This window comes from Sorex araneus, chromosome 1 (assembly GCF_027595985.1).
Source record: "Sorex araneus isolate mSorAra2 chromosome 1, mSorAra2.pri, whole genome shotgun sequence".
Lineage (NCBI taxonomy): Eukaryota > Metazoa > Chordata > Mammalia > Eulipotyphla > Soricidae > Sorex > Sorex araneus.
The window spans coordinates 66483641-66771998 of NC_073302.1; the positions used below are offsets into that span (position 1 = coordinate 66483641).

General features: G+C 40.3%; 2 protein-coding genes across 5 annotated transcripts; one reads left to right on the plus strand and one right to left on the minus strand.

The window, feature by feature from the left end:
• Window positions 1–35435: 35435 nt before the first annotated feature.
• On the plus strand, window positions 35436–89972 carry ERMP1 (endoplasmic reticulum metallopeptidase 1). Its single transcript, XM_055124098.1, has 15 exons — window positions 35436–35846; window positions 37516–37817; window positions 44013–44140; window positions 45090–45195; window positions 53649–53795; window positions 57853–57945; window positions 63038–63250; window positions 64049–64269; window positions 67399–67573; window positions 67891–68081; window positions 73465–73617; window positions 78250–78452; window positions 79215–79330; window positions 86788–86951; window positions 87073–89972. Exons 1-15 carry the CDS (start codon window positions 35509–35511, stop codon window positions 87235–87237), a joined length of 2715 nt encoding a protein of 904 aa, XP_054980073.1. The 5' UTR covers window positions 35436–35508; the 3' UTR covers window positions 87238–89972.
• Window positions 89973–93346: 3374 nt separating this feature from the next.
• Window positions 93347–194927, minus strand: RIC1 (RIC1 homolog, RAB6A GEF complex partner 1). Of its 4 annotated transcripts, none has more exons than XM_055124072.1 (26): window positions 194560–194926; window positions 178335–178442; window positions 170894–170973; window positions 159518–159625; window positions 157225–157367; window positions 156813–156946; window positions 155180–155271; window positions 143044–143132; window positions 131268–131412; window positions 129928–129976; window positions 128697–128849; window positions 127255–127458; window positions 121626–121664; window positions 121217–121327; window positions 120852–120941; window positions 117245–117405; window positions 115828–115966; window positions 114066–114182; window positions 112852–113580; window positions 109761–109919; window positions 109535–109671; window positions 106787–107073; window positions 105687–105878; window positions 97138–97315; window positions 96813–97001; window positions 93347–95888 (listed from the first exon to the last, which is right to left on the minus strand). In XM_055124072.1, exons 1-26 carry the CDS (start codon window positions 194701–194703, stop codon window positions 95603–95605), a joined length of 4263 nt encoding a protein of 1420 aa, XP_054980047.1. In that variant the 5' UTR covers window positions 194704–194926; the 3' UTR covers window positions 93347–95602. The 4 variants fall into 4 exon arrangements, with proteins under 4 accessions (XP_054980047.1, XP_054980050.1, XP_004600197.2 ...); XM_055124075.1 differs by having other exon boundaries at window positions 105687–105821; window positions 156813–156949; window positions 194560–194925; XM_004600140.2 differs by having other exon boundaries at window positions 156813–156949; window positions 194560–194925.
• Between the last annotated feature and the right edge of the window lie 93431 nt (window positions 194928–288358).

The window sequence follows — 288358 nt, forward strand, 5'->3', positions numbered from 1 at the left end:
CGTTGACGTGGCATTTGTGTAGTGTGAAATGATAGTCCCATTTCACTTCTTGCACATGTCTCTGCCACGTACCTGCATTCCTAAAAACAGAGGGCTCAGAGCCCATAGTATTGGCAGAACTGGAAAAAAGGGATTGAAACTCAACCACAACTTAGCAAAGCAGAGAGACAGGAGCTTCAGTGGCATCAGTTGCAAACTGAACAGGGCGATGGCTAGAACTGTGGGGGCCAACCAAGTCCCAAGGCTCCCGTGGGCTCCCTGTCTAAGAAAAGAATGACGAGTCTCTTTCACAGCAAGAGAAAGCCCCACGTGGCTGCCAGAAACTGAATACTGTGACCGGACGCTGAACCCCAACAATTTTAGCAGGCATTGCAGCAAGCAAATTCACGGCCCTGCTTCTGCTGACTCGGGGAGATCTGCCTTTCCTGATAAGCAGCGGTAGTCAGAAACCTGTCCTACAGCTTGGCTTGGGCACACAGGAATTTTCCTGCTGCTTTGATTTTTCAGTCAAGGCATGGGAGGGGCAGAACTTTGGGGCCACACCTGTCTAGAAGGCTCCACGAGTTCCTTGATAAAGGAGAGAAGATCTCCAAGGCCTCCATGAACAGAGTACTCACAATTGTAGCGGGTGGAGTACCACCAGAAGTGACACTCACCTCTGTCCTCTCTACACACACATCTTCACAGTGAAGCTTCCACAGGACTTTGGGGACACAGCAATCGTGAGAACTCCAGGGAGCTTATTCACAGGGAAGAATCATCCTGCTGCCAGGAGCTGGGGGCTGCCACCGGACACTGAACTCAGGGACTGCAATGAGCTCAGGCTGCTCTTGAAAATCCAGGGGGGGTTCTCTGGAGTGAGTTTCTAATGGGATGGTTCCCCATAGCCAGACCCTCAGGGATCTGAGACAACAGATGCTGAACTCCGAGAATGAGTGTGGTCACAAGAGGGAAAGGGACAGCAAGAGACTCCATACCCATGGTGACCCTCCTCTTCCAGAACAGTGACAGCCCTGCTTTTATTTTTTCCCCACACACCTCAGGGGTTGCCAGACCAATGAGATCTCTGCAATTCAAGCCACAGCAACTGCCCCTGAAAAAACAAAACAAAGGCCAAAATACACTCAATCTTCAAGTGAAATAAAGAAGGCATCAGTCTTGATAAGAATGAGGAGCCTAACAGGCAATGCATAGCATGGAGAAGATGAGCTACCAAATGCACACTAACACTGAAGGCAACATCCATGCAATTAGAAAAAGTGTCTTCATCAAATAGAAGGAAGCTAAAAATTTCAAATGGAGATCTGGATGTGAAAAGACAAAATGTGTTGGAGAGATTATTTAACAGGCTGAGCATATGCTTTGCATCCTAGAATCCTGGGTTTGATCCCCAGCACTGAGTGGTCCCCTGGGCACCACTGGGTGTGGCCCCCAAATCAAGCAAAATACAACCAAAAATATACATTGAATGATATGAAAACATCAATTGAAATCTTAACAAGAAGAATTGCAGAGGAAAGGAAAAGTGAAATTGAAGATAAAAATTCCTATGAGTCAAATGGAAAAGAGGGGGAAAGTAAAATTTAGGAAAAAATGAAGAAACATTTAAGAACCATCAGACTCCACTATAATAGGAAACATAATGATCATGAGACTACTAGAAGGTGAAGAGAAAGAGAAAGTCTGTGTAAAAACACAATAGCTGAGTAACACAATAGCAGCAGAAAATCTCAAAACGCCCAGGCAGAAAGTTAATGAGAAATAAAAGTCTTGCAGACACATACAGAAATCTCCATCTCAAAAGGAAGAAAATGTCACTCTTCTCAACTGTACCTGGAACATTCTCAAAACTAAAGCATATTTCGGGACAGATAACGATTCTATAAATACATAAGATTGAAATCATATCCCACATCTTTTCTCATCAGAATGGAATGAAGTTAGAAATCAACTACAAAAATAAATTGGAAAATTCCAAATGTTTGGAGACAAAACAGTGTGTTCCAAAACAATTCTTGAGAAAATAAAAAAAAGTCAGAAGTATCGTTTAGAAAACAATGGAGCCAAAAACATTAGTTATCAGATCCTAAGGGGTTCAGCAAAAGGAGTTTTAAGAGCAAAGTTCACAGCAATGCAGACCATAAACAAAAGAAGGAAAGTGAAAATAATCTATCCTTACATTTGGAAGAACTAAAAAGGAGGAACAAATAAAACTAAAGTCTGTAGACACAAGGAAATAATGGAAAATGGAATGTAAATAAATAAAAGAAAAAAATTTAAAAAACAATGAAATACATCTATAAAACTAAGAGTTGACTCATTGAAAGAACAACCAAGTTAATAGACCTCTAGCTAGGCTCACTAGAATGTAGAGAAAACCATAATGAAAAGAAGCAGAAACAAAAGAGGTGAAGTTATAATGGCTATTATAGAAGTACAAAAGATATAGTAGACTACTGTAAACACAGATATGAAGCAAATTGGCCAACCTACACGAAATGGGTTGATTTCTTTAAAAATCATCAGATCTTTAACACAGTGCCAGAAAGAGATAACTTGCGCAAAGCAGTCACAAGTACAGAAATTAAAATTGAAATCATAATTAAGTCTTCCAAAGAACTAACTCCCAAAGCTCCAGGATCATGTTAGAGCAGTTACTTTGCATGCTTAAGACCTAGGATTTAATCCTCTGTAATAAAATAAAACAACAAACTCCCTGGAGGTGTTTTTACTAGTTAATTTTGCCACATTTTAAAAAAAGATACAATCCTTGGGACTGGAGCGATAGCATAGTGGGTAGGGCTTTTGCCTTGCACACGGCCGTGCCAGGTTCGATTCCCAGCATCCTGTATGGTCCCCTGAGCCCCGCCAGGGGTAACTCCTGGGTGCATGAGCCAGGAGTAACCCCTGTGCATAGCCAGGTGTGACCCAAAATGAAAAAAAAAAAGAGATACAGTCCATCGTTGACAGGGATATGTGATGCCAGGCATTGAATCCAGGTTGACTGCACGCAAGGCAAGCACTTTCTTCACTGCACTATCCCTCTGGTTCACTCCCAAGTTCTTTCAATGGGGGTTATCTAGGAGTATTCAATATATTTTCTTTCAAAATTAAGTTGATAACTGTAGCAGACTTTAAACAAATTAAAGATAAATTCAATTTAAAAAATTTAAAAGGTACAATATTTCTTAAAATACAACCTTCTAAAAGTTAAGGCAGCAGAAATACTTCCAAGCAAAGTTAACAAGCCAACATTACTATCCTGATAAAAAAAAAATCAGACAAAGATAGCAGAAAAAGGATAATTATAGACCAGACTTTCTAATGAACATAGATGCAATAATGCTAGTGAACCAAAGCTGCAGTAAATTTAAAGACATACATCATGACCTAGTGGATTCCTTCTAAGGATGCAAAGGTGGTTCAATATGTATAAATATTAATGTAATATACCACATCAATAAAAGGAAAGATGGAAATCATATGATCATTTCTATCACTTAGTCTTCCTGTTGATCTTCGATTTGCTCGAACAGGCACCAGTAACTTCTCCATTTGTCCCTGTCGCATGCTAGTGTAGCCCAATGATATCTGCTCGCTCCAGATAAAGGAAGAGCCTCAAACCATTCATTCAGGGTTTTGACGAATAAGTCTGACCATCTCGTTGATGGGTGGCCACGCGGTCTTTTGACGTCTTGTGGAATCCAGTTGGTAATAGCTCTAGTCCAGCGGTCGTCTCTGAATCGCATTACATGTCCGGCCCATCTGATTTTTGATGCCTTGGAAAATGAGACAGCATCCCTGATTCTTGACTGTCGACGGAGGTCGGAACTCCGGATTCCTTCTCTCACTTGAGTGAGACATGATACTCCTAGCATAGCTCTTTCGATTCCTCTTTGGAATACCCAAATAGCATTCTCATCCGGTTTGCGTAGGGCCCGGATCTCTGAGGCGTACTTTAGTGCAGGAAGAACGGTGGAATCGAAAAGATGTGCCCGGAGTGAGAAGTCCTTCATCCTCTTAATGACTTCTTCGACACTCTTGAAGGCATTCCACACTGCTCTCTTTCTCCTGCACTGTTCTGGCACCAAGTCGTTCCTCATGTTGATTTCTCTACCCAGGTACACATAGCTGCTGCATTCGGAGATGTGCATTTCATTGAGAGCAAATGGAGCATCAGGGACTAGTTCATTTTTCATGAGCATCGTTTTGTTGAGGTTCAGCTGCAATCCGATCTTTCCACACTCGTGGTCGAAGTCGGCCAGCATTTGTGCCGCTTGGCTAATGTTTGGCATTATGAGAACGATGTCATCAGCGAAGTGGAGGTGGTGTAGTTGCCAACCATCTATCTTCACTCCCATTCCTTCCCATTCCAGTCATCACATGATGTTCTCAAGGGTGGCACTGAAGAGTTTCCATAAAATGGTATTGCCCTGCCGAACTCCTCTCTTTACGTCAATGATTACTTCCTTGTATAATGGTGAGATCCTGCTGGTGAATCCGTAATACAGCTCTCAGGGCTGTTTTTTGGCTTTTGGTTTATTTTGGGGGGTCAAACCCAGCGATGCTCAGGGATTCCTCCTGGCTTTGCACTCAGGAATGACTCCTGGCAGTACTCAGTGAACCATATGGGATGCTGGGGATCTGGGCCGGCTGCGTGCAAGGCAAACACCCTACCTGCTGTGCTATCACTCCAGCCCCATCCTCAATATATTTGGAAAAGCAGAAAATATAGATCAATATAGATCAATATCAATATAGATCACCATAGCATATGAATTGGTGAGACATGACAAAAAGAACTCTAGACTGAGAAATATGATGGTTAGCAGAGGTAGGGGATGTGCAGAGGGGATCACTTTGGTAATGAGATGGTTCAGAACTTTGGTATGAGTGTAGCGAGGGTTGAACACTTATTGAAGTGGAAAACTGTGTTCTTTCTTCTTTTTTTAAATTATTGTTATTTTTATTTAGTAAGTCACAGTGAGGGTACGGTTACAGATTCATACATTTCATGCTTGTTTTTCCCTCATGCAGTGTTCGGGAGCCCATCCCTCCACCAGTGTCCATTCTCCACCACCAATGAACCCAGTATCCCTCCCACCCCCCAGTCCCATCCCCCCCAACCCCATCCTGCCTCTGTGGCAGGGCATTCCAATTTGTTCTCTCTCTTTCCTTTTGGGTGTTGTGGTTTGCAATAGGGGTATTGAGTGGCCATCATGTCCGGTCACTAGTCCATTTTCAGCACACATTTCCCTTACCAAATGGGATCTCCAATCACATTTTATTTGGTGTTCCCTTCTCCATTTGGTATGACTTTCCCCCAGCGTGTGGGGTCAAGTTCCAAGCTATGGAGTCAACCTCTTGATATTATATACTACTATTCTTGGGTATTAGTCTCCTACTCTGTTATTTTATATTCCACAAATGAGTGCAATCTTTCTATGTCTGTCCTTCTCTTTCTGGCTCATTTCACTTAGCATGATACTTTCCATGTTGATCCACTTATATGCAAATTTCATGACTTCATCTTTTCTAACAGCTGCATAGTATTCCATTGTATAGATGTACCAGAGTTTCTTTAACCAGTCATCTGTTCTTGGGCACTGGGGTTTTTTCCAGGTTCTGGCTATTGTAAACAGTGCTGCAATAAACATATAAGTGCAGATGTCATTTCGACTATACTTTTTTTGTCTCTCCAGGATATATTCCCAGAAGTGGTATTGCTGGATCAAATGGAAGCTCAATTTCTAATTTTTTGAGAATCGTACATATTGTTTTCCAGAGGGGCTGGACCAGTCGGCATTCCCACCAGCAGTGCAGGAGGGTCCCTTTCTCTCCACATCCTCTTCAACAGCGGTTGCTTTTGTTCTTTTGGATGTGTGCTATTCTCTGTGGTGTGAGGTGGTATCTCATAGTTGTTTTGATCTGCATCTCCCTGATGATCAGTGATGCAGAGCATTTTTTCATGTACCTTTTAGCCATTCATATCTCTTCCTTGGAAAAGTTTCTATTCATTTCTCCGGCCCATTTTCTGATGGGGTTGGATGTTTTCTTCTTGTAGAGTTCAACCAGTGCTTTATATACCCTTGATATCAACCCTTTATCAGATAGGTATTGGGTGAATATCCTTTCCAATTCTGTAGATTGCCTTTGTATTCTGGTCACTGTGTCTTTTGCGGAGCAGAAGCTTCTTAGTTTAATATAATCCCATTTGTTTATCTCTGTTTCTACTTGATTGCTTAGTGCCGTGTCCTCTTTGAAGATACCATTACCTTCAATATCGTGAAGGGTTTTGCCGACCTTGTCTTCGATGTACCTTATGGATTGTGGTCTGATGTTGAGGTCTTTAATCCATTTTGATCTGATTTTGTGCATGGTGTCAGGTCGAGGTCTAAGCCCATTCTTTTACATGTGGTTGTCCAGTTATGCCATTTGTTGAAGAGGCTTTCCTTGCTCCACTTCACATTTCTTGCCCCCTTATCAAATATTAAGTGATCATACATTTGGGGTTGTGTGTAGGGATATTCCACTCTGTTCCATTGGTCTGCGGCTCTGCCTTTGTTTTAGTACCATGCTGTTTTAATTGTTACCATTTTGTAGTAAAGTTTAAGAAGGTTGCGGAGGGTGATGCTTCCCATCATCTTTTTCCCAAGAATTGTTTTAGCTATCCATGGGCATTTATTGTCCCATATGAATTTCAGGATTGCTTGATCCATTTCTTTGAGGAATGTCATGGGTATCTTTATAGGGATCATGTTAAATCTGTATAGTCCTTTGTGGAGTATTGCCATTTTGACAATGTTGATTCTCCCTATCCATGAGCAGGGGATAGGTTTCCATTTCCTCATGTCCTCTTTTATTTCATGGAATAGCGTTTTATAGTTTTCTTTGTAGAGGTCTTTTACTTCTTTACTTAAGCTGATTTCGAGGTATTTGATTTTCTGGGGCACAATTTGAATGGGATTGCTTTTTTCATGTCCCTTTCCTCTGTCTTATTGTTTGCAAATAGGAAGGCCATGGATTTTTGGGTATTGATTTTACAGCCTGCGACTTTACTGTACAGGTCAATTGTTTCTAAGAGTTTCTTGGTAGAGCTTTTAGGTTTCTCTACATATAGTATCGTATCGTCTGTGAATAGTGAGAGTTTGACTTCTTCCTTTCCTATCTGAATGCCCTTAGTACCTTTTTCTTGCCTAATGGCTATTGCTAGTACTTCCAGCACTATATTGAAGAGAAGTGGTGAGAGTGGGCATCCTTGTCTTGTCCCTGATCTTAGAGGAAAGGCCCTTAGTTTTTCCTCATTGATGATAATGCTTGCCATAGGTTCGTGGTAGATGGCTTTGACTATCTTGAGGAAAGTTTCGCTAAAACCCATTTTGGTGAGAGTTTTCATCATGAATGGATGTTGGATTTTGTTAAATGCTTTTTCTGAATCTATTGATATGATCATATGGTTTTAATCTTTACTTTTGTTGATATGATGGATTATGTTGATTGATTTCCGAATGTTAAACCATCCTTGCATCCCAGGGATGAATCCCACTTGGTCATGGTGTATGATCTTTTTGATGAGTTGTTGGATCCTATTTGCTAATATTTTGTTGAGGATCTTCACATTGGTGTTCATCAGGGATATTGGTCTATAATTTTCTTTCTTAGTCGTGTCTTTGCTTTTGGTATTAGGGAGATATGTGCTTCATAGAAACTATTTGGGAGAGTTCCTGTCTTTTCAATTTCCTGGAAAAGTTTGAGGAGAACTGGCATCAGGTCTTCTTTAAATGTTTGGAAGAATTCGCCAGTGAATCCATCTGGATCTAGGCTTTTGTTTTTGGGGAGACTTTTGATTATAGTTTTGATTTCCTTGATACTTAGGGCCTATTCAGGTATTTCAAGTCTTCTTGGTTCAGTCTTGGGAGATTGTAGGAATCAAGGAATTCGTCTATTTCTTTTAGGTTCTCTTGTTTTGTTTCATACAGACTTTCAAAGTAGTCTCTGATGATCTTTTGAATCTCCTTGGTTTCTGTTGTGATGTCCCCCTTTTCATTTCTGATTCGGTTTATTAGTGTTCTCTCTCTCTCTCTTTCTTTGTGAGTCTTGCTAGCGGTTTATCAATCTTATTTATTTTCTTGAAGAACCAGCTCTTTTTCTCATTGATCTTTAGGATTGTTTTTCGGGTTTCCATATCGTTAATTTCTGCTCTAAGTTTTATTATTTCTTTCCTTCGATCTGGTTTGGGTTCCTTTTGCTGGTCCTCTTATAGGATCTTGAGCTGCGAGGTCAAGCTATCTATATAGGCCCTTTCTTCCTTCCTGAGGAAAGCTTGCAGAGCTATAAATTTTCCCCTTAACACGGCTTTAGCTGCGTCCCATAGGTTCTGGTAGCTTGTGTCTTCATTCTCATTTGTTTTGAGGTATTTTTTTATTTCTTCCTTGATTTCTTTCATGACCCACTCGTTGTTCAACAGTGAGTTGTTTAATTTCCAGGTGTTTAATTTGGCTCTCCGCATCTGTGTGTGATTAACTTCCATCTTCAGTGCATCATGGTCTGAAAAGATAGTTGATACAATTTCTATCTTCCTGATTTTATTAAGGTATAATTTGTGGCCCAGAAAGTGGTCTATTTTGAAAAATGTTCGTGTGCGCTGGAAAAGAATGTGTATTCTTTCTTTTTGGGGTGTATAGCCCTGTATAGGTCTATTAGCCCTGTCTCCTCCATTTCTTCCTTCAGAGCCATTGTTTCCTTGCTGAGTGCTGTTCTTGTCGACTTATCCAGAGGTGATAAGGCAGTGTTGAAGTCTCCAACTACTATCGTGGTGCTAGTTATGTTCCCCTTAAATTCTGTTAGGAGTTCTTTTACGTATTTAGCTAGTCGTTCATTAGGTGCGTATATGTTTAAGAGTGTGATTTCTTCCTGTTGTACATATCCATTGATGAATAGAAAATGGCCTTCGCTGTCTCTTCTGATCTTTTTCAGCCTGAAATCTATGTTGTCGGATACTAATATGGCCACCCCAGCTTTTTTGAGGGAGTTGTTTGCTTGCAGGATTGTTTTCCATCCTTGACTTTGAGTCTGTGTTCATTCTGGCTATTCAGATGTGTTTCTTGTAGGCAGCAGAAAGTTGGGTTTAGTTTCCGAATCCATTTTGCCACTCTATGCCTCTTGATTGGTGCATTTAGACCGTTAACATTGAGAAATTATTGTCATAGATTTTGTGCCATCTTTCTGTAGGGTTTGTTGTTTTTGTAGGGATTTTCCTTGTCCTATAGTAGCCCTTTAAGTCCTTCTTTTAAGTATGGTCTTGAGTCTATGAAGTTCCTGAGCTGTTGTTTCTCCATGAAATAGTGTATGGTTCCTTCAAATTTAACTGAGAGTTTAGCCAGGTAAAGTATTCTTGGTGAGGCATTCATTTCACTAAGTTTTTTCACTATATCCCACCATTGTCTTCGGGCTTGGACAGTTTCCTCTGATAGGTCTGCTGTGAATCTAAGGGGTGCTCCTTTGTATGTGATTTCCTTCTTTGATCTTGCTGCTTGTAGTATTGTGTCTCTATCCATGGCATCCATCATTCTGACTATGATATGCCTTGGGGACTTTTTATTTGGTTCCCTTTTAGCTGGCATCCTTCGGACTCCTTGGATCTGGATGCCCGAATTCTCTAGCTCTGGGAATTTCTTAGCAATGATGTCTTTAATTGTGTTTTTTTTCATTGGGGTTACTTCCCTGTGCTTCTGGTACTCCAATGATTTTTATGTTCTTTCCCTTGAGGTCATCCCCTAAGACTCTAATTCGCTCTAGAGCCATTTTGAGGTCGTTTGCCATTATTTGTTGTTGCCTATATGCTTTCTGCAGCTCATCTCCAAGCTCACTGATTGTATCTTCGGCTGTAGTCATTCTACTATTGAGGGCTCCTACTGAGTTTTTATTTCATCTACCGATTCTTTTAATTGTGTCACTTCTGTTTTTAGCTTTGAAATTTCTGCTCTCATTTCTTCCTGGATTATCTTGGTGGACCATGACCATTCCAAAGCTGCATCCATATCCTCCCTTAATTTATTGGATGTTCGTTCCATAGTTCTTTGAGTTCATCAACCATCTTTATAATTTCCTCTCTGAATCCTTTATCTGAGAGGAGGTTGTATTTCTGGGAAGTCCCTGTTGAGGTTTCTGAGATTCTCTCTTCCTTGTCTCCTGGCAGTGGGGATTTTCTCTGTTTCTTCATGTTGTTATGGGCTTTACTGTCAGGTGCACTTCCTTAGCTTGTGAGGGGCCTCAACTGAAGATGTGGGGCTATGGTCTCTTTACAAAGGACTTTTTGTGCAGCTTGATGTGTTCACTGACAGTTTTTGTGAAATTAGGATAGGCTAGGCTAGTTGACTATTAGCATGTAGTGACGGAGATGACCAGGGTATTCTTCACAGGAATGGGTTATACAGATTGTGATCAAAGCGTGATGTATGGAATGGGAGAAATAACTGCGGCTGCTCAAGAAGGAGGCCACGCCCCCTTTTGAGACCACGCCCCCTAAAGTGAGGACACGCCCCCAACAACCTAGGGAAGAGGCGGGACTCAGGGCAGCACCAAGAGGTGACTGAGAGCAGCTGGGCGGGATGGGAGCTTCAAAGCCCCTGACCCTGGGCGGGGGCGATAGAAGGGCACTTCTTCACTGGTCAGGTGGGCTGGGTCACCGGAGGAAAATCCTGATTACCTGGGGAAGAGGCGGGACTCAGGGCAGCGATAGAAAGACTTAAGCGGGGGGGGGGGGGGGGGGGGGGGGGGGGAAGAGCAGAACAGGGGAATGTAGCTCAGATGGTAGATCAGAGGCTTAGCACGCATGAGGCCCTGATTCAGTCCAAGGAACAGCAGGGCAGCCTTGAAGCCCACAAGCTTTACACCACCAGGAGTGACTGCCCCCACCACCCTCACCCCGGCACCACATAGATAAATATACACATATGTAAAGAAGTGAAAGAAAGCTTTATTGCATTGTGGCTGGCTGCTGTTTTTGTTATTCACTGTTCTTTCCATACTTTGTTTTGTTTGGGGTCCACATCCTGTGGTGGACAGGGGCTGCTTCCGGCTCTGTGCTTGGTCTTGTTCTCTGAGCTACTCACTCCCAGCGGTCCTGCAGGACTGTGTGGTACCAGAGATGGAACTAAGCCTCCTGCATGCAAAAAATGCGCTTCTGCAAATTATCGTGTTTAAAATCTGACTATCCTCACATGCTTTGCATTCGGGAGGTCCCCCTTCCTGAGCACTTCCAGTCTGAGCATTGCTGATGTAGCCTAAAAACTGACCAAAACCAAAAACCCTACTGCTGCTGCTGCTGCGTCTCCTCCTCCCCTCCTTCCCTCTCCTCCCCTCCCCTCCCCTCCTTCCCTCCTCCCCCCCTCCTCCTCCTCCTCCTCCTCCTCCTCCTCCTCCTTCCTCCTCCTCCTCCTCCTCCTCCTCCTCCTCCTCCTCCTCCTTCTTCTTCTTCTTCTTCTTCTTCTTCTTCTTCTTCTTCTTCTTCTTCTTCTTCTTCTTCTTCTTCTTCTTCTTCTTCTTCTTCTTCTTCTTCTTCTTCTTCTTCTTCTCCTCCTCCTCCTTCTTCTTCTCCTTCTCCTTCTCCTCCTTCTCTTCCTCCTCCTCCTCCTCCTCCTTGTCTTCTCTTCCTCCTCCTCCTCCTCCTCCTCTTCCTTCTCCTTCTCTTCTTCCTCCCCCTGGAGAGTGGGTGGGGAGTACATAACCCAAAGGTTCTCAGGGGTTATTCCTGGCTCTGCACTCAGTATCATTCAAGGTGTTGCTTGGGGAACCATATGAGATGCCGGGAATTGAACCCAGATTAAACCCACATGCAAAGCAAATGCCCTACTCACTGTACTATTGCCCCACCACAGATGTGCTTTCTAAAATACTTCTAAGGCCTCTAAGGCCATATATGACAGATACATATTTGCCTTATATTGTTCATTTTTTAACCCCTTTCCCCTCCTTTTTTTGCTGCTGCCTTTGTAGTGATGATCAAGGGTCACACACTGGTGTGCATGCAATGCCCCCCACACTCCCCCAGGGTTGTTGGTACTGGCAAACGTTAGTTGTGGTTCTCAGACTGATTCAATCATGATGCTGAGGAAATTATGCATTTGATGTGGTGCTGGGATCCAAAGGCAGTGCCAGGGATCAAATTGACTTCTGGCATCAAGTTAGTGAGGCAGGCACTTGTGCTCTCAGCTATAACCACACCCAATCTGTTTTTCTCCCCAGCTTCCAGGCACACTTTTCTCAGACCATTAAAATCTTTAGTGATAGGAGTCTTTTGTATACTAACGCGATGACTGTTGACTTGGTGTCCCTAGATAGTTTTGGAAAGGGTTTTAGGCTCCAGGAAGATAAAGGCATGAAAGTTTGAACATTCCCACCTTTGGTAATAGGGATGGGAGAGGGTCTGGAGATAATTTAGTATTAACTGGCAATAATTTAATCAATCATGACTACATCATGAAATCGGTGTGAAAATGAAATGTTGGAGTCGGAACACTGAGTTTCTGGGAGCCACTTTGCCAAGAGGACAGAGAAGCTCCATGCTTTTTTCTCAATTCTGTCTTCCCTTGCTTGCTACCCGAGTTATGTCCTTCATACACACATACACACACACACACACACACACACACACACACACACTATAAGTGTTCTGAGTTCTCTTCTGTGTGCCATTCTAGTGAGCCTGATGAGGAGATCTGTGCAGGAGATTACTTGAGACTTGTGACTCATGCCTCAGCTTAGGCTATCTTATAGAACTGGGACCCTTACCCCACGGGGTGCCTACTAACTGAGTAACCTATGTCAGAAAAGAAATGAATTATTGGGTACCCAGTTGTTAACCTCTGAGCTATTCCCATACCCAATTTGGGTTGGGACAAACGCCACACATTTTGTGTCAGAAGTACTTTTGGGGAAAACAACTTACCCTGTGTAAATTTATTTGGATTTAATCTAGTCAACTTGAAGGACTATGAAAATAGTCAAGAATCCTGGCACGTGAAAGTAGACTATAGACAAAACATGATGACCACTCAATACCTCTATCTCTGACCACAACACCCAAAAGCAGAGAGAACAAAACAGAATGCCCTGCGACAGAGGCAGGGTGGGGCGGGGGAGGGAAGTTAGAGTGGGGATGGTGGGAAGAATACTAGATTATTGGTGGTGGAGAATGGGCACTGGTGGAGGGATGGGTACTTGATCATTGTGTGACTGGAACACAAGCACGAAAGTTTATAACTATATAATTGTACTTCACAGTGACCCACGAATAATAAAAATTAAAAAAAAATAAGGAATCCTGGCACAATGCTCGATTAATAGTCATCTGTAAATTAGATTACCTCTTTGTATTGACCATCAAGTATAGGTCAAATTAAGAGAATTAACATAATTCTTATTTAAGGTAAGAAAAAACACAAGGTTCAAAGTAATGATGGAAAATCAGGATCGTGAATACTAAAGGACATTTTAATTTAAAAATGATACATATTTATATATGTTTATAATATATTTTAATTGGGGATTTGCTGTCAGGGAGACCCCTAAGCAATGGTTCAATGCAAGGGACCAAGGATGTGGCTTCAAGAGCTTTGAGGTGCCAGAGAGAATTCTATATTTTTTGTTTGTTTAGGGGCCACATCCAGCAGTGCTCAGGGCTTACTCCTGGCTCTATGCTCCAGGTGGAGCTTGTGGGACGATAAAGGGTGCTGGAAATCAAATCCAGGTTGGCCAAAAGCAAGGCAAGCTCCTTGCCCATTGCTCTATGTCTCCAGCCTCATAAGGATTCTATATTTTTTAAACAAGAATATCAGGGAATTCTGAAACAATCCATCCATAGAGTTTAAGGGGGGAAAACTTTAAACTAAGTTATAGTTTACTCTGACAACAGACTGGAGTAACCTTGGGTCAGTTACGTAAACACTCTAATTTTCCTTGATAAAATGATTAGAGAAATGGGGCTGGAGCGATAGCACAGCGGGTAGGGCGTTTGCCTTGCACGCGGCCGACCCGGGTTCGAATCCCAGCATCCCATATGGTCCCCTGAGCACCGCCAGGGGTAATTCCTGAGTGAAGAGCCAGGAGTAACCCCTGTGCATCGCCAGGTGTGACCCAAAAACCAAAAAAAAAAAAAAATGATTAGAGAAATAATCTTCCATGACAACTTCTCTAATTGTTATAAGAATTTTCAACTCACTCCCAACTATTATGTGACCTCCAAGAGTTACCCCCAAGACAGTGGGCTGGAGTGATAGTGCAGCGGGTAGGGCATTCTCCTTGCATGTGGCCGACCCGGGTTTGAGATCTCCACCCCTCTCGGAGAGCCCAGCAAGCTACCGAGAGTATTTCGCCTGCACCGCAGAGCCTAGCAAGCTACCCATGGCGTATTTGATATGCCAAAAATAGTAACAACAAGTCTCGCGATGGAGACATTACTGGTGCCCACTCGAGCCAATCGATGAGCAATGGGACAACAGTGACAGTGACAGTGACCCCAAGACAGAGACTGTCAGGAACTTCGTCTATTGATTTCATATCCCCAAAACATAGGTAGCCTGGTACACAATAGACACTCAACTAAACTGAAATTGAGCTCTGATAAAGTGTAGAATAACATTGGTATGTCCTTTCTCCCCTGCCACAGGGAGTTTAGGTTTATTGGGTTACGCCCATTACAGTGGTCCTGAGGCACTCCCATTCCTGTGTGTTTATCTTTAACCTCTTCTTTATGCTCTGCTTCCCCAACTAGTCAATCACCTTCATCTCCAAATCAGATTCTGTTGATTTGAATTTGTAAGTGAGATACTGCTTTTATCCTTCCCTTATGTCCTTTTGCATAGTTTACTTTAGAGCAATGTCCTTTTAGTACGGACACAGAAAGATACTTAATGCTATGCTTTTGTAACTTCAGAGTTAATTGACTGAATAATATTCACTCCTGGGCATCTGTTTTCTTAACTTAAGCCTCAGATGCCTTTAATTCCTAGCATCCCAAAAGCATGGTCCCAACAAGGGACTGAATGGACCCAGGTCAAGCTATGAGCTACCCTGGCATCTTAACAGGTCAGGTCAAGCACCATAATACTTAATTATAAGTTAAGAGCACAGTCATGTACAAATTCTGTCATGACCCAAAGAGTAGCACTGTAGCACTGTTGTCCTGTTGTTCATCGATTTGCTTGAGCGGGCATCAGTATTGTCACCTTTTATGAGACTTGCTGTTACTGTTTTTGGCATATCAAATATGCCATGGGTAGCTTGCCAGGCTCTGCTGCAAGGGGGAGATACTCTCCATAGCTTGCTGGGCTCTCCAAGAGAGACCCTGCTTTAGGGTTAGGAAAGAATAATCTGGTCTGAGCACTGTAGTCTGAGATCTATAGTGAGATGTCCCCAGGAGAGCCACCCTATAAGCTTAATGTATTTCTTACTGTGCTAATATTGAGAAGTAGAATGAAGATGAAAGATTAAATGGTTATTGGACTAAGGAAAGGAGAAATATACCCCTATGTGGTATTTCGCCCTTGAGAGGATCTCCTGGCTGCAGGAGATCAGGAAGGGCTTTCATATGTTGATTGTGCTACCAGATCTAGGTGTGGTGGCTACCCTCAAGGCACAGAGGTTGGGGCTAGATGGAGGTTTGCGTGAGAGGGAGCACTGAGAGACCAGCATGGGGGACAAGAGGAGATGAGAATGAGGGGTAGTGTGGGGCTGGAATGGGGTGCTTAGTGAGACTGGAACAGGTGTATTGGGGAGAATGGAATAAACGGCAACTGATCACTAACCGGCCTGGTGGCCCTGTTCCCTCCTTCATGCATCTGTTGGTGGCGACTGCAGGTTGGGGTGAGGAAGCAGCTCATGGCCACTGAATGCATGTGGCAAGTGAGAGACACCCACAGCCCACAGTCTTCACTTATTTGTTTTGTTATTACACAATAAAGGAGAAAAAATTTAAAAGAATTAAGTACATTTGTGGTTACCAGAAATTTATATGTGTGCATGTGTGAATGCACATGCCCATGTTCTATAGGAACTGAAACGACAAAATCTACAAGTCAACAGTGTATATCCTGGGTCATCCTCTGGGGTCATTCATTTCAAATTTATGAGTGTGAGCCTGGAGCATGAGTGTAGGGTGCCTATGGCCTGGTTTCTTCTGTCTTATATGAAAACATGGGTGGATTTATATGTGATACAACAGGTAGATGGTTTCTCTGATATTGCCAGCATAAGCACTTCTGTAAGAATTGAAAATACGTTGATGCACCACAAAAGACTGATTCCCTTTCTGTAGCACACGTGACTCTGAAATAAATGTGTTAGAGAGGCAAAGGGTTTTATGTGCCAAGTATCAGAGGACGATTTACTAAAACATGGGCAAAGTTTGTTGATCCAAGAGAGTGTCTACACACGTTACCTTCTGAGCAGTGACCAAGCCATGACCTTGTTTATGAGAAATGCCTGCGCAGTGCACACAATGCTGCACTAAGTGCCAGGTGAAGGGAATTAGGAAGGGACTGGAGCCAGACGGTCCCTGCCCAGGATTCCCTGAGTGTCTTCTCGATGGAAGCTCTTCACCTGCCAAATAGTCTAATGAGTGGTCGGATAATTACTTTGAGGACCTCTTTTGTCCCGACAAGCTATGACAACTTGACAGCAAGACTGAAGTTCAGAGAACTGTCTCTGCTCTTGTCCTCTTCTTTATCAGAATTGCTAGGATATATGGATTCCATTCTCTTGTTCTGGTGTCCACCTCAACTACTTAAACTAACCACTCCCCTCCACCCCACACACATATAATAGTCAACACCACTCACAAGCCATCCCCATCACCCATCTCTAACACAGGGTCCAAGGGAAAGTATAGGGTTTAAGACACTTGCCTTGCACATGGTAGTTCAATCTCTGGCACTGCATACCATCCCCTGAATTTCCACAATAACTGATCACTGAGCACAGACTGAGGAGTAAGCCTGAGAATAGATATGGCCCCCCCAAAAACAAAAACAGAGGTGAAAAACATTTCCCACACAGATAGATCCCATTATCTTTTTGCAGCCAGAATTTTAACTACAAACTACCACCTTTTAACCAGAGGGTATTTTGGGCAGGCGGAGGAGGGCAAAAGCCATAAGGGTCAGTAGTTAAGAGTTCACACTCTGAATATCATGAAATAATCACAATTCCCTAAACCCACATAAAAACCAAAACAATGTCAGCAGTAGCATATATGACTCATTGACAAAACCACTGAGTCTTATCTCTCTTCTTGCTATTCCTCATATCAGCATGGGTAGTAATTTTCTAATTGCTGCTTTAAGAAATGGCCTCAAATATAGCACTTGAAACAACCCAAATTTATAACAACAGATTTCTGAGAGAGATCAACTGAGCTGTATTTTTTCCAGAGATACAAGGGGAGAATCGTTCCTTTATTTTTTCCAGATGTAAACACTCTTCTGAGTTTGTGACTCCACATCACTCTGACCTGTGCCATCATGTTAGATTCCTTTTTTTTTCCTTTTTGGGTCACACTTGGCAACACACAGGGGTTACTTCTGGCTCTGCACTCAGGAATTACCCCTGGCGCTGCTCAGGGGACCATGTGGGATGCTGGGAATCGAACCAGGGCCGGCCTCCTGCAAGGCAAATGCCTTACCCGCTGTACTATTGCTCCAGCCCCCATGTTAGATTCTTTAGCTTGCAAATTTCTCCCTACCTGGAAAACCCAGGATAATCTTCTGATCTGAGGCTCATTAACATTAGCACATTTGGAAAAGTCACACATGACTACTGAGGTAATGTGGTCTTAGTTTCCGGACTAAAGGCATGATCATTAGAAGGTAGTTATTCTTCCCACACACATATATTCAAATCCCACTTTGGTCATTTATTGTCTAGGTGACCTTTGGTAAATTCTCTCTTTTCTCAGAGTCTCAGTTTCCTCATCAACAAAAACAGTGTAACAAATCTCTTTAATGGATGTTTTTTGTTTTTGATGATTAAATAAAATAATGCTTGTTAAGCCTGTCACACACAACTGCCTAGTATGTAGTACTCATAAGGGAAGAAGAAAAATTTTTAATTTAGTTTTTTTAAAAAATAAGTCTTGGGGCTGGAGTGATAGCACAGAGGGTAGGGTGTTTGCCTTGCATGAGGCCGAGCCAGGTTCGATTCCCAGCATCCCATATGGTCCCCTGAGCAGCGCCAGGAATAATTCCTGAGTGCAGAGCCAGGAGTGACCCCTGTGCATTGCTGGGTGTAACCAAAATATCAAAAAAAAGAAAAAAAATCAGTCTTGGTCAGAGGGATAGTATAGAGGTCATGATACTTGCCTTGCATGCAGCTGACCCAGGTTCAATACCTGACACCACATAAGATCCCCTGAGGACTTCCAGGAGCAAACCTGTGAGTCCAGAGCCAGGACTAACCCATGATTGCTTCAGATTGTAGCCAAATATGGAAACATCCAAAAATCAATCTTTGCTCTATCTATAGTTATTTATATCTTAGCATTACCATGTAATACATGATGGTACTCATTTAGGATGATGACTCAGATTGTGAAATTCTAATCTTCGAGAAACATTAGGTAATTGTTTGGAATAACCCTTAATTAAAGTAGTGAATTGAAGAGAGTTCCATTTAGAGAGATTTTAAATGATAAGAATACAGGAGAGGTCATATTTTCTAGATAAAACACTGAACAGAAAAATTTGTGTTGAGAGTTCCCATACTATTGGGGAGAAGGAGGGAGTGTGTGGGACTTACCCTAAGTTGGGTCACACTCTGCAGTACTCAGGGGTTATTTGTGGCTCTGCTCAGGAATCCACTCCTGAAGAAGCACATATTCAGAAGCCCACACCAGCTGCCGGGACCCGGATCACTGTTTGCAAGGCAAATGCCTAAGCACTGTGCTAGCTCTCCAGACCTAGAGTTCCTGTGCCCTGTCCCAAGGATGCTTGGGCAAAAGTCCTACCTGGCAGAAGAAACTATTAAATTTCCACCCTACTCTCTGCAGACATGAAGGAAAAAAATTTTTTTTATAAATCCTCTACAGTGCTACATTGAGATCTATACTTTGGCTTGGGGTTTTCTCTAGTTCCATGTCAAACAGGAAAATCAGTTTACCTGAGTGCAGATGAAATGTGAGATACCCAAAAATAGAAAAGAGGCAAGTCCATCCACAGAAATGAGTCCTTCATCCTTTCAGAGAGGAACACGCATAAAATGAAGCAAGTGAAGAGATTGACATTGAATCAGAGGCCTAGCAGTCTTGGGACATGTATCAGTGAAAAAAGTGTGTTGTAAAACCTTTGAAGGATGATGAGAATAGAAACAAACTCTTTTCACATTGGTGCCATTAAGTGCTCATGCAGTCCTCTGAGAAAAGTTGTTAGATGTTACAATTACTCAGATGTGGGTGAACCTTTGTAGTATTACAGAGAAGAGTATTTCTGATGTAATTATAGATTATTTGCAAAGTACTTAGATAAAAAGAGCACCCTTGTATTAATTTCATTAAATCTGTAGTAAAGTGTTGTGGTTTTTCTTCCTTCCTTCCTTCCTTCCTTCCTTCCTTCCTTCCTTCCTTCCTTCCTTCCTTCCTTCCTTCCTTCCTTCCTTCCTTCCTTCTTTTCTCTCTCTCTTTCTTTCTTCTTTTCTCTCTCTTTCTTTCTTTCTTTCTTTCTTTCTTTCTTTCTTTCTTTCTTTCTTTCTTTCTTTCTTTCTTTCTTTCTTTCTTTCTTTCTTTCTTTCTTTCTTTCTTTCTTTCTTTCTTTCTCTTCTTCCTTCCTTCCTTCCTTCCTTCCTTCCTTCCTTCCTTCCTTCCTTCCTTCCTTCCTTCCTTCCTTCCTTCCTTTCTTTCTTTCTTTCTTCTTCTTTCTTTCTTTCTTTCTTTCTTTCTTTCTTTCTTTCTTTCTTTCTTTCTTTCTTTCTTTCTTTTTTTCCTTTTGTGAGTGGGACAGAGAGAGGGAGACAGAGTAATGTGCTCAAGATAGATTGTGGGTCGTGGGCTTCTCCAGAGTGGAGAAAGAACCCCAGTATATATTACAGTGTTAAACTATGAAGATAACACATGTGTTCCACATGTGCACTGCAGCAACACATGTGCTTGGGCAGCATCAGTGTCCAGTGCTGTGATTTACAAGAAATGTGTAATCATCCATTGCCACATTGTTACTGTCACTATCATCCTGTTGCTCATTGATTTGCTCGAGCGGGGCACCAGTAACGTCTCTATTGTGAGATTTGTTGTTACTGTTTTTGGCATACCAAATATGCCACAGGTAGCTTGCCAGGCTCTGCTGTGCAGGCAAGATACTCTCGGTAGCTTGCGGGGCTCTCCGAGAGGGGCGGAGGAATCGAACCCGAGTTGGCTTCATGCAAGGCAAATGCCCTACCTGCTGTGCTATCGCTCCAGCCCTCCATGCCCACAATCCAAATATATTTCTTCTATATACCATTTTCTTTGTTCACATTTCCTGGCTCAAAACTCTTCAAACAATTTCATATTCCCTATGTGAGAGTGAAAAGAATGTCTTCTGTTGTATGAATAAATGAGGGTGTGGGCTGGTTACCTGGAGAACCAGCTCTGTGATTAGGACCAGAACTTCCAGGTCTCAGATCTCTGCAGAGAGGGGCTGGAACTGGAGCTCAGTGACCAACAGGCTGCAAGCTAATCTAACAGGACTACGTAATGAAGCCTCCACCAATCCCCACAAGACAATGTTAGAAGAGCTTCCTGGTTGGTGAACTTTGGAGATTTGAGGAGAATAGTGAATTTGGAGATTATGTTTCTCTCGTTCCTCGTCCTCTGCTTTCTTCCACATGGCTGTTCCTGACCTTTCTCCCTTTAAAATAAATCAGCGAACTAGTGTTTCCTAAATACTCTGAGTTGCTTTAGCCAATTAAGCCCAAAGCAAGAATAAATGATGGAAAGCTCTGATTTATTGTTGGTTTGCATAAGTACAGGGAACAGCTCAGGCATCTGAAAGGCAGAGTGAGGGGTTGTTAGTAGGGGGGGCAATTTTGTGGGATTTAACATTTCCTCTTTGTGGAGACTATCTCGTGGTATACAGTGTCAGAACTAAGCTGATGTCTCCAGTACTCAGCTGATGTCCAAACATGGCTTGTTGATGTTGGGGAAGTCATGCCCACTGGAATTTGGTGGTCAGAACACCAATGTGTCCAGATAACCCTATGAACTGGCCCACATAGGTTTTATTATCTGCATTTGTTTAGATGAGAAATCTAAGAATCTGAGGGATGAGATAACTTTCTTAAGGCCATACAGAATTTGAATCCAGATCTATGTCTCTTGGAAGCTCTTGTTCTCCTCTTGGCAACTTCTCTGGGACCATTATCTTCATGGTGAAGTGGAAGCAGACCTCTGCTGTCTGTCCTGTCTGCCCCTGCCCCACAACTTAGCTCCCCAAATATTCTGCCAGTTTGTTGTCTTGAATGGCTAACTAGAGAGGTAAAATAGCGGCAGGAGCACAACCCAAACGCCTGGGGAACAGAAGAAATGCTAAAAGGGCTAGAACACATGCTTTGCATGCACCTAACTGATTTGATCCCTAGAACCTCATGATTCCCCGAGCATTAGAACTGAGTTGACCAAGAATCAAAGAAGGGGCTCCAAGGTCTCCTAAGCACCGCTTGAGAGACACCCCACAACGGGGCCAAAGAAGAAAAGCAGACTCTCTCTCATCCCAACCTCCAGACTCAGGTCCCACACAGTTGAGTGTAAAAAGCCTTGATCCACCATGTGGGCACATCCAGGACCACCTCATCCTCCCCAGTGCTTTTCTCTCTTCCTTTCTTCCTGTCCCGAACATGGTGAGCTCCTAAACAATGGAGTTTTGCTGCTTTCCGGTTTCCTTCAGAAACTTCCCCCTATTGCAGTCCGTGGTTTTATGGCCTCATACAACTCAAGTTCACACAATCTCCTTCCTTTTTACTTCAGGTTTCCTGCTTTGGAGTCTGACTTCACTCTAGCAGGGAGGTCTCTCGTGGTAGTTTCCCAGCCAGAGTGATAAGACAGCAGGTAGGGTGGTTGCCTTGCGTGTGACTGACCTGAGTTTGATTGCCAGCATCCCATATGGTCCTCCAAACCATGAGTCCAGAGTTAAAAGTAACCCCTGAGCATCACCAACTGTGGATCCCCCATAAAAAATATGGCTTCCTTATAAAAATGTTTAAGACACCCTCAGAAAGGCATGACCTCCTGACACATGAGAACTAACCGTGCTGACCCCATTGTTTGCTCTTTCCCCTAAACTTTAAGAAACTTATTTTTTATAGGGAGGGGAGCAGCGTTGGTCTCTAAAGCAGTGCTCAGGGAGTCTGGATAATATTTGATCAAGCAGGCTGAGGCATTCAGTGCTCTGCCTGAAGGTACACAACTGCTCAGGGCCACTCTGGAGAGGTTCCAGAGAAGACACTTATTTTTCAAAGAGGACAGATAATTTTACATCCTCTCAGAGACATTGTAAGTTTAAAAATAAACAACAATGATGACAAATTGACAACAACAACCCATCAATAGAAGCTGGCTGATAGAATAATCAATAATAAGCAGAAGTAAGCAAAATACCAACACCATGATACAGGTTTTAGATTCAGCAAGAGACATTTTAAGTTTCAAAGGCCCAGTATTATTCCCAGGGAAGTGCCAGGCAACCGGGGGCTGGCGCTGATGTTTCTTGTACCTTGATCTTCTTAGCAGGAAACCCAGCAAGACACCAGAGAATGTGCAGAAAGCCAGGCTGTGGACATGCTCCAGGCAGTCATCATTCCTGACAGACCAGCTGGGGAGAATGTGGTCTTTGTTGATTTTTATCTCTGTAGACAGCTTGGAGTCTCCAGAAGGAAGAACTGGGGTTGGCCCAAGCAGAAAAGCATGAGTGTCGAGTGGAACTTGATTTATGGTTTCCTGCAAGGCCGGTGATGTTGGAGAATCCACCCCATACACAGACCAAATGGGGAGAGGGGAAAATGGGTGCCTTGATTTCCTCTAAGCCCCAACATTTGGTCTGACCCTTATCAGACTCATTGATAGGCCTTAGCAAGGTGGCCAGTGAGGTCTGTTCAGGTCTCACAAAAATGAGTTTATTCTCGCCAGTTGGGTCACTGTGGCTACTTGGGCACAAATCACTAAGCATGGACAGAAAGAGCCTGAAGACCGCAGATAGGTAGACTCTAAATTCAGTGTACCCATGTTCCCCAGGAAAGGGTGTCAAATCCTACAAAGTCACAGCCCCTGAGTCTGGCAGATAGGGGACAGGAGATTATTCTGCCCAGTTAATAGCTGGTACTTAAGGTCTCAGCCAGTGGGCAGAGAAAACTCTTTGTTTTCAAACTGTGGGCTTTCAGCTAGGCCCTTCTGCCTTCCCCCTTCCTTCCTCCCCACAGGAGAAGAATAAATACAGCTGCCAGCTCAGTTCCAAGTCTAGGAGGGTGGGGCATGGCTGAAGTCACACATTTTACTTTTGTGCTTCTCTGTGTTCAAAACCCACACGGAGGGGCCGGAGAGAGAGTTCCCAGTGAGTAAGGCACTAGTCTTGCATACAGGTCACCCAGGTTCCATCTCCAGCGCTGCATATGGTCTCCTGAGCACCACCAGAGTGTGGCCCCCAAATGAAAACAAATCCAAATCATGTCATGTTGCAGGAGGGAAGTGAGATAGAAAACTCTAGCCCTGACCTTCAGCTCTGCAAGAGCAAACATTTCAAGAAGGTTCTTTCTGTGCTCCTTGTTCAGCATAAAATAAATAAAGAAAGGGCTAAAAATGGAGAATTAGGTGGGAGAGGAGGAAAGGAGGGAAGCATTTGGCAAAACTTATATCCCCTCTAAGCAAGAAAGATACTTGGTTAGCTATAGCTAAACTACCCAAGTACTACACATTTTCCTGAATCTCAAGAGATAAGGATCCCCAATACAGCCCAATTCTGACTTGGCAATATTTTATCTTTAACAAGTGTGTCCTTGAAGACTTAAAGGTGAGGACTCAGAATTTCCTACTGGCAGCTGATGGGAAGTGAGCCAGCTTGCAGATCTGTTCTGTTTGGCTTACACAATGATCTTCTCTTTTTAGAAAATTAGCTTTCAAATAGGTTTCACAGGATATTTGAGTTTCTTGTCATTTTTTGAAAAAAAAGACTGACTGTTCTGAGCCCAAATCCCACAGAGCAACAGTTAGTAATTTCAGTGGTACTTAAGATTGCAGGTCACGCCAGTCCCAACCACTCCTGCAACCTTAAAATCTATTTTATTGTTACCTGCCCATATCAAGAGATGGTTTGTTAATGCACAGGCTTATCACTCCAAATGAGTCACAGTCGCCTTGTTATAATAATTGCACATCTGAGTCATCAACATTCAGGGCTGAGTTCATGCTTTGTGGGCAAGAGGTCTAGGTTCAATCCCTAGACCCTAAGCACCCCTGCCCAACACACACTCCAAATAAAAGACCCATCAAGGTCTATATGTCACTTGAGTTCATCTCTAAATCTCTGTATTTGGCCTTGCAGGAATTCCTTCAAGATTAGCTTAATCTCTGGCTAATATATTTGGATGCCTCTTACTAAGGTTTAGAAATCATAGGGCCCTGGGGAAATCTGCACAGAAATGGTTTATAAACTTCATCCTATGCCCTAGATACGTGTCCAACAACAGACAAGAGGCTAAAAAAGTTGTGGTGCTTCCAGAGAGACAGTACAATGGGGAAAGCATTTATTTGCATACAACTGATCCAGGTTTGATCCTGCATACCATAGGCGAAGCTGCGGGCACTGCCAGGTATGGCTCCCAAACCGAAAAAATTTTTAAAAGAAATTGTGGTTTTGACACACAGTGAAATACTATGAAGACATAAAAAAAGTTGAAATCTTGCCATTTGTCACAACTTGAATGGAACTGGAGGGATAATGTTAAGTCAAGTGAGTCCTAGGAAGGACAAATACCCATATTTGTAGAGAGAGAAAACAAGGACATGGAGGGTATCAAATAACAGCAAACCCTTGGCTCTGGATTCCAGAACCGAAAATTCCAAGAAAGCAGGGAGCATGACAGGGAAGCATAAAAGCATTGGTTGAGGGTGGTGAATATTTTGGTGGTAGAGAGGTGAGGTAACTGTGTACATCAATACCATAAACGTTAATATTATTATAAACTTGTAACTGTAATAATTAAATTAAAAATAATTTGCTATGTCAATGGGAGAGAGGGATTCTGATGGAGGGATACTGACACTGGTGATGGGGTTTGGAGCTAGAAACCATCATTAACAGTATTGTTAATTGCATAAAAAAATACTAGCAAAGGAAAATAGATTATGCTTAAAGCCTCTTCCTTTGCCTACAATCACACCGCTTGTTCTTTCTGAGGGGCACACCTGGTGATGCTCAGGCATGACTCCCAGTCCCGAGCTGGTTCTGAGATGGTTCTGTTGGTGCTCAGAGACCCATGCTGGAGAGGGGCTGGGCCTCCCACATGCAAAGCACACTCTCAGCCCACCAAACTATTTGTCAAAGCAGGCACATACTTAACTCTTATAGGGTTTCTGTTAGCCTCACTTCTCAGATGGGGTAACAGAGGCACAGAGCAGTGCAGTAATCCATTGGCAGTCATGGTAGGTCAGCACAACCCAAAGTGGTTTGAGTGGTTAACTACAGCACAGCTCTGCCCCTGTTTCTTGATTGGTGTGGCAGAAACTATCCAGTTCTTCTGGCCATAGTGGGTGTTGGGGGCGTCGAGGCTAGACTTACAGTGGAGCCCAGAAATGATGGAGTCTAGGGCATGTGTCCCTAGAGGTGTGGTCCTGTCATACACTCACATTCCTTTTTCAGTAAGTGAAAAAACTAGTTTCAGCCTCAGGTCAGCTTTCCCAGCCTCCAAACTGCTGGGTCATCCCTTCCTTCTGGTCTAACTTGCCTGCCCCAACAGTCCAGAGGAAAATGCAAGCAAAGCCCCAGGTGTGTGACCCTTGAGCAAGGTCCTTTACACCCTGGGGACCCCTTCCTCTTGCTTAAGGATGGTGCTCTGGAGGAGAGAAAGGGGTTCAAAATCAAAGGCTATTTAAAACTAAATGCACCAACTCTTTCCCTGCAGCACAGCTGAGACTTAAAGAGAGGATTACACGGAAATGCTCTCAATTTTTTTTCTTTTTAAAAACTGGTTCAGCAATTGATCTTCACTCTAAATGTTTTTTTTTTTTTTTTTGTCTAGAAATATGCTTGAAGAGCATAGGCCAGAGATGAGCTTTTCGATATCACATTCCCTTGCTGGATCATATCCATGTGGAGTTAAACTGCCTTCTTCAGAGATGAGATGCAGCCAATTTTAGGTGTCTTTTAAAGCATAGGCTGCGTAGCCAAGGCTCTTAAACAGAACACTTGAGCTCCCTGTTGAAAAGGGCAAGGGGGCCAGAGAAATATTACAGTGGGTTAGGCACTTGCCTTGCATGCATCTGACCCAGGTTTGAAGCCCAGCATCCCATATGGTCACCTGAACACTGCCAGGAGTGATTCCTGAGTGCAGAACCACAAGTAACCTCTGAGCATCCTGAATGTGGTCCCAAAACAAAACAAAACAAAAGGGCAAAACAGGGTAATGATTGAAGAAGAACGTAAATGATCCATAGAGAACCACTGTTACTGCTTTCGTGTATTTCCTCCAGGTACTTACAAGAGTTTCTTGGCCCAGCCCCTGACTATTTTCACTGGGACCCCTCGGAGCGGGGTGGGTTGAGTTTCCCTCCCTGCCCTGAGCAAAGCCCCCGCAGCTGAAGACCTCCGGAACCCAACCACAGCCATGCTCAAGGCCCTTCTCCACACATTTGGACAAGCCTCATGCATGAAAGAACTGACAGAGGAACCCACGTGTGCGGGACCCGAGGCTGAGATCTCCAAGCCTGCTCCGATTGGGACTGGGCTTCCTCCACCCAGACTCCCCATTTTCCAATAGCTTGGCAGCCAAACCCACAAACTGCCCCCATCAATTTATCAGAGACTATAAAACAAAGCTCCTGGAAGACCTCTTATAGCCTAGTTCTCCCTCTCAGAGAACCCGGCAAGCTACAGAGAGTATCTTGCCTGCACGGCAGAGCCTGGCAAGCTCCCATGGCATACTCGATATGCCAAAAAAAGAAACAATGATGGGTCTCATTCTCCCGACCCTGAAAGTTGGGAAGGACAAGTAAAGAGAGACTGCTAAAATCTCAGTGCTAGGACGGATAGAGACGTTACTGGTGCCCACTCGAGCAAATCAATGAACAATGGGATGACAGTGATACTGTGATATAGAATGATTGCATTCATTTGTGGGATATAAAAAAATAGTATGAGACTAATATCCAAGACCAGGGAAAGCTGGGACCAGGAGAACTGACCAATGGTTGGAAGCTTGCCTGCCATATTGTGTGGGGGGCTAAGAGCAGTTAGGAGAAAAGGCCAGCATGATTTACATAGTTTTTAAATGAGGTATTAGTATTTTTTTACTAATCTATAAAACAGAATAAATTATATAAACTATATATACTAGGACTTGGGAAAGCACGTGGCTGAAACAGATGAGGGCCTGAGTTCCATCTCTGACACCACAACCCCCCCATCTCCCCCATCCTGGGTGTCATCCTGGAGACCCCATCCCCAGGTCTGAGCGACACATCTAAGCCCCAACTACAAACAGCCCTAATAAGGACATCTTCCCCCCACCACAGGTCCTCTGGGGTAGCCCTTATTAAAAATTAAAACTAGATAAGTCTATAAGCTAAATCTACCTATCTATTGAAACAGGGAGATAGAGAAAAGTATAATGAATATTCCATATTTTAAAAAACTGTTAGTATAGGCCAAAGAGATAGCTCAAAGGACTGATGCTCATGCTTTGCATGTGAAGACCTGGGTTCCAACCCTGCACTGTGTGGTCCCTCTTGAGTCCCACCACATGTGACCCCAAATCTCCCTCATCACTCGCCTCCAGTTTATTTTTCATAATAGAATGTTTCAAGTTCGTCATTTGATTTGATTTGATTTTTTGGTAATTGTTTTTGTCATAAAAAAGTTTCGCATTTTGTGTAGCTAGCATATGACTTTCCCCTTTGTGACTTCCTTTCTTTTGCTTTTCTTCTTTTTTTAAATTTAAATTTACAAAGCTGTTGATAATCACAGAGTTTGGGGCATTCAGTTTCTGTTCCAAATCTACTACCAGCGTCAGGGTCCTTCCACTAATAAATCCACCTCTCCTCACCTTCTTTTAATTAACTTTTCCACTGATTTTTTTTTTGACTAGGCATTTTTGTACATTTTGAGTTGTAATTATTATAGTTATTTAATTATCTCTATCTTAGTTGTTTATGTTTAGTTCCAAGTTCTGATTTCTGTATTTGTGACAATATGATGTTGGGTTCTGATTAATTTTCTCTCCTAAAGCACCAATTTTCTCAGAGATATTTCCTTTCAAAGGTCTTTTTGGCCAGCTATAGATTCACCCAAGATCAGAGACTCTCCTTTCTAAGTGGCCTTGAAAAAGAAACTGGTGTGGTGCCTTCAGCTGTTAGCATAACTGGACTGTTTTGTTCCTCTCCTGTGTGGGACTGGAGCGATAGTACAGTGGGTAGGGCGTTTGCCTTGCACACTGCCGACCCAGGTTCAATTTCTCCCTCCCTCTCAGAGAGCCTGGCAAGCTACCAAGAGTATCCCGCCTGCACAGCAGAGCCTGGAAAGCTACCTGTGGTGTATTTGATATGCCCAAAACTACTGGTGCCTGCTCGAGCAAATCGATGAAAAACTGGACAACAGTGCTATAGTGCAGTGTGCTCACAGGGAATGAGGGAGCAGGACAGACTTGGAGTTTAAGGGGGTGGAGAGTGAGAACTATTTTAGCTCCAAGGGTCTTGGCTCCGAGGGGTATAAAAACATAAAAAAGCTCAGCTCAAGGGTATAAAGACTTGAAGGAAAAGGAGGAAATACAGATGAAGTCTGTGTCTCTTTCCTCCCCCACCCCCTTTCTTTTTTGCCAACATGTCAGTCAAGTTCCTCGGCTGACTAATAGGAGGTGCTCCCTGTGTCTCACAATGTTCCCCAGTTCTGGAAAGTTCTATGGCAGTGCATTATAGTTATTTAAGAAACCCCAGCTTTAGCTTTAAAAAACAAACACACAACAGAAATGGTAGTGCTCAACATACATTATCCATTCAGAAAAAAGAGCTTAAATGATGTAATCAGTAGCACAGCTTCTGAAAGGTTTAACTTGCTCCTAAGTTTTCTCACTGATCTGGTCCAGCAAGTGAAAGAACAAAATAAGCAAAACTTAAAGACCCAAAATATTTGTGTCTATCCTCTAGGAAACCTCCACTTCCTGTGATGTTGCAGTTTCAAAGAGCTATTTTTGAGATCTTATCCTTCAAAGAAGATGGAGGTGGTAGAGTTTATTGGAAAGACAATATCTAGACTGTGATTCTAAAAAAATTTTTAAAAAGATGAAATGTGATCATTTGTTTATTTCTCGTGCACTGAGTGAACACTGTGAGTTACACACAGAGCTGACCGCGGTGGGCGTACTGGTAAATAAACAGAATACTTTGTCTTTAGTCTCACGGCATGTCCAGAGATCCCCAAACTTATTTGCCTTTTTTCCATGAAAAAAAACAATAACTTAGCACTCCCTGGTAATCTACTTTCTTTAAACGAGCAAACCAAAAGCACCAAATGCACTTGCTACTACTACGGCCCACTGGATCATTTCAGAACCCCCTGGGGGGGGGGGCGAAATCACCCACTTTAGGGAACATTTTTATAGACTGCAAAGGGTCTTCCTCAGTTAAACTCAAAATGCTGCCATAAAATTGTTTTTGTCTTCACTCCCTCAGGAACTATGGATTGATTACATACCATGATTATGTATTGTGTTAAGAGAAGGGAATAAAAATTATGATTAAAAACTAGATATGATTATTCTCTTCATGCATACAATCTAATGAGAAATGATTAAATTTGTAATTAAATAATCACACGATTATAATTTAATTAATAACTAAATGAGGCTGGAGCGATAGCACAGTGGGTAGGGCGTTTGCCTTGTACGCGACCAACCCAGGTTTGATTCCTCTGTCCCTCTCAGAGAGCTAGGCAAGCTACCGAGAGTATCTCACCCGCATGGCAGAGCCTGGCAAGCTATCCATGGCGTATTCGATATGCCAAAAACAGTAACAACAAGTCTCACAATGGAGACGTTACTGGTGCCTGCTTGAACAAATCAATGAACAACAGGACCTGGACGACAGTGCTACAGTGCTAATAATTAAATAATTACATGAAAATAAGAGTACTATGTGATCCTTGTAGAAACTGGCTTAATTTTATTAGGCGATTGTTGTTGGGAGATGTGACTGCGCTCAGGGATTACTCCTTGTGGTGACTGAATGCAGACCTCTCACACAAAGCACATGCTTAGCCCTTCCAATTATCCCTCTGGCGCTTGACAGAAGAGATTCTTTCTGGAGGAAGAATATGCTATTTAAGCTGAGATTTAGAGGTGAGATAGGAGTTGACTAGCTAAAAGTGGGAAGAACAGCCTAAGCAGCTGAAAGAGTGTGTGAGAAGATGAGTGAGAATCACTCCAGTGCCCAGCAGGAGGGCTGGACAGAGTAGGTCAGGCAGGCCCAAACCCTGGGGCAAGACCCCTTCTCATCAGCTCAGGGGGCTCTGGAACTCTGTGCTGAGAACACAGACCCTGGAAGCAGGGGGGCTCTTTTCCTCAGCAGTCAGGAGCGAATAGATGACTGCTTGGATTCACCAAGAACCCAATGCCTGCTGCATTCTTCATGCTCATGGTGTTTGGATTCTCTCCAGTGAGGGATCTTAGTGGCTTTTTAAAGTTTTTCTAAGCCGGAGTCAGCCTTTGTGCAACTTCCCTACTGAGGGCAGCAGGTAAATTTGGATCACTCCACACTGTGAGGGCCTGATACTCCTTCTGAGTTGCTGAAAGGCTGACTTCCCACAGCCAGTACTTTTCAAATCCAAGGAACAAAAGTCCGTTAAGTCCTGCTTTTTTGGGGATTCAGCTAGGACTCAGTGCTATTGGAGAGAGGCATTTTCATTGCCAGTAAAAGTTATTGATTTTTCTTATTTTTATTTGTTTATTTATTTATTTATTTTGAACTGGAGTGATAGCACAGCAGGTAGGGCTTTTGCCTTGCATGCAGCCAAGTCAGGTTTGATTCCTCCACCCCTCTCGGAGAGCCCGGCAAGCTACCAGAGTATCTTGCCTGTGTGGCAGAGTCTAGCACGTGGCATATTCGATATGCCAAAAACAGTAATATGTCACAATGGAGACGTTACTGGTGCCTGCTCAAGCAAATCAATGAACAATGGGATGACAGTGCTACAACAGTGTTATGACAGTGCTACAGTGCTATTTTGTTTTTTGGATTGCACTCAGGGTCATACTCAAAGCTTACTCCTGGTTCTGTTCCCAGGGATCACTCCTGATGGGGCTTAGAAAACTTATTAGGTGTCTGTGATCGAGCCTGGGTTGGTCATGTGCAAGGCAAGTGTTCTATGTGCTATACTATTGCTCCAGCCCGATATGGAATTTGTTTTAAAATAGAGACCATGTCTAGCTATAGTGTGTGTGTGTGTGTGTGTGTGTGTGTGTGTGTTGTGTTTTTGTTGGTGGTGGTGGTGGTTGGGCCATTCCTGGTATTGTTCAAGCTTGGGGGGTTTCCATGGCCACACTCAGCAATGCTGGGATGAGGTGGGTTATGTGGAGTGGGAATGGAATAGGGTTTCACTGGTTGTATTTCCAGTCTTGGAAAGTTGTTTTCTGGGTAACAAATCATTCAGTGTGGACAACGGCTATTCCTCCATCCCTCTCGGAGAACCCAGCAAGCTATCGAGAGTATCCCACCCTCATGGCAGAGCCTAGCAAGCTATTTGTGGCGTATTCGATATGCCAAAAACAGTAACAACAATTCTCACAATGGAGACGTTACTCGTGCCCGCTTGAGCAAATATATTAACAATAGGACTACATTGTTCCATAGGTCATTGATCTCTTCAAATTCTCACTGATTTTAGAGTCAGTAAAAAGTTCATTAATAACTTTGTGTTTATACAAAGACACTGCATTTGGGGCTGGAGAGATAGTATAGGAGGTACGATATCGGCCTTATCAAGTGGTCAACTCTTCTTTGATACCCAGCACCACATATGGTCCCCAAACACTGCAAGGTGTCACTTGTAAGCACAGAGCCAGGAATAGATTTGAGCACCAGCAGGCTGCCCCCAACCCCCTCCTCCCCCACCCTGGAAAAAGAAAACCTTTGTATTTGATGATGTTTGTAAAGGAAGGGCCGTAACATGTAACCTGGATGAGAATCTCCAGAAGACAAGTTGGCCTTGCAGGAGTCCCACATTGACTCACAGGTCTATACTGGACCACAGAATAGACTAATGCGAGAAGAAAAACTCAAACACCGTGAAGGTTTGCTGTAGTGCTAGGGTGTGGGGAGTGGATGTGTACTCCTGATGGTTTTGGAGGATTATGCAGTGTCGAGGATCTAATCCTGCACTCCAAAAAAATTCAACTGAAGCTTTTCAGGTTGAGGTTGAGGTTGAGGTTGACCTCAATTCTTTGGGGAGAAGGGAAGTTGGATTGGACAAATACCATGATTGTTCATTTCTGGTGCCAGCCAATACATTCCAGCCACCACCTGGTCACCTGACACTCTACAGACCTGTAATTGGTAGCCACTTGGGACTATTTACATTTAATTTATAATTAAAATAACAGCAACAAAAAAAAATCCAAAATTCAAAATTCACCATCTTCCAACCCAGGGTGGCATGGACAGGGAATAGTTTTTGTGTACTTCCCATTATTTTTGAGGGGATGATTGGTTCATACCCAACATTACTCAGGGCTAACTCCTGACAAAGTGCTCTGGAATCACTGGTGGAATATGGAGGTGCTAAGTAGACCATCTGTGGTATGGTCAAATTGAACCCAGGTCAGTTTCATGAATCTGTGGATCTTATCCATTGTACTAGCTTCCTGGCAAATGCCTTTCTTTCTAAATTGCCATACTCTGGTATAGAAGAGAATATTGCTTCAGGACCCATTGACTTAAAATTATCTGTTATCTGTTAAGTTTTCAAGCTTTTAAGTCAGAATACCAATATGTGCTTTTCAGAATCTTCATGATAAATGGAGGCACTTAGTATAGGGCATGACTCATAGGAGTTTGTTGCTTGTTTTGTTTTTTGGGTTACACCAGGAATGCTCAGGGGTTACTTCTGGCTCTGCACTCAGGAATTACTACTGGGGGTGCTGGAGGACCATATGGGATGCTGGGGAATGAACCCAGGTTGGTCATATGCAAGGAACCACCCTACCTGCTGTACTAATTGCTTCGATCCTGTCTCAAAAGTATTTTAATAAATGGTAGCTATTATTTTTCTTCATTTGGAGACTTATAATGCTCAAAATAGCACAGATTATGAAGATCTTGATTAGATTATGCATATTACTGTATCATTGTCATCCCGTTGCTCATTCATTTGTTCTAGTGGGCACCAGTAACGTCTCCATTGTGAGACTTGTTACTGTTTTTGGCATATCAAATACGCCACAGAGCTTGCCAGGCTCTGCCATGCGGGCGAGATACTCTCAGTAGCTTGCAGGGCTCTCTGAGAGGGACAGAAGAATTGAACCCGGGTCGGCCGCGTGCAAGGCAAAAGCCCTACTTGCTGTGCTATTGCTCCAGTCCAATTATCACATAATTTCCTTTTTATGAAATGGATTCATGAAACACAGAATATGATGTTAATCTATGCTTAGAGTTTAATGGAAATAGAATTATAAAATAAACCAGGCTTCTTGAAAAATCATAATAGGATTTAAAAAAAATAGCCTCAAGCTTTTGAACATGCTGGATTTTTACTGGCTCACTTATTTGAGAAAGTTAACACAACATCCAGGATGGACTGATGGACTGGAGTGCTGGATTATAAATACCAGCTTTATTTTAAGACATTTGTCCCTACCACGTGTGAGTATAGCACAATAATATCTGCTTGCTCCAGAAACAGGAAGAGCCTCAAATAGTTCATTCAGGGTTTTGATGAAAAAGTCTGACCATCTCATTGGTGGGTGGCCACGTGGTCTTTTGATGTCCCGTGGAATCCAAAATAGAGATGTTAGAGCAAATCGAAGATCAACGGGATGACAAGTGATACAAATGATTACTTTAAGACAATAGCTTGTTTCTTTAATTTCTTTTTTTAAAAATTCTTCAAGCCACCTTGTCGCTTGCTTGATTTTCTTCCCAACATGTTGGGAAGATTATGCATATAAAGACAAGAAATTGGTACTCCTCTGCTCAGTCCTAGTTCTTTTTTTATCTTTTAAAATTTATTATGATTTTGAATCACTGTGAACTACAAAGTTACAAAGATATTTGTGATTGAGTTTTAGGCATACAATGTTCCAACATCAATCCCTTTATGGGTGTCCACTTCCCTCCACCAATATCCCCAGTTTCCTTCTAGCCCTGCAGCCTGCCTCTGTGGCAGGCACATTTCCCCTCCGTGATTGTGCTAGTATTCCTGACCTAACCTAGTCTCCCACTCCCGCCTTAGTGGAGTGCTTCAGAAGACCAGTGCTTCTGCTCTTCGGTTCTATTGCTTTTGGGCATTTGGTATTACCCCACAAGGTTTGTTTTTTTTTTTTTTTATATACGACATTTGAGAAAGATCATTCTGAGTTTGTTCCTCTCCCTCTCCTGATTTCGTTAACACGATACACTTCCGATCCATCCAGGTAGTAGCAAATTGCATGACCTTTATCTTTTCTTATGGCTAAGTCATGTTTCATTATGTACCTAGTTTTTTGATGCAGTCATCAGACCTATTTCTAATCTTAAACCGGGTTTCTACTTTTTAGGAAAGCTCCGTCATTGCTTTCTGTCTGGTGCATCCTAAGAGCTACATGCCTTCTTTCATTTTGTTTATTTTCGGGTGCCACACCGGGAAGCTGTGTGCTCTGGGAAAGCGCCCGGGACTGAAACCAGGTCTCCTGCACGCAAAGCCTGCGCTTGCAACCGGTTGAGCCATCTCTCCGGCCCCCTGTGCATGCCGTTTAAAGCGATCTCACGCTTTCTTCCCGTTTTCTGTTCATGGCTATCTTTTTTTCCCCCGCTTAGGTCCGTCCTACTGCGAGTTCTGGAGAGCCCTTCCTGAAAGGGCGCACATCCAGCCCGCCACCCTTGGGGGCCCGCCCTGCCCGCGGTTGGCCCGAAGCAGCCAGGAGCGTGGCGCGGCGCAGCGTGGAGCCGCGGCGAGCCAGACCAATCAAAAGAAGTTTGGCCCTCTGCAGTTTCCGTCCGCTCACAAGGGGGCGCTGCGGCGGCGGCGGCGGCGGCCGCGGCTCCCGGGGCGGTCTCAGGCCGGGGCCGATCGGGGCAGGTTGCAGAGGCTGGTGGCCATGGAGCGGGGCTCGGAGTCGGCGACCGTCAGGCGGCACCGCGTCGGAGGCGAGCGGCGGGACGGACCGGCGGCTGCGCGGCCGTCGGAGCGGGCGGCCCCGCAGCAGGAGCCCCCCGGGGACGCGCTCGGCGGCGGCCGCGAGAGGACGCGGAAGCGGAGCGCCGGGGGCAGCGGCGAGCACCGCGGGGGCCCGCGCGGACTGTCCGAGGCGCGCGCCGCGCTGCTGCTGGCGCTCTACCTGCTGGCGCTGCGCGCGCTCGTGCAGCTCTCCCTGCGGCAGCTGGTGCTGCGCGGCCCCACCGGCCGCCCCGGGGACTTCGACGCGCGCCGAGCCAGGTACCCGCGCCTCCCCTACCCCAGCCCGCCGCCGCGGCGCCCGGGTGCCCCGCGCCCCCGCCGGACCGCCCCGCTGCACGTGCTGGGGGTGCCCGGGCGCGGGGCCCGGTCCGCGCGCTCTGCAGGTGGGGGTGACTAGGGCGGCTGCCCCCGTGTCTCCGCGCCCCTGGGCCCGACCTGCAGGTCGGCGATGGTTAGCAGCACCCCCTACCCCCTCCAGGCTCTCATCTGCAGCCAGTTACCACCTTTTGCCCCCCCCCCCCCCACTCCGTTCGCTGGACCGCTTCCGAAGGAGATGGGGAAAGACACTGTGTGGACTTGAACCCTTTTTTTAAAAAATTGTTTTATTTTTATTATTATTATTTTTTTATTCTTCTAAATTCGGTTTGCAGAGAGGGATCTGATGGGGTGGCGGGAGCTTTGGTTTAACTTTCTGGGGACCCCAGGGTCTTCACACTGGTAAACTGTGAAGTCTCTCCCTGCTAGATCACAAACAACATTTTAGAATGTCAGAAGTTAGCAGATTCCTGGAGTTTGCCCTTGAGCCCCCCTAGTGTAAGGCTCGACTGTTTCATTATTATTTTTCATTAAAAAAGGAAAAGGGAAAAAAAAAAGTAAGCTGGTAAAGGTGATGAAGGCACAGATGTTGTAAGCTAAGTGTGTCAAAGCTCATGAAACCGTGATTTAGCACAGAGTTGCCAACAGCTGCTGTTTTAAAAAACATTTTCTTTTGATTACAAAGTACTAGGAGGTTATTTTCTTAAGGACTCACTGGAACACATAATCTCCCCTCCTTCCTCCCCCCCCCCCCCATACACACACTTGGAACGCAGTGAAAGACCCAACAATTTTTTTGTTGTTGTTGTTTCAGGGGTAGAATTGATTTTGGCCTGAATTGAAGTTTTTAGGCCTTGAGGAGCACTGGAGGAGGGCTAAGTTCATTTATCATAATAATTAAAAATAATTCATTTGGAGTTTTTTGAGATGTGGAGGGTCATTTCAGCGGTGCTCAGGGCCTCTGCTGGGGGGGAGTACTTTTCAGGGTGCTTAAGGAACCAATGTGATGGAAACCAGGCCTCCTGTTACGCCCTTCAGTCCTTTGAGCTCTTACTTGGCCAACCTCTTTGTCTTTGATCTTTAATTTTAGCTCCTTAGAATCACCAATGTTCTTTAAAGTGGCATCCTCAAATTGTATTGTCTTTTTCTGGCCTTTAGCAGTTAGAACTTTTTTCTTTTGGGGGGAGGGTTCACATCCAGTGATGCTCAGTGGTTACTCCTAGCTCTGTACTTAGGAATTGCTCCTAGTGTTACCCGGAGCCATGTGGGATGCCAGGGTTCAAAGCAGGCTGGGTGGACAGTGTGCAAGGCAGGCACCCTGCCCACTGTACTGTTGCTCTAGAAATGTGAATGGAATCTCTGGTCTTTGTATTGATTTGATACATGGAGTTTGAGAGAAGTTGGGAATGGCGTGGACAGAGGATTGAATGCATGGGACACAAGTGCTGGAGCTTTACAAGTTATTTTCATAGCATTCTTGAATTAATAGTAGGCAGCCTTTTTATGTGAGAAGCAGAGTGACTTGGTTTCGGATGGGAGGAGAGTGGAGAGGCAGCACTACTCTGTGCTAAAAGTTCATTTTAAACCTTGTCATGTGTTTGCTCACTTCCAGGGATTATCTTGAACATATAACGTCAATTGGCCCCAGGACTACAGGAAGTCCAGAAAATGAAATTCTGACAGTTCATTACCTTTTGGAAGAGATTAAACTGATTGAAACTCAAAGCAACCACCTGCACAAGATTTCGGTCGATGTACAGCGGCCCACGGGTTCCTTCAGCATTGACTTCTTGGGAGGTTTTACAAGCTACTATGACAACATCACCAATGTCGTGGTGAAGCTGGAGCCCAGAGCTGGAGCTCAGCATGCCGTCCTGGCCAACTGCCATTTCGACTCAGTGGCAAACTCACCAGGTATATACTTTTTCTTTTTTCCCAGTCATTAAGTATTTTGGGAGGCCCCACATGGGCCCTACCCAGCGATGGTCAGAGACTCGTCCTGACTTGGTGCTTAGGAGAGCCACGTGGTGCATGGTGAGGCTCCACCGTGCAAAGCACGCATCCCAGCACTAGGAACCACTGCCCCGCCCCTTCTAGATATTTTGAGGCCCTTTTAACCTAGAAATTTTATTAACATTGTCCAAGTCAAGGTGCTTGGGCAGTTGTGGGGATGCATTTTCACGTTCAAACTTTTTATTCAGTTGTGCTACATAGAATAGTGTCACTTGAAGATCTACTTTTCGGCAGGGAAGGGGTTGGGACTCATTCTGTTCTGAGCTTGCATTATGCCCTGAGTACCTCTGGTGTGGCCAAAAACCAAAATTGTAAAAGCCCAAATCTACTTTGCATTGTTCTCTCAGGTGCCTTATTTAAATTTATTTATTTATTTTTTAACATTAGTCCTAGCTGCCTTGTGACAGACGCAAGCATATCTGGATGGACAGAGCAGCCTTATCTTTTTACCAGTGTGTGTCCCAAGTCCAGGGTTAGGTTTCCCTCTTGAGATGTTTACTCTGCTGGGTGTGGTGCTAGGAGTTGGGATTCTTGCGTTTAAGCAATACTTGGCTCACAGGAGATCTCTCAATTTCTATGGCCTGTAAAGTAAGAATTTTGGTTCATAGTCATTGGAGTAACTCATTAATCTATAAGTTGTCCTCTTAATATGTTGACATAGTTGAGAATTTAATGTGGGGCAGTATTTTTGACATAAAATGTTGGCACAGTAAGTCTTTGTTGAATGAATGAGCATCCTCTAAACTGACCTTCCATTATTTAAAAGAAGATTCCTCAGAACAATTTTTCAGTAGTGAGAGACACTTCATAGAGTAGGGTAGGAAATCATAACATTTTCCAGGGAACCCACGGAATTGGCATTTTAGGAGATGAGCCCTGAGGGTACGTGGAGTCCAGCCTCCTCTCCTGACTCAGGAATAACCACCTCGGATCAGGCACACACCCGGCACACACCCGCACCTTCTGCTGGGATTCCCGGCCAAGCATTTAATTTAACTACATGTGAATGACTGAAAGAGACTACTGGGATGTTAGTATTGCTCCTTTTAGCAGATTACAAGTTTCCTCAGTTTCTGACCTGTAGAGATTCTAACTACTTCCAGAATGGTTTTGCCTGGAGGATTAGATACAAGAGTACATATAGCCCGGGTTCCAGGGAGATAGTACAGTGGGTGGGGAACTTGCTTTTCCTGTGGGTTTGATCCCAGCACCACAAATGGTCCCTTAAACCTTGCTGAGAATGATTCCCTGAGCACACAGCAAGGAGTAAACCCTGAGCACTGACACATGTTTCCCTCCTTCCCCTCCGCAGGGAGAGGGGAAATGTACAATATAGACTAGACTTGCACCTGGCACCAAAAATTCCTTTCTTTAAAAAAAATTTTTTCTTTAGTTTTTAAAAATGTATTTATTTTAATGTAGCAAAAGCTGCAACTCAAAACAATTCTAGAGTTGAAATTGATTAGATAACAAAGTGCCAATATTAAAATCTTTACGCTTAAAACTCAGGGTTTTTTTTTTTTTTTTGTGAAAATTGTTTTGTCTCACCACTGGGTTGTTAAGTCCTTATCTGAGGATTTATTAAGCTGTTTGTTGCTGGTTGAGCCTTCCTGTTACTGTTTTGGTCTGTTGAGTTTAGTCAGCCTCTATGTTACTTTCCCATCTAATTTGGTGTGCTTCCGCTGCAATTTCAGCACCGAGGCGTTTGGAGGTGTCCCCAGTCCAGAGAGGTCAGATGAGTTGACAAGGCAGTGGACATGGGAAGTGGGCGAGACTGCTGGGGCTTCTGGAAGTTCCGGGGTGAGGTGGTTTAGGGGGAGGCTCTCTCTGAGAAGACCCCAGAGTTCTCAGCCTGGACACCAGAGACCTGAAACTCTTCAGCATGTTGTCTCTGCAGAGAGTGAAGCGGTGGAGTTGAACTGTTGGCGTGGTGGTCACTGTGGGATGTGGGTGCGGCTGCCAGGTCTTTGTCAGGACTGGGACTCGGCCCAGGTCTCTCCTGAGGGAGCCCCGGAGTTTTCAGCTGGGGGTGGGGGGAACTGGTGTGTCCGTGAATTTTAGCTGCCCGGCCGCCTCTCCTCACGGGTTTAGTCGTGAATTGGTAGAGCAGGACCAGTGGGGGAGTCAGTGTGGTGGCAGTTACGGGAGTGAGCCTTGCCTTAATTTTTTTTTTCCTTGTTGAATGAACTTTTATTTGTTTATATATTTTATTTGAATCACCGTGAGATACACAGTTACAAAGTTGTTCGTGAACTTTTCGAACACATGCCTGTCATTTTTATTTACCACTAATACTTTTGTATTATTTGAATTTATAGCAGGTTTAATGTGAATATCTGTTTATGAAAAGTACAGAATGAAACTTATTTTCATGCTTCATAGTTGAATATCGTAAATTAGAAAGCTTGCCAAGTCTATTTAGCACATTGCCTATTTATCAGAAATCATTATAAACATCTTATTAAACTTTTATTCGTACTAGTTTATTTTTGGGGCCACATCTAGTGGTTCTTGGGGCTATTCTAGTTCTGTGCTTGGGGGTCACTCCTGGCAGTGTTGGGGATCAAGCCTGGACCTCCTGCATACAAAGCATGTGCTCAGCCCTTTGTGCTACCTGCTGTCTCCGTTAGGTTTTTTTTGGTTTTTGTTTTTGTGTCTTTTGGGAGCCCAACCCAGTCATGCTCAGGGCTTGCTCCTGGCTCTGTTCTCAGAGATTATTCCTGGCAGTTCTCAGGGCACCTTGTGGGATACTGGGGATCTTACCTGGGTCAGAAGTATGGGAAGTAAATGCCCTATCTGCTGTACATTTTTTAAAACTAAAAATTGTAGTAGGGAGACTGTTAGCCTTTTAATATCTATTTCAAAGCAGTAACTACTAAAATAAGCATCACCCTATCACCCATTGTCCTCTTTTATGATGGTGCCATTCTCAAGTTCGGCAAGCCAACACCGTGATTGATTATGAGGTATATGTAAGATAGGTATACAGACAACTGTAAGAGGTAAATGTGGTGCCAAATAATACATATGAAATATGGCACTTTTGTGGGTCATGTTTTTTTCTATTTTTTTAAAATTTTTTCTTTTTGCTTTTTGGGTCACACCCAGCGATTCACAAGGGTCAATCCTGGCTCTGCACTCAGGAATTACTCCAGGCGGTGCTCAGGGGGCCATATGGGATGCTGGGAATTGAACCCAGGTTGCCGTATGCAAGGCAAACGCCTTACCCACTGTGCTATTGCTCCAGCCCCTGAGGGTCATAGTTTTAACTAAAGTTTTATAAGAATTTTATATCAATAATCTCAAGGAATTTTCAGTCAGTGCGTTGTCAAAAATAATTAGAAAAGAAAACATGTAAGTGAGTGATCACTGAAATAATTTTAGTGTAGGAGCTCACTGAAGCAACCTTTGTTTTTTAAAGTTCTCAGCAGTGTGTGGGAAACTCACGAAATGATACCTGCCAAGAGTGCTGCAGGAAGGCTTGAGAGAGCGTCTTGGGTTTTCTGTGTGGTTCTAGGGTGTTGGTTAGAGGAGCCTTTGAGTTAATTGGGGGTGGTTTTAATTTCAGGGTTAATTCTAAATGGAGTGGAATGTTGTTTAACCACCAAGTCTGCCTATCTTTTGCTTTCTTGAGGATATTTGACCCTTCCTCAGGTCTGTTCTTTGTCACTAGAAACAATAACACAAGGCAAGACAAATGGACAGTTTAACTTTTTAATTAATGCTCAATTGATGTATTTCTTTCAACTTCTCTTTGAATTTCCTCTTACTTTTTGTTTTGGGTGATGCCCAGGGTTTAGTCCTGGCTCTGCACTTAGGAATCACTCCTAGTGGTATTTGGGGGAACCATATGGGATGCCAGGGATCGAACCTGGGTTGACTGCATGCAAGGCAAGCGCCCTACCGCTGTGCTATTGCACTGGCCCTGCATTTTTAATTTTCTGTTGTCATTTTGTGCCATACCCAAAGGTGCTCAGGAGCTTCCCCTGGCATCATGCTCAGGGGTTGTTCTTCACAGTGCTGGGGCCCACATGGTGCCAGGAATTGAACTTGAGCTTCCTGCCTGCAAAACATGCACAAAACATACACTGGAGAGCCATTAGTTGGCCAAGAGAAGGAAAGACTACCATTGAATGGCCACATACAGGGAATTGTGCATTATCTCTTAATCTTCCCAGTACATCTGGGAAAGGAGGTGTCATTAACCTGCCCTGTGGACTGGGAAATAGCAGGGCAGAATGACACCCTGGCTTCTTGCGTGTGAACCCAGAAATATGTTTTTCTTGGCTTTTGGACTACACCACTCAATGGTCAGGGCTTAGACGTGGCTCTGTCTCAGGTGTCACTCTTGACAGGGATTGGGGTTACCTATGGGATGTCAGGGATTCAATTCAGGTCAGCTGTTTACCTTATCCACTGTACTCTATTTTTTTTTTAGGGTTTTTTTTTTCCTTTTTGGGCCACACCCGATGATGCACAGGGGTCACTCCTGGCTCATGCACTCAGGAATTACCCCTGGCGGTGCTCAGGGAACCATATGGGATGCTGGGATTCGAACCTGGGTTGGCCGTGTGCAAGGCGTGCAAGGCAGACGCCCTACCTGCTGTGCTATTGCTCCAGCCCCTCCACTGTACTCTTTCTCCAAAACCAGAAGTACTTTTGTTTGGGTGTTACTGTGTCTCTTCTCTTTGATGACCCTTTATACTTAATATTATTAGGGACTATTTCAGATGTGTACAAAAACACAGGCTCTTTATGAAGCCAAGTGTTCTTGTCATCTAGCTTCAGCTTCAACAGTTTGCTGCTTTTTTGTCTGTTTGTTTTTGGGAACAGCATTGGGGCTCAAACCCAGGGCCTTACACAGATAAGGCAGATGCTTCCCCACAGAGCTTTATCCACAACCCCAGGACTTGTCACTTAAAAGTTAAGAATAATTGCTTGATGTAAGTACCCAAATAATTCCTTTAACTGTCTCTTACAGAGTGCTTCAAAAAGCAAAGATTGGCCGGAGCAGTAGTATAGTGGGGAGGGCGCTTGTCTTGCATGTGGCCAGCCGAGTTCGATCCCCAGCACCATATATATGGTCCCGGTGAACTGTAGGTTGTAGCCCCAGCGCTGCCCTCAGACCCGAGCAGAACCTGTTCTTGGCCCCATTGACTGAGAGATGCTGGGAGCGTCCTTCAGGCTTCCTGAGCCCTGCTTTGGAGACCTCCCCTCCTTTCCTCCCCTCCCCCAGAAGTCAAGGGGACATAGCTCAAGTGATAGAGCACATGTGTGAGGCCTCTGAGACCTGAAGTTTCTACCACATGATGTTCCTTAGCACAACCACAGCCTGAGAACAGATAGGGTAACCTGCTACCACTTTGGTATAATGTCAAAACTTTAAAGTCATCTTCATCGGCATCTTTAATTACTATACGAAGATTCAGCATCAAGAAAGAAGTTAAGTGACTTGATATTGTCCTGTGCTTCATGAGAGCAGGGACCAGGGATAACTGCTGGGTTGTAAGTCTCTTTTTCTATGTCTTACTAGCTTAGCTGTCTTCCTTATACTTTCTGATCACATAGTTCCCCTTGGGGAAACCTTGGAAAAATGCTCCACCATCCTCTGGAAAGGCCGAGTAATTTGCAATTTTTATGATTTTGGCAGGAGAGCAAGCAGGAAAAGAGTTAGTGGCAGTGAACGTGCTACAGGGGACTGCAAATTGCAGGAGTAAAAATACTGCAAAGGATGTAGAAGGAGGACAGAGAAGGAAACAAATTGCTTTGGGTTGATGAGAAAGCCTGTTTGCTGTATTACTTTGGACCCCATCTGGGTGATTAGTTAAAAGAAGTATCAGTGAGTGCCCTGGGCAAGGCATGATTCCAGACACAGAGGTAAGTCAAAGGGCCTGAGCACATAAAGATCCCTGTTCTCCTGGAGCTGGGTGCTGCCGGCTGGAGTCACCAGGTGACCGGAAAACAGCTCCTGGAGCTGGGCTGCCTCAGTTTCGTGATGCTTCCTTGGTGAGGAAGCACCATTCCTTTCCTTGCCATAATGGTTCGTTCGCGAGAGGATTTCCAGTCTGAGAGGCTCATCTGTTTTTCTCATTTAAGGTGCCAGTGATGATGCAGTCAGCTGTTCGGTGATGCTGGAAATCCTCCGCGTCCTGGCGACATCTCCAGAAGCCTTACAGCATGCTGTCATATTTCTCTTTAATGGTGCCGAGGAAAATGTCTTGCAAGTGAGATTCGACGATTTCAAATACTTCAGGCATTTTGATTATTCATTTGAATGATACTGTAAATGCTATGGAAGGGAAACTCCGTGCCTGGCAAAACGTTAAACACTTCACAGCTAGGGGCTGGAGAGATAGTCCAGGGATTAAGGTGCTAGCCTTGTATGTGGCTAATCCTGGTTTAATTTTTGGCACTTGTCCCCAAGCACTGACAGGAGTGATCTCTGAGCACTAGGCTAGGAGTAAGCCTCGAGCACCTCCAGGTATGGCCTCACATCAGAAAAGAGCCACAAAGATTTAAGTCAGCTGGGCCAGAGCACTCTGGCTTAGAGTGCATGCTCTGCAGGCAGGAGACATAGGTTCAGTTTCTGATACCACATGCTCCCCCCCCCCGCCCCCAGCACTGCCAGGAGTGGCATGAGTACAGAGATGGGGGTAGCCCGAGAACCACTGAGTGTGGCCCACAAAACTTTCACAGCCACATTCATTCACATCAGAATTTAGTCTCTGGCTTAGGACATAGCCTCTTGCTTGATTCATTAAAAAAAAAAAAGTTTGGCTCACCTGAACTTTTCATCTCTGGTTATCTTTCACCCAATGATTCAGATGTTTTCAGGCCTGCACACAGTCAGTGATTGGGGTCGTTCCATCTGCTCTTGTTTTGCCTTCCGTGCTGCACCACCCCATACTTATGAAGAATGTTGTTTGTCACACCACTCAGTGGAAATCAGTTGCTTTCTGTGATGGGTAACTTTCCACTGAGAAAACAACATACAGCAGTTGTACAGAGAGAGAGCAAGAAGCACATAGAGATCTTTAGATTGTGCCTTTGGGAAAAGTTATTTGTTTTTCTGTTCCCTTCAACAGTACAGGCATTCTGTCTTCAAAATAAGAAAAGTAAAGTTTTTAATGACATAAGATTGTTTAAGCTATATCTGCTTTCCTTCTTTTATAGGCCAGTCATGGTTTCATTACTCAGCACCCCTGGGCCAACTCAGTCCGTGCATTTATTAACTTGGAGGCAGCAGGTGTAGGAGGAAAAGAACTCGTGTTTCAAACAGGTATGTGAGGCAGTGTGTTGTGTAAAGAATAGCTGTGCAATTCTCATTTTTATAGAAGTGGAAAATTTTCAGGGCTGGAGAGATAGCTCAGTGGGTAAGGTGCTTACCTTGTACTTGTACACAGTGACCTGAGTTTGATCCCTAGCACCCCATTCTAGTCCCCTGAACCCTGCTAGTAGTGATCCTATAGCATTGAGCTAGGAGTAAGCCCGAAGTACACCGGGGTGTGGCCCCAAAACAAAAGTGGAAAATTTTTGAACATGCATGATGATTCTTTTTTTTTTTTTAATTTACTTTATTGAATCACAATGTGGAAAATGCATGATGATTCTAAAGAAACATTCATTCTGTTAGTTTTAGGTTATCACAAATTTAAGCCAGTATTCATTTGAATTTCATAAAACTGGAATACCATGAATCAGAATTCAAGACTCAAATTATTTTAGCCAGGGTGTAAAAAAATGATATTGGAAGGTCAGTGCCATTTCCCTGTTTCTAGAAATCTGAGTAATGCATCTCATTCAGAGATGTAGTATCTGCCAGGAGCTTTAATAATGACTGTGTTGGGGCAGAAGATGGACTAAGGAAAGTGAGTTTACATAATAAGGCACCCTTTGAAGACATGATGTTGTTTAAGTTATGGAGATAGGATAAGTTCTAAGTGTGTCTTCATCACCTAAGCAGTACAATGTTTTAGTTAGTCTTTCAACTTATTTTAAACTTCTACCATTCAGCATGGGGGAGACATGGGGTGGAGAGATAGTACAGTTGGTAGAGGGCTTGCCTTGTGCAGTGGCTGACTGGGTTCGATCCTCAGCGCCCCCCAGCTCCTCCAGGAGTATCCCTGAATGCAAAGCCAGAACTGAGTCCTAAGCACTGCCGGTGTTGCCCCGAAATAAAAACCAAACAGAATGGATGTGTATTTTATCATGTAAGCAACTGAGAATCTCAGGGTCATGAAGTCAGAAGCAGGGTTCTACTTTTCAGTTTTCAAGCTTTATGTCTCTTACTCTTCATCTACCTGATGAAAAGAAGCTGGTAGCTGTTATTGAAAGGGCTCAGTAGATGCTGCACTATGACCCATTTCCCTTTCATTCTTGTGTGTCAGACAGAATAGGACGAGCTTTTATGATAATCACCAGATCTAAAGACAGCATAAGAAAGTTCTGTAGGGGAAGAAACACTGTCTTTCCTTTGGTGAAGTATTATAGCTCCGCCTGGGCAGGAGAATATTTTCTCTCGTGGGCATGTTCCTTCTACAAGAGCTGCATAGCCCTGCTTTAAACTTACTGTCTAGCACCCTGCACTTCTTCCACAGGGGAAAAAAACCAGCTCTAATGTTTAGATTACCTCTCCTGCAGTTTTTTCTGTACCCCTCCTGCCACCCCTGCCCCCCGCCTGTCTTCTGGCGGCACTTCTCTGTCTCTCTGTCTCTTTCTGTCTCTCTGTCTCTCTCTCTTGCCCCCCTCCCCTTTTGGGCATTATCATTTGCAATACAGATACTGAAAGGCCATCATATTTTGTGTTTGCCCACTGTGAGCACACATCTGCAATCTGGAGTGATTCCTTCCAACCATTATTGTCATGGTGGTCCATTCTCTGTCCCAAATCTCCTCTCTTGCAGTCTTTGAGGCAGACTTCCAGCCGTGGACCATTCATCCTGACCCTCGTTACTACTGTCCTTGGATGTTAGTCTCTTGTCATTTTTTTAAAAAAATATATATCCCAGGCTGGAATGATAGCCTAGTGGGTAGGGCATTTGCCTTGCATGCAGCCAACCCGGGTTCGATTCCTCTGCCCCTCTTGGAGAGCCTGGCAAGCTACCGAGAGTATCTTGCCCGCAGGGCAGAGCCTGGCAAGCTCCTCATGGTGTATTCGATATGCCAAAAACAGTAACAAGTCTCACAATGGAGACGTTACTGGTGCTCGCTTGAGCAAATTGATGAGCAATGGGATGACAGTGATAGTGACAATATATATCCCACAAATGAGAGTATTCATTCTATGTCTTCCTTTTGACTTGTTTCACTTAGCATGATACTCTCCATTTCCATCCATTTATAAGCGAATTTCATGACTTTATTTTTTTTCAAATAGCTGTTTAGTATTCCATTGTGTAGATGAACCATAGTTTCTTTAACCAGTTGTCTGTTCTCGGGCACTCAGGTTGTTTCCATATTCTGGCGATTGTGAACAGTGCTGCAATAAACATACAAGTGCAGATATCATTTCTACTGTGTATTTTTGAAGCCTGGGGTTATATTCCCAGAAGTGGTATTGCTGGGTCATATAGAAGCTCAATTTCTAGTTTTTTGAGGAATGCTCATATTGTTTTCCAAAAAGGCTGAACCAGTTGGCATTCCTACCAACAGTGAATTGAAAGTCCCTTTCTCCCTGCATCCGTGCCAACACTGGTTGTTCTTATTCTTTTTGATGTGTGCCAGTCTCTGTCGTGTAAGATGATGTCTCATTGTTGTTTTGATTTTCATCTCCTTGATGGTTAGTGATGTAGAGCATTTTTTCATTTGCCTTTTGGCCATTTGTATTTCTTCTTTGAGAAAGTTTCTGTTCATTTCTTCTTTCCATTTTTTGATGGGGTTGAAGGTTATTTTTCTTATAAAGTTCTACTAGTGCCTTTTAGATATTGGATATTAACCCCTTATCAGATGGGTATTGAGTAAATATTCTTTCCTATTCCATAGGCTCTATTTTGATTACTGTTTCTTTCAAGTACAGAAGCTTTATAACTTAATGTAGTCCCATTTGTTTATCTTTGCTTTCACTTGTTTGGTTAGTGGTGTTTCATCTTTAAAGTTGCCTTTAGCTTCAGTGTCATGGAGGGTTCTCTCTCTGTTTTTCTCCTTTACCTTATGGACTCAGATCTGATATTAAGGTCTTTAATTCATTTTGATCTGACTTTTGTGCCTGGCATTAGAACAGAGGTCTGAGTCTGATAATGGTTCTTAAAAAGAACCATCCAGCTCTCTCAACTGGCGCCGCATTTCCATATTCTGGTCTGTTGCAAAATTCCTTGGAAGAGCAGAAGTCCTCTGTTCCTGTTCTCGAGCCAGCTCTCATCAGTGGAGATTCCTCAAGTCTACAGAATTGCGCTTGTGAAAGTCACATCTGTAAATTCAGTGGTAGTTTGTAGGGTTCTTCTTACTTTCCTTCCAAAATCACATTCACCGTGTTCAATCCCTCCCCCCCCCTTTTTTTTGGCTCCTTTATTTCTTCTGCTCGTTGAAGCCACCAACTCAAGTAGTGCAGCGGGAATCAGGCCTGCTGCATTGGACTTCTGGGAAACTTGATTTTGCAGGTTTGGCCCTGAGAGCAGCATGCCACATGTTCATACTCTTTGTAGTAAGGAAGACTGGACTCATTTTTTGTGGGGAAAGGATTTGTTTCGTTCTGGGCTTCTGAACCTGACAGTGCTCTTCTCAGTGTTTGGGGCCGGGGCCCAGGTGTTCCCGTGGATTGAATCTGGAGCTCATGCACACAGAGCATGGGTGCCAGCCCACTGACAGGAAGAAATGATGCACAAGAACTGAAATCATGGATTTACTGTTTTTTTAATTAAAATTTTTTTTAGACTCCCTAAATGAAAGGACCATTGGCCCTAGGAAATACATCACTATAAATGTAATAATGATGATCACATATACCTTACTTTTAAAAAAAATTATTTTTATAAAGTTTCTCATGATGATTTGTTGCATTCATATCCAGTGCCAATCCTACCACCATTGCACCTTTCCACCACCATTATTTTTCATTTTCCCAACCACCACTTAAGCCTGCCCAATAGCAGGCCCTGAATAATTTATTTTATGTTGCTTGTTTTGAATAATTCACTAAAAATAATCGAAAAAGGTTTCCTTAGAAGAAAGTGTGTGTGAAGATTGTTGTATCTTACCGTGGAGCCATTAAGCCTTTGTATAAGAGATTACTAACACGTTGTTACAGGTTAAGCCTTGTGTGTTAATATTTTCTTAATTGAGATGGGTTGCTTTCTACTTTACATCCTATTCAATGTGGTTTGCTACTCCTGATATATCAGTGGTGTAGTTGGGGTGTTTTACAGCCACAAATGTGGCTGCATGCTCCAGGTAGTAAAATTTTGAGCGGGGTGATATAACTGGATTTAAATTTTTAATTGGATAGTGACTTTGGGGTCTGAAAACATCACTTCAACTTTTTGACCTCTTTTGAGATTTATGTACGCATCTCTAGTTGTTCATATCCAGTTACTGGGCTTACTTGGCCTCAGCTGGGGCAGGTCATGGGTGTGACTGCTAGGTTTCCAGAAGAACAGGAGATGGGGGAGGTTGCCCATCCCTAACTCTGTGAGGGCCTCGAGATTTCCATCACAAAACCCGAGTACCTGAATTTTTCAACAGATCAATTCTGGATGAGGCTTGTGCCCTGGATGAGATGAGTCAGGATTTAGATCCACGCTTCTCAGGATATTCCAAGGGACCCCAGGTGAAAATTACATAAATGGGGGTCAGACACACTCCTGGCAGATCAACTGGTAAGACAGGGCCACAGGAAGGAAGCAGGTTGGAAGAGAGCTGTGCTTAGTTAAGAGTTGAGAAACACTGGCTTAGATGGCAGCAAGAGAAAGAATATTAAGTGAAAACATTTTTGTCTTTTTCTATCCCCCTTATGAGGTAAAGAAGCGAAAAGCTTTCTGCCGGAGGCAGTAGAGGTCGTGATGAAGGGCACAGGCTCTGCAGTCAGATGACCTAGGCTTCGACCTTAGCTATAGCACACGCTGGACTCACAGCCTCGAGTAAGTCATTTAACACTACAGGCTTCCGTTCCTCACAGTGGGATGTGCAGCTACTTCCCTTGTAGTATTATCAACCACCAAGAATATCAAGTTGGTCATGTATGGGGCTGCTTTTTCCTTGATTCTATTGGGGAGTTCATTTAAGTCCAGAATTTATCATTTTTCCCCATTCCAGTGTCCCAGGTCCTCCTTTTCACACAAAAATCCAGCCTCTTCATAACCTGTATGTCTCAGTGAGAGGCTGGAGCAAGTCTGTATTAGCAGTGGGATCTGTAAGCCAGGTAGCTGACATTTGAAACCACAGTTTAACTGCTTATGGCGCTTACCTATTTCTCAGGTTTTTAAAATTTTGCTTTGGGTTGGTTTTGGTTTTGGTTTTTGAATCACCCCTGGTAGTATATAGGTCTTACTCCTGGTGTTATGCTCAGGGATCACTCCTGGTGTGGTGTTCAGGTGACCATATATGGATATGGGATGCTGGGAATTGAACATAGGCCAGCTGTGTAAAAAGCAAGCATCTTACCACTGTATCATCCCTCTGATCCTTATTTCGCAGGTATATTTTATGGTATAGTACATAAAATAAACTTAAGAATTTCTTTCTTTTTTTTTTGTGATTTTTGGGTCACACCTGGCGATGCACAGGGGTTACTCCTGGCTTTGCACTCAGGAATTAACCCTGGAAGTGTTCAGGGGACCACATGGGATGCTGGGATTCGAACCCGGGTCAGCCATGTGCAAGGCAAACGCCCTACCCGCTGTGCTATTGCTCCAGCCCCAAGAATTTATTTCTAAGTGTTTTTATTTCATCTTTTATATCATGGTATGATAAAAACACAGCACCTGAGTGTTCAGTGTAGTAGAACTTTTACAAATTAAGTATGATTTTGTGACCAGAACTCAGATCAGTTATTGGGAGTGTTGCCAGCAAGCAGTCTAGAAGAACCCTAGTCATTCCATTACTCTGACCTATGTCTTGATGTTTAATTTTGCTTGTGGACTCATGTGTCTGAGAATGACCTTTATCTTGATATTTGTGATATCATTTCCTTTTCTTTATAGCTTAACTTTGTTTTTCAGTATGGTCTTAACAATAGTGTTCTTAACACATCTAATGTGTTAGTAATTATATTTTATAAAGGTATTTTAATGTGATAAACCACCATCAGTTTTTCTTTTACATTTGTGTTCTTGGTGCTTTGCATCAGGAGTAAAATCTCAGATTACTCATGATGTTACTTTTGGGGCATTAGATGCTTTTGTGTGTTTGTTTTGGGGGTCATATCCAGCCAGGGATAAAACCAGGATCTGCTGCATTGAAGGCAAACACTTTAACCCTTGTCGCTCCAACCCAAGACTTTGGTATTGCTAGCTTTTACTTTGTAAACTTCCTTTTTTTTCCTTTTGTAATATGTACTTTGAAACTGTGAAAACATCCTGTTTCTCATCAAACTTTGATCCTAATTTTAGCAGTCATTGATTTGTGCCCCAAAGCATTCTTGGTTGAACATTTGCCAGTTGCTGCGTTTTGTAGTGCCACAATTCCATCAGTAGTGAACTGTTGGAATTCTGCTAGTAGGAAGACTTTCTGTTCACCTTGATTTATGTATTTATTTTAGCATTTTGTGCATTTTTATGTAATGTTGGGATTTTATATTGTTACTATCACTTTGATGTATGAGTTATTCAGTTTGGCTCCGAGTGAGCCCTTCAGACTAGTGCACGAGTTCTGACATGTCTCTGATGTTTTCCTTTGATCACTTACCTTCTGACACACAAAATTCCAGTGTACCTTTGTTCTTTTCTAACTTTAAACCTGGAATTAACCATTCATCTGTAGAGACCTGGTCCTTTTATATTTTTCCTGTTTGGGGTTTGTGAAGTCTTTTTAATAAATTCATGGCTTGAATTTTCTGTGCATTTGGGTAAGTTATTTGCCATTCATTCTTCAAACATTGCTTCTGCTGTATAGTTTCCACTTCTGGGATTCCGGTTACTTTTATGTTAAACCTTTCCACTGTATCCTGTATGACTCTTAGATACATTTCTATGTTTTCATTCTTTTTCCTTTTTTATTTTTAGTTTGGGTTTTAAGGTCATACCCAGCGGTGCTCAGGGCTTACTCTTGGCTCTGTGCTCAGAGATCACTCCCAGCAGGTCTTGGAGTCAGGTGCTGGAATTCTAACCAGGGTGGGCCACGTGCTAGGCAAGTACCTTAACCTCTGTATTATCATTCAGGGTGGGCCACATGCAAGGCAAGTACCTTAACCTCTGTATTATCATTCTGGCCCATTTCCACACTTTTTCTATTCTGTATTTCTAATTATTTTGATTTTTAATCATGTCTTCTGTTATGTTTAATCTTTTATTAGATCATCTTTTAAAATTTGTATCAGTTAATTTTTAGTTTCAAGATTTTCCTTTGGCATTAGTTTTTTCTTTTCCTTAAATTGCACTTGTGTGGTTAAGTTATTGCTATCATCTTCTCAAAATATTGATTGTAGTATCTGGATCACCTAAGCGTATCTTATAGTGGTATTTTCCACCCTTCCATTCCTACTCTCTTTTCTATGTATTTTTTTCCCTGTAGTAAGCAATTTGGTTATCTGCTTATAAAGTTATAAAACTGTTATCATTAAAAATTCGTTGTGTTTTGGACCTCACCCAGCAGTGCTAAGGGATTATTGCTGTCTCTGCACCGGATTATTCCTAGCAGTGCTTTGGGGAACGTATGATGCAGTGATTAAACTGGGTTGCCTACATGCAAGACAAGCGCTTAATCCCTGTACTGTCTCTCTGGCCCTGAAACATGTTAATAATCACTTGATCTAGCTACGTCAGTCAACCCTTTGCTAAATTTTGTTATTATAAGCAATCTCTGAATTGCTGTGCATTAGAACAGTGAAGACTTACTACTTGCCCATGCTACATTTTGGTTCTGAATAAACCGCAGTTATGTCCTTATGTATACTATGTTTCATGTAACCTACTCATTCTGGGTCCAGGCTGAAGGAACAGTGTCAGTATCATGGCCATAGTCAACAAGAAGGATGGTCCATGTAATTGTGTGTGTGTGTGTGTGTGCATGCACACGTGCATGTGAGAGTGTGTATATGATGTTGCTGTGGAAGCCAGTGCCTCACATATCCAAGACATGCATGACATTCCTGACCCCATGTGATGGCTTTTAAGTCTTCTTGGTTGTGGTTTGTATCTTTCCCACTTACTTTCTATTGACCGAACTAATTCATTCGATCAGGCCTGCAGTTAGTAGGGTTGAGAAGCATATGAGAAGCATATGTGCAACTTCTACAGGGAGATGTTAGAAGTTACATGGAGAGGAGTGAAAGATCGGGAATGGTAATACAGTTTATGTGACTATCCTAAAAAAAAAAGCTCTTCCATTTGAAAAAGGCTTTTGTAGTGCTAATGTTTTATTGTTGAAAATACTTTTTTAAAAGGTGATTATTTTTTTTTTTTAATTCTAAAAAGCATGTTAGGGAAACATTGAAAAAAATGGAGAGAAAGGGATTAGAAAAATAAACTCTAGTCCTAAACCAGCAAAGCATCTTTTTTCAGGTGTGTGAAGTAAATAGGTGTGGCAGAAAAACTGACCAGATCAACCCTGCATCTTGTAACCGTGTGGTCATGTTCATTTCAGGTCCTGAAAATCCATGGTTGGTTCAGGCCTACGTTTCAGCAGCAAAGCACCCATTTGCTTCTGTGGTGGCTCAGGAGGTTTTTCAGAGTGGAATCATTCCTTCAGATACTGACTTCCGTATCTACAGAGACTTTGGGAACATTCCAGGTATTTTTGTCAGTAGTTATGGTTTTTATAAAGTAAATTTTACTTTCTGGAAGTTTGTAAGTAACAGCACTTTCTGGTAACAAATTCTTCATGAGATCTATGTAGTTTGACCCTCTTCAAACTTTTCTGATCTTTTTCTTTTTCTAAAAATTCCGGACTAATTTAATGCTTGCTTTTTCTAGAACATGGTGTCTTGCCCCGCAGTGTGACAGAATGAGGGAGAACTGCTTGGCACTTTATTCTCAAAAGAAGGTGGTAGAAAGTCAAGGGTCTTTGACTTTCAGTGCTATCTTATTTTGTCAGCTCCCTTGGGAACTCATTTGAAGCTGTCTGAAGTTAAAATTTGGCTCTGGCCTGTGAGTGATGTTGGTGGCCAAGTTTTGTCGCTCTCCCAAGCTCAGTATCACCACCTCTTGCCATGTGACAGCCTTCCTTTACAATAGAATTGCAGAGTGATTACGTGCTGAATTTTGTACCATTGCTGCCTAGTTTGTAAGTGTTTGCAAGAGAAACACAGTGCATAGGGGCGGGGCGGGGCACATTGGGAGAACTTGTATGTTTAGTTCCGCCTGAAGTCAGCAAGTCCACATCAAAACTTGGCTTAATCTACAGATTCTTGTCTGAAACCTCAGTGAACAAATCTTTCACAGTAGGGTACAAAAGGAAAGCACCCAGGTAGATGGGAGAGAGAGGAAGGCCCTCACAGAGATAGAAACCGCTTCACTATCAACAAGATGCGGTGTGGCTGAGATCGCTTAGGTGTGGAACTTGACTCTGAGGAGGAGGCGGCATTTCGCCAAACACTGGGCACCCCAGTTTGATGGGCCTATCCATAAAACTGGAACTGGAGGCAAGAGAAGCTATAGAGTAAAATGGTCCGAGTCACTGGCAGATGCCATCTTGGTAAATTCTCAACCTTGCTGAAGGCAGGCAGTGCTGAGGGGCAGACACCTATGAAAGCAAATAAATCAAGTAAGTCGAAGGAATCTAGAATTTCCCTGAGAAGAGCTCCACCCACCTCTGGAAAGTAGCTGACCTAGATGTGGTGGAGACACAGTGTCCTAGCAGGCAAGCAGGCTGTGACAGCCAGTCCACCTCAGACTTCACGCAAACATGCCACAGGCCTGCTTTTGGGCCTTCCAAAGCTAAAGCGGTTGAGAAGGAAGCCCTAGGTCTGCTCTGTTCCCTGCTGGCATGTCCAGCCAAACCATCCCTGCCAGCCTCCGGGGTGCCGCTCTGTTACCACCTATGACTCCAGAAGGTCTGGATGACTGAGGCAGCCTCGTGTCAGCTGGGATCCAGTGACGTTAAGTCCCCAGATGCTGCTCGGGCTCTCTTGATCATAACTCCTGAGTCCCCTTGGACATTTGCAGGCTCAACACCTGGCTGCTGTCCAAGCTTATTCAAACTCCAAGCCAGAGAGGGGATAAGACATGCTTGACCTTGGTGCTACAGCTGCCGCCAGGTACTTGGCATCACAGATTTCCACATCACTTGCCCAGACCTTGCTTGAACTTGGAGCCAGACGCATGTGACTGTGAGGTCCCTGGTTGCTTCCCCGCCCCACATGAACACAGGCCTCCAACCCCTAAGCCTTTGTGGAGCATCAGGAATGGTTTGGAGATGGAGGAACTCACCTCCAGCAGCAGATGGAGACAGCGGCCTGGGAAGAAACCCTTCAGTGGAGCTATATGTCAGCTACCTGAAGCCCTCAGAGCAGCAGCAGCTCCTTGAAAGGAGATGATCAGTGGAAGAGAATTTCAAGCAAGTCAGACACTATGATCAAAATTTGAGAAAAACCTGGACAGCAATCATAGCGCTAAAAGACACACAAGCTGAATCAAAATCAAAACCAAAAAATAGAAGAGCTCAGAAGCAGAATGGATAAGCTGAAAATCAGTGAGTTCAAAGATAACGTTATAGAAACCATTGAAAAAGACCAGCAAAAGATGAAATTAAAAATAAAGAGGATAACATATGAGGTATCAGGGACAGTTTCTTTTTTTTATTCTTTATTTAAAACACTTTATTTACTTATATATTTGCCAAATGCTTAAAAAAAATTTTATTAGTGAATCACCATGGGGGTACTGTTACACACTTAAAAACTTGCTTGCGTTTCAGTCATACAATGATCGAGTACCCATCCCTCCCCCAGTGCCCATTCTCCACCACCAATGGTCCCTGCATCCCGCTCACCACCCCTCAGGGACAGTTTCGATTTAAACAGTGATATATAAATGTTGGGAACAATATTTATATTAGAGGGATTCTGGAGGAATGAGAAAAAAATAGGACAGAATCCGTATTTGAAAAAATAACAGGTAAGAACTTTCCCAAGCTGAGAGAGGAGTTGGACATCCAGACTGGAAATCTCAAAAAACTCCAAACAAAACCCAAATAGATACGCACTAAAGACACGTTAGTTAAAATGGTAAAAACCAAAGATGCAGAGAGTATCTTAAAAAGTAGAAGAAAAGTTGTGTGTAAGGGAACCTGCATAGGACTCACGGCAGGTATTTCCATGGAAACTCCAGATGGAGTAGTATGACGCATACAACGCAATGAATGGAAACGACTGTCCAGTCAGAACATGCTGCCCAGCGAGGATGTGATTCAGACTTGGAGGAGGAAGTAAGAGCTTTTCAGACAAATGAGGGTTAAAGAACAAACATCACTACTGAATCAATCCTCTTAGACATATTTCTATAAAAGGAAAAAAAAGCATACTTGAAAAAGGAAAGAGACCCCCAAAAATATGAAATGTGGGAGAGAAGTTTCAAGTTTATTGATTCTTCTTATCCCCATTCTGTTTTTTTATTCCTAAAATTTGTATTTGCTTCCTGTAAAACTGATCTTATTTCTGTGTTAAAAAACATTTTTGGATTCTTCAGTTTACATGTTTTATTTTGGGTAAGTTTTGGTAATTAGTAGTTTTTGAAGAATATGTGTATTTCATTCAGGGTTTTGAATTCTGTTTCTAGTGATTTCTTTTGATTCATCTGATATTAGGAGGTGTCTATAATATGATCTTCAGTTTTTGCCTCATCTCTTTTTAGACCTTAGGCATAAAAACTTTAATTCCATTGATTGTTTTCTATTTTTGTTTGAGTTTTGACGATTTCTTGCCCCTAAATTTTCTCTTTGTTTTGTGCTTAAATTTGGCTTGTTTTATTCTTCTTTTTCCATGTTCTTGAAAGGAAAACTTAGATTATTGATTTTTGAAAGTTGATTTTTTTTTTTTTTTTGGCTTTTTGGGTCACACCCGGCGATGCACAAGGGTCACTCCTGGCTCTGCACTCAGGAATTACCACTGGCAGTGCTCAGGGGACCATATGGGTTGGCCTTGTGCAAGGCAAACGCCCTACCCGCTGTACTATCATTTCAGCCCCATTTTTTAAAAACTTTTATTTATTTATTTATTTATTGCTTTTTTTGGGGGGGGGTCACCCCCGGCAATGCACAGGGGTTACTCCTAGCTCTACACTTAGGAATTACTCCTGGCAGTGCTCAGGGGACCATACGATGTGCTGGGAATCGAACCTGGGTCGGCTGTGTGCAAGGTAAACGCCCTACCTTCTGTGCTATCGCTCCAGCCCCTTAACTTCTATTTTTAATAGCATTTAAAACTATGAATTTTTCTTAGAAACTTCAAAATATTTCAGATATTTTTTGATGATTCTTGGGAAACTTTTCCTTTTATTCCATTTCCATTAACTAGAAGTATATTGTTTAATTTCTAAGTATTTGGAAAACATAATACTATTTGTCAGTGATCTACTTTTTTATAGCTTTATGTGTTTGGAGAATGCTTTTTTGTATGAATTATGTTTTTTAAAATAAAGCAAAGGTAAAAAAGTGGCACATGAGCAGTTTAACTTAGGAAAAAAAGACTTTGACAAAGACCAGCATTATTGTTTGTATGTGACTTACCAATCATGGCATTTCTTTGACATTTTGTCATTTGGGAATTGAACTTATTAAACAAAGAAGCTGATAGCATGGTTGATCTGTGAAGCAAAATGACCTTGACTTTTTTTTTTCCTGTATATCTTAGGAATAGACTTGGCTTTTATTGAGAATGGATACATTTATCATACCAAGTATGACACAGCGGACAGAATTCTAACAGATTCCATTCAGAGAGCAGGTTGGTATTCTAATTTTGACTTAATACACTGCAGGATAATCTTTGGCATGACCAATACATATATATACATATTATGTGCCTTGTGCACTGGGGAGATAGTACGTTCTGTGAATAAGCGGGACCTTGAATTCAAGAGATGAAGGCTTGATGGGGCCAGGGATGGCTCAGAAGGTTGGAATGCATCTTTGCATTTGTTGAGGCCCAGGGTTGATCACTGGCATCACATGGTCCCCTGGACACTACCAAGAGTGACCCCTGAGCACTAAGCTGGGAGTAGTTCCTGAGCACCACCAAATGTTGCCCCTAACCCAAAAACAGACACATTTATTTTATTTATTTATTTTAAATTTTTAATTAGTGAATCACCGTGAGGTACCGTTACAGATTTACAACTTTTCGTGCTTATGTTTCAGTCATATACTGCTCGAGTACCCATCCCTCCACCAGTGCCCATTCTCCACTAACTGCCTCCTAACTGCCTCTGTGGCAGGGCATTCCCTTTTATTCTCTCTCTCCTTTTGGGTGTTGTGTTTTGTAACAGAGGTATTGAGTGGCCATCGAAAAACAGACACATTTAAAGAGAGAGAGAGATGAGGGCTAGAATTTTAGCCTTGATACCTAATTTAGTGATTAAAGGCATAAGAGTTTTCATTGTGAAGAATTGGAAAGAGGGGCTGGAGTGATAGTAAAGTGGTACAGTGGGTAAGGCTCTTGCCTTGCACGCAGCTGACCTCAGTTCAATCTCCAGCATCCTATATGGTCCCCTGAACACTGCCAGGCATTGTTCTTGAGAACAGAGCCAGGAGTAACTCCTGAGCATAGCCAGGTGTGGTCCTCTCACCTCCCCCCACCCCCCACCCCCCCAAAAAAAAATCCCATATGGTTCATTGACCACCACCAGGAATAATTGCTGAGAACCGAGCCAGGAGTAAACCCTGAGCCAGGTGTAGCCACAAACAAAACAGAGAGTTGACCCCGCATTGTGTAGGACTGAGGAGCAGTGAGAGCATGGCACAAGTGGGAGTTCTGTGTAGAAGTGGCACCATCACATGACTCGGGCTGCTTGCCCAGGGTAGAAAATGGTTATACTGATCCAAGGATGAGCAGTTAGGAGAGGTTTGAACAAGTTCTAGGACAGGTGCCAGAAGGACAGAGGGACCACGGAGTTGAGATGTTAAATTTGGTCTCGTGGAGGAGAGAGGACAGTCCCAGTGAGGGTTGCACTCAGTGTGTTGGTGTATTTGTGTGTGTAGTAGGGGCTAAAGGTTAGATTGAAAGGCTATAATCTAAATGGAAATTGTATTTTCAGATATGGAGAGAGATGAAATCAATTTGTGTAAATGAGGTAGAGCAAGTTGTAGGAGGTTTTAAAAATCAAGGGCTGGAGTGACAGTATAGCAGTAAAGTGCTTGAGTGTGGCGCATGTGGGTTCAGTTCCAAGCACCCAGTGCAGTCCTCTGAGCCCACCAGGAGAGGTCCTGAAGCACAGAGCCAGGAGTCAGCACTACCTGGTGTGAACCCCAATAAAATCAGCAAGAAGAGGGTGTGGGAGATGTGAGGGTGTAAGAATTGACCGAGGCTCGGTTCCTGGCCCCACATGGTCCCCGGAGCATCACCAGGTGCAGTTCTGGAGGCCCCTAGCACTGCTGGGGTGACCTTGGTATTGCTGGCACTGCGGGATCTGAACACCATTGACTCCTCGGACACTGGCGTTGAACTCTTGCCCTGTTGGCTGAGAATCACTGGTGGGTCCCCAGACCCTGTTAGTGAGGCCTCTAGTGAAGGTAGTGTTTTTCTGGGGTGGGGGGTGCGTGTGTGTTACATTTTCTTTTGGGGTTTGGGGGCCACACCTGGTGTTGTTAAGCTCCTCCTGACTCTGTGCTCAGGGAACCGGGCAGTGCTAGCGTCCCCTTGGCTTCCTCATGTAAGGCCTGTGCTCCTCCCACTGACTTGTCCCTGACCCTTCAGGGTGTTTTCTAAGTCCTGTTATTCCAGTATGGAGTGCAGCGGGTGTCTGCAGGGTGAGGGGCAGGAGGAGAGCCGGGAGTCGGGCTGGTACTGACTATAAGTGGAATGAAGAGGATCTTCACCCGAGGTTCCCAGACCTGTTTGTCATAAGGCCCTCTGAGTTCCTGCCTCCCTGGAAATTAACCTCCTCCCTCCTCTCCACCACCCCTCCTTTCTCCACTTTATTTAAACACCATGGTTTACAAAGTTGTTCACAATGATTTGCTATAGGCACTCATTGCAGCAGCAATCCCACCCCCATTATCATCTCCCCTCACCATTGTCTCCATTTCCCAACTGCCCCGAAAGCCTGCCCCCATAGCTGGCCGACAGTAACATCTCATATTGCTTGTTACCCCTGAGTGACTAATGGAATGATCAAAAAATGTTTCTGTAGAAGAAAAGTTGTGAAAGTTGTTGTATCTCCCCATGGGGACATTAAGTCCTTGTCTGAGGGTTGATAAGCTGTTGTTGTAAGTTAACTTCCTATATTAATGTTTTTGTCTAGGTTACATCCCATCATCTACTATTGGGATGTCAGTGTTGTAGACATCGGAAATGTGTCATGGCCTCAAATGAGGCCATGTGCTCCAGAAAATTCAGAATTGTTACTGGGTGGTCTGGCTGGAGTTAACTCTTTTACTGCGCGGTGGCTTTGGGGTATGGGAGTGGCTGCTGGGGCTTTGTCTGGGGCTAGCCTACCTCCCTTGGAGATCTCCCCCGGACGTCTCCACCAGGATGGATGTCTGAGAAGGTTTTGCCGCTAGGTGATCTCTTTCCAGGAAATCTGTCTTCTTGAAGGGAACACTTAAGGCTTTTCTCTCCTTGATCCCCCTCATCACTCCATGTCAGTGCCCCCAGCAGGCATTGTCACCCGCTTTGGGAAATACCAGACTGGTGTTGAGAAAGAAGGGAAACAAAAGGGGAGCGATGGGAAAGTCACTGTTCTGTGAATGAAGACCCAGACTTGATAAATTACGGGAGAAGGGATGAGTCAGAGGGGTGGGGGCAAAGTTTATAAAGTAGAAAGCCTAGAGAAAACCAAGTGACGGATTATAATAGGGACGTGGGCAGAGGGGAAGGGGACAGTGAACTCTGTCGGTTAAGGTGGAGGAGGCTGTTGGCCAGACAGGTGAGAACAGAGAGATACGAAGTCAGAGCTCTTGACAGAACAGGCAACATGGGCTTGGGAATTGAAAACATTGCAGCAGCCATGAAGAGTAAAGAGAATACAAAAGTTGTTTTTGAAAAGTGAAGCAAAGGTTGAGGACTAAACCTGAGTTTGGAGAAACATTTTAAGGCAGATGGAAAAACCAGTGAGGGAAATCTGGTACTGTCGTCTAACTAAAGTGAAAAGAAGAGAAAGTCAAGGACGCAGTGAATAGCCAGGAACACTGAGGGCCATTCAAAGGTTCTTGCTCTTCTGTTAAGGTTCAGACTCATTCATTCTTTGGCATTCTCAGACCTTGGATAGGGCGCTTAAGGTTTAAACTCATTTGTTGGCATTCTCAAATCTTGACTAGGTCAGTTTCTGCCTGATAACGGACTTTTCCCCACTCTCTCCCTCTTCAGGCCTTTTTTCTGTATCTGGGTCCTTTCTCTTCAGGGCCTTCATTTGCATATCTCTCTCAGTCTGTACAATTTCCCTCATTGAAACTAGGTCCTATTCATCCTTTAATCTACCATGATAGAGTAATTCCCAGGGGTCTCTGCTGCCCCCTCTTCCCTCTCTCTCTCTCTCTCCCTCCTCTCTCTCTCTCTCTCTCTCTCTCCTCTCTCTCTCTCTCTCTCTCTCTCTCTCTCTTGCTCTCTCTTTCTGTTTTAATTGAATCACTGTGAGATACAGTTACAAAGCTTTCATGTTTGAGTTTTGGTCATACAGTGATCAAACACCCATCCTTTCACCAGTGCACATATTTCACTACCAAAATCCGAGTATCTTCTCCCATCCCAACCCTTCCCCTGATTGTGTGGCAAACAATTTCCACAATACTCTCTGCTTTGATTACATTCAATATTCTGACACCAGTCCCACCATTATTATTTGGAATTTTCCTGCCACCACTCAAAACTGCTGAAAAGGCAATGCTAGACAGTTTATTTTGTATTGCGTGTTATGAATAGCGTAAGATGTCACGTGGCTGCAAGAGCAGCCACACACTCCTGGAGTTCTAAACTTTTAGATAATTAGGGTCTGGAGAGATCTCTGCAGCAAGCTGTTCATTTCCGAAATTTTTTTTGTGTGTTTCTGGGTCATGGCCATTAAGGAGCTTAAATAGTAGCTGGATGCAGTTCATGAATGTCATCTAAGGGTCCCATCAGGGTGAGGGGATGAGACCGGCCAGCTCATCCCCTATCCCATGAGGCCTGGTGTTTACCATTACTGCTCCTGCATACCTGGGCTACTCAGTGGTAAGATAGTGGCGGTGGTGGGACAGCACCTGCTCCTTTCTGGAGTAGCCCTCTGAAATCAGCCTGGTGCACAGTCCGGAGGCATCTCTGCAGCGAGTGCTTGGTTCTGAGATTCTGCTGTGTGTCTCTGGGTCATGGCCATTAAGGAGCTTAACTAGTAGCCGGATGCAGTTCGCAGTTTGTGGGCATCATCTCAGGGTCCCATTGGGGCAGGGAATGAGAAGGGCCGGCCCATCCCCTATCCCATGTGCCTCTCATTGTTAAACAGAGACATAACAGGTACTCTTTATTAGTTCTTAATATATACATAGAAACTTACTTAGTGTCTGTGAGCCTCATTGAGTGGGTTTTGTCTCTTGGCTCACCACTGAATTTTTGGGACCCAGAGCCGTGTTTGCTGCATGCAGCTTTTGTTCCAGTGGATGGGGACTAAAAAAGGGTCGGATTTTTTTAACAGCAAGGATAAAGTTGATTGGAGAATAATTCTAATGAAAAGAATACAGAGCAGTTGGCTGCGTGGAAAGGAATTAAAGTAAGGGGCATGGACATTATTTCATAAATTTAACAAGAAAAGGGAAAAAGAGTAGGATGGTAGAAGTCACAGTCTTTTTTTTTTTTTTAATTTAACCCAAACAGTGGTGGAATATTCAACTCGTATTATTTTTTCTTCAAGGTGACAACATTTTAGCAGTTCTTAAGTATCTTGCTACCTCTGATATAGTGGCTGCTTCCTCAGAGTATCAGCATGGAAATGTGGTCTTCTTTGACGTGCTTGGCCTTTTTGTTGTCGCCTACCCGTCTCGGATGGGCTCGATCATTAACTACATGGTGGTAATGGCTGTTGTTTTCTACCTGGGCAGAAAACTGTTGCAGCCCAAACGTAAGAGTAAGTACTTTTTTCTCAATCTGCAATTGTGACAAGAGCATAGAAAGTGCCTGAATATTTTTAAACTCAGTTTGCTTTGATTTTTTTTTTTTGCAGGAAGTTCAAAAATCGTAAAATAGCTTTTGATTGGAAGATACTTCTAAATGAGAATCAGATGATATGCATAGTTCACTTTCAGTCTTGGTGAAACAGGCAGTCGCTGATAGAAGTACCAGCTAGAAACTTTTGGAAAAATAGATTGTATAGATAGATTTTAATGAAAAGTCCCATTAAATAGTCCCATACTCTGACCAACAGTACACTTTCCGATGTCTTAATGAACTGCTTCTGAAAATTGGTCTGTTTGTATTTGAAATGTCACAGAATGTATGTTTTTAGGTGCTATTACTTCCTAAAATAATAGCAGCAATTTAAATAATTCTTTATCACAAGTTATTTTTCCCAGGCTTCTTTTAGTGAGATTTTATGTGGAATATTGCCTTCCATTATGCTGACATTGATACACAGACATCTCACAGGTGATGAATCCTTTTCCCTTGTTAGGAATTAATGTCATAACTATTCCTGGAAGATTGCCCTCTTTTGAGTTTTTTAGTACCCACATACTCTCAATAAATGTTAGATGTTATTTGATGTCGTCCCTTACCTAGTGTTTAATAAACTTTACCTCTTGAATATTTCAGTACTTTTTAGTTCTGGTAGTAAATTTTGTGTTTTAATGTTTGTCCATATCTACTGAGTGGGTACGAGACTGATTTTAATAAAGGTCACCTTCATTTTTTTTTCCCTCTTCATTAGCTGCTAACTATACAAAGGACTTCTTCTGTGGACTTGGCATCACCTTGATAAGCTGGTTTACTAGCCTGGTTACTGTTCTCATCATAGCAGTGTTCATCTCGCTCATTGGCCAGTCACTGTCATGGTATAACCACTTCTATGTCTCCGTATGTCTGTATGGAACGGCAGCTATAGCCAAAATAATACTTATACATACTCTTGCAAAAAGATTTTATTATGTGGTAAGTCTTAAAGCATGTTTATTAATTTATTGACTTATTTGCTACCTTCAAGGATTGAAGAAAAACTCAAATGGAATTTGTTGTTTTGTGTTTTATCTCTCAAAAATGGTTTGATAAAAATAACTCTCAGAATATGTTAATTTTCTGGATGATTTTTCAGTCTGAGGGTCTCCTTGCAGAGTTCAGATGATACTATAAGACTGAACAATGTTTGGGTGATGTTGACCGCAAGCTTTAGCATAGCTTTTTTTCTCTGCTGAATCTGCCGATTTTGGTAGCTTTGCTCTTGAACTTCCTGCCCTCTCTGGGATCAGTTTTTTTATGTTTGAATAGTTCTGATCTCCAGTGAACTCTGAGTTCTGGGTAGGGTTTGTTTTGTTTCTTGCTGTCATCCTTGTGCTTTGTCTGACAAAAGCACTAACATGGTTTTATTGCCTTAAGGAATGTAGCACTTCAAGTTTTCTGTTTGTCAAAAACTAATTACTAATTTTTAAAATTTTAGTCACTATAATCACAGCACTGTCTGCAGTAGTGTTTTGTGCCTGTAATATTCCAGCACCTCACCCTCCACCAGAGTGTCTGCTTCCCTTCAACATTGTCTCAGGCCTCCCATTACCCCCAGTCAGTCCTGTCTCCCCAACATGGTACGCTCAGTTCTGTAGACCAGCTCACAGATACTGTAATTTTGTGCCATTTGTCATTCCCTTACCTTGCTACTTTTTAATCCCACCTCTGAGAGGGATCATTGATACAGATTCTGATGGAATGTGTGTATGGCATGGAGATGAGCTAAATTGCTAAAGAAAGCAGAGAGGGAAGGTGGATTGAGTTGCAAAATTTATTTGTTCTGATTTTGAGAATACTGCCATATCTTATTGTTAACAGCTACAAGTGTATAGATTTTGGTGAAAATAAAAAATTGGGAAATAGGGATATAGGACTAAAAATAAATTATAGTGAAAGAGCCAAGATTTCTGGTTTCTAAGTGAGTTGAAGTGGGGAGAAGATCTTTCTGAGCTTCAATATTTTTAAGAAAATACATTTTAGGGTTAGGGATTAGAATAGAAACATATGAATATAACCACACATCTTGCCATAAAAATGTCTTTGGTATCAGAACCTTGGAGTCTGTTTTAGTTAATGTTTGGTGTGTTCTGAGGAGTCCTTCCACATTAGCAGGCCTTACTGAAGAAATGACTGGAATTAAGCCATATGTTTATGGTTGAGACTACATTTGTATCTTAGTGCCTTTAGTTTTCAAAAGATTAGATAGGGGCCACAGTTTCATATGATTATTTTTTGTGTCATGATATATAGTCAGGATGTTGTTTATTATACAAGGTGGCAGGGGAGAGAGACAGAAATTCTTGGTAAAAGTAATCCTGTTTACTTGGACTAGTTTCAGTGTCCACTCACAGATCTTTGGATTGAAACCACATGGAAAGAATAATGCATTTCATTTTCATTTCACAAATATTCTTTGAGTACGTAGAAGACTGAGTACCAAGAAAGACACATGAAAGCTGTCTCTTTGAGTAGCTCAGTTAATTGGGGAAGATGGATAAGCCACCTGATTATATTACATGGGAACAAAGTGAAATGGAGTAAAATGCACAAAATATTAGCAAAATACAGGGCTAGGAGAGATGAATTTTCCTTCTTTCGAAGAAGATGAATTTTCTCTCATCATAAGATTTTGTGAAGCTGGTATGTGCCATCTGAGCATGTATTTTTTGGTTTGTTTATTTGTTTTTTGTTTTTGTTTTTGCTTTTTGGGTCACGCCAGTGGTGCTCAGCAGTTACTCCTGGCTCTGCACTCAGGAATTACTCCTAGCAGTGCTCGGGGGACCATATGGGATGCCTAGGATCGAACCACATGTAAGGCAAACGTCCTACCCATTATATTAAAGCTCAAGCCCCTGAGCTGGGTTTTAAAGCACAAGTAGATATGTACCAGATAGAGAACAGTTTGATAAACAGTCAAGGATGAGGATGAACAAGATACGTTTGAGAGACCAGAGAGAGAGTATAGTCATTCGCCTTGCATGTAGCTGACCCCAGTTCGACCCTGGCACTGCATAGGGTCCTCTGAGCACCTCCAGGAGTGACCTTGAGCACAGAACCAGGAGGAAGTGCTGAGCACCAGTGGGTGTGTTTCTATCCCAAAAGGATTTCTTGGGATCAATAAGAAGTTGATAAGGTCATAGTCAATAAGTTAATAAGGGTCATAGTCAGTTAGAACTTCAGTGTGGTAAGCATAATAACTGGAAAAGTACACCAGGATAAAATTGGAATATGATCCTAAAATTAGTGGAGCCAGCATTAGTTTCCTGAGTAGGATAGTGAGGCAATCTGTGATTCTGTATAAAAACTCCAGCAGTAGTTACAGAATGGATTGGAAAAGTTGGAGTTGGCAGGGATCAACTCCAGATTTTGGTCGGTAGAGGGTGTGTATTTGATCTGTGTACAGTTCAGAAACCTAATGTAAAACATTTTTATTAATAGTTATCGTTGCTTCTTTTTAAAAGCTCTTGAGTCGGGGACTGAACAGATAGTGTAGAGGGTAAAGCACTTGCCTTGCATATGCTTGATTTGTAGCATCACATACAGTCTCTCAAGCATAACCAGGAATGATCCCTGAGCACAGAGCCAGGAGTAATCCCCGAGCACTGCTGGGTGAGACTCCCAAACAAAAAGAACAACAACAACAAAAAAGTCTTGTCTTGCAATTCCCCAGGCGTGCTGTGGGTGGTGCTATAGTCACTTGATCATTCACTCATTTTTTTCTCTGATTAACTTGACATTCTATGGAAGTTGTAAAACTGGGGAAGCTTCAAAAGGTCAATGTTTTTAGGAGCATCCTCTTATTTTGGATGATTTCCAAAGGCTCCGTTTTGCCCAGCAGAGCAAAAGCAGGGATTACCTGCACCAAATTCCCCTTTCCCCTGAGCTGCTGACTGCCTCACCACACCAGTGCAGGAAATTTTGCATCTAAAGTTTGAAGGGTAGACCTTGCTCAGAACAGCATGTAGCTCTTGTGCACAAAGGAAATGATGTTACAATAGAAGTTCTTTGTGAATGGTGAATGAGACTGCTTGTATGTTTTTCTTTCTTTTTTTTTTTTTCCAGAATGCCAGTGACCAGTATCTGGGAGAACTGTTTTTTGACATCTTGCTGTTTGTGCATTGTGGTTTCCTTGTAGCTTTCACTTACCGTGGACTATGCTCAGCATTTATTAACGCTGTCTGGGTGGCATTTCCATTGCTCACAAAGCTTTGCGTGCACAAGGACTTTAAGCAGCATGGTAGGGTACTTTCGGTTTTGTTACAAATAAGAAACTATCTTAAAATAGTAAGATGAGGATTTCAGGGCTCTTTCTCTGTTCTGTTCTCTTATATTGCATTCAGTTTTCCTATTTATGAACATATGCTAACACAGTTCTTACATTAAAAAAATTTATTATCAGTATTCTCGCTGAGTGAAAGGGTTTTCCCTCACTAAACATGTACCAAAAAATGCTAAGTCATATCTAACCTAATTTGTGGTAGGTGCTAAAGTATACCAGTACTGTGAAAGTCTTTCTCTGTAGGACTTAAGAGTTGTGTGTTTTCTCTTCCCTAGGTGCCCGAGGAAAATTCATTGCCTTTTATCTTTTGGGGATGTTTGTTCCTTATCTTTATGCATTGTACCTCATCTGGGCAGTGTTTGAGATGTTTACCCCTATCCTTGGAAGAAGCGGTTCGGAAATCCCACCTGATGTCGTCCTGGCTTCCATTTTAGCTGGCTGTACAATGATTCTCTCTTCTTATTTCGTAAGAAAAAAAATTTAGTTTTCAAATTTTCTTCTTTATTTCTTACATGAATATGCAATGCTTGACTGTATGAGAGTGTGAAATAGTGCTGATTCTGCGTTACTGAGAAATTCTTACGGGTCCATCTTTTGGGTTTGGTATGTAAGAACACATAGAATCGGGTTTCTTTTTATCCTTAGGTTCCCAGATTCTCTTTTCAAATATTTTTTCAAACTAGATGGGTATAAATTTGTGGAATGAACTTCACTGCTTGTTGGTGAAATTTTGAAATGATTTTCAGTAGTATGCTTTGAATTTACTAACTAGAGGAAAATCTTAATAAATACATGGTAGTTTTATTAGTGCCGTTAAAGCTAGTTAGAAAGACTTATTTTGATGAATCTTCCCATTGTCCCTCAGCTGTTTTACTATTCATATCCAGAGATCATTCACCGAGTCTGTCTCCTTGCGTGATGTATGCTCATACAACCAGTGACACCTTCATTTAACCAGTAATTAAAGAGTGTCACGCTGGGGGCTGGAGAGATAGCACAGCGGGTAGGGCGTTTGCCTTGCACGCGGCCGACCCGGGTTCAAATCCCAGCATCCCATATGGTCCCCTGAGCATGGCCAGGGGTAATTCCTGAGTGCAGAGCCAGGAGTAACCCCTGTGAATCGCCAGGTGTGACCCAAAAAGCAAAAAAAAAAGTGTCACGGGCCCGTTCAACCTCACTTTACAGTATTAGAGTTCTGCCTTCTTCTGGAGAATTTTGCCTTCGCTGTACATCTTTGCTTGTCTTCCTAGAAATGCTTTAGAAGGAAGAAAAGAGAAGTTGAAGAAATGACATCCCGATCTCCCTCCTCTCCTCCAGACAGAATTTTGCTTGTTGTGGACCCTGTGCTTCAGAACTTGGGTCTGGCCCCGTTAGAGGTGGCAGATCTCTATAGAGATCTCTTGACTAAGATTTTAAATGAAGTACTGATTGAATACTCCTGGGTGTACTCAGATTTGAGACTGGGGAACGAATAGAAAAGACACTTTGGTCTTTTTTTTTTTTTTTTTTAATTTTCATTTTTGGCTTTTTGGGTCACACCCGGCAATGCTCAGGGCTGACTCCTGGCTCTGCACTCAGGAATCACTCCTGGCGGTACTCGGGGGACCATATGGGATGCTGGGAATCGAACCCGGGTCGGCTGCGTGCAAGGCAAATGCCCTACCCGCTGTACTATCGATCCAGCCCCACACTTTGGTCTTTTTTATGGTTCTTTTCTCTGTGGAAATAGTAGATTTAAGGGGAAGGAAGGTATGGTTTGGGCCACACCTGGCAGTTCTCAGACCCTACTCCTGGCGCTGTTCTTAGAGGTCACATCTGGCATTGCATAGGGTGCCAGGGAGTCAAGGATGGAGGTATTCATCTGAGTGCCAGCAGGCATCTTTTTTTTTTTTTTTAAGTCAGGGTTAGGGGGGCAGGGGAGGCATTCCTAGCTATTTTAGGAATTAATCCTGGCTCTGCCTCTGGGATCACTCCATGGGACCTGGCTCTGTGCTCAGGGGACAATATGGGATACCAGGGCTTGAACCCCCATCGGCTGCGTGCAAGGCAAGCACCCTGCCCTCTTTATTGTCTCTCCACCACCCCAACTCCAGCAAGCATTTTAACCCCTGTGCTATTTCTCTGGGCCCTACAATAGTGAAATTTTTCATTCAGTACTTAACAATGTTCTGTAGTGAAACTAACCATGGGACAATGATGTAATTAAATAAGATAAGGTCTATGGTTTAACTGGTTATGGGCATTTCCTGAGTTTAGGGTTGAGACAGGAGTTCCATGTCAGCGTTATTCAGGCATGTCTCCTAAATAATCAGAGAAGGTTTGTGTATGTGACTACACATATATATTGATACAAAGTTTTATATAGTAGTCCTTATACACACACTCATTTGTGTTGAGTTGTATGAGTCCTAAAAATATTTAAAGCATTCTGGCATTTTACCTTTAAGGTAATTATTTAGTCCTTACTGCTGTCTGCAAGAATAGGTAGAAAATTCTAAAGTGCTCTGTGTTGTCTACAGAGATCCTACTTTTGCTTTTAATGTTAAACCTTTAAATCCTCTGTGCTTTTTTTTTTTTCCTTTTTGGGTCACACCCGGCGATGCTCAGGGGTTACTCCTAGCTCTGCACTCAGGAATTAATCCTGGCAGTGCTCGGGGACCATATGGGATGCTGGGAATTGAACCCGGGTCGGCTGTGTGCAAGGGAAACGCCTACCCACTATGCTATTGCTCCAGCTCCCCTCCTGTGCTTTTATAAGGACTAAAGGAATTAATGGTGTTCTCTCAACTGTAAATTAATTTCTAATCTGGAGTCAGATTATGTTACGAGCTGGAACTTCTCAGTATACTTAAATTATAGTCACTGAGTGAGAGCTACTGATGGCATAAAAGATGACCAAAAATGTGGGGCATTTGAATTTTGTTCCATATGGAAGGGGATATAATAAACCCTAAGAAATTCACTGTGGAAATTGAAAATGACCCCAATGGAAATTCAGGAGAAAGATGAACATGTATTATCCCTTTTGGAGTTTGCTAATATATTTAGAGGATGACACTTTATCCTGAAAGTACTCCTTGGAATACTTCCAATTATTTTTCAGTTTTTTTTTTTCTTTTTGGGTCACACCCAGCAGTGCACAGGAGTTACTTCTGGCTCTGCACTCAAGAATTATTCCTGGTGGTGCTGGGGGACCATATGGGACGCTGGGAATTGAACCTGGGTTGGCTGCGTACAAGGCAAACGCCCTACCCGATGTGCTATCGCTCCAGCCCCTATTTTTCAGTTTTAACTCTAATGTCAAGAAGCTCTCCTGGTGCAGTGCATTAATCTCTTCATCATTTTCTTATGTGTGTGTAACAGTGGTAAAGATAATGGCCCATTAGAGTCGACTGATGGAGAATTGAACCACATTGCATATTCAGAGAACATTTCTTTCAGTCCTTGGGGGCTTCTTAAGTATATTTGCTAAATGGCAATTAACTTTCTGTCAAGTAATAGGTTAAAAGGTTTTCTGGGATTATCCCTTGGGAATATCACAGTTATGTTGATTAAATGAGACACTGATGGGTAAGGAGGAGACTGAGCAGTCTTAGAGGCATTCGTCAGACACTGCATATTCGCTTCTCACACATCATTTTATTTTACACCCATTTCAGAACCTACAGTAATAGAAGAGGCAGCATTTGAGACTGAAGAAAGTGAAATTGGGACAGTGGACTGAACAAATTGTCATTTCAGTTTTCTTCCTTCTCTGCTTTGTGATTGCCATTTCATTTATGAGCATTTTTGAATATCTTCTAGAAGATGGGTGGAAGAGGCTGAAGATGTGGAAATGAGTGAATGTGGGGGAGCAGAGATAGAATACTGGGTAGGGCATTTGCCTTGCAGCCAACCCTGGTTCCATTCCCAGCACCCCATATGGCCCCCAGAGCCCACCAGGAATGATTTTTGAGTACCAAGCCAGGAGTAAGCCCTGAGCACTGCTGGTGTTCCCAGAATGCCTCCTCCCCTCTCCCCCTGCCAAGTTAAAAGAGGCTGGAGTGATAGCAGAGCGGGTAGGGCATTTGCCTTGCACGAGGCTGACCCGGATTCGATTCCCAGCATCCCATATGGTCCCCTGAGCACCGCCAGGAGTAATTCCTGAGTGCAGAGCCAGGAGTAACCCCTGAGCATTGCTGGGTGTGACCCAAAAAGGAGAAAGAAAAGGTAATGTAGATGTAGGAACTAGTTAACCGAGGTTTTAGGACCATGCTGGGAATTAGTTGGTTTGAGAATGGCAAGGTGCAGAGAATTACTTCAGGGTAGTTTTTTGACCTGAAAGATCATCTTCACTTAAATATAACATCCTTCCAGTGGAGATCCACTAGTCTAATGGGAAAAATAGTTGAAAAATGTTCTAAGGACCCACATTTTACATTTCATAATGTCAATTGTGTTTTGCTAAATCCACATACTACGCTGGATGGGGTATTATTGCACTGTAAATAAGTCCTTTACTTTTACGTGATAGAGTATATGGTAGGTTGTATTTGCTTCAGTCTTTATTTTTATCTGAAAACATATTTTTGCATTCATGTTCCTTAACTGTCCAGTTATGACCTTAGAGGATAGGTGATAAAGGAGAGAAGGCAAAGGTTTAAATGATTGTTTCTCAGAATGCTCCATTAAAACTTCTTTTTTGTTTGTTTTGTTTTCGGGCCACACCCAGTGATGCTCAGGGGTTACTCCTGGCTCTGTGCTCAGGAATTACTCCTAGCGGGCTTGGGGCACCTGGGCTCGGGGGACCATAGGGATGCTGCAGATCCAACTCTGGTCGGCCGTTTGCAAGGCAAATAAATGCCCTACCTTCTGTACTGTTGCTCTGACCCTGCTTCAAAATTTCTAAGGACCCAGAGACTTATATATACAAGTCATGTGTCCATTATAACTTTTTAAAATTCAGTGAAAACTGACTTTTTAGTGATTTAGGGGCCCAGAGAAGTAGCACAGCATATAAAACGCTTGCTTTGCACATGGCAGACCTGAGTTCAGTCCCTGAGTTTGATCCACTGTATCTCATAAGGTCCCCTGAACCCTAGAGAGCCAGGAGTAAGGCTTAGGCACAACCATGTGTGACACCCCCACCCCCACCCCCCAGTGCCCCCACTCCCACCCGCCAAAGAAAGCAAAGAAATACTAGAAGCATATTTAGGGTTATTATTATTATTATTATTTTTATGCCCATCTTGATTCTAAGCCACTTACTTTACCCACCCAAATTCAGATTTTTTTGTTTTGATATGCTAACTTGGCACCAGAAGGCAGTACTACTTTCTAAGGCAGTTTTCTGATCACATGCAGGCCATAGGCAGTGTGGAAGGTACATCTAAATGCTAGTTTCAGTGAATTCAGCACTTGGCACATTATAAAAAGCATTACCCACGGAACTTGGGTTTTTTTGAAATAAAGCTTTTAAGAAGCTTGCTTCTGGTTCTTTAGTAAAAGAATAATATTTGGTAAAGTTGAATACTATCTGCTGGACACAGTGATATCTAGAGTGTTCAAGTGAGGTCTTGGTATAATTCATGATGGACCTATATCCTCTAGTCTGATAACTGAGACACTGAGTTTTTATTTTTCCCTCTTGTGTCTGGCTACTTGTCAAAAAGGCAGTGTAACAGCAGATTGCAGCCCTTGCTCCATATGATCTGACCTGTGATGGACATCCTTATAGTCAATATGTTAGGTGGGAGTTTGTTAGCAAACAGTGAATTTTTCTTCACTGTCTGGAAAGTATTGCCTGTTATAAAATAGTCAAAACCACCTTTCTGCCAAGGTCTCTATAATTTTCCTATTTTTTGTTTTAGATTAACTTCATCTACCTTGTGAAAAGCACAAGAAAAACGTTGTTGACTTTAGCTGGAGTGAGTGCAATTACCTTCCTCCTTGTTTGCTGTGGAACTTTTTTCCCATATAGTTCCAACCCTGACAGCCCAAAGCCAAAGAGAGTGTTTCTACAGGTAAGAGTGATTTTGCGTCAGCTTTGAAAAATTCTGGAGAGGAAAGCCTTGTGTGTTTTTGAGCTTCACTAGACAACCAACTAACTTTTTTACTATTGACCTATTTAGTCATACTCAACTATTTTGTTTGTAAGGCAGCAGGGAGAATACAAAACATCAAGAGGCAGCCTTATCAGCTAACCATGCTTCACCTAGGAGAATGAACTGGAAATGTCCACTTCTTTTCTTTTTAAAAATTTTACTATCCTGATTATAAACATTTGCCTATCTAGAAAAACATGCAAATTTGTATCATGCAGTAATGAGTTTTTTAGAAGTCAGGATGGTAAAAATGTCTGCAGGATGAATAAAGATAAGAATTGTTAAAGCTGGCAAAATACATATTTTAAAGATAGCACATTGGGTAGGGTGTTTGCCTTGCATGCTGCCTACTGTCCCTCTTGAGAGCCCGGCAAGCTACTGAGGTATCCCACCTGCACGGCAGAGCCTGGCAAGCTACCTGTGGCGTATTCTATATGCCAAAAACAGTAACAACAATGAGCCTCATTCCCCTGACCCTGGAAGAGCCCCTGATACGGCAGCGTTAAGAAGGACAAACAAGGAGAGGCTGATAAATCTCAGGACCGAAATAGGCTGCCAAAACGAAGAAGGACTAAAATGACTGTTTGCACTTTCAATGCATGTACGCTGACATCGGAAGCATCCATCAAGGACCTGATGGTGCAAGTGCAGAAGATCAAGTATGACGTCATTGGAATGACTGATATGAGAAGGCATCAAACACATCACGCAGTTTTCAACACTGGAGAAGAACTGTTTCTCGGAACATGTGACAGTAGAGGCGTCGGTGGTGTCGGTGTCCTTGTCAACATGAACTTGGCCATGAGCATTGATTCATTCGAATGCCTAGCAACTTGAATCGGACTCTTATGTTTGATTAGATGTGGCTTGTTGCTGGCAGTTTCTATCTTCATCATCTACGCATCAACATCCAACTACGATGAAGAAGAAATTGAAAAGTTCTATTCTACATGGAGCTGGAGAAGTTCTATAAAGACCTCACCTTCTACAAGGTCATTGTTGGTGATTTTAATGCTAAGATAGGACCTAGAAGGTCACCCGAAGAACTCCACATCAGCACCCATTGCCTGGAATGGAACGAACAGGGTGAGAGACTGAGTTCATCATGTTGACCAAGACCATCCATGGTAACTCGAAGTTCCAGAAGGCCAAATCTAAACATTGGACATGAGAGTCTCCTGGTGGACAGTTCCACAACGAAATTGACCACATCATATTCAGTTGACGGTTTTGCTTGACCAATGTCGCTGTTGTCCCAAAATTCCAAACGGGATCAGACCACCATCTCCTTCGTGTGAAATTCTACTTCAAAGAGTGGGAGAAAGGGCTGCAAAGTTTAAGAAGAGAATTCCCAGAACAACCTCCAACTGGGAGCTCTTTGGAACTATTGCAGCAATATGGGAAGATGCCGTTGTTGACATCGACGAGGAATATGATCGATTGGTTCAGCACCTCCAGGATTGTGTGAGAAATGCAGAGAGAGAGAGAAAGCCACAAAAAGACACCTGTCTTTGGGAATTCTCCAGCTTATTCGCCAACATGGTCTGGCGCGAGCCTCAGGCAATCACAAGCTAAGGTCAGAGCTCACAAAGCTGTGCAGTGAAGCGATAAATGAAGACCTCAAAGAGAGAAGAACAACAGTGTTGGCCGATGCGGCAGGAGCCGGGAAAAGTATTTGTAACACCCGCCTTTGCTTCACCAACTACAAGGCCAAGATGACTGCCCTTTGATGTCTGATGGATCTATCACATCTTCCAGAAAGGCAATGGAAAAGGTTATCCATGACTTCTATTCAGATCTCTTTGATAGCCATGTCCACTTGCCCACATACCAAATTCCGAAGGATGGATATCGTTCCCAGCGTTCTCCCTTCCGAAATCCAACATGCCATTTTGTCAGTAAAGAAGCGTGCAGCTCCTGGTTCAGACAAGGTCAGACCCAAACACCTGAGGAATCTGCCGCCAGTACTCGTCAATAAACTGGCTTGGTTATTCACACGCTACCTGTCTGAATACAAGGTTCTGTCCCAATGGAAAACCAGCAGGACCGTTCTGTTGTATAAGAAGGAAGACATCCACGACATCGGCAACTACCGCCAGCCAGATCTTCCTGTTGTCCGTCGTCTACAAGTTATTCACTTGAGTCATCCTGAATAGGATTGGCAGAACACTAGATGAAGGACAATCATGCAAGCAAACCAGGTTGCAAAAAAGATTCAGCTCGATCAACCATACCCACACGGTGACCAAGCTCAATGAGGTTTTGCAAGAGTTCAAGATGCTGTTCTAATGTTCATTGATTTAAAGAAGGCCTTTGATTCTGTTGAGACTGAAGTGGTCTCAACCTAGCCAAACAGGGCTTTTAAACTCAGTACATCAGGATCCTCCGTGAGCTGTATTATGGATTCAACATCAGGATCTCATCATTCTACAAAGAAGTGATCATCGACATAAAGAGAGGGGTTTGGCAGGATGACACCATTTCACTGAAACTCTTCACTGCCACCCTCGAGAACATCATATGATGACTGGAATGGGAAGGAATTGGAGTGAAGATAGATGGTCAGCAACTACACCACCTCCGCTTCACTGATGACATAATTCTAATAACACCAAATATCAGCCAAGTGACACGAATGCTGGCTGACTTCAACCGTGAGTGTGGAACGGTCAGACTACAGCTGAATCTCACGAAGACAGTGTTTATGAGAAACTCATTTGCTGTCAATGGAATGAACATCTTCAAATGCAGCAGTTATGTGTACCTAGGTTGAGAACTCAACATGACAAATGACCTGAACTGCGCAGGAGGAAGAGAGCAGCATGGAACACTTTCAAGAGCGTCGAAGAAGTGGGTAAGAGGACGAAAAACCTCAGGCTCCAGGCACATCTTTTCGACTCCACCGTTTTTCCTGCATTAACGTACGCCTCAGAGACATGGGCTCTACGAAAATAGGATGAGAATACTATTTGGGTATCCCAAAGAGGAATTGAAAGACCTATGCTTGGAGTATCACATTTCACTCAGATGAGAGAAGGAATCCATAGATCTGACCTCCATCGATGATCAAGAATCAGGGACGCTGTCTCATTTACCAAGGTGTTGAAAGTCAGATGGGCTGGACACATAATGCGATTTAGAGATGACTGCTGGACTAGAGCTGTTACCGACTAGATTCCATGGGACATCAAGACCGCGTGGCCGCCCACCTATGAGATGGGTCAGACTTCTTTGTCAAAACCCTAAATGAACAGTTTGAGGCTCTTTGTGTTCCTGGAGCAAGCAGATGCCATTGGGCTACACTAGCATGCGACAGGAATGAATAGAGATGTTACTGGCCCCCCGCTCGAACAAATTGATGAACAATGGGATGACAAGTTATACAAGTGATTATAGTTAACATAGTTACAACAGTGTTAACATTTATGGTTTTGCTATACAAAGCTACTGTTAGACTTAGTTACTTGTTAAATTAGACTTAGTTACTAAAATACTAAAATACAGAAATCCAAAACTGCTTGGCCGCTATTGCAGCCGCACGACCTCATATCTCCTCATCCTCAGCAATGGAAAACAAATTATCAAATGCTTCCTTTTCAGCAGGTCCGACGTTGGTGGGGGAAACTCCAAACAATAATAGTGAGTTTTTTGTTGAAATATTGAATGTAATCAAAGTTTACTTTGATTACTTTGAGAAAACAAAGTGAAATTTACCAGCTACACAGGCGGGGTGGGGGGGTGGGGGGCGGTATACTGTGATTCTTGGAGCTGGAATATGTGCACTGGTGAAGGGATGGGTGTTTGAGCATTGTATAACTGAGACTTAAACCTGAAAGCTTTGTAACTTTCCACATGGTGATTCAATAAAAAAATAAAATTAAAAAAAAATCTTTAAAAAAAAAGGTGCTACTACACCTTCACCACCACTAATGTGCCAAAACCCTCTCCCACTGTCCTTGTATCACTTTTGGTTCCCTTTTCCCTCCTCTCCCATTACTTGTTAGTCTCAGTCATAATCTAAGGCCAAGGCCTTTTCATCAGTCAATACTGTCTTAAAATAGGCATTTTAAAATGCTAGCAAAAACTGATGTTAGATACTGTGACTTCTTTTTTTCCCCACGACCAAGTGAGACTCTCTTGCTGTTTTGCCACTGTAATTAATTGTTTTTTATTGGCGAATAGTCTCATTGTGGGAGGAGGCCCCAGGGAATTTGTCATTTATATTGTTCTTGGGCATTTGGATGGTTTCTAGCTTTTGCTAATGTGAACAGTTCCCAGTCAGTCCTCTTGAATCTTGCAGATTTCTGTATGGTGCAGATTCAGGAGAGGGCCGGCTTGAAGGGTATGTCCATATTAATTCAGTAACTGCCAAGCAGTTTCCTAAAGAGATTGTGCCAGGGTATTCACGTGCCAGCAGTGTATGTGAGTTCTGACTCTATGTCCACATGGTTACTTGGAATTGTCAGACTTAATTGATTTGTGTTTATCTGGGGGTGGGAATATGGGTGAAGTAGCTGAAGCACTTTTTTTCATTAGTCTTGTTCTTTTCAGCATACGACTAGAACCTTTCATGGCCTAGATGGAAACGTAGTTAAGCAGGACTCTGGAATATGGATCAATGGGTTCGATTACACTGGGATGTCTCACATAACGCCCCACATTCCTGAGATCAATGATACCATCCGAACTAACTGTGAGGAGAATGCACCCTTTTGTGGTTTCCCGTGGTACCTTCCAGTACACTTTCTGAACAGGTGGGTCCTTACTTGGCTGCTTTAGTTGGATGTTAGTTTGTTACGACCCATTTTTTTATGGTGGTTCACTAGGTCTGTATTTTATTACTTAAAATGATTCAACATAGACGCCATATGTATTACCTTATCATGATAGAGTTGTTTCTCTAGTGGGATATCGTTTTTAGAGCATCGTTCTGCCTTTTCAAATTTCAGCAGTCTTGCCTCTAGAAGTCTGAGTAGGTAGGCCAGGTAGTAGCCCCGCTAACTGACCTCAGAGATTGCAGTTAAGCTTCACTCTCAAATTATTTTTATTTCTGGGAAGTTTCGATGGTTTGGCGGTGCAGGACTGGCTGCAGATCAGGGTGGAAGGAGAAATCAGATGGGTGGTGGATTCTAGATCCCATGGGGGCCTTTGTTCTTCACTTTGGGAAGATTTCATTCTGCTGTAGCCTGTGCTTCACAGGATTGGTACTGATGCTCATTTACAGCAGTTTATTCTCACACACCAGTAGGTGTTTCATACAGTCTAAGCACTTCCATGAGTTTTTTTTTTTTCTTTTTGGATCACACCCGGTAATGCACAAGGGTTACTCCTGGTTCTGCACTCAGGAATCACCCCTGGCGGTGCTCAGGGGACCATATGGGATGCTGGGAATCGAACCCGGTCAGCCGCATGCAAGGCAAACGCCCTACCTGCTGTGCTATCGCTCCTGCCCCTCCATGAGTTATTGATAGTAAATAATAAAGCATCCTAAGTACGGAGGCTCTCTTTCCAAACAGAAAAAGCTGGTATCTTCCTGCCCCAGAAGTCTCTCCAAGAGATCCTGCACATTTCAGACTTGTATCCAAAGAACAGACACCCTGGGACTCTGTAAAACTGACATTTGAAGCGAAAGGTGAGTCATTTGACAGTTTTTTGTTGTCTTCATTATATCTTAAAAATTTTTAATAAATAGCCTGTTAATAGTGCTAATATAAATTCACATACATATAAATGTAATAGCCATAATAGCCAACTTAGAAGAACATATGATATTTAGCCATAATTGAAGCACATGTTGCATATAAATGAAGGCACTGTGATTACAGTTTAGTTTTGATTACAGTTTTGTTTTGTGATCATACAACAATGATTACAGTGTATATAATTCCAACACCACACCCTTCAGCCCTCATATTCTATTTTTTTTCTAAACTGCTCTTTATTTTCTCATTTATTTTTTTGTTTTCAGAAAACATTTTATTTATGGGGGAATGGGGAAGGAGGGAATGCAGGGAAGCTCCCAGATTACGGGAGGTAAAATACTCGGAAGACCATCTGCATGATGAGATATAACACTTTTCACTAATTGTCTTCTAAGGAAATGCTTGTAACAAATCATCATGAACAACTTTGTAAACCACAGTGTTTAAATAAAGAGTGTGTGTATGGGTGCATGCAAGCAGACCATTCTTAGAGGCCAGAGATAGTACTGCAGGTAAGGTGCTTGCCTTGCACATCTTCATACTGGGTTCAATACCTGTCATACCATATGATCTCCTGAGCCCGCCAGGAGTCAGCCCTGAGCATCCCAAATCCAAAATAAATAAAAATAAAACTATTCCTAGCCAGAGCCATACAAAAGCTTAGGTATAGAACGTGACTGATCTTATCTGCAAATAGTCTTATTTCTTCTTTACTGATTCTCATGCCTTCTAGTTAAACTCGTTGCCCTACTGTCTTATATTTGTATCATAATACAGAGGAGCTGTGGGCACAGTGAGCATCCTTAATTTATTCGTGATATTAGTGCAAAGTTCTCTGTTGTTTTCTTGGCTCGAGGAGTAAGGTTTCTTTTTTTTATTGTGTGAAACAGTTGTCATTTTATGGATTTCTTCAAGTAAGGTATTGTTTTTAATTTTATTAAATACTAATTTTAGTAAATACAGGGAATGGTAGGATTTTTCTCCTTGATCTTTATTTTTGGACTATACCTGGCTCAGGTATTGTCATGGGGTACCAGGGGTCAAACCCAGAGCCTCTGTATATAAAACTTGGCGCCAGCTCTGTGATCCATATCTTTAGCCCATAATTTTTTAAATATTACACCTTTCTGAAATGTCATTGTCTATAAATTTATAAAAGTTATTTTATTGAAGCACTATGATTTACAAAGTTATTCATAGTTGTTTTAGACACGGAGTATTCATTCAGCACTGATCCAACACCAGTGTCAACTTCCCTCCACCAGTGTGTTCCCAGGTTCCCTCCCATACTCCAAACCCTAGCCCGACAGACACATTTTTAAGTTTGTTTCATGCTTTCACTGTTCTTGACCTTTCCCGTTTCTTCTCATCTGCTTCTGATTTTCCCTCTCCCCCCAACTCTCTTTCTTTCTACCTATATTCTGGGGCTCTGGATGATCTAGGCATCTCCATTTTAAACCACTGCATTCTCTCATCAGTTATTTTATTTTATTTTTTCTTTTTGGGTCACACCTGGCAATGCACAGGGGTTACTCCTGGCTCATGCACTTAGGAATTACTCTTGGCAGTACTCAGGGGACCATATGGGATGCTGGGAATCAAAACCGGGTTGGCTGCATGCAAGGCAAACGCCCTACCTGCTGTGCTATGGCTCCAGCCTCACATCAGTTATTCTAAATACCACATAAAAGTGATACCATACTGTTTAATCCTTTTTCTTCTAGCTTACTTCACTCAACATGATGTCTTCCAATTCCATCCTTGTTGCAGCAAGTTTCATGATTCCATCATTCCTTACAGTTGTGTAATATTCCATCATATATATGTGTGTATATATATACATATATACATATATACATATGTATACACCACCTCTTCATCACTGGGTGATCTGCTCAAGGGTCTCAAGGGTGGGATTCCATCCACCCTTGAGACCCTTTCTCTTTTCCTCAACTAGTAATCCATTTAACCAAATTAAATTTACTTCTTATAATATTTCTAGTCATTTTGTATGAACACAGTAAGAGATATATTACGCCTAAAGGTTGGTTCTTCCTGGGGACATCTCGATATATATCCCAGAGTGCAGTCCTCAGGCCAGGTTAGTCTTCCTAACCCCAGCAGGGTCCTTATTCAATTACTTCTTTTGGGTCATGGCAGAGTTTGTTCCATGATCGTGCTTTTAACTTATTTTGTCCCTTTTTAATGTCAGGGTAGCTTACAGCTTGCCCTGGGACCCTCCTTTTGCGGATGTTAGTTAGTGAGGACTACTGAGGTTTAAGTAAGGTAAATATGATGAATGCCCAGGAGTAAATATTGTTTCGGAATCAATTAACACCCATGTTAAAAAAGGATTGTATCCACTGTCTTCCTGTGTCTGTACAAAGTGGACATTGCTAATTAAGCCATGCAAATGACATAAAGGAAAGAGAAAAGCAATATAGGATTATTAGTGCTTGATGGAATTGGGTGTGCCTCAGGGGCATTCTTGTGGGAGTAACTCAGTAAACCTAAGCTCCCTGCAGAAGGAGCAAGGACAACCCAATGTTACCCAGCACTTGAAGAATGTGGTCTGTATTTGGGTATAGAATGCATTGAATCTACATATTAGTTTGGGTAGTGTGGTCATTTTGACAATATTGGTTCTTATCCATGAGCCTGGAATGTTTTGCCTTTATCTAAGGTCTTTTTCAGTTTATACAGTGTTTTGAATTTTTCATCGTATAGTTCTCTCACCTCTTAAGTTGATTACTAGGCAACTTGATGTTTTTGGACACTTTTACATTGGATGTTTTTTTATTTTTTGGTGATGAAAACTCAGGATATATTTCCGTAATGACTTTCATATGTATACTACCTTAGTTCTAGCTGTAATCATGTTATATACTATGTCTGTAGAATTTATCTTATAACTAAACATTTGTGCCTTTAAAAAAATTTAATATAGACAAAAGCCATGCCTATTGATACAATTCTAGAGTTAAAGCTGATCAGATAACAAAGCTCTGATATTAAAATCAATATGTATAAAAATCAATTTTTATGTAGAAATTGTTATATCTTATCACTGGGTTGTAAAGTCCTTGTTTAAGAATTTACTAAGTTGTTGCTAGTTGAGCCTTCTGAGTTACTGTTTTTGTTTGCTGAGTTTAGTTGGCTTCTAGGTTACTTTCCCAGCGAATTTGGCGTGTTCCTACTCAAATTTCAGTATTGAGGAATTAGGAGGTCCAGAGACTTCCGGATATATGGTCTGGGCAAATGAGTTGACAGGCAGTGGATATGGGCGGTGGGTGAGGCTGCACGAGTTTCCAGAAGTACAGGGAGTGGGGGAGGCTTCCTGACACCCCCTCCCCACACACACCCAGAGTTCTCAGCCTGGGCACTGAAAAACTAAACTGACAGCAGCTTGGTGTCTCTGGAGAGAATATTCGTGAATCAGTGGAGTTGAGCCCCTGGTGTGACTGCAGTAGTGTGGCATGGGTGTGGATGCCAAGGTCACCTGCCTCCAGATGATGCCCCGAGTGTTTAGCTGCTGAGACCAGCGTTCCCATGTATTTTAGCTGTTTGATTGCCTCTCTTCAGAGCTTTAGTCCTGAATCACTAGAGCAGGCCCAATAGCTGGTCTTGCCTAGGGGTGGGTACAGTGGGAAGGGAAGAAGAACAGGGGTCCTGTTTGCAGCCATGTAGCTGATGGGCCATGAGGGTGGGGTGGCGGAGATTGAACTCTGCAGGTCCCCCACCTAGGTTGGAGATAGAGGAAAAGGAGTGGACCTGATCCCTGCCTAGCCTAGCCCGCTCACAGGGCAGAAGGGAAGGGTTCCCTAGGCTGCAGGCATGTAGTTGTTATGGGCTTCAGGGCAGGGTGGGTAATTCCAGGCTCCTCAGGGCACCCAGGTAGATTGGCGATAGATGGATGTGAGCAGACCCAGTCACTGGCGTAGCCCAAGGTCCTGTTTAGACATGGATGGCAGAAGGATGGGAATCTCCAGGCTTGAAGACATGTGGCTATTTGGGGCTCCCAGGCCCAAGGGGAGAACTGGGCTCCCACTTAGCTTGAATGATGAGAAGCAGGCCCAATCTCTGGCTAGCCTAGTGGCTAAGGAGGGCAGGGCAGAAGGATGGGGTTCCCCCAGCTTTTAGATGTCAAGACTTGAGGGTGGAGTGGGGGAGGTCTGAGCTCTAGAGCACACCCACCTAAGTTCAAGGATAGTGGACATGAGGTGGACCCAGTCCTTGGTCAGGGTACAGGGCCCAGGGCAGAAAGATGGGTTCCCCAGGCTTGCAGGGACATGGCTGTCAGGGCTGGAGTGCAGAGCGGGGGACTTCTAGGCTCACTGGGCAGCTACCTAGGTTGAAGGATAGATGGACACAGAGCAGATGCAATTCCTGGCCTAGGGGCAGCATAAGGAGACAGGGGCAGAAGGATGGGGTTCTCTAGTTTGCAGGCTGGTCAGCGATAGTGTGGGGAAGTCGGGGCTGTGCAGGGCATCACATTCACGTAGGTTAGAGTACAGACATGAGACCGGGCCTATCCCTGGCCTCACCTAGCAGCATGGTGTGGCTTGCAGGGCAGAAGGATCCCATTCCCCAGGCTTGAGGCATGAAGCAAGCCTAGTCCCTGGCTTACACTTAAGCTGAGTTAAGCAGAATGGGTTCCCCCAGGATTGCAGGCACCTGACTGAGCAGGGCAGGGGAGGTCCGGGCTCCACAGGGCGCACTTAGGTTGGAGCATGTTAGACATCAGGCAGACTCAGTCCCTGGCCTAGGAATAGGGTATTTCATGGGCGGAGGGAGGATGGGGTTCCCGGGTCTCCAGGCACATGGCTGATTGGGGTGTACAGTGAAGCTAGCGAGTCTGGGCTCCACAGGGCACCCAGCTAGGTTGTAGTATAGACAGACGAGAAGCAGGCCCAATCCCAGGGTTAGCTTAGAAAAGTGGTGCAGTGCAAAGAACAGAGGGGTGGGGTTCCTCATGCTTGCAGGCATGTGGCCGACTGTGCCTTGATGGCAGTATGTCCAGGCTCTGCGGGGCCCTGCCTCAGTTGGAGGATACCCGGATATGAGACGGGCCTGGCCGGGCAGGGTGCAGCATGGAGGGAGATTTGGGGCTCTCCAGGCTTGGAGGTGTGTGGATTATTGGGGCTTTCAGGCCTCTTCAAAAATTTGTACAGTTTTGGGGCTGGAGCGATAGCACAGCCGGTAGGGCGTTTGCCTTGCACACGGTCGACTCGGGTTCGATTCCAAGCATCCCATATGGTTCCCTGAGCACCGCCAGGGGTAATTCCTGAGTGCAGAGCCAGGTGTGACCCAAAAAGCCAAAAAAAAAAAAAAATTGTGCAGTTTCTTTGAATACAGTATATATTTGAGTGGCTTTATACCAAAGCAAAAATTTTATGTAATGGCAGTCAGGTATCTAATATACTGGTATTCAGTACTGATATTTGGTCTCTACTTTGATAGCACTTTTATGATTTTGTCTTTTATTTTTTATATTCTTGCTTTTGTATGATATCTTCTTTGCTTAATCTATTGTATTTATATTTCTAGGTCTATTTTCATTAATTTTTTTTAAAGAACCATGATTTACAATTGGTGGTTGCAGTTTTTACATATAATGTCCTATTATTTAAAAAAAGGAAGTTGACACCTAGTGTTAACTTCTCTCCACCAGTGTTCCCTTGTCCCGTACCCCTACCCCCCACCCCCACTGTGCCACCCCAGCCTGCTACCTTGACAGGCACACTATAAAGTTTGATGGTTGTATTTTGGATCTTGTGTTTTCAGTGTTCTTGAGCCTGTACTTTGGATATATAGCTATACCTTTCCCCCACATTACCCGTATACCAGAGGCCCCTCATCTGTTCCCCCATTACTTCTCTTACTCATCTTCCTCCTTCCCCATTTGATTTCTTTCCTTCTCTGTCCGTCTACTCTCTATAGTCCTAGGATCAAGGCATTTCTCCCTTAAAACACTGCATTCTCTCATCCACTTATTCTGTATGCCACGAATACGTGAGATCATCTGTGTCTGTCCAACATGTTATCTTCCAGTTCCATCCAGGTTGCAGCATATGGCATGGTTCCACTGTTCTTTGCAACTGCATAGGGCAATATTTACTGAAAAAAAATTTGGAGAGGTACACCCAGAGATTCTTAGGGCTCATTTCCTGGTTCTGTACTCAGGGCTCACACTGGCAGAGCTTGGGAGACCATGGGGTATTGGGGACTGAACCCAGGTCAGCCGCATGCAAGGAAAGCACTCTCATTTGTTGTACTATTTATTCAGCCAAATACTCTTTCTTTCTTACAATGTAAATGAGATGTTGACTTGTTATTGAAAATGTGTAAAACCCTTTAGCAAGCTAGGAGCAAACATATTTTTCTTAATTTAGTAGAGGGCAACCATATACACTCTTAGTACCATGTCACATGTTGGGAAGTTTGTCTTGTCCTTTAAAAAAGCAGCTCTTTTAATGCTTCTTGTAAAACTAGTTTTAAAGACTATGAATTAAGTTGTTGCCTGTCATCTGGCCATGAAGCTCAGTATTATTTCAGATCTGATTGATAATATATCTGGATTGAGTATTCTTGGCTAAGTGCTCATTTTTTGTACTACATCCTCTACACTTTTTTTTGGCTTGAACATCTTATTTGGTAGATCTGATGTGAGTCTTATGGGCTTTCCTTTTTCTCTACGTTCCTTTTTTTTGATCTTGATGCATTCAGTATTGTCTCTCTTTAGCTTGTGGTATTTTGACTAGTGTGTCTTGCCATTTTCCTAGTTGAGTCTATTTCTGCCTAGATGCTTCAGGCCTCTTGATTCGGTGCCTGTAATCCTCAACTCTGGAAAATTCTTATCAGTGGATTAACTATTGTTTCTTCATCACTTTGCCTTCCTGTTCTTGAGGGGCTCTGATGGTTTATATTGTTCCCCTTGAACTTATCCTAGGGTTATTTTCAGTGTTTGTTACATGCAACATTTAGACATTAAACTTTTACTGTATCCTCAGTATTTGTCTTTTTAATCTATCTGATGTATTTAAATCACTTTCAGTTTTTTGTCATTTTTTTTCAGCTGTTGGGGGAAGCTTATTCTATAGATGTCTAAGATTCATGGGTACTTTTACTCTTGTGTGGTTAAATGACAATGCCAAGATTTGAACATGTTTTCTTATTGTAAGTTCTATACCTTATATGCTGCATTTCATCCCTGTCACTGTTGATGCATACTCATGGTTCAAATGGGTAGCTCTCCATTAGCCTCCTGGAAGCTCTGACATGAAAAGGCATTAATCTTTATGATCTGGTTTGGGTGGTGGGTTAATTGCATGTCATTTGATGACTGTTTCGGAGATTCAGCAATTCAATCTTTCCTCTTTTCTTTCAGGACCAACACATATGTCATTCTATGTTCGAACCCACAAAGGGTCAACGCTCTCTCAGTGGTCTCTTGGCAATGGGACTCCAGTCACAAGTAAAGGAGGAGACTACTTTGTATTTTACTCCCATGGACTCCAGGCCTCTGCCTGGCAATTCTGGATAGAAGTACAGGTCAGGATTTCCAAGCATTGATTGTTATTGATCCAGTGTTCCTAGGTGTTTCGGGCAGGAAGCTAGTCATCAGTATTGTGTATTCATAAAACCATAGAAATAACTGATTTTTCTCTGCCAGGTCTTGGAAGAACAACCCGAGGGAATGGTCACCGTGGCCACTGCTGCCCACTATCTTTCTGGGGAAGAAAAGAGGTCCTCCCAGCTGGATGCTCTGAAAGAGAAGTTTCCAGATTGGACATTTCCTTCTGCCTGGGTGTGCACCTATAAGCTCTTTGTTTTTTAATCTTGTAGATGAACTTTTAAGACCATGATCCAGTGAGATAGTCTGTGTGACAGTTTTGTCCTTTGTTACACAGAAAAAATGCAAGCCAGTGAGTTTTTAATGAGTATGAGTTCAGAGTTTTGTGGGCTAACACCTTTCAGGTCACTATAATGGTTATGCTGTTAAGTAGTGATGCATGGCCTTTATGACACTTGAAAAATACCAGTTTTCTGGTACATAAACACCTGTGGGTACTGCCACTACACATTTGCATCTTTTCTATGACCTTAAGGACAAAAGCCAACAAACCACTTCAGTTATTCCTTTAGGATCATGAAAGATGTAGAAGGTAAGACAAATAACATTTCTCAGTGAAGTCCTAGACCATTTTGTGTGAATATGGTGGAGACCTAACTCTGTTGGTCCCTGGAGAGCAAATGTAAGTGCTAGGGAACACCCACGGGGCTTTTGCGCCTCAGCCTGTGCCAAGAGTCCTGCTCCTTCAGGCCTTTGGACCATGCTTTCTCCGCTGCACTGAAGCCCAGGACCCCTGTTAAGTGGCTCCTATCCTGACAGGGGTGCCCTGTGATTTATTATTACACTTTGACTTTTTTTTTGTTTGTTTTTTTGGGTCACACCTGGCAATGCTCGGGGGTTACTCCTGGCTCTGCACTTGGGAATTACTCCTGGTGGTGCTCAGGGGACCATTTGGGGTACTGGGGATGGAACCCAGGTTGGCTGTGTGCAAGGCAAATGCCATACCTGGTGTACTTTCGCTCCGTTCCCTTTATGATACTTTTATTGCCTGTTTTCCTCTTAAACCTCTGATTCCTCTCTCCACCATAATCATTTTGAGAAAAGGAGCATTTATTCAGCTATTTTCTGTATTTTTCAACTCTTAACTTTCTTCTTTGAAGCACTGAGTTGTCATGGTGACTAATCTGAGTGAGGAGAGTGGGGAGGAGGCTGGAAATTTTCCAAATATATCTGTTTTGAAGGATTCACCTGCTAACCAAGGTTAGTGCTTAATTCTATTGATGCCCTGCATCTGTACTTCTCAAGTGTCTTTTGTCCAATTGAACAGATCCGTTTCTTAGTTACTGTCCAGTGGACTTGTTTTTCCTGAGACGTGAGGTAGTTGGCACTGGAGAGAAACCACTAGACATGTAACCGTGGCATTCAGATCATGTCTAATGGAAGCCTTGGGACTGAAAGGTGCTTTTTACTTTGATGAAGATGGGCATGTAGCTCGCAAGGCATATCACAGCAGTGCCTCTTACGATTTAGTGGGTCCAGTGGCAGCTGCAGCAGAAGGGTTTAGTGAGATCAGTGCTAAGTTCTGCTAGATTCCGTCTTTTTCAGGAAGTGGAAAAATGCCTAGGCCAAAAAATGTTTTAAAAGCCATAATAAAACAATAGTGGCATCAAATCCAAGCCTAGTATGTGTTGCTGGAGGAAACTCTTAAGGCTACTTGTACATTATACTTTTCTTTACCATACAACTATTGCTTAACTGAATTGTAACTCCTGAAAAAATTTTGACTGGGTCTACACTGAGAGGGCTGTAGCCAGAGCTAAAAGACATGTAAATTTACAACGTGCAGATGCTGAACTTGCAACTACTCTTGTCCTTGGATTTTGTAGAAACCATGCTTTAACAGTCTCTGATGCTCTCAGTCTATGGCTGTCAAGTATTTCTGCCAGGCAGTACATGTTTGCAGTGTTCATTGCTCATATAATCACAGTTGTGGAGAAAAAGAAACAGTAATATCAATGAATTTGAAAATGTGGATATATTTTTTTTGTCCCCGTGGTTATTCTGATATAGAGCACAAGGAATTGTAGCAAAGGAAAAAAAAAATCTGTAGTGAGAAAGGCACTAAGGAAAACAAATAGTTCCTCTGATTCCTCCTTTAAGGATGTTCTACCCTCTTTCAGCAATAATCATGATTTTTCTCTTTGCCTTTGGGTTATTTTCCTATTTAAACAATTTTATTTTTCTTTAGCATTATGAAGCTTCAAGATTTTGTGAGGTCAGTAGCGACAAAAATGTTTACTAGTCTCAGGGCATGCTTAATATTCTGGGGAATTGTTTTATGTTTAGAAATGGTTAAGTAATTATACACAAGTTCATGACTGTTAATAATAAGCACACTAGCAAGCAGATCAGTAGCCTCTGAAACTAAAGGACTTTTTTTTCCTAAAATGCATTATTTTCTACAGAATTTAAATGTAAGCAGCACAGAACTGAACATTCAGTGAAAGAAGGAAGAATTATGGTTTTTGAAGAAATTCTGTAAAAAGACACATTGAGTCTGACCTAAGAGCTATTGTATTAAGTACTTCTGTTCATACAAAATTATGATAGAATTCTAAAATGTTAGAAGTGGGCTGGGGTTGGGGGTGGGGCATAAACCGAGCTTACTGACTCAGGAAATGTAGAAAGAAACGATCATGTCCATCCATTTGGTTCATTGGTTTGCTGATATGCTGAGGACTAATTGTTGCCTTACAATGTTATTAAAATAAAATTTTTAACCTGCTAGTATTGAGGTTTCTTTAATAAATCTTTGTTAATGTTATGTTCTGTTGTATACCCACATTTGAAGAAGTGCTGTTAAGCCTCTGTAAGTATATAATTATTACTATATTAATGGGTGATGGACATGAAGAACTTGCTACTGAAACACTATTTCAGTTGGAATCCCCTGTAACTATGAATAAAAAGGATGTCTAGTAAATGTTAAAATTCTCACATAACACTGACAGAAATCTAAGATTTTTGTGCAGCTTCTCTCACTTTGAGTAAATTTATTTATTTATTAACAGTTCATTGGAAGGTGTGGCCGCTGGAGCATGTGTACAAGTTTCCCCTGCTGAGCTAAGTCAGGAAATTTATTGCCAATTATTTTTGTGTGATATTTTTAACATTCCCAGAACACCCATATAACCTAAGAATCGGGGAGAGAAAGAGAGAGAGGAGAGAGAGAGAATAGGCCTGAAGAAGACAACTTGCCTTGCTGTCTTGCACGCAACTGACCCAGTTTTGAGCCCTGGGACTACACATAGATATATATTAGATATATATGCCCCCCCACATTGCATGAATAGCCCCTGAACAAACAAAAAATCTACTGAATCATACCAAATTATCATTGGCTAACACAGGAAACTTGCATTATTAACTTAAACTTGCATTTCAGAGCCAGTGAAGCCAATAATATGGTCTTATGTCTTTGGCTTCATTTGTTAAATATTTTTTGGTTTTTGTGGGCAACACATCTAGCTGTGCTCAGGGAATATACCCAGGTAAGCCACAAACAAGGCAAGTGCCTACCCACTGTACTATCTTTCCAGTCCTTACTTGTTAAATATTGTAAATGGGATACTTATCCTAGGCAATTGTAGAATGCACCAGCATATTTTTTTGAAATCTGATTTAGAGGCATGTGTGTGTGTGCTGGGGATCAAAGCCAAGGTACCATAACCAAGGATTTATCTCAAACACCGTATTAATGGAATGAAATTAAGAATTACCACCTGATTGATGACATCAATAAATGAGAAAACAATATTTTGACAAAGCCCCAACAATTTTTCCCAATAAACACATAACAGAGGTAATATGGGGATAATTCAATTAGCATAATTTTGATAAAATATCCTCCTGAGATGACCACAGAAGATTCAATAGCTATTACTTTGCCACATCTATTGAAACTATGGAATTCCTATGAGAACAATTTTACAAGAGGGAGTCAGATTATTAAAACTATCCCTGGTTACAGAAGACAGGTTTTTTTTTTTTTTTGCTTTTTGGGTCACACCTGGCAATGCACAGGGGTTACTCCTGGCTCTGCACTGAGGAATCACCCCTGGCGGTGCTCAGGGGACCATATGATGGGATGCTGGGAATCAAACCCGGGTCGGCCGCGTGCAAGACAAACGCCCTACCCACAATGCTATCGCTCCAGCCCCATGACAGGTCTTTTATTTAGAAAATGGTAAGGAATCCACAAGAAGCTCAGTAATAAATTCAGCACTATTTAGGATCCAATTTACAGAAATCTTAGTATATAATATTTCTTGAGCCACACCTAGTGGTGTTCAGGGTTACTACTGGCTCAGGGATCACTTCTGGTGTGTCTGAGAGACTGTATGGGGGATTAAACTCTCATACGCTGAGTAAAAGGCAAGTGCCCTACCCATTGGCTCCCACCCAGTATTTCATATACTAATAAAGAACAATGCAAAAGTGAAGAACACAAGTTGCAACAAGAAAACTTCTTGTAAGAAGAAATGTAAAAAAAATTCAAGTTTTTACACTGGAATCTACAAAACATTGCTGAAAGAAACTAAAGAAGACAGGTTACTGGAAAGACACCTATTGTCCATGGATTACAAGGCTTAGTACTAAGAAGGCAACATTTTCCAGAAAATCGATCAAAAATTGATTACAATCTCTATAACCCCCACCCCCGCCTTTTGTGCATGTGTGCACGTGCAGAAATTGACCAACTGATCCTAAAATTCATCCAGAAATATAAAGAACGAGGAGTAGCCAAAAGCATCTTTAAAAAGCAAAGACAAGGCACATTTTTAATAAGTTCCTATAGTGATAGTGGTATTATGAACAGACATATAAATCAATGCAATATAACTGATACTTCAGATATAAATCCATGCATTCAAATAGGAAGTAATATAGCTTTGAAAATCCACTGGGGGGGGAATGTTTTCACTAAATGCTGCTATGACAACTGCATATCCATATCCAAAACAACAAAGAGCTCAGTGGTAGAAGGCATATCTCACATGTCTAAGTCCCTAATGTGATTCTGGTACACAAAATATCCACTACCTTAACCACATACACTAAAATGACTCAGAATGGTTCAAAGACATAAATGTGAGGTTACATGATTAAACTCAGAATAAAATATAGGCATAAATCTTTAAAAAAGCCTTGTGTAGGCAGAGTTTCTTAGCTCTGACACAAAAAGAACAAGTGACCAGACAGATTAAGACCATCAGAATAAAACATGCCTACAAGACAAGTATCATGAAAGTGGGAACACAAGTCCTGAGAATGAGGAAACATTTACAAACATAAACCTTGCAAGTCAGTAAAATAAATGACCAGTTTTGAGATAGTCAAGGATCCTTCTGCTCAAATACACAAATAACCAACAATTGTATGAAAATCTATTAGCAGGAAAATCTGATCTAAACCATAATGCAGTTATCATTTCATACAAAACTTAGATGGCTATGACCAAAAATTCAGGCAATAACAAATGTTAATGGTAGAAATGGAAATCCTCCTTCACTGTAGTGGAAATATAAAAAATAGTACAAGTACTTTGTAATATGGTCAAATTGACTGTTTATATGACCCAGTGTTCCAATGCTGGAGAAAACGAAAAGCGTCTCCATAGAGATTTCTATATGAAAGTTCATAAGAAGTGGAAACCCAAGGGCATCTCATCTGGTGGGTGGATAATCAAATACAGTGCTTTTGTATATAATAAATACAAGAAAATATTATTCAGCCTTAAAAATTTTGAGCCATGTTAAGGGCTGGGGTGTTCTCGAAGTCCCTAGAACTGGGAGCAAGGCTACACCTGGTGGCCCCCAGCACCGTTTAGGGAGACTCTTAATAAAATTGCATTTAAAAAACATGCTAAGTAAAAGAAGTCCTTATAAAAAGTCATGAAATATGATTCCATTTATACAAAATATCCAGAGTACACAAATTCAGAGACAGCAGACTTAGAAATATGGGATACCAAGAAAAGGTCAGTCATTTATAATCCCACTTCTGAAGTCTGATGCCTGTTCTCCTATATGTAAATAGTTTTACCTGCTGGGTTGAAGGAATCTAGTATTGATTTTGTATCATTCCCCCACTATACTAAAGATATTTCCCATATCATTATTGTGGACTGTTTAATCTCCGTTAGGTATCTAGGATGTTCTCATACTTTCATGCTCATAATATGTAAATTTTAAATTTTTTTCCTGGATGTTTTGGTCATTCTGTAAGAAAAACTCTAAGAGGCAGGATTATATAATGAAGAGAATACTTCTGTGGTTTTTAATACATAGGACTTTTTGTTGTTAACCTGAGATAAACAAAGGTTATGTAATGATTTTATTGCCCTTTACCACATAAAAAATATACACATTACAGAAGCAGCAGCAAGTTTAAATACAAGCAAAAGTTGACTCAATCCCCAAATGACTACTACTTTTGGTATCAGCAAATAATTTAAATGTATCTAGTAAACTTCAAATAATTATACTTATTTAAATTCATTGGTCAAATTATGGCTTAAACAGTTACGAACCAAACAAGACAAACATAAGAACATACTACCAAACAGAAAATTTTTTCATGTCCCAGTTTTTTTGCCTTGGAGAATAAGAATTCCTGTGGGTTGAAAACAGTTATTTTTATAGAAGAAAAGAATTACATAGGCTCTTAATCCCAAAATATAGTTAACTTATTGGTAACCTGCTATCCAGAATGACAAGATCAGAAAATCAAAATATTTGAAAAGATAACAGCTACTTACAATGGAAAATAATTTTTATTGACTGAATATTTATACCAAACACGGAATAACACTGGTTCTTCTCCTCATAGACCAGGCCAGGAGAGGAACTTGCTGGGCTGCATGAACTCACATGGTAAACATCATCTTCTATCTTAGATTCAGGGTAAGGTGGTTTAAAACAAAGACTTAAAATAAAAGTAGCACCATAAGGACCAGGTACCAAAAATCACATTCCACCCATCCTAGAGTTTAGTATGTGAAGTTATTGCACTTGTAATGTAAAAAGTAAATATCAGTGAACTACCAAACTGAGTAATTTTAAAACAGTTTGATGAATTTTGAATAATGCAATTTCAAACTGGTTTTGAATTTTCCTTCAAAGGAAACCTGACTAGGACATTTAAATCTGGTCACCTTAAGAAGAAAAGAGGACCAAGTTTTATTTCTAAATTGTAATTGCACTATGAGAAGAGAGGCTATTTTACACAGTGGTACAAATTTGGTCCACATCAATACATCGTTATTATAAAAATAAACAAGTTTGTTTTTGTAAAAAATAACATTGCATTCCTTTGTTCAAATTGCACAATACAAACAAGCTATCTAAATTAATACTGTAATAAGTAATTAGAAGTACATACACTGGATATGTGTTTAGTCAGAAGCAGGGAATATGCAGTTTTGTTTTCATAATGTATGAAAACTAAAATTTAAGTCATCTAAAAATACATAAAATACTTTAAAAGTTACAATGAAGAATGCATTCTTTACAGATTAATTTTAGTAGCCGTGATAATACAATTGAGTTTGACAGTCTATTTACATAGAAGTCCACTTTTTATTCAATTTACAAAAGCAATAAATAAGAAACTACATTACTTTGCACAAAACCTGTTTCATTTCATGATTGGTGTTACCATTCTTGGTTACTTGATGAACAAACCAATAAGTCTACTTTCCTTTATGATGAATCTTCATTTTTGGAAAGAAGAGCAAGCCCTAATTTTTATTCCAAGGGTATCTCTAGCCATGCAGAATCCAGAAATCTTACAAATTATAATATAAGCCTTAAAAAATATGAATAATGCCTTTGGGTCTATTTACACCCAGTATTCACAAAAAGATACAGTTCTTTGATACAAAATAGTGGTATCTAACAGCACAATTAATTGGAACCTTTTAGACCTCTGCCCACGCTGAGCTAATGGGAATCAAGCTTGCTAAAGCACACACTGATTCACAGGTTAACTACCGTCTTTCCCGCAGGACTGGGGTTTAGCAGGCACAAAAAGCCAAAAAGCAAGACCCCGTCACACCACACATGCCGGCACATCTACTCGGGAGGCCCCTGAGGGTGTCCAGAGCTCTCATCTGCAGGGCACACATGTAGCTCAAGGTCCTGCTGAGCTACAGCAAATACCTCGGCATTTATTTGCAAACAAAGCAGTCTGGACACACGCTGAACCAGAAAACATGTAAGAAGCTAGACAGAAAAGGTAAGCTCACCTGGGACAAAATAATCACTGAGGATTAAGAGCTACCAACCTTTATGAAGAAAACCAAAATATTCTTGTATACATCTGTACAATATTCTTTATTATTTTCACTATAGTTAAAATATTTCTCTAATGAATGGTGATTTACTTGATGTTACATTTTTATAAACTCAGAGATCCCTTAAAGGAGAAAAAGTTGGTGAAAGTTTGATAATACTTTACCAGGGTTTCTGCACTAAATTCTCTTCCCTGGTTAAATATCCACCTAGATCACACACAGCGTCCTCAGTTGCATACTTCGAGTTAATACTGCCCGTGGAGCTCACCGCTGCTAGGACACAGAGCAGTCATAGGTCCCATCCTGAAAAGCCTCCTCCTCCGCTCCAGTCATGTCCTCCTCTTTGCGGCCGATGGTACTGCTACTTCCAACTTCACCCTGGGGGATGTTTCCATGGCCCAAGGAGCTTCTGCTCTCCTCTACCCGCGGGCTGGTCTGCTCAGGAGTCTTACCCGAACTTACAGGCTGGTAGGCTTCAGGCTGAACTTGCTCTTCTGTTATTTCACTGAGCTTCTGCAGTTGTGGCTTAATGATATTTAAAAATGGCTTATATCCAGGGCTAAGTAGAGGAAAAAGGACCACATTCAAAAGACTCCATAGGTGGTGTGAATTTATTCTAAATTCATATTAAGCATTTATCAACGTGTTATGGGGATAGTTTAGGGAGCTGATGGAAGTAGGGAAAAAAGGCTTCTTAAGCGCCCTGCTGCACCTAGTCTGACATTTCTGGCTCCTAGCAGTAAAGACTGACACCCTTTATCCAGCATTATTACATTAAAAAGCAAATTGTAGTCTAAAGACCAAAAGACAGGATTTCAGACTTGAAAAAGGACCTGGAGAAGATATCTAAATTTTCAATTAAAAATGAGATCCAAGTCAGGGATGTAATTAGTCTGAACTCATATATAGCTGATGACAGAGAAGTCTAGAACCAGCAATTAACTAGCATGGAATGTTAAATTTACAGACCTTAAGTTTCTTTTCAAGAATCTTTTGGGAGCCGGAGTGATAGTACAATGGCCTACCCACTTGTCATGCATATTGCTGGCCCAGGTTCAATCTTGGGCACCCCATGTGGTCCCCTGAGCCCAACTGGAGTAATCCCTGAGCAAAGAACCAAAAGCAAGCCCTGAACACCACCAGGTGTTCAAAAAAACATACCTTTTGGGTTATTACCTTCAATTCTACAAAACTATAAATCTCAATTTCCAGTCTAATTCTAATCTCATTTGTACTGTGATAAGCTTAAGTCATTGTCTGCACTCATTCTGTAAGCTGACCAATACTATTTTGATGGCTGTTACTCATCTAAAAGGTTATATATGTGCCTTAAAAGCACATGAAACATGATGGAATTCTGATTTTTGCCAAACTAAGACTTGCCAAATAAATGAACCTGAATTAAACTGTATTAACTTCAAAGAACATAGTTCACCAAGACAGCCAATGAGTATTGACTTAAGGAAACTGAACCAGCACTTACCAATCTGTAGAGGCCCACCGGTCTACTGCATGCAGTCCTGTCTTTATGTTCTGTAACATTTCTCCATCTACTTCTGAAGACTGGATAATAACCAAAATTTGGTTGATTACTGAGGATTCTCTAAGAATCAAGCCTATGAGAATGCACCAGTCCAGGCACCCTGCTTCCAAAAAGATGTGTAGCAAATACCTACATATAAACAGAGACACAATGATTAATGCTTAGGCTCTACAGAAGGGCAACCATCCCAAGGAAAGAAGCCCCTGTTCTACCCTATTTGTTCCAAATCCTAAACTTCCTGAGTTCAAAAAATTAAGAAACTCACCGAAGCTGGACCTGGGATTTGTGAGGCCCTTTACTTGCCAACTCCATTGAAATGTGCTCAAGCTCTGATTGAGTTAAACTGAGAGTAGAGAAATTTTCATCCACCATTGTCCAGTCCCCATCCACCATGGAGCTACTTTCAGTCAAGTCTGTGGCTGAACCAATACTGCATTCATCACCTGGTGAAGAATTGCCAAAAGTTACAAACTAGCTTCAGGTGGGATTCATCCCATTGATGCAACGGTGAGTCAATATATACAAACCAATTAATAGGATATAGCTTACCAACAAAAGGAAGGATAAAAACCTTATTAGTAGATGCAGAGAAAGCTTTTTGACAAGTTTCAGTATCCGTTCATGATTAAAAAGCCTCAATAAAATAGGGATAATAGGAATCTACCTTAGGACAGTAATGGCAATTTACAACAAACCCACAAGCTAACATCATTTCATACTCAATGATTAAATCTGAAAGCCTTCCCTCTGAGGTCACACATAAGGCAAGGCAGTCCAATTTTTCAACCATTAATTCAATAGAGTTTTGGAAGTCCTTGCCACAGCAATCAGAGGAAAAAAAAAAAAGAAATCAAAGGCATCCAAATTGGAAAAGAATATGTTAAACCATTTCTCTGGTCCTGATCTAGAGACACATAAATAAATCTCAAATAAGACCAACAAGCTGCTGTCATTCTTACAGACTCCATGCAAGGCTGAGTTACCTAGAAGGAGGTGAATCAGCCCAATACCCACCCAACATAGGCCCAAAAACCAAAAACTTCAACAATCCAGAATCTCCGCCATGCTCCCGGCTGGACTCCACTGCTTGGGTGGAGCTTCATTCAGAAATTAACCCGCTGAAAAATTCAGGTATTCGGGTTTTGTGACCGAAATCTCCAGGCTCTCAGGGAGTCAAGGATGGACTACCTCTCCCCTTCTCCCTGTACTTCTGGAAGACCCGGTGCGGTAGTCACACACATGTACCAAAACCACCACTCAGTTAAAAATTTAACTTCAGTCATTATCAAACCTGTTAAAATTTTCGGACTTTTTGGAGTGACATCTCAAACTCTACAACACTGAAAAACCATGAGTAGCACACCAGATTCGATGAAATGTAATGCAGATGACAACAAATCTCGGGTAACAAAATATAAATACAGAAGTTTTAACCTATGAGCATTTTAGTAATCTCTTGTACAATAGCTTAATGGCTCCTTGGTGGGACAGAAGAATCTTCACTAACTTTCTCCTACAGAAACACTTTTTTATCATCCTGTGAGCAAATTAATAATAAGTAATATAAAATAAATTACTGAGAGCCTGCTATGAAGGCAGGCTTAAGGGGTGATTGGGAAAATTGGAGACAATGATGGAGGGAAAGTGTCATGGTGGTGGCACATTGAATGCCTATAACAAATCACCATGGACACTTTGTAAAACCACTGTGTTTATATAAAATAAATTAAAAATAATAATAATAACAAAGAATAAATTAAACCATCTCTATGTGCAGATGACACGATAATATTAGAAAACCCTAGACCCTACTAAAAAAACTCTAAAAAACAATGAACCAGTACTTCAGAGTAGCAGACAAGAAATCAATACACAAAAATCTGTTACATTTGTATATGCAAATAACAAAATAAAAGCGAATGAAAAAAATCACATTTAAAATAGTGTTTAACAATATGGATGATTCTCAAAAAACTAGAGGTTGAGCTCCCATTTGACCCAGCAATACCACTGCTGGGAATATATTCCAGAGGAGCAAAAAAGTATAGTCGAAATGACATTTGCACTTATATGTTCATTGTAGCACTGTTTACAATAGCCAGAATCTGGAAAAAACCCGAGTGCCCTAGAACAGATTACTGGTTGAAGAAACTTTGGTACATCTATACAATGGAATACTATGCAGCTGTTAGAAAAAATGAGGTCATGAAGTTTGCATATAAGTGGATCAGCATGGAAAGTATCATGCTAAGTGAAATGAGTCAGAAAGAGAGAGACAGACATAGAAAGATTGCACTCATCTGTGGAATATAGAATAATAGACTAGGAGTCTTAACACCCAAGAATAGTAGAAATAAGTACTAGGAGATTGACTCCATGGCTTGGAGGCTGGTCTCTCATTCTGGGCAACTCAGAGAAGGGAACACCAAGTAAAATGTAGTCGGAGGTCATGTGGGGGAGGGGTGACGCGTGCCAAATGTAGACTAGAGAATGAACACAATGGCCGCTCAACACCTTTATTGCAAACCACAACACCTAATCAGAGAGAGAGAGAACGAAAGGGAATACCCTGCCATAGTGGCAGTTTGGGGTGGGGGGAGACGGGACTGGGGAGGGTGGGAGGGACGCTGGGTTTACTGGTGGTGGAGAATGGGCACTGGTGAAGGGATGGGTTCTCAAACTTTGTATGGGGAAACGTGCACAAAAATGTATAAATCTGTAATTGTACCCTCACGGTGATTCACTAATTAAAAAAATAAATAAAAATTAAAATAGTGTTTAAAAAACAAATAGTGAGGCCAGTGACAGCACAATAGGTAGGGTGCTGACCATGCATGTAGTTAACTGGGGTTTGATCCTCAGCATCCCGTATGGACCCCCTGAACACCACTGGGAATAATTCCTGAGCACAGAGCCAGGAGTAACTCCTGAGCATTTCCAGGTGAGTCCCCAAAACAAAACAATTACCAAGGAATCAATAAAGGATGTCAAAGACTTTTATGCACTGAAAAATATGACACTACTGAAAGAAATATATCAGGACACCAAGAAATGAGGAAATATTCCATGTTCATGAACAGGAAATTAATTTGGTCAAGATCAGCATCCTACCTAAAGCATTAAACAAATTCAGTGTAATCACAATCAAAATTCTGATGACATTCTTCAAGGATCTAGAACAAACTCCACTAAAATTTATAAGAAATCATATACCATCCCCTCCTAATATCCAGAGCTATTCTGAGAAACAAGAAGGTGGGTAGTAATGCACTCTCTTCCTTTATATTATACTCTAGAACTATAGTAAACTGAAACTATGTGGTACTGGAATAAAGATTTGCTCTCAAAAAAAAAAAAAAAAAGATTTGCTCTCAGACTAATAGAACAGAATTGAGAGTCCAAGAGAGTCCAGAGATAAACCCTCAGATATATGGGTAGTTAATCTATGACAAAGTCTCTGGTTTCATAAGGTGGAGCAAGGCTACTGATGAAATAGTGCTGGAAAAAGGGGATAGGCATATGCAAAAAAAAAAGATGGAACTGGGTCCATATCTCACACAATGTAAGAAAGTTCATTCAAAATGGAAAGATAGTTAAGTGGATATATGATGCTTGCCTTGCATGTGGCCAACTAGGGTTCTATCTCTGGCACCACAAATGGTACGAAGAGTACTGCCAGGAGTGACTCCTGACTGCAGTCAAGAGAAATCTCTGAGCATTGTTGGGTGTGGCCCCCAAACCAAAAATTAAGTGGATTAAACTCCCCCCAAATGGACCAGTATTCATAAAACAGGAAAACAGAGGCAGAACTCCCCAGGATATGGACTTCAAATGTATCTTCAATGAGTTGACTCCATTGTCCAAGAAAACAAGAACAACAAAATAAACAAATGGTACTACATACACCAAATTAAAAAAAAAAAAACAAGAACAACAAAATAAACAAATGGCACTACACCAAGTTAAAAAATGCATGTACACTGATGAAGGGATGGTGTCAGAACACAGTATGACTGAAACCCAATCATGAACAACTTTGCAGCTGTTTATCTCACGGTGATTTAATTTTTTTTTTAAAAAAAGGTTTTTGTATGGTAAAAGAAACTCTGACTAAAATAAGTTACCAAATAAAAGAAACATGTGCACACATCTGTTAAGGGGCAAATATTCAAGATCATATGAAGCATTCACAAAATTCATCAACAAAATAAATTATTCCATCAAAAACAGAGAGGAAATGAATTAAAAACTTCAGGCTAGTAGTCATATGAAACTGTTCCTCATCACTTATTATCATACTCATTACTTATTATCATACTGAAACAATGAGGTATCATCTCACACCAGTGAGAATGTCATATATGAAAAAGACTGGGGGCTGGAGTGATAGCATAGCTGGTAGAGCGTTTGCCTTGCACTCGGCCAACCCGGGTTCGCGGCCAACCCGGGTTCGATTCCCAGCATCCCATATCGTCCCCTGAGCACCGCCAGGAGTAATTCCTGAGTGCATGAGCCAGGAGTGACCCCTGTGCATCGCCGGGTGTGACCCAAAAACCAAAAAAAAAAAAAAAGACTGGAAATAAGAAGAGTTGCCAAAGTTGTGGTGAAAATGGAACTTTCCTTCATTCACTCTTGCTGAGAATGTTGTATGGTTCAGCCTTTATGGAAAACAGTATGAAGATTTCTGAAAACAGTTAAGAATAGAGCTCCCATATAACCCAGCAATTCTTGGCATCTATATCCAAGACACAAAAACATTAATTAAAAAATATATATGCACCCCACGTACAGTGCAACAGTTAGTACAATAGCCAGGACATGCAAACAACCCAAATGTTGAAACATGGATCAATAAAGAGGCTGTATTGTATATCTACATAAAAAAAAAGATAAAATCATGCATCTTTCTGCAACATGGGAGGAACTTAAAATGTCAGAGGGAGAATAATACTAGATGATCTCAGTCATTTATTGTATACAGAGATACAAAACAGGAGTAGACAGTATTGAATGGTGACAGATCTCAGACTACCATGCAGTGGGAGATGATTCAGTAGTAATGAGATAGAGTAGGAATTACACAGGGATAGTGGTGAAGAGTCTTGAGCACTTTGGTGGTGGTGGGGTGCAGTTAACATTGTATATCAAAATCCTAAATGTTAATGCTGTTGACTAAACTATAAAGAAATAAGTAACACCCACAATGGGTATAGACTTAAAAATACATATTCTCGTTAGTGATCACCAACATTACACAATAATCTTGTCTATCTCCTTGAATACCTAGGTAAATTTTTTTTTATTTTCCTGGTATACAAATACATATATGTATGCATATATATGTATTACATATGCACATATGTATGTATTTTCCAAATTGAATCAACATGAGATACACAATTACAAAGTTTTTCATAACTGGGTTTCAATCATGCAATGTTCTATCATCCATTCCTTCACCAGTGAACATTTCCCACCACCAACGTCCTCGGTTTCCCTCCCACCACCCTCCTCCCAGCCTTTCTCAATGGCAGGCACTTTTCTTCTATCTCTCTCCTTTGGGCATTATGGTTTGCAACACAGGTACTGAAAGGTTATCATGCTTGTCCCTTTGCCTGTTTTCAGGTGCTCATTTCCAACTATCTTTGGCACAGTGGTTCCTTCCCCTCCTCATATCACTTGTGGCAAGTTTTGGAATCTAGGTAGAATTTGAAACAAGTCTTTAGAGTCCATCAGTAATATATTGGTGTGGGGGGCCACACTCAGTGGTGCTCAGAGGGCCAAATTTGTTGCATGTGCACAGATTATGCAGAACACTTGAGCCACAATGGCCTGAGTTACTAATTTAAAAGACACATAAAGGGGGGCCGGAGCGATAGCACAGCGGGTAGGGCATTTGCCTTGCACGCGGCCAACCCGGGTTCGATCCCCGGCATCCCATATGGTCCCCCAAGCACCGCCAGGAGTAATTCCTGAGTGCAAAGCCAGGAGTAACCCCTGAGCATCGCTGGGTGTGACCCAAAAAGCAAAAAAAAAAAGACACATAAAGGAAACCATTAAACTAAACCATAAAGATGCAATCACAAAAATATATACTATGAAAAGACCTTCATAAGTAACTAAGTTTCTTCAGTGAGTAAAATGCAAGGGAGAAAGAGGGCAAAGATCCTAAAATGAAAATTAAAATACAACAGTCAAACTATAAAAAAATTTATAAAAATAATCCATGTATCCATCAGTAGATTAATGAATAAACAAAATATGATGTCTACAATAAAACAGAATTATTATTTAGCCTTAAAAGGAAGAAATCTCTGACATATACAAGACAGACGAAATCTTAAGGACCTTATGCATTCTGCTAGGTAAGTCATTCACAAAATGATAGTTAATCTATGACTCCTTGTATGTGCAGTATCAAGAGAAGTCACATTCAGACAGATGGAACAGAATGGCAATTGCCTGGAGATATAGGTAGTTGTTATTTTGTAGATTGGAAGTGTTAGTTTTGCAAGATAAAATTCTGGAGGCTGGATGTTTAACAAGCCATTCGGAGCCAACCGAATTGTACACGTAAAGGTGGTTAAGGTGGTCAAAGTTGCTGTTATTAACAGTATCGTAAATTAGAGTGCTTAAATTAAAAAAAAAAATTTAAAGCAGGGGGAAAAAAAGCTAAGGGGGGCTATGAGCACTCTACCACGATGGAAGAAATAAGTGACAGTGGCATTAAATCCCACACTGAAAATTAAACATCAAGCAAATTATTGTCCATTAAAAAAATGAATGAAAATCTGGGGCTGGAGTGATAGCACAGCAGCTAGGACGTTTGCCTTGCACGTGGCTGACCCGGTTTCAATTCCCAGCATCCCATATGGTCCCCTGAGCACCGCCAGGGGTAATTCCTGAGTGCAGAGCCAGGAGTAACCCCTAAGCATCGCTGGGTGTGACCCAAAAAGTGCAAAAAAAAAAAAAAAAAAAAGAAAATCAGATCAATTGCTGTTTATCTCTTTAAATTGTTATGTTTGGGGTGGTGTGGTTTTGAGCCATATTTGGCGGTACTCAGGGCCTGGTCCTGGCTCGGTACTCAGGGATCATTTGTGGCAGTGTTTCAGAGGACCATATGCAGTATTTCAGAGACCATATGGAGATGGAGCTCGTAAGGCATGCACCTTAACCCCTGTACTACCTACACAATGGAATAGTATGCAGCTGTTAGGAGAGATGAAGTCATGAAATCTGCTTATAAATGGATAGACTTGGAGAGTTTCGTGCTAAGTGGAATGAGTCAGAAAGAGAGGGACAGACATAGAAGGACTGCACTCATTTGTGGAGTATAGAATAACATCACATGAGGCTGACACCCAAGGACAGTGGATACAAGGGCCAGGAGGATTGCCCCATAGCTGGACTCCTGCTTCATGAGCAGAGGGGAGAAGGCAGATGGAACAGAGAAGGGATCACTAAGAAAATGATGGCTGGAGGAATTAGTCGGGGTGGGAGATGTGTGGTGAAAGTAGATAATGGAACAAACATGATGACCTCTCAGTGTGTTGCAAGTCATAATGCCCAAAAGTAGAGAGAGAGTATGGGGAATATTGTCTGCCATGGAGGCAGGGGGAGGGTGGAAAAGGGGAGTTATACTGGGGATATTGGTGGTTGGGAATGTGCACTGGTGGAGGGATGGGTGCTTGATCATTGTGTGATTGTAACCCAAACATGAAAGCTTGTAACTATCTCACAGTGATTCAATAAAATTTTTTAAAAAATTATGTAAATTCTAACAACATAAGTCACTTTAAATCTTTTCATCTTATAAGGACTAGAGAGATAGTAGGTGCTTGCCTTGCATGTGGCTGACCTGGGTCCAAACCCCAGCATCCCATATGGTCCCTTGAGGACTGCTGGGAATGATTCCACTGAGCATCACCAGGTATGCTCCCCTGCCTCTTTCCCCAAATTAAATAAAATCTTTTCAACTGACAATTAACCATGATAGAAGAGATGTTGGGCCACGTGTTTTGGTAAAGAGAGACCAACTATTTTAGGCTTTTGGTCCAAAGTCAAGATCAAGAATATTAGAAGATATTAATAATATCTTAATTAAGATAATAATTATATTAATAATAGAATAATAATAGAAGAATAAAAGATTCCAAGAGAAAAAAAGCACAAATTTTAATAATGAAATCTTTTATATTGGTCTAATTATAAAAAGAATGGATTATTTATATGGGGGAAAAAATTCTACTTGAGGATTACAGCTGTTTCTCAATCAAAATCAGTTGCAAAGGTTCCCCTTTGCCACACTCAACTTCAGATAGGCAAAGTATAATCAAAGCCATTTTACCCTTGTTCCAGTTAAAGATACTAATGGCTAATTCTCAAAAGCCTGAAGATTAAGACAGGTTCCTCATTCTATGCTCACTTTGTCTAGGTTTGCAGGGAAGATGAAGTACTCCCTAGGAGACCTACCTGGGAGGGTTCATCTTTGTTTTGGAGCCCAGGGATTTGCAGCCCACCTTTTCTTCCTTGTTCTTTTTTCTATAAACCCCTTCTTGTGACTGTGCTGACAGGATGCTGCTTTGAGGAGTCCACCAGGCTTCAACTTGCTGGCAGACTGCCAATCAGGCTCCCTTGAAAAGGGGCTGGGAGGTGCGGGAATCAACAAGGCTCTACCTCCTAACTGCTACAGCCTATACACACTTCCTTGCAAAGGAGCTAAAGAAAAGCTAGAATTTACCAGGCTGGGAAAATGTTAGTTAGAAGTTTGAAGCCTTGGGTTTGATTCTAAAATTAAAATAAAATGGCCTTTACCTTTGTTGGAGAGAGGTGATAGGAAGGCATCTTGCATTTGTGGTCCAGGGGATGAGGCCGTGTCTATCTCAGGATGGGTTGGGCCAATGTTGCTCAGCCAGCTCTGACTTCGTTGAACAGTAGAGACACCAGCATCTATCTCAAGGTTTAAAAAATGGTCAGCTGATTGAGATTTTAACAGCTGCTCTCCCACTGCAAAGGTAGGTCCAAAAACAGAAAAATATTGCACACTACCATTTCCAATTCAGTTCTTTGAACTTTTCTCTCACTACCACACTCCTGCCCCTATAGTAGAAGTCTAAAACCAATTACTCTCCTGGGCTGCTCATTCACCCATAAGCAAGGGAAGTCTAACTTTAGCAAAATGAACTGACATGAAGCAATCCACAGCTGCTTGTTTGTTTTTTGGTACACACCTCTTGGTACTCAGTGGCTACTATGCTCAGTGGACCATACACCATGCCAGGATTTATCTGGATTTGGTTGCATACAAAGCAAGTGACTAAACTTCTGTACTACCTCCTATTGTACAGCCATTTTACATTGTCTTTCTAGGACGAGACAAACTTTATTCTGTTCATTCTGTTGTTGCTATTGCTGTTGTTTTCCACACCAGCTGTGCTCAGGGCTTACTCCTGGCTCTATGCTCAGGAATCATTCTTGGAGTTATTTGGAAAACCCTATGGGATGTCAGATCAGACCTGGGTCAGCTACCTGCAAGGCAAGCATCCTACCCACTATACTATCTCTCTAGCTCACACTGCACTTATTTTGAGGTACATAACTAACCAATTCTGAAATTCCTTCTCACATTAAGCACTAGCTTTTATAGTCACTCAATTCTCAATTTAATCAACTAAGATAATTATATCTGGACTTTTATGTTTAAACTTCAAGATCCTAAGACTTGGAGACGAAGACTGTATTTTATTGATATCCTTAGTCAAATGGTGGATATTCCAACCGATACACAAAAAGTCAGCTTTTATCTGCTCCTGAGTTTAGAAAATGAAGATTTCCCTGACTATCAATCAAGAGCAAAATGTCTAAATATTAGGAGTGAAATACATTTCTTGTACGAGTGACAAAGTCTGTATTACCTGATCGGTATCTTCCATTCTTGAAAGGAGAACTGAGAGAAGAGACTGGGATGATGGGAAGTGGCCACAGGAAATCTTTGTGGAGTCTCTTCAGGGCTATCACAAAGTTGTCTACCCGGGCGGCTCGGGTACGTTCCTTGCACAACCAACTGATTAGTTCAAAGCCCAGCTGGGCGGCAAAACAGCCGAGATCCTTAAGCCGAACTTCTTCTAAGAGGCGCCGAGCATGTCTCCAGAGCATCATGTCAATGTACATGTTCTCAGCACAGTCGCTGTCTTTGCTCCATCTATCAGTGGGATCACAAGAAAGCTATAAGCTGTAAGGGTTTCACATACTTCTATACAAGAGTATTGATGCTGATGATAAAGAGGTTGGGGGGGGGGGAATGGAACGACAGCACAGCAGGTAGGGCGTTTGCCTTGCAAACAGCCAATCTGGGTTCAATTCCCAGCATCCCATACGGTCCCCAGAAAACTGCCAGGAGTAATCCCGAGGGCAGAGCCAGGAGAAACCTCTGTGCATTTCCAGGTGTGACCCAAAAAGAAAAAAAAAAAGAGGTTGAGGTTGGGGATACAAGGTTTAATTCTGACTGGAGACAAAGTTAATTATCAGGGCTTCTCATTCTTGTGATAGAATAATCTACTGAACAATACCTGAAACACAACAGGCTCTTGCAACAAAGGAATAATCAGCATAATTCACTTTATTGCAGTTCAGTTACGTGTTTTTTACAACTCAAAGGTCTATGGAAATCCTATGTCAAACAAGCATTTTTCCCTATGACACGTGCTTACTTTATATCTGTTAAATTTAGTAATGCACATCATTTTATTTTGAAAGACACAATGCTATTCTAACACTTAATAGATGCAGTTTAGTATAAATTAAACTTTTATGTGCTCTAGGAAACTCACAGATTCATGTGACTAGTCTTAATGCAATATTCATTTTTTTTGAGGTGATCTGGAATTGAATGTGCAATTATTTCCAACGTGTGCCTGTATATGAAATGGGGAAAACAAGGCAAAACCAGACAAGGAAAAAGGTAATAACTGGCTGAACGAAAGAAAAGGAATCAATAGATGTAGTATTTGAAAAGACCACTGAAAAGAGAGAAGGAGATCAGATTAAAGAAACAAACACAAAGAAGCAAAGTGAAATGAAGTCTATTAATGTGAGTTTAGTACACACATGAAATTAAAACAGGGCTGAAGAGCTAGTGGAGAGGCTCGCCTGGCATGCAGCAGACCCCACTCAGTTCAGTCCTCTGTACCAGATATGGTCCTTGAGCATAATCACGAGTGAGCTCTGGACATAGGCAATAGTAAGCCCTGGGCATCAGCATCACCCTAGTCCCCTAGTTTAAAAGAGAAAAGCGAGCACGCACACACACGACTAAATATCTATCATCCCCTTACTCATAAGTTGATAGGAATAACAGGTTTGGAACGGAATCATTTGGTACTTTTGGTAACCGAAGAACTAGAGAAGGCCTTGATGGGTTCAGATTTGGTCCTGTCATTCATAACTTGTTTGTGAAATTAATATTTTCTTAGGTGTCTATTTCTTCTCCTGTACAATGTAGATAACAGTATTTCAACCTTTATAGAATTGTTATAATAGTTCCTAGACCTACACTTGCAGACGCAGAAACAGGGCCTGGCATATGCCAAATAGTGAGTATGTATTCTCCAGCATTTAAACTCAGGGTATGGTTGAGAAGCTACTTTATGTCTGGGAACTGCTAAAGAGTCCTTCATGGTTGCAGGACTCTTATTATCAATTATAATAATGTGAGAAAGCGGGAGTAGAGGATGACATTAATGGTTTGGGATTTAAAAAATAAAAAAAGGATTTAAAAATAATAGTAAAAATGCCTCAATCTTGCATTATATGTCATGCTCTATAAAAAGAATAAGAATTACATAAAAGAAAGGGAGGAGAAAAACAAGAGCATGTAACAACACAGGAAGGAATACAGGTACTCACAAACCACAGAAAATTCTATTTCATATAGTTCAGCATGACTTCAGTTACTTCACAAGACAAAAACCGTAGGAGACAGGTTTCGATATCTAGGATACACTTCCTCTTTATTTTCCCAGTGTTTAATGACTTCTCCAAGAAGTGTCACGGGAGAGCGAAGTACATGAAGGACAAAAATCTTTGTGTGTGTGGTGTAGGGAGAGGGGGCTTGCTGATATATACTCCGTGGTGCTCAGCACTTACTCCTAGCTCTGTGTCAGAGATAACTCCTGGCAGTGCCAGCGTCGAACCAGGTCTGTTGAGTATGAAGCAAGTGTCTTAATCCCAGCTTTATCTCTTCAGCTCCATGGCAAACATTTAAAAATTTTTTTGTCTAAAGGCGTGTTTGGAAAAAAAGGTGAAACTGTTGACTTATGTATGACGGCTATGGTTTATCTGCATGTTTAATCTTTCTTTTAATTCAGGTCTTCTATTATCAGAGGCAATTCAAAGTTAGTTGCAGTCAGAACGGTCCATCAAGACCTATTCTAGTACAAAGAAGAGAAACTGTACAAACAGGAGAAACTGTACAAAGTACCAAGATATGAATGTTGGAGAATGAAAAGGAATCCTTTTGTGAGTATTCTAAGGCTTTTGGAAATAAACAAAGGCATTGCTATTGGACAAATAGCTGTTCTTCTTAAGATTCAAATTAGTAAATGCCCTGAAGTGTAATGTGTCACAGAATGCCCTAAAAGCAGCAATGCTTTTTATCCTGTTACCTTTTCCCAGAAGGCCCAGATGGCATACTCAGAGTTTTCTGTAAGTTGAATTTGCTAGCAGGAACGTTCTCGGCTGACTGAGATAAACTAATGCTCCGATTCCTGAAGAACTCAAATGCACCACTTGAACTGGATTCCTATGATTATACATAATGTACAGCAGAGTTAGTCAGAGAAATGTCACGTAATGGCATGGCCTGGAAAGCTGAGCAATTCTGAAACGAACCTGAGCTGTCGGTGTAGATGGAGGCGTCTCAGATTCTCCAGAGCCAATGGCTTTAAGAAATCGAATCATGTGTCGACATAGGTCCCACTTGCCTTGTTCCAGGGCTGTGTTGAACAGAAGGGTGGCATGCTGCCTACTCACTGCCGGAACTTCCATATTCTAGCAAAACAGATGAGGAAGACAAAATTCTTTATAATTCCTTCCCTAATAGAGAAACAACACAGCTACTACACTGTAGGGATTTGCTTGGTTGAAAGATTAAGAAGCACCATACAAAAAAAAGCAGCGAAGATATTCTAAAGGTGTAATATAAAATGAAATTCACAGTGCTTCTGCAACATGCTAGCTAGCTTCTGTAAACTAAAGTACATATTTCTGTTGAGCCTACTGACTTTACAAAATGATAGCATTCCTGTTCTACAAATGAGAAAAGAAATTAAGCAGCTTCTTAAAGACCAGTAGAAGAACAAGAATATATACTTAGGTCTGCCTGAGTCCAAAAGAACTCAAGCCTATGTACGGTGCTCTCTGAGAATGCAGAACTAAGACTTCCACATGAGCACTAAGCAGTACTGCTATACAATTGGATACCTGACTTGTTCTTTACAAAAGAGTGCTTAATGACAAGATTTAAATGCAAATAATTACCCATCAATCTATAATGATTTAGAATTCTAACAGTGAAAAGTTCCACAGTTTGGGAGATTACTCAGTCTCAGGAGTGACTTAAAGCAACTCTCTAGGGTAGGAGCAATAGAGTATCAGATAGGGCCCTTGCCTTGCACACAGGCTGACCTCAAACGATTCTTCGACCCCACCAGGAGTGATCACTGAACTCCGAGCCAGGAGTAAGCCACAACAGCAGCTGGATGTGACCCTCAAACAAAACAAAACAAAACAAAAAAACCAAAAGAGTCCCAACTGCCACCTGCCAGTGTTTGCTTCTAATTTTAGGATTCTGTGGTTGGTAGAATACTGTGGCTTCATCTCTCAGGGTATCCAGTCTCTGCTAGAATTTCTCTTATTTCAATTGGCTATCGTCATGCAAACTGACTGACAGAGGATCTGCTCAGGCATTATCAAAGCAAGTTTATAGTTAGTTTCCTCTGTCAATACCAATAACCTAGCATAAAGCTGAAAGAACCTTGAAGTGTAAAGAATTAAAATCAGACTGCAGAAACACTAGACTAGCCTTTGGATCCGGCTGCGGAGCGAGCGTGATGGAAGAGCCCAAGGGAGCGCCCTTGGACTCCAGGCAGCCCACTGAACTAATTCCGGCATGGGACCAGAGACCCCACGGTGCGCTGAAACAGTGGGACCCGGGCATCCCCCAATTCTTTTAACCTGTCTCTCTCTCTCAACTCCTCCCTCCTGAGCACAGCGCAGGACTTCTCCATCTTATGAGCACCATAAAAGGGTAAAAGTTTGTAGTGATGTTATTTCTGGTTGTACTTTCCCTGGACTTTATACAGAAACCCAAAACCGACCTAATGTCATCTTAGCATCAGCAATATGTAATGGTTCGCTTTTAATGGGTCGGACTTTTGTGGGAGATCCTAACAAGAATAGTAAGTCTGTTGCTGAAATATTGAAGGCAATCAAAACGGTAGCCATCTCTCTAGACTAAACTAAGCTATATCCCCACGCCAGCTGAGAAGAAATTTTCTTCTTTCTCGGGAAGAAACGTGGCGTGTCGTCAACTACAGTGTGATGTCCATTAAGCAAACAGACCTGGTGGCGTGGGAATGGGATATAAGGGGAAAAATTATGTACATGGAACAGTGGGACGCTGGTGGAATCTCGAGCCGGAGCCGATACCAGCGCAAGACCTTCGGTTCCAGAAACTGCTTCCAGACACTCTACTAGTCTATCAACTAAGCCAGAGCCCCACGTCTGCTGATGACGGGAAATAACCATCCTTTTCGTTTTTTTTTTTTTTTTTTTCCCTTGTCAGGCAGCGTGGTGATTACTAAACAGGCGTGAACTCGGTGGCGCGGGGCAAGGGGGAAAAAAGAAAAGTTATGTAACAAACAGCGGGACTTAATATCTCTATATTCTTAGCAGTGGAGAACTATCAAATGCCTCCTTGGCAATAGGACTGCTTTTCTTTTTTGGGGGAAACCCCAACAACGGTAGTGAGTTGTGTGTTGAAACATGGAATGTAATCGAGATAAGGCATAAACGAAGTGAAACTTATCAAGTACAAGGGTGGGGACTGGGGAGGTGGGAGGGGGCGGCAGGTATACTGGGGGGGTTGGTGATGGAGGATGGGCACTGGTGAAGGGAAGGGTGTTTGAGAATTGTATAACCGACATAATCCTGAGAACTATGTAACCCTCCACATGGTGATTCAATAAAATTAAAAAAAAAAAAAGGGGGGGAAAAAAAAAAAAAGAAACACTAGACTATTATGCCTTATATGATAATGGAACACATTTCAGGAGTTAGAGAACCCATTATTTTGAGAAAAATCCATGTGAAATGTGGGTAACTAATGTTATAAGCTGAATCACTTGGTCTGTCCCGGGAGCCTAACAAAAGATGCTGTGGTATCAGCAATGTTCTACTCAGAGTCCCTTAGCAATTCCACACAACAAGGAACTCCCTGACTGATATTGAGGAGGCTTAGACAACTCTATTAGTATTCAAACTAATTCTTTACTATGCTTCTTATGTAGTATTTCAATAATATATACAGTATGTATGTTATATGCATAATCTATAAAATAAACATTTCAATGTTATTCAAAATAACGCTATAAACTCATTCGTCAAGTTTAGCCTATGTATAGACAAAGAAAATTTGTTTTTCCTCTGAATTCAGAAATTGTATTTAAGACACTTTGGAAGGGGAGAGAGGAGGAAGCCAGCCATGATAGGAGAGACGGAGGTGGGCGTGGGGAACTCCTAAGCAGGAGTCCAGACAAGCAGGGTTTTAAAAAACCTGCAATATTACCTAATGATCTTGAAGGAATGTTTCTGCCATCATGAAAGATTGTTAAGATTGAATTCTTCAAAGGAAACGGAACAGAAAACCTGCCTGTACTGATTCCTTACATATTATTTAAAAAATTCTGTGTAAAATTATTACCTGCAAGATTATAAGGTAAGAGGCAGCTGTGTCCAAATCCTGAGCCATCAAACACTCTTCAAACAAATCCTTGGGATTTCCAACAGCTGCAAAAAGATAATTCCACAGGGCGTATTCTGTCTTCCTGGCACAATGGACCACTGTCTGGAGGAACAAGGGGAATTCGGTGATAAATTTCGCCACAGTGGGAAGCAGAGGGTCGGGAATGGGCTCCCGTGAGGTAGCTTCTTCTTCCAGCACTTCATGGAGCATAAGTTCCAGCACGTGAGGGAAGTAAGGTAATGCGGCACAGGACTGGGCCAGGAGCAAGGCTTGTTCCCCAAGGTTCCTGACCAGCAGCTGACGTAGAATGTGGTGGAGGTAGATCTGAGAGGTTCTCTCGACAACGCAGAATGGGAAAAGCACCTCCAGCTGTTCCCTAGCATTGTTCCGAGTGAATAAAGAATCATAGAGTAGAGTGTCATTGACAGCACCGAGGACTAACGCGTCTTCAAACAGAACAGCCAACGGATAAATATTGATGTGGAAAGGCAGCATGATCCTCTGGGACAAAAAGGAATGGGGCTTGCGGTGATCCCGAGGGAAGAGAGGGAGCCAAACTTTCATTCCTGAACCGCCACAGCTTAGCCAGAGGGCCTCCAGAAGGTGACGCTTTTGTTTATTTGCTCGACACGTAGTCCAGACATTTTCCACAGACTGGGCAAGTACAACAGGAGGACAAAATGGCAGCTGGAGAGAGAGACAGACAATCGGTTTCTTTGTTCTATTTAAAATTTCAGGTTCTCAAGTTCCTACTGGTTTCATGAATCTTTTAAAATCACGTATAACTTTTGGGAAAAAATTAGGGGGTTCTACTTTGAATCAGAGTTGATAACAAGAGCCTACCTTTCAATGTACATGCATTTAACTCTTGAAAAAAAGAAAAGCCAACCCCACCCCATTAATTAGAATAGCTTTCCCACTTTCCAATACATTATGCAAATAAAAATGCCTAAGCAGTAACATATGAAATGCAGAACACATTATAATTTTGAGACCTTATCCACCACTCTAACAGATGGTCTTTTACCAAAAAGCTACAGGTTAATTTTTCATACTCTCAGTTTCCTAAACACAAGAATATTTCTTTTAGATTTCTTTTTTCATAGCTTCATCCTAATCGAATACCTCCTCAGTGTTCATTCCAATTTAGTATTAATGTAGTGTTTACTCACAAGTTTCCTTTGGTTAGGGTTACTGTCCTTCTCTCGGATCTGAGGGCCAGATCGGTCCCTCTGCATCATGATAAGCTGTCCTGCAAGGTTGAGCATAATGCTCTCTGCATCACGAGCCTGAGAGCAAAAGAGAATTAGAGTCATATTATCAACTTTTGGTACGTATGTTTCCAGCATTTTCCCTTTAATCTGGAAAGTTTACAGATTAACCACTAACATTATTGAGTATGTACTATATATAGTCATTCTGTTGGGCTGTGTGAATAAAGGGACCTTTTTTGATAAGGTAGAATAAGCTTAATAATGCAATTAGTGAACAGTACCAATAAATATAAACTGAGAGTAGAGCTGATTATTCTGCAAAAACTAAGAAAACATTGAAATTTTATCAAGATGAGAGATCACTTCAGTGATGTAAGCTAGCATGGCTAGACTTGAAGGATAAAAATGGGAGTTGAAGGACGAAGGAGAGAGACATGAGTCAAAAGGAACAGGTTGGTATTGTAGGCAGGATATGAATTTAAATGTTATGGATGTAAGTGGGATACAAGAGTTCTAATGGGAAAGTGAGAGCAATCTGACCAGGTTAGGTATTTTGTGAATTAAAAAAATGATGGCAACCTTTAAAGAGGGGTTAAAAAGTCAAGTACAAGAACAGAAGGAAATAAGCTACTCCTTACAGTTTTGAAATAAGAGTTATTTTTAAAATCTGAGTTATTAAGGACTGGGAAGAGGCAAGTATCATGGATGCTGACCTTAAGTAATAAAGCAATATCCCTTTTGTCATGGAAATTTTCAAATGAATTCCAAAGCAAAGGGTCTAGTCTATTGGACCCTATCCCTCAGCTAACTTTTGGAAGTACTGTTTCCAAGAGAATCTTAGATAAGAGCGAGGACATGCTGGGGACATAGCTCAGCAGTCAGGGGTTCTGAGAGTTTCAATTCAGGTACCACATGGCCCCCAAGCCACACTGGGCATAGTTGAGCGTGATCCTAGAGACCCTGAGCCCTGGTGGCCCTGGCAATTGCCAGAACTTTAAGGGCCCAAGCAACACCCATTCCTTTGGCCCGAGGAATGAACTATCTGATGAGATTAGCAGAGTACTGCTGGGAGAGGTTCTTGGATCCCTAAGCACTGCTTGAGGCAGCCCCTGACCTCCTCCCCTAATAAAACATTTTTGGGGAAAAACAGAAAATTTACTGATATGAGATCCTGACCATGGTGGATAGAAAAAGGACCTGTTCTCCAAGGGCTCTGCAAGGAACTCTAATTCAGTCTACTGAAGAATGGTATCAGAAACTAAGATCTGGAGGTTGCATGTATTCACTGCCACCAGAAAATACTTTACACTTTAAGATTAAGTATAAAGTCAATCATCAATAGAATTTATACCCTGTTTTACAATCTATGTTCTGATCACTCTAAAATCCTTGCAGTTCTCTGAATGTATCATATTCTTTTATCTATGGGTCTTCAGGTTATAGTTTAAATAAAACTATTCTGATAAGACATCTTTCAGGCTTATCTTATATACTTTTAAAGAAATTCATAATACTTCTTGGCATATACATCACGATTACAATTAACTGGATACATAATTATATCCTTACTGTCAGAGCAGAATCCCATGTTTATAATTTGCCACTGGAACTCATCATCTGTGTGAGGTAGGCTGTCATCACTTCGTATTTATTTGCTGAACAAATAAACTGATATCAACCAAAAACAAAAAATTCAAGAGTTTTGGTAATAGAATGTTACCTGCTGCGGCATTTTCAAGGTGATTCCATTTTCTGTACTCACTGATGTCAGAGTGACAGATACAACCAGAAAAGGGTGAGGAATGTAGCGTGACATGGAGACTTCCTGAAGAACCTGCAGAGTTGCTGTAGTGTTTGGGCTATGAACAACAATTACAAAAGAGATGAAAGAAACCCCCTACCACCATACCAGTAACAAAGTTTTATTTTCCCTTTCCTGCTACTAAGAGAGTGATATTTCATGTCTATTAATCTTCCAAATGCTTTCTCCCTACCTACTACTTCCTTCCCCCAAAGTATTTTCAAGAAGGTGGACAAAGTTGAAGTGGCCAAAGAACACATATGGAATGAGAAAGGATGATAGTGAAGGAAAGCTTAGAGACAGGAATATTTAAAGGAAAAAACTACCTGGCTAAGAAAGGATGAATGTTCTATGTGAATAGTTTAGATTTCTTAATCTCTCTCTCTTTTTAACAACATTTTACCACAGTTTAGGCAATAGTCTAACAGCAGTGTTCAAGTTTATAGTATTGATGTGTAAACTTATAGCACACTCTTGTCACCAACATGACTATAGCATCCCAAACACCCCACCCCTATGTCTCCAAGATTTCTTAATTTTCATCTTTTTTGTTTCCTTTGTTTTGGGGCCACACCTGGTGGTACTCAGGGCTTACTCCTGGCTCTACACTCAAGGATCACTTCGGGTGGGCTCAGAGGACTGTATGAGTGCTGGGGATCAAATCCAGGTTGGCTGTGTGCAAGGCAAATGCCCTACACACTGTGCTATTGCTCTGGATGCTTAATTTTCATCTTTATATTGCTTCTCAGTCACTAAGCCATTTTAGCACATTATTTCCCCAGAAGAACCACTCTGTTCCTTATATAAAAATAAAGTAAAATTCAGGTGATACTGTCTAAATGCTGCAAGCTGACAAGATGCCAAGAAGAATATAGGAGAAACACAGCAATGACAGAATGCCAGTCTTTCCCAGCTCAGACTAGAGCTGTCTAGCTAAGAAGAAACAAGTCTGATAAGTACTTGCTTCGTAAGGCCAGAAGCCTTGCAACTCCTTCAAACGTTCCCAATGTCTAGAAAACTTAGGTAGTCAGCAATCACTTGTTTTCAAGACAAACGAACAAAACTATCTTCCTCAGCCCAAATGAGATTTTTCTCTATTAATCCATTAAGTTTAGCTGTTGAAATTAATGCAAGTTTTTATTTAGATACATTAATCAAAATACTCCGTGACTATCACTAAAATTCCTTGGTTTGTAAAAAAGAAACAAAATCTTCTAAAACAGCTTTCCAAAAGAAACTAAACATAAAATTATAGCAATTGACTTTAGAAAATACAAAATAAGAGGCAACATGACATATTAAAAGCAAAAAGTGGCTTGCTATGTTATCTACTTACCCATCAAATTTTTTTTCAATACTGTAAAGGCATATTGAACAGTCTGCTCTAAATACTATGACCATGTCCCGGAAGACACTGAGTAGTAACGTTTCTGCTTGTGCTTTGGTGATGTGAGCAAAGGCATTGTCCAAATTTGATGTTCGTAAGTAAACTCTGAGCTGAACAAAAATAAAATAGTAAAATCAATATCCCTACTGTAAGATAATAGAAAGCACATGCTGATCTCTGCTCCCCATTCCTGAAATTTATTAAATGATAGCCGCATCTCTTGTTCTAAGCCCATCCCTAACACAAAGCTCCTAATACCCTTATAAATCTTGAAATGTTAAAACCACTAAAAGTTTCTTCTGTTCTAGTGAGGCAACTCTAAACAGGCTTCTGGATAGAGGCTGGTGATGACAAAACCATACCATTACTAGAAACCTGTGATTTTTAACACCACTACTCTCTCTCTCCCACTTCTCCAGTAAGAGGAGGGGCTAGGAATAAGTTATTATTTATGCCTACATAAAAGAGTCGCTACAAAGCTTCCAGGTGGATGAACAATATATCCACAGTGATCGAGTGATGCACCACAACTGCACAGGAATGGAGATCCTGTGCTTGGAACCCTTGGGAGGGTCCTGGATCTTGCCTATGTGTCTTTTCATCTGTATCCTTTATCATATTCATTAAGAAACTAGAAAACGGTAAGTTACATGAGTTACCGTGAGTTAATGTCAGACACCCTACCAAAATAATTGAACTAAAGGAAAGAACTGCCACCTCCCATCTATAGCCAGTTAGCCAGAAGCACAGGTATTTTTAACCTGGGCTTAGCACCTGAAGCATGCGGCTGGGTGGGGGTGGAAGCAGTCTTACAGAATAAAGTCCTTGATCTGTGCCAGGTATGACCCCACAACAAACAAAAGCAAGCATATCAGTAAAATTCTAACAATAGTCATTCCTATAAGCTTGACTTTTTTTTTTTTTTTGAGTTTTGTTTTGAGGCACAGCTGCGGACTGAACCTGGGCCTCCTGCATGCAAAGCATGTACTCCAGTCCACTGAGTTCTCTCTCCCACACTCATATATTTAACGTTTTTCCCCAAATTTACAGATAATGTCTAAAAGCTAAATTCTGAGAAAACTTTTTGACTGAGAAATCCTACGTTTTCTAAAAAAAGTTGTAACTGGAAATGAAAATCTCATTATGTAAAAATACCAAGTTCTTGATTTTAAAAATGAAATGTTAGAACTAGAGTGACAGTACAGTGGGTAGGGCGTTTGCCTTGCACGTGGCTGACCTGGGTCTGCTTCCCAGCATCCCATATATGGTCCCTGAGCACTGCCAGGAGTAATTCCTGAGTACAAAGCCAGGAGTAACCACTATGCATCGCTGGGTGTGACCCAAAGAGCAAAAAATAAAATAAAATATTGGTTTTGCATACATATGTATATAAATCTCAAAGTTTATATACACACATATATATACAGAGAGATACCTTGACACTAAACAAAAATGAGGGTAAGGAAAATCCTTCCATCAAGATGCTGAATCAGTTTTATTGGAGTAGAAAACCCCCTGAACTATTAAGGATGTTAATCAGTTACTGATTCCCCCAGTTTTCCACGCTAGTGATCCTACCCCCATATTATTTCATGGAGAAGAAAAGCTTTAACTTAGTCCCCAACTAAAATCACAGCAGATTAGCAATTGCAGTCCCACCCCGCCTTTTTTTTTTTAACTCCGCCTTTATCCTTTCCCATGTTTCCTCCAAAATGTATCGCCTTGTTACTATATATGTTTATCCCTCTTCCCTTCCGTTCTCTTGTCCTTGTGATGACTCTGGGGGTTGCACACATTAGGTTACGGTGCTTGTGCAATCAACCACACTACTCGCCACTGAAGATTGCATACTTTAGTAGTGGTTTTTGTACACACCTGACTGCAGAGATCAAATATATATTATATACATACATATGTGAAATTTTAATATTTTATATGTACTTTGATTTCAAAGTTTCTGTTCTAAATTATATACATGAGATTAAGTACAATGTAAGGAACCTCCCTGGCAGTGGTCAGGGACCTAGGGGCCATTGCCAGTGGAAATTTGGAGATCATGTTGGTGCAGCCTCAAACTTGGGGCTTGGCACATTTGCAGTATACTCTCTACCCCTTTGATCTATTTTCTCCAGCCTTAGTTTTCACTTTTCTGTCTCTACATTTCTCAATTTCCTGATACTTTTCTCCAATGAACTATTACTGTGATAAGAAAAATCAACGTAATTCTTTCCTTTTGAAAATAAAAATCATATATATACCGAGTGACATGAATCTTGGGAATAGCAATGATTTTTGTATGTTTTTATTTTTGATGAACTGTATCTAAAATCTTCCCTTAAGAAAATATATTTTGTGAAATTCAGTGGAGAGTGAAAAACACAAAGTACCATGAAATTCCAAGTTAACTGAAACAGAGCTAAAGTACTGTGATGTCAGACAGCAGCAGTTCTTGGTGTCTTGTTGGGAAAATGTGGTGGTTATGTCGGATTGAGAGCCTAATTGGCTGGTCCCAGTGCAAAGGCTAAAACTGAATACTTATAGTAAAAGCGAAAAATATAAATGAGGCTGTGGCTCAGAGCAAATCACTTAACTTTGCATCTGTGAGTCCCTGGGTTTCATTCCCAGCACTGCTAAGTTAATAAAGTAGTAACATTGAAAACTTTGCTTTTTTCCCTCCCATATATATATTTTCTTTGCTCATGTTCATGAGCCATTGTCTCAATGAATTTTGCTTATATAAAACTTATATATATAAGATTAAGATCATATACATGATTATATAAGATTATACATATATAAGATGTATAAAAGTTTCCTTAGTGTAGACAGTATTATTCAATTATTCATAATTTCTAGTTTTTTGAAAAATAAGTATTTACAATGTACTACTTAAGAAGTTACTGAAAATGAAACACCAGGCTAAAGTTACATGATTTTATATGTGTATATATATGATTAAAATTATATGATCACATGATTATATGTAAGATTAAGGTCATATATGATTACATATAGAAAATTATATATATTTACTTGGGGGCCACACCTGGGGGTGTTCAGGGCTTATTCCTGGCTCTGCACTCAGGGATCACTCTAGGTGGGTCTTTGAGGACCATATGCTATGTCAGGGATCAAATTCAGGGATCAAAGCCTACCCTTTTTCCACTCTCACTATGACTATCTTAAATTTTTCAAATTGTCATAGAATATAGAACTTTTAGGGGCTGGAGCAATAGTGCAGCGGGTAGGGCATTCGCCTTGTATGTGGCCGACCCAGGTTCGATTCCTCCGTCCCTCTTGGAGAGCCTGGCAAGCTACCGAGAGTATCTCACCTGCAGGGCAGAGCCTGGCAAGCTACCCGTGGCATATTCAATATGTCAAATACAGTAACAAGTCTCACAATGGAGTTTCTAGTGCCCACCTGAGCAAATCAATGAGCAATGAGATGACAGTGACACAGTGATTAGTTTTGCAACAGATTTCTAAAAATCAAAATCAACACATGTTCTAAGTACTGAAAAATAAAAAATTTATTATTTGTGAAAGAGATGCTTACCTCTTCTTGGCGGTCATTTATGTTATAACATGCAAGAACAATAAAATCATTCCACCAGGCTAAGCCACCTGTCACAATCATATTTTGCTCCTAAAAATAAAATAAAATATTTGCCTTGAATTTCAAAATTCTTCATCAAATAAGTCACTGTATCAATTACTTATTACTTAATAAGTAATTATTACTTTGTCAAATAAGTAATTTTACCAGAATTGACCCCTAAATTACAACACTTAAAAACATTTATTTGTAATGAAAAAAATTACTCTTTTTTTTCTAAGTTAATAATGGTTTTACTTTACAGTTTTCCTTATCATAGTTTCTCATTCTTTAGAAAATAAGTTTTTAATTTCAAAAAGACTAACCTGCGTAATGTTTCCAAAAAGTTTCCATTTTTTGGTGAGTAAGGAATAATGTGCAAAACCAAACTTGCCAACCACAGCAATATTCTGTCCAATTTTATCAATAGCTGAAAACTGATAAAAACAAATTAAGAATTCTTTCCTGCAAGTCTATTTACTTTTTATTAGGTATAAAGAGCTTAGTAATGTGTTAGACAAAGTATTACTGTTTGCTAAGTGAAATTAATTTTTAAAAACTAAATTAGATGTATAAGTTATATTTGATCACGGATTTTAATACAGATTAGCAATGTACAATGAATCAAAATCAGAATCTTTTTCTTTTATCAATACATCCAACTCAATTTCTAGAACACTTTATTATAGCAAATGCTATCCAATGAAAATTAACCCCAACAAAGTAACAACTCACCCGTATAGGCCAATTGCTCTCTAGATAGGTGCTGGAAATCTACAGAAAATAACATATCAATTTGGTAAGAGTTCTGAAATATATTTAAACTTAAAACAATCAAAATATTAACACCGCAAGATTCACTTTCATAACAATGTTTAAAATGCTCCCTAATATGGATGTTAATTGTAAAGTGCTTGGAATTTACCACTTTCATACCAGCAAATATTTCAACATCTCCTGTTCTGACCATTTCATTATAGATACTACATATCAATAAAAGATACTAATATCATTTATTTTGTCCTCTATACATACTTTTTTTCTTTTTCATTTTTGTTTTGGAGCCACATCTGGGGTTACTTAGGGCTTACTCCTACCTCTATACTCAGGAATCACTTTCTGGCTGGGCTCTGTAGACCAGATGTGGGATACAGGGATGGAATTCGGGTCAGCCACTTGCAAGGCAATCACCCTGCATTATCTGTCCAGCCTCTGTCTTCTATACATTTTTTTTGTTTTGCTTTCAATACTGGATACTCAATAAAAACAGACTACCAAAAGGTATTCAGAGAAGCAGCCAAGAACTAGTTAGTTGAATAGTTCATTTATTTGTGTATTTGAACCAAATGCAAGCTTATTTAATAAAATCAGAACTTTGGCAAGAGTTGTGTTTTTAAATAAAATACTTCTATCATTTATACATCCTGCAGATGTATAAGAAGTATTTGCTTAAAAATTCAAATAATACAAACAAGTACAAAGTTCAGAATAATATTCTCTTTATATCATCACTTGGGATTAACTTTATTTTTAATCTATCCCAAAGCAAGTATCTATATACATGGAACATTATATATAAACTCTTATTTCTGATTGGTGTGTTAAAATCATATATAAGAACTCTTAATACATAATAAATATTAACTCTTTATCTGCAACATAATGTACAATTTTGGCATCACTTTAACAAAAATTTCAAAATAAAAGGTATCTTTGTGAGGGCTGGAAATTGTTGAACAGATTGAGCACATACTTTGCACGCAGGAGGCCTGGTTCAATCCCCTGCGTATGGTCCCATGAGCACCCCTGAGAATGATCTCTGAATACTGAGTTGGTAGAGGCCTCTGAACACCACCAGGTATATCCCACCAAAAAACCAAGAAGAGTCCTTGGTGAAATATCAATGTAGATTTAGCTTCATTAAAGATTCACTAGAATCTCAAATTCTAACTTCATTAAAGACTGAATGCTCTCCTAGCCAACTGACTAGTTTTCACAACCATGGAGTGAAAATTAAGAGAATGACAGGGGAGAATCTTCTGTTCCTGGAACAAGAGACACTTCTACTTGTTAAAATTTGTCTTCCTTTTACTCAAAGAAATAAATATTTCAAAAGTAAAAGCAAAGTAAACACAGTGTCTTTGTGCAATGTGAAGATGAATCAAAAATTATATTAAAGTTGGGGCTTGAGCGATAGCACAGCGAGTAGGGCATCTGCCTTGCACGCGGCCGCCCCAGGTTTGATTCCCAGCATCCTATATGGGTCCCCTGAGCACCGCCAGGGGTAATTCCTGAGTGCAGAGCCAGGAGTAACCCCTGTGCATCTCTGGGTGTGATCCAAAAAAAATTATATTAAAGTAGTATGCAGGAGCATACTATTATCTTGAAAAAACTAAATCATTATGCTGTTAGATTCATCTTATCTTATAAATCAACCTGCAATCTAAGTAAATTAATAGCTTTCAGTACATCTGAAAGTTCTTAATTGCAGTGCTGGCTTATGAAGGCCTATTTCACAAAATTTCAGATAACAATGTTATAATAAATGCTTGAAGAACGTTTACTTTGCATCTTAAAACATATGCTATACCACTCAGGCCCATTAATAAAATTCAATATCCCAGGTGAAATTAACTCAGAAAAATTGATCAAGAAGCAAAAATAAAAGCTGAAAACTGCTTTATATAGGAAGCTGTAAGGGAAGTTTTTGTAGATGTAGCACTGCACTATCATCCTATTGTTCATCGATTTGCTCGAGCGGGCACCACTAATGTCTTCATTGTGAGATTTGAGTATCCCGCCCTCACGGCATAGACTGGCAATCTACCTGTGGCGTATTCAATACGCCAAAAACAGTAACAAGTCTTCTGTAGATGTAGAAATACATAATCACCTGAAGATACCTGTGTATAAAAGAATCAGACACCCATGACATTAGAAAGAAACCCCTTGTCTCTTTCATGTGTGGTGTCATATTTGTGGAATATGTGAGTGGATATGGAATCTTGCTGCCAAAGAGAATTCCAACATGAAGAATTTCTAATTGTGGAAACCAGGATAAATCTTACCATACAAGGAAACTCTGAAGAATATCTACTGGAGAAAAGTTTATTCTGTTTCTCCAGAATTATGTAAAAGTGCTCATCACAGAAAATTTATTTTCAAATATCAAACTAACTTTAAATGAAGCCTTACTTCTAAAGCAGTTTTGTGTTTGTAATGCTATCAGAATAGGAAATTTTTATTTTCTACTTAGGTCACCTTTACTGACCAATGTGCCACTGAGAATAAGAAATGGCAGAAGGAAAGAGAGACAGCTAGTGAACAATGAACAAACTCATGCACGACTGCATTACAATGGTACAACAATCATGCTATATACTGGGAAGCTGAGTGCTAAGGTACAGAATCTCTACTCTTAACATCTTAGAACTTCTCATTCTGTCAAAATTCCTGAAGCACCTGTTCCCCATTAAAATTATTCTGAAAAAAAAAAAAAAAGCAAAAAAAGAAACCTCGTGCCCAGCTTGGTCTATTTTTATTAATAACTGGTAAGACTGTGAGAGGTATCCATCTGGTAGATTGATCAATGCCAAATGTCAACCCTGGTACACTTGACATTGTCGAAATGAGAGCAAATTGCTTATAAATGAAATTTCTTTTTTTTTTTTAAATTCTTTTATTAATTCACCATGTGGAAAGTTACAAAGCTTTCAGGTTTAAGTCTCAGTTATACAATGCTCAAACACCCATCCCTTCACCAGCGCACATATTCAAAATTTCCTTTAAAATATTCTGTTGTGCACTGGTGGAGGGATGGATGTTTGATCATTGTGTGACTGTAACCCAAACATGAAGCTTGTAACTATCTCACAGTGATTCAATAAAATTAAAAATAAATAAAAAAAATAAAATTTCTGTTGCTACCTCTAACACAATGATATTTATCTCAGGTGCGTATATCACACATTTTTGTGAAGCTTGTTTTTTCCAAAGAGGTAAACTACAAAACCAGCATTTTGAGATCACGGATGATACCGAGTTACATACCTTTTAGAAATTAATGTTTATATCACCTAAAATATTGAAGGTAAAATAAAAGGCAATCCAAGAAGAAATATAACTTAAAACCATCAAAGACTATTTTGCTTTTTCATTTTAAAAAAAATTTCACATTATTTGTGCTCTGTAAGAAAACTACTTTCAAAACGTAAAGAAATTATAGCTAGCAAAATTCAAAGTAAATAAAGCACCATCACTACAGTACTGCTGAGTTTACTACTTCTGACAAGTATGAATTTGTGCTGTTTTAGTTCAAGGGAAAAAACATAATTGCAGACTCTTCTGGTCAAGAAAATAATAAGCATAAGATAGAAGACTTAAACAAACAAAAGATCCAGTAGTCTAGAGAAGAAACATACAGTGCAGCGGAATTAGTTGGAGCTCATCTGATGAACTCTAAGCTGTACAAGAAGCGAAAAGTTATGAATCATGCAAAGTCACTCTGGTGGAGAGAATGGGACACTAATCCTAGACAAGAGCTTATGTTGGAGGGATAATTAAGCAACGACCCACGGTTCTTTCAGGGATGCATTACTAGTGGCTACAAAGCCTGGAAGATAAAGTGTTAGCATTAAATGGAAACTAAACTACCACCATGGGCCTGCATTGAATCAAATGGCAGGAATGCCAGGAAACAAAAGTTATGGTTGCTCCAAGCATAATCATTGCCAAAAAGGCACATTCTAAGTTTTAAATAGCGGTGTATGACTTAACATTTTGTATGCAGGTTTTAAAAATAAGTTAGACTGTCATAATTTATATTACAGAAAAGGTAAGTCTGCCACTACTCTTTGTGACCCTGGGCAAGTCACCTAACTTCCCTGAACTTATTCCCTCGTGTATGAAATCCAGCTGGACTCTATGATCCCTACGGGCCTTCTAGCTCTAATTCTATGAGTTTACTACAATTTAATTGACTTGGGAGTATAGCTCAAACACTAATTTTAAGAGAACTGAAAAAATTAGGTAAAACTGAGTTAAACAAATTCATCTTTCTGAATATTTTTAATAGCTTAAAAAAAACCCAGAAGAATCTTGTTATTTATTTTGTCTAAAGTCATATTCAGTGTTATATATTTCAAATATGGGATAATTCATAAATGTTTAAGAATCACTGAATATTTTAGCTGGAAGGAAATTAAGTTTTTGTTATTGCCTGATGGATTTTTTAGTTCCAGACCTACCTTCTTTGATCCTCTGCTCTACTTGGCTCTCTGGCAACACAGACCTGTCTAGGCAGAACTGGCATTGATGCTAGGTCAGTGTAGAATGAATAGTTCAAAGTATGGGGAAATGAAAATAGCAGAGAAATGGCTATAGGAGAGAAGGGAGCAGTGGAAAATTTTAGTCAAGAAAGTAGCTGATGCAGTTTTATTTAATAATTGTTACTAATTATAAAATGGTATGCATATTGTTTGATTTTATGAATTTATTAATGTAAATTAAGCACATTTTTCTTTGATGTATACCACATGTCAATTTAAGAGATAATGCTCTTTAATTTTTCACACAATCACCATTCTTCTGTCTCTCAATATTGCTAAAGTCAACTGAAAATAACATGAGAGCTGAAGTAAGCTAGTAAGGTAAAGTATAGAATGTAGAAGGAAGGAAAGAATTATAGAAATAACAACTAACTGAAAGGAATTAATTTAAGAGTAGGTGCTAGTGTACCTAAAGGCAGTATGGTATCCAAGAAAGGGAAAGAAAACATCCAGGACTTTGAAATTGTGTATAAAAGCTTCAAGTTAATTTTATTTGATATCAAAATTCAGAATTAATTTCCATGTTAAATGACAATTTTCAAAATTGCTATTCAAAGTTTTACCAGAACCAGTAAATAATCTGGAACAAGATTAATAATAATGTTACTAACAATAAAGTTCTAGACTGATCACAAGTTTACAACTTGGATTCAGAGTCAGTTAATTAACTTCAATGTTTCTCCATTAGGACTAGAAGGTCAGCAACACTTCTTGTGAAATTACTATATTTTTGCTTATGCAAATACCAAGAACTAAATATTTAACAAAAACTGGGGTGGGAGGGAGTTGGAAATAAAATAGACAATTCTGTACAAGAAGAGGGCAAAACTTAAGCTTTCAGCTTCTGAAACTTCACTACTAATAGCAGGTGGGTCTCTATCAACTGGAAAGGAAGGAGAAGACAAGAATACAAGAACAAAGAAGAAATGCAGGAGACAAGACCATGAAAAAGACTTTTCTAAAGCAACAGATGAAACATTAAAAATCTAATTTAAAAATCTTAACCAAGGACTAAGTCAACAGTAACTAACATTTACCTGTACAACATGCCAATGCCGGTGTCCAAGTAAAGTGCTTAACCCCTGAGACTCTGAACTGCCATCTGCAAATGGGTTCTTCTCCGGCCTGGATTTACGCTCGGAGCATGTGGAAGAATTCCTGGGATTCTGTGCTTGTGAGGCCTCTCCACAGTTCAAGTACAAGCGGTCCTCCCCTTGAAGCAGCACTTGCTCTTGATTACTCTGGATGAAGGATAAAAGAAGCAGAATAGCAGAGGAAGAAAGCAACATAATCATTAGGTAGGGAAAGCTAAGTTATATGTCCATTTCATTTTTTCAAATAAGATACATATCAGATGTGTCAGTATTGAATTTTCCTCACAGAGGACAAAATATATAATGAATTGGTACTCTATTACATTTCAAGGAAACAGGCAATATTTTAATGATTAGTTCTCATCATAAATAACATTTTCATTAGAGTCTATTTTATCATGTAGATTCAAAACAGGCCCAGATTTTAACTGATTAAATGAGACACTGAATATAAATAACCTCACTGTCTCAGTAACAGTTTTCAATAGACCAGTCCATAGAGCAGTGTCATTACACAGGTTTGCTAAAATATTCTAAAGCCCTCTGGCAGTAGATATTATGACATGTATTCTAACATGCAACCCATTCTATTATTGTACATTAATAACATATTACAGCTTCATCAAACATGAGTAGTTCATATGAACTACTCATATGAACTTGGGGAAGTGTTCCCAAAGCAAGTTCTAAGACATATTTTCTCCAAGGTGTTATTTTAAAATTTACAAATAAGCTTGGGAAACACTGATTTTTATAGATCAACTTCTGGATTCATTAGCATATTAGAAATTCTGGAGTTTCATAATAAAGAAGTCACTCAGAAGCTAGGGGGTAGGAGACAGTGATTAGGGACTGGAGGACCCCAAGTTTCCCTGGATTTGGCCCTGGGGGTCCCCAGCACCACAAGGGTGACTGGGGTAACCCTCTGCAGTACAGGATCCTCAGAACTTTGCACTGAAAAACGCTGGTGGGGCTCCTGAACTTCCTGAGCACTTTTGGAGCACCCTCCTCCCTCAAAAAGAAAAAAGAAAAAAAATAAAGAAATTTCTACAGCTTTAACACTTATACTTCACATTTACATGACAATAATTTTTAAAAAATCCTGTAAACCTAAGTGATACTTCTCATGAAGAGTTCCCACTAAGAAACTTTAGGAAATGTTATTCAGATGTTTGTAGCCACAGAAAGCTTAAAAGGCTGAATTCATCTTTTGCATGTGGGAAGCCCAGCTTTGATCCAAAGCACTACTGAGAGAACTCTGAGCCTGACAATGCTGGAAGTGATGCCAAGTACTACCAGAAGTGGCCACAAAATGCATGTAATAAATAAAAGTCTGATATTCTCAAATAAAAGCTATTGAAATAGTTATAATGAAATAAACTTACCATACAAGGGTTTGCAGTGAGTACACTCTTAATAAACTGGAATAGCAGAATACCAGGCTGTTTAACTATACTCTTCGGGTCAGATTCAATTTCAGTATTTTGAGGCCCAAATCCACTGATAACCCATAGGTGATAGCCTTCTGCACCCCAGCTCTTGAGAATCACAGAAAGAGAGAAGGTAAAAAAGCAAAAATCAAAGTAGTAAAATATTTATCTTTCCCTAGTATTAAATACTCAAATCCTAAAGTATTGCATCAGCAGCATCATTAGTGAATCCTTAAGAAACCATAACAAACAATGCTGACAAGAATAATTTTTTATCTCTGTTCCATCTTAACTATCTCCTTGGAAACCACCAATCATACTGTTTTCTACCTTAAGTAAAGACTACATATTAATTTAGCTCTAAATACTAAGAAATGCAATTTAAAATTAAAATTAAATTTTAAACTGTTTCACAAATATACTTGTGTGCCATTTCACATTAGGTCAACAATGAACCACAATGACCATATAGCTTATGTATAGACTGGGCTGAAATATCTAGGCCTGTGCAATCACACTGTGATATTCGCACAATGACAAACTCACCTAATGATAAATTTCTTAAGTATCCCTATCTCTAAGCAATGTATGACTGTACAAAGATAATCCTTACAAAGGAATACCTAGGTTACCTAGATGAAGACTGACCAAGATGCACCCAAAACAGAGGTAGTTTTATATAAAGCAAAGAAAAGGCATTGAAAGCTATGAGACTATGTAGCTATTCATTCCATGCTAGGCTATCATTTTATTGTTAATTACTTTGGCATTCTGTTTGGTTTCTCAGGGTATCTGTTTCTTCTTCTGTAAAATGAGAAGGTTCAGATATGATCTTTAAGTCCAGTTGATTTTAAGATTCTATAACTAGATTCCATTGTAGGTTGTTGTTTGAGATTTTAATAACTCCCATTCGGTTAGACCAAGAAAATAGTAATGGAGGTGGAGGATTATATGTATATATGTATATGAATTACTGCAAAATATCAGAATCTTAATAAGGTTTTTCTTTCATATGAAAATAGTTGGATAAACTAGATGTGTTCTGGCCGGAGAGATGGTTCAATAGACTGAGCACAAACTTTGCATGCAGGAGTCCCAGATTTGATCCCTAGTACCCTCCCCCCAAAGGGAAAAATATCCTAGTTTTTCACAGTTTATCAATTTTTTTTTAATTCAAAGTACTTACCATAGAGTTAATCTTAAGGGGATCTTTTTTGGTACCATCAGAACTGTAACTGAAACAGAACAGAAAAACAGGTAAGATTCTACTAATTTTATGTAATACTGAACTTGGCAAAAATAAAATTTTATTCTTTCAAGACAGAAATAAGGAACTGAGGAAATCAAAGGACTGGAAGGTCTTGAGTTTGATCCTCAGCACTACAGGGTTCCCTGAGTTCCATCAGGGAGCAATACCTGAGCATCAAGGTGCAAGTAGCCCCAAGCATTGCCAGGTGTGACCCCAAAACCCAACCCCCTGCAAACACCTAAACCAACCCTCCCAAGTCCAAATAATAAACAATAATGCAGAAAATATATGATGGCAGGTTTATACACCTAGGTACATCACTGAGACAGTCCTTTTACGTCCCAAATAGCTACTTGAAAGCTCAGGTGGCTTGAGAATGTGCTCATTTTGCTAAGCCTGGGGTTCAGAGTGGTATAAGATGGGTGTGATCGCTGGAGTGATCGCACATTAGGTAGGGTATTTGTCTTGCATGCAGTCAACCTGAGTTTGATCCCCAGAATCCCATATGGTCCCCTGAGTCCACCAAGAATAATTGCTGAGCCAGGAGTAATCCCTGAGCATCAACGGGTATAATCTAACCCCCTCACCACTACCACCAAAACAAAATAGCAGTATAGCAGCAAAATAGCAGCAGTATATATGGGTAGAGGTATCAACCTTCTCCTATCAATCTACTTAATTAACCAACAGAATCTTGATGAGATAATGTCATTTCAATGTCTTAGTTATTATAACATGGCTTACTGCTTCAATTAGAAGCAGGTTTCTTGAAGGAAGAACCATGTTTAATTTAAACTTTTTTGGGGGGTGGAAGGGTGAGCTTTTTCACCACCAGGGTGAAACACCTGGTGGTGTTTCCTGGCTCTATGCTCAGTAAAGAGTGACCCCTGGCAGTGCATGGGGGAGCATATGTGGTGTTGGGGACAAAACCCATACATATAAGTGAAGAGTTAGCAATATCAGCTAAGTATCTTAAACCCTGTACTATCTCTCCAGTCTGACTTAACCAAGAATCTAACATGACATTCAGCAGAGGTTCAATAAAATGAATTTTTACTGAGTAAACTGTTGGCTTTAAAAGGATGTTTGGAGAATCAATGTATTTTCAACAAGTTAATTCTGAACATACAAACTGTTTTGGGACAAGTCAAATAAGGCTAAAGATAACCTGTATGGCACAAAGTTTTTATGTTGTAAGTGTGCTTGCATAGGGAGGCGAAATACTGCCTGGGTGAGGTGAAATTATTTTATCTAAAATCTGTATACATTAGACTCACGCAAATTCTCCACCAAGTGTACAAATCAGCTGGGCTCCAAACACACTCCATAAAGAAAGGCCTCCATACTCCCAGGTCACTATCACAACACTATTGTCAGGAGACCATCGGACCAATTTAACAGCTCCTGTTTTGTTCCATATGTCTGTTAAGAAATTGAAAGAAAGCAGAAGTTAAGAAAAAGGAGAGATTACTAAAATACTAAATTACAGAAACCCAAAACTGAGAGGCCGATAAGTGTGGTCACTCGACCTCATACCTCTTCATCCTCAGCAATGGAAAACAAATTATCTAATGCTTCCTTTTCAGCAGGTCTGACTTTAGGGGAGAGACTCTCCAAACAATAATAGTGAGTTTCGTTGAAATATTGTATGCAATCAAAGTGAAAGTAAAGTGAAATTTATTAGTTACACAGGCGGGGGGGGGGGGGGGGCTTAGGGTGGGGGGGGCTAGGGGTGTGGGGGGGTTAGGGGTGTGAGGGGGTGGGGTGGAGCTATACTGGGATTCTTGGTGGTGGAATATGAGCACTGGTGAAGGGATGGGTATTCGAGCATTGTATAACTGAGATTTAAACCTGAAAACTTTGTAACTTTCCACATGGTGACTCAATAAAAAATTAAAAAAAAAAAAAAGAAGAAGGAGAGAAACATTTTTACAACTTGTAACTTTAAACTAGAATAGGAAAAAAAGCATTCAAATAAATGAGGTTGCTTAGTTCATTAAGGAATATATATGTGGTGTATAAAAAAGTGAAGGGAACAGACAATGTCCAGTGAAAACAACCCTTAAGACTAATGACAGAAATTATCAAAGTGCAGCTCTCGGACCTTGCCCCCTGTGGAAGAGCGCTCAGATTCCCCTGCGGCCACGGCCTGGGGCCGCGGAGACCCCAGACCCCGGCCGTCTCGCACCTCTGAGTCTCCCTGCAGCGGGCCTGACCCCTCCCATCTCTACCAGGTGATTGGCACTCTCCCTCTCGGACCCTGCCCCCTGTGGAAGAGCTCTCGGATCCCCCCGCGGCCACAGCCTGGGGCCCCCGAGACCCCAGACCTGGTCGTCTCGCGCCTCTGAGTCTCCCTGCAGCAGGCCTGACCCCTCCCATCTCTATCAGGTTGTAAGAGGCGTGTCCACACGAAAGGGGGCGTGGCCTCCTTCTGGAGCGGCCGAAGATATTTTTCCCACTCAATGCATTGTGCTCTGGCCCTAATCGATAGAATCTATCCCTCTGAAGAATACCCTGGTCATCTTAGTCACTATATGTTAATAGTCAACTGACCTAGCCTATCCTCATTTCACAAAGACTGTTAATGAACTCATCGAGCCGCACATAGAGTCCTTTGTAAAAAGATCATAGCCCCACGCTTTCTCTTCAGACCCCTCTCAAGCTAAGGAGAGCGCCTAATAGTAAAACTCATATCAACATGAAGAAACAGCGAAAATCCCCACCACCAGCAGAGATGGAAGGGAGGATCTCTGCAACCCCAGCAATGACTCCCCAGAAATATAGTCTTCTCTCTGATAAAGAATTCAGAGAGGAAATCGTGAAGATGGTTGAAGAACTAAAAGCAACTATGGAGCGAACATCCAATAAATTAAGGGAGAATATGGATGCAGCATTGGAATGATCCACCAAGATAATCCAGGAAGAAATGAGAGCAGAAATTTCGAAGCTACGAACAGAAGTGACACAATTAAAAGAATCGATAGATGAAATAAAAAACTCAGTAGGAGCCCTTAACAGTAGAATGACTGCTGCCGAAGAAAGAATCAGCGATCTTGAAGACGAGCTGCAGAAAGCATATAGGCAACAACAAATAATGGCAAAAGACCTCAAAATGGCTCTAGAGCGAATTAGAGTCCTAGGGGATGACCTCAAGAGAAACAACATAAGAATCATTGGAGTACCAGAACCACAGGGGACCAATCTTAATGAAAAAAACACAATTAAAGACATCATTACTAAGAAATTCCCAGAGCTAGAAAATATGGACATCCAGATCCAAGGAGTCTGAAGGGTACCAGCTAAAAGGGACCCAAATAAAAAATCCCCAAGGCATATCATAGTCAGAATGATGGATGCTATGGATAGAGACACAATACTGCAAGCAGCAAGATCAAAGAAGGAGATCATATACAAAGGAGCACCCCTTAGATTCACAGCAGACCTATCAGAAGAAACCTTCCAAGCCCGAAGACAATGGTGGGATATAGTGAAAAAACTCAATGAAATGAATGCCTCACCAAGAATACTTTACCCGGCTAAACTCTCAATTAAACTTGAAGGAACCATACACTATTTCACGGAGAAACAACAGCTCAGGAACTTCATAGACTCAAGACCAAATTTAAAAGAAGGACTCAAAGGGCTAATATAAGACAAGGAAAAAGACCTATAAGAACAACAAACCCTACAGAAAAATGGCACAAAATCCCATGACAATAACTTCTCTTAATGTTAACGGTCTAAATGCACCAATCAAGAGGCACAGAGTGGCAAAATGGATTCGGAAACTAAACCCAACTTTCTGCTGCCTACAAGAAACACATCTAAATAGTCAGAACAAACACAGACTCAAAATCAAAGGATGGAAAACAATCCTGCAAGCAAACAGCTCCCTCAAAAAAGCGGGGGTGGCCATACTAGTATCCGACAACATAGATTTCAGGCTGAAAAAGATTAGAAGGGATAGCGAAGGTCATTTCCTATTCATCAAAGGATATGTACAACAGGAAGAAATCACACTATTAAACATATACGCACCTAAAGAACGACCAGCTAAATACTTAAAAGAACTCCTAACAGAATTCAAGGAGGACATAACTAGCAACACGATAGTAGTAGGAGACTTCAACACTGCTTTATCACCTCTGGATAGATCGACAAGAACAACACTCAGCAAGGAAACAATGGCTCTGAAGTAAGAAATGGAAGATTCAGGGCTAATAGACCTATACAGGGCTATATACCCCAAAAAGAAAGAATACACATTCTTTTCCAGCGCACATGGATCATTTTCCAAAATAGACCACATTCTGGGTCACAAATTATACCTTAATAGAATCGGGAAGATAGAAATTGTATAAACTATCTTCTCAGACCATGATGCACTGAAGATGGAAATTAATCACGCACAGACGTGAAGAACCAAATCAAACACTTGGAAATTAAACAACTCACTACTGAACAATGAGTGGGTCACGAAGGAAATCAAGGAAGAAATAAAAAAATACCTTGAAACAAATGAGAATGAAGACACAAGCTACCAGAACCTATGGGACGCAGCTAAAGCTGTATTAAGGGGAAAATTTATAGCTCTGCAAGCTTTCCTCAGAAAGGAAGAAAGGGCCTATATAGATAGCTTGGCTTCGCAGCTGAAGATCTTAGAAGAGGACCAGCAAAAGGAACCCAAACCAGATCGAAGGAAAGAAATAATAAAACTTAGAGCAGAAATTAACGATATAGAAACCCGAAAAACAATCTGAAAGATCAATGAAATAAAGAGCTGGTTCTTTGAGAAAATAAATAAGATTGATAAACCGCTAGCAAGACTCACGAGGAAAGAGAGAAAACCCTAATAAACCGAATCAGAAATGAAAAGGGGGACATCACAACAGAAACCAAGGAGATTCAAAAGATCATCAGAGACTACTTTGAAAGTCTGTATGCCACGAAACAAGAGAACCTAAAAGAAATGGACGAATTCCTTGATTCCTACAATCTCCCAAGACTGAACCAAGAAGACTTGAAATACCTGAATAGGCCCATAAATATCAAGGAAATCGAAACTGTAATCAAAAGTCTTCCCAAAAACAAAAGCCCAGGTCCAGATGGATTCACTGGCAAATTCTTCCAAACATTTAAAGACTTGTTGCCAGTTCTCCTCAAGCTTTTCCAGGAAATTGAAAAGACAGGAACCCTTCCGAACAGTTTCTACGATGCACATATCTCCCTAATACCAAAAGCAAACAAAGACACCACTAACAAAGAAAACTATAGACCAATATCCTTGATGAACACCGATGTGAAGATCCTCAACAAAATACTAGCAAACAGAATCCAACAACTCATCAAAAAGATCATACACCATGACCAAGTGGGATTCATCCCTGGGATGCAAGGATGGTTTAACATTTGGAAATCAATCAACATAATCCATCATATCAACAAAAGTAAAGATAAAAACCATATGATCATATCAATAGATGCAGAGAAAGCATTTGACAAGATCCAACACCCATTCATGATAAAAACTCTCACCAAAATGGGTTTTGGAGGAACTTTTCTCAAGATAGTCAAAGCCATCTACCACGAACCTATGGCAAGCATTATCATCAATGGAGAAAAACTAAGGGCCTTTTCTCTAAGATCGGGGACTAGGCAAGGATGCCCGCTCTCACCACTTCTCTTTAATATAGTACTGGAAATATTAGCAATAGCCATCAGGCAAGAAAAAGATATTAAGGGGATTCAGATTGGAAAGGAAGAAATCAAGCTCTCACTATTTGCAGATGATATGATACTATACCTAGAGAAGCCTAAAAGCTCTAGTAAGAAACTCTTAGAAATAATTGGCCTGTACAGTAAAGTCGCAGGCTATAAAATCAATACCCAAAAATCCATGGCCTTCCTATATGCAAACAACGAGACAGAGGAAAGGGACATGAAAAAAGCAATCCCGTTCACAATCGTGCCCCAGAAAATCAAATACCTTGGAATCAGCTTAACTAAAGAAGCAAAGGACCTCTACAAAGAAAACTATAAAACGCTACTCCATGAAATAAAAGAGGACACGAGGAAATGGAAACATATCCCCTGCTCATGGATAGGGAGAATAAACAGTGTCAAAATTGCAATACTCCCCAAAACATTATACAGATTTAACGCGATCCGTATAAGGATACCCATGTCATTCTTCAAAGAAACGGATCAAGCAATCCTGAAATTTATATGGAACAATAAACGCCCACGGATAGCTAAAACAATTCTTGGGAAAAAGATGATGGGAGGCATCACCCTCCCTAACCTTAAACTCTACTACAAAGCAGTAACAATTAAAACAGGATGGTACTGGAACAAAGGCAGAGCCGAAGACCAATGGAACAGGGTGGAATATCCCTACACACAACCTCAAATGTATAATCATCTAATCTTTGATAAGGGAGCCAGAGATGTGAAGTGGAGCAAGGAAAGCCTGTTTAACAAATGGTGCTGGCACAACTGGACAACCACATGCAAAAGAATGGGCTTAGACCTCGACCTGACACCATGCACAAAAGACAGATCAAAATGATTTAAAGACCTCAACATCAGACCACAAACCATAAGGTACATTGAAGACAAGGTCGGCAAAACCATCCACGATATTGAAGATAAAGGTATCTTCAAAGATGACACGGAACTAAGCAATCTAGTAAAAACAGATCAACAAATGGGACTACATTAAACTAAAAAGCTTCTGCACTGCAAAATATACAGTGACCAGAATACAAAGACTATCTACAGAATGGGAAAGGATATTTACACAATACCCATCAGATAAGGGGTTGATATCAATGGTATATAAAGCACTGGTTGAACTCTACAAGAAGAAAACATCCAACCCCATCCAAAAATGGGGTGAAGAAATGAACAGAAACTTTCCCAAGGAAGAGATACGAATGGCCAAAAGGCACATGAAAAAGTGCTCTACATCACTAATCATCAGGGAGATGCAGATCAAAACAACCATGAGATACCACCTCACACCACAGAGACTAGCACACATCCAAAAGAACAAAAGCAACCACTGTTGGAGAGGATGTGGGGAGAAAGGGACCCTTCTACACTGCTGGTGGGAATGCCGACTAGTTCAGCCCTTTTGGAAAACAATATGGATGATTCTCAAAAAACTAGAGGTTGAGCTCCCATTTGACACAGCAATACCACTGCTGGGAATATATCCCAGAGAAGCAAAAAAGTATAGTCAAAATGACATCTGCATTTATATGTTCATTGCAGCACTGTTTACAATAGCCAGAATTTGGAAAAAAAGCCTGAGTGCCCTAGAACAGATGACTGGTTGAAGAAACTTTGGTACATCTATACAATGGAATACTATGCAGCTGTTAGAAAAAATGAGGTCATGAAGTTTGCATATAAGTGGATCAGCATGGAAAGTATCATGCTTAGTGAAATGAGTCAGAAAGAGAGACAGACATAGAAAGATTGCACTCATCTGTGGAATATAGTAGACTAGGAGACTAACACCCAAGAATAGTAGAAATAAGTACCAGGAGGTTGACTCCATGGCTTGAAGGCTGGTCTCTCATTCTGGGCAACTCAGAGAAGGGAACACCAAGTAAAATGTGGTCGGAAGTCATGCGGGGGAAGGGTGATGTGTGCCACATGTAGACTAGAGACTGAACACAATGGCCACTCAACACCTTTAGTGCAAACCACAACACCTAATCAGAGAGAGAGAACAAAAAGGAATACCCTGCCATAGTGGCAGTGTGGGGTGGGGGGGGAGACGGGACTGGGGAGGGTGGGAGAGATGTTCGGTTTACTGGTGGTAGAGGATGGGCACTGGTGAAGGGATGGGTTCTCGAACTTTGTATGGGAGAAACATGAGCACAATAATGTATAATTCATTTCAATTCTTAATGTAATTTTATTAGATCAATAAAGTCCAGATTAAAAAAAAGGAAAAAAAAGAAATTATCAAAGTGCAGTTGTGGGAATGGCGGTGGTGGGAAGATGTGGACAAAAAGGGTATGTTGAATAGAAGTAGAGGGACAATGGCACTTTTGTGGTTAAACTATATCCCTAAAACATATAAACATTCACACTCTTGCTAACCATTTTTATCTCAATTAAAACATTAAGGCTGAAAAATATTGTGGAAAAATACAAGTTTAATACCTTTCTAGAAAAGAAAGCATGTTTTCCCCAAACATCTGAATGGTACAAATTGTCAGTCAGCTGAAATTAAACAGGTTTTTTTCCCACCAGAGAAGGGAAATTCTTGACCTTCCATATTATAGTGAAACTGTCAAAAAAGCAGCTAGCAAGAAACTGCTAATAACAAGCCCAGCAATACACAGCCTGGTGATAAAGCTCCAACTTTTGAGGTATGAAGTTACTAGTTCAACACCTAGTCCCAGACTACATGTCAAAGGTAATCCAAATGACATTGCTATTTGAGATTCTGTTGCTGAAGTCAAGTGTGCATCTGTAGTGAATCATAACTAGTTCACAAGCATAACTTCAATAAAGGATTTTTAGTATACAATCCCTGGTAAATACCACACTACAGTGTGCTACCCCACTGCAAGTACTACAACCCAGTGTGTGTGACCTCTGGTGAGTACCTCGATCCTGACCCTGGCCATGAGAGCAGAACAAAAACAAAATGGTAAGGGAAGGGGGAAAATAATGTTTGAAAAGGAAAAGAAAGAATAAAAACATCAGTCTTTTTTTTTAAAAAAAACAAATAAACCCAAAACTGTACTTTCCAATAAAAGCAGATACTTGGCCACTAAAGTTCTTCAATACAAGGATAAAAATAATTGTCAATTCAAAATTGTACACACCAAGTCAAGCGATAATTCAATCACAAAAAGAAATACATTTTCAAATGAAAAAAAAAAGTTTACCACCACAGAAACTTGACACTATTGGAAATTTAAAGGGATAAATGGTTTCAAGTGGATGACATAAGTTGTAAAAGAAATGATGAGCAAACTAACAGATACCCTAATGTTTAACTATAATTCTGACATGCTACACACCAGCTTCTTCCTTAAGGCTACTTAATTACAATAAATTTAGCTACATGCTCCCTACTTTTTTCTGACCCAAAACATCAGAAAATTTTATATTGTCTTACAGAAAGTGCTCTTTATATGGGAGCCTTTCTAATCTGAGGGAAGAATAGAACAGTTTAAAAAAAGTGCCCAATTACTAAAATGCACAGAGAACATAGTACAATATCAAATATATAGTCAAAAAGTAGTAAGATTCTACTGACTCTTACACACAACCTTAGGAAGGTCAGTGGAGAGAGAACAGTGATTCAATTGTCACATATGTACTATGTGCCTCTCATAAACTGAACTAGACTGCTGCAAATAGATACATTTTGAATGCCTACATTCCAGGCTTATCATCTAAAACAAGAAACTAAGGCCTACAAGCTACTAAGTTCAATAATGAATTAACAGCAATAAAGATACAGAGAAGAAAAGGAGGAAAGGGATTCTTTTCATTGTTGGCTGTTAGCTGGTATCGTTGCAGTCAGTCAGGGATCACACTTGTTGCTGTGTCCATGGACTGTGCCCAGGGACTGCACACTCATTATAGGGCTCACATGCTTGGTTATAGTACCCAGGGTGTTGTGAAACTGTTTTGGTTGTGGTATATTACACACAGATTTGTAGTGTAGAGGACACCACTCCACAGTGATGTGGGGCAGATGACTGAGCTTCACCTGTGAAAGCCACATAAATCTTGTGTCACACCCCTGGGTCCCAAAAATGGTATTTTATCAAGTTCATAAAGAGAAATTTCACTGGACAAATAGCACTGCATAATCCCTTAAGAACTGCCTAGAGTGATCCTTGAGCACCAAGCTCTAAGCAGGCAAAGTATTCATGTCAAAATATGTGGCATTTCAGGTGAAAAGAATACACTAAGAGTCAAGGATAACTCCCAATGGTGCACACAGGGTTTGGTAAAATTGTGTAAAAGTTAAAGAGTGCAGTTCTAACTCTGGGGAAGAGGGAGTCTCAGGGGTCTTCAAAGAACCATGAGGGCTTCCCAGAGATAACTGTTAAGAGAAATCCTGTAGACACCCACACCCCACAACCACCACCATGTGAGCTAATCAACTGGGCCCGCTTTACAGATTTAGGATTAAATCTCGGAAGAGATCAACTAGATGCAAAAATTCACTGACATGCCAAACTGCTGAAAATTTCACACACACTGGTATTTTGCCTGAGAACTCTGGGCTCTTCTCAGAGTGGGGCTGGGAAGCCTCCCCACAATTCAACCCTTCATATTTCTGAAAGCCCTGGCAGTCACACCCACATCCCACAACCCACAACTGCTGTGATATATACTTATGGCCCCAATAATATTCTGGAGTTGCTGGAGCATGCAGTCAGATTCCCAGCCTCAGGATACCACCAAATTCGACAATACTGACATCCCAGTAGCAGCACACCAAATGAGATGGGAGAGTAATATAGAAGCCCACTAAGCACAATAAATGAAAACATGAACACAGAAGGCTCAACTTTCAACAGATGCTTAATAAAACCCTCAAACAAGGACATATTGACCCCATGGTGAGATAGAAGCACTTTCATAAATTTTCTTTCATTGAAGCATTTTTTGATAATTTCATTAGCCATTCAGTTGTAACACGCAATATAAAGTACGCTATTTTGTGCCTGCTATGGGGGGAAAGCTTGGGGAGTGGTTGGGAAAACGGGGATATTGGTGTACGGAAGGTCACACTGGTGGTGGGATTGGTGCTGGAATACTGAGTAACTGTAACAAATGCATCATGAAAAACAGCAAATCACGGTGTTTATATAAAGAGGGAAAATAGCCCAAAATAAATTTTTTAAAGAGAAATATAATATGTAGTATCTATTAGATACAACTCCAGATACAACTATTAACTATTAACTCCAGGCAGTTCACAGTTACAACATTAGGTGGCACTATATTTATACTGATGATAGGAACTGAACTGCAAAGATATAAAACTGAGTGAAAATCAATGTGACACGGGAAATGCAAATTACTGCAAGCAATATAACCCCAAAATTTGAGAAATTATACCATATTGTTCAGGCAGAAATATTTTACTAGTAACAACTGGAATTTAATAATAAAATAAAATACTTTTCCATTTATGTGTACTATCTTTTTAAAATGCTACTAGTAGGATATAGATACTCATTTCACTCACCATGATACTTTCTATGTCCAACCATTACTACATTATTTAGACCAGTAGTTATCTTTTCTTTAATTATATATATTTTTAAATTATAGTGAGATACAGTTACAAAGTTGTTTATGATTGGATTTCAGTCATAAAATGTTCCAACACCTGTCCCTTCACCAGTGCACATTTCCCACCACCAATGTCCCCAGTTTCTCTTCTGCTGACTCTATGGCAGGCACCTCCCTCCTTCCCTCCTTCTCTCCCTCCCCCTCCCCCACCCTGGCCTTACGGTTTGCAATATAGATACTGAAAGGTTATCAGGTACATCCCTTTGCCTACTTTCAACAATAAGTTACTGTATTGCCATTCTGGTCCCTTCTCTATCCTAACTGCTCTTTGTCCCCCAGACACTCTGTTTTCCCTTGTCTTGGATATTAGTCTCATAATATATATGCATATATATATACACACACACACGTGTCTCTGTGTGTATATATATATATATGTATATGTAAAGTATATATATATAATCCCAAGAGTGCAGTCATTCTATATGTGTCCCGCTCCTTCTGATTCATTTCACTCAACATGATACTCTCCATGTCCATCCATTTATAAGCAAATTTCATGACTTGATTTTTTTTCCCCTAATGGCTGCGTAGTATTCCACTGTATCATAGTTTACTAGACCAGTAGTTTTCAACCAGAGATTGAAAACTGATCACAGGTATAAAAAGGTTAAAAAACATTGGTTGGATCCAACTTGTTAAAAAAGAAAATTTATTATTTAGTTTAATATAGAGGTACTGTGATAAAATTATAAGGACAGCAGAAAGGTAAAAAAACAGAAATAATGCCAGAAGGTCTGGTATATCACACAAGTCTGGTATGTCACACATGTGACAGAAGCTACTGGCTGATTAACTAAACATTTAATTCCATTCTAGTCTTTCCTTGTCTTTATAAGCCATAAAGGTCTTGAAAAGTTTGGAAAAGTCTAGAGTAGCTACGAGACAAATGAGGACCAATTAGACATAAATGAAATAGTTGGAGTAAGCAGGAGGTCAGGGATACTTCTGGGAAAACTTCCTAATCAAAAAACATATGCCAGTTTCCTTCTTTCTTCTCAATAAAGTAATGTTTGTAATACTGGAGTGACCTAATGCCTAATGAATGCCAATAATACTTTACCTTTGGATTTCTTACTTTTTGAGAGGATAAATCCTCTTTGTTTTAGCCATAGGAAATTGGGTCTTTCTATTAGTTTCAGTCTAAAGCACTTCCAATGAGACATAGTTTAAATTTAATTATATAAACAGGACACATTAAAGATCCATTATGCAGTTCAGACAGTTTTCTGTTTGTGGCTATTTAGAACTGTGCCTAGTCTAAAGTGGACTCTTTGTAAGTATTTGTTGAACAAATAAACTGAATATGTAGGCATAAAATTACAGAGGCAATGAAATCAGTTAAGAGGCTAGAGAAAGGAATACAAGGTCTAAACCTCAGTGACTATCAAAAGCACTAAATAGGTATCCCAAGAGCATCTCTAGTTAGACAAAAAAATCTTTGACTCAAAGATATTGTCAAATGTTCTAACAATGTTTATAACCTTAACCTACTTTCATGTAGTAATCTAGAAAATATTCAAGACATTTTGCAAACAAATTGGATTTAGTAAACCTTGAACTCTGTATCCATAATGAAAAATCTAAAATAAAAGTTAAGTTAGTGTATACATAATTTAACTTTAAATGAACATTCATTTCCTATACAACCAAAAAAGTTATTATAACCTGTGCATTACAAAAATATAAAAGAAGGTAAAGACTTACCAGGATATTGCTTTGCTGTTAGCTCCAGCTTATGTGACAGCAGCATAGCTCCAGTGGTGTTATCTATTGTGAATACCTGCACAGAACCACTGTGAAAAACAACTTTTTAGTAAAGGAAGAGATAATATAAAAAACACTACTAGAAAAACTATAGTGCCTTGCTTGTAGGTGTGTAAACTAGATAAAAACTGGAGGCTGTTGCATCCTTGGGCCCTAACATTGAACTATAATCCTCATTGTTCACCAGAAGTGACCGGCTAAACACTGCTTGGGAGCCCCTTACCATCGCAAAACAAAAACAAAAGGTTAAAATCCTAGACCTCCATTATTATAATTATAAATATTTTACATAGTTTTCTGAAGACAAACCCAGAATACTTAGAATAGTAGGTGTGGTAAGACACAAAACAGTACCAGACGATGCCCATGTTCTAGTTCCTGAAATCTGAGAATGTTACCCATGAGCAAAAAGAGAGTTTGAAAAGAAAGATTTGATGATTAAAAAACAAACAAAAAAACAAAACAAACAAACAAACAAAAAAACCACTGGAGGCTGGAGTGATAGTACAGTGGCTAGGGCGTTTGCCTTGTACACAGCCGACCTGGGTTCAATCCCCAGCATCCCATATCATCCCCCAAGCACTCTCAGGAGTAATTTCTGAGTGCAGAGTCAGGAGTAACCCCTAAGCATCGCTGGGTGTGACCCAAAAAGAAAATAAAAAAGTCCTGTAAAATAATCTCTAGTCATCATACACATCTGAACAAATGTATATTCTGTAATCTAACAAATACTGTGTTGAAATATCAAAGACATAAAAATTCTATTAAGGGTATTATAGTATTCATTATAGTACTGTGAATAACTGCAAGAAATGTAAAACAATCTGAATGTCTAGCAATAAGAAACAGGAAATATAAACTGTGGTATATTCATACACTAGCACAGAGGGTAGGGCGTTTGCTTTGCATGCGGCCTACCCGGGTTCGATTCCTCCGTCCCTCTCAGAGCCCGGCAAGCTACCAACCGAGAGTATCCTGCCCACACAGCAGAGCCTGGCAAGCTCCCCATGGAGTATTTGATATACCAAAAACAGTTACAACAAGTCTCACAATGGAGGTTAGTGGTGCCCGCTCGAGCGAATTGATGAATGGGACAACAGTGCTACAGTGCAATATGCCATACAGCATTCAAAATGAAAAGATCATAATCATATGCATTAAAATGAGTAACAAGAAGACAGATCAAAGAGTGAATGTGCCTGCTTTGCATGTGGGAGCTCTGGGTTCAATCCCTAGCACTGCATGATCCCCTGAGCACTGCTAGGAGCCTCCCAAGCACCAACTGGAAATAGCCCCTGAGCACTGCTAGATATGATCTAAAAAACACATTAAAAAAAAGAGTAAGAAACATGTATATGTAGTTTAATTGTTGTATGCAGTTAAAAATATTTAAAACACAGCAGTATAACAATGGCTTCTGTAATACTGCCAAAATGCTTTGGCGCTTAGATATTCTTCCATGAAAGAAGTCTTACACAGTTTTCCCATAGTCTTTTCGATCCATTTCCAGCAAAGTCCAAATGTCAAAGATTAAGACAATACCTAAATACAAAACCTACAATAATTAGCCAACTCTGCTTTAAATTCTTTTGTTTTAAACTGCATTTCATTTTTGATAATTTTTTGCTATGTTCTTTTGGTATTTAAGTAAATCTCTGGTAAAAATTTTACAAAGAACTAATACATACAAATTTCAAATTAGTGATTGCCCTGACAAAGAAAAGGAAATATGAAAGAGACAGAGCAGAGAATGAGGTCATCAGCACTGGCAATGTGCTATTTTCCACACTTGGTGATAAGTTATACTGATTTCACACAAATTTTTAAATACATTATTAAAATTAAATACAAGGTTTCTTTGCACACAGTTAGTGTCACTGGCTTACTCAGGATCATGCCTGGTGCAACTCGAGGGAACCATATGTGGTGCCAAGGGAGCAAATTGGGGTCAGCTGCATGCAAGGCAAGCTTTAATCCCTGCACTCTCCCTCCAATCCTGGACAATCAAACTTTTAAGCATTATGCAATACTTAAGTTTTTCAGTTATTTTTCTTTCTATTTCTTATCAGTCTAGTGCAAGAGAAAAAATTTTTTATTAAGACTCTTACTAATCTCAAAAAACCCTACTGAAATTTAGCATTGATTATTATTGGGACAATTTAACATTAGTTTTAGAAAGTCATAAGCAGCACATATCAACTATCATAAAAAACACTTAAGCAAAACTTAATCAAGTAAAGAGTTTGCTCAAGTTTGATCCCTTGCAAACTGGCATCTTATACAAGAAAGCTGGCTTTTTACAAAGCCCTAAGGATATCACCAGCTGCAGTCAGTACTAAAGGCAATTAATCCTGGTGTCTGCCAGCAGATTAGGATTAGAAGCCATTAGTCTGTCAAATAATTACAATCATAAAGCTTTCACTCCATTTTAAATTGAAAAATGTCAAAACTCCAAAAATGTTTTCAAAAATAAAATCCTACGCTCAAATACCTAAAAGATTAAGAAAAAATATAAACTGTAGAAATATTTTCATGTACATATATTTTAAAATTCCTAACCAAACATTACCAAATCAAATTACAAGTATGAAAAAAAGTGCCTTTCCTTCTTTCTTGTATTATAAGATTTACTAATTTCTACAATTATTTTCTCAGTGAAAATCAATGTGCTAAGGACGAGGAGACCTACTTTACACAAAGATCACTGAGAGTATACAGAAGGTGGTGATTCATTATGTATTATGACTTATACTAATAAGAATACTTAGTTAACCTGCTGTAGCTAGAATCTGCAGTAGATACATGTTATGCAAAATTTTTGAACTTCATTTTGAAGGCAAAGCAGAATTTTAGACTTGAGTATTGACTTAACTATGAATAATTTTGTAAAAAATGGCAACTTAATAAAAATGCTTTTCTTAAAGAAGAGCTTTGAAGACCAAAGAGCACCATAGTCATTCCAAAGGCTAACTTTAAGTTTTATTATTCATTTATTTAAATTTTATTGAGTCACCATGAGATAGTTATAAGCTTTCATGTTTGGGTTACAATCTCACAATGATAAAACACCCATCCTTCAACCAGTGCACATTCCCCACCACCAATATCCCGGGTATACCCTCCCTTTCCCACCCTCCCCCTGCCTCCATGGCAGAGAATATTCCCCATACTCTCTACTTTTGGGCATTATGGCTTACAACACAGATACTGAGAGGTCATCGTGTTTGTTCCATTTTCTACTTTCGGCACGCATCTCCCATCCTGACTGATTCCTCCAGCCATCATTATCTTAGTGATCCCTTCTCTGTTCCATCTGCCTTCTCCCCTTTGCTCGTGAAGCAGTCTTTTAGCCATGGGGCAATCCTCCTGGCCCTTGTATCTACTGTCCCTGGGTGTCAGCCTCACGTGATGTTATTCTATATTCCACAAATGAGTGCAGTCCTTCTATGTCTGTCCCTCTCTTTCTGACTCATTTCACTTAGCATGACACTCTCCATGTCTATCCATTTATAAGAAAATTTCATGATTTCATCTATCCTAACAGCTGTATTAACTTTAAGTTTTAATACAGGCTTCTTATTTAAGCTAAAATTTGCTTAACAAAGTCAGTTGTTTCCTAAGGTATTCTAAGTGTTTAGAATACACTGACACATGGCAAACATACACTCATTTGTTAAACAGATAATTTTGAATCAACTTTACTCCTAAAATTGGCATCATCTGAATTAGAACAAGAAACTTTTTATGTGTAAACTTGTTTGTTAATTGAAGAAAACTCAGTAAATCAAAGGCAATGACACATCAATCATGGGTTGGGTATGTTTGTGTAGGATTTTAAAACAGAAAGATCTTCCTGATCTCTTTACGTTTTACTTTTTTTTTTTTTTTTTTTTTTTTTTTTTTTTTTATTTATTTTTAATTAGAGAATCACCGTGAGGGTACAGTTACAGATTTATACACTTTTGTGCTTATACTTCCCTCATACAAAGTTTGGGAACCCCTCCCTTCACCAGTGCCCATTCTCCACCACCTGTAAACCCAGTGTCCCTCCCACCCTCCCCAATCCCATCTCCCCCCCACCCCACCCTGCCACTGTGGCAAGGCATTCCCTTCTGTTTTCTCTCTCTAATTAGCTGTTGTGGTTTGCAATAAAGGTGTTGAGTGGCCGCTGTGCTCAGTCTCTAGCCCTCATTCAGCCCGCAACTCCCTTCCCCCACATGGCCTTCGACTACAATGTAGTTGGTGATCGATTCTCTGTGTTGACCTTTCCCCGGAACGTGAGGGCAGCCTCGAAGCCATGGAGTCAACCTCCTGGTACTTATTTCTACAGTTCTTGGGTGTTAGTCTCCCACTCTGTTATTCTAAATACCATAGATGAGTGCAATCTTTCTATGTCTGTCTCTCTCTTTCTGACTCATTTCACTCAGCATGAAACTTTTCATGCCCATCCACTTAACTACAAAATTCTTGACCTCCTTTTTTCTAACAGCTGCATAGTATTCCATTGTATAGATGTACCAAAGTTTCCTCAACCAGTCATCCGTTCTGGGGCATTCGGGTTTTTTCCAGATTCTGGCTATTGTAAACAGTGCTGCGATGAACATACATGTGCAGATGTTGTTCCGATTGTACTTTTTTGCCTCTCTGGGATATATTCCCAGCAGTGGTATTGCTGGGTCAAATGGGAATTCAATATCTAATTTTTTGAGAGTCGTCCAAATTGTTTTCCAGAAGGGCTGAACCAGTCGGCATTCCCACCAGCAGTGAAGAAGGGTCCCTTTCTCCCCACATCCTCTCCAACAGCGGTTGCTTTTGTTCTTTTGGATGTGTGCTAGTCTCTGTGGTGTGAGGTGGTATCTCAAAGTTGTTTTGATCTGCATCTCTCTGATGATTAGTGATGCAGAGCACTTTTTCATGTGCCTTTTGGCCATTCGTATTTCTTCCTTGGTAAAGTTTCTGTTCATTTCTTCGCCCCATTTTTTGATGGGGTTGGATGTTTTCTTTTTGTAGAGTTCAACCAGTGCTTTATATACCATTGATATCAACCCCTTATCTGATGGGTATTGTGTAAATATCCTTTCCCATTCTGTGGATAGTCTTTGTATTCTGGTCACTGTATCTCTTGCGGTGCAGAAGCTTTTTAGTTTAATGTAGTCCCATTTGTTGATCTCTGTTTTTACTAGATTGCTTAGTTCCGTGTCACCTTTGAAGATACCTTTATCTTCAATATCGTGGAGGGTTTCGCCAACCTTGTCTTCAATGTACCTTATGGTTTGTGGTCTAATGTTGAGGTCTTTAATCCATTTTGATCTGACTTTTGTGCATGGTGTCAGGTCAAGGTCTAAACCCATTTTTTTGCATGTGGTTGTCCAGTTGTGCCAGCACCATTTGTTAAAGAGGCTTTCCTTGCTCCACTTCACATCTCTTGCTCCCTTATCAAAGATTAGATGGTCATACATTTGGGGTTGTGTGTAGGGATATTCCACCCTGTTCCATTGGTCTACGGCTCTGCCTTTGTTCCAGTACCATGCTGTTTTAATTGTTACTGCTTTGTAGTAAAGTTTGAGGTTGGGGATGGTGATGCCTCCCATCATCTTTTTCCCAAGAATTGTTTTAGCTATCCTTGGACGTTTGTTATTCCATATGAATTTTAGGATTGCTTGATCCATTTCTTTGAAGAATGTCATGGGTATATTTATAGGGATCGCATTGAATCTGTATAACGCTTTAGGGAGTATTGCCATTTTGACAACATTGATTCTCCCTATCCACGAGCAGGGTATATGTTTCCATTTCCTCATGTCCTCTTTAATTTCATGGAGTAGCGTTATGTAGTTTTCTTTGTAAAGGTCTTTTACTTCCTTGGTTAAGCTGATTCCGAGGTACCTGATTTTCTGGGGCACGATTGTGAATGGGATTGCTTTTTTCATGTCCCTTTCCTCTGCCTCATTGTTTGCATATATGAAGGCCATGGATTTTTGGGTATTGATTTTGTAGCCTGCAACTTTACTGTATAAGTCTATTGTTTCTAAGAGTTTCTTAGTAGAGGTTTTAGGCTTCTCTAGATATAGTATCATGTCGTCTGCAAATAGTGAGAGTTTGATTTCTTCCCTTCCTATCTGGATGCCCTTAATCTCTTTTTCTTGTCTAATAGCTATCGCAAGTACTTCCAGTACTATATTGAAGAGGAGTGGTGAGAGTGGGCATCCTTGTCTTGTGCCCGATCTCAGAGGAAAGGCCCTTAGTTTTTCCCCGTTGAGGATAATGCTTGCCGTAGGCTTGTGATAGATGGCTTCGACTATCTTGAGGAAAGTTCCTCCAAACCCCATTTTGGCGAGGGTTTTCATCATGAAAGGATGTTGGATCTTGTCAAATGCTTTCTCTGCATCTATTGATATGATCATATGGTTTTTATCTTTACTTTTGTTGATATGCTGGATTATGTTGATTGATTTCCGAATGTTAAACCATCCTTGCATCCCTGGGATGAATCCCACTTGGTCGTGATGTATGATCTTTTTGATGAGTTGTTGGATCCTATTTGCTAGTATTTTGTTGAGGATCTTCGCATCGGTGTTCATCAGGGAAATTGGTCTGTAATTTTCTTTCTTAGTGGTGTCTTTGTTTGCTTTTGGTATTAGGGAGATATGTGCTTCATAGAAACTGTTTGGGAGAGTTCCTGTTTTTTCAATTTCCTGGAAAAGTTTGAGGAAAACAGGCAATAGGTCTTCTTTAAATGTTTGGAAGAATTCGCCAGTGAAACCATCTGGGCCTGGGCTTTTGTTTTTGGGGAGGTTTTTGATTACCGTTTCAATTTCCTTAACATTGATGGGTCTATTCAGGTATTCCAGGTCTTCTTTCTTCAGTGCTGGGAGATTGTAGGAATCAAGGAATCCATCCATTTCTTTTAGGTTCTCCTTTTTTGTGGCATAAAGACTTTCAAAGTAGTCTCTAATGATCTTTTGAATCTCACTGGTTTCTGTTATGATGTCCCCCTTTTCATTTCTGATTCGATTTATTAGAGTTTTCTCTCTTTCTTTCTTTGTGAGACTTGCTAGCGGTTTATCAATCTTATTTATTTTCTCAAAGAACCAACTCTTTGTTTCATTGATCTTTCGGATTGTTTTTTTGGTTTCGATGTCATTAATTTCTGCTCTAATTTTTATTATTTCTTTCCTTCGGTCTGGTTTGGGGTCCTTTCTCTGGTCCTTTTCTAGGGTCTTGAGTCGTGAAGTCAAGCTATCTATGTGGGTCCTTTCTTCCTTCCTGAGGAATGCTTGGAGAGCTATAAATTTTCCCCTTAACACGGCTTTAGCTGCGTCCCATAGGTTTTGGTAGCTCGTGTCTTCATTCTCATTTGTTTCTAAGTATCTTTTGATTTCTTCCTTGATTTCCTTCTTGACCCACTCATTGTTCAACATGGAATTGTTTAATTTCCAGGTGTTTGATTTGATTTTCCGTATTTGTGGGTGGTTAGCTTCTATCTTCAGTGCATCGTGGTCTGAAAAGATGGTTGATACAATTTCTATTTTTCCGATTCTATTGAGGTATGTTCTGGGGCCCAGTACATGGTCTATTTTTGAAAATGTTCCATGTGCACTGGAAAAGAATGTGTATTCTTTCTTTTTGGGGTGTAAGGCCCTGTATAGGTCTATTAGGCCTCTCTCTTCGATTTCTTCATTCAGAGTCAGTGTTTCCTTGTTGAGTTTTGTTCTTGTGGATCTATCTAGAGGTGATAAGGCCGTATTGAAGTCTCCGACTACAATTGTGCTGTTAGTGATGTCCTCTTTGAAGTCTGTTAGGAGTCGTTTTAAATATTTAGCCGGTCGTTCGTTAGGAGCATATACGTTTAAGAGTGTGATTTCTTCCTGTTGTACATATCCCTTGATAAACAGAAAATGACCTTCGCTGTCCCTTTTGATCTTTTTCATCCTGAAATCTATGTTGTCGGATACCAGGATGGCCACTCCAGCTTTTTTAAGGGGGTTGTTTGCTTGGAGGATTGTTTTCCATCCTTTGACTTTGAGTCTATGTTTACTCTGTTTGTTCAGGTGTGTTTCTTGCAGGCAACAGAATGTTGGGTTTAATTTCCGGATCCATTTAGCCACTCTGTGTCTCTTGATAGGTGCATTTAGGCCATTGACATTGAGAGAGATTATTGTGATGTGGTTTTGTGTCATCTTTCTGTGGGATTTGTTGTTCTTATGGGGCTCCTCCTTGTCTTACAGTAGCCCCTTTAGACCTTCTTTCAAGATTGGTTTTGAGTCTATGAAGTTCCTGAGCTGTTGTTTATCTGAGAAATAGTGTATGGTTCCTTCGAGTTTGAGTGAGAGTTTAGCTGGATAAAGTATTCTTGGTGAGGCATTCATTTCGTTGAGTTTTTTCACTATGTCCCACCATTGTCTTCGGGCTCGGAGGGTTTCTTCTGACAGATCGGCCGTAAATCTGAGGGGTGCTCCTTTGTATGTGATTTCCCTCTTTGACCTTGCTACTTGTAGAATTGTGTCTCTATCTAGAGCATCCGCCATTCTGACTATGAGATGCCTTGGAGTCTTTTTATTTGGGTCTCTTTTTGCTGGCACTCTTCGGACTTCTTGTATCTGGACGCCTGCCTTCTCCAGCTCTGGGAATTTCTTAGCGATGATGTCTTTGACTATGTTTTTTTCATTGGCGTTACTTCCCTGTGGTTCTGGTACTCCAATGATTCTTATGTTGTTCCTCTTGAAGTCATCCCCCAGGGCTCTGATTCGCTCTATAGCCATTTTGAGGTCTTTGGCCATGATTTGTTGCTGTCTGTAAGCTTTCTGCAGCTCATCCTCAAGCTCGCTGATTCTGTCTTCGGCTGTAGTCATTCTGCTGTTGAGGGCATCTAGTGAGATTTTTATTTCATCTACTGATTGCTGTATTTGTGAGACTTCCGTTCGAAGGTTTGAAATTTCTGCTCTCATTTCTGCTCTGATTTCTTCCTGTATTTTCTTGGTAGACCGTTCGAGCGCTTGATTCATCTCCTCCCTTAATTTATTGGATGTCTGTTCCATAGTTGCTTGGAGTAGGTCGAATCTCCTCCATATTTCCTCTCTGAATTGTTTATCTGAGAGGTCGTAGATGTTGGGAGACTCTTTTGAGGTTTCTAGTATCTTTTCTTGTCCCTCTCTTGGTGGAGGGGATTTTCGCTGTTTCTTCATATTGTCACGGAAGTGCAGAGTTGGAACCTTGTAGTTATTTATTCCTCTTCCTTTTTGTGGGAAGAAGGGGCTCCGATTGTGCTAAACTTCCGTTATTCCCTGATAGCTTTTATACTGTCAGCCTAAGCTAATGGCTATTTTACATAAATGTTTGAGATGGCAAAAGTGAGTTTTGAAAGGAATACACAGTACGGATTGAGCTGAGGTAGCAAAGAATAACTGCGGCCGCGTTAGCGGCCGCCGCTCCGGAAAGAGGCCACGCCCACTTTTAGGCCACGCCCCCTGAGATGAGGACACGCCCCTAAGCAGCAGAGTGGGGATTGGTCAGGATCCGACGGCGGCGGCGGCAAGGTGCCAGGCAGGGGCTTCAGGAGAAGCCCCGAGCCGCGGCGGGCAGGGGGCGGGGAGGGGGCTTCTCCGCGCTGAGGCAGGCTCTCCAAAGGATTGCCTGTTTACCTGCAGGATGGAGATTGGTCAGGATCCGACGGCGGCGGCGGCAAGGTGCCAGGCAGGGGCTTCAGGAGAAGCCCCGAGCCGCGGCGGGCAGGGGGCGGGGAGGGGGCTTCTCCGCGCTGAGGCAGGCTCTCCAAAGGATTGCCTGTTTACCTGCAGGATGGAGATTGGTCAGGATCCGACGGCGGCGGCGGCAAGGTGCCAGGCAGGGGCTTCAGGAGAAGCCCCGAGCCGCGGCGGGCAGGGGGCGGGGAGGGGGCTTCTCCGCGCTGAGGCAGGCTCTCCAAAGGATTGCCTGTTTACCTGCAGGATGGAGATTGGTCAGGATCCGACGGCGGCGGCGGCAAGGTGCCAGGCAGGGGCTTCAGGAGAAGCCCCGAGCCGCGGCGGGCAGGGGGCGGGGAGGGGGCTTCTCCGCGCTGAGGCAGGCTCTCCAAAGGATTGCCTGTTTACCTGCAGGATGGAGATTGGTCAGGATCCGACGGCGGCGGCGGCAAGGTGCCAGGCAGGGGCTTCAGGAGAAGCCCCGAGCCGCGGCGGGCAGGGGGCGGGGAGGGGGCTTCTCCGCGCTGAGGCAGGCTCTCCAAAGGATTGCCTGTTTACCTGCAGGATGGAGATTGGTCAGGATCCGACGGCGGCGGCGGCAAGGTGCCAGGCAGGGGCTTCAGGAGAAGCCCCGAGCCGCGGCGGGCAGGGGGCGGGGAGGGGGCTTCTCCGCGCTGAGGCAGGCTCTCCAAAGGATTGCCTGTTTACCTGCAGGATGGAGATTGGTCAGGATCCGACGGCGGCGGCGGCAAGGTGCCAGGCAGGGGCTTCAGGAGAAGCCCCGAGCCGCGGCGGGCAGGGGGCGGGGAGGGGGCTTCTCCGCGCTGAGGCAGGCTCTCCAAAGGATTGCCTGTTTACCTGCAGGATGGAGATTGGTCAGGATCCGACGGCGGCGGCGGCAAGGTGCCAGGCAGGGGCTTCAGGAGAAGCCCCGAGCCGCGGCGGGCAGGGGGCGGGGAGGGGGCTTCTCCGCGCTGAGGCAGGCTCTCCAAAGGATTGCCTGTTTACCTGCAGGATGGAGATTGGTCAGGATCCGACGGCGGCGGCGGCAAGGTGCCAGGCAGGGGCTTCAGGAGAAGCCCCGAGCCGCGGCGGGCAGGGGGCGGGGAGGGGGCTTCTCCGCGCTGAGGCAGGCTCTCCAAAGGATTGCCTGTTTACCTGCAGGATGGAGATTGGTCAGGATCCGACGGCGGCGGCGGAAAGGTGCCAGGCAGGGGCTTCAGGAGAAGCCCCGAGCCGCGGCGGGCAGGGGGCGGGGAGGGGGCTTCTCCGCGCTGAGGCAGGCTCTCCCACGTTTTACTTTTAAATTAATTTTTGGGGTGCTTCTGAGCAATGTTCAAGACCCCAGCAGGAGCCATTCACATTGGTTAGCCCAGAAGTGTTTGTCTGACAGTTCAGTGTTTGGGTCTAGCAATGTGCTTCTGTTTGGGTCCAAAGGTGCTGGAGGATGCCAGCAACACCCCTAGCAGTGCTGAGGGGACCATTCAGTGCAAGAGATCAAACTCGGGGCTGCATGCATACAAGGCAAAAGCTCCAGACCTTTGAGCTACTTCCCAGCTACTATCCGTTTTCATTTTTTAATTTTTTCCTTAGTTTTGGGGGCACGCTCAGCAGCACTCATTGCTTCTGCCTCTGCACTTAAGGATCACTCCTATTCAGTGGTCCAGATGTGGTGCAAGTGATCAAACAGGGTCAGCCACGTGCAAGGCAAGTGCCTTACTCACTGTACTATCTCTCCAGCCACCACTAATCCTTTTAAAAATAGTAGAGACCCGAAATCTTAACTGCTCTGGTCTTCTATAACTTCTTTGAAAAATCTTTTTTGATTTTTGGCTCACATGTCAAGATGTAAATGTCACATGTCCTGACTCTTTGCCTACGGGACCATGCAGTGCTGGAGACTGAACCCAAGCCTCCTAAATGTAGAACATGCAATCAGCCCTTTGAACCAGATCTCCAACTTTGCTTAAGTGTTTTCACTGTTACCCAATTGTTCTATCAGTGAAGGAATGCTTACTTTAACATATTAAAATACTCAATCTCCAAAATCTGTCCTTTAAGTCTGTCATTTAAAAAAAAAAGTTTAGACTTATATTAAGACTGATTCACAAGTGATAGACTTGTTAAAGTTTTTAAGTATGTTAAGATCATTTGGGGCTGGAGCGATAGCACAGCGGGTAAGGAATTTGCCTTGTATGCGGCCAACCCGAGTTCGATTCCCCGCATCCCATATGGTCCCCCGAGCACCATCAGGAGTAATTCCTGAGTGCATGAGCCAGGAGTCACCCCTGTGCTTTGCCGGGTGTAACCCAAAAAGAAAAAAAAAAGAACATCTCATTTTACAAAACATTGTTTTTGTCGAAACTTAAAATACAGAAGTTTCCATCAGTTACCTTGCACAACCAAATGCCATCAGTCGATACTTGTTATTTACTGCAACACAAGTCCCGTCGACAATATCTTGTGACCAAACTCCATGAAGTTGCTATGACAATGAAAAGAATTTAAGGTTTAAAATGTGTACTCTAAAATTCAGTGAACAATATAATTCTCCTTCAATGGACATAGTTTCATGAGTTTTATCTGCACAGGAAACATTCCCATCAGGAATGTTTCAATTTTCTCACACATGAGCTCAATTCAGTGCTAATTAATCTATAAACAAAATACTTAAAAAAAATAAAAGAATACATAATCTCTAAATTCAAATGAAACTTTTCTGGTAGAATACATCTTTTAATAGTAGAAACTACATCAAACCTGATCGGCATTATTCTCATCACATAGTGTATAGTGTTTAACTTCCCAAACAGTGGAAAACAGGATTCTCTTTGATATATCCTTAAGAAGCATTTTATGGTTTGTAAACTTAGTATTGCTTACTATTTCTGTTTATTCCTCAGCTTCATGGTATAATAAACATCTCAGGTCTACCATTTATTTGCTGAAATGATTATCTGACCTTTCCAAACTTTAGTTTTACAAAAATATTATCACTTAGAATCTTTGAAGTTGCTGAGGATATATATAGCAGGTATTCAAACCCTACCTGCATCCATGCCTCACACTTTTAGAAGACTGACAAGGATTAAAACAAAAAAAGTGCACAGTAAACTAGAGGTTGATAAATACTATAGGAAAATAATAAAGCACACTCTCAAATGAAGATGAGAGTATAAAGAAGGACATAACAGTAAATGATTTACTCTAAGAAGATGCCTTTTAATGAAGGTACTAAGGAGACACAGCAATTTGGAGGCCCTTCCATAGTAGTATCTCAGGCATGTTAACAAGAGTATCAAAGAAGTCTGTGCAGGTGAAGAGGGGTGGGATGGAGTAAGTTGAAGTGCATTTGAAGAAACAGAAGTCACTGGAGATCAAATATATTGAAATCCACTACTAGAATTATTGCTTTTTCTCCCATATATGTTTAGGAGTCACTGAAGCATCTTCAATTTTTAACCCTTTCTATTAGGAATTATAATGCATTAAAGAATAAGCAAATATGTGCACTGCAATACCATAAAGTAATCACTTGTGGAATTACCACTTACGCCAAGAATTTCAATACCTGAAGTCCCCCTTCAATCACTATACTCTCACCCTAACAAAAAAGTAGCAGATATTAAAACTTCCATGGTGATGAATTCCTTTTTTTCCTTTAAACCATTAATATTTAAATATTCATATAATCTGTAATTCAGATCTGCCTATTTCTGTTTTCCCTTCAACTTTTGACAAAATAGAATCATGGCTCGTATTGTTTTGTGTCTAGTTGCTTTCACTATTCATGCTGGGGGTTCTATCCATTGTTCATATTCACTAAAACAGGTTCACAGGGTTATGGACTCAGCTTGGCCTGCAAAGTTTCAAGTATCTAAAATAATCATTACTATTTATATGTAGTTTGGGTTAGAAAATTAACAACCGATTAGATAAAAAATGAGTAAAAAAGATGTGAGTTTAGAATAACATAATAAAATGCGGGGGAGGAAAAAAGAAGTGTTCAAAGTAAATAAATCATACCTCTGCAGTAAATCTACTAGACACTGGTGTAATAAATCCAACTTTTCCATCATTAAATACAACAGCAAATCCATCAAGAGTGGCACAGTATTCCATGTCTCTGATGTGCACATCAGTAAAGCCCAGGAATGAGCCTGCTGATTAAAAAAAAAAAAAGTACATAAACTAAATAGATAGCAAATAATTCTTTCACATTCTGCTTGAAAACCCATAAAGACAATTAAAAGAATAGACAAAATAATGACCTACTAACACCAATTAACCTAATCCTTCCACACATTCTCTACCTCCCTCCATCCCACCATCTCCCAATTCTAAAGTAGAAAAATCAGTGTTCATAGAAAAAAATCTAACTACATGGTATAAAATACTAATAAACATCAGATTCCATCCTTGCAGAACATTTGACTACCTCTAGATGATTGGAGATCCACTGAAAAAGGTACTGTGCAAAGATTAATGGCTTTCCTTCCATTCGTCATTCCTTCCCAGTGAATAAGATGAAGAAGTCCGTCAGAAGTAGCAACCAGCAGGTCTTCCAGCACAGACTGCAAACTGAAGGGAAGGAAAAACAGTTTCTAATCAATTTTTTGAGAGCACACTAGAAAAGCAAAGAGGACGAATATATTGTTCTAGACAATAGTCACAAAGAGAAAATAGTAAAATCAAAACTGATCTTCATCTATAACTGAGAATTGTAGGAACTTTAGGTATTATTCAATCTATAAGCATACTCTGGAAGAAAGTAAAAACTGGACATCTATAATCACAAATTTAATGAATACTGCTGTCAGGTGCTCAAGGGTAAAGGATGAATAAAGTTGACCTGTTCAACTGTTTTCCACCCTCAGCTTATGATGGTGGTGTGTGATCTCTTCCAGATGGGTGGTCTCTTATTCCAACAATGCTCAATAAAAATGAGAATACCCAAACAGCAAAAGGAGATGGAAGGATACATGATAGTTGACAACAGGCAGAACTACACAGTTATGGTTTTGAAACAAGTAGGGTCCAGAACAACTAAGGATGACAAAGATTAACATAGGACTTAAGATGACTGCCTTGCCTGGTTCAATTCACAGCATCACATATAGTCCCCTAAGCACTGAGTCAAGAGCAACCCCTAAGCACAGTGGGATATGGTCCAAACACCCTGATCCCAGGTGGGATAGAGGCGTTGGGAAAGAACAACTAATGACAAGACCGTCTGGAGCCATGAGTTACCAAAATAACTTAGTACTGATTGTATCTGTAATATCCAGTTTTATAGCCATTGGTCCTGTGGTGACTATACACTTGAATGGCTAGTGTGATAAATCTACCACACTAGAAGAGCTAAATTTAAATTTTTGTTTTAACTAAATTGAAGTAATGTCATTTACCTACTGTACTGGAGACTACTGTACAGTTCCTGACTACTACACTTTTCTCTTAAAATTTTAGGTCACACTTAAATTACTCTTAAATTTTGGTAAGTGTTCAGAGCTTACTCCTATACTTCTGGCTTTGTGCTCAGAGATCATTCCTGGTGCAGCTCAGGGGACCATACAGGATGTTCCATGAACATTCTTAACAATGTTATTTTGACAATATCATCAGGTAGCTTAGGGAGCTCTTGTATGCTTGGGGTCATCACTACTCCTCAAGCTTGAGTCTTATTCACTAAATTAGATGAATATTATGTCACATGTGATGAGAGAGCTAGGGTGAGGGTCTTATTTGTGACAGTCTGGGTAGCAGTGTATGATTCCCATACACTGGTTCTACCCAGAGCCCAGTGCTGTGCTGTAAAGGTCTGCTAAGAACTTTCAGGGCCAAACTACAGGGCCAGTTGTAACCCTATGGATGGAAAAACTACTGATGCCCCCAAGTGTTCGATGTTACTGGTACCTGACCCTGGTCATGAAGCTTTCAAGATCATCTGGGTGGCCAAAGGGGAGGAACAGCCCTCCTTCTGACCAGTCAGGAGTCCACTAGAGTGCCTGTGCTTATAAGTACTTGTCTTCCCTACCACTGTAAGTCAACCCTGAAGTATTCACAGCCTGGTCTCTTATTATCAAATGCCTAAACCATTCAGTGCACTGTTGTCAGGTGCTTAAGGGTAAAGGATGAGTACAGCTGATCTGTCCAACTGTTTTCCACCCTCAGCTTATGATGGTGGTGTGTGATCTCTTCCAGGTGGGTGGTCTCTCATTCCAACAATGCCCAAAGCTCCCTCATGACTTCCTAGGAGCTACTCGTGCAAACCCAAGGCCAGCTTTGTATCACCAACTATCCTGCCCTCCACCTCTCCCAAGGCAGCATTTTGGCATTAGTTCTTTCTCTGCACACGCTCTCTTTGAGGGAATTCCCTACTTGTATGTTCAGATTCCATTCCACCATGTTCTCTGGTGGAGAGTCTGCTGGAGATGGTCACTAATCAATCTGATTTATCTCTTTGGAAGGGCCTTGCACAATGTGCCTTGTTCTGCCTTTTTTTTTTCTCCGCTATTTCAAGACAAAGTGATGACAGTGATACAGTGACAGTGATCTCAAGACATATCAAATATTTATAAGTCTAAAAATGTATCTTCAATGAAAAGAAATCACTCACTTTTCTCACTGACCATGTGATTAATCAATTGCATTGTATACCATAATCACAAAATGCTAAATATTTACATTTGAATTTACATTTAATAATAGGTATATTTAAAGTTTTGTACCTCATGATGGGTGCTTGCAAATCTAGTATCTTCCTCATATCTAAATTTAATGCAGGAGCACATTGTTCTTCCTTAAAATGGGGTGTCCCCTTCACTTGTGGACTCCCTCTAAAAATTAAAAACATGTAAGATTAAAGAAAAAGATAATGAATTATTCTCCACTTTCATTAATATGCCCAAGTCAAAGCAAATGCAATCAATTTTACAAGATACATGTTTATTCATTATGTTTGCAAATGAAAAAGAAACTTAAACTTAATTACTAGATGTATCTATTTATCAATTACAAGTTAAATATGTTTAGCTAATGTAATTTGTGTTGGGAGAAAAGAGCAAGGAATCTTACAGGAAAACTACTTAACAGAGGTGGAAATATAGTACACCAGGAAAGTTGTTTGCCTTGCACACAGCAGACCTGGGCTTGATTCTGGCACCCTATATGGTCCCAGAGCCCAGCCATGAGTGATGCCTGAGTGCAGAGCCAGGACTAAGCCCTGGGTAGAGACAGGTATGACCCCAAAACAAAAACAAAACAAACAAAGAACCCTCCTTAAAATAAAACTGAACTCTCAAAACAATCAACAAAGTAGCACTGCACTGTAGCACTGTAGTCCTGTTATTCATCAATTTGCTCAAGTGGGCACCAGTAATGTCTCCATTGTGAGACTTGTTGCTACTGTTTTTGGCATATCAAATACGCCACGGGGAGCTTGTCAGGCTCTGCCATTTGGGTGGGATACTCTCGGTAGCTTGCCAGGCTCTCCGAGAGGGACAGAGGAATGAAACCCAGGTCAGCTGCATGCAAGGCAAACGCCTTACCCACTGTGCTATCGCTTCTCGGCCAATCAACAAAGTATTTATTTTAAATAGTAGATGGTTCTTCTCAGTTTGGCAACCGTGGAACCAATGCATATACTGCAAGTCTGAAGTAATCCAAATCATAATCGTAATTTACAATTTAATCCTAATCGTAAATTACTCTATTTCTCATCCTTGATTTTAATTCTTTGACTATATATTATAAATGTGTGTTATATATTATATGAATGAATAATATATATGTAACGTATATTATATATATAAATGAATGTTGAATTCAGGGAAGCAACAAGGATATGTTTTGCCTAAACTTGGTAGAAAATGGGCTAGTAGATAATTTTGAAAAACTAATAACATTAAAGGGCTGCACTAGAGTAGGGAGGTCAGTATAACTGAGTTGCCACACATGATTCTTCAAAAGGACTATGAAATTAGTAGGGAGGCTTTACTTCCACACAGCACTGAATCATTATTCCTTAATGCGTATGCTGGAACTTAATGGTTATATGTGATTTCTGATATTATCAGCACTTGGCAATAAGCCATTTTCAAAAACATAAACATATTGTGACTGTAAACCATGTTACCTTAATGACTTTTTAAAGAAAAGTCTTTCTACATAATTTCTTCCTCCTCACTTACAATCCTTTTAATTTTCAGAGTCAATATTATTAAAATTATGTGTGAAGACTAACAAGATCAAAAACTTTACCTGCGTTTGTGAAATACTGCTCAGAAACTTTTACCTCTGAAGTTTTAGATTTTTTTCTGATATAAAACCTTAGTGATACTCAGTTACCATTCTGTTCTTTAGTGTCATAATCTAAAATATTTTATCCTGTTTACATGTCTGAGTACTTACATTGGCTAAGTGAACAAAGGTTTATATTCATTTATTAGGATTTGATTGGTGTGACATTCCTTTAAAAAGATACCATGAATAATTAGTGCCTCAGTCATAGCTGAACTATCACAAATAGACTGTGATAAAATTTCTTGAGATATTTCCATATATGGTTTTAAAGTTATTTTTAAAACAATACATATGTACACAGTAAGGTGTAAGGGGGTAAAAAATAGCTAGAGGAAAGTAAGAGAGACGGTCCATGTGCTGCACACGTGCAAGTCCGTGAATCTGAATCCCGGAAACACAAGTCCCTTATATACCACTGCTTGTAGCCTAGTAGCTCCTGAGCATTGCTGCACTGCCAGAGAACCATTTTAAAGAGCATTAGGCTTTTCAAGAAAAATTGTGCCAGAAGCGTTAACAAAGAGAGAAGTAATCTTGTTTTGTTTTGTTTGGGGGCCACACCTGGTGGTGTTCAGGGCTTACTCGTTGCTCTGCACTCAGGAATCATTCTTGACTGGGCTAGGGGACCATGTCAGGCACCAGGCTTCAATCCAAGATTGGCTGCGAGCAAGGCAAGGTAACTGTCCTACCCACTGTACTACCCCTCAGGCCCTAGAAGTAGTCTTCTTTAAGTGAAGAAGCAACCAACTTCAATTCCTGTGGTCCAGATCTCATATATTTATCTGCCCATTTATAAATAATGTTTATTATAATGCTTTAGTAACATTATATATAGTGATTCTCATTAATTTCCCATCCTTCCAAAATAATTAAAATGCTTTCATCCTGAAGATTATGGAAATATTTGTCTTTTCTGGGTCAAGATGTAGCTAGCAATTACATTTTCTTCTTTACATAACTTGTTCACTTTCTTGATGTTAGCTCACTACATGCTTACATTTGCTTTTACCTGTCTACAACTAGCTATGTTTTTTCAGATTCCTCAATAGCCATGAGCTAAACAATCCTTAGTAAAATCTTTAATGTGACTAAACCTGTTTCATAATGTACTGTTTGATTTTTTTCCTGGAAATTTCCCTCCTGATACCCAGAATCCTATTTCCTGAGCCTGGTGCACCCCTTATCATCCAGACTTTCCTTTATGCTTATCCTGATGATCACTTCTTTCTCTTTTGGATTCTTTATTTTATAGATCTAACTTCTTCCTCTTAATACACAGGAGCCTGAGAGACAGTACAGGAGTAAGGAACTGGTCTTGCACACACCAAACCCTGATTCAATCCCTAGTATTACATAGATGGTCCCCCCAAGCACCACCAGAAGTGATCCTTGAGCATTGAGCCAGGTAAGCCCAAGCAAAAGAAACAACCACATAACCAAAAACGTGACCTTATGATTTTTTTTAAAAGACATCATTGTACATAATACATCTGCCTAAGGATTAATGTCCAAGATACAGAAAAAACTCACAACTCAGTAACCAAAAAAACCCCCCAAAAAACCAAAAACCCAACAACAACAACAAACCCATGTTATGGGGTTTCCTTGAAATAAATAGGTAAAATGGAAATGCCATATGATCCAACAATATCGGTCCTAGGTATGTAGCCAAGACAGGAAAACACTAAATTTGAGAGAATATTTATATATCTATTTTCACAACAGCCTTATTCAAAATAGCCTAAACAAGCAATCACCTTAAATGCTTATTGGATATAGTAGTAATGGTATGAGTACTGGTATATATACTCAGTGGCGTACTATTCTGCTATTAAGGTGAAATCATGCATTTTGGAAACAAAATGGATGGGTGTTGATTATGCCAAGTGGAAAAAGGAAGTGAAAGACAATTACTGGATATTTTCACTCATGTGAAGAATATGAATAAAATGACCTGAACTGGCAAAAAGCAAGGAAAATAACTCCTAGATTTGGTAAAAACTATGCTGACCAATGAGAGGAAGGGAGTTGTCAAGAGAGAGGGTCATTTGGGAGATAGGTGTCATATTACACACACACACACACACACACACACACACACACACACAGGTATCAAGCTAAACACCAGAAATTCCACAATATTGATAACAATTTCAATACTTAAGATTTATATAATAACATCACTATCAGTCTTAGTAGTACGTGCACATGCAACTATAAGTTAATGGATACATAAAATATATTAAGCTTAATATCTAAGTGTTATCCAATTTCATTATGGAATATATACATATTGAAACCAATCACACATGAGATTTTGAGAAGACTACACAAAAATTTGGGTAAACTATATAGAATCTTGAAAGAGCAATTAAAATATCCATCTCCAGAGGGTTTTTTTTTTTTTTTTGGCTTTTTGGGTCACACTTGGCGATGCTCAGGGGTTACTCCTGACTCTGCACTCAGGAATTACTCCTGGCATTGCTGGGGGGATCATACTGAATGCTGGGAATCGAACCCGGATCAGCCATGTGTAAGGTAAATGCCCTACCTGCTATGCTATTGCTCCAGCCCCTGCCGGAGGTTTTAATACCCAAAACTTAGTAGTAAAAGAACAATAAACAAATGGTGATGGAAACTTTCACATCTGTAACTATTTCAAACCACAATTAGTCTTAAAACTTGATATTATTTAGTAAATTATTTGTTTATTTGTTCAGTACATTTGTTTAGTAAATTATTTGATATTATTTCTTTCCTTATAGAATTTTTAAAAGGGCAAGTTATATCAAATTAAAAATAGATTCCCTCAATTTTTTTCCTTCCTTCCCACCTAGCATTAATTAACATTCAGCAGGTAAAACATCTGATAATAAAATATGGTGGATTTCATGGGAGGGAAGAAAAAAATGGAGACTTAGGATATGTTATTGCTGCTACTGTTGCAGGGGCAATCAGAACCACCCTTAATGATGCTGTCAGAGTGGGTAGTAGACAGAATCCAGGACATTACACAAACGAAGTGTCTGAAACACATCTCTGACCCAGAAGTTTGAGTTTCGGTCGTTGTTTTACAATGACTGTTTCTTTTTTTCCAGTGAGTAATACTTACATCTTCAATACTCAATATCTGATAACTCACAGTAATTTATTTCAGTACACGCCAGAAATTTCTTTTAGAAATTTGCCCTTATGTAAGGCGGTCTCTGACCAAAAACAAAATTAACTTCAAAAGGAGGTAGAAACCTAGCATAAGGGGAAAAATAACTCTTCATAAAGTATATGTTATGATGATGTCTGTTGAAATTATTTTGAAGTTAAATGTAATTTGCAATTTCAAAGATCACTAAATTCATACATAAATATTAACACCTCCTGAATCTAAACATAGTGTTTTTCTTCATTTCTTGCAAAATTTCATTCAATAATTGCACAAGTTTCAAGAATGGCAAGAAAAAAGGCAAGGTGACCTTCAGTAAACCAACTGTACACTTATCTGTGCAACTAGTATAAAGGAATATTTCATTTAATCAAACTATTATCATTGAAAGCTGACTCCTAACATCAACCTAAAGGATTCTGCCAACATCAGTATATAGAGACTACAAAAGGTAATGGGGGCATCTCAGATGGAACTATTTCCAGATGGAACATGATGGAAAATGATATGCACTCTGAGGCTAATATGCTGTCACACAATACAGGGAAGTTCAGACATTCTAGAAAACTCATGATGAACTCCTAAGATTTACAGAAGAGAAACAAGACACAACAGTGTTTTAACTGAGCAGAGTTATGTTGCTTCTATGATTCAGGACTATTATAAACCACTCCAGGTAATGTTCCTTTTTTATAATCCCTATACTTCAAATAAATAGCAAGTAGTTTGTCTAACAAAAGTTGAGAAAGTATAGTATGATAATTAACATCACAAACTCTGAAACTACAACATTTATGTTTGAACCCATGTTGTACCATTTATTAGTCTGCGCTTATACATGAGTAACTAGCCTCTCTGTGCTCTGGTTTGTATAATAACTGCAAGGATCTCAGAGGGCTACTACAGGATAAAAACCATTTTGGATAAGTGACTAGAAGTGTTCTGAATTGCATAACTGTTTACAATAACACAGCTGACCATGATTATATACTAAACATTGTTAAAACTACAAAAACCCTTCTATGAGCCACTATTTTCCAACTCTTAAAAATCTGGACTCATATAATTCTCCTCCTAATACCCATAGAAACTATTTAAATCTTATTTTTCAAATAGGGTTTGAAAAATAAGAAAAAAAATCACTAGACAAATTACGCCAATTAAAAAGTAGTGTGGTGCACAAAAATACAATAGGCTGTCTCAAGGCTGCTCTGTGAAACTTTCCATAAATTTTTTAATTTAATGTAGCAGTTACTAGAAATTAAACTCTAATGAAGAAATACACTGCCAAGTCAAATATTTAAAGATTTATAACATACAATATATGATTACATAAAATAAACTATATAGTATTTAAAGTAACTATATAACTATTAAAATGAATTAAAATTTAATAAAGAAAATAATATTAATGATACTATTAATGATAATCATTTGGTAATTTTACCAAAAGACATGCATTTAAACATTTAGTACGATCTCATTTAGTCCTATGACATAATTATTACTTTATAGGTGAGAAAATAGGCTTGGGGATATTAAATAAAGTTGAAGTCATGGTGGAAAAGCTGCAAAACATCCAATTTCAGGTGTAGCTTGATGTCAAAGCTTAAGCTTTTATCTCATGATGCCCTAAAACAAGACACATTCTATTGAGGCTACTTATTGAAACCCCAATTCACCAATATGGTGGAAAAATGCCTATATTTTAAAAATCAATAATATTCTTTTGCTTAGTTCTCTAGTCCAGGGCTTCTTAAATTTGTCTACTCATGACCCCTTTTTGCTCAAAAAAATGGTTATACAATTCTGTGTATATACAATAGGTATATAAATCAGACATTGAAATTAAACTTTTAGGAAATGCTGGGTACACAAATAAGTATAAAAACCCAAACACTCACAAGCTGTATTTTAAAACAACCACCCACAAACCACCTCTGGCTCAGCTATATAAGCTCATTTATTTGCCTTAATTCAGAGATATAGATCTCAAAAGAGATCAAAAGATGCAGTTAGGGCCTGTAGTACAGAGGTGGGCAGGAACCCGTGACTGAGAACTCCAGACCCACTTGGATCAGGACTGGGCCTCTTCCCCCCAGGTCCCCAGTTTTCCAGTAGCTTCGCAATCACACCCAAAAACTGCCCCCGGTGCCATGTAATCTTATCAACACTAAAACCCAGGGACTATATAAACTAAAACTGCCGAAAGAGCGCCACAGAATGTTCTGACCCTGCACCAGGCTGTCTACACGGGGCACCCCAGATGGGGTGAGTGAGAGCCCTCCCCACCCCAAGGGACCCAGCTCTGGCAGCCAAAAACCTCCACAACCCAACCTCCACCACACTTAAGGCCGCTGCCCACACTTTGGGCCAAGCCTCACGTATGAATGAAGTCCTACAGAACCCAGGTAGGTAATGCAGAACTTTGTGACCCTGGACTCTGAGCTCAATGGGACCAGGAGTGGAGATCCTCTGCCCGCTTTCTCCAGTCTCCAGAGATCCAGGGGTAACATCCATAAGCCACCTCCTGCCTGCGCCAGATAATCTTGCCATCGGCCACCGTCCAGATCACATTGCTGCTTCTCCCGAAAGGGAGCATAACATGAGGTCTCCATAAACGATGCCCCCAGACTCCACACCAGGCTGTTTCACATGATGCGCCCTAGAGGGGGGCGGGTGAGAGCCCTCCCCCCGCCCCTAGGGTCCCAGTTCCAGCAGCCAAAAACCTCCACAATCCAACTGCCACACGCTCAAGGCCGCTCCTCACATATGAGTAAACATACTCCTGGGCCTGGCTGTGCAACATATCATAAAACACTCCCTACCCATTCCCTATAATTACCACACCACATGTGATGGGGTTCAGATAGTAGGCAACAAGTCATAGAGGGAAATATGCATAGATACATATTTTCAGATATATATACCAAAGCTCACATCATCCAAACTTTAACATGTTAGTGATATCCTTTAGAATGTCTTAATGGCTCCTGCCAAAATAGAACAATCTTCACACTGTTTCCTATATGAACACATTTTTGTTCAGCAATTCTTACAATCACTTGATCACTTGACATCCCATTACTCATCAATTTGCTCAAGCAGGCTCCAGTAACATCTCCATTCGTCCCGTCGCGTGCTAGTGTAGCCCAATGGCGTCTTACAGACGATACGGAATATATTATTTCGGTTGTGTTTTGGGACAGGGATTCGGGTTTGGGATGGAAACATCCCGAATATAGTTGGTGGGACTGGTGTTTGAATATTAAATGTGATCAAACATTGTGAACTACTTATAAAATTTAAAAAATTTTTAAAAGTTTTCAAAAATCTATCAATTGAAATAAAAAGTAAATAAAAAGCTTTATATATGTTACCCACAAGATGGAATTTAAAATTTCTAAGTAAATAAACTTCCTATCACAAAGTCCACATCATTTGTAAATAGTACAATAAATCTAACTAAAGGGTATTTGCATCAATAATTTAATTAGAATATAACCAAATCAACCAAATATAACCAAATTAGTTCACAATCAAAGGAATCTGTACCTTGCAGATTTTCAAAATACAACTAATATACCAATTAAGTATATCACAAAAACAAATGGCTTCAGCATCCATAAAATTACTATTACCGCAATTTGTGGCAATTGTATTGGGGAAGGGGAGTGGGAGTAACCCAGGAAAATTACTGCTGTTAATAGTTGTTACTGTAGTACTAAACATAGACGTGATGAGTTATTGGGATTAGATGTCATCTGTGGTCAGAATCCAAGTTTACTCTAGGGCAAGCAGCAAGGTCAGCACTGCAAGGCCAGCTGTGCCTCAGCTATACCTAGCAAGTGTGAGAATTGTAGGCCCAAGCAGGGTTACTGAGCTGACCAAATAAAGACGGGGACGGGAGGTAGAGGAGGGGATGAAGATCTAGTTACTGAAAAATTTATGATAAAAAGAATATGATCTAGATTTTACATAGCTTAAAATATCCTTTCCCAAATTATGTACTCAAGAATATTAACACAATTTTAAATAACTTTCATATGCTATTTTTCAAAACCACGAGTTTCTTTTAATATTCTTCAAATGCATTTTAGCAATATTGAATATAACATGCACTCAAACAAATAAGAGAGCTAAAGAATATAGTAAGACGCAACACAAAATGAAGGAAGCCCCCCAAATCAAATTAATGACCCTGAATATAAGGCACGACATAAAATTACCAGAAAATTCAAGATTTGAAAAAAAGATGAAAAGTCACTACAATGCTATCATTCAGCGGAAATTAATATGAATTATATTTTATTAGTTTTTCTTTTCAGAAAATCAACATATACATAAACAATTGGGTGACTTGTTTCTTAACTTGGCTTTTAATATAATCAAGATCTCAAGTTTTACAAGAGATCTAATGATTAATTTTTTATAAAACTACATTCAATGGTTGCACATTATTTGAAGAATGTTTTAACCAGTTTATTGCAAACCAATGCTCTCATATCACTTTGTATTTATCTACTATCAGGTTGTCTACAAAACACATTTCAGTATTTTCTTCTAAGCACTGAAAATTTTAAGTCTTTATAAATTAAATTTGGAAGGTTTAAACTATTTTATGCTTTTTATTGTTTGTTTTGTTACTAGTTAGCATAAACTTTCCTTGTGTAAGTCAGCTATAGTGTTTCTTTGAAAAATAAATTACTTTTGTCTTTTGAAATCTTTGTGTTTCATGACAGCTTCATGCAAAAAGTATAATATTTATATAAAAATAAACCTTGATCTTATTTAGCACAAACATTTCCCCCCACTTTTTATTTACCCTTCTAAAGTTGGTCTTTTTTACCAATTTTTGAAATTTTAACATGTAACATGTTTGTTTCATGTAACAAAATTTAAATCTAAAATTCCGTATACAATGAATACTGTCTTCTACCATCGAGAAATGTGATAGAAATCATTTACATTCTCCTTTATTGAGGGGAAGAGTGGGTATGCCCAGCAGGGCTTAGAGGTGGTTATTCTTGGCTCTGTGCTCAGAGTCCACTCTTGGCAGTGATCAGGAAACCAAACATATGCAGTGTGGTGGACAGAACCAAAACACTGTTCACATACAAGGCAAGTGCCTTAACCCCTATACTATCTTTCTGCCTCTCTAATGTGTATTATTATCTAGCTTTAATCATTTTTCCCTCCTTCAGTGGCTTCAATCCAAAGTCTTAGGTTTCATTCCTGGCACTAAGGTTCTATCAACACGAGCCACAGCCCTGACCTAATAGATTGATGCATTTTTAAAAACAACTTCATATTTAAAAGTTAAATGCATTTTTTTGGTTTTGGTTTTGTTTTTGATCCACACCTGGCCCTGTGCTCAGGTGGTACTCAGGGGACCTATGACATGTTAAGGACTGAGCTAGAAACAGCAACATGCAAGACAAAAATGTCTTAATATCTAGACTATCTTTCTAATCATAAAAATTATATTTTTATTTCAAAAGTTCTTTCAATTATACAATTAATTTTTTAAAGTTTACTATAAGCAATGTGGTTTTTGGGGGAGGGCAATTTAAAGTTGCTTAATGCAGAAAAATCTACATAGTAAATTATATTTTAAAATATAAACAATAAGATGTGTGACATTATCTCCTATCCCTATACTTTTAATTTCATTATTGCTTTATCCCCCTGGGGAACAAAATCTTTAAGGAAAACATTAGTTTGATTCTGCTTGAATCTTCTTTTTATGATTTATTTTTAATTGAATCACAGTGAGATACACATGATGTTCATGATTGGGTTTCAGTAATATAATGTTCCCAAACCCATGCCTTCACCATTGTACATTTTCCCACCACCAATGTACCCAGTTTCCCCCTGCCCCCATGTCTTTGTGGCAGGCTCTCCCTCTCCCTCTCTCTCCTTTCTCCTCTCCCTCCTCTATCCCTCCATCTGTCTCTGTCTCTCTCTCCCTCTCCCTTCCTCCCTCTTGCCCCCCATCTTTTTCTGCATTATGGTTTGTAATACAGATACTGCAAGGTATCATGTATATCCTTTACCTATTTTTAACACTCAGTTCTTGTCCAGAGTGTAAACAATGTTGTTCACAAAACTGTTCCTGATATGGTTTCATACATAAAATCTCCAGCACCACACCCTCCACCATTAGTTCTTTCAATAAATATTCTTTTATTTAAGAAGGGTGAAAAAAAAACAAGAAAAAAAATAAAGCACACAAAATACACAAAACAACATCGTTTACAGATAAGAATTTTGTATTATCTCAAATTCTAAACTAGAGGTAACTACTACTCCAGGGTATATATATTTTCTGGGCATATTCAAAATACACAGAAAAAGTGACTATAGCTTACATGACATTTCACCTTATGATTTTACTCCTCCCCAGTAAGGAATAAAGAACAATAGATCTAGAACATATTAATAACAAACCTAAAGGTCCAAAACTTAATTACAGAATTCTTTAAGTAATCATAGTTCAAAAATCTGGTAATAGCAGAAAAGCAATTTAGAAAATGCTGGATTAAATTTATTATTAATCACTTCAACCAATTTAAAATTGTAATGCACTGTTATTATAAAATAGGCAAGCTAAATATTACACAATAAAAGACAACAAACTTACTTGGGATACACTGGTTCATAAAGATACTTGTCCCCTCTTGCAGATGTAATGTGAAAAAACAAGATGTAGCCATTTACTGTCTGGAAGATAAAAATTTTATTGACCATAGATTAATGGCTAAGGGTATGACTGCAATTCTGAATTTTAATTACATTATTACTTTGAAAACACTTATGAATTCTCTTCTGAAGAGCTATCGTTTAATTGTACACATAAAAATACTTTAATATAAACCATTCTGTTTAATATAATCCACAAGTGTTTCTAAATTTGAAAACATTTCAGATATGCAACTGAAATATGCATGTATAATACAGATATTAATATCTAAGTTAACTGCATTAATATATTAATTTGGAAAAATACAGAACTTTTTAAACTACAATAACATGGCAAAGAATTATCTGAGTTTTTAAAGCAAGACTGTAACCAAAAAGCAGTCATATGAAGAAATCCTTGACTCTTCAATAAAATTTATATGGTATAGCTTCAGACTAACATATACACATATCTTAAAAATCAAACGGGGCCAAGGATGAGGTTCTGTGATAAGATTACATGCACTGCATGTCTGAAACCCTGAGTCTGATCCCTGGTGGAGCCACACATAAGAAAACAATTTACTCAAACTGATTATAAGATCAATACCAAGATATGAAACATATCAATATACTAAGGAAAGGGTAAACTTATACTTCCAAAAATATGAACATCAGTTACTAATTTTTCTAACAAAATGGTTTAAATTATACATAGTATTAAAAAAAATTTTAAAGTGCCCTTATATGGCATGTATCTGGAATAAAACTCAAACAGTTATTCACATTTATGTGAAAATAATATATTTAGCTATACCTAACCAAACATTTTTAGACATAATGAAATGAGGGAGCAAATATTTACCCATATTACTTTATTCCAATACTACATTCTTACCATTTCTGAGGCAGGTGGGGTTTCACCCAAAGTAAAGTTAAAAAAAAAAAAAAAAGCAATTGGAAAAATTGTTCAAGGTTTCAAATACCTTTCCAGAACTGGCTTTCTCTCTAGCAAGGTCAGGTGGAAATAGAAACTCTAAACTCTACTATGAAGTATTTAAAATATCTAGTGCAATATATTATGATTTTAAAAACCCTAAGATTTTCTAGGTAAGACATCTATTCAAACTTCTCATGTGAATTTTAAGTCATTTAACATGGAGAATATTAAATCAAAAGAAAACTGGACTCAAATCAAATTATAATAAAAATTTCACAGACATTATGACCTCTATACAGATTACGAACTATTTAAAAGGTTCGATCCCCAGCAACCCATATGGTCCCCTGAGCCCTACCAGGAGTGATCCCTGAGTGCAGAGTCAAGAACAAGCTCTGTGAACCACTAACTGGCCCTCAAACAAAATACAGGATAATTTTTAACAATAATAAAAATAGAAATGTACGCTGGGTGTTCTATACCAGTGTTGACAGGGATGGGGTGTAAAAGATACTCTTCACTATCAGTGGGAATGTTGTCTGGTTCAACCTCTCTGGCAAACAGTGTAGAAACTTCTTAAAAAGTTAAGAATAGAGCTTCCAAATGACCCAGCCATCCCATTTCTTGGCTTCTATCCCAAGAGCAGAGAAATATTAAATTGAAAGGATATTTGTACTGATATTTATTGCAGTATTATTATTTTTTTAATTTTTTAAATTTTATTGAATCACCATGAGATAGTTACAAGCTTTCATGTTTGGGTTACAATCTCACAATGATCAAACACCCATCCCTCCACCAGTGCACATTCCCCACCACCAATATCCCGGGTATACCTCCTCTTTCCCACCCTCCCGCTGCCTCTAAGGCAGACAATATTCCCCATACTCTCTCTCTACTTTTGGGCATTATAGCTTGCAACCCAGACACTGAGAAGTCATCAGTATTTTTTTTTTTTAATAACAACCACGATCTGGAAACAAACCAGGCACCCAAGAACAGATGAATGGATAAAGAAGCGGTGGTACATGTGACAAAGAAGACAAAGAATACTTCTCAGCTTAAAATACGATGAAATCCTGCAGTTTACTACAACTTGGGTGGAACTGGAGGATATTCTGCTGAGCAAAGTGAATCAAAGGAAAACAAATACTAAACAATCTCATATGTGGAATATAAACATAGTAAGGGACTAAACAATAGTCAATGTTTAGTAGCCTGTAGACCTGAGTTTGCCAAGTAGGGAATAAGGGTCAGGGTCAGTGTGGTAAAACAACACTGCATTCCTAAAACATTAACAGTATTATAAATCACCATGCAAAAATAGTAATATAATAATGTTTTAAATGACGTCTATGTGTTATTTAATATGTAAATGCCTAACGTGCAAAAAATACTGTTGGCACTTGGAGCTTTACTCAACAGGATAAAAAGGCATGGAATTAATACTCTAGTTTTGGAAACTGGACAAAACACAGTAATCTGGATTTGAAAATCGTTATAAAACTTACTATAAATGACTGATGGACTGAAGCAATAGCACACAGTGGGTAGGGGGTTTGCCTTGCACGCGGCCTACCCGGGTTCGATTCCTCCATCCCTCTTGGAGAGCCCAGCAAGCTACCGAGAGTATCCTGCCCACACAGCAGAGCCTGGCAAGCTCCCCATGGCGTATTTGATATGCAAGAAACAGTAACAAGTCTCACAATGGTGAAGTTACTGGTGCCCGCTGGAGCAAATGGATGAACAACAGGAAGGACAGTGCTACAGTGCTATAAATGACTGATAAACATATGAAAAGATACTAAATGTCCTTAGCAATGCAAGAAAGTTAAAAGAGCAAGATCAGGCCACCAAAGTCAGGGCCACAGCTGGTTGTGCTTCAGGTGCAATGCAGCACATTCACACATGCAAAGCATATGCTCTACTAGTTTACCTAGCTCCCCAATTCTAAGTGTAATACTTACTTTTATTGCAAACAGTCACTGACAGGAAGCAAGCAATGTAAAAATCCTTGAAAATTTTGAAATTCCCCACTACTCTTCCACTGGGTCTACCTCTTTGGATTTTCAAGGGAGCTTTGCTTTTCCCCAGGTATAACTCCTGCTTTCAAATCAGGTAAAAGTAGTTCTTTTACTATGTTTAACTTCGCAAATAAAATACTTAAAAGTGGAATTAAGGGCTGGAACAACAGTAAAGCAGGTCGGGCATCTGCTTGCGATGCCCCAGTACCACATGTGGTCTTTCAGGAGTGATCCCTGAGCACAAAGCCAGGAGTAAGCCTTGAGCACTGGTGGATGTGCCCCTTCCCACTCCTCCAAAAAAAAAAAAAAAACCCAAAGTGAAATTTTTTAAAAAGAGTCAAGATCATGTTTCATTAATCCAATGCAGGAATAAATGTAGGATAGTGGGGGAATTTTAAGAATACATAGGGAACAGGGAGATGGCTCAAAGAACTATAACAAACACATTGCATGCAGAGAACCTGGCCTCAATCCCAGCACCACACTGTTCCCCAAATACGGGGCAGGGAGTAGCCCCAAAATACCTCTGAGTGTGGCTCAAATAAAAAAAAAATAAAAAAGAACGCATTAAATAAGTAGACAGATTATGAATATTACAAAGAACAGTAAATTTTTTACTACTTTGTTAGAATAAAGAAGGACATCATACTAAGGGAAATTGCTCAGATTAAAATACTAAATCAGGGGCTGGAGCGATAGCACAGCGGGTAGGGCGTTTGCCTTGCACGTGGCCGATCCGGGTTCGATTCCCATCATCCCATATGGTCCCCTGAGCACCGCCAGGAGTAATTCCTGAGTGCAGAGCCAGGAGTAACCTCTGTGCATCGCCAGGTGTGACCCAAAAATAAAAAAATAAATAAATAAAAATAAAATATTAAATCTGTGTGAAAACAATTAAAAACTCCTATATCTATTAATTTGAAAATCCATGCAAGTGTAAGTTAGAATCCCATACATATATTAAAAATCAAGTTACAGAACTCTTTCACTATTCATGATATCTCCCCCAAAACCTAGATTATAACACTGTATAGTAGCCTTCTATAAAGAAAAACATTGTTTTGGATCTTCTACTAATGAAATGCAGATTTGTCAAATGAGCTTCCATCATGGGGCCAGAGAGATAGTAGAGAGATGTAGCAGGATGCTTGCTTTATATGCACGTGACCTGGATACAATCCCCAGAACTACATATGATAATCTGAGCACCTCACCTCCAGGAGTGATCTCTAAGCACAGAGTCAGGATTAAGCCCTAAGCACAGGGAGGTGTGGCCCAAAATCTACTTCTACCCCCACCAAATCAAAGAGGTATCAGTAGTGACATTACAGTGCCATCACTTTAAAATTGAATAGATTCATTATTTAAAATCAGGATGTCCACAGCAGAAACACCATCTACACTTCTATGTTCATTGCAGCACTATACACAACAGCCAGATCCGGAAACAACCTCAGTGCCAATAGACGACTGGATAAAGAAACTACGGTACATTTACACAACAGAATACTACACAGCTGTTAGGAAAAATGAGGTCATGAAATTTGATGGATGAAATAGATGGACTTGGAGAATATCATGCTAAGCTAAACTGAGTCAGAAGGAGAGGGACAAATATAGAATGACTGCATTAATTTGTAGGTAAAAAAAGTGTAAGACTTAATATCCAAGACCAGGGGAAATGGACCAGGAGGACTGGTCAAGGCTGGAAATTACCACAAGGGTAAGGGGGGAGGGTAGTTAAGATAGAGGATAGTACATTATGACAACATTAATTGGAAATGCTCACACTGGACAAGAACTGAGTGTTGAAAGTAGGTAAAGGGATATACAAAATAACCTTTCAGCATCTATATTGCAAACCATAATACCTAAAATGAGAGAGAGAAAAAGAGAGAAGAGATGCTTGCCATAGAGGCAGGTGAGGGTGGGGGATGCGTGGGGGTGGGTGAGAGGGGAAAATGCTGGGAAATTACACTGGTGGTGGGAAAGGCTATTGGAACAATGTATGACTGAAACCAATTATGAACAGCTTTGTAATGCTCTATCTCACGGTGATTCAAAAAAGTAAAAAAAAAAAAATACAAAATAAAAATAAAAGCAGGGTGCCAAGTATGTTATTATTCCTTGAATAACTCGTGGAAAATTTTTTATTCTATTTTAATTTTAATTTAATTAATTTTTACAGAAGTGGACATTTTTTATTTTATTTTGTATTTGTATTCTTGTGGAGGCCACTGCCAGTAATGCTAGGGGTTGGCAGGTGTAGGATGACCACCAGGTGGTGCCGAGAGTAGAGGTCATGCAGTGCCCGGACAGAGCTCAGGGTTTCACCTAAGCCATATCCCTAGTCCTCCAAATTAAAATTTTTTAAGAATATACTTTTCAAAACTATAAAGATGATAAAGACAAAAAAATCTAAGATATCTTAGATTTCTGGTACAATGGCAAAGGGAAGCCCCCAAAAAGAAAGAATGGAAAATCTGGATTACTTTAAGATTATAGTCTGCTCTAAAAGGATCTGTCAAAATCATGGAAACAAGTCTTGCATGTCATGGATCATGGAAAAAAGGCTATTATCCAAGAAAGAGAGTGAGAGAAGACAGGTGCCCGCTGCAGAGGCAGGTTAGGGGAAGGGGTGGCTTAAAGGGGTGGGAGGACAACTAGGGATGCTGATGCTGGGAAATTACACTGGTGGAGAGATGGGTGTTGGAACACTGTATGACTGAAACGCAATCATGAACAATTTTGTAATGCTCTATCTCACGGTGATTCAATTAAAAACACAATAAATTAATTTAAAAAAGATTTATCCAAAATAATAATCTCTTAATTTTAAAAATAATCCTATTAAGAACTGGTCAAAAGGTCTTTCTATCTCATAAAAGAAATAGGGATGGCAGACAAGCACAGGAAAAACTGATCCACATCACATTTCAACAGGAAAATGCAGATTGAAAACAACGAAATACAACTATACACACGTCTAAGAATGACCAGAATCCAAAATTCTCAGAACACAGAATGCTGAGGAAGTTGTGAAGCAACAGGAACTCTCAATCCTATACTGGTGCAGTGCAAACTGGTAAAACTACTTTGGATGACAGTTTGGCCATTGCTTAATCAATGATAGTTAATAGATTTTCTGAAGGTTGACTCAATGGAATTAAACTTATGTCTATACAAAACCCCCCACAGGCTATTCATAGAAGCTTTATTCATAATTGCTAAAACTTAAAAGCAACAAAGATATCCTTCAGCAGGTGAATGGATAAGCAAACAGTGGTAAATCCAGACCATATGGTGTCAGGGATCAAATCCAGATTGGTTTTGTGTGAGTGCCCGATCTGCTGTACTGTCTCTCTAACCCAGCATTATCATTATCTTCTCTGATGTATACATTTTACTCCCCAACCTGAGGACAGAAATAATACTTCTGCTCTAATATTTAGTATAGCATATATGGTTATTAACGAGAACCACTTCTGCTCTAAAAATAGAGCCAACAGACTGGTTCTTCCTTCACTGAGGTGAAGGGACTGTAGTTATCTAGTACATGACACTGGGGTAGTTACCTGAGGGGTAGAATGGCCTGGAGTTAAAAGCTTCAAGAAGGAAGTAAATGGGAACTGGCTTGGGAACAAGCTAAGGATAGCATATAACAAAGATTCTAGCAGGTGAGGCCTTTAAAATCACTTAAGAATTAACTTGCTCTAAAATGGGCATTCTCTCTAGGGTCAGCAGAGCCCCAAGATACTAAGACATATCCACTACAAATTTTCTATTATTAATGCTATTCTGAAACATGCTTCATTTCTGAATATGCCCTTCCATGGACTGAGGAAATCAAAGAATAGGTGCATCAAGACCTGATTTCAATCCTCAGTGTTACATGCATCCTGAGGGAGGATCTGAGCATTATACTGGGAACAGTTCTTCAAGCCTAAAGAAGTAACTACTCAGTATTTCTGACTATGTTGGGGATCTTCATATGATTAAACTAGTCAATATTATATGTTAAAAACTAGGAAAAAAACAGAAAGAGATAAGTTAATGTACTTGATGGGGAATCTGAATAATCAAGTTTAAATCCCATCTACCCAATATAAATGATTATGTTCAACATTAGATAACACTTCTTAGAGCTTCCTTAGTTACTAAGTTTTTCTGCACAAAGTGTTGACCTAAAAATTAAATGAGATGATCCATGCAAGGTGGCTATAACAATATTTATATTGGAATTGTTCAATAAATGACCCCATATATACTGCTAATTCAAGTTAGATGATTGTAATCTGAGATGAAAATGACAAAACACATATGGAAAGAAAAAATGGAACATTTCCTATCACAAAAGATAAATGATAAAGGAATTCATCTAAGAAAAATAAAAAATGTAATATAATTTATAACATTAAAAAAGTTAAAAATCTACTTACTGACACAGCTATCATGGTACTATCTGGCCTCCATTCAGCTTGTTTGTAGGATCCAAACTGAGAAGATGACTTTGCAGGTTCCTTGTAGGTTACAATTAGGACACTAGGCTAGAAGAAAATTGTTGCATTTTATTAGCATTTCATAAATATACACATATACCATGTTTATGGTAACTTAGCATTAACTATTCTGAAAACATATAGCCTAATATTAAATCAGCCGCGAGAAACAACATCATAAAGGGAAATATATATATTAGCCTCTCGGAGAGCCCAGCAAGCTACCGAGAATATCCCACCCACATGGAAGAGTCTGGCAAGCTCCCCAAGGCGTATTCAATATGCCAAATACAGTATTTGTATTGAGGTCTCATCTCTCGGCCCTAATAAGAGCCTCCAATTTTTGGGGAAAATGAGTAAGGAGAAGCTGCTAAAATCTCAGGGCTGGGATGAATGGGGACATTACTGGCGCCCACTTGAGTAAATAGATGAACAACGGGATGACAGTGATACAGTGAATATTAAATCACCACCTTTCAATAGCACAAAGACTTCTCCACCAACAATCCTGAAAATTACTGTACCAATAAACACAATGAATTCATTAATAATTTTCAGAAACAGAAGGAAAACCTTTCATGAGCTTACAATGACTTTAAAAAGGTACACCAATTCTCTATAATCTCTTTCAGATGATAGAAGCAGCGAACATATTTCCTAACTCTGAGGCCAACACCTTTCAGATTATAGAAGCAGAGAGCATATTTCCTAACTCTATGAGACCAACACCACTATAATACTAAAATCAGACAAAGACATGTAGAGACTGGTACCTTTTATCAATACAAATGTAAAACTTCTTAACAAAATATTAGCAAACTGAATTTATACACTATACCTACTGAGATTTGTTTCACATATACAAGTCTAGCCCAATATTCAAATTCATGTAATGCAGTTCATCAGCAGGCTAAAAGGGGGAAAAAAAAGCCCACCATCAATAAAGTGATGGTGGGCTTTTTTTTTTTTTTTAAGAATTGTTACAGAATAAAAGGATTGGATAAAATCTATCACCTACTCATGATAAAAACTCTCAGCAAACTTGATATGGAGGGAAACTTTTTCAATCTGATAAGGAACATTGTCAAGACTGAATCATGAAGTAAAAGATGATCAGAACAGACCTGTATTTCTAGTGGAAATTGAATCAATAATTAAAAACCTCTGAGTAAAGAAAAAAAAGCCCATAACTATATTTCTTCATTGGTAAATTCTACCTAAAATTTAAAGAACAAATACCTTTCTTAAACTCTTCCAAAATGTTGAAGTGGAAACACTTCCAAACTCATTTCATGAAGCCTCCATCCTCCTGGTACCAAAGCTATACTAACACACTACTAGAAAATAAAATCATAGATCAACATCAATCGTATAGAAGTAAAATCCTCAATAAAAAACCTCTTGGGCAACACCTTTCAGAATAACTTGGGCTCATGGGGCTGAGGGCATGCTTCACATTTAGGAAGCTGTAGGGTTGATCCCCTGGCATCACAGGGCCCTCAAGCACTAATAGGAGTAAACTCCAGCATAGAGCTAGGTGTCACACCAAGCAACACCAGGTGTGGTGCCAGGACCCAAAAATCAAACCAACGACCTTGGTGAGAGGACTTAAACCTGTGGCTTTAAGATCTATTATAAAGTTGAACTACTCAAAAGAGTGGTTAACTCTCCTTCACTTTGCCAAATAAACCAGCTCCTCCAAGCCTACAGTGGACTGCCATGAAGCATAGCTACGCCTCCCAAAGCATAGCCAGTTAGCTAGGGTCTCCACTTGTTGACTTTGTTCCCTTTTAGTTCTGGAGGGCATGCTCTGTGCAAAACATATGCTGCAGTCCTTTGAACCATAACCATTATATTCTTCAGCTCCATGTTTTTGTTTGCATTTTGTCATACTTTCCCTGTTTTTTTCTGAAGTTCTATCCCAATGTCTTTTTATGGATTGGTTTGGTTTGGGAGCTACACTTTGCTGGGCTCAGGGTTTATTCCTGGCTCTTGCTCAGGGATCACTCCTAGCTTGATTGGGGTACCACAGGGGTGCTGAGGATCAAACCTGGGTCAGTCGTGTGCAAGGCAAGTACTCTACCCACTAAACTCTCTCTCTGATCCTCCACTGTCCACAAAACCATTTCTGTAAGCATCATTAAGTGTATTGTTTTGAAATCTTTATCAGGGAGCTAGAAAAGTTCTGATGATTTTGAGGTTGTTCCAAGTTTTTGTCTTCATCCATCAGTATTCTTGGATTTCTCTCTCTTTTTTTTTTTTTTATTATATCCGGCAGTATGTAAGGGTGCAGGGTGTAGTAGGGTCTGTGTTTGAACCGGCTTATGTAGCATTTGAGGGTTTAAGATCGCAGAGTTCAGAATGTAACTGTGGCTTAAGAGTTTGGAGCTGGATAACCGCTGGGAATTTGCAGTCATGAGAAGCCCGTGGCCCTCAGCACTGAGATTGGTAGATCTGCATTGTGACCCTGGTTCACAGTCGTCTGCTGTGGCTAGCACTGTCTCTGATATCAAAATCCATCACGTCTGGTCAAGGACTGGGGCTCACATACTTTAGTGCCCAACAGGGGCTATAGCACTTGGTTTACCCAAGTAGCTACCGTGGGATTCTGTATTGCCAAAGTCAGAGTCTAGGTGGTGTCTGACGTGATGTCACTAATGTTTGGAAAGGCCAAAGTTTACGTGGGCTTTGGTTGCCACCAAATGTTCAAAGTCACTGATGCCAGGATGCATTTGTGTACCATGTCTGAGTAGGTCTGGATAGTGACCAGGTGGGTGCAGTCACAAACTACTGAGTGGCAGTTCTGTACCAAGTTTGAACAGACCTGTAGGGTGACTGGGTATTCAGGCTTCTGAGTGCAGGAAGGCAGCTGTGCCCCAAATTCATAGTCTTTTGGGGTGATCTAGACTTAAAGGTCATGAATGTCCTTAGGTGCCTGTGTACCTGCATTGAGAAGGTCTGAGTGGCAATCTGAGGTTCAAGTGGCTGGATGGCTTAGTAAACAAAATCTATCTTTCTGCTACTTTCAGATACGAAATAAAACTGGTACAAGGGATGACAACTGAAAAAGAAAACCACTAATTCAACAATAGATTTGGAGCTTTTCTTTCTTTCTTTCTTTCTTTCTTTCTTTCTTTCTTTCTTTCTTTCTTTCTTTCTTTCTTTCTTTCTTTCTTTCCTTTCTTTCCTTCCTTCTTTCGTTCTTCCTTTCTTTCTTTTCTTTTTTTGCGTCACACCCGGCAATGCACAGGGGACCATATGGGATGCTGGGATTCGAACCTGGCTCGGCCACGTGTAAGGCAAACGCCCTACCCGCTGTGCTATCACTCCAGCCCCAGATTTGGAGCTTTTCATCTTCACTCAGATCAACTGACAAAACTAGACTTAATGTAAGCATCTAGAAGAAAACCTGAACCATGTCAATTTAAGATTTGAATAACATTCCATAAATAACAGACTACATATTCTTGACAAGAGCACAAGAAATTCTCTATCAGAAACCACAATCCATTAAAAAAAATTCTTTAAAACCTGCCAAAATTAAATCATTTAAAACAAAATGGAAACATTTCAGAGTAGATCTGGTAAGTTCAGGGCTATATGGCCTTCGACAAAAGAGAAACATTTCAAAAGCTGGGAGGGGGGTGATTCACATCTAGAAAGATGAACAGGCATAGCACAGAACAATTCTAGGGCAGGGAAAATTTGAATATTATGACATGAGTATATGTCACTATACATTTGTTCAACCCCATTGAAGGTACAACACTAAGAATGAAATCAGAAAAACTATGGACTTTGGTAGTTATGATGTGTCAATATATGATGGGTCACTCTTTGTTTAAAACTTCTGATGTTCTGATGAACAAGAATGGAGGAAGCGTTGCATGGAAGGTGGGGCAGTGAGACATCGATGTACCTTCCTCTGAATGTAACCTTAAACCTAGAATTGATCTAAAATAGAAAAAGAAAATTGCTGGAGGGACAGCTCACCAAAGCTGAGAGCATGCTTTGCATGCAGGAAGCCAAGGATCTATCTCCAGCACTGCATGGTCTCCAGGGCACTGTGAGAAGTGACCTAAGCAGAGCCAGAGTGAGTCAAGTGCTTGAACTGCACGTGGCCAACCCAGGTTCAATCCCTGGATTCCCATATAATCACCCTAAGCACCACCAAGAGTGATTCCTGAGTGCAGAGGCAGGAATACCCCTGAGCACTACAGGCTGTGACCCCAAAACAAAAAGAAGTGACCCAATCACCAAGCGAGGATCACTGCATCTGAGAACTGCTGAATGTGACCTAACCCCTCACCCCCCGAAAGACAGAGTAAAGTTAAGGGATACAGCCTAAGTTCAGAAAAAACATTTTTAAATGTTTACATATATTTTAAAGCCACAAATTAGTGACAGTCTAAGCTTCTAATCTAACAAATGCAAAGCAAACCCAGATAATCAGAAGGAATAATTTTTAAATGAAGAAATCAATAAAATAGAAACCAGAAAAATAGACTTTTATCAGTTAAGACCAAAAGACTTTCAAAACTGATCAAATTTTCACAAAACTGGTAAGATTCCATCACTGATTTTGAGTTCACACAGTAAATTTTGAATGGATGCTTAAATTTCATCAAGAAATGTCTCTGAATCAAACTCTCACTATTCGCAGATAATATGATACTATATCTAGAGAATCCCAAAGCCTCTACCAAGAAACTCTTAGAAACAATAGACTTGTACAGTAAAGCAGCAGGCTATAAAACCAATACCAAAAAGTCCATGGCCTTCCTATAAACAAATAATGAGACAGAGGAAATCAACATGAAAAAAGCAATGCTGTTCACAATCGTGCCCCAGAAAATAAAGTACTTCAGAATCAGCTTAACTAAGGAAGTAAAGGACCTCTACAAAGAAAATTATAAAACACTATTCCACAAAATAAAAGAGGATATGAGGAAATGGAAACATATCCCCTGCTCATGGATAGGGAGAATCAACATTGTCAAAATGGCAATACTCCCCAAAGCATTATACAGATTCAATGCGATCCCTATAAGAATACCCATGAAATTCTTCAAAGAAATGGATCAAGCAATCCTGAAATTCATATGGAACCACAAACACCCACGAGCAGCTAAAGCAATTCTTGGGAAAAAGACGATGGGAGGCATCACCCTACCTAACCTTAAACTCTACTACAAAGCAGTATTAAAACAGCATAGTACTGAAACAAAGGCAGAGCCGCAGACCAATGGAACAGGATGGAATATCCCTACACACAGCCCAACATGTACGATCATCTAATCTTTGATAAGGGAGCAAGAAATGTGAAGTGGAGCAAGGAAAGTCTAAAGAGGTTAGCCTAAACAAATGGTGCTGGGATAACTGGACAAAAGTTATGAAAGCCTAAACAAATGGTGCTGGGATAACTAGACAACCACATGCAAAAGAATGGCCTTAGACCTTGATCTAATACCATGCAAAAAAGTCAGATCAAAATGGATTAAAGATCTCAACATCAGACCACAATCCATAAGGTACACTGAAGACAAGGTCGGCAAAACCCTCCACGATACTGAAGCTAAAGGTATCCTCAAAGATGAACACAACTGATCAACCAAGTGGAAACAGATAAACAAATGGGACTATATTAAACCTAAAAAGCTTCTGCACCTCAAAAGATACAGTGACCAGAATACAAAGATAATCTACAGAATGGGAAAGGATATTCAACCAATACCCATTGGATAAAGGGTTGATATCAAGGGTATATAAGGCACTGGTTGAACTCTACAAGAAGAAAACATCCAATCCCATGAGAAAATGGGGAGAAGAAATGAACAGAAACTTTCCCAAGGAAGAGATACGAATGGCCAAAAGGCACACGAAAAAATGCTCTCCACTAATCATCAGGGAGATGCAGATCAAAACAACTATGAGATACCACCTCACACCACAGAGACTGGCACACATCCAAAAGGACAAAATCAACCAATGTTGGCATGGATGTGGCGAGAAAGAGACCCTCCTACACTGTTGGTGGGAATACCGAATGGTTCAGCCCTTTTGGAAAACAACATGGACGCTTCTCAAAAAATTAGAAATTAATTTTTTAATTCGACCCAGCAATGCTTCTGGGAAAATATCCCAGAGAGGCAAAAAAGTATAGTCAAAATGACATCTGCACTTGTATGTTCATCGCAGCATTGTTTACAATATCCAGAATCTGGAAAAAACCCGAGTGCCCGAGAACAGATGACCAGTTAAAAAACTTTGATACAGGGGCTGGAGCGATAGTACAGCAGGTAGGGCATTTGCCTTGCACGCGGCCGACCTGGGTTCGATTCCCAGCATCCCATACAGTCCCCTGAGCACCACCAGGGTTAATTCCTAAGTGCAGAGCCAGGAGTGAGCCCTGTGCATCGCCAGGTGTGACCCAGAAAGAAAAAAGAAAAAGAACTTTGGTACATCTACACAATGGAATACTATGCAGCTGTTAGAAAAGATGAAGTCATGAGCTTTGCATATAAGTGGATCAACATGGAAGGTATGCTAAGTGAAATGAGTCATAAAGAGAGAGACAGACATAGAAAGATTTCACTCATCTGTGGAATATAAAATAACAGAATGGGAGACTAACAGCCAAGAATAGTAGAAGTAAGTAACAGGAGGTTTGCTCCATGGCTTAGAAGCCGGCCTCACATGCTGGGGGAAATGGCAACTCAGATAGAGAAGGGAATACCAAGTAAAGTGTGGTTGGAGGACCCACTTGGGATGGGAGATGCATGCTGAAAGTAGACTACAGATTGAACACGATGGCCACTCAATACCTCTATTGCAAACCACAACACCCAAAAGGAGATAGAACAAAAGGGAATGCCCTGTCACTGAGTTGGGGGGGGTGGGGGTGGGGGGGTGGGAGGGATACTGGGATTATCGGTGGTGGAGAATGAGCACTATGAACACTGGTGGAGGGATGGATACTTGAGTATTGTATGATTGAAACACAAGCACGAAAATATGTAAATCTGTAACTGTACCCTCATGGTGATTCACTAATAAAAAAATTTTAAAAAAAAGAAATGTCTTTGAGGTTGCAAAGACATTATGATATAATCAACATATATCAGTTGACTACTCTGAACAGCCATCGTAACAAAACTGTACCTTCTTAACAAAACTGTCCTTTAAACTATGTTTTTCCTCCATTATTTGCATCTTCTTTAATTTTTTTCAGAAACAATTTCCTTTTTTTTGGGGGGGCACATATAGCAATGCTCAGACCTTCCTCCTCGGTCTGCACTCAGGAATTACTCTTGGTGGTATTCAGGACACCATATGAGATGCTGGGGATCCAACCCAGGTTGGCTGCATGAATGGCAAGTACCCTACCTGCTGTATATCTCTCCAGCCCCAATATTTAATATTTTTGAGTGTACAAGTCATATCTTTAGTGAAGATTTATTCTAAATATTTTTATATCATAGTGGATTTTTTTCTTAATTTTCATGTTTGGGTTTTCATTATGTAGAAATCAATTTATTTTTATTCAATTTCCTGTCATAAAATTTGGCTGATTTTTGTATGTAGTTTTATTATTATAGCTACATAAATACTGGAATAAACAAATCTGACAAAGTTACAGGTAACAAAATACAAAACAATTTTATAGCTATGCCAGTAATGATCTGAAAATGAAATAAACAACTATGCTCAGAACAGCATCACTGAAGTTAAATAACATACAAGGAAATAAATTTAACATAAGCAAAAGACTTATACTATGAAAACTATAAGTAATTACTGAAATAAAATTTAAAAATCAAAATAAAGGGGGATGGATTTTACAGAATCTAAGATTCTATTCTGTTGAGATGACAATCTCCCCTACTGATTTATGTAATGAAGTCCCTGAAAATATTAGCAAGATCTTTTGCTTGTGTTTTAAGAAGTTGAGAAAATAATCCTAAAATCTACACAGTAATACAAAAGATCTATAGAACAGGTAAAATATTCTGAAAATAAAGACATAGCAGGGTTCTCCCACGTAAAATCTAAACTTGTTACTGTTTGCATGACAGTAAATACTGATCAACAAAACATAAAACACAAGATCAAACTCTTCTATAATCAATTGATTTTTCACAATAATGACAATGCAATTCAATGGTGCTAAAAATAACTAGATCCATTTAAAAAAATAAAACCAAACCCTGAACTTAGACACTAATCTCACATCATACATAACTCAAAATGTATTTTAGACCTATGTTAAAAGTTACAACCTACAAACCCTATAAAGGAAATAGAAACTGTTTATGGTATTGCTGATGGTATTAGACTGACCAAAGGTTTCTTGGATACTCAAAAGAATAGTTCATTAAACAATTGATAAGCTGATTTTATAGAAATTAAATGTTTGCTCTCCAAAAATGATCAGGAAACTTAAGACAAATCATATTGTGACAAAATATTTACAAATCATATCTAAAAAAACAACTATGTCCAGAATACTTAAGAACTTTTTGCAAGTCAACAAGACTCCAAGTTTTTAAAAAACAGCAAAGAATTTGAATAAACATTTTGCCAAATAAGATATATAAATAAATAAAGCACATTAAAAAGCCATAATATGATACCCAAACAAACTCTCAAGCATGACTAATTTAAAAACTAACAACTAACAAGCATTGCAAATGCTTACAAGGATGTAGTAACAACAGAAACCTTCATATATTGCTAGTAAGGACGTAACATGCTACAGCTATTTTGGATCACCTAACAATTCTATTCCAATGTATCTCTAAGTAAGATATAGCTACACAAACACAAATGTTTATAGTCCCAAAATGGAAACAGCTCAAATACCCATCAATAAGTGAATAGATTTTAATGTGGTATAGTCTTACAATGCAGTAGTGCTTAGCAATAAAAAGCAGTAACAAAAACAGGGTAAATAAAACTCAGATAAAGTCACACCAGTAAGCTTTGGTAAACTGCAGATTATGTAATAACTTTAAGTGGGACCCTTTATTGGGTACTAGTTTCCTCTCAGCTTTATTGAGGTACAACTGAGATATAACACTGTAAATTTTAACACAGACAAGTTAACTTTCATCTTGCAAAATGATCACCACCACAGTATTAGCTAACATCTGGTTCACATCACATAACTATCTTTTCTTGTTTGTATTGAGAACATTTAAGATCTACTCTCTCAAAAAACTTTCAACTATAATAATTATATCACTAGATACACATTAGATCTTTTGACTCATTTCTCTTACAGCGACAAACTTATATTCTGATCATCTGCTCCACTCTCTTGCTACTCTCCAGCCAAAAACTAATCACAATTCTAGTCTTTTGTTATACCTGGATTTTTAAGATTTCAAGAGTAAGTGATATCAAAGAGTATTTGTCTTCATCTGACTTGCTTAACATAATGACTTTTTTAGCTTCTGAGCCACACCTGGAGTTATTCCTGGCTCGGCACTCAGGAATTACTCCTAGCAGTGCTCTGGGGACCATTTTGATTATGGGGGATACTGGGCCAGTCATGTGCAAGACAAATGCCCTACCCACTGTACTATTACTTTGGCCCCAACATAATAATGCTAAATAAATCTATGATGTTGAAAACAGTGAAATGTCCCTTTATCCTAGCTAAATAGTATCATTTTCAGCAACTATGTACCAGAAATATATGTAAGGTTTTTTTTTTTTCCAAATCTATTCATCTGGGGCAGAAGTGATAGTCCCCGGGCAGGGCACTTGCCTTGGGTTCAATCTCCAGCATCCCATATGGTCCTCCATTCCTGCCAGGAGTGACCCCTCACTGCAGAGACAGGAGTAAACTCTGAGCACAGCAGGGTGTGACCCCAAAATAAACAAGACACATAAATCCATTCATCTGTTGATGCATCCCCTAGGACATTCTATCTTTGGTTACTGAGTAACATTTACTAGTTGTCTGATACAATTTGGACTGTAAGTTTTTAAGTATTTAACTTTCACTTATGTAACCCTCCATCTTTGATGTTTTCTGAATTTAATTCATAGTTCAGTACTACTGTGTTTTTAAAATTGCATGTCAGCATTCTGAAGTCTTCTGACCATTAAACCTTTAAGAAAAATTCTCTGCTATGCATAAGACATGGCCTATGTTATTAAACTTATTTTAAACTTACTAAGCATCTGCTTTTTGTTAAGCATTGTGAATAATGCAAAGTAAATCCTTTCTGTTCTTCAATAACTTATAGTCTTGTTTTAAAAAGTCATGTGTGGAGGGGCTAAAGAGATAGTACCAGAGGTAATGCATATGCCTTACATGAGGCCACAACCCTAGTTCGAATCTCTGGAACCACATCATATGGACTCCCAAGCATCACCAGGGGCCATTCCGGAGCAAAGATTCAGGAATATATTGGTCTCTAAGCATCACCAGGTACGGCCCCTAAATACCTAAATATTTAAAAATAAATCATGAGTACATGACTTACAATACAAACAGCAGCTTATCCAAAAAGAAAAAAGAATCTTCTGTTTATGGCAATAAAGAGTGATTCATAAAGGAAGTAGGATTTCAACAGAAGCTAAGGATGGATAAAATTCTTAGAAGCAGAGATAGGACAAGAGAGTATTATTAGAAAAGGGAGTGTCCCTGATATCAAACTAGTTTAACCTTCATTCTTTAACCAACAGAGAACCCTGAAAACTTCCAAGCAATAGATTCACAGGGAAGGCAGTAATAGGATGAAGTTGTTAGGATGAGAACTGGCCTTGCTGAGATCACATAGTTAACTACATTGCTGATTCTATAGCCTGTTCCTTTGGACACCTCTATTATTATTTTCAACTATTAGCATGCACTGAACAGAAGATTCTACTGGGTTACTCAAATATACAGAACTATTTCATAAGCTCAGTAATTTATTTGCCTGTTGATTTTTTTTTTTATTAACAACCTTCTTAGTGACAAGAAGAAATATTCATCAGGGCTGGGGTATTTGAATTACAGCTTCTGTTACATTCTATTAATTTCAAATTACGAGTTTGAAAGTACAGCTAAATGTTTGGCAGTAAAGCATTTGTCCTGCAAGTGTGGGGCCTTGGGTCAGTTCCCAGCATCACTACTTCAAAATGGTTTTCATCATATTGAGACACTAATATTTCTGAATATGTCATGCTGCAAGTAATATGCCTCTACATACCTTCATACACCATCAATTATGCCACCTCTTACAAAAGTGCTCACAACTACTTCTGAAGGCAATCTACGTATTAAAAGAATCAGTAACCTGAAAACTCAAACTGATTAGAAATTACAGATAATTTGACCTAATTTTAAACTAATTTGAAATTCTAGAGAATTTGTTTTTTGCATATATATAGATGTGCATATTCACAGTTAACCAGTAAATTAAAGAATAGTTCAATGTTCTCTGATAGAGTAGAAAACAAAACACAATTTATCTCATTCATGTCAGTAAAAATATCATCATTTGCTTTACACTGCTTAATACTCATTATCCACAATACTCTTGGGCAGAAACGTATCAATTCTTCACCAATTAAGTTGCACCTCTACTACTCCAACCTAACATTTAAAAACCAAACCTGGTACACTGGGTTCCAAAATACATGCATGAGCCCTGATGTGTTCTCTTACACAAGTTTTAGAATTTCTAAACAAAGCCACAATGTAGAGAAAGCAAATTTACACCAGCACATTGTACTGAAAAAAAAAGTTACAACCTCACTAAAAACAAAATTTTTAGAATTAAGTATCTATAAAAACTCTTTGCTCATAAATACATTTAAAGATCATGTTTCTCAGATTTGGAGTCATGAAAGGATTTTGAAGAGATATGATTCTAACACCAGGACTTCAAAAAACTACTTAGGGAATAAAATTGTGAGATGTACATGAAAGTTCACTGAGTAGCTGGAGAGATAGTACAGGGGTTAAGGTACTTATCTTGGACAGACAAACCCGGGTTTAATCTCCATGATTACATATAGTCTCTGATCACTACCAATGGTAATCCCTGAGCACAGGGCCAGGGAGCCAAGGGTAACTCCTGAGCACCTCCAAGTGTACCCTCCCCCAAAAGTTCATTTGAGAAACCCAATTAAATGGAGTATAAAAGTTATTCTAAGAGATCTTAATCTTTCAATAGTCTCATGATTAATCAACATTTTACATGTCATTATTTTACTGGATATTAAAAAATATCTAAGTTAAGGGTCTGGGATGTGGGTCAGAGGTAGAGTGCATGGCCCTCACACATGTGGTTGTGAGTCTGATACCTGGCAAGTGAAGGGAAGATCAGTTTAGAATGTCACCCAGAATAGGTGATACTGACCTTCTCTTGGGGTGCAGGGTGCCTGAATGCTACTCAGAAACAAAGATGCACTTGCGGGGCACTTTGTGTTTGTTCACTGAAAGAAGACAGATTTTCAAAGGGCCCTGAAAGATTTTTCTTTTTTTTCCTGAAAGAAGAGGGAGATGGGGGGGCCAACTAAGTTTGGGAACCTCTAGTTTAGACCAGTGGAATGCAACCACCTGTCTACAAACCTGTGCTGGGTCTGCAGGCAAAGAAAACTGAAAACCACTATCTACCACCTTGGTGATAACTGGTGGTCCAGGAACCAGTATGCAGGGCAGGAGCTAGTCTGCAGGTTTAAATAGGTTGACGAACACTGGTTTAGACAAGCAAAGCCTTTCTGCCACAAGGAGAGTTCTCCCCACTCCCAATCTCTCTCCTCTCTCCTCTCTCTCCTCTCTCCTCTTTCTCTCTCTCTCTCTCTCTCTCTCTCTCCCCCCCCTCTCCTCCTCTCTCTCTCCCTCTCCCCCTCCCTCTTTCCCCCTCCCCCCTTTTTTTAAATGTAGTCTAGTACCTATTCAGCCATTGATTAAGCTGATTGAATTGGGCATGAACTCCACCCCCTCCTTTTTTTAATGCAACTATTCTGAGAATTTACCTTACTACACAAGAGAAACAACAAAATATCAAGTAAGCAAATAGTGTAGCTTCTCATCCTTTGACTATGCCCCTCTTGACTTCAAATGTCTTCAATTAACTTCTAAGAACACAACTTTAGAACTCCCTTCTTTCATTTTAAAAATGACTTCAGTTTATAAAATTACTGACAAATATAGTCTTCAAAATCAAAACATGTTTTCATGAAAACAGTTTAAAACAACTCATTCTCAGGGCTGGAGCAACACTACAGCACTCAGAGCATTTGCCCTGCATCCAACAGACCTGGGTTCAATCCTGGCATCTCGTATATTTCTCCCAACATCACCAGGAATAATTCCTGAGAGTCAAGCCAGGAGTAAGCCCTGAGTATCACCAGGAGTAATCAGGAGTAACCCCTGTGGCACAAAAACAAAAAAAATTAAATAAAAAAATGAATAACTCATTCTAGGTTTTGTGTGAATTACTGATAGCTTGATTTTAGCTAGTGGTATTTTCACTTTTAAAAGAAGTTTGTCAATATAAGTGCATTTTGACTAGTTTCAAGAAAACAAAATAAAAGGAAAATAAAAACTTTCAATCTGAGGAAAAGTACAACCCAGGAAGAGCAGAGAGGAAGTTAGTTGAAGTCTGGCACAGACTCCTCATTCACCCAGGTTTATTTATTTTTTTCTTTTTTGACTTTTTGGGTCATACCTGGCAATGCTCAGGGGTTACTCCTGGCTCTGCATTCAGGAATTACTCTTGGCAGTGCTCAGGGATCACGTGTGATGCTGGGTGCAATTAATGGTACTGCCACCAGGAATTACACAAAAACAGGATAAGAGTTTGAAGGAAAAGACATACTCGTTATTTAAATTCCTACACTGCCCTATTTATATAATAACAACTTCACAAGCAAAAAAAAATTGTTATTTGTTTATTTTGGGGCCATACCCACAATGCCCAGGGGTTACTCCTGACTCTGCACTCTACCTGGTGTCCAGAAACCATACGTGATGGCTGGGATTGAACCCAAATAGGCCACGTGCAAGACAAAGGTCCTACCCTTTGTACTATCTCTCCACAAAATTCTTAGTATTTCTAATACCCCTAAGTTAGTTGAAGCACATTTTTATTTCTTTTACAATAGATTTAAGCGCCCCACATGCACTTTAAAAGGTATTTCATCCCTCTTACTATTTGATTCTATCTAAAATTAAGTTGCTCTGTCTCCACAGAGATAATAAATGTTAAATTTTAAGCCCTGTTCTTTGTTCTAGTAGAATCTAAAGATTAGGATGTGGGGCCAGGGAGATAATGCAGGGGGTTACAATACTTCTGTTGGAAACCCAGTAGTATAAGATCACAGAGCACTGCCAGGAGTGAATCCAGGGCCAATATATGCTTTAACTCCTTCCAATAAATAAATTATAGTACAATTCCATAGTAAAGCAGAAGACAATTTAAAGTTGAAGTTCTAATTTTTTTTCTGTGTAAGGTTAATAACACCAAATAAACTAAGTGGTATTCAACTGAAGGCCCAGAGAGAGAGTACGGCAGGTAAGAAAGACTTTTGCTTTACCATGTCCCAGATCACAGACCAATACCAAACACTGAATATGGTCCCCAGAGCCCCAGGAGTGATCCCTGAGCCAGACCGTGCAATTAACCCTGAGTACATCCAGGTATGCCCCACAACCATCAAGGTATTCAAGCAGCTAAGCATGTGAGAAACCTGAGTTCAATCCCCAGCATCACAGGGAGTGAGTGACCTCGCAAAACCACCAGGTACTGCCCCCTTCAAAACAAAACTAAACTTAATTTTAAGTTTAATATTAACATTTTAATATTAATATTCCACGTAAAAAACAAATCATATCAACAGACATACTATTGAAAATTGCAGTAAAATACTAAAATCGTCACTGAGATGATTTTATAATAGCTTATTTTGTTTTGATTCTATTTAAAACTTAAAGCAGTAGCAAATGGTCTTGAGTTGCTGCCTGGTAGTCAAATTAAGAACTAACCCTACGCATGTATCTCACCATCATTTTTACTAGTGCTTGCCAAGACAACCAAACAATCCGATACAGTACGAAACTTGAGAGTTTTAACGCATTTAACCGAAAGCAGTATTCTATTCAGATTTTATTCACGCAGGGTGAATAAATTCAAGGGTTTAATAAAATCAAGGTCAAAAATGATTTCCACATTGTCAAGTTAGTTTTTGGAGGATGAAAACTCCACTCTGATATCGATTAGTACTGCCTTCTGTGAAAAAAAAAGGCACAAGAACATTTTTATACTCTTACTATTCTGCAGCTTTTAAGAGCTAGACCTGTCTGTGCGTTTGCGGGGGAATCGGGAGTATTCCATCACTTATTTTCCAAGTGACTACTCCTACTTCCTCGGTAGCTGGATAGAAGGAAGGATAAGACAACCAGGATTCGCGGGGAGTCAACACAAACCCCAAGTTTCAGGCTCTTCAGCTCAGTCTTATTTCCAGGTGTCAATCCTAGCGCAGAGCGCGGTCAGATTGGAGTTCCACTTCCGCTCCCTCCAATTCCTCCTCCCAAGAGCAGCCGGGGAAAATTGGGACTGTCCTGCCAGTGGGGGGGACGAGGGGTCGGGGGAAGGCGAGGAGCTGGGTAACCTTTAGCCAGAAACAAACAGCTCGCGGTTCCGAGCAGTTTAAGTTCATCGCGGGCCTGCAGAGTGCGGGACTGGCTGGAACCCAACAGGCTTTTCCTGAACTCCCACCCCAAAACAATGGCCTTAAGAACGAGGGGGGGCTGAGAACATAAAGCACCCGCCAGGTTGCTAACTGGGGAAAGTTGAAACGCCTTCGTGGCCCGCGGGATGGCGGGGGCGGGGGGGAGGGAGAGGAGGGCAAATCTGGGGAACCCGGGCGCGCGGGGTCCGCAGCCAGCGCGGGTCGGTCCAGCTGCGGAAAGGCGCACTGATGGTCAGCAGCGGCGACTCGATCCACCTGGGACACCCCCGGCGTCCGCCCCCAGCCCCGACCCCCCGGGGCTACACGGGGCCCAGGAGGGGAATCGAGGTCGCCGACAGCGAGCACCGAGGGGGTCTGAGGCAAAGGGGCAGCGGTCGGTGACTCTGGGTGGAAGTTGGGCCGTGGAAGGAGTCAAGACACCGGGGAGCGAGCGAGCGACCGGCGGCGGCGGGCGGCTTCTACTTACTCGGCTGTACCAGATGCTGAGGCGGGCCGGGGCCAGCACCGCAAAGAAAGTCCGCTGAGGGTCGGACTGAACGTGGAAAGGCGCCTCGGCGGGGCTCCCCAGAGGGCAGAGCAGCCTCTTGGGCCAGCCGCTCAGGAAATACATGGTCCGCGCGGAATCGCCGACGCCCGACGCCCCCTCCCCGGCCACCTAGGTCACACTCCGCGGCCCCGGGCCACACGTCCGCCTCGCACACCGCCACCAGCCGAGTCGGCGGCGGCGGCGGCGGCAGCTCGGGGCATCTGCCTGCTGGCCGGGCCGGGCCGAGACGATGCTCCACAACGGAGGTACAGCCCGGCGCAGACGGGGCCCGCTGTGGGGGAGGGCGGGGGGCAGGGAGAGTCTGGACGGAGAGAGGGGCGGGAGCAGCGCCGAGGCCCGCCCCGGCCCCGCCCTCTTCCTCGGCCCGCACGGGCGTCAGCACGCCGCGTGCGTGTGTCGGGGCGGGGCCGACCCGCCGCGCGCACGCGCACTGCGGCCGTTTCCCCTCCGCTGCTCCCCACCCTCCCACCCCCGCTGAACTCGGCCTCCTGAAGCTCCGCCCCGGCCGGCGCCGCCGCTCGGCCGCTCGCCTTGGGCAGCCTCCGTGCCGCCGCTTCGCGTCCGCACCTGGCCCCGGAAACGTGATTCCAGGGTTGGGCGTTGCGGGGGCTGGGAGCTGGTTAGCACCGTTTAAGATGCGGCTGCACGGAGGCGGCTTGGCCAGAGCTGCACACCCACCGCCAGGCCTAGCCAAATTTGGTTCCCCACGTGGATTGGTGAGGTCTGTGCTGGGGGGCGGGCCCTCCGCGGTTACTCGAGGTCTGGGAGGAAGGTTCAAGGGAGCGAGAGTGCGGGGAGTCACGTGATGCGCGGTACTGGGGATCCCCCCTCGAGGCTTGGGTCCACGGTCTGGGCGGTGCTGACCCGGCCTGGCCGTGTAACCCATAGTGTGCCTAGATCTGAAGCGATGCCTGGTGAGGTTTCCCTCCTCGCAGAGTTGACGCCCCGCAGAGTGTTTTTAGGCAATCTGTCGACCTGAATTTATACCTGGAAAGTGCCAGCGTCTGGTCTGATGTGGCTCAGACGCTCTGTAGTATTTCGTTTTAAAACTAAATTTGCGGGGCTGGAGCAATAGAACAGCGGGTAGGGCGCTTGCCTTGCACGCGGCCGACCCTGGTTCGATTCCCAGCATCTCATATGGTTCCCTGAGCACCACCAGGAGTGATTCCTGAGTGCATGAGCCAGAGGTGACCCCTGTGCAACGCCGGGTGTGACCCACCTCCAAAATAAGTATTAAAACTAAGTTTGCTTTCATCGGTTCCGTTTCCAAATGTAGATAAAAGGGGGGACTATTCCCCGGGTCTCCTCTGTAGATGATGTGCCGAAAAGAAGTGAACTTAATTTTAACGCTAAAGTTAAAATTAAGTCCTGGTACCCCAGGGATCACATTGACAACATATAAAGAAAGTGTTGACATACCTCTGGGACAAATAGCTGTGAGTGGGAATCTGGAATAAAACACTGTTTTCTCATTCATCTCATTCATATTTTTCTATTACTTTCGCCAAAACATATTTATGAGCTCCGTTTTTTTTTTTTTTTTAAGTTTACCTGCATTAAAAGTAGTCACATAAACTGCAAACCTCGAAACCAAGTAACCATTATCCCCATAATGTAGTATTGTGGCTGGCTTCTTAAAGAAATACTAAGTCTTCACATTTTTCTAAGCATTGCATTCCCCCATACTGGGATCAAAGAACTCGGGATTCCTCTCATCACAATTGAAATTGTCATACCACTCACCAGCCACCTGTTGACAATGACAATATCAGGCAGCTTCCTGTTTTTTTTATTCCCCTCCCTGACATGCAGCACAGCAGTCTGGAACACAGTAAACTTAGTAACCTCAAAATATTTGCCAAATGAGACATTGATTGAAATCTTGTTCTAACTGAATTACACTCTTAGACAAAGAGGCCCAGAGAGGTTTCTTAAGTTGCTACTATGCAACTGTAGACAACATGGTTGCATCTTCATTGATCCAACTTAGGTTTAGTTTACACTTGCAGAAAAAAAAAATGAGGAAGTGAAATAAATTACAGTGAAGCAACTCCACAACTCTGCTAGCAAGTTTCTTAAGTTTATTCATCCCAGCTGTGCTTCAGAGTCCACATTTTCTAGTGTGAGCATCTCTATGAACTCCCAGGCAATTCAAGGAACTTCTAAGTAATTTTTGTGTTGTTTTGTTATTTTTAAATCTAACCTTCACGTTAGACACATACTTCTTCAGATACTTAAAGATTACAAAATACTTTTAATGTATGACTTGATTTAGCTCCACAGTAAATCCTGAAAAGTAAAATTATTGTGAGGCTACCCTCTCTTTTGTGGGGATCACATCCAGTTCAGGGGCTATTCCTGCCTCAGTGTTCAGGAGTGACCCCTGGTGGAGCATACGGGCACCATATGCTTTCTGAGATCTAAGGGTCACTGGCCATCTACAAAGCAAGTACCTTTTCTCCTGTCCTCTCTCCTACCCACTAGAATGCATTCTTACTTTCTTCATGAGGAAATGAACCAGAGGTGTGTGGGTGCCTAAAGTCATGTGACTTAGAAAGAGTCCTCTTCCTGTTACAGACCCAGTCACCTTTAGACCCACTTATGCTAATTGCTCAGAGTGCTGAGATTGTGAGATGTGGAAGAGAGAACACCCTCTGGACTTTCTATGCAAAGGGTGAGTAAGGTCTCTAGCATCCTAATAAAAGTTGTGATATCATTGCATTGTGATAGAAAATAGTATGACTAGCTTTCCCATCTTTAAAATATCATAACCTGACTGTGAACTAAGCAAAAGCCCCACACTGGCTGACGCGGCATGGCGTACACCATACTATGAGGCGCGGGAAGGGGGATGAGGGGGGAAAAAAAAAAGGAAAAAGGAAAAAAAAAGAGAGAGAGAGTTATGTACTTGTAGCACTGGGGCTACATATCTCTTCATTTCCAGCAATGAAAAACTAATTATCAAATGTAGTAGGTCTGTCTCTCTTGGTTGGAAACTCCAATAACTATAGTGAATTTTGTGTTGAATTATGGAATGTAATCAAGGTAAAGAAAAAATGAAGTGAAATTCATTAGTTATACAGTAGGGGGTAAGGGGTGGGGGTGGGGGGTATACTGGGGTTTCTGGTGGTGGAATATGGGCACTGGTGAAGGGATGGGTGTTTGAATATTGTATAACTGACATATAAACCTGAGAACTTTGTAACTTTCCACGTGGTGATTTAATAAAAAGTTTTAAAAAATATCATAACCTGGCTTTGTAAAATAGTAATTCCATGGCCTAGATCTTTTGGTCTTCCTCTGCTCCACGATCATCACTTTCTAGCGCAACAAATGTATTGAACTCCACTCTAGTACAAATTTATTGAACTGCCCTGATAACAAAAGATGCCTGTATTCATCTATCAAACTAACAGGGTTTTTTTAGTTTTATTTTTTCTTTTCTTTTGTTTTTTAAAATCACTTTGAAGTTACCAAAGTTATTCATGCTTGGATTTCAGGCATACAATGTTTCAACACCAATTCTTCACCAGTATCTACTTTGTTTTTTATCACACACAAAAATGTTGATAAGGGTGGATGGGAACATGCACTGATTTTTTCCCTAAATTTTATTTTATTTTTATAAAATTGTTCACAATAATTCATTACATTTAGTATTCGAACACCAATCCCACCACCATTGCACCTTCCCACCACCATACTTCAAATGTTCCCATCCCAAATCCCAAATCATGGCCCCCAAAGCTTGGTACATCAGTGGTATAGCATATAAGAGGTCTCACAGCTGCAAATGTAGCCACATGAGCACACTCTTACGGGGAGGATAAAGCAGTGCATTTTCCTACAGGACAATTGGCCTTACACATAAGGACAGAGCCCTTAAAACTATGGATATCCTTTGCCCCAGCTATTTTCTTTCCTATGATTTTATTTTATTTTTTAGTAAAACAGTAAAGACCTTTATTCTATGAGCAGAGGATGTATATATAGCTATATATATGTGTATATGTGTATATATATATATATATATATATATGTCCATAGCGGGTAGGGCATTTGCCTTGTACATGGCCGACCCGGGTTCAATTCCTCTGTCCCTCTTGGAGAGCCCGGCAAGCTACCGAGTGTATCCCGCCCTCGAGGCAGAGTCTGGCAAGCTACCCATGGCATATTCGATATGCCAAAAACAGTAACAAGTCTCACAATGGAGACATTACTGGTGCCTGCTCGAGCAAATCGATGAGCAATGGGACAACAATGCTACATCACTGTTGTACTGTCGTCCCATTGCTCATCATTTTCCATATATATATGGAAATGTAGCCGCATGAGCATACTTTTACGGGGAGGATAAAGCAGTGCATTTTCCTACAGGACAATTGGCCTTACACTTAAGGACAGAGACCTTAAAACTATGGATATCCTTTGCCCCAGCTATTTTATGCTGTCCAGCATATATATATGCTGTCCAGGCCTTGCTTTTCCTCAAATAGAACTCCAGCACTTGCCCTCTAATGCATTACTGTCTGCCCAGCCCACACTGGCCTGGACTTGAAGGACGCGTATAAGAGGCTTGCCCTGCTGGAACTGCTCCTCCAAAGACTGCTGATTTGGGCATTCTTTTTTCCTTTCCTCATATGTCTCCTGAATGTTCTGCAGTCACTTTTTGCTTGAAATTTCTTCCTTTTCAGGAGTCAACTTGGCTTCCTTCTTGCAACTAGGGGTAGCACATAAAAGGACACATACCATTGCCAGTTTGATATACTGTCAATGAATGTGACGCAGTTTTTCACCAGGGTTTTGGTATGGACCAGCTCATTGTTGGATGCATTGTAGACATAGACGATCTTCTTTTTTTTTTCAAGTGTAACACTCTGAGCCCCAGGAGAAGTTCCCCTAAGTCTAGTGTAAAGGACACAGGGGATTTACCTCTTGTTGTCTCCCTAATCTTAAACTCAGATATTTGGCGTAGGCCAATCTTACTGTTGGCAACTGAGTGTTCCAGATCATATCTCTGCTTCTTATAGTAGGACTTTCTTTTGCTTCTGGTCTTGGGGTGGGTGCATGTGCCAGTTGTTTTGAGAGATGTCCGTTGTTAGGTGCCGGCTGGAAAGAGAAAATGCCTCCTATAATTTTTTTTTCTAAGAAACACTAATAGGTAGAGGGTGTAAGCTTTAAGAATGTGTATTCCTGGATCCAGAGAGACAGTTCAATGAGCAGAATGGTTTGGGCTCAATCTCCAGCTTCAGATGGACTCATAAGCACAACGAGGAGTGACTCAAATCAGCATTCTAGAAAATAAGGTTCAGAGAAATAGTACAAGAGGTGAGGTGCTTGTTTTGCATGCAGCAGGTCCTAGTTCAATCCTTGGTACCACCTATGGTGCCCTGATTATTGCCAGACGTCACTCCTGAACTCCACCAAGTGTGACTAAGACAGCACTAATGGTAAATATACCTGAAAGGTGTATATAAGAAGAAATAACCTAAATTCCCCTGTAAAGACACTAATCATTTTTCTAACAATGGAATATTTTACAAAAATTAAATTTTAGGTTAGAGAAAGTAATTAAAGTATATAGATGTCCGCTATATATTACAAAGGCAGATTAAAGATATAATGTAAAATACTCCATATTCATAAAAAATGAATATATACATATATACATATACTTATATAATGTATTTAGGGAAGAGAAAGACCTGACAGCATCTTCATATTTTTTGTCTTTGTATTTTCTAAACTGTCTGTACATAATGAACTCATTCTGCTTTTCTAATGAAAAATAAAGTTATAGAAACAGTTAAATTGCAGCTAGTTCATAATGTTCCTCTTGTTCTTCTTTGAATGGGGCTGTAGTGCTGACAAGTCAAAGGGAGTAATGTAGTAATGTGTAGTTTTAGGCACTGTCACAAGATTAGGGAGGCGGGAATATGAGAAAGATACTGAGTTAGAGTAACAGTGGGGCCTGTGCACTTAAACACACTCACAGAATTCTGATATGGCACAGTCCTTGGATCAGATTGTGGTTATGAGCACACCACTCCTGATAAAGAGCTCTCCTTTAAAGCTTATGATAGGGACCCTCTGTGCCTAAAGACTTTGATTCCAGAGACCTAACACATTTGGGCATCCAGCGCAGCTTCTTACAGCAGTGCACTGGGACTGTGAGCTGGGCTACAACTCCGTGCTGCCCGGGGATGGATCTTTCCTCCCCATCCTGTCTTCCTGCATGGAAAATGGTGGCGGCAGCAACATCCACATGGCAGGAGCCATCTTCTAAGACTCCGAACCCAGAGGTATACGGTTTTCACACTTGGGGCTCCTACGGAATCATGGGAAGTGGGTGTAACTGGCACGCCCTCAGCCCAGATAAATTTGGAGCTGCTGAGAGTGAAATGGACCCTCTGTACCTAAAGACTTTGATTCCAGAGACCTAACACATTTGGGCATCCAGCACAGCTTCTTACAGCAATGCACTGGGACTGTGAGCTGGGCTATGCAATTTCTGGCAGAATTTTCCCTGGTCTTTATACAGAAATCCAAAACCTTAACATCTTTAATTGTCAGCAATGTGAAACAGTTCCTTTTTAACAGGTCTGACTTGGGGGGGGGGAACTCCAAATAATAACAGTGAGTTTTTGTTGAAATATTGAAGGTTATTAAAGTAGCAGCCATTTCTCTGGACTGTGAACTAAGCAACAGTCCCATGCCGGCCGAGAAGAGGAAATATTTCTCTTTCCCGGTTGTTTCCCATTTTCAGGGAGAAACGTGGCGTGGCGTCCACCACACTATGAGGCGCGGGAAGGGGGATGAGGGGGGAAAAAAAAGGAAAAGGAAAAAGGGAAAAAAAAGAGTTATGTACTTGGAGCAGTGGGGCTACATATCTCTTCATTCTCAGCAATGGAAAACTAATTTTCAAATGCTTCCTTGGTAGTAGGGCTATCTTTCTTGGGGGGAAACTCCAATAACAATAGTGAGTTTTGTGTTGAAATATGGAACGTAATCAAGGTAAAGAGAAAATGAAGTGAAATTCATCAATTATACAGTTGGGGGTGGGGGGGCAGGGGGGTATACTGGGGTTTTTGGTGGTGGAATATGGGCACTGGTGAAGGGATGGGTGTTTGAATATTGTATAACTGAGACATAAGCCTGAGAACTTTGTAACTTTCCACATGGTGATCCAATAAAAATTAAAAAAAAAATAAAGGTGTTGGGACTACAAAAAAAAATAAATAAAGCTTATGATAATAATCACTGCTTTTGTTTTTGATTCTTCAATATGCTTTAAACAATCCATGTATTTACACTTTGGTTTTATGCAACTAATGTAGTTGCTTCCAGATTAGACCCTTCATAATCATGCATTTTTCTTTGAAAGACATGTAATGAATACCTCAGCTAAAAATATATGATGTCTGGGTTGTGCCTTAAAATAAAGCTGAGTGTTTGGTAGCTGGGAATTCATCATGTTACTGCTTTTTATGTGGTTTAATATTTAATAATAAAACATATAAACACCATATAAACACTTCCATGTAAAAGAGCATCTCAGGGTGAGGGAGGTAGCCCAAGTGATAAGGGTATATCCGAGCGTGGATATGATGACCTGAGTTCAATCCCCAAAAACATATGCCTACCTCATTCCAACACTACTAAGTGTAGCTGTGGTACCAAACCAAAGTGCCAATAAACCATCAGTCCTATATGACAGGAAACCCATTGGTAAGTAACCAGTGTACTTTATTCATAATCCTCCCCATAGTAGTGTTAAACATTACTTAGAATCATTATACTTGTTATAATAATCATAAAGACAGGATGATACATTGACAAATATAATGGATGCAAACAAGTCTGTACTGTAACATAAACACAAACTAGAAAATAAAGTTAGGAAGCTTACTGTTGGATTTAAAGTCTGATTGTAACCAATGTAAAGTCGTTATATTTTTAAAAATTTTAATAAAGTTGTTCACAATAATTTGTTACATTCAGTATTTCAACACCAACCTCACCACCATTGCACCTTCCCACCATCATTATTGTGAATTTTCCCACCACTACCCAAACCTGCCCCCAAGCAGGTCCTAAATAATTTATTTTGTATTGCTTGTTATGAATAATCTGCTAAAAATGATTCCAAAAAGTACCTTTAGAGGAAAATGTGTGAAGATTGTTGTACCTCACCCTGAAGCCATTAAGCCCTTGCAATAAGAGAGTACTAACATGCTGTTACAAGTTCAGCCCTGTGTGCTAATTTTAGGGGGGGACTTTCTTGGGGGGGCCACACTCAGCGATGCACAGGGCTTACTCCTGGCTCATGCACTCAGGAATTACTCCTGGCGGTGCGCAGGGCACCATAAGGGATGCTGGGAATCAAACCCGGGTCGGCCGCGTGCAAGGCAAATGCCCTACCCGATGTGCTATCACTCCAACCCCCATTTTTTTTACCTTCTTTCTACCTCATACCCCATCAAATGTGGTGTGCTACTCTTGGTACATCAGTGGGGTAGAATATGAGATACTTCAGGAATTCTAAAATTTTAAATAGGGTGATACAGTTGGAGCTAATTTTTTAACTGGATAATAACTTTGGGGTCCAGAAGCACCTCTACAGCCTGTTGTTCTCTCCTGAGATTTATTTGTCTGGAGAGCTCAGTCCATCCCCAACAGGCCATAGCAATAGTACAGAGGCTAAGACACTTCCCGTACGCGTGGCTGACCTGAGTTCTATCCCCAACACTCTGTAGGCACTGCTGGGTGTTTCCCCAAATCAAAACCAAACAGAGTCTCTGGATTATGGCTGTTAATGAGTTTATATGGCACCATAGGCAGTTTGTGGTCGTGACTGCCAGGCTCCCGGAAGGAATGGGGATGTGGGTGGAAGTCACTCCTTCCCAACTCAGTGAGTTCCTGGAGATATTGGTCGAAAAACCCACATACCTGGGTTTTTCAGAAGATTCATTTTCATGGATGAGGTTTATCCTGAGCCTGTGGAGATAGGCCTGGAGCATGGCTGCAGTTGTGTTCTGGAGGTTTTCAGCTGCCGGGGCTCTGTTGAGTGGGTGGAAAGACTCACCCATCCTCATCTGGGTTGCCCCGGATGAAAAAGTCACTAGTATTTACACTCACTTTTGGCCCTTCACACACACACACACACACACACACACACACACAATTAAATGTAAATTTATGTATATTTAATTGGAAACATTTAACAGCAATAACGATTGTTCTGTTTGACCACATATTGAAAATGACACACCCAGTTTGTACAGGGAATAAAGCACTTGCTTTGCATGCTGCTGACCCCAGTCACTTCCTGATACCACATATAGTCGCTCAAGCACTTCCAGGAATAATCTATGGGTATGCCACACAGACCCTCAAACCAAATAAAAAATCAAAAATATTTTTTAAAAGACATATCTAAATGTTCTTGCTTTGTGTGTGTGTGTGTGTGTAGAGTGGGGGGATGAGGAGGATGTGAAAGTTTGCAGAGTAGAGGACCCCCTAAGCAGTCCTCAGGAGACCTGGAGGCTATTCTCAGCACTACTGGCCAACCAAGGTGGGATTCCAGACTAATGCCATGATGCTCAGGTCCTGCAGTTTCCGCAACCAGCAGGAAGGTCTCCAGAGACACACTTCGCTGTGCTTAAAGGGGAGTGGGGGGCATGTAGTGCCATGGATCGAACTCAGGTTGGACCTCTGTTCTATCAGGCTTGACATACCTAAAATTTCTTTGTGTATTCTTTATTAAAATAGTGAGAATGGGCCCAGTGAAACAGTGCAGGGTTTAAGGAATTTATCAGGCACACAATTGATCACTGGTCTGATCCCTGATACCCCATATGGTCCCCTGAGCCCCACCAGGAGTGAACCCTGACATTTATTGGGACCCCTAGAAGCAGAACTGTCAGCATTCCCTCGGTGCTTGCTCGTGAAACCAGGATTTGAACTCAGGACTTTGCAGTTGCCAGGCAGGTACAACTTTGGGCCAGTGGCATATAATTTTATGAGTGTTAAGATTATCCTGATGGGTTGATCCTTTAATCAATCATTATATAATGTTTACCCTCATCTTGTTACGCTTTTTTAAAATCTTGAAGTCTATTTTACATGATATGAATATGGTTGTCCCTGCCATTGTAAAGATATATTTGCCTGTGTTGTTTTTCATGGAGATTCAAATAGGTCTCCTGTAGATATAGAAAGTCAAATTTTGTTCTCTGATTCATCTGGTTACTGGTTACTCTGACTTTTGGCTGGTGAGTGTAGATGGTTTATATTTTGAGAAATTATTGCTATTAGTGAATTTTTTGCCATTTTTCCTGTGTATTCTGGCAGTAATGTAGTTTATCTCTGTTGCTTTGTTATTTTGTTCTCTTCCCTTTTAGTTCTGTGACCATGAAATTCAGTTCCATTGCTGCTCAAGGAAGCTGTTCAGTAAGAAACAAAAACAAGATTGAGAAAGAACTTCATAACCAACAAACCAGCAGTTTGGAAAATAGCAGAGAAGTGCTGAAGAACAAGTTTGCCTGTAGTTTGTGAAAGAAAAGAAGAAAAAAGTATATATATATATATACATATATATATTTTTTAATTCTGGTGTGTTTATTTGATGCCAGCAAATTAGCCTTAGACAAGTTACAGTTAAAGTCAGATACCACAGGACTTAAACTGGAATTTAATAGAGAATTTTTATATGGGAAGGGTTGACCCAGACATCACTTAATGCTATATAGATAATCCTAAAGTCAGAAAGATGTTTTATGCAAATAGCAAGTATCTTTAAGAATACTAAGAATATAAATATCAAACAAGTTGGGATGAAGGTGTCTTTCTTGGGAGATTTGTTTGTATCCTTTTTATCAAAGTGTGTTGCTCTGAGGGCTGGAGCAATAGCACAGCGGTAGGGCATTTGCCTTGCACACAGCTGACCCGGGTTCGATTCATCTGCCCCTCTTGGAGAGCCCACCAAGCTACCGAGAGTATCTCTCCCACACGGCAGAGCCTGGCAAGCTAACTGTGGTGTATCTTATATGCCAAACACAGTAACAACAAATCTCACAATGGAGACATTACTGGTGCCCGCTCGAGCAAATCGATGAGCAACAGGATGACAGTGATAGTGTTGCTGTGATTTTCATTTGTTTTTTCAAGAAACACTGTGAAATTAACCAGAAATACAATAATGACATTACCTAAATGGGACTCTTTTGTTTGTAAAAAATATGATTGCTGAATTGATGTTCTAGAAAACTTAACTTAGCCTAGAATCTTACCCTAGAATGAGGAAATGAAGAGAGATTAATCAAACAAATCAGGTTGTATGCAAAACATCTTCATGAGGCCATCTAAGTTGTGAGGTCCCAATGTAATCAATAAATAAATTCTGAAGAGAGTTTCCTTTAAGAAGACAGAACATGCCAGTTGTTTTTACCAGGAAAAATTTGCTGCCATACAAGCTGAAAAGAGATTGTAGGCAGTGAATTCTTAAAATCAAATGAAAGCTGTATATGTTCCAAATAATTGGGGAGCCAGTCTCAAATAAGCTACTGGCCAGAGTCCTCCACTGAGAGTTCACAAGTATTACATGCGCTGATCAAAGTATTCTCTATTCCCCTGGAATAATACCACCAGATCAAAAGATGAAAGTCCTGAGGTGAGCACACATCACTCCTAGAAAAAAGGTTAGGAAACTGACTACTGGATATAAATAGGCAGGAACAGAGCTGTATGACTAACAGGTGATTGATCCTGATAACACATCCCTGAAACATGATATACATCTGGTACCAAATCTGGTCTGTTTTGAGATGCTAAGAAAGTATATTTTTAAATAGAGCTGGCAGACTGGTGGGTGCCAAGGTGTTCTGTGACTCCCCTGTGGGCTGCTTGGGGAGGACCATGTGGTTCTGGGGTCAGCTGATGTGACACAATCACTTTAGCCCCTGTAATATTCTCTGGTACCTTAACCCATTTTAATTATTTTATTTTATTGCATTTTTAGATTGCAGTATGAGAGTTTATAGTTTCTTGCAGGACCTGTTTATAGTCATTAATTACTTTAACTGCTGTTTGTCTGAAAAGTTCTATCACTTCAAATCTGAGCAATGATCTACCTGATTCCTTAGATCCTGGTTCCTTTACCTGTTTACTCTTGCTTGCTTTGCTTTTGTGGCACACCAGGCAGTACTCAGGGCTTACTTCTGGCTCTGCACTCAGGGTTCACTCCTAGCTGTACCAGGGGATCAGATGTGTTGCTAAGGATCAAACCTAGGTCTGTCACATACAAAGCAATGATGCTTCACCTCTTTAAGCTTCAAAATACCAAAAAAAAATTGTTGTGGGGAGTGAGTCACCTAATTGCTATGTAAGTCGTCAGTACATTACTGGCACATAGTAAATAATTTTTAAAATGCAAATTGCTCAATTACGTATTAGCATTTAGTTTCCTCACAGATATCTAAAACTGAACAGGAAATAAAAAAAATATGTATTTTCTAGTTGACCAGATGGTCACCAGCACTCGTGCAATTTCAGTGCAGTATTTGCACTGTTAGTGAGCAGAACCAGTGAAATGTCAGGATCTCAGTATACCTAGTCTTCATGACCTGGCAAAATGAAGCCTTGAGTTATCACTTGGGAGTTACCGCAATTGAGGTGGGATCCATGATTGTCAGGTAGTTCTCTTGAGACTAGAAAGGGTAGGGCTCTTGCCTAATAAGTATATGATTCCCTTGGCATTGCCAGGAATGATTCCTTTATCCAGAGCCAGAGTAAGCCCTGCAAACCATCAGGCGTGCACCCTCTCCCCACCAAAACAAAGTACATCTTCCAAAGAAGGCTTAAGTTGTGCAGGCTTAACTGGTGAGCCAACTACAATCCTTTTATACCTACAGATTGGTTGAAACAGAACTATTTCACAGACCACAAAGGAGGAAGTAAAAATAATTGTTTAAATAAGAGCATTTATATACCAATATTTAGAGTGTTTCCACTGTATGGTTCAAACATATCCAGTGTTAAGCAGCAAGAACTTATGTATGGACCAGCAGGAAATTTCTGCATATGGGCAGCAGTCCATAGACCAGCAATTGAAAATCACTGATCCAGCTTACCCTCTTCTACACTGTTTTCCTGTCCAGTCAGTCAGTTTTTAATTTTTGTATGTTTATAAGGAAGAGCAAGGAAGGAAAGAACTAGTACTTATCCTCTATAACAAGTTCCAACAAACAACATAACTCCCTTTCAATAAGCAAGTATTTTTGGAATTCCTCTGTTCAAATGAAATTACATGGTTCACAAGCTCAAAGCATTTTTCCCCCAACTAAGTTTCCTTCCCAGTCAGTCAAAAATGAAAAACTGGACTTTTGGAAAAAGTCCTAAAGCTCTCATTAAAGTTCAGCCATGCAGGATATAAAAGCTGGGTGGATCATCCTTAGATATTTCTCTACCTAAATTGGCACTAAAAATTGAGTTTGAAAACAGAAGCAAAGGACATGGAGAACCCTTTAAGGCCACGTAAAAGCAACAATGGAAAATATTGAGAAGAAATGTTCTTTAGTTCTTATTAAACATCTGAAATGAGTAGTAAATTTATTACAGTATAATATATTTTATAAATAGATCACTAATAATGAAGATCATAATTAAAATTCCAGTTTCTTTTGTTTGTTCTTTTTGAACCACATCAGATGGTACATAAGGTCTAAACCCAACTTCAGACTCATGTATCAGTTCCAGCAGTGCTTAGGGGACCATGTGGTGCCAGGAATTAAATTCAGTACCATGGACCAGAAAGATAGTACAGTTGGTAGGTGCTTGCCTTGCATGTGATCAACCCGGGTTCAATTCCTAATGTTTCACATAATTTCCCTAGCTAGAAGTAATCTCTGAGCTCAAAGTCAGAAGTAACCCTTGAGGGGCCAGAGTGATTGCACCGCGGGTAGGGCATTTGCTTTGCACGCATCTGACCTGGGTTAAATCCCCGGCATCCCATATGGTCCCCCCAAGCATCGCCAGAAGTAATTCCTGAGTGCAAAGCCAGGAGTAACCTCTGAGCAACACTGGGTGTGACCCAAAAAGATAAATAAATAAAGAAATAAAGAAGTAGCCCTGGGGCTGGAGTGATAGCACAGTGGGTAGGGCGTTTGCCTTGCACGCTGCCGACCCAGGTTCAAATCCCAGCACCCCATATGGTCCCCTGAGCACCGCCAGGGGTGATTCCTGAGTGCAAGAGCCAGGAGTGACCCCTGTGCATTGCTGGGTGTGACCCAAAAAGCAAAAAAAAAAAAAAAGAAAAGAAAAAAAGAAAACAGTAGCCCTTTGGAACTGCCAGGTGTTGCCCCAAATAAAAGAAAAAAAAATTAGTACCTCCTACACACAAGGTAAGTGCCCTACAACTGAGCCAGATCCCAGCCTCAAATAAGACTTTTTTTTTTCTTTTGCAGTACCAGAATTGAAGCCAAGATCTCAAGCAAGGCAAGAGTTCTACTGATGAACTATATCCACCCACTGAAATTTCAAAGTTTTAAAACTGGTTTACTAGTCACATATCAAAAATAGTGCAAACAATTCTTGTTTGAAGGGATGTGATTAAAAAGGAACCCGCATCCACTGCTGGTGGGAATGTTGTCTGGTCCAACCCCTAAGAGAAATAATATGGATGGTACTCAGCAAACTCAGAATTGAGCTTCCATCTGACGCAGCAATTCCAGTTTTAGTAGGTATATATATATATCTAAAACTAATTTTTATACATATATATACATACCGCAGGACAGAAAAACATTCATTCAAAAGAATGTATGCACACCATTATTCATTACAGCACTCAGTATAATAGGTAAGATTTGGAATCAACCTAGATGTCCAACAACAGATAAGTAGATTATGAAGATGTGGTATATATGCACAATGGAATACTACATATCTGTAAGGAGGATGAAATCATGCAATGTGGGGCAATAAGGATGGAACTGGAAGACACCTTGTTAAGTGAAATAAGTCAGAATAGACAGGATAATAACTTATATGTGGTATTTAGAATAACAGGATGAGGAAATGCAATGTTTTAAGGAGGAAGGTGTGCCCTGATCAACCTTGGCCCCAGAGTATAGGGAGGAGAAGGAAAGAAAAAGTGGAGAGACGGGGAGAAGACCCAGATTAGAAACAGTGAGGCCAGGCTAGGGATTCAGGTAAAAGGCAGTGTTAAGGAATGACGGAGACAAATATCCAAACCTCAGAGTCGGCAACACTGAAATCAAAAGACCAAAACTTTAACAACCAAACTTTAAAAGCAAACTTGGGAACACTGGTGGGGGGAAATTGACACTGGTTGTGAAATCAGTACTGCAATATTGTATATCTAAAACAGCTATAAATAACTTTGTAAATCATGGCTCTTCATTAAAAAATAAAATGTTTTACCAATATTATTAACAGATCTTTGATTAAGACATTTCCGTAACTGAAATAAAAATGTATTCTCCAAAATTATCTCTAAAAGGAGAATCTTCAAATGGAAAAGAATAGCTGGATCTTGAATTTTCCTTTTGTGGAGGAAACATTTTCATCTTTTATATTGCTTAAGAAGAGATAGAAAATTGGTTTGATCTCAGGGATACTTGCTAATAGCTTTCTGTGCCCTAATCTTTGATTAGAATTTATTTCCCTGAGAGCCCAATTTGTGGCTGGTACTCACAACCCAAGTGTGCACACCTAGACACCTTAATTTAAGTCGAGAGTCAAAAGAGTAAGACAAGAAAAATCAAAGGGGCCTGTTATTATTTGTAGGTGTTTTGTGCTCATATTGGTATTAATGATCACTCTCTTGATGAAGGAAATTTGCCTATCTCTCTTTTAGTAATAATAATCAAGTCTGAATAATACCCATAGCATAATATAACCCAATGAATATACTGTTTATGAAAATGTGGGCTGTGATAGGATTTGTTTTAAACCATTCAAAAATAAAGTCAAATAAAAAAGGAGAAAAAGTACCTTAATAGAAATGAAGAAAACTTGATTCACTTTTTAACGACACCTCAACACATTTTGGGGGTTGTCTTGGTTATTCCCGGCAGTGTTCAGGGGACCATATGGTGTCAAGAATTAAGCCCAGGGCCAAGTTCATGCCATGGTTATGCTGTAGTCTCTTGAGTTCTATATATGTGCATATAATTATATATGTGTGTATTTATATATAAATATATACATATATTATCTATATATGCTCTGTAGCTCTGTCGTCCCATTGTTCATTGATTTGCTCGAGTGGGCACCAGTAATGTCTCCATTGTGAGACTTGCTGTTACTGGTTTTGGTGTATTGAATACGAACGAGTAGCTTTCCAGGCTCTGCTGTGCGGGCGGGATACTCTTGGTTGCTTGCTGGGCTCTCTGAGAGGGATGGAGGAACCAAACCCGGGTCGGCCATGTGCAAGGCAAACGCCCTACCCGCTACGCTATTCCTCCAGTTCATTATCTATATATACATATGTATATATCTATATATGTATATATCTATATATACCTATACATATATAGATATATACATATACACACACATATATATGTATAGTTTGTGTTGGGGTTCACATCTAGTGGTACTTAGAGGCTACTTGCAGTCCTTTGCTGCTCCCTGAAGTGCCCAGGAGAGCATGTAGTTCCAGAAGCCAAACTTGGGTTTCTTTCATACAAAGCATGCACTTGTATTAATGAGCTCTCTCCAGTGCTTTAAATTATGTTTTAAAGTCAGTGGTGGAACTCACAATTTAAAGATAATCTGGGAGGGTGAGGGTTGTGCCCCACCTAGTGGTGGACAAGGGTTATTCCTGGCTCTGTGTTCAGAAGTCACTTCTGCTGGTTGGTGCTGGGGGATGGGGAGTGGGAGGGTGGTGGGGAACCATAAGTGCAGGAAACCACATCAGTTGCATGCTTAACCCTGTACCATCTTTCCAGTTCGTGCCATTTAAAGATAAATGACAAATAGTTTTGCAGAGAAAAAAATGGTCAGTTTAATTCACTACCTCTCAATTTGTTATTTTATAAAACTATTTCACTGAATTGGTTTAAAGCTAAAATATGTTATTCATAATCATACTAAAATAGCAAAAATCTAATATGAAATTGTATTTTAGTTACTTTAGGCCAGTGTTTTCAGATAAAGAGGGAGAAAAGAGATACTTCAAATTACATATTGCTTTAACGTTCTTGAGCAGATGAGAAAAATTTGCCTGGTTCTGGAATTTTGTTCCATGGACAGAAATATTTCTCTCCTCTAAAATAATATTAATTTTAGTACAATGTGAACTTACCCTCTTCTGCCAGAGAATATTGTTTTTCCCTCCAGTTAGATGTCACAGAGTAACCATGGATAACTCTGTACCAGATTTGGGTAGCTGGTTGAAAATTTAGCCTTAGTTTGAAGTTAGCAATTCACATTGAAATAAAATGACCATTTAGAGCAGTGCTCAATTACAGATAATTTTAGACTTTAGGGGGCAAAGAGATAGTACAGCGGGGTAGGGCATTTGCTTTGCACACAGTCAACCCGAGTTTGATCCCTCTGTGTAGTCCCTTGAACCCATTAGGAGTGATCCATGAACACAGAGCCAAGAGTAAGCCCTGAACACTTCCAGGTGTGGCCCCCCCCAAAAAAAAAAACAACAAAAGATTATATTTTAGTGAAGGAGCTTGAGTTCAATTTGTTTTAGAGTAACAGCTGGCAGTGCTTAGGGCTATTCCAGTTTTGTGCCTGGGGGACGCTCCCCTTGGTGCTCAGGGGACCATGTGATGTTGGGGTTTGACACCTGTGTCTCCCATTGACCTAATCTGTCCAGTCAGAGAAGTCAATTCTTAAACCACATCTACTTGCCCCAGAATGAGAAACTACCTCTGAAAAATAACATAAACATTTATTGCAAAGCTACCTAAACCAGACGTCTATTTTTAATTAATTTTACATGGTTACAATCATGTTAACATTTGTGGTTTTGATGTACTTCCCTTCACCATCACTGTATTACCCAGAACCTCCACCACAGTATTTTTAAAAACTATTCTTTTTGAACAATTTTGGTAATTGATTTAGATATATTTATAGTAGTACAAAATTCTTATACTTGGGCCTCTACAGCATGCCCCCCACCAGAATGCCAGGATCTTTCTATCATCCTAAGGTTCTTACTTGCAAACCCCCTCACACCCTCAGATCACAATTCTACTGACCACATCCAGGTAAACCAGACAACTTCAGAGGCAACAGGCATGGTGTTCCTTGGAGAGGAAGCATATTGAATATATATTCAGATCCAAATCTTGACATGTCATCTTGATTAGAGTTGGAGATGCATAATGATTCACATGGAAAGAAAATTCTAAAAAGCCAACTCAGAAATGAGAAGGAATATGTCACAATAGATTCAATAAAAATTCAAAGATCATCAGGGATTACTATGAAAATCTTTATAGTTTTACATCACAAAACTAGAGAACCTAGAGAAAATGGAACAATAGCATAGCAGGTAGGGCCTTTGCCTTGCATGCAGTCGATCCGGGTTAGATTCTTCCATCCCTCTCTGAGAGCCTGGTAAGCTACCGAGAGTATCCCGCCCGCACGGCAGAGCCTGGCAAGCTATGCGAGGCATATTCGATATGAAAAAAAACCAGTAACAAGTCTCACAATGGAGACGTTACTGGTGCCCAAATCGAGCAGATCAATGAACAATGGGAGGACAATGCTACAGGACAATGCTAAAATGCTCTAATGCTGAATCAAATAGAAACAGAGCATATGAACTGAACAATGACTACCTAAGAAATTGAAACAGTAATCAAAACTTTCCTCAACACAAAAAAAGCCCTAGTCCAGGTGGGTTTACTGCTGAGTTTTTCCAAATATTTCAAAAACTACCTGCAGTCCTTTTCAGAAAGTTGAAGAAATAAGAACTTTTCCAAATAGTTTTATGAGACAAACATTACCTGGTTACTACAACCAGACAGAGGCATCACTATCAAAGAAAATAGTATACCACCATGCCTGGTGAATATAGGTGCCAAGGTGAATAGGTGTAAATATCCTCAACAAATACTACCAAACTGTGTGTGTGTGTGTGTGTGTGTGTGTGTGTGTGTGTGTGTGTGGCGCGCGTGCACGCAAATATTTGTCAGGGTTAAATACAGGGCTTCACACATTCAAGGCAAGCATTCTACTGCTGAAGTGCATTCCCCAAGCCCGTTCCTTGAATTTTTGGCTGTTCAGGGTTCCACTCTAAATCTGTACCATAACTTTTTAATGACTCTTCTCTGGGACTATTCAAAGGAAAACATTTCAGATATTTCCCTTTTTGATACTGTGAACAGTTTAACAATGAATATTCCTTCACAAACATTTTGCCCACATATATGTTCATGTGCATAGAATAAATTCCTAGTTGTATTTTGGTGTATATTATTCTTAAAGCAGCCACACTAATTTATGTTCACCATACAAGGAGTGCTAATTTTCTTCACAGAACTATCAAGCAGTTTTTTTTTTAGGTCACACCTGGCAATGCACAGGGGCCACTCCTGGCTCTGCACTCAGGAATTACCCCTGGCGGTGCTCAGGGGACCGTATGGGATGCTGGGAATCGAACCCGGGTCTGCCGCGTGCAAGGCAAACGCCCTACCCGCTGTGCTATCTCTCCAGCCCCTATCAAGCATTTTGATTCTTGTCAATTTGATATATATAAGTTTGCTATCATTGTATCAGCTTTGAATATGAAAATATAAATTATTGAAAAGTCATTGATTCAATGGCAGAAGAAATATTTGTTAAACAGTGTGGAGCAGAAAAATTTCCTTTCCTTTTTCTTTTCTTTTTTTTTTTTTTTGGAAGGGTGTGTGAGGAGGCCACTCTTGGCTGTGTTCAGGGCTTAATCCTGGCTCTACATTCAGGGATCACTCCTGGTGGGGCTTGGGGAACCATATTGTTCAGCCAATGGCAGGGAAATTTTTAAAGGGAGAAACCTTTGAGATGCATTGAGAGCAATTAGAAGTACCAGAGTGGAGACATAGACTGGGGGCAAAACATTCACGGGCATGAGCAGTGCAGACAGGAAGTAGGGCACAAAAAGTGGAAAATTGTTTTATTAGGAACCCAGTTGGTGTAAGGTTGGTCTAAGTACTGCCTGAGTAATTGAGGGAAAAAATTCTAGTAGGCAACAAGGAGAAAAGAAAGCAGAGACTTTGCCTGTTTCTCATTATAAGCACTTGGGAAACTTTATTTGTATATATATATATATATATGTATATATATATATATATATATATATATATATAGGTAGCAGTGTCAGGGATTGAATTCAGGACTTTGCAGGTGCCAGGCTTTACTGAAGCCCAACACTAGGAAATAAACAACAACAACAAAAAGCCCAAAATCCTGCCCTGCCTGTTTCCCTCCTCAAAGCAATTAAATTAGTATATCCTGAAGAGTTTTCCAGAATTTCTAAAATCCAGGGGATGTTAGAATCAGATTGAGAATCACTGGTTAGACATCTGAACAAGAAGGCTTACTGGGAATTCCCCTAGAATGAGGAAATTCTCAGAGCCAGGCTTTGTTAGCACACTAGGTGGAGCCATGGACTGTGGTTAGAAAAAACTTAAGCGCTTCAAAAAAAAATAAGTAGAAGTTGAAGAAAGGGAGAAATTAGGAAACATTCTTTTGTTTTGTTTTGTTTTATCTTCCTTCCTTCCTTCCTTCCTTCCTTCCTTCCTTCCTTCCTTCCTTCCTTCCTTCCTTCCTTCCTTCCTTCCTTCCTTCCTTCCTTCCTTCCTTCCTTCCTTCCTTCCTCTGTAAAAGTATGTGAAGTGATCTGTTTTTAAGGGGCAGAAAGGTAGCATAACAAAAGGCACTTGCTGGCCTAGATTTGATTTATGGCACCACATTTGGTCCTTGAGTCCAGCCAGGAATGATCTGATCACAGAGCCAGGAGTAAACTCTGAGCAAAGCTGCATGTCTCCACCGTACCCCTGCCCCGCCCCATGTAAGCTATTTTTAATAAATATATAGGCCTAAAGGGATATTCTTTATCTGTCTTACAGAGTCACTGTGCTCTCCTCTGTAGGTGTCCTAGAACTTTGTCTTTAAGGATATGTTGACAGTTCTTCTGTTCTCAGGCTCCTGCTAAAGTCTATCCACTGGGGTAACATTGAGAAAAGATCTATATAAGGCAGGGGGACAGTGAAGTTAGGTTATTTAATTTCCCCTGATCCTTCTCTGCTGGGCTATTGCTTTATCTAGGGAGGGAGGCCTATGGCTCCTGTCCAGTAGCTCCTCTGTACTCACACTTTCTCCCTGGATTTAGGTAATCACTTACTTACTGTGTCCCTCAAATCTTCCTATCAACAGATAGGTTATTTCCAGTAATTTTCTCTTACAAGCATGGCTATTAATGCAGAACAACCTTATACAGAGCTCATTTCTTTTTATTTTATATATGAGGAAAATGAAACTGAAATAGATTGGTAAGTAAATTGTCTGAGGCTAATTCTTGGCAGAGTTCTCATCATCTTGGTCATTAGGGGATGAGACCACAGTGACTTGCACAATGGGATTTGAATATTGCTTAGGATCCTCCGCAAACTTTACTGTAAATTTTCACTCTTTGTAAATTTTACCCATTTATTCTCCTTTCCATTCTAAGAATGGACTGAAGAGTCACTATGGTCCAGACCCTGGCTTCTCTACTTCTTGATTATGACTTTGGGTTAGCACCTCAGTTTCCTCCCCTATGAAATGGTTCCTACCGCTGGTGTTTCTGAAAGCACTGAGTGCTGGGCTAGCACCAGGCACGTATAAAGAAGTGTACAACCATGTATAGTTGTTTCTGTTGCCATTCCATGGGTGTGAGGCTGTGGTCCCATATTAGCATTCAATATGAGATTGGATCTTATTAATAGTTTATCTTTTAAAAAGGTTATCCGAGGTTATCAGATAATTTTTAAAAAGCAACCACAGATGTGCAGCAATTTAGGGAACTGAGGACCTGAAATGGGTCCTAACAAAGGAGGGAATTTCTAAAGATAACTTAGGCCACTTTTCAATTTTATTGTGGCTTTCCTGTTCACACGTACATGAAATAGTGATCCACAAATTCATCTCACTGATAGACGTCCTCTGCAGATGCCACACAGATTTTAATGACAAGGTAGAGTGGACTTACCATCACAAGTTCTCTTTCATCCACCACCTTTTATTAACAAAACCAAACTCAATCTTCCTCATACACAGGAGTCTCAGAATCATCCTGACAGCTCTGTCACACCTTCCACAGCAAATCTATCAATCCCTCTAATTATTACTTTAAAAAAAAAATTCAATTAGTGGGGAGTGGGCTGGGAGGGGGCCACATCTGGTGTTTCTCAGAGACTATTCCTGGCTCTGTGTAGATGTGCAGGGGGCCATTGTGGTGTGGGTGAGAGAGCCAGCGTGGCTGCATTGAAAGACAATCAAGTTTTTCTCCAGCCACAAATTATTCTTTCTTGATAGATTTCTTTTTAAATTCTTTGGGGTGAGGGGTGGATTAGGCCATAAGCCAGCTGTGCTCAGAACTTAGTCATAGCTTTGTGCTCAGGGATCACTGCTAGTGTTTGAGGGAATACACAGTGGTGTCGGATTGAACCTGGGTCAGCTACATGCAATGCCAGCACTTTAACCTCTGTACATTCTCTCCAGTCCCCCCTAGTTGATAGTTTTTAAGTGCCTATTTCACCCCTTCCTTTCTCTGCTCTGAATCTATATTAAAGCAGATTTGTAATTTTTTTCTTTTTGAGTCACACCCGGCGATGCACAGGGGTTACTCCTGGCTCATGCATTCAGGAATCACCCCTGACGGTGCTCAGGGGACCATATGGATGCTGGGAATTGAACCCGGGTCGGCTGCGTACAAGGCAAATGCCCTACCCGCTGTGCTATCACTCCAGCCCCTCACCAACTATTTTTTTTTTTGCTTTTTGGGTCACACCTGGCGATGCACAGGGGTTACTCCTGGCTCTGCACTCAGGAATTACCCCTGGCCATACTCAGGGGACCATATGGGATGCTGGGATTTAAACCCGGGTCGGCCGCGTGCAAGGCAAACGCCTTACCCGCTGTGCTATCTCTCCAGCCCCACACCAACTATTTTCTTGTCATGGTCATGTCTCTGTTTTCTTTCTTCACTTCCTTCTGTCACCCCCAACTTTGTGCAGTATCCCTCCCTTCATTTATGGGATTTTTACTTGTGGCCCTCTTGGAATATCCTGGACTATAGCCCCTGACTGAGAAAGTCAGGCATTAGATATAAAATTAACCAAGTAATTGATTTTGGACATCAGGTAGCTTGTTTTCTGTTGTAGGCTCCTCTTGAAAAGAGTAGAAACCCTGCTTTGTATGCTAGTGGTCAGGGAGGCATTACAGCCCTTACTGTAGAAAATGTCCAGGATGGGGATGGAGAGACAGGACAGGGGCTAAAATGCTTGTCTTGCTTAAGACCAATGCAGGTTGTGTTGACCTCAGTTTCATCCTATGCATTCTGTGCCCCCTGAGCACTTCTGGAAGAGACCCGTGAGCACAGATAGTGGAGTATACCCAGGCTGGGTGTGGCTAGCTCACACCCCATACCTCCTCTGTCCCCCAGAAGTCGAGATGGGGAGAACTGAGGAATTAGTTTTATTTTCTTTACAGTACTCCACAGAGGATGATATCTTGCTGGGGTAGGGAGAGTGTGGTGGAGGGACAAGGTTAGCTGTTTGTGGTAGCTTGACCTGAGCCCCTAGACTTCAAAAGCAGGTGACAAAACTCCTGGTGGCAGACCATAAAGAGAGAGAGAGAGAGAGAGAGAGAGAGAGAGAGAGAGAGAAAACACCTGTGTGGGAGCCTCTCCACAGACCACCAAAGATAACGAGACCCGACAGATACTATAAAGGGCCTGCCTGTGATGGGTAGTGAGTAGCCCAGAAATGGAGAGACCTAAAACACGAAGATCCTCCTTTTCCTGAGACTAGATAAGCCGCTGGGCCCTAGAATCACACATTGAGGATTGGGGGGTGATAATCGAACTATTCTCTATGTAAAACAACAAAATGCTGAGTCCATATTGCAAGGCTTTAGAGTCATTTCCAGAAAGTCAGGCAAGCTAATTATTTTCTGTTATTTTATTTTTCTTTAAGGAACAAAGCTAAAAAGTAAATATGTATTATATATAAATTTACAAATTAGTTGTATTATCATACACATGCCACGTTTTTTAATGGATCTCAGTTTCCTTATCTATAACGCGTGAGGAATGACGTTTAACTCTATTCCAGTTCTGTTAAGCCATTTCAAGGTTTTAATTTTTTTCATTTATCCAAAGAAGGAAACTGCTATTATGATGAAGTGAGGGAGTCGCTTTTTATTTTCATGTTATTATATATGCCCAGAAAGAAAAAGATGATGTTTATCTATGTCACCAAGTAGCAATATGTTTGCAATTCATGGTCTTTTCTTTAAACTCTTCCTTTGTGTAAAGCAACTTGCAATAAAGCCCAAGACTGAAGTTGCTTTATGAGCACTTGTTAGTTTGAAACAGATCATCTGAAACTGCCACTCAGTTAACCTTCTCACCTATAGTAGGTGGCAGTGAGAAGGAGAAGGAAATCCCTCCTTGTAGGAGACTTTCCAAGGCAAATGAATAAGAAAATTCACCTTCCTTTCCCTACTTACACCAGCAAAGTTAGTCTCCAATATGCCCTTTCAAATGGGAAGTGAGCAAGGCTTCATAGGCAAATAACCAGTTTTCTTGCTTCTCCCATTGACGTTGTAAAAGAGTGCTGTTAGAGAATGCAACTTTCTGGAACTTGACATTCAAGTAGATATACTGGAGAAGCAGGGTAGAGAAATAAAATTTTTCAGCTGGGGAATTAGATTGCTAGATCAGATACACAAGCGCAGTTCTAAGATTCTGAAGGAAGTGGGTTAGATTCCTATTAAGGCTTTGCCAATTAGGAGCAATAGCACAGTGGGTAGGGTGTTTGCCTTGCATGTGGCCAACCCGGGTTCGAGTCCCAGCATCCCATATGGCCCCCTGAGCACCACCAGGGGTAATTCCTGAGTGCGGAGCCAGGAATAACCCCTGTACGTTGCCGGGTATGACCCAAAAAGAAAGAAAAAAAAAAAGACCAAGGCTTTGCCAATTGGTAGCTCTGAGATTTTTGACAAATGATCCCTTGTTTTGCTTATGTAAAATGAAGATTAAAATGATATGTAGAGCTGGAGAAATATACCAGGACTAATGGTGCCATTCTTGCTTTGTATTTGGCTGATCTTACTTTGACTCTCATCATCCCATATGATCCCCCGAACTATGCCAGAAGTGATCCCTGAGCACAGAGCCAGGAGTCAGCCCTGAGCACCCCTGGGTATTGCCCCCAAACAGAAATGGATAATAAATAAAGATAAAATGTTATTTAGTTGTGAGTGTTGTGAGGATTTAGTTATGAAGAATGATCTAGTAGTTATAATACACAAAAAACAATGCTGACATGTGCTAAGAACATTATATGTTTTTGTTGCTATCATTTTACATGCCAAACCACAAATATTGACTCAAATATTTCAGTTGCTTAAGTCAGTTTTTAAGTTTGAAGCTTCCAAAATCAGCATTAAAGAGAAGTTGCTTAAGTCAGTTTTTAAGTTTGAAGCTTCCAAAATCAGCATTAAAGAGACATGCTGATAAAACTGAGGATGTAGCTCAGGAGTAGAACACTTGCTTGCCTTGTATGTGTAGGGCCCAGGTTCAATGCCTGATATCCCAAAATTTGATGTGCCAATAAATCACATAACTAATTCAAAGTCATAGAGTAAATCAATAGAGAAGTCTAGGTGGTTACTAAAAAACAAAATAAAATAAAAACAATTTCAAAACAATTCCATTTAATAGAATGAAATATTTAGTAACTTACTGTGTGGTGTACAAAGGAATTAATTACATCATTGTAACTTTCTTCAGAGAAACAGGTAAAGAATCCAAGAAATAAATAGCTAGGTAAGAAGGGAAAATGTTATGGGCATTGAGAAGATAAATTTTGTAGTATTTTATTACTAATAATTATAAATTTCCAATAATTTTCAAGACGATGAAACTGAATTGTTTGTTCTGTAGCTTGGCTAAGTGGGATGTATTTTTAGAGCCAATTTATACCTGAGAAGTTGCTTTTCAGTATTTTTCAAGATACAGAAATGTAAAAATGCGGGGCCAGAGCGGTAGCACAGTGGGTAGGGTGTTTGCCTTGCACGTGGCCGACCCGGGTTCGATCCCCGGCATCCCATATGGTCCCCCAAGCACTGCCAGGAGTAATTCCTGAGTGCAAAGCCAGGAGTAACCTCTGAGCATTGCTGGGTGTGACCCAAAAAACAAAACAAAACAAAAAAACAGAAATGTAAAAATGCATGTCAAAATGTCTCCAACCTCTGTCACAGATCAAAAATATGCATTTCCGTGAACGAAAAGCAATGATCAAATAATTTATTTACTTTCTTATTTTACATTTTATATTTAAAATTTTCAAATTATTTTACTTACATGATTTCACTGATTCTCAGAATGTACTATGGGGGTGTTATCAAAAAGAGATAGTTTTCCTGACACATTTCATCATGGACTTAATAATGATAATTGCCTAAGAACCTATGGATTATTCTGGAGTTAAGAACTGATAAATTTTAAAGTTCCCTCTTTTCATAGCAATACAGAATGCTAAGTTTATATACTTACTTCTGAGACATTTTTTGAAGGAAAGCAGCCTAAAAGTAATTTATTTTAAATTTTTTCCTAAGAAAATAATTCAAATAGAAAATATTAATTTTTTAAGACTTCAATAAGCTTTTGTTTTGTTTTGGTTTGGGGCTACACCTGACTGTGCTCAGGGCTTACTCCTGGATCTTCCCTCAGGAATGACTCTTGGCATCACTTGGGGGTCCATATGGGATGCCAGGATTGAACCTGAGTTGATCACATGCAAGGAAAGCATCCTACCTGCTGTACTATCATTCCAACTTGAGGACTTTCAAGAATTCTTTTAAACGCACGCTCATGTTAAGACAAAGAGAGAGTACAAAGGGCTGGATTGTATACTTTGAAATGTGGAGACCCTAGGTTCAATTTCTGTCACCACACGGTCTTCTGAGCTATATTGCTATATTGAGTATAGCACCGGTAGCCTCCAGCAGTGCTAGATCCAAATAGTATCACATTACCCCATGCAGCATTCAGTCTTCAGGATCTCATAGTATGGCAGAAATTGCCAGGATTGGATCCCAGACCCCCTTAATAATGCAAAAGACTTCCCTCAAAAAACTGCATGGTCTTTTTATAAAAAATTTAGAAAGCATAAGAGAGCTTGAAATGGGTATCTCTAAATGCCATCAACTGGCACAATCTTGTTAATATCTTGCTGTAGCCTTTCAAGTTTGGGGAAGTAAACACCCGAAGAACTGTTCATATGTTTAGTAAATTAAATGGCTGCAATGCACTCACCTGTAAATCTTGGTTCCTCTAACTTATCAGAGAGGTATTTGGAAATAATAAAGGAACTTTGTAAAGCAGATCAAGCCAGCTTCATTTTATTATTTTAAAATGTATTTATTTATTTTGTTTTGGACACACCCATAGGGGCTACTCCTGGCTCAGTGCTTAGAGTTGCTCCTGGCAGTGGGTAGGGACCATGTGGTGCTGGAGATGGTAGTTGGGCCTCCTGCATGTGAAGTATGTACTCAGCCTGTTGAGCTCTCTCTGGACCTAAGGCCCAGGCCAAAAACAGTAACTACAAGTCTCACAATGGAGACATTACTGGTGCCCGCTCGAGCAATGAACAACAGGATGAACAATGGGAGCACAGTGCTACAGTGCTACTTAAAAAAATTTGTAACAAAATTTGTTACCAAAATTTCTCCTCTCCTAGGGTGGGGTTGGGGGTTACCTTCTTCAGAGCCAGTGCTAGCACCACTCAGTCTTACCGGTTTCAGTTTCTTTGTCTACAAAGTGGGTTTGACCTTCCTGCTTTTTGACTACTAGTGGCAGAGTGACTTCTTTGAATCACATTTTGTTTTTCTTGCTGCCTAAAAACCCAATACCAGCCCTTGCAAGGCACCACCTACATATGACTGCCTGCTTCACTGGGTGAAAATTGAAGCTAAAAGGCCTTTTCACAATAATCTAGGACTTAGACTCTAGTCTTTCTTACTCAAAGTGTGGTCATTTTTAGGGTGACTCTGGCATTACCAAGAAACTAATACAACATACAGAATCTTGGGCTCTTTTGGCTAAGATCAAGTGCAGAATTTTGGGTTCTAATCAAGACCTGCTAGATTGGACCCAATATTGAAATACACTCGCCATTGGTTCATGAGCTCTTAAAAGTCCAAGTAGCACTGGTTTACGTGGGAGTCCATGATGATAGAGGTTTGACTTTGAAACCATGCTCTCAAAATGTTGCCAAACACGGTATTTTCCTTTATGCTTTCACAACTCTACCATCAGTGGATTTCCCTGCAGTGTACCTCAGTAATATCAACTGAAGCTCAAAGTTAAGGAGAAGTGAAGAATTTAACTTCCCTATAACCACCAGCAAATTAAAGCAAGACAAAGAGAAAGCATACTCCTCCTCACTTGCCATTCAGTTTTCTTGGTCTTTTTTTCTCTTGCTACACAGATTTGTTTATTTTATACATATGATGATACAGAAGGCCTAGGCTAGCTATCTAAGGTTGAACAGACGAAAAAGAAGGAGGAGCTTTCTATCTGGATATGGGATCTTCCTTGTTCTGGAACAATTGGGAAAAACAAAAACAGCCCTCATATAGATTTCAGGAAGAAAAGAAAGTGTATTTTTATATACCCAGCCCTGTTTATCTCGTTTATCTTCTCTACTTTGTACCTTTTTGTCCATTATTTCATCAAACTTCTCAAATAGTTTGAGCACTACTATTTTGTCATTGGTTATGAATTTTCCTAATAAATATAAGGTTTCCATATGCTTTCCATATGTTTCATTTCTCCCAAAATATCTCTTCCTTTAAGCCTCTAAGTCCATTCTCTTTTCTCTCTTCTCCATCATCAGTCCTGGGGTTGGAGGTATAGTAAAGAAAATTTAGGGCTGGTGCAATAGTACAGCAGTTAGGGTGTCTGCACGGCACATGGCTGACTCGGGTTTGATACCCAGCATCCCATATGGTCTCCTGAGCCCACCAGGAGTGATTCCTGAGTGCAGAGCTAGGAGCAGCCCATAGGCTTTGCCAGGTGTGACCCATCCCTCCCCCCTAAAAAGGAAAAAAGTAAAGAATAGTTAAGTCTTCTAGACTTAACTATGTTTAATAGTCTACATGTGGGCTGCCCTGGTATTTTTTTTCCCCTAAGGAGAAAATTTTTAAAACTCTAGATTAAAGTAGAGCTTCAGCACTTATGAAAGGCCATTATCTAACTCGACTAAGAGAGGGACTAACTCAGACTTTGGTAAGATTAGAGGTGGGTTATATCTTTAGCAACTACTGGCTAATTTCCCATAAAAATTAGTTGCAGAATAACTTTAAGGTGCATAGAAGGGATCTTTGTGGGAAAGGAAGCAAAAGGAGAATGAGCACTTTTCATTTAAAGTATTTATGGGAATTCAGCATAGAAATATATCTTTATCCTGTGATTTAAAAGTAAAAATTTTGCTACCACAAAACAGTGATGAGGGGCTGGAGCGGTAGTACAGTGGGTAGGGCGTTTGCCTTGCACGTGGCCGACCCGGGTTTGATTCCCAGCATCCCATATGGTGCCCTGAGCACCACCAGGAGTAATTCCTGATTGCAAAGCCAGGAGGTAACCCCTGAGCATCGCTGGGTGTGACCCAAAAAGCAAAAAAAAAATGATGATAGGAAAGATCTAAAGTGGGGAATGGTAGTGTCTGGGTGGTTTGTTACTTAATACATTTATTACTTAAATATGTGTGTGTATGTGTGTGTGTGTGTGTATGTGTGTGTGTGTGTACACACATGTGTGTTTTGTTGGGTAGCAACAGTTAGTGTTTTAACCATCTTTTGGATTAGACATAAGTAAGATACGGAAAGTATAAAGTTTAATCAAATTCTTTTTTTTTTTTTCCAATCCTGGGGACCAAACTCAGGGTCTTGCACATTAAAGGCAAGTCCTTGGCCTCTGAGCCACAGTTCAGGCCCTGGGGTGTTTTTTAGAGAAAATTCTACAATACAACTTCAGAAAGACCTTTTTGGATGGCTATAACAAATTGGTAGCTTTGCTTATATGCTCCTATTCTACCTTTTTTTCCCCAGTGGTTTCTATTCCTTTTGAAAGTATGGGTGCCTGATCAGGAAAAGGGAAAAGCAGAAAAGAAACATGAAAATATCCTCAGGCCATAAAAGGCAACATGAATCTTAAAAATGTTAAAATAGACAGTCTTGCTCAGAGTCAAAGCAATAAACCTAGGAAGGAAAAATAATCTAGCTCTCCTAATTATTTCCTTCAGAAAAAAAATGCAGTAATTTAAGACTGCCTTAAGACAAAAAAGGAAAGGAAAGAAATAATTTACTAGTAGTTGATAGGAGGTGACAATATTGAGGGTCAAAAGCTTACATTTAGCCTAGAAGTTACCCAGGATAAAGTTCTTCTAGTGATCCACAAGACAGCTGAAAACAAAGATGGTACAGCCGCTTTCTACACGCTCCAGCCGAGCCTCACTCACGAGTGAACATATTCCTGGACTGTGAGGCCACGTACGCACAATCTACCCATATTCCAAGAGTACTGCACCACATTTGATAGGGTTCAAAGTAGGAGGCAACCAATCTTAGAGGGAAATATTTTTTTACCAGATATATATGTATATATATATCTACATATATATATCTGTGCTTATGTATATATGTAAGCACACAAAGTTCAACCTTTAACATCATAACAAACAATACAAAATATATTATTTTGGTTCTGCTTTGGGGCAGGGGTTGGGATTCAGGATGGAAACATCAGAAATATGGTGGTGGGAGGGTGTAATGGTGGTGGGATTAGTGTTTGAATATTAAATGTAATAAAATATTGTGAATTACTTTATAAAATGAAACAACTTAAAAAGCCAAAAAACAAGGATGGTTACTTGTTCATTACTCTTGGTGCCTTGCATGATCCTTAGTACTGAGTCAATAGTGAAATAAATGAAAAAGGAAAGACAGTTGTTTTTCATGAAAATACCTTCAGAAACAGTTGGAAACTCTAGCTCTCTCCCCTCCCCTGCTCCCCGCTCTCACCAAGTCTTAGTGTAAGACCCTGCTAATATTTCTTTAGCTTGCCCTAAGGAGATTTTTCCCTCTTAGGGTCTTTTTAAAATCCAAAAAGATTTTGAGACCAAAAGGGAATTATATATAAAAGTGAGTATTCAGAAAGAAGAATAAAAAACTTGGGGAGCTATGTGTAGGTAGAAAGGTTGGGACTTTCCAGGAACTCACTTTACCCATTAAGAAGCAGCTACCCACATCCTTTACTTAAGGTGTTTGATCTTGTCTTGTATCAGCCCCGAATTACTGCCTTGAAAACCTAGATCAAAAATTCTCACCACCTCTTCTTGCATCCTAATTTTATTCACTGGGGGGAAAAGGCAGAAATTCACAACCTTCTAAAGTTTCGCTACCTCACTCTCTACTTAGTAGGTACAAAGCATATTAACAAGATGCTTGAGATTAAAAGTAGTTTTGGGAAATACACTTATAGAAAGGAATTTAGTAAGTAGACATAGTTCACAAGGAAATATCAATCAGTTGAAGAAACATTAAATAGAAGGTGTTTTGTTTTGTTTTCCTTTGGCTTTTTAGGGCACACCCGGCGATGCTCAGGGCTCACTCCTGGTGGGCGCAAAGGCCATATTGGGTGGTAGGGTTTGGACTTGTGGATACTATTGCTCCAGCCCAGTCTTCTGTTTATACCAGAAACCTCTCATCTAGCTAATTATCCTCCCTGTTTTATTAGTATTCAGCTTCCTGAAGCTCATTTCTGTATCATCAAATGAATGATAAAAAAGAGGTAAACAGAAAGAAGGGAAATTTATATAGTTGCTTTTTCCACTCAACACAGTCTTATGTACATACTCTGATAAAAAACAAGATATGCAAGGTGAGAAAATATTACTCTGATTATCTTTTGCAAAGAAGATTGTTTGTGAAGATGAGGAGTGGCAACACCTGGCTTAATCCTGGCTCTGTGGTCAGGAGACTATATATGATATTGGGGGAGATGGAATCCAGAATTATGTCGCATACAAGTCAAGAACCTTACTGGGTATACTATCTCTTTGATCCGCAGAATCTTCTTAATTTGATTTCATTTCATTTTTAAATTTTTTTCTTCTATTTGTTGGCCACTGGCCTCTAGAGTTAAGTAGAGTTCTGACTTGTTTTCTCTATATAACTTAAGGGTTCAAGTCCAATATTGAGGTGCTTAATCTAGTTTGAATTAATTGACTTTTGTGCATGGTGTGAAATAGAGAGCCAAGACTTGTATTTGGTTTTGTTGTTTGTTTTTTTTTTCTCTTCACATAGCTGATTGGATTTTCCAACACCATTTGTTGAAGAAAGATTTTTATTGTCCTATTTCATACATATAGACCCTTTAGGTCTAATATCTAAGATTAAAAAGCTCTCTCAAAATTTAACAATAAAAGGGGCATGAAGCAGTAGTACAGTGGGTAGGGTGTTGTTTTCCTTGCACATGGCTGTCCAGGGTTTAATCCCAAACATTCCATATGACCTCCCCCCCAAGGTACTTCCAGGAATAATTCCTGAGTGCAGAGCCAGGAGTAACCCCTGAGTACAGCTGGGTGTGGCACAACTGCTCAAAAACAAAACAAAACAAAACAAAACAAAACAAAACAAAACCTTAACAGGGGCCAAAGTGATAGTACAGTGAGTAGGTTCTTGCCTTTCATGCAACCAACCCAGGTTCGATTCCTGGCACCCTTTATGGTCCCCTAAACCCATCAAGATTGATTCCTGAGTACAGAAATAAAACCTGAGTACCATCACGAGTGGCTCCCAAACGAACCAACAAAAGAAAGAAAAAACCTTAACAACAAATAACAAACCACAAAAAAGCAATAAAAATTCCCCCAAACAGGGAGAAGAACCTCACAGATACTTTCTTAAAGAAGACATACAGATGGCCAATTGGTATATTAGAAAGTTGGTATATGAGAAAGTGCTGTACATCGTTTATCATCTGGGAAGTGCAAGTCAAAATGATACTCAAGTCAGTAAGTTTAGCACGTATCAAAAAGAATAGAGTGAAAACAAACAGTAGGGATGTAGGAAAGAAGGAGTCATCCACTACTGGTGGGAATGTTGTCTACTTCAGTGTCTTTGGAAACTGGCATAGAAACTTCTCAAAAAAATTAGTAATTGAGATTCTGGAAGGATCTAGCAATTCCAGTTCTTGGAATCTATACTAAAAGCCCCCAAACACTATTTTGATTTTTTTTTTTTGCTTTTGCTTTTTTGGGTCACACCCGGCCATGCACAGGGGTTACTCCTGGCTCTGAACTCAGCAATTACCCCAGGTAGTGCTCAGGGGACCATATGGGATGCTGGGAATTGAACCCAAGTCGGCTGAGCGCTCTACCCACTTGTGTTGTTGCTCCAGACCTTCAAATACTATTTTGAGAAGGTATTTGTATTCCTATATTCATAGCAGCACTATTCAGAGTAGTCAAAATTTAGAAACAACAAGTGCCCAAGAACTAGATAAGGAAATTGTGGAATATATATATATATATATATATGTATACATATAAGAGAGTCTCTTGCCCGCACGCCTGGCTGTCTTCCCCGGGGCCCCTTGGAGGGGATGGGCTCCAGCTTCCCTCCCCACCCTGGTGTCCGAAGACCACTGGAGCCTAGCTACAACTATGCTCGAGGCCCCTCTCCACCGGTTCGGACAGGCCTCACGCATGAAGGTACCGGCAGAGGAACCTAGGTGTGTGTAATTCCATCAACAGTCAGTACCCAAAGACTTAAAAACAAGCCCCCAGAAGTGATATCTTGTAGCCTACTTCTCCCTCTGGGAGAAACTGGCAAGCTTCTGAGAGTTTCCTGCCCACATGGGACAGCCTTGCAAGCTTCCCATCGTGTATTCATATGCTAAATCCAGTAACAAGCTGGATCTCATTCCCCTGACCCTGAAATAGCCTCCAGTGCAACATCGTTGAGAAGGCCGAGTCGAGAGAGACTTCTTAGATCTCAGGGAAAGGACAAATGGAGAGGTTACTGAGCCCGCTTGAGAAATTGACGATTAACGGGGATTTTGTGATTCGTGATATATATATATATATATATATATATATATATGTGTGTGTGTGTGTGTGTGTGTATACATATATATATATATATGCCATATATATATGGCAGACTCTTGCCCCCACGCCTGGCTGTCTTTACCAGGGCCCCTCAGAATGGGTGGGTTGAGTCTCCCTCCCCACCCCAAGCAGAGCCCTGGCATCCGAAGACCTCCAGAACCCAGCCACAGCCACGCTCAAGGCCCCTCTCCACACGTTGGGAGGATCCTCAGGCATGAAGGAACTGGCAGAGAAAACCAGGTGTGCGGGACCCAGAGCTGAGATCTCCAAGCTGGCTCAGATTGGGACTGGTCCTCTTCTGCCCAGATCCCCCACTTTCCAGTAGCTAGGCAGTCACACCCAGAAACTGCCCCACACCCGCCCTATAAAACCAAGACTGTAAAACCAAGCTCCCAGACATCTTATAGCCTAGTTCTCCCTCTCAGAGAAACTGGCAAGCTACCAAGAGCTTCCTGCCTGCATGGGAAAGCCTGGCAAGCTCCTTATGATGTACTCATATGACAAAATCAGTAACAACAATGGGTCTCATTCCCCTGATCCTTGAAAGAGCCTCCAATGCGGCACCTTTGGGAAGGACGAGTAAAGAGAGGCTTCTAAAATCTCAGGGCTAGGACGAATGGAGACGTTACTAAGACCGCTCGAGAAAATGGACAATCAACGGGATGATGATGATGATGATGATGATGATGATGATGATGATGATGATGATGATGATGATGATATATGTATGTGTGTATTCTATTGTGTGTGTTCATATAAAATGAAATACTACTCAGAAGAAAAGTTGAAATCATGCATTTCATTGTTATGTGAATCAAACTAGAGACTATTATGCTGAGTGAAATCAGTCAGAGGAAAAGGGACAAATACAGAATAATCTCTCATATGTGGAATATAAAGAAACATAGTAAGGGAATAAGTAGTGATGGGCAATGGCAATAGACTCTGAAAGACAACTCATAGATGTTAGTTTGCCAAAATAAAAAAAAACTGTGATAACCTTGAAGTACCTATACTGCAAACCATAACGCCCAAAAGGAAAGGGGGGGGAGAGAGAGAGAGAGAGAGAGAGAGAGAGAGAGAGAGAGAGAGAGAGAGAGAGAGAGAGAGAGAGAGAGAGAGAGAGAGAGAGAGAAGGAGAAAGAGAGAGAAGAGGCAGCGGGCAGGCTGGGGGACGAGGGGCAGGAAGGAAAGGAAACTGGGGACATTGGTGGTGGGAAATGTACACTAGTGAAGGGATGTGTGTTGGAACTTTGTATGACTGAAACCCAACCACAAACAACTTTGTAATAATGTATCTTACAGTGATTCAATAAGAAAAAAATTTTCTAAGTGAGTTTGTTAGAAGGTGGGAGAGAACCTTATGACTTTGGTGAAGGGATGTCGACACTCTGGGCTGTGGGTGTGGCATTGGTTGCTCTCTTATATTTCTTCTTTTGGTGGGGAACTTCCCCCAACTATAAATAACTTCGAGTCTTACGGTCTGTTCAACTTATGAGACACCCAAGTGACCTTGTTTTTTCTACTTCTCCTGAATACAATGTATTTCTTTTGTTTCCTATAAATTTCTCAAGGTGGACAATATCAAATATACTATTTGTATCCCTCAAAATATCCATGGAACTGAGCTGTGGGGAGTTTAAAGTCTCCAGACAGCATCTGGTAGATCCTGGGGCTGGAGAGATTGTTTTACAAACAGGAGTCAGCTTAGCATGCAGTAGGGGAGGGGTTTGAGTCCAGGACCACATTGTTTCTAGGTCTTCCGAGCTGGCTAGGTCCTCAGACAAACATCTGAGAGATTCTGGGGACTAAACCGCTGCCTTTTCCTTAAGAGTAAACAACGATGAAGAGATGCTGCCAGGCTAGTCTACGGAATCCTCCCTGTATGAGAATACTGAGAAAGACTGAGCCTATGACAACACAGGACTGCCTGGCACTTCTCACTCAGTCTGGGTTGGGGGTTAGGGAAATGGACCACAGAGCCGGAGTCAGCCTGTCAGATGTCAGGCCACACTTTCCCTCTGATCCAGCACCTAGTCTCACACTTTCTCCTTCCTCTCTATTATTAGAACACTCAGGAAAGTTTCTGTGTTTTTGGAAAGACCCCTATCCCTCCCCACCCTTGAGCATATGGCCTTCAGGTTGTTGTTCTTGAAAACAACTCCCCAGAGTCCTCTTGGAAAGGATGTGTGCTGCTTGTCAGCTCACATGTGCGTCACATGCTGTCTGAGGCCTGATCATGCGTTTACAGGGTCTGTGGTGAAGTGCAGAGGACGAGACATCCGATCAAGAGGGTGGGATGCTGGTCGCCCCCAGCAGCTCTTCAAAATTCCACTTGGTAAACTTTTCTTTGGGTTCCTTAGATTCTCTTTTTTCTTAATTATTTTTTTTCAACACCAATCCCACCACCATGACACCATCCTTCCACAATTGTCTCTCTTTAGATTGTCTTAACAAAGAGTTTGCACCTGATATTAGGGGGTAATGAAGTTTATGCAAGCAAAAAATTCTTGCCAAAATTATCATTATATTTGCTATTTGTGTGGCCATTTTATTTTCAATAAACAAACATTGAATTTCTGAAGTTTCAAAATATTAAAAAAAGCAAAACAAACTTTTTAGGCTATGTTGCTTTGCAGGGACAGAGCACATACCTTTCATGGGGGAACTTCTGGATTCAGGTCCTGGCTCCACAAAAACAAGAACATGATACAATATATTAAAATAATAAATATTAATATGATAAAATGCTTAATAAAGTGAAAATAGAATTAAATAGAATTAATTATAAATGCAAACCATTAAGCTCAGAGATTATTTTTTCAGGTTAAAAGTGATAAGTGAGTTTTTTTTAAATCTTTCAAGTACAGGAAGAACATAAAGTAAAAACTGTCCATAAACTCATCATACTGAGAGTTACGGTTACTGTTGTCATCATTCAAATTTTACGGTTTAAAAAGTCAAATAGGGGAAGGAAAGGATAAAAGGAAGTTTACTCAAATGTTTTGTTTTGTTTTCCAGATTTTCTTTCCAAACATAAAAGACATTGTGAAAGTAATTCTCATGGAGGACAAATATTTAAACATTTATAAATATAATTTTGTGATGGTGGATATATAGTGGTATGTAAATAATTATGCAAATATTATATAATACACCTTGTTATAATGATGGAATTTAAAAATATATTTAATATGTTAATATGGACATGTTAATATAGAACATGTCACCCTATGCAGGCACTATCCTCATCTTCCCTCTATTGTTTCAGCTTTAGTATGTGCTGCTGAAACAAATTATCAATATATTATAAAGGTACCATTCAGTACAGAAAGTCTCACAAAATAGAGAAAAATGGGGAAATGACACAATACCACCATTTTTAATAATGAAGTTTTTTTGTATTTTGCTTTTGAACCATATCTGGCAGTGTTCAGAGCTTGGCTATGGGATCCATATGTGGTGCCAGAAATGGAACTCAGGGCTTACCTCATGCAAGGCAAGTACCTTACCCACTGTACTTTTGTTCCATGCCATGATCCATATCTCTCTTTTTTTTTTTTTTTTTTTTTTTTTTACTTTTTGGGTCACACCTGGCATTGCACAAGGGTTACTCTTGGCTCTGTACTCAGGAATTACCCCAGCAGTGCTCAGGGGACCAGGTGGGATGCTGGGAATGGAACCTGGGTCGGTTGCGCGTGCAAGGCAAAAGCCCTACCCGCTGTGCTGTTGCGCCAGCCCCCATGATCCATCTCTTTAACAAAACTCCATTTGTGTCTTAGTATACTTCTTTCCAGACTTTAATTTCATTCTTCGTCTTTTTTTTTCTCATTTGTTTTTTATGTATTTAATTCTTGGATGTAACCACTGTATCAGAAAACATTATTATATGATCACCCACATCATGCTCTTGCCTTTGCTTGTTTTTTTTTAGGGCTCTGGGGTTTTTGCTAAATTTCATGAGACAAATGGCTTTAATGTTGGTTTAGTTTTGAATCCTAGCTCTGCTAACTGTATCCACCTGAGAAAATTACTAAGCAACTTGGTACCTACCAGTGTCTGTGAACAAGAAAACAACATAACTAAATTGAGTAACAAAATTATGAGCTCAGAGTAAAATTTCAAACGATATAAACTGTTCTTTTTCACTTAAAATTATATTGCAATATTTATTTTGCATGGCAGAGCCTGGCAAGCTCTCCTTGGCGTATTCGATATGCCAAATACAGTAATAATTACAGGTTTCATTCCCCTGACCCTGAAAGAGCTTCCAATACAGTACTTTTGGAAGGACAAGTAAGGAGAAGCTGCTAAAATCTCAGGGCTGGAATGAATGGAGATGTTACAGGTGCCTGCTTGGGCAAATCGATGAACAATGGGATGACAGTGATGACAGTGACAGTGAATATTTATTTTATGTTTCTATGTAATCTTAGAACTCATTCTTTAAGACTAGGTAGGAGTCTATAATACAAACAGATCATTATGACTAGTTCACTTTCATTTTGGTTGACAAATTATTTCTGGTTTAGGGCCATCTAGATAATGCTGCAATTAATGTATTTCTAAATGTAATGGGTGTTTCACTTCAGTCTAAGGACTATCTTTAGAAAAAACTATTAGCTGTTTTATATCTATGCCTATTTATATTTATGCCTATTAGCTGTTTTATATCTCGGCCCCATAATAGCTTGATTGTTTTTTCTTTCAGTGCTACAGCAAAGATTTTTAAAAATCAATATTTATATTTGTCATAAACTTCTTTATAGACTTTTCTTTATTTTTGGATTATTTTCTTAGATTTTACTTTTTTGTTTTGTCTTTTCTTTTTAGTCACACGCAGCAGTGCTCAGGAGTCACTCCAGTGACTATATGCAGTGTCGGGGATCAAACTCAGGTCGTCCAGAGTGATTCACTAATAAAAATAATAATAAAAATAATAAAATTCTTTCATTTTTATTTTTTTTATTTATTTATTTATTTTTTGCTTTTTGGGTCACACCTGGCGATGCACAGGGGTTACTCCTGGCTCTGCACTCAGGAATTACCCCTGGCCGTGCTCAGGGGACCATATGGGATGCTGGGATTTGAACCCGGGTTGGCCGCGTGCAAGGCGAACGCCCTACCCGCTGTGCTATCTCTCCAGCCCCAATTCTTTCATTTTTAACAGTAAGAAAAAAACAAACCTCAGCTCATCCTCATACAAGGCAAGTCCTTTACCCACTGTACTAGATATTCAGCCCCTATAATGTAAAAATCTTTAGCTAATGTGATATTTTAAAAGTCCTATTAACTTTTATTTAAAAATTATAAATATCTGTGTATTAAATATTTTTGTTTTTCAATTTTAAGTTTTATTATACTACTATTATCTCTCCCATTTTTTGTTGTTGCTGTTGTGATGGTGACAAGGGTCACATACTTACTGTTGTGGCCATGGTGTTCACATGCTGGGCCATGGTGCTTGCTGGGACTCACAACTGTACTCACCACACTAGCACACATAAGAGCGAGTGGCTGTGCTTCTTTAATTGTGAAACTCTCACAAATTGTGGATGCACACAGATAGAGGGGTCACATTTGTGAACATTCTGAGTTCAAAGTGTGGGTGCACAACGAGTGTGTTTGGTGGCTGGTAGCCAAGAACTGTTCCCCCGACCAGCTGAGGGTGAAGTGATGGATGAACTGGGAATGAAGGAAAGGGGTCACAGGCTGGTTGGTAATAAATGACCATTTATTATTGTTCCCACTTCTCTCTTAGAGTTATATAGAAATCATGAGGGGTGGGGTACACATAGGTGAGATTGAACATGATTGTAAAAATATACAGATGTAAAGCCCCTCCTTTAGGGGATGTTCTTCAGGGAGATTAACTCAGGGACAAAATCTCATCTGGGGATTCAGCACTCTAGATTACTAGGAGATCCTCTCAAGGGAGGGATTCTATCTAAGGGCGTATTGCTTTCTCCTTTCCTTAGCTAGTAATCTATTTAAACAGTCATAGTAAATTTACTTCTTATAATATTTCTAGTCATTTTGTATGAACACAGTAAGATATATACTAAGCTTAAATGTTGGCTCTTCCTGGGGACATCTCCTTTATATCCCAGACTATAGTGCTCAGGCCAGGGTAGTCTCTCCTAACTCCAGTAGGGCCGTTATTCAGTTGCTTCTTTTTGGGTCATGTTACAGTTTGTTCCATGACAGTGCTTTTAACTTATACTTCTTATGGCACTTAGCTTGTCACTTTTCAATGCCAGGGTACCTTACAGCTTGACCTGGGTCCATCCAAGACTCTTACTGGGATCCTCATTTTGGGGATGTTAGGAAGTAACATGGCAACTATGGCTTAAGTCAAGCAAATATGATGGATGCCTAGGAGTAAATATTATTTGGAGTCAACAAACTCCCATGTTATAAAAGCATAGTATCAACTGTATTCCTGTGTCTATACAAAAAGGACATTGCTAAACCATGCAAAGGATGTAAATGAAAGAGAAAAGCAATATAGAATTATTAGCATCTGATGGAATTGGGGTGCCTCGGGAGCACTGTGGTGGGAGTAACTCAATAAACCTAAGGTCTGTGCAGGAGGACCAAGGACAAACCAATGTTATCCAAACAGATGTGGAGCTCATAAGTCTTTTTAGTTGTAATGCTCCTTAGGAGGGGCTCGCAGACAGCTGACCGCTCTGTGCTGAGTCTGCACATTCTGTCGTAGAAGCAGAGTTCAAACAGCAGAGCTGCTGGGACTATACTTGTCATAGGCGAGTGGTCCCAAGGATATAATGCATAGTCCCATGCTTGGAAACAGATGCTTTAACCACTGAGGTATCCATAGGGTCCTTATTCCCTTAATTATTTTTGTTTTATTTTATTTTTATGTTTGGGGGCATACCTAGCTGTGTATATGGCTTACTCTTGGCTGTGTGCTCAAGGATTACTCCTGGTGCAGCCCAGGGTACCATATATTATGCCAGATATCTAACCTGGGTTAGCCACATGCAAGGCAAATATGCTACCCACTGGAATTTCTTTTGAGTCACTATTTTACTTAATTTTAAAGCAAGGAGAACTGAGACTCTGGGAAGTTGTCTAATTTAACCAGTAGCAAGATTTTATTCCTCTTTGGTATGAACAACCCAAACTCTATGTATTAGTTGCTTCTTCTGTAATTCTTGCAGCTGTTCTGTTTTCACAGAGGCCTTTTTTTGAAAAAAAAAAATGGGACTAGCGGAACTAAATAGAAGTATTATACCTTTTTTGTCTTCCTTCAGGCTTTTATCTCTTGTTAAATTCTAATATTCCTGAGGAGAAGAGCAAAATCTAGCTCAGGAGAGAAAGATTTACAATGACAGATTTTGTTAGATTTGTATCAGAAAATTGGGAATTAATTCTAAAGGTATTAGACCAAGGAGAGTAAATGTAAAATTGGATAAAATAAAATTTAAATAGCCATGATACAATATACTTTCTAGATATTTTTAGACAAAAGTAGTGGTTTACTTTTATAATAATAGCCCCTAGGGAGGCATGATTTTGCATGCCTTGTGATCTACATTGGTTTTTGGCATGGTCGTGAGACTTCCTCTGGCCAGTGAAATATTAGCAAATGTAATGCACTTGTCTGTTGCACCTGTGCATGAGAACTTGCCTCTTTTTCGTTTTATGGACGTTTCCATGTTGAAAAAGCGTTGATTAACTTGCAGGAGGTACACAGCCCAACCAATATCCAGGAGCAAATTCTAGGTAGGAAAGAGAAATCATCAAACATGAGTCATCCTCCAGCTCATCTGTCAAATATGACATATCCAAGAGGAAGTCCAGCTGACAACATATCAAGCAGAAATTAGTTTCTTGGGCCTTTCTGGATCAAGGTCAAATTGCTAAGCCACAAAATTAGAAAAATGTCAGTGACAAACATAAGCCACTAAGTTTTACTCTGCATCAAAAGATAACAGAAGCAAAAGTATTAGCTTGAGCAGTTGGGAAAAACTCTTTGCTACTTTGTTGGCTGAAAATCATACTAAAGGGTAGCTTATACCCCATGATGTTGAGTTGACAAAAATTCTCTAGAAACTATGGGTAAAACACAAAGTTTAGAGAGAATAGAATAATGGAATGACTTACATGTGTAGCCTCTTTGTCTTTCCTTACTCTACTGGGCTCTGGAAGGATCCAAGGAACCTCCCAAACCTTAATGCCTTCAGGTGGCTGTTTTCTGTGGTCAAGGATGATGGTGGAAAATGCCACTGATATAGGTGTCCTGATTTTAGTGGAGATAATGAGATCTCAGAGGGTCAATCAGAACTTTTCACTATTAACAATATTTGGAGATGATTTGCTCTAAGAATTAAGTAGATGGTCAACTTACCAATGCAGTATTTGGCCTATAAAATAAATGAACAGAGAGATAATACAAGGGTTTAGGTGCTTCTCTTGTATGGGGATGACTCCAGTTTGATCCCGACGACTGTATATGGGCCTCCAGGACCACCAAGAATGACCCCAGAGCCAGATGTAACTCTGAACACTGCTGGAAGTGACTTAAAAAAGATTTAAAAAGAACAAAATAGGGCTGGAGCAATAGCACAGCGGGTAGGGCATTTGCCTTGCATGCGGCCGGCCCGGGTTTGATTCCCAGCATCCCATATGGTCCCCTGAGCACTGCTAGGAGTAATTTCTGAGTGCATGAGCCAGGAGTAACTTCTGTGCCTGGCCAGGTGTGACCCAAAAAGGAAAAAAAAAAGAACAAAATATAATTTGAGATCTCACATTTGAAATTCATGTTTCCCACCCACAATTTCCATGCTTTATCAGAATGGGATAACTTGAGGAATAACCTTACATAACAATACCACAAATATTTTATATAATTCTTCCATATTGAAGAAGCAATAAGAAATATGTTCCAACCAAAGCCACTCCCAAAGAGACTTAAAGTCATTTAATATGTGCAGTAAGAGAACTGAAAATATCTACATTGTTAAGGGGTTCCAAAATACTATTCCGTATTGACTCTAGCCCTTATTAACCTCAAGTGCCATTGTAGTCACTGATCAAAATAGAGACTGTGAGTAGTCAAGTGATAACATTTGGGCCCCATTCATCTCACTATGGACTATGGCCCAGGTAACCATTAAAAATTATAATTTTGAAGACTGGTCAGTAACATAGGTGGTAGTTGATGGCACAATGACAACTTTGAAAAAGGATAGAAAGGTACATCATAATGGCTGTGATTTACATGTTTAGAAAAACAGCAAATGCTAACAACAAAAATGAAAATACTTACGCTTGAATGATGATATCATAGGTGATTTTTGTTTGTTTAGCCTTTCTCAATTCCTCAAATGGTCCCAAGTACTATTTACTCCCTTTACAAAGGGTAGTTTTTTTTTTATTATTAGTGAATCACCGTGGGGTACAGTTACACACTTACAAACTTTCGTGTTTGCATTTCAGTCATACAATGATGGAGTACCCTTCCCTCCACCAGTGCCCATTCTCCACCACCAAGTTCCCAGTTTTGCCCCCCTCCCCCACCCACCTCTGTGGCAGGGCATTCCCTTTTTGTTCTCTCTCTCTTTTTGGGTGTTGTGGTTTGCAATAGAGACATTGAGTGGCCATTGTGTTCGATCTATAGTCTACATTTGGCACGCATCTCCCAACCTGGGTGGGTCCTCCAAACACCAAATAAAGGGCACTTTTAAAAAAATAACTTGGAATTCTTTCACCTCTTTTGTTTTAAGAATTTGTTATTTAGCGAATCATAATACTCTTTACCAAAATACTTTTTGGCCAATCATATTAGGTAATAACAATAAGCGTGCTAAATATAGCCATTCTTCTCAATATTATAATGAGTCTCAGCACTGTTCATCCGTGAGGCCTCCTCCATGGCTCTAGAAATAAGGAGCTCTTACTATCTCCTGCCCCCACCCCCACCCCTCCTAGGAGCTTACTACTGAGAAGACAAAACATGTGCTGGAATCCCCATGATTCACAAGTGGAAAAGATAACCACACCAGGAAGGGAAAAAAATACAAGGAAAGTGTTGTTTTGGCCAAAGTGAAGCAAGAGTTCACATTCAATTGGAAAAAAAAGGGAAAACAGTCACTGGCAAAACTGGCATCTGAAGAATGGAAAGAATTTTACTAGCGAGAATTGAGTTCCCAAAAAGGAGTTGCTCTGGGGAGGGAGGAGAGTCTAAGGCACACTTTAAATTTATGCAGAATGTGGCATGTTCAGGAGAGTCCAGAAATATAAAACTTGTGCTGATACATTTAGGCTGTATATTCTCTGGAACATAATTCACTACTCTAGCAGGATTTAGGAGAAATCTCCTGCAGACAGATTCACCTGAGAATGTCTGGGGATTGCCTATCTGGCAAGAGATACTGGCTGGGATAAGGGCATTATCAGTGATACTTGATAGTAATAGGTGTTTACTACATGCCAGAATACTAAATGCTATAGTTATTTTTAAATAAGGAAACTGATACTCAGATCAGCTGACACATATGAAGCACATAGCGCATAAATAGTTGTGTAAGGGTTGGAATGTTGGAACCTATATTCTACTCACCCTCCTTAAGTGCCTCTGCAGAAAGAGTAGGAGAAAGATAGTCTCACTGTAAAACCCCATCGGACAGGAAATCAGGATCTATTATAGAGTATAATAAGAGTGATGTCAATGTCCTACTTCTAAACTGAATATGTAATCTTAACCAAATATCTTAACTTCTCTGTGCCTCAGTTTCCTCATACTTAAAGCAGAGACATTAATATTGCCTTTCCAGAGGCTTTTGAGAGAATTCATTCCAATCAAAGGTGTAACATGCTAAATAACAACAGGTAAATAGTAAGTATTTGATAAATGTTAGCTGTTATGATGTTATGCTGGAGCCTAGAACATTTTAAAGCTAGGACACACTGCTTTGTGGTCTTCTCTGAAGAAGTCTGAATTTTAAGGTAGTGAGCTGGGAATCCTTTACCCAATTTATATTCTAGAAAATAGCCCCAAACAATATGTGCTGACAGTAGACCAAGGACAAACATGATGGCCTCTTAGTATTTGTACTGCAAATCATCACTGTCACTGTCACTGTCATCCCGTTGCTCATTGATTTGTTCGACGGGCACCAGTAACATTTCTCATTGTGAGACTTATTGTTACTATTTTTGGCATATCCAATATGCCATAGGTAGCTTGCCAGGCTCTGCCATGCAGGTGTGATACTCTCGGTAGCTTGCTGGGCTCTCCGAGAGTGACGGAGGAATTGAACATGGGTTGGCTGTGTGAAAGGCGAACGCCCTACCGCTGTGCTATCGCTCCAGCCCACTGCAAATTATAATACCCAAAATTAGAGAGAGAATAAGAAGGATTATATCTGCCACAGAGGCAGGGAGTGGGATCAGGTTGGGGGTGGTGGGAGGGACACTGGGAACAATAGTGGTGGAAAATGTGCACTGGTGGAGGGATGGGTGCTCAAGCATTGTATCATGCAAGTTTGTAACTGGATCTCACAGTGATCCAATAAATCTTATTAAAGATAAAGAAATACATTCTTCTAAAATAATAAAAGAAAATAGTCCCAACATAGGGCCCAAGATGGTATATTGACAGAAACTATTATACTTCCAAGTTCCTGTCAAGTTAGACACCACCACCTAAGGATGCAACGTGCCAGTTACATACCTGGCAGTGGGGAAGGGGCTTGCAAATAAGGGGGGCTTACTTCCACAAGGACAAGATCTTGTCTGCTGGCCTTATCTCTGCAATATCAGAACAAACTGTCCCTTCCCTAGGGCTTCTGAAACAATATGTAAACTTGAGAAACAGGCCAGGTACTCCATCCTTCAAAAAGGGGCCTCCAAGTGTACCCCCAAGGGCTTTCAACCTATGGGAACAAATTAGCTTATTGGAATATTCAACTTACTCACCTGCTTGGTCCCTGAGGAAACCAAATTGTCAAAAAATACTTTGAAGAATCAACAACTGAAATTCATTCTTCAAAGGCACTTTGATTTATATAGACAGAAAACAGAAACTGAGGTGCTATCTGATTTTTCCGTTACCCACTTTCACACTTTACTCCCCAGAGCCCTTAATTTTTAGTTGGAACTCTAGTTTAGAAGCTTGCATTGGGATCACTAACCTGAAACTTGTTAGAATTGTTATGTAAACATTTGTTTTGTTTGTTTGGTTTTGGGGCCACATCCAGTAACGTCAGGAGTTACTCCTGGCTCTGTTCTTAGGAATTACTCCTGGCTGGTCCTGGGATCATGTGGGATGCTGGGGATCAAACCTGGGATGATCAGGTACATGCAAGGTAAACAGCTCATGCCCTGTACTATTGCTCCATCCCATTTATGTACACATTAGGATAATTTATAAGTTGACTAAGAAGCTTCCCAGCTGTGGCATAAAGAGCATATTTAACATTCTTAATCTATTGTTATTGTTCCCAGTTACTCTTACCTCTGACACACATGGAATGAGATCCTACAAAATTTCTAAATTGTCCACCACTAAAGACTTCTGCTGGTGAGTGCCGCCATCATATCTCAGACTTGAAAAGGGAGACACTGAAAGATGAAGTTTAAAATTACACAAGGGAAAAACCAGGGGGATATCTCCAAGTGCTAGTGAATGCGCTTTGCCTGGATTTGATCCCTGGTATCACATGGCCCCCCAAGCACTCAGGGAGCACACCCCAAGTACTGAGCCAGCAGTAATAACCTCAGATCACTTCCTTGTGTGCCTCTCTCTCTCTTTCTCACACACACACACATTACATAAAAGATGAGAAACCAAGGAGAAGAGAAAGACATTATTTACTAGTCAACAGAACACTAAGAAAGAAGCTACAAATAAACACAGAGGAATGGGAGCACTGTGACGGGAGTAACCCAATAAACCTAAACTACCTGAAGCTATGTAATACTACAGAAGACAAGAAGACAACTGAAGCCAACTGTTTTTCAGAGAAGGTGCAAAGCTCCAGAGACACAATAAAATATTAATTAATTTATGTTATTTAAGCTACCCAGTCAGGGGTATTTTGTTAGAGGCCTAGAAAATGAATACAGTGCCTATACTTCAGAACTGTTATTATATAGATTCGGAACTGATGTCAGAAAAAAAATTAATTGTGAACTAAATAATTAAACTTGCCAAATAAGCATCGAAAAAAAAATGAGAAACAAAGTCTTATTTTAGGACTCTGGTCTTTACAGCTATTCAACTGAAATCATTGCAGGCATAGCATATAAGCATGTCAAGATTTTTAAATAAATGTGTTTTTGGTGAGTTAAAAAATATTTTGGAGGAACTATATAGCTTAAAGCAAATACTTTGTGACACATCACAAAAATACTCAACAGCTTTTCTCTACAATTTGTTGTGGGACAATGTGTATGTGTATGTTTTCTGTTGATTAGTTCAAATGCTTTCAAGATCCCTGTAAGTCACAAGACATGTCAATTTTGGCTTGATTTATATAATGTCATATGTGTGAGCTCACAGCCACACAGAGAAACCAGTGGGAACTATAGGTCACTGGAAAGACAAAATCATAATTAGAAGCTTAGAGGTTTGATTCTGCCCTTTCCATTTCCCACTGAAAGATAAAAGGCTAAGAATGGTCAATCATCTCTATGCGATAAAGCATATATTAAAATCCCTTAAGTCAACTGGGGAGATAGTAGAAGGTGGTGGGACACAAGTCTTGCATGTCTGATGCCACAAATTGGATCATCAGTGCCACATGTCCCCACTACCAGTAGTGGCCCCTGGACACCACCAGGCTCAGACACTGAATTGTTAGGCCTGCATCAAGGAGAGTGGGCCCTGGCCCTGAGCACTTCTAGGGAAGTCCCTGTTTTAGAAACTCCATCAAGTATGGGGTTTTACAAAACTTCTCCTCTGGCAAACATGTGAAGGCTCTATGAGTGTGGACATCTAGGCAAAACATGAGAACCCCAAGACCTTTTCCATGTACACTTATGTACATTATGTATTTCTTTCATCTGGATGCTTATTTATTTCCACTGATGGTAAGCTTATAAATAGCAGGTAAACTTTTTCCTTGAAACTCCTGTGAACCAATCTAGCAAATTAACTTAGAAGGGGATTGTGGAACCTCTATAATTTATAGCTTATTGTTCAGAAGCCTGAGTGGCAATCTAATCTTGCGGTGGGCATTGGCAGTGAGGGAGAGTAGTCTTGCACAACTGAGCCATTAATCTGTGGAATCTCATACTGTCTATGGAAAAGAGAGTCAGGATAGAGTTAAACTTTAGGACACTAGGACTTGATAGATGGCTCAAAGGGCACATGCTGGCATTCAGGAGTTTCAGGTTTGACCCCAGCACTATATGGAACCCTAAGCACCACCATGGCATCCTGTGAATGTCATACCGGGATGATATCTTAGCACAGCAGGGTGTGGTCCCTAAGCAAACAAAAGTCTTATCTGACCCCAATCTGCTGTCACAGTGAATTACTTTTCATGGGAAAAGTACACATACTTCAGGGTCAGAAATATTGCCATGGGGTAATAGTGGAATGGAGAAAGAAAACCACAGGAGGAGGACTGAAATGTTTCCTACTCACAATTGTCAAGGTGTTCTAGCAATCAGTTCTTTTACTTAAGGGTTATAACAACAAAAATTTAAAAAAGTTTGAAAACAACTAGACTAGGAAGGGGAAAGGGAAATACCTTCAAGAGTGCAGGCATGAAATGTTGAGATTGTGGAGCTCTTAGGGGGAAAAAAGAGATTGATGAAACAATAATAGCAGCAACACCCCAGAGCCTGGATCAATTTTAGTGGGTATATAGAAAGATGAACTCTTTATTTTCATTTTAACCCAAATTATTCAAATGAGTAACATAGTTCCAATATTTTATTATAAAAGTCTTATAAGACTAATGCAGCATTAAATTTATTCTTAGACTTCCCATATGGCATATGACATCACTTCATCACTTGTCATCCTGTTCGTCGATTTGTTTGAGTGGGCCCCAGTAACGTTTCCATTCGTCCCTGTCGAGTGCTAATGTAGCCTAATGGCGTCTGCTCGCTCCAGGAATACGAAGAGCCTCAAATTGTTCATTCAGGGTCTTGACGAAGAAGTCTGACCATCTTGTAGGTGGGCAGCCACGAGGTCATTTGGCATCCCATGGAATCCAGTCGGTAACAGCTCTAAATCCAGCAGTCACCTCTAAATCGAATTACGTGTCCGGCCCATCTGATTTTCGACATCTTGGCAAACGAGACAGCATCCCTGATTCTTGACGGAGGTCGGAACTCTGGATTCCTTCTCTCACTTGAGTGAAATGTGATACTACAAGCATACAAGCATAGTTCTTTCAATTCCTCTTTGGGATACCCGAATAGCATTCTCATCCTGTTTTCATAGGGCCCAGGTCTCTGAGGTGTATGTTAGTGCAGGAAGAACGGTGGAGTTGAAAAGGTGTGACCAGAGCCAGAGATTCTTCTTCCTCTTAATTACTTCTTCAACGCTCTCGAAGGTGTTCTACGCTGCTCTCTTCCTCCTGTGCAATTCAGGTGCCAGATCGTTTGTCATGTTGAGTTCTTGACCTAGATATACATAACTGCTGCATTTGGAGATGTTCGTTCCATTGAAGGCAAATTGAACACCAGGAACTAGTCCATTTATCATGAACATTGTTTTCATGAGATTCAGCTGCAGTCCGACCTTTCCACACTCCTGGTCGAAGTCGGCCAGCATTCGTGCTAAGAAGGATGAACAAGGCACATGACATCAAGTACGATAAATAGCAGACATGTAACCCATAATTAAGAGTTAAAAAAACAAGTGAATGAAAACGTGGATGTATAATAATATACTGGAATCACAATACCTTTTTTTTTGCCATTTCATTCAAGATATTTAATATCACTTCCTCCCAATCTCACCATTTTAAAAATGAACAAGTTAGTAGAAACTTTTTATATACTCAATAAGCTCTATGGACCCATGACTTTTTGACTAGAATAATATGTTTAGTTTTTAATTATAATTTATGTACCAGGATCATAACGATGTTTAAATGTTAATAAAGCTGACCTACAAAATTACTGCACAGTGCCCCCACAAGGGCTGAGTACCCATGAGCCCCCGCTTCCATCTCTATGTCTCCTCCTGTGTCCTCCTTGTGCCCCTTGTCGTGAGCACTGTGTTCCTCTTGTCACCCATCCCTGAATTGTTTGTTAATTTTCAGTTTTGGTGCAGACAGCTATATCCCTTGGCCACCACTCATGTGCTCCAGATTCTCCACCTGTGTTCCCATGTTACTTTCAGTCAACCTGAGTTTTACCTCATACACCACTGCCACAAACCTGGCACCCGTATGTCTATAATCTAGTGCCCATGACTGATTATCGATTGATAGTATCCATGTCTTTGATTTGTCTTTCTATAAATCACAAATGAGTGAGATCATTATATATTTGTCCCTCTGCGTCTGGCTTATTCTGCTTAGCATGGTACTCTCCTGGTTCCATTCAAGTTGCCACAAACTAAATAAATTAATTTTTTCTGTGACTCATAGTATGTCATTGTGTGTATACACACAGCAATTTCTTTATCCATAGAGTACTTTTAAAAGTATAAGCACATGGGGGCTGGAGTGATAGTATAGCGGGTAGGGCATTTGCCTTGCACGCGGCCGACCCGGGTTCAAATCCCAGCATCCCATATGGTCCCCTGAGCACCGCCAGAGGTAATTCCTGAGTGCAGAGCCAGGAGTAACCCCTGTGCATCGCCAGGTGTGACCCAAAAACCAAAAAAAAAAGTATAAGCACAATACATATGTGTGGTATTAGAATCCATTCCCTCTCCTAAAGTCATATTAGTTGACAGATGAAGCCATACCTAAGTACCATTTTAAGTGGGTATGGGTAGTTGCACATGAGCAAGTCAAGGGAGTATTCATGGATGAAATTTGGCACCCCAAAATTTCATTCTTCCAATTTTACCATTTAGTTTTAAGATGATGATATGCAAGTTATTTCATCTCATGACATCTTTGGGATGCATATATCTCCCTTGTAGATTACCTGAGACAGGAATTTCTGAGGGGAAAATAGGACCTCGATTTGTGTCACTGAAAGAGGACATAGTATTTCCCTGTCTGAATTTTAATGCGTGCCGATAAAGTATCCCATATGAACACATAGGATTTAGCTTCTGACATAGAGAGGTGAGTGGGAGATGTCCCAAAAGCATCGGAGTAGCCAGAGGGCTAGTGCAGTAGATTAGAATGCCTGTTTTGCAATCAGATGAGTATATGTTCAAATCCCTGATGTTGCCACATGTGCTCAGTACAGTCCAGGCATTTCTGCTCTTTGAAACTGCTCTGTTGTCTCAGTTCCCAGCAGTGATGCAAGCAATTCTTGCCACACAGCAGGGAGGTGTGTGTAAACACAAAAAGGGTTCACAGTGAACACCATAAAAATAAAAAAGTGAGTGCCATGTCCAGGAAGTGAAACCCATGGCGAGCACATGTACGATCACTGCAGTCACTCTTGGTGAGTACTGCAACTAGAGTGAATGCTCCTCAGCTGAGCACTGTGACTCCCCCAAGCATGGGTAAGCACCCCACTAAAGGAGATTCAACTATGGTGAGCACCGTGGCAAGTGTGTGTGTGCACTACAGGGAGGTGGGTGTGCAACTCCTGGTCATAGCAATGATAGGAATGACAAAAAAAAAAATGGGGAAAGCAAAGGGGAGAGTGAATGAAAAAATAAAATATAGGGTTTGAGAAAGCAGTCCTTGAACAAACACCCCCGTGTTCTTAAAAGTGATGCCTTGAGACATTTGAAAATATATTAAAGTGTAAAGGAAATTTGGAAAACTAAAGGAGAAAGGAACATAAGGGAACAATGCAGGCAGAGGCTACAGGCATTTTAGTTTTTATTTCCCTCACCCTCCACAGCTTCTTTAGAAAAGGGATGTGGTGGGTTTATTAAACATAAAACAGTAAGCATATTTGTATCACATACCTTCTTTTCAGTTTATCACATAGGATGCATTTTCCAAATTATTACTCTTCAGAAAGGAGATGTTATAAATTTAATTGTTTTCTATATTTAAAAATTGAGGTAACATTGGTTTATTGGACTAAATTTCCTAAGTTTCAGGGGAATACTGTTGCCACATAAGATTATAGACTGAACATAATGGCCACTCAATACCTCTATTGTTTTTTTTTTCACTAGTGTTTTATTTTTATTTTTTTTATGTGAATTTTATTTATTTATTTATTTTTCTTTTATTAATTCACCATGTGGAAAGTTACAAAGCTTTCAGGTTTAAGTCTCAGTTATACAATGCTCAAACACCCGTCCCTTCACCAGTGCATATATTCCACCACCAAGAATCATAATATACCTCCCCCTTCCCCCCACCTCCCCAAACCCCCACCCCGCATGTGTAACTGGTAAATTTCACTTTACTTTCACTCTACTTTGATTACATTCAATATTTCAATAAAAAAATTCACTATTATTGATTTGGAGTTTTTCCCCCCTAAAGTCGATCTGCTGAAAAGAAAGCATTTGGTAATTTGTTTTCCATTGCTGAGAATGAAGAGATATGAGGTCAGGAGGCCGCACTAGCAGCAGCATAGTTTTGGATTTCTGTATTTTAGTAACTAAGTCTAGTGAAATGTCTGCCAGGAATCACAACATTGTAAGCTTGTACCTTTCAGCTACTTTATATTCCACATATGAGTGCGATCTTTCTATGTCTGTCTCTTTCTTTCTGACTCATTTCACTCAGCATGATACTTTCCATGTTGATCCACTTATATGCAAATTTTATGACTTCATGTTTTCTGACAGCTACATAGTATTCCATTGTGTAAATATACCAGAGTTTCTTTAGCCAATCATCTGTTTTCGGGCACTCTGGTTTTTTCCATATTGTGGCTATTGTGAACAGAGCGGCAATGAACATGGAAATGCAGATGTCATCTCTACTATACCTTTTTGCCTCTCCGGGATATATTCCCAGGAGTGGTATTGCTGGGTCAAATGGAAGCTCAATTTCTAACTTTTTGAGAATCGTCCATATTGTTTTCCAAAAGGGCTGAACCAGTCGGCATTCCCACCAGCAGTGAAGGAGAGTCCCTTTCTCCCCACATCCATGCCAACACCGGTTGCTTTTGTTTTTTGGGATGTGGGCCAGTCTCTGTGGTGTGAGATGATATCTCATTGTTGTTTTGATCTGCATCTCCCTGATGATTAGTGATGTTGAACATTTTCTCATGTGCCTCTTAGCCATTCGGATTTCAAGCAAGTGAAAACAAAGATAAATAAATGGGACTATCTCAAACTAAGAAGCTTCTGCAACTCAAAAGAAACAGTGACCAAAATACAAAGACAATCTACAGAATGGGAAAGGATATTTATGCAGTACCCATCCGATAAAGGGTTGATAACAAGGATATACAATGCACTGGTTGAACTCCACAAGAAGAAAACTGCCAACCCGATCAAAAAATGGGCTGATGAAATGAACAGAAACTTTTTCAATACCTCTATTGTAAACTACAACACCCAAAAGGAGAGAGAAAAAAAGGAAATGCCCTGTCGCAGAGGCAGGATGGGGTGGTGGGGGTGGTGGGAGGGATACTGGAAACAATGGTAGAGGAGAACGGGCACTGGTGGAGGGATGTAAATGATCACTGTATGACTGAAATGCAAACATGAAAGTTCATAAGTTTGTAACTGTACCTCACGGTGATTCACTAATAAAAAATTAAAAATAAATAAATAAAAGTTTTATTAAAGACAGTTAAGGCATTTGGACTATTACCACAATGAGATCCAAATATAAAATAAAATGTAATGCATTATATTTTTAAAAAATAAAGCAATTTCATGTGATGGGAAAAAAAGATTAATCCAACATCAAAAATACCAATATTCCTTCACCACAGTCCACTGGACCTTTTCAAGTCACTTCTTTTCTTTTTGCTTTTTGGGTCACACCCAGCAATGCACAGGGGTCACTCCTGGCTCATGCACTCAGGAATCTCCCCTGGCGGTGCTCAGGGGACCATATGGGATGCTGGGATTTGAACCCGGGTGGCCACGTGCAAGGCAAATGCCCTACCCGCTGTGCTATCACTCCAGCCCCTCAAGTTACTTCTTTCCATCTTGGTAACCTCAATTCTGTGCTCAGAGCTAAGGGTTTGTTTTTAATCACATACTGTTACTTTCCTTTGCTTCTTTATATTGTAAATATTGTGAGATCATGTTTGCCTTTCTCTTTATGCTTTATTTCACTTAGCATGGCAGTGTCCATCTCTATCATTTCTATCTTTTCATCTCTTCTAATAGTTGAGTGGTATCTCAGCTATTAGGAAAGGAACAGAAAAGTTATGTTCTGGGTTGGAGTGATAGTACACTGGGTAGGGCGTTTGCCTTGCGTGCGACCAAACTGAGTTTGATCCCTGGCATCCCATAGTTACCCCAGCACCGCTGGGAGTAACTCCTGAGTGCAGCACCAGGTGTAGCCCCTGAGCATTGCTGAGCATTGTTTCAACCCCCTCCTCCCCACCAAAAAAAAAAAAAGAAACCACGCCTTCTCCCGGAGGGGAGAGAGACCAAGAAGGAAGGCTATTTCCTCCATTAGCCGACGTGGGGCAAAAGCTTAGTTCACAGTCTCCATACATGGCGTGGTGTCCGACATTTTGTGGGTCCATTGAGAAGGTATGAACTTTTGGCGCGGGAAAAAAAAATGTGCTTTGAACTTGAAACAGCCGCGGGATACCGGGGCTGTCCCAGCCGGGGCCAGTGCTCGGCTCAGGCCGAGTTTCGGCCCGGGTGCCCATGCCTCTGCACAGCCGGTGAATGTGGAACGAGCGGGAACCAGAGACAGCTTTAGGATTTGGGGTTCCAGCAAGTGCTTGCAACCATGTATGGAGACTGTGAACTAAGCTTTTGCTACATGCTGTTCCAGGAAGGGAAATGATTCATTTTCCAACTTAAATCTCCGCGGACTTAATTACTATAATACAGAAATTATAAGCGGCCGCGCGATATTTTATCTCTTCATTCTCATCAGTGGAAAACTTATTATCAAATATTTCCTTGTCAATAGAGCTGTATTCTTGGGGGATAAATTCCAACAAAAATAGTGAGTCTGTTTTGAAACTCTAACAACAATAGTGAGTTGTATGTTGAAATCTGGAATGTAATCAAGGTAAAGAGAAAAGGAAGTGAAATTTTCACTCACGCACGGGGGAGGGGGTTGGGGGGTGAGGCGTGGGATATATACCGTTTTTTTGTTTTTGTTTTTGTTTTGTTTTTGTTTTTATTGGTGGTGGAATATGGGCACTGGTGAAGGGATGGGTGTTTGAGCATTGTATAACTGAGATATAAGCCTGAGAACTTTCCACTTGGTGATTCAATAAAATAAATTAAAAAAAAAAAGAAAAAGTATATCTTCTTTGGGTTAGGCTTTTAGGTTGTTTCCATTTCTTAGTTATTGTAAATAACTGCGTAAACAGAGATGCATATATCTTCTGCAATTTTTTTGAATAGATGCCTGAGAGAAATATTAGATCTCATGATAGTTATAATTTTTTTTTTTTTGCTTTTTGGGTCACATCCGGTGATGCTCAGGGGTTACTTCTGGCTCTGCACTCAGGAATCACTCTGGTGGTGCTCAGGGATGCTGGGAACCAAACCCAGGTTGGCTACCCGCTGTGCTATTGCTTCAGCCCTGATAGTTCTAAATTTTAATGAAAAAGATTTCTTTCTTTTTTGTGATTATAATGACTGAGTGTCACATTGTTGGTTGTGGTGCTCACACAATTTATTCGTGGTATTCAAACATACTTGGTTTTGGTACACTGGAGATCACAAGCTCTATTTTAGCACTAGGGAGCCCAAACACTAGGGTGCCAGGATAGTACTTCACATAATTGACAATATAAGAATTGAATTCATGACTTACCACTGATCCATTCCAGGCTCCCATTTTATTTTATGGGAAATCTCTCATTCTTTTCTAGAATCTGATCCTTGTCAATTCTCATTTTCTCTGCAATCTCATCTACACTTACTGTTTTTGGGCTTTCAGTCTAGAGAAGTGGTTTTTGGAAGCTATACCTTTAGTAATCAATTGAACATTGGTGTTTTTCTTTTTGTTTTTGTTTCATTCTTATTTTTTTCTTTTTCAGTTACATATTCTTAAAATTTATTTTTATTTTTTATTTTTAATTTAATTTTATTATATTGAATCACCGTGAAAAAAAAAATACAAAGCTTTCAGGTATAAGTCTCAGTCATACAATGATTGAAACCCCATCCCTTCACCAGTGCACATGTTCCACCACCAAGAACCCCAGTATACCTCTTTCCCACCCAGCCCCCACCTAAGTAGGAGCAGAGGGTCTGTTTCGCGAGCAGCAGCTCTGGATCTTATCTGGGCCGAGGGCGTGCCGGTAACTTCTCATTTTTATTTTTTTTTAAATTTGGTACAAGGGACTGAATCCAGGGCTTCATTAAAAAAATATGATGATATAGTCACATACACAGTGTAGATATAAAGATGAAAGGAAATAAACCAAAATGCCTTGGGTGATATAATCTTCAGTGATTTAAGATAAGATCTTATTCTTCTTTCTATTTCAAGATTTTCTATTCTCAATATAAATTTTTACAATTTTTAAAATGCTATAGCTCATACATAGACATAAAATAAAACTTAATCACTCTGTTCTAATTTTGTGTACTTTACAAAATTAATTTTTATTCTAATAGATTTTTGCTGATTCCTTTAGGTTATCTAAGCAGATATTCCTATAATGTATAGGAATATTTATATTCCTATATGTATATATGTCCTATATATGTCCTGTATGTATTCCTATAATGTACAATGTATACACATCTCATAACCTCCATCACAAGATCCCTTAATTTCTAACTGCACCCTTTAATGTGATGGAGACACCCAGGAGCTAGTTAACACTAATCACATTCATAGGTGTACCCCAAAATATGAAGAACTATATTTCCTGGGTGCATCCAAGCTTCTTATCAATAGTGTAAACTAATTGTAAGGGATTAAATATGATGATAGTTGTAAACATTTTCACTAATTTCTTAGCCATAAGGTGCTCTCAACAACTAAAAGATAAATAAGCAAAAAATTGAATACAGGCAGTATTCAAGAAATGGGAGATTTTACACAGATTTCTGGAATTACATCTCCCCTGGCAACATTAAATTAGCACTGTGTTGACAGAGTGAGGTCCCTCAATCTCACTCACATATGAAGTAGATAGAAATAAGGGGATAGACAATGTCCAGTTAAAGCAAACTCTGAGATTATGCCAACAAGAATTAGCTGGATCTTCCAAGCAGAGATGGGGTAGGGGGTGGGAGGGGTGGACAAGAAGAGAGCTAAGGACAGGGGAGGATGAGTATTGGTACTTTAATGGTAGGTGTGGGATGATATTGTTGTATGTCTAAGACATTTAGATTACTGTAAATCATAATAGCTCTAGAAAGAAAATCTCATTGATAATTCAGAGAAACTCTATATAAAGAGATGTTGGTACAGTCCAGGCCTACACTGTATTTTTTCTCTGGTTCTATGAACAGAAGAGTAAACCATGACAGGATGTTTCCACGGAATAGTGGAAGATGGGGGAGGATTTAAGGGTCAATTTTATTTCTTTCAGTCACATTTTGTCTCATGCCTGAGTCATTTGTAGATTCTGGAATTTGAAGTTTTTCTAGAGTCTTTCTAAAAGTTGGTACCTCTGAAATCAAGTTAGCAGAAATCTAAACGGAATTATTCTGCATATTTTGAGTAGTGGCAGTGGAAAACTTCTGATTATTTTGGTGAAATTATGATTTTGTTACAACATGAGATTGCTGGATTATGAAAGAAAAGGATAATTTTCCTAAGAAAATTATAAATACCCATTTTACAGTATGATGGGTCTTTTGGTCCTTACCAGTGTTTCCCCAGGTTCTAAGTTTTGGATTTGGTGAAATGCACGTGTATCTCCCCATTTATGCACACTCTTATCTTCCCTCTGTTCAATGGTTTGTTTTAAATAAACCCACTTTGTTGTTGGAGTAACTGCTTTTGTTTGAAGTAAAAAAAGTTTCTTGTTTCTCTATATTTCTAAGCACTTCTAGGGAGGGACATTTGAGCTCACATGAAAACAAGGTTAAATTTAACAGTGCAAGGAAGGTATTTAACTGTGATGCAATCAGTAGCTAATGTTTTTGCAGGTAGTTCAGTACATTACTGGTACTCTCTCTCAAGGGTAATGATGAGTGTAGAAATCTCTTCATAGGATTGTCAGACTTGAAATTGGGATTTGTGGAAGAAAAGGGAAGTGACCTGGAGGTCAGGACACACATGTATAGTTACTGAAATTGATGGAAAGAAAAAAGCAAGAAAGCAAATCTTGAACCTTGAAGGAACAATGTATTAGACTGAGATGCTGGAAGAAGTCCTGAAAGGCAAGATCAAGGTTAGGGTGATTTGGACGGAATTTCTAAAAGTCTGGTATGCAAAGAAAAAACAAAATTAAGATGGGCTAATGTCAGGAATCCACAGTACAAGAGATGGAACGCTGTGGAAGGAGTATGTGAAATAAGGGATTAAGAAGAGGTGAAACCAGGAAGAGGGTGTAAATAGCAGTGTCCTACATACACGATTCTAGAGGGAATCAGACTGGGATTTGGAGAAGTGGGTATGGATCTGGGGAGCTGGGCTAATGCCTTCACTCTATAACAGAATTTTTTCCTACTCCATCATAACTGTCCTTACCTTTACCAGGATTTAGAAGACCTCACTTAGCATTGTAGTCTCCTCCAGAGGTCTTGAATTTGAAATGAACCCATTTATTCCTTTTTTTAAAAAAAAAATTTTATTGAATAACTGTGAGATAGTTACAAGCTTTCATGTTTGGGTTATAATCACACAATGATCAAGCACACATCCCTCCACCAGTGCACCATTTATTCCTTTTAAGGAAAAAAGTTGGAATTCCTTTGGCAATCTTCAAATGCCTGAGGCCAGTTCTGTCTTTGAGATTCTTAAGTTGCCTTAAATCAGCATATTTGGCCTTTTGTTTAAATCACTAAAAAGTTATGATTCAGTTTTAGGGAAGAATCACTCAAAGCATGGAACATCTACTGGTTTTGGTGAGCAAATGTTTTCTACCAGTTTACAATAAATACAAAAATTGAGCAAAACATTTAGAAATTTCATAGTAATTTTTTTCTATAGGTATATAGTAAATTATTTTTATTATATAAGATAATAATCATATTTATTGAAATATTGATTTAGTTTGGTAAAAATGGGGTCAGTTTTATTGTCTTTATTCTTTCCATTTAAATTTTGTCTTTCATACAAGGGTCAGGAAGATGGCTCCATAGTTGGAAGCCTTCCTTTAAGAGCTGGGGAGAGGGCAGCTGGAATAGAGAAGGGATCACTAAGTCAATGATAGTTGGAGGGATTGTTGGGATGGGAGATGTGTGCTGAAAGTAGATAAAGAACCAAACGTAATAGCCTCTTAGTATTAGTATTGCAAACCATAATACCCCGAAGTAGAGAGAGAGCACCACCGGGGCACCACCAGAAACAATCCCTGAGCATAGCATCAGGAGTGGAGTGCTCACAGTGTGGCTCCAAAATCCAAAATTAATAAAATAAAGTATAAGATATGAATAAGATATTCTAGAGTTCTGGTAGTTCTTTCTGAGTTCTATTATTGTATTGCTGTCAGACTAGCAAACCAGTGAACAACACACTAAACTCTTGAGCTGCCTTGGGTTATCTTTCTCCTTCCATTGTCCAAGATAATGATATTCATACTGAGCTGAATTTAAACAAGCATATTGATTTTTATAAAGCACTAATGACAAAAGTGTCATGAGTCTTAGAGTCAGACAGACCTATGTTTATGTATTCTAGCTATATGGCTTTTAAAATATTTTCATAGCTTTACTTTCTTTATCTGAAAAATAGGTACCATGCCTTACCTTAGGTACCATTCCTTACCTTACCATTCCTTACCTACCTTTGCCTGCTTAAATTAAACAGAATTTAATATAATTTTATGGAATTAAATTAAAAGACTTTTGAGGGGTCAGGGAGATAGTACAACAGGTAGGGAGTTTGCTTTGCACATAGATGGTAGATGACCTGAATTCAATTCCTAGCATCCCACATGGTTCTCCGAGCACTGCAGGAGTAATTTCTGAGTGCAGAGGCAGGAGGAGTCCTGAGCCCAGCTGGATTTGGCCCCAAAACAAAAACAAAAAGAAAGGGGGTGGGAGAAAAGATATTTGAAAAGTCTCTAGCTACAGAAAATTCTGTGATGATGAAAATATTGTCTATCATGTTAGTTTGAGTTTATATCCATTGCATATGCACCTCCACATGGTTTGGTTTCTCCATTTGAGACAGCACATTCACCAATGGACATGAATGAAGGTTGGATACTATATAAGCGACCATGATCTCACATGGTTAATTTTTAAAAAATTTTTTTTTTTAAATACCAGGATGAAAAACCAGCTTTAATATCAAGGTATAAAGCAAAGCCATGATCAACATACCTCCTTTATCCTGGTCAAATGCATATTTTTTAAACTTTTAAATGCTAACATAAATAAATATTTACCAAAATGTGCACTCACAGAGTGAACTTTTATTTACAATACACAATTTATAATCTATTGTATTTGATTAGTTCAAGTGAAGAACATTATACTTTTTGCTTTAATAACAGTGGGACACAAAACAATTTCTCAGGTAGTCAATATGTGAAATGTGTCCCAGTATTTATATTTTCTATTAAAAGCAGTACTGTATGCCAATTGACAATACATTCTTTTAACTAGATCAAAGGGAAAAAAGCAGCAAATGAAAAATGTTTCAAATGTTCACACATATTTTTGGCATCCTGGATCCTTGAACGTGGTGAACTAAAATCAAATTCCAGGTTTTTATGCTTTATATACTGTCCAGGTTCAGATTCTGGAACACGCAGATGCCACTTCTCTTCTAACAAGTCACCTTCTGAGAAAAGCTGTAAGGCTATGGTGAATTCCATCAGGAACACACAAAGAGAGTTAACAGACCTACCTTTAAAGCCAATTGTCCATTAATTATTTAAAGGTCAGTATATGAAAAAAACCTCAAAGCATGATGTAATCATTACTACTGATACAGAGTACAATTAAATCTTTCCTTATGTTACAATAATTCATAGGTTAGAAGTTGCCAAATTACAAAAAAATGGGGTAGAGAAAAACAGACAGCAAAAATTTTGAATTTGGACCAACACCAAATTAAAATAAATGAATTTTAATGTAAGTAAAAGAAAATTTAAATGGCGGAGGAACAGATTCTAAATGCAACAAAAAGAACATCAACATAAAAAAAACCCCTTACATATAACTGAAAAATGACTTTAGATGAAGGGTGAAATCTAGAAACATGGTTAATTTTTTAAAAAGCATTTTCAGACTAATTTACATGGCTCGTATTAGTAACATATCTCCCATAATAGTTAATACATGAACCTTGTGCCATAACTTAATATCCTGGCTTAATCTTGGGAGTAGGATAAGGGAGGAGGAAACAAATTTTTTTCTTCTTTGACTTTGAGTCTGAATCTACTCCATGCACCCAAGACAATGGGGATAGAAGACTCTGCTACTCATTTATGAGTCAAGGTGCCAGCTTTGAAATTTTGGCATAAGGGTATTTCCAAGAGGTGTGTATAGGGAGGGAAAAAAGAATGGCAGAAGATAAGATTCTGTATCTTTCACAATTTTCTGAGGTTATAGGTTTACAGAAGTAATTCTCTTTCATTTAAATTCTGTTGAACAATATCTACCTCCTCCTTCTAGTCCTCCTCCTCTTCTTTCTCCTCCTCTTCTTCTTCCTCCTCTGAAATTCCCATTGAATTATGCCCAAATATAATTTTCCTTTATGTGTAAAAGGTGGTTTTGTATGGATCTAAGGATCAGGTGCTGACAAAGGGTCAGTATAGAAATGTACTATGTAGGTGAGCATATACTCTGGCAGGCTCCATCCAAATTGGCACAGTATCTTATCTATGTAGACTGATAATAATAGAAAAATGAGAGCAGGAACTCTGAGGAGTTGCTGAAAGACAAGGGTGCTACCAAACAGGTGCTTTCCCCACCCCCTTGTGACCTCTTCACACATTTCTCATTTGGGAAATTTAGGTTCTCAGGGGTTAGCACAGGAGGTGCGTAGCCCAGCTCATTACTAAAGTAAGGAAGGGAAGTGCCAAAACCATTAGCAAGGATTTTGTCATGTATGGAGATATGGTACTGGGATTAAGAGTATGATTGCATATGGCTAAACTCAATTTGATAATTTGATCCCTGGCACCACATGATTCCCGAATATCAATGAATGCAACCTTAGGATCCCTGAGTACCACCAGGTGTAGCCTTTGAGGTTCTCAAGCACCACTGTGTCCCTGGTGCCCTAGCACCACAGGGCCTTTGCATTGAATTAGCAATTCATCTACTTACTAATGAATTTAGGCAATACAGCTGCTTGCACTGTCAAAAACACATAAATCTCTCAGGCTGATGACAAACTCTGCAAACACAGTTAATACCTTATTCATTTGGCAAACTATTTTGGTTGTAGGAACAAGACATACTTTTTAAATACTCAGTATAGTGGTTTCCTCTGTGTGAGTCATTTTATTCTGGAGAAAAGATATTAGGGCAAATCCAAAGGGATTTATTCATAATCCCTGAGTGCTTTTCATGTGAAACTGGGAAGTCTCTGGGGAATGTGGAGCTGCAGAGGGTAGACACCCAGTTTACATATGCACCATAATTGAAAACTACTTACCCTTTCTACAGTGAAACTCCTGGTAGAGCCATTTTCTCAAGACTGTGTCTGTGATTGTTAACAGTAAAGGGACAATGAAGGAAAGGGTGGCAGAGGGAAAGGGTGACTTCTGAAGCAATGTAATTAGAGGATTCTTGGTGTTACAAGATCTGAGCAAAATAAAAGTCCTCTAATTCAATTACAAATTAATTTCAAGGAAAATTAACAAGCTGATTATGAGCAGTTTATAACCATTTGGGGGCCTTTGGGGGAGGGCGACTCACACCCAGCAATGCTCAGGGGTTACTCCTGGCTCTACACTCAGAAATCACTCTTAGTGTTGCTCAGGGGATCATATGGGATGCTGGGGATCGAACATGGGTCAGCCTTGTGCAAGGCAAATGCCCTCTCCACTGTACTATTGCTCCAGCCCCTCATAACCATTTTGGCCAAATTGCACTGAGCACTTACTCCAAACAAGATACTGTTTGTGTGCTGCATATACTAGTGAATTTGCAGCTCACAGCCAGCTGAGAGGTAAGTCCTACATAATTTTTGTTTTACTGGTGAAAAAAGTGAGGCTCAGAGAGACCAGGAAAATTTGCCAATTTTACAGTAAGTGACAGAGCTAAGAAACAATTCAGGCAGTCCTATGTTAAATCCCATGCTTTTAGTCATTCTGATTTATCTGTAATAGTCTATCAATCATCTGTTTGCCATTCCTCACCTCCATCTCTACCAACCATCATCACCATCATCATCATTTTTTCCAGGATGAAAATCCCAGGATTTTGATCCTTCAGGAATCAAAAATTCTTCCCTTGTTGTTTAGCAGTTATACTGCTTAGAATCTATGCAATTAGGCTCAATTTCAAGGATTTGTTATTCAATTTTAGAAATTATTGAATGTTCAATTTCAAGAATGAACAGCACCTTTAGTAATGTTATATATGTTAATAATGTATTTCTAATAACATGTTACTAATAACATTAACACTAATGATATATTAAAATAGAATATCATGGTATTAATATATAAAATCTAACAATATCTTAGTGTGAATTTTTTTGTACCTGGTGATTCTCAGTGGTTGTCCCTGGCTCTTTCTCAGGAATATTCCTGCTCCTGCTCAAGGAACCTTTTAGGATGCCAGAGGTCAAACTTAGGTTGATGCTGGGCAAGGTAAGTGCCCTATCTACTGTATTATTGCTCCAACTCCTTAGTGTAAATTATTACAACTAACACTTTATTTCAGCTCAAGGGGCTAGCACTGAGGAAAATACGAACTTGATGGTGTGTGGATAAGAGAAGAATAATTTTGAAGCTGGAGGAAAGCCTTGACAAAGTTCTGCAAGATAAGACAGAAAGCAAGGGATAGATATGGAATGATCTCTCTCATATGCAGGACTTAAAGATATACAACAAGATAGCCAAAAGGTCCAAAGGCAGTATACTGAGAGAACTGATTCATGCACATTAGCTGAGGGGTGGAGGTTTGAGAGGTGGGACATTGGGGTTATTGGGGGAGGGATGTGGGTACACTGGTGATGGGTATGGTATAAGAATTATGTACATAAGAAACTACTATTAATGATATTATAAACCACAAAATCTCAATCAATTTTAAAAAGGGTAGTTTTGGGCATCTCCAGGTTAGAGTGACAAAGGATAGGGTTAGAAGGGGATTCACTGTTTATATATATTAGAGATTAGGGTATCCAAGGTCAGCTGTGCCCTTTAAAAAATGTCTGAATTTTCCCTCAAGAAGTAACTCCCTGCAGGATAAACATCAACCTGATTTAGGAAAATCCTGGCAAAGCTGCTGAGGAGGAAGTCCTGAAATTGCCAGTTATCCTTGCATCACAGGGCTGTTTGATGATGGCAGAATGCTCCAGCTGAAGGTTTTAGACATCACTGAGTCTGAGCCCTTCTAGCCTTTTAGAACTAAGGAAGTAAGACTCAGAGGTGCTAAATAACACAGGATCGTCACTGCTAAGTAAATGGCAGAGGTAGGATTGCAAACTCAGATCTATCTGATCCCAAACCTGGATCCCACAAAGATCTGTCTTTATAAAAAATAGCATGGTAAACATGAAGGAGGAAATAAGAGGAGTAAGGTTGGATTCATCATGGATGTGGCTGGAGTGGTAGAGCACATGCCTTGCATGTATGTACCCTGGGCTTGATCCCTGGCACTACTAACACTGTTGGGTGTGGCCCTGGAGCACTGCAACAATTGCAGTAACAAATTTAAAAGAGACCTCAATAATCTATACACTGAACACTCCATCCTGATATTGACATGTTCCTTCTCTCTAGGAAGTGCTTATTATGCACTTGCTGCATGTGGTATTGCGAGTCAAAAAGTCCCTCTGGACAAGAACTGAGTGCTGAAAGGAGGTAAAGGAATATACATGATAACCTCTCAGTATCAACATTGCAAACCACTATCTCCAAAAGCAGAGAGAGAGAGAGAAAGAGAGAGAGAGAGAGAGAGAGAGAGAGAGGCAGAGACAGAGACAGAGAGACAGAAAGAGAGAGAGACAGAGAGACAGAAAGGGAGAGACAGAGGTGTTTGCCCTAGAGGGGGGTGGCGGTAGGGAAATTGGGAACATTGGTAGTGGGAAACGTATCCTGGTGAAAGGATGGGTGATGGAAAATTGTATGGCTGAAACCAATCGTGAATAACTTTCTGTTTATCTCACTGTGATTCAATAACAGAAGAGAGAGAGAGAGAGAGAGAGAGAAAAGAAAGGTGATAACCATAAGATAACTCAAAAATGCTCATGAGAACGATAATCAAGGAAGCTGTAGAAGGATGTGTGACTTGGTTATTTTGGCATTTTGTGGCTGCATTTGTATATAAACTAGAGGATCATTTATCTGCTACATTTTATATGGTATGGTAGCTGGTATGATGGAATTGGGACTATCTGAGACTAAATTTCAATCCCGTCTATTAACTTGCTATTTGTTGAGCATGTATTATGAGTAGAGCACTCTACTTTTACCTCAGTCTGAGTATAAAGATAATTCATGTGAAAAATTTAAGTGCATGGAAAGGGGCTAAAGAGATAGTTCAGTGGGTAGGGTACTTGCCCTGCTAGGGACGATGTGGTTTGATTTCTGGCACCAAATATTTTCTTCTGAGAACTGCAAGGAGTGGTCCCTGTGCACAAAGAAGGAATAATCTTTCTATCTCTAGGTGTGGGTCCCCATAAAAGCAAACAAGAAAAAAGGCATGGAAAATAAAATAGCAACGAAAAGAAGAAAACAAGTATAGCTGTGGGCTTGTCTTGGGAGGCAAAACAAACGAAATCCCTCTCACTAGAGTTGCCCAATCTATTCCAGTAAAAGGACAGCTTGGAGTTGGTGAAGAGGGTGAATGTTTTACATAGAAGAAGCTGCCTGAGCAAGTAAATCAAGGAGGTGGGGGAAGTGTAAACAAGAGAGGCCTGGTGAGGAAAGGTGATTGAATACCTGGGATCCAGTCAGAGGAGGAATATAAAGCTGAGAAACAAACCTAAGGTATGAGGGACCAGAAAGACAGTGCAGGGATCAGAGACAATGTAGGATCGAACCCTGCCACCCTATATACCCCTATTTCCAGCATCCCCAAGTGTAGTCTTGGAAGGCCTTGAGCACTACTTTGGTGGTCTTAGTGGTCCCCAGCAGCTCTTCATACTCAGGGCCTAACACTGGGCAACTATCTGGTCCAGTTGACTATCACCAAGAGTAACTTCTGGAGTGTTTCCTTCCTTCCTTCTTTTCTTTTTATTTTAGACTCAATAGTCATTGAAAACTGTTTCTCAACTAATTTTTTTTTTGTTATGGCTTAAAAATTTTTAATATATTAGACAAGAAATATGGCTACTGTGAATAGTGCCACAATGGATATAGGAGAATGGATATCTTTTCAAATTAATATTTTAAATATTTTGTGTTGATGGGTATATGCCAAGAAGTGAAATTGTTGGGTTACATGGAAGCACCAATCTGAAATTTTATGACAAGTCTCAAAAAAAAAATCCACAGAAACTGAACTTTCAAATGAATTGTTGGTGATTTAACTTTTTTTTTCTACCACTAAATAAATAAATAAATAAAACCCCATGGTGTAAAAGGTAAATTCGAGTGTTTCACAAATTCATTTTGACTAAACTTCTCTTTCCTTACAGCCACCCTCTCATAAGTGTTCTAACAGAAAACTACATTCACCAAACTACTGACCTACCAATAGAAAACTGAGCCAGAAATTTCACATAACAAAAAATCAGTTGGTTTAACAATCTCTGTACCATGACTGAAAGAGTTTAGAAGGAAGTACAGGTCTTACCTTGAAGTCAACGACTTGAAAAAAGTTCTTTCACATTAACATTCTAGAAGACAAAGTCTCCAGGTGTAGACATCTAATCATAATAACCTGGTAGAAGCCTTCAGAGATCTTGGTGTGACTGAATTTTGCCATGACACTTTTGAAGGGAATAAATAACGCTCAGTCTTCCAGGTGAACTCTACTTCATCTGTCCCTAGTAATTTAAGGATGCGAGTATTTATTTTCTTATTGGCAGCTGGGCAATAAAAGAAAGAAAAAAATTTTACTTGATTCCCAGAGAACTTGGTATTAGATACCATATGAAACAATTAAAGTACCATTCTTAATATTAACTTTTAAGTATTTTCTATTTAAAGTTTTAAATATTTCCTATGTCCTAGGTATGCTACTTTATATACAGAATTATTTAATTCTTAAGTATAACAAAAATGGCTTTATGAAGTTTCTATATTTTGTTTGAGGTAACTGCTTGGGTCTTTTGTGGGGCATGAAATGGAAATAATAGATTCATGGCAGTGTGTGGTGGGTGCAATATGGCTTTCATGAATAATTCTGGACAAGGATCTGATTTGACAATCAAGTAGGAGGACTGGGGTAAGGATTCAAATTGGTATAAACAAGGGAGCAAATGGGAAAAGTGTTCAAGTAGACTAATTACTAAAGCTTGAAATCAGGCATAGGAACCCACATCCTACATTTACTGGACATTAAAGAAAGTCTCTTTTATTTTTTTCTTTTTCTTTTTCTTTTTTTTTCTTTTTTTAAATTTTTTTTTAAAAGAAAGTCTCTTTTAAATCAATCAAACTCTCACTATTCGCAGATGATACGATACTATATCTAGAGAAGCCTAAAAGCTCTAGTAAGAAACTCTTAGAAACAATTGACCTGTACAGTAAAGTCGCAGGCTATAAAATAAATATCAAAAATCCATGGCCTTCCTACATGCAATCAATGAGACAGAGGAAAGGGACATGAAAAAAGCAATCCCGTTCACAATTGTGGCCCAGAAAATCAAATACCTTGGAATCAGCATAACTAAAGAAGTAAAGGACCTCTACAAAGAAAACTATAAAACACTACTGCATGAAATAAAAGAGGACATGAGGAAATGGAAACATATCCCCTGCTCATGGATAGGGAGAATCAACATTGTCAAAATGGCAATACTCCCCAAAGCATTATACAGATTCAATGTGATCCCTATAAAAATACCCATGAAATTCTTTAAAGAAATGGATTAAAGACCTCAACATCAGATTACAATCCATAAGGTACATGGAAGACAAGATCGGCAAAACCCTTCATGATATTAAAGTTAAAGTTATCTTCAAAGATGACACAGAACTAAGCAATCAAATAGAGGAAAAACAAATGGGACTATATTAAACTAAGAAGCTTCTGCACTGCAAAAGACGCAGTGACCAGAATACAAAGGCAATCTACAGAATGGGAAAGAATATTCACCCAATACCCATCTAATAAAGGGTTGATATCAAGGTTGCATAAAGCATGTGCTGAACTCTACAAGAAGAAAACATCCAACCCCATCAGAAAATGGGCTGAAGAAATGAACAGAAACTTTTCCAAGGAAGAGATACCAATGGCCAAAAGGAACATGAAAAAATGCTCTGCATCACTAATCATCAGGGAGATGCAAATCAAAACAACCATGAGATACCACCTCACAACACAGAGAATGGCACACATCCAAAAGAACAAAAGCAACCACTGTTGGAGTGAATGTGGGGAGAAAGGGACCCTTCTACAATGCTGGTGAAAATGCAGAATGGTCCAGCCCCTTTGGAAAACAATATGAACACTTCTCAAAAAATTAGAAATTGAGCTTCCATTTGATCCAGCAATACCACTTCTGGGAATATATCCTGGAGAAACAAAAAAGTATAGTCGAAATGACATCTGCACCTGTATGTTCATCACAGCACTGTTTACAATAGCCAGAATCTGGAAAAAACCTGAGTGCCCGAGAACAGGTGACTGGTTAAAGAAACTGGTACATCTATACAATGGAATACTAGGCAGCTGTTAGAAAGGATGAAGTCATGAACTTTGCACATAAGTGGATCAACATAGAAAGTATCATGCTAAGTGAAATGAGCCAGAAAGAGAGGGACAGGCATAGAAAGATTGCACTCATCTGTGGAATATAAAACAACAGAGTAGGAGACTAATACCCAGGAATAGTAGTATATAATACCAGGAGGTTGGTTCCATAGCTTGGAAGCTGGCCTCACACTCTGGAGGATAGTCATCCCAGATAGAGAAGGGAACACCAAGTAATCTGTGATGGGAGATCCTGCGTGGGAAGGGAGATGCGTGCTGAAAGTAGACTAGAGACTGAACAGGATGACCACTCAATACCCCTATTGCAAACCACAACACCCAAAAGGAGAGAGAGATATCAAATTGGAATGCCCCGCCACAGAGGCAGGGTGGGGTGTGGGGGATGTGATTGGGAGGGTGGGAGGGATACTGGGTTCATTGGTGGTGGAGAATGGACACTGGTGGAGGGATGGGCTCTCAAACATTGCATGAGGGAAAAAAAGCATGAAAATGTGTGAATCTGTAACTGTACCCTCACTGTGACTCACTAATTAAAAAATAAATAAATTTACCCCCAAATATATGATCATCTAATCTTTGACAAGGGAGCAAGAAATGTGAAGTGGAGCAAGGAAAGCATGTTTAACAAATTGTGCTGGCAAAACTGGACAGCTACATGCAAAAAAAATGGGCTTAGACTTCCACCTATCACCACGTACAAAAGTCAGATCAAAATGGATTAAAGACCTCAACATCAGACCAGAATCCCTAAGGTACATTGAAGACAAGGTCAGCAAAACCCTCCATGACATTGAAGCCAAAGGTATCTTCAAAGCTGACACGCCACTGGCCAAGCAAGTGAAAACAGAGATAAATAAATGGGACTATCTCAAACTAAGAAGCTTCTGCACCTCAAAAGAAACAGTGACCAAAATACAAAGACAGTCTACAGAATGGGAAAGGATATTTATACAGTACCCATCCGATCAACATCCAGAGACTAAAAAGCAAGCTCTCAGAAGAGAGCGATGCAGAGAGTCTCTTGCCCGCACGCCTGGCTGTCTTCCCCGGGGCCCCTCGAAGGGGATGGGCTCCAGCTTCCCTCCCCACCCCAAGCAGAGCTCCTGGCAGCCGAAGACCACCGGAACCTAGCTGCAGCCATGCTGGAGGCTTCTCTCCACACTTTCGGACAGGCCTCATGCATGAAGGTACTGGCAGAGGAACCCAGGTGTGTGTAATCCCATCAACGGTCAACATCCAGAGACTTAAAAGCAAGCTCTCAGAAGCGATATCTTTAGCCTACTTCTCCCTTTGGGAGAAACTGGCAGTCTTCTGAGAGTTTCCTGCCCACATGGGACAGCCTTGCAAGCTTCCCATGGTGTATTTATATGCAAAATCCAGTAACAAGCTGGATCTCATTCCTGTGACCCTGAAGGGCCCCCAGTGCAACGTCGTTGGGAGGGCCAAGTCCAGATGGACTTCTGAGATCTCAGGGAAAGGACGAAATGAGATGTTACTGGGCCCGCCCAAGAACTCAGTGTTTAACAGGCTATCGTGATCGTGATCGTGACCCATTCGATAAAGGGTTGATAACAAGGATATACAATGCACTGGTTGAACTCCACAAGAAGAAAACAGCCAACCCGATCAAAAAATGGGGTGATGAAATGAACAGAAACTTTCCTAAAGAAGAAATCTGAATGGCTGAGAGGCACATCAGAAAATATTCAACATCACTAATCATCAGGGAGATGCAGATCAAAACAACGAGATATCATCTCACACAACAGAGACTGGCCCACATCCCAAAAAACAAAAGCAACCGGTGATGGCATGGATGTGGGGAGAAAGGGACTCTCCTTCACTGCTGGTGGGAATGCCGACTGGTTCAGCCCTTTTGGAAAACAATATGGACGATTCTCAAAAAGTTAGAAATTGAGCTTCCATTTGACCCAGCAATACCACTCCTGGGAATATATCCCGGAAAGGCAAAAAGGTATAGTAGAGATGATGTCTGCATTTCTATATTCATTGCTATACTGTTTACAATAGCCACAATATGGAAAAAACCAGAGTGCCCCAAAACAGATGACTGGCTAAAGAAACTCTGGTATATCTACACAATGGAATACTACGTAGCTGTCAGAAAACATGAAGTCATGAAATTTGCATATAAGTGGATCAACATGGAAAGTATCATGCTGAGTGAAATGAGTCAGAAAGAAAGAGACAGACATAGAAAGATTGCACTCATATGTGGAATATAAAGTAGCTGAGAGGTACAAGCTTACAATGTTGCAATTTCTGACAGATACTTCTCTGGACTTAGTTACTAAAATACTAAAATACAGAAATCCAAAACTGTGCGGCTGCTAGTGCGGCCTCTCGATCTCATATCTCTTCATTCTCAGCAATGGAAAACAAATTATCAAATGCTTTCTTTTCAGCAGATCGACTTTAGGGGGGAGAAACTCCAAATCAATAATAGTGAGTTTTTTGTTGAAATATTGAATGTAATCAAAGTAAAGTGAAATTTACCAGTTACACACGCGGGGGGGGGCTGGGGAAGTGGGGGGAAGGGGGGAGGTATACTGTGATTCTTGGTGGTGAAATATGTGCACTGGTGAAGGGATGGGTGTTCGAGCATTGTATAACTGAGACTTAAACCTGAAAGCTTTGTAACTTTCCACATGGTGATTCAATAAAAGAATAAATTAAAAAAATAAATTTAAATAATAATAATAATAAAAAAGAAAGTCTCTTTTACTTTTGGGAAATGACTGAAGTCATCATTGTCAGTAATACACAATGGGGAAGCTGGACCATGGGTGAAATTCTTAGGAAAAGATTAGTAAGTTTTAGAATGTCAGAAATGAAAATGATCTCAGAAATATAAGTATCTCTCTTCCTGTTAGTGAAAACTATTTTCTATAGTAATTTTTCTGGTAGCTACCTTGTAAATGTTTCCTATGCATTTGTAAATATAAATTCTGCAGTTAGGTCAAGATGGCTAATTGTGTTACTCAACTCTTCTATTTTTTAACTTTTTTCTATTGGTTTTAAACGGATAGAAATGAGTTTAAATTTCCAAGTATGATTGAATATTAGTTTTATTTCTCCTTTTAGGTCTTCCAATTTTTGTTTTTGTTTATTTTTTATTAGTGAATCACTGTGGGGTACAGTTACATATTTACAAATTTTTGTGTTTGCGTTTCAGTCATGCAATGATTGAGTACCCATCCCTCCACCAGTGCCCATTCTCCACCACCAATGATCCCAGTACCCCTCCCACTACCCCCATCCATCCCCCACCACCCCGCCTCTGTGGCAGGATATTCCCTTTTGTTCTCTCTCTTCTTTTGGGTGCTGTGTTTCACAATAGAGGCATTGAGTGGCCATTGTGTTTGATCTATAGTCTACATTTGGCATGCATCTCCCAACCTGAGCTGTCCTCCAAACACCCTTTACTTGGTGTTCCCTTCTCTGTCTAAGTTGTCATTTCCCCCAGCATGTGAGGCCGACTTCCAAGCCATGGGGCTAACCTCCTGGCCCTTATTTCTACTATCTTTGGGCGTTAGTTTCCTATTCTGTTACTTTATATTCCACAAATGAGTGCAATCTTTCTATGTCTATCCCTCTCTTTCTGACTCATTTCACTTAACATGATACTTTCCATGTTGATCCACTTATTTGCAAATTTCATGACTTCATCTTTTCTAACAACTGCATAGTATTCCATTGTGTAGATGTACCAAACTTTCTTTAGCCAGTCATCTGTTCTTAGGCTCTCAAGTTTTTTCCAGATTTTGACTATTAAACAGTGCAGCAATGAACATACAAGGGCAGATGTCATTTCTACTATACTTTTTTGCCTCTCTGGGATATATTCCAGAAGTGGTATTGCTGGATAAAATGGGAGCTCAATTTCTAATTTTTAAGAATCGCCCATACTGTTTTCCAAAAGGACTGAACCAGTTCTTCCCACCAGCAGTGAAGAAGAGTCCCTTTCTTCTCACATCTGTGCCAACACTGGTTGCTTTTGTTCTTTTGAATGTGGGCCACTCTCTGTGGTGTGAGATGATATCTCATTGTTGTTTTGATCTGCATCTCCCTGATGATTAGTGATAAAGAGCATTTTTTCACGTGCCTTTTGGTCATTCGGACATTTAAGTCTTTCAATTTTTAAAATATATCTTGAAGGTATGATGTTTGATTTAGAATTGTCATAACTCCCTGCCAAATTGACAAACTTACATTCTGTTATAAAATTCCCTTTGTAATTTTTAATAATACTCTCTTTTTTTCTGGTATCAGTAACCTATTAGATACTTGAAGGAACTAGCAGAGGAACCCAGGTGTGTGGGACCTGGGGCTGAGATCTCCTAGGCTGCTCAGATCGGGACTGGGCCTCTTCCACCCAGATTCCCCATTTTCCAGTAGCTAGGCAGCCATACCCACAAACTGCCCCTGGTGCCGTGTAATCCGATCAATGGCCAACATCCAGAGACTATAAAACCAAGCTCCCAGAAGCACAAGGCCGAGATCTAATAGCTTAGTTCTTCCTCTTAGAGTACCTCACAAGCTATCAAGAGTCTATTGCCCACTCAGGAGAGCTTGGCAAGCTCCCCATGGCGTATTCATATCCCAAATACAGTAACAGATATATACATACCTATATACATACATACCCGCACGGCAGAGCCTGGCAAGCAACCCGTGGTGTATTCAATATTCCCAAAACAGTAATGATAGGTCTCATTCTCCTGACCCTCAAAGACCCTCCAGTTTTTGGGAAAGACGAGTAAGGAGAGGCTGCTAAAATCTCCGGGCTGAGTGTAATAGAGACATTACTGGCACCCGCTTGAGTAAATTAACGAACAACGGGATGACAGTTATACAGTGATTAGATACTTAGTTCTGTTTCATTTTGGTTTTGGGGCCATGTTTAAGGCTGTGCTTAAGGCTCACTCTTACTGGTGCTGGTAGACCTTATCTACCTGGGTTTTATCCAGTGCCAGGGATAAAACCCAGGTCTGACACATATAAGGCACTCGCTCTACCTGCTGTACTATCTCTTTAGCCTGAAAGAATTAATATTGGCTAGATATTTCAATTGATGGAGATTTTTACTTCTAGAAATAAATCATTGATAATATTAGAATATAAGAAAATTGCCTTTGGGGGCTGACAGCAGGAAGTTCACTTGCCTTGAATGTGGCCAACCCAGGTTTAATCTCTAGCACCTCCGGTGGTCCCCTGAGCTCCATCAAGAGTGATCCCTGAGTGTAGACTCAGGAGTAAGCCCACCTGAGCACCACTAGATATTGCCTAAAAGCAAGAAAAAATAAAGTGAACTTTCACTGGGAATCATATTCCCATTTGAGTCAAATTTTGATTCATTGTAACTTCCCTCACTCCAGCTACTTCTGGACAACCCTATTATGGCTTAGTATCTGTCAAGGGACTTTAGCTACTGTCACACCCCTTCCCTCCTGTCCAGCAGGTAGCAGCTCTCTGCACTTGCTAATAGCTGATTTACCTGCCTTTCTCTCCCTGGTTGGCTTCTACTCTGACTTTCATCAGAAAAATTACTATTTCTGTTAAAAACCAATGCATTCATGGACAGCTGTTGGTAGACATGTAACTTGGTGCAGCCTCTATGGAAAACTACATGGAAATTCCCTGAGCGGGAGGTTGGGAAGGAGACATTCCCTGTAATCCAAAGATACCACATCTGGACATTTATTCAAAAGATATAAAAACACTAACTAGAAAATAGACTTGAAAACCAGTGTCCATAGCAGAATAATTTACAACAGACAAACTATGAAATTTTTCTAAATGCTCACCCACAGATGATTGTATAAAATAGTCTGTGGAATACCACTCTGCCATTAAAAAGTATGAAATTATGCCTTGAAAGACAAGTGGTGGGATCTTATAATAAGTGTGTTAAGGAAGTGGACAACAATTACTCAATGGTTTCACTGATATGTGGAATCTGAGTGAAAGAGGGAAAAATAAATCAACCAAACTAACTCTTAAGACACAGAGAAAACTGCAGTAGTTAGTGAAGGCACATGGGAAGAGGGAAGGCAGGGTGAGCATGGGGGTCTCCTTAATGACACATGTGGTGTGTATTATGTACATATAGGTATGACAATAAGCCCTGAAATCCCAATGATGATTCAGTTAAAATTTTTAAAAATAATTATTTCTGGATTACATTTCCATTGGGTTTGATGGCGTCTGTTTTTCTTGTTGTCTTTGACAATCACATATAAGCTACTGGCAACTCTAGAAAATTTTGAAATACAGATAATTAAATATGTGTTTTATTATTATACTGATAATAAAGAAGGAAAATGTAGTTTTACATGACTTCGACTGAAATAATTAATACAGGTTTTCAGTAATAACTGTAATATATTATTTTTTCATTTACTTTGGTGTCACTCCCTAACTCCCAGGAGTGACCCCTGAACTCAGAGTCAGGCATAAGCCCTAAGTACCTCTGGATGTGGCCCCAAAGCAAAAACAAAAACACAACATAGCATAACTTCAAATTTCAAATGGCTTCAAATTTTCTTGCATTCCTCTTTTCCCATTGGGGTGCGGTGGTGAGGAAGACCCAAGAGGTAACCTTCAGTGCCATTAGTAACACCTTAAAAAAAAAGCATTAAAAAATCTTTTTAAAAGATTCTGCTTCTGTCTTTCTTTTTAAAAAAATTGTGATGATGGGTGAGGGGCATGCACAGGGGCACCGCATGGCTCGGTATGATACTTGCACCTATTCTGCCGTGATGCTCCCTGGGTGAAGGAAAATCACACATTAGGTTGTGGTGCCCACACACTTGGCCTTAATGTTCACCCAAGTTTACACTCCTTGAGTGTGGTGCTCTCATGTGTCCTACTATAGTTGTCCTACTACTATACAAATATACACATATACATATACTATACTATATATACTATAATATATACTATATATACTATATGTATATACATATACTATATGTATATGTGATATATATAATTTTTGCTTTTGACTTTTTGGGTTCCACCCAGTGATGCTCAGGGGTTGCTCCTGGCTTTTCACTCAGGAATTACTCCTGGTGGTGCTTGGGGCACCATACGGGATGTCAGGGGTTGAACCTGGTCAGGTCATATGCAAGGCAAACACTCTACCCCTTATACTATTGCTCCAGTCTTCTACACGTTAAATTTTAAGCCTCTGCACTATTTCTCTGGCCCCCTCTAACAAATTCTTTCAGTGAATGCTTTCTCTAGGGCTAGAAGTTAGACAGCTAGCACGGCCTCTCTTCTCTTTACATTTCCGCTTCCCCTTCTTAGTGTGAAGGCCAATTCTTGCAAAAGAAAATGGAATCCGTTCTGCCTTCTTCCTCCACTTCCCTAAATTACGCTCTCTTCTGTCCTGGGGCTACCACTAGCTTGATTGTAAGCATCACCCTGTTCCTGTGTGACTCTCTCTTACCCCACACTTCTGTCTCATTTTGGGGGGCTTTTAGACCACACACAGTTATGCTCAAGGCTTACTTACTCCTGGAATTGGGTGACCTTAGGTGATATCAGGATTGAAACTAGGGTTGCGGTGGGTGAACAGGGCCACAATCTAAGCGAGCAGCCGTAACCATTCCCATTTTCACTTCCTAACTTGGCCTGCACTCTGCTGCATGCTTCTGTTCTTATTCCCGGTTCTGGGCCTCTCTGGACTCTTGTTTCCAGTTCCTACCTGAGCAACATTCCCGAGCTCTGCCAAACTCTCAGCCTTTTTGGCCAATGAGCTTCTTGGACTGCTCAGTTCTGTAGTAGCAAGCTGACTTTCCAGAAACGACTGCCCCTCCTTACTGTTTTTTGCTAGGCTCTTGAGTCAGTCTGCCTACTTTTAAACTCGGTGCTTCTGAAATTAGTATTTTTGAGTACGGTTAATAGAAATTGCTTCCCAGGCCTTAAGGAACATGCTGTATGTCAATTTTCTAGGTTGATGCCATAGATCTAGCATTTTCAGATAAGAGCATGCCATTCTTTCAGTGCTAATCATTACACTAACTTAAGAAATATAAATATTTCTTAGGCACTAGATCTCCCTTGCTTCACTCCAGAGACTAGAGGTTCTTCCCCACTCCCAAATCAGGGTAGATGATGGCCTTCAATTCCCCACCCCACCTTCTTTCTTGCTTTTCTTATAAAAAAAATTATGTAGTATGTACTCTCTTATGTATTCATTTAGTTGATTTTTTAAAAAAATTTTAAAATTCTGTATTGGAAAATTATGTGCTAAGAAGGATTATTGAAGTCTTATATATGTATCTATATTATTGTGTATCCATACTATTAGCTGTAAAAAGTATCTTTCATAATATCATCATTCTTTGAAAAGTATATTTGAAATTATTTTCTAGTAGAGTTTTACATTCTTTATTTATTCCTGAGTCTCAGTTACCAATCCAATTTTCCTGCAGTATTTTATCTAAATATTAGAAAGCTCTTTTAGGCATTATCCTTATGCAATTTTACAACAAATCTGTGTGGCTATCAAAAATTATTTTTTCATGACCATGAGACGTTAAGATTTCATCTGCATTGAAATCTAATTATTATTACCAATATATATAAATGAAAATGATACAAATATTTATTATTATAAGCATAAAAGTAAAAATGATATTTATTTTCAAAAATATATTTCTTAAATAGATAGATGTGAGTCTTTTAAACTTGTTCCTGAAGCTGAAGGTGCATAGAATTTATGGTTGGAATTAAGAAAAGATGCAGCATCAATTCTACTTCTATTTTTAATTATTTGCAGCAATAAGGCTACAGAATATTGTTCACATGAATAAGTAGGAGATAAGGAATTTGTTTTGTCACAGCAATATCATTATATACCTTGAATGCCTTCTGATTTATAATACAAAAATAATATATATTTAAAAGTATTAGTAACTCTTCTAGAGCTGCAGTTTGTTGAAAACAGAGAATTTTTTTAAAACTTTTTTATTGAATCACTGTGGGATAAAGTATTACAAAGCTGTTCATGATTGGATATCAGTCATACAGTATTCCAACACCCACCCAACCCCAATACACTGGTGGACCAATGTACATTTCCCAGCACCAGTGTCCCCAGGTTCTCTCCCATCACCCCACACCTCCCTCCCCCAGCCTATCTCTATGGCAGTCGCTTTTCTTCTCTCTCTCTCTCTCTCTCTCTCTCTCTCTCTCTCTCTCTCTCTCTCTCTCTCCCTCTCTCTCCTTTTGGGCATTGTGGTTTGCAATACTGATACTAAAAGGTTTTCAAGACTATCACTTACCTATTTTTATTTTGTTTTTTTTTTTCTTCTAGCAGGCCCTAAATAATTTATTTTATATTGCTTGTTATAAAAAATTTCCTTACCTATTTTTAACCCTCAGATCTTGTTTAGTGTGATCATTCCTAGCTATTATTGCCATAGTGGATAGTGGTCTCTTCTCTTTCTTACCTACCGTTAGCTCCCCACACACTTGTGGTTAGTTCCAACCATTGACCAGTCCTCCTATCCCCTGTTTACCTGGTCAAGGATATTATTTTTCTACTATATATTTTTTATATACCGCAAATTAATGCAGTCATTCTATATCTGTCCCTTTACTTCTGACTCATTTCACTGAGCATGACACTTTCCAGAAAGCAGAGAATTTAATGCCAGCTCATTTTACCAAAAAAATTGGCTATGCTCTACAATTCGGTAACATATTAACATCTCAAATAATTTTTCACCTTATGCAAGTTTTTTTAAAATTTATTTATTTTTAATTAGTGAATCACCGTGAGGGTACAGTTACAGATTTATACAATTTTGTGCTCATGTTTCCCTCATACAAAGTTTGAGAACCCATCCCTTCACCAGTGCCCATTCTCCACCACCAGTAAACCCAGCATCCCTCCTACCCTCCCTAATCCCATCTCCCCCCACCCTGCCCTGCCACTGTGTCAGGGTATTCCCTTTTGTTCTCTCTCTCTAATTAGGTGTTGTGGTTTGCAATAAAGGTGTTATCCTATGCAAGTTTTTTAATACCTTTGGCAATGTCCTGTAATCACATTGATTGCAAGCTCTGTTTTTTTAAAGTAGGAGAGAGAAATAATGAAAGAGGAAGTATTTTAGGGGAACTCCAAGGACTTTGTCGGGTAGACACATTCTCAGGCACGTCAATATGGGAAAAAAAGTATTTGGGGAAGAAAAAGATCTAGAAATTTGTTTCCTAAAACTTCTTATGTCCATGTACCTCTTAGAAAGTCTCTGTGAGCTCTCCACCCATACACCCTACTTTGAAGCATAAAGAATTTGACTAATAAATAATGTAGTTAAAGCTTAAGGAATAAATTGTTTCCACATCTGGCCCATCCCTGGCAGACAGCACCTTCCCAGAAGCAGCTCATAGGCAAGAAAAGTGACATGACTGGCTCCAGAAGGCAACAAATTTCCCAAAGAACCCAGGTGAATGACAGACCAATAAACATAAAGATGGAGCCTTGGAGTGCAGAGACTCTATAGGCCTCTTCCCTCTCAATTGAACTCAGAGTAATTGAAATATTCTGGAGTTGCTCCCAATAGATGCCTGGAGGTAAAAATTGCAATTTAAATGGAAAAGTTTACTTCTAGGCTAATGGCTTTCCTGATGTGTCATTGATAGTTTCAGTGTGAGAAGGTCCCTGTCTCTGTAGCAATTGAGGGTTGTTTAATCAAACCCTGGACACTTACCATATGCCAGAACACCATGCTCAGTTTTCTTGTTTGGTGTAGATTTTGTGAGCCACATTCATCAGTGCTCAGAGCTTACTCTTGGTTCTAGGTTCAGGGATCTCTCCTGGTGGGCTTGGGTGGCCTTATGGTGTGTTGGAGAATGAACCCAGATCAGCCGCATAGAAGGCAAATGCCCCCCGACCCCCCACCGTACTTACACTCGCTTCATGTTCAGTTTTTTATATTCATTATGTCTCTTAATTTTACAATAATTTTGTAAAATTTAAAATTTCAAAATTTCAAATCAACACTTCTATTTTCCTACTTTATAAATAAGACATTGTAAGGTTACAAATGGTGACATAAACCAATCTATGGAATGAGTGAATAAACATTCTCCTATAATCCTTCTAGCTACCTCTTCTTTATACCAGAACAGTCACACTTTTAACTTCAAGTAATTGTTCTTTAGGATATAAATTCAAAGACCTCATAGAAGACAAAAAACAGATCCTTTACCCCGTATGCTTCTTTATATTCCACATATGAGAGAGATTATTCTTTGTTTGTCTCTCCTTCTGACTGACTTTACTAAGTATGATCCTTCTGGTTCCATCAACAAAGCTGAAAATTGTGTGATTTTTGTCTTTTGTTAGTTAAGTAGTATTTTACCATGCATACATACCACAGTTTCTTTATCCCGTTATCTGTTCTTGGACCCTTGGGTTGTTTTCAGATTTTGGCTATTGTGAATAGTGCTACAACAGACTCTAGGGTAACAGAATCTAATCATGCTTTTCATGTGGCTGATCTGGGTCCAATCTCCAGGACACCATAAGGCTGCCCAAGCCCACCAGGAGAGATCCCTGAACCTAGAACCGGGAGAAAGCTCTGAGTTCAAGAGCAACAGAGTCTCAAAACTGGGTCTATAGAACTGAGTTTACCATGAGTGTGAGACGTGGGGCATGGGGATGGGGGGTCCTAAAGTAAGACCTGAGACAAGGTAGAGGGAAAGTGACATTCTGGTATGTGTGTGTGTGTGTGTGTGTGTGTGTGTGTGTGTGTGAGTGCGGGGGTGCTAAAATGCATTCATGAAACCCTAAAATTGACAGTATTGTAGCATCGTAGCTGTCATCCCGTTGTTCATCGATTAGTTTGAGCAAGCACCAGTAACGTCTCCATTTTGAGACTTGTTGTTACTGTTTTTGTCATATCAAATACACCATGGGAAGCTTGCCAGGCTCTGCAGTGTGGGTGGAATACTCTTAGTAGCTTGCTGGGCTTTCCAAGAGGGATGGAGGAATCAAACCTGGGTTGGCCACAAGGCAAAGGTTGAAAAACACATCAGCTAAAAACCAAATATATTCTTTATAGTTTTCTCTGTCTCTCCCAAAATGACCTTTTCCAAAGTTATAACGATTTTAAAGATTCTCTTCAAATTTAGGTTCTTGGCTAACCCGCTGGTAGAGAGAGCACTGATCCTAGAGGAAGGGTGTCATCTTAATGGGGCTCCGACAGTGCCCCTCCATCCACCTTCTGAACCTCAGCTGCTTTATCTGTAATTGGAAAGGTTCAGAATGATTCAAAGTGAAGAAAAGTTTTTGACATCATGAGTCCTTCCCCTACCTCCACATACCTCACAGATAAATTTCACCAAACAACATTTAGTCCTGCTCTGTTGCTTTATCATCTATTCTGTTTTGTTCTTTCCTATTATAGGGGAAAAAAATGCCACTCCTATCCCCACCCTTGCCAGGTTGCTTGCTATTCACTCCATCAATAGATGGAAAATCAAAGTTAAATAACAACAACAACAACTCTTGACCAGATAAAGAAGCTTCTCTGACAAAAGAAGTCTAATTACCAAATCAGTGTGTCTTCATGAGAACTGGATTGCAAAAAGCTTGTCTTTGGCATCCCACTGTTTCTCAGGAACTCATTTGCTGGATTCTTCTAGATCTATTTTCTTCCTGTATCTCCTTACCTCTTCTTAATCTCACCTTAACTTCTTTATACTCAGATACCAAAAAAACATTTCCAGGCCAGGCATTCAAAGAGCTGGCGTGGCTGAAGTGCACACTTGGCACTAGCTGATTCTCAGCGCTACGTGGTCCTCTAAGCCCCAGGTTGTCTTCATACTCCCTCCCCTCCTGGCCTCCCAAAAGCTATTTCTGAGAAAGTGCTTTTGTTTTTTCTAGAGAGTTCTCTCCTTGTGATAACCCTTTCCATTTTTTTGCAGAAGGTCAGGGGAGGAGCAGGAGATTGAGACACACCGAGCTGTGCTCAAAGCTACCCTTCGCTCAGGAGTGTCTCATAGCTGTGCTCAGGAGACTCTATGCAGTGCTGGGAATTGGAGCCTGACCCGCTGGATGTGAGGCAAGCGGCTTAATCCCTGTACAGTCTCTCTGACCCTTCACCCTCTTTCTGTATGCTTGAATTAACTTTAGTGGGATTCTGGTACTACTGCTACAGCATGTCTGGGTTGGAGAGAAACCTCCACATATTACAGCTACTAGAATTGCTTATCTGGGCTCTCAGAGTCAGGTACTTATAGTCCCAAGTGCCTCACAGGCAGGGAATTTTGCATGATACTACGTAGTGCTCCTGACTGAACTCAGGATATGGAATAAGGCCTTCCCCCAGGGATGGTGTGTGTGTGTGTGTGTGTGTGTGTGTGTGTGTGTGTGTGTGTGTGTGTGTGTATGAAGGGGTGTGGGGAGGCAGGGAAGTATTTCTCCAGAAAAGTGACTCTTTTCACTATATAAGGATTTGTTGTTTTCTACCTTTTACAAATGGAGTTTTAAACCTCTAAGTCCCATATTGACCAGTGTCAAAATCATACTCCACAGGATCACATTGCTGATATAGTCTAGCAGATATAGTGGTCTAAGGGAACAGTACCATGTATTAAGGCTAACAGAAAGCAAGTGTCCCACTATTGTCAACCTTTACACTTCGGCTCTGCACAGAACGGGGATAGAGGAGACCCACCCTCACTCCCATTTTCCAGAAGATGCTGTCATTATCTGCGCCTTCCCTTGGGCTCCATTCTCTTTTGCCTCATCTGATCTGAGTAACCCTGAAATTTTGGTTCCCCCGCTCTCTACCTCAGCACTTATCACGTGCATGTCCAACTGCCCCATCACCATCGTTCGGGTTCATTTTCCTTGTGTGAATCAAATCAAGTTCTTCCCTGCCAAACACTACTTCCTCTCACTGGCAACAGGAATAATAACCAAGACCAGTTGCTGAGTTCTTATTAGAGTGAAGTTTTTGCTGACACATGTCCTCAATGAATCTTCTGAGGAAGATTCCAGGGAAACCCATCCCTTTTTTAGAAAATGAAACACAGACAGAAGGAGGTTAAGCAACTCACCTAATGCTGCTAAACCAGTTATTACAGAGTCCTTAGTGTTGCAAAGTCCTCTTAATCACCATGTCCTACAAGCCCATTCTAGATCTTATATCTCCTTTTCCACCATCCATGACAGAGGAACAATAGAACTAATATTTACTGTATATCTACTATGTGTTAGGATTATGATAGACTCTTTGTACTTAGGTTATTTAATCTTCAAAATATGATTTAAAAAACTGTTACTATCATTGCTGTTTTTTTTAAAAAAAACTGTTTCCTCACGGTGATTCACTAATTAAAAATAAATAAATTTAAAAAGATTTAAAAAATAAAAAAACTGTTAATTTATTTTTTCACATGCAAAAGTATTCATAATAGTTATCAATTTTAGTAATTATGAAGTAAATGCAAAGCAGAATCACTAAAAGTGATTATATCCATAAGAATGGCCTATGGGGGGCGGGGTCACGAAATTAGATTCATGAGAGTGAGGAGGAAAAGGACTACTCATACATTGTTGGTAGGAATGTAAATTTGTGCTGCCTCCTTTTTTTCCCTCAGCTTTTTTTTGCTTGTAATTTATTTACTTATACAGAGAGTCTCTTGCCCGCATGCCTGGCTGTCTTCCCCGGGGCCCCTCGGAGAGGATGGACTCCGGCTTCCCTCCCCACCCGGAGCAGAGCTCCTGGCGGCCAAAGACCACCAAAACCTAGCTACAGCCATGCTCAAGGCCCCTCTTCAGACGTTCAGAAAGGCCTCAGGCATGAAGGTACCGGCAGAGGAATCCAGGTGTGTGTAATCCCATCAACAGCCAACATCCAGAGACTTAAGAGCAAGCTCCCAGAAGCGATGTCTTGTAGCCTACTTCTCCCTCTGGAAGAAACTGGCAAGTTTCTGAGAGTTTCCTGCCCACATGCAAGCTTCCCATGGTGTATTCATATGCTAAATCCAGTAACAAGCTGGATCCCATTCCCCTGACCCTGAAAGAGCCTCCAGTGCGACATCATTGGGAGGGCCTAGTGGAGTCGAGAGAGACTTCTAAGATCTCAGGGAAAGGATGAATGGAGAGGTTACTGAGCTCACTCGGGAAATCGATGATTAACAGGATTTGTGATCATGATTTATTTACTTATAATTGAATCACCATTTGATACACAGTTGCAAAGTTGTTCATGATTTGGTTTCTGTCATACAATGTTCCAATATCCATCCCTTCACCAGTGTACATTTCCCAACACCAATGTCCCCAGTTTCCCTCCCACTACCTTCCTCACCTACCCCTGCCCACTCCCCCCATTCTGCCTCTAAAGTTGGCACTTTCTTCTCTTCTCTCTCTCTCTCTCTCTCTCTCTCTCTCTCTCTCTCTCTCTCTCTCTCTCTCTCTCTCTCTCTGCCTGTCTCTCTCTTTCCTTTTGGGAATTGAACAAAAATAGGGTTTGAGCAAAAATAAATGTAATAAAAATTAAATTATGCATTAAATTCTACTTAGACACCAATTCTGTCCAGAAACATCTTCTTACTAAAAGGAAAAAGAATTATTAGGGTAATAGTTGCAAATTAAATCAAATTCAAAGAGTTGAAATAGAATTAAAGAGGGAATAAACTCCTCTCTGAATAATGCAGTTTCCTATAGGTCTCTACTCAGCCTATCTGAAATCAGGGCTAGTGAGATAGTACAAGGGATAAGATAGTAGAAGGAATTGCCTTATCATCAATAAATAATTGACATTTATTAAATGCAAGGAGCAGACACTGGGATGACCTTTACAACATCATCCAATTTGATGTTCCCTAACTGCAAGGTGGGAGTCACTCTCCCCACTTTATGTTTGGAGAAACTGAAGTTTAAAGAAGCCATACAACATATTCAAAACCAAAAGAGCAGTGGCTCATGAAGTTAAGATTTAAATTCCTTACACCACAGAAACTGGCACACATCAAAAAGAACAAGAATAACCAGTGCTGGCACGGCTGCAGGGAGAAAGAGACTCTCATTTATTGTTGGAGGAATGCCGACTGGTCTAGTCTTCTTGGAAAACAATATGAACATTCCTGCAAAAACTAGAAATTGAGCTCCCATATGACCCAGCAATACCACTTCTGGGAATATATCCTGGGGATGCAAAAAAGCACAATAGAAATGACATCTGCACTTGTATGTTTATTGCAGCACTGTTCACAATAACCAGAATCTGGAAACAACCCAAGTGCGCAAAAACAAATGACTGGTTAAAGAAACCATGGTACATCTACACAATGGAATACTATGCAGCTTGTAGGAAAGACGAAGTCATGAAATTTGCTTTAAGTGGAAGAATATGGAGAGTATCATACTAAGTGAAATGAGTCAGAAAGAAAGGAACAGACATAGAATGACTACACTCATTTGTGGGATATATTACTTGCATCACTTGTCATCCCATTGCTCATTGATTTGCTCAAGTGGGCGCCAATAACATCTCCATTTGACCCTCTTGCGTGCTAGAGTAACCCAATGGCATCTGCTTGCTCCAGGAACACGAAGAGCATCAAACAATTCATTCAGGGTCTTGATGAATAAATCGGACCATCTCGTGGGTGGGCGGCCAGGCATTCTTTTGACATCCCATGAAATCCAGTTGGTAATGGCTCTAGTCCAGCGGTCATCTTCAAATATGGAATATAAAATAACATAATAGGATACTAATACCTAAGGACAGTAGAGACAAGGACAAGGAGGATCACTCTACAGTTTGTAAGCCTGACTCATGTGCTGGGGGAGAAGGCAGTTGAGATGGAGAAGGGACCACTAAGTCAATGATAGTTGGGATGGGAGATGTGTGCTAAAAGTAGACTAAGGACCAAACATGATAGTCTCTTAGTATCTGAACTGCAAACCATAATACCCCAAAAGTAGAGAGAGACTAAGAAGGAAGGTACCTGACACAGAGGCAGAGGTGGGATGGGGTGGGGGTGGCAGGAGGAATATTGGTAGTGAAAAACACACACTGGTGGGAGGATGGATTTTCCATCATTGTATGATTGAAACTCAATCATGAAAGCTTTGTAACTGTATCTCATGGTGATTCAATAAAGAAAATTTTAATAAAAGATTTAAATTCCTCTGTATCTTGAAAGCCTATATTACAGCTTTACAGGTAAAACTATCTTATTCTCTAGTGGGTGTATATTCTATCAGTGAACAAGAGAAAAATGATTATGAGTATTATACTGAGGAAACAACATTTGTTTTCTAGTTCATCAGCCACAATTACTAAATTAAGCTTCAATCTGGCATTTAATTCCTGAAGTTATCTATCGAAGGAGAAAATTGTGAAGCTTCCAAAACTATGAAATTAAGGAAGCAAAATAGGTTTTCTCATACATTTGTCCCCCTTGACTAATTTAAAGGACAATGAATTTAGCCAGAACATGAAAACGGTATACATGTGTCTTCTTCCAATAGATTAAAGCAGCTTGAGTCGTGCAAAAATTGTTTTGAAAGTTCTCAGGGGAACTTTTTGCATCTTATTTGCAATCAGATACATTGAAACCAGCACCTGCCATATCTTTTTTTAATTTTAATTTTAATTTTTATTAATGAGTCACCGTGAGGGTGCAGTTACAGAGTTTTGTGCCTGTATTACAGTCATATAATACTCGAGTACCCATCCCTCCACCAGTGCCTATTCTCCTCCATCCATGGCCCCAGGGTCCCTCCCTCCACCCCCCGTGCTATCCGGCCCGCCCCCCATAACCCCCCACCCCCGTGACAGGGAATTCCTTAGTGTTCTCTCTCTCCTTTTGGGTGTTATGGTTTGAATGGAGATACTGGGTAGCTATCATGTTCAATCTATAGTCTGCTTTCAACCCGCCACTCCTATCCTGAGTGGATCCTCCACTGCACTTTGGTTGGTGTTCCCTTCTCTGTCTGAGCTGCCCTCTCCCTCAGCATGTGAGGTCAGCTTCCAAGCCGTGGAGCAGGCCTCCTGGTACTATTGCTACTATTATATTTTCTATTCTGCAAATGAGTGCAATTTTTCTGTGTCTGTCTCTTTCTGACTCATTTCACTTAGCATACTTTCCATGTTGATCCACTTATATGCAAAGTTCATGACTTCATCCTTTCTGACAGCTGCATAGTATTTCATTGTGTAGATGTACCAAAGTTTCTTTAACCAGTTTTTTTTTCCAGATTCTGGCTATTGTAAACAGTGCTGCGATGAACATACAGGTGCAGATGTCATTTTGACTATACTTTTTTGCCTCTCCGGGACATATTCCCAAAAATGGTATTGCTGGGTCAAATGGGAGCTCAATTTCTAATTTTTTGAGAAGCGACCATATAGTTTTCCAAAAGGGCTGAACCAGTTGGCATTCCCACCAGCAGTGTAGAAGGGTTCTTTTCTCCCCACATCCACACCAACAGCGGTTGCTTTTGTTCTTTTAGATGTAAGCCAGTCTCGGTGGTGTGAGGTGGTATCTCATAGTTGTTTTGATCTGCATCTCTCTGATGATTAGTGATGAAGAGCATTTTTTTATGTGCCTTTTAGCCATTCGTATTTCTTTCTTGAGAAAGTTTCTGTTCATTTATTCACCCCATTTTTTGATGAGGTTGGATGTTTTCTTTTAGTAGAGGTCAACCAGTGCCTTATATACCCTTGATATCAACCCCTTATCGGATGGGTATTGGGTAAATATCCTTTCCCATTCTGTAGATTGCCTTTGTATTCTGGTCACTGTATCTTTTGCAGTGCAGAAGCTTCTTAGTTTAATATAGTCCAATTTATTTATTTCTGTTTCTACTTGATTGCTTAATTCTGTGTCATCTTTGAAGATACCTTTGGCTTTAATATTGTGGAGGGTATTTCCGACCTTGTCTTCAATGTACCTTATGGATTGTGGTCTGATATTGAGGTCTTTAATCCATTTTGATCTGACTTTTGTGCATGGTGTAAGGTCAAGGTCTAAGCCCAATTTTCTGCATGTGGTTGTCCAGTTATGCCAGCACCATTTGTTGAAGAGCACTTGCCATATCTTTAAGACACAAAACAAAATATTTGCACAATCTCCCAAGGTAGCTTCCTCTTTAATTTATTTTCATACTTTTTTCTATTAAACACCAGATGATTAAAATCTCCACCCCACCCCCTCAGCCCCCCATATCTTACATAAAGGATGAAGTGGATGAGGAGGGATGCTTTACACAGTGTCTATAGAAAACAAAGTCCCTGGTTTAGAAGCTCAGTATGTTTTGGTTAACCCTAAATTATGTACTCACCATTTCAAAAAGCGAATCCATACCATTTCCTAAAACTCTACAATTTTCTTTCCCTCTCCCCACTAACCTCAGCCCCTGAGAAGTAATTTACTTACTGGAATTGTATCATATATGGTCTTTTGTGTCTAACTTCTTTGCCCTGAGCATATTTTCAAGGTTTCTCTATGTTGCATTACATGTCAGCACTTCCTTTCTGAATAATATTTGAATGTATCACATTTTATTTATCTATAAATGAGTTGTTGGACATTTATAATCATTCTACATTCTGCTTGTTGGATTATTATAAACAATGCTTCTATGTGCATTTATATAGAATTTTTGTTTCTTTTACCCTAGGATGTATATGTAGGAGTAGAATTGCTTGTTTAAATAATAACTCTATGATTAAAATTTTTTGAGAAACTGTTTCCCAAACATTTGATTTGCAAATACTTTCTCCCTGTGTAAGAACTGTCTTCAATTTTTCACAGTGTGTCTGAAGTACAAGTGGTCTAATTTAATTTAGAAGCACAAATTAATTTAATTTTGAAGTCCCGTTTATCTATTTTCTCTTACTGTTTGATTTTAGATGTTATATTGGAATATATGACCTAAAGCAAAGTCACATGGATTTACATGTATCCTTTCCCCCCAAATTTTATAATTTGTTTTAACACGGGTTTTTTTAATCCTTTTTTTTAGTTGATTTTATATGTGATGTAAGGTTGTTCTTTTGCGTATGAAAATTCAGTTATCCTACACAATTTGTTGATAAGACTTTTCTTTCCACAACTATAAAATTATCATAAAATCCTTCCAATTACATTGGAACCCTTACCAAAAATCATTGATCATAAATGTATGTTTCAGTTCTATTCTACTGGATGATTATTTATTGAAGATTTATGAGAGGGTTTCAAATCAGAAACTGCAAATCTTCTCTTTTTTTCCCCACAATTGTGTAGGGGTGTGTGTGTGTGTGTGTTTGTGTGTGTGTGCGTAGGGTCCTCCCCAGCATTGAAGCAAAAGTTCGAGGTTCACTACCCAAGATATTAGGCACTGCAAATGCAGGTCTGACTATTTAGTGTTCAGGCCCAGAGGTGCTGGGAGACCCCAGCAGGAGTGATTAAGAAGGTTTGTGGTGCCTAAACTTGAATTCTGGGTTGCAAGACAGCCTTTTGAGCTACTTCCCCAGACCATGCAAATTTAAAACCAAATTAGCTCAGCTATTTCCATGGAAAAGAATAGATGAATTTTGTTTCCCCTTAGCTTCTTAAAGACTTTAAGACAGAGTCACTGTCACTGTCATCCCGTTGCTCATCTATTTGCTCGAGCGGGTACCAGTAATGTCTCTCATTATGAGACTTATTGTTACTGTGTTTTGCATATCCAATATGCCACGGGTAGCTTGCCAGGCTCTGCCATGTGGGCGTGATACTCTCGGTAGCTTGCTGGGCTCTCCGAGAAGGCGGAGGAATCCAACACGGGTCGGCTGTGTGAAAGGCGAACACCCTACCGCTGTGCTATTGCTCCAGCCAGTAGGAAGGATATTCTTATTTTTTTTCATGTGGTAAAATCTGTTACCTTTTGTGGGATTGTGGTTTGCAATGGTATTAATTAATTTTTTTATACTTGCAAAGTATAACCACCCCCACCAACAGAATGAAGGTAGTGAGATTTTTATAGGGATTTCTCTGAATCTGAAGATCCATCAGCAAATATAGCTCTCTTAGAAATACTAACTTTTTCAATTCATGAACAAAACATGTCTTTTATTTAGATCTTATATTGTAAAAATAGAATGGAAATTACTGAGAGGTAAATTATGTAGTTTGAGAAAAGTTAGAAAATTCAAGAATTTCTTGGCTTAAGGCTTAAATCAATAGGGTAACAAATGTGCTATTTATTAAAATGGAGAAGACTGAGAGAAGCAGATTAGGGAGTAGAAATCAAGAGTTATATTTGGAGTACATTTGGCCTGATATCTGAGATATTTATTAGGCATCTGAATAGAAAAGCTTTGCTTTCTGCTTTCGATTGGATAACAGGTAATCTGGGGCTTGAGGTGGGAATAAATATATCTGGGACTCATCAGTGTTTAAATGTTACTAAAGTCATGGATATATATGACATTGCCTAAAGAGAAAAGGGAAGAGAAAATGTTCAAGGACTAAAATGTGGGGCATTCCAGTGTTTATTAATCTTAGAGAGGAGGGCAAAGAAGATTGAGAGGAAGAGTGAGAAGGCAAAGAACTACATTTTTTTTATCTCAATTCTGATGCTTTGATAGCCAGAGACTTCCTGAGACTAGACGAATTGTCTCAGACTTAGCCAGTTCCTGGAGATCTGGAGATTCATCTATGAGTGCACCTTCTCCTGCCCACCACCAACAGCCATCCTGATTCAGTCCATACACAGCGGCTTGAGAACACTGAACACAAGCAGTGAAAGAGAGAGAGCTGCCCCAAGAGCCTGCAAATATACCTCATCACATCACCCTTCTGTGCACGTGTATATATATATATATATATATATATATATATATATATTACAGGCTACTGGCTGAACATTTCAGATGAGTTTTCAGTCTTTCCTCCCTTCTTCCTCCTTCCTGGAAACATGGATTCAGATATTCTATAGTCATCCCAAATCATGAGGTGACCTTCCACTGGGAAATGTAAGTTAATGCTATGGAGCAATATTCAAAATTTTTACACCTGTGGACTAGAGGACTGGAGCAATAGCACAGCGGGTAGGGCGTTTGCCTTGTATGTGGCCGACCTGGGTTCAATTCCTCCATCCCTCTTGGAGAGCCTGGCAAGCTACCCAGAGTATCCCACCTGGCAAGCTCCCGGTGGTGTATTTGATATGTCAAAAACAGTCACAAGTCTCACAATGGAGATGTTACTGGTGTCTGCTTGAGCAAATTGATGAACAACAGGTCAATAGTGCCACAGGGTTACTATTGTTAGTATCATTGTTATTATTATTTTAGCTAAAGGAAAAAGTTTTGGTTTGGGGGAAAGTGAGAACTCCTCAGCTGAACTTGGGAATCCAGGGATGCTCTACCTGGCAAATGGTTAGGGGCGAATAAGATAAAACTAGGCAGTGTCGTTTGCTCTGACACTTTGATTTGTCTCCCCACTCCTAGCAGTGTACCTTTCACATGTAAACTGACTAAATTAAGAGCCTCCAACTAGTGGCTTTCATGTTTTGGACCACTGTCTGTCTGCCCCTGTCACCTCAGGGCCAAAAGGTAGGTAAGGAAGAATCCCTAAGTCCCCAAACCTGCTAACATTATTCAAGCAGTTTATACCACCTTATCTCTATCTTCTGTAAGATTCTGGTACTTCCCTGTGTGATATCCTGTTGGTTTGCCCCCTTCTCTTGGGACCTGTCTAAATGAGAAATGAATTTTCAGTGACTCTTCTCTCCTAATTGCTCACTGCATCTGAAAATAAAATCTAGACTTTAATGAACAGTGCTATAAGGAGAGAGTGATCGGTAGCTCCAAATGCTTCTGTGGGTTTTACAATGTGGAATTTATAGATGATGTGGACAATGCAGTAGCAGTGGATTTGATATAGATAAAGCCTGTGACATTTTGAGAGAGAATAGGAGGTAAGACTATGGAGACAACAGATTTCTTTAGCACTTTAGACATCTTTAGACAAAAGAAAGACTAGAAATAATGCCAAAGAAAATCTGAGGTCTGCAGTGAACTGAATTTTTATTTTATCTTATTTTATTTTATTTTATTTTTTAGGGAAGGAGATACGACAGTAGGCAACAACTGGGAAAGAAATTAAATGCTATACATAGGGAAAATGTTCCAAACATACCTTTGCTAGAATTGAAGACATTCTTTTAATCAAAAGTGTAAATCTACTGGGCTTATTATCTTAGACTGTAGTGGCAGGTCTGGTACTTACCCACTGTTCTCTCTAAACCACAAAATGATGCATGTAACATCAAGTTCTGAGGAAAGGGAGGACTCCGAGTGTGCTCAGCACTGGCTCAAACTTCCCCTTCTTCCTTGCTCATCCAAGGGGACTTTTCTTTCAGACTGCCTCCATGAGCTTCAGAGAGAGACACTGTAATAAAGGTACTTTCCAACCAGAACCTCTTTCTTCTAGAGATAATATATCTCCTACAAGGAGTAAGCACATAGGGTCTAATGTCTAGTACAGCTGGGTTCGAACTCCAGGCTTAAAAAAGGTCTTTAAGAACCTGAAGCAGATTATGAAGACACAGTCCCTTGTTTTCCTATAGTATTAATTTAATAATTAATTTAATAATACCCACTTTGATCCAGAATCTTGAAGGTCTTCTTAAACCTATACATCTTTCTATAGCTTAATGGCTCCAGGGTGAGCTACAATCTGTACATACTTTTCTCTAAGGAAACATTTTTGGATCATTTTTAGTGGATTATTCCTAAACAATACAAAATAAACTATTTAGGTCCTGCCTATCGGGCAGCCTTTGGGGGTAGGTGGAAAAATTTGAAGTATGGTAGTGGGAAGGTGTAATGGTGGTGGGATTGGTGTTGGAATATTGAATGTAATAAATTATTGTGAACAAATTTATAAAAATAAAATTAAATTAAAAAAACCAAAAACCGGGACTGGAGTGATAGTACAGCGGGTAGGGCAT

Excerpts from the sequence above, each read along its gene's own strand:
- ERMP1 (XM_055124098.1), top strand. The coding sequence starts at position 35,509 with ATGGAGCGGGGCTCGGAGTCGGCGACCGTCAGGCGGCACCGCGTCGGA. Across the intron at positions 67,574-67,890 it reads CAAGGACTTTAAGCAGCATG|GTGCCCGAGGAAAATTCATT; the intron begins GTAGGGTACTTT and ends TCTCTTCCCTAG. Across the intron at positions 68,082-73,464 it reads TGATTCTCTCTTCTTATTTC|ATTAACTTCATCTACCTTGT; the intron begins GTAAGAAAAAAA and ends TTTTTGTTTTAG.
- RIC1 (XM_004600140.2), bottom strand. The coding sequence starts at position 194,703 with ATGTATTTCCTGAGCGGCTGGCCCAAGAGGCTGCTCTGCCCTCTGGGG. Across the intron at positions 131,413-143,043 it reads AACAGCAAAGCAATATCCTG|ACATATGGAACAAAACAGGA; the intron begins GTAAGTCTTTAC and ends ATTTCTTAACAG. Across the intron at positions 117,406-120,851 it reads TAAATGACCGCCAAGAAGAG|CTCAGAGTTTACTTACGAAC; the intron begins GTAAGCATCTCT and ends ATTTTTGTTCAG.